The 288,358-nt window shown below is 42.8% G+C and overlaps 4 protein-coding genes and 1 long non-coding RNA gene across 8 annotated transcripts; 3 read left to right on the top strand and 2 right to left on the bottom strand.

Annotated features, from left to right (window-relative positions):
- Positions 1-57,985: 57,985 nt before the first annotated feature.
- Positions 57,986-80,676, top strand: LOC121555282 (tyrosine-protein kinase CSK). 2 transcript variants are annotated; one of them, XM_041869096.2, is made up of 12 exons: positions 57,986-58,390; positions 68,537-68,626; positions 68,787-68,903; positions 69,223-69,335; positions 70,914-71,133; positions 71,905-72,064; positions 72,251-72,350; positions 75,728-75,818; positions 75,931-76,004; positions 76,147-76,342; positions 76,938-77,024; positions 79,416-80,676. In XM_041869096.2, exons 2-12 carry the CDS (start codon positions 68,612-68,614, stop codon positions 79,596-79,598), a joined length of 1,356 nt encoding a protein of 451 aa, XP_041725030.1. In that variant the 5' UTR covers positions 57,986-58,390; positions 68,537-68,611; the 3' UTR covers positions 79,599-80,676. The 2 variants fall into 2 exon arrangements, with proteins under 2 accessions (XP_041725030.1, XP_045079490.1); XM_045223555.1 differs by lacking the exon at positions 57,986-58,390 and adding an exon at positions 58,542-58,560.
- Positions 80,677-83,277: 2,601 nt separating this feature from the next.
- Positions 83,278-100,732, top strand: adal (adenosine deaminase-like). The gene is made up of 10 exons (XM_041869119.2): positions 83,278-83,448; positions 92,617-92,747; positions 98,331-98,391; positions 98,531-98,618; positions 98,701-98,782; positions 99,117-99,243; positions 99,378-99,458; positions 99,572-99,710; positions 99,951-100,051; positions 100,255-100,732. Exons 1-10 carry the CDS (start codon positions 83,404-83,406, stop codon positions 100,444-100,446), a joined length of 1,047 nt encoding a protein of 348 aa, XP_041725053.1. The 5' UTR covers positions 83,278-83,403; the 3' UTR covers positions 100,447-100,732.
- Positions 100,733-100,883: 151 nt separating this feature from the next.
- On the bottom strand, positions 100,884-128,436 carry nat10 (N-acetyltransferase 10). The gene is made up of 27 exons (XM_041869118.2): positions 128,272-128,436; positions 127,910-128,031; positions 127,712-127,803; positions 116,863-117,034; positions 116,610-116,732; positions 116,287-116,348; positions 114,681-114,795; positions 114,394-114,501; positions 113,757-113,890; positions 113,452-113,545; positions 113,099-113,334; positions 111,028-111,152; positions 110,599-110,749; positions 110,312-110,408; positions 108,738-108,854; positions 106,070-106,171; positions 105,894-105,968; positions 105,466-105,582; positions 105,080-105,213; positions 104,809-104,857; positions 104,578-104,674; positions 104,327-104,440; positions 103,948-104,120; positions 103,671-103,790; positions 103,275-103,373; positions 103,003-103,157; positions 100,884-102,678 (listed from the first exon to the last, which is right to left on the bottom strand). Exons 2-27 carry the CDS (start codon positions 128,021-128,023, stop codon positions 102,540-102,542), a joined length of 3,114 nt encoding a protein of 1,037 aa, XP_041725052.2. The 5' UTR covers positions 128,024-128,031; positions 128,272-128,436; the 3' UTR covers positions 100,884-102,539.
- Positions 128,437-131,289: 2,853 nt separating this feature from the next.
- Positions 131,290-177,836, bottom strand: caprin1b (cell cycle associated protein 1b). Of its 3 annotated transcripts, none has more exons than XM_041869083.2 (17): positions 177,639-177,836; positions 171,469-171,642; positions 165,681-165,743; positions 165,259-165,345; positions 164,656-164,903; positions 160,706-160,788; positions 147,538-147,702; positions 147,084-147,136; positions 146,779-146,859; positions 137,119-137,319; positions 136,570-136,743; positions 136,155-136,265; positions 135,730-135,903; positions 132,848-133,007; positions 132,396-132,605; positions 131,967-132,079; positions 131,290-131,545 (listed from the first exon to the last, which is right to left on the bottom strand). In XM_041869083.2, exons 2-17 carry the CDS (start codon positions 171,640-171,642, stop codon positions 131,456-131,458), a joined length of 2,187 nt encoding a protein of 728 aa, XP_041725017.1. In that variant the 5' UTR covers positions 177,639-177,836; the 3' UTR covers positions 131,290-131,455. The 3 variants fall into 3 exon arrangements, with proteins under 3 accessions (XP_041725017.1, XP_041725018.1, XP_041725019.1); XM_041869084.2 differs by having other exon boundaries at positions 137,119-137,286; XM_041869085.2 differs by lacking the exon at positions 137,119-137,319.
- On the top strand, positions 166,615-167,664 carry LOC121555271. Its single transcript, XR_005997870.1, has 3 exons — positions 166,615-166,869; positions 167,154-167,304; positions 167,380-167,664. It is a non-coding gene; the product is annotated as an uncharacterized LOC121555271 (long non-coding RNA).
- Positions 177,837-288,358: the final 110,522 nt, after the last annotated feature.

Genomic DNA, 288,358 nt, shown 5'->3' with positions numbered 1-288,358 from the left:
ATGGAAATGCAAGAAATATTGCACCGTAAAAAGGTATCTTTCATTATTGTCATGTTACCATGCCAAGCTAGAATTTGTACATTGTATTGTCAGAAATGTAAAGTGTAGAAAAAGAGGTCTGTGAAGAGGGGTGGGTTTCTTTAGGATTCAGATTAGGCATAGATGCTTGTAATATCCAATTGGTTTAGTCATGATGATAACACTGACATAACATCATGACACTCCTCTAAGTCAACACTTACAGTACCTCACGTATACTCCAAATGCCATTCTGTTTGGACTGTACTTTAGATGAATCGCTCACATTTAAAATGCCCTCTCATAATTTAATTCTCTTTCATTATTGTCCTACATAAGTTTGGATGCTGTTCACATGGGAAACCATCTGACCAGGCTAAACATTTTATGTGTGATTTTGAGAGTCCATCTATCATTACTTGTACTGCATGTAAACTCTGTGGTTCAGGATTGTTTAGCTTGAGCTGAATAGGCAATATATATTATTTATTTCTTAAGTTTATTTGGCAGGGACAATGTACAGCAAAACATACATCTCAGAAAATGAAAAGTGATGTGTTGAACCAGATTTAGCTGACAGCTAATTTACATCTGCAGTCCCCGGGCAGTTGAACATATAAACATGAAAAAAATAAGTACAGACATTTAAAACCATAGATCAGGACACAGACACATTTTAACAAAAACAATTCAGGTGTAAATGTTTGCCTAGATGAATAGGCTATGTATCAGAATAATATGTAAGCCTATCATTCAGGACAGATCATTGTGTTTCGAAAGCTAATTCAAGATTAGTTTTATTGTCCCCAAGGGGAAATTTGTGTTGGACACACATAGCTGCTGCATACAGTAACAATAAAAACATGAAAGGACGTTAAATCACAAACATTGCACGGGTCCCTATCATACATAGCCCACCAAATTACAGATGATTTAATCAGACCTACATACATAAATAAATTCCACAAATTAACATTGCATCCAGGTGACTACCTCATGAAGCTGGTGGAGAGAATGCCAAGAGTGTGCAAAGCTGTCATCAAGGCAAAGAGTGGCTATTTTGAAAAATCTCAAATATATTTTGATTTAACACTTTTTTGCTTACTACATGATTCCATATGTGTTATTTCATAGTTCTGATGTCTTATTCTACAATGTAGAAAATTGTAAAAATAAAGAAAAACACTTGAATGAGTAGGTGTGTCCAAACTTTGACTGGTACTGTATATCTACTCATACACCCTGTACCATGGAATCTGTACATCAAAAATCTCTTCCCAACTATTTTGCAATCTGTATGGCACAGCTGTCAACATCCTAGTCCTCAAATGAAACTGGTATACTTTCCTATTTGTGACTCGTTTCAGGAAACTAGGCATATGTCGCGCGTCACTACTTCACAGGAGAGCCATTGAAGGTAAACCTTTTTTTTTTTAAATCAAAATGCGTTCTGGAACATGTAAACTTTCATGTGCCTTAATAACAAACTTGTATGCCATCTGTAAATACGAATAATTGGGTCAATTATGAGCCTAGTTAGTTTAGCCACGTAAAAAGACAGCAACCTTCCCGCTAGCCATGATTGGCTGAGATAATGAGTGGGCTGGACATGCCGAGAAATGAGTTTGGATTGGTCTGCCATGTAGCACACTTCTGTCTCTAACATGAGCTGGTCAGTATGTGTAGGTAATCCTTTCTAAAGCGGCTTTTTTTTTTAAATGGGTCACGTAGTAGAACTGCATAAGTGTTGCTCTCCACTTTCTGGAGGACCGAGTTTTGATATCAGTGGAATTAGAGTATAATAGCTAAGGAGATGGCGAAAATTCTGGCATTTGATTGCAAATATGCAGACGGAGTATAAAAGAGAACACACAGAAGGCTGTTGTATAAAACACCTGTCTCCGGATTACATCTTCAAACTAAGGGCAACCATGGCATCCGTGACCGAGAGGGAGAAGCGTTCATCCATGTATACGGGTAAGATAGTCTAGCTAGCTACATTTTCAGATATTACAAGTTTCTAATTTTGTCAGAAAGTTGTTTTCATTTCAAGTTCAAGTGTACTGTTAGCTAGCTAGCGTTAGCTGGCTGGCTCGCTAGCTAACATTACATGTATGATCTGTGTGGTAATATTATTCATATCTCAGAGCCATTTGCATTGCTAGTTATAGCCTAATGTTAGCTAGCTAACATTGAACCTGGTTGGTTAGCAACCTGCACATTCATGCAGGGTAGTAACGTTATGAGTTGGGATTATGGTTCATTGTTTAGCTAGCTACATGTCTAAACAAAAGACTCCACTATGCAAGTAACCATTTCAATAGAATGTTCATGATGTCACTGCGACAACTTTCAATAGATGTAGCTGGTAAATTCGCTCTGGCTATCTACTCCGATTTCAGAGCACTCTCGTCTGAGTGTGCCAGATCGCAGAATAACTGACACATTTACGAACGCTCAACACCCGTTGAATATGGCCGGTGTCAGTAAACGTTGGCAAGAAAGCGTAATTAAATTGTTGCCAGCAGCACAGTTGCATTCACCAACGCTCTGGATAACAACTGCCTAACCAGCTCTGCTAGGGCGAGTAAAATGGTCAGTGAGCTGTTCTCTCATTTGTGTCTGGAAGTAGCTAGCAAGCTAGCCAACATTAGCCAGTTAGCTTGGGTGCTTGACTGCTGCTGTTAGGTCAGAACGCTCGAATCAACCCTAGTCCTCCGCCAGAGCGTCCAGTGTGCGCTCTGAACGCTCCGAGAGCGACGCGCTCTGAATTTAAGAACGGACAATCTGACAACGCTCTGAGTTTACAAACGCCCAGAAAACACTGGCACTTCAGATTAAATTGACGAAACCAGCCTTTAGTCTTGAAATCTTTGGTTGTTTAGTACATGGCCTCACATGTGAATCCTTAAAGAATGGGGTGGGGCTAAAGCTTAAGAGGGTGTGAATGATGTTGAATGGTTGTAGACAAAGAGCTCTCCAGTATGTGTACCAAAACATTCAAGGGCCATTTTCTCAAAAGTGATTTTACAAGTTTATCAACTTTCAAAGCAGAATTACTTTCCCATTGTTCCTCAACTGTAGTGTATAATAGCATTTTCTAGCTCTGAGTCTCTACTTTTAGCCGGGCGGTCACATTCATGCTATTTTTATTCCTCTGCCAGTTTTGATATTTTATATTGGGCAGACAGACCAGTTCCTCACCATTTTTGGGGTAATGCTGTAATCACTTGGTTGTAATCTTGGATTGAGCAGACCTTCCCATACAATTCTGATAACTCAATGAAAGACATAACTCTACCATTCCAATTTACAATGTCATTTAAAAACAAAATACCCTTTTCAAACATATTTTCCATAAATACAGGTATGTTATCAACCAGTACATTTGAGTTCAGCCATAATATTCTATCTTTTCAGGGGGATGAAATTGAAATTGTAGCCAGCTCTGCAATGCTTGTTTGAAAAAGAGAGAGACTTTGAAAAATGTTTTATTTTCAATTAAGCGACAATGAGACATGGCAATCTGCAATTTTTGAACAATGGATGAGCTTTTCTTAGTAATCTACTTGAGAACCATTTAGGGTTCAAGTAAAAATGTTGGATAAGTGAAGATTTTAGAGAGGTTTGGTGCTTTTTATATTTAATAATCTCAACCCACCCACTTCATATTCATTATATAGATATTGTGATGTCACGAGAGGCTGTGTCCTGGAGGGACGTTACATCCCCCTGAGATGGCTGCAAACCCAGACAGCTATGGCTCCATCTGCTGGTATGGTCGGGAACTCCACCCCTCTATGGCCAATCTTCCCACGCAGCTGAAACAAATCAGGAGCTGATGAGCTGAAGGTTTGGGAAGTGAAGAAACACAGTCTCCAACCTGGGCTCTCTGGAGGACAAGAGTGCTGCACGTCCACTTCCATGAGGAATATAAGGATTTGGAGATACTTACCTTTGGGAAATACTCACCTTTGGATATATGCACCTGTGGAAATACGTGAGAGACATTTGGAAGGACTTTTTGCTGGGTTGGCCACTAGCTGCAACGTGGACTACAGTAAGGCTGGGGAAAAGTTATCTGAGCGAGTGAGAATTATGATTTTGGATGTGGAAGAGACATCCCTGAACTGTTAACCCTTAAAGAGCCACAAGAGAACAGAATTTTGTTAGATTTTCGTTAATTTCCCAAGACCTATAATAAAATCCTTGTTTTGTTTGAACCTTGTCTCCTTGCACTACTTGAGCAATCCCGCTGAAAGCTGTGTAGCCTCTCGTGACGTCACAGGTGGTGGAGAATACAGGCACGCTCAAGCGTTAATAGTGCATGTCAGAGGAGGATACCGAAGGTTTGATCACCCAGTTTTCCAAGTTGGCCGTAGGCTCCCCGCCCGACTGAAATGGAGGACATATTGAAAGCCCTTGTTGCTGGCCAGCAAGCCCAGATGCAAGCAAACGTGGCTCTCTTGGAGGAGCAAAAGAAAGCCAACCTTCTGAAGGCAGAGGAATTGCAGTTGCAGAGACAGAGGGTTGTCCAAAATACCCGCCCAATAAAGGCAAGTGACTTTATATCTAAGATGGGAGCTACCGATGACATTGAGGCATACCTGCATGCATTTGAGGCCACGGCCACTAGGGAAGCCTGGCCCAAGCAACAGTGGGTTGGTCTGTTAGCCCCCCTTTCTAACCGGGGAATCGCTGAATGCTGTCCGGGACCTGGGCCCTGACCAGGTTACTGACTATGATGCCCTGAAGTCTGAGATCCTCAGCAGAGATGGACTCACAAAGTTTGGTATGGCCCAGCGCTTTCACAGCTGGACCTTCCAACCAGACCAACCTCCTCGGGCGCAGATGCATGAACTTGTCCGAATCGCAAGGAAATGGCTGGATCCGCAGAGGAATACAGCAGCGGCGGTGGTGGAGGCCGTTGTGGTGGATCGTTACCTACGCGCCCTGCCTTATGAGGCAAAACGGTTAATCAGTCAACAGGCCTTGACCACGGCTGATCTGACCGTGGAAGCTGTGGAAAAGTACCAGGCCACAGCGGAGATGCTGAATGCTTCCCGAAAAAGACCCCAGGAGGGCGGCCCCACCACAAATGGGAAGAACCCGTCCAAAGGACCCCAAGGTCTCGAACCCAGCCACGTCAGGACTTATCCCGGCTCCAGGGGGAGCCAGAAACCAGGCGGGTCCAAGAAGAGTACACCAGGAGGGGGAAACTCGACAGTGTTACCGGTGTGGGGAGATGGGACATATCTCCTGGCAGTGTGGGAAACCAGCCGATGAACCTATGCCCACTGCGGAGTCCTCCAGCTCAGCACCCACACACCGTTTTGCCTCGCTCTTGGGAGTCGTAGATGGCGGCCCAGATCGACCCCCCACCTGCCCGGTAACTGTGAATCACCATGATGTGGAGGCCTTACTGGATTCTGGTAGCCGGGCCACCCTGGTGCGTAAGGATTTGGTGGGCCCAACGTGTCTGACCCCGGGGAAAGTCCTCCCAGTTTCCTGTGTCCATGGGGACACCAGAGAATACCCCATTACTGAACTTACAATGACCAGCACACGGGGAACCATACACACGACGGCGGGGTGGTTGATTCCCTCCCCGTCCCTGTCCTAATTGGACCGAGACTGCCCAGCCTTTTACCCACTCTGGAGAGAGTCTCAGGAGAGGATAACCCGAGTACCTCGGAAACGGAGAGGCAAGACTCATCCTGGGAAGGCTCCGGTGCAATCCTCCGAGTTACTCACTCCCGCCCGGGCTCTGATAGGGATGGCAGGTGCCCAGACCGACACAGAGACGGAGCTACAGAATCTGGACAAAGAACTGTCTGGTCTGAAGGGGACCGCTGAGAGGTATCGTTTGTTAAAGCAACAGTTAGACATGAAGACAGAAGAGTTAGATATCCTCCAGGCTAAACTCCAACAGAGCTCCTTCCATAAGCAACAGGAGGAGCTGGAGAGGCTGCGCAGGACCATCGAGGAGTGTGAGGAGACCCTGCGCAGTAGTAAGGAGGTCAAGGAAAAGGCAGAGGAGAAGTACAAGGTGTTGGAGAACAAGATGAAGAATGCGGAGGCAGAGAGAGAGAAGGAACTGAAAGCTGCTCAACAGAAGCTAAACTCTGCTAAAACCAAGGCTGAGGCGTTCAGTAAGAAACTCAAGGAGAGACAACAGGAGGCTGAGTCCCTGGTCCTAGAGGTGGAGGAGTTGAAGAGAGAGCAGGCTGGCAAGCACCACGGCAATGCGGACGCCCTCTCCCGGCGTGATGCCTTCTTCGCTGCCTTTACCCCGACGAGGACGTCGGTCCCGAGGAGGGGGATGTGTGATGTCACGAGAGGCTGTGTCCTGGAGGGACGTTACATCCCCCTGAGATGGCTGCAAACCCAGACAGCTATGGCTCCATCTGCTGGTATGGTCGGGAACTCCACCCCTCTATGGCCAATCTTCCCACGCAGCTGAAACAAATCAGGAGCTGATGAGCTGAAGGTTTGGGAAGTGAAGAAACACAGTCTCCAACCTGGGCTCTCTGGAGGACAAGAGTGCTGCACGTCCACTTCCATGAGGAATATAAGGATTTGGAGATACTTACCTTTGGGAAATACTCACCTTTGGATATATGCACCTGTGGAAATACGTGAGAGACATTTGGAAGGACTTTTTGCTGGGTTGGCCACTAGCTGCAACGTGGACTACAGTAAGGCTGGGGAAAAGTTATCTGAGCGAGTGAGAATTATGATTTTGGATGTGGAAGAGACATCCCTGAACTGTTAACCCTTAAAGAGCCACAAGAGAACAGAATTTTGTTAGATTTTCGTTAATTTCCCAAGACCTATAATAAAATCCTTGTTTTGTTTGAACCTTGTCTCCTTGCACTACTTGAGCAATCCCGCTGAAAGCTGTGTAGCCTCTCGTGACGTCACAATATGCACGCTTTATCTTGTCTGGTTTAGCATCCCAGATAAAGGTAAATATTCTTTGCTCATATGATTTGAAAAACGAATCATCAGGAGTAGGCAGCGCCATAAGTGACTAAACTGAGATATGACTAAGGAGTTAATCAGGGCAATTTTTCCATAAATAGACAGGTATTGACATGTCCATGGTTGCAGGATCTTGTCTATTTTTACAAGTTTTCTATTGAAATTCATTGTGGAGAGCTCATTTTGTGATATGAATACCAAGTATGTCTACTTCACCGTCAGCCCATTTTATAGGTAAACTGCAGGGTAATATAAAAGTTATATTTTTTAAAGATCCAATACGTAATATTGTACACTTATCATAATTAGGTTTTAGTCCAGAAAAGTAATCTAAATCTTCAATGAGACATTGCAGGGATCTAGCTTGCAGACTTAATATAAAACTTGAGTCATCGGCATACATGGACACCTTTGTTTTTAAGCCTTGGATTTCTAATCCTCTAATGTTATTTGATCTGATTTTAATAGCTAGCGTTTCGATGGCCATAACAAATAGATATGATGACAGCAGACACCATTGTTGAACTCCTCTTGACAATTCAAAACTCTGAGAAGTAGCCGCTCTTTATTATTTTACAGCTGGGGTTGCTATACATTACTTTTACCCATCTTTATAAGAGAATCACTGGATCTTTTATATTTGCCATCTGGGTATTGTTTTAATAATATTGAAATCAGACCTTCCTGCTGAGTACCTGACAGACTACCATTTCTATAGGAGTAGTTAAAACAAGCTAATAATGGAGCTTTGAGTATATCAAAAAAGGCTTGTGTCACGGATTCTGCCGAGACTGCTCCTCCTCCTGGTTCGGGCAGGCTTCGGCGTTCGCCGTCCCCGGAGTACTAGCTGCCACCGCTCTATGTTTCTTGGTGTGATTGCTTTCGTCTGTCTTTTACACCTGTGTCCATTTGTGTGTTGATTACTTGTCCTATAAGTTCCTTGTTTTGCTTAGGCTAGATTGTGTGTTGTTTTTTGCCTGTCCGTTGTGCTGCGTGTTTTGTTCCTGTTTTCGTGTCATTTTGTTTTACGCACTGTTTGCGTATTTACTCGCCTCTGTTTTTTGTTGAGGCCGTTCTCTGTATTTTGCCATTTGGATTACTTCAGTAAACTTTGTTGGACTAGCTTCGGTGTCCTGCGCCTGACTTCCACACACCATACACCTCAGCCCTTGACAGCTTGATATACTTCTACCGGTATGCCATCAAGCCCTGGGGTTTTGTCAGACTGAAAGGATTTATAGCCTAAAAAAGTTATTCCTCTAATTTGGCCTTCGCACTGATCTTTTTGTACATTTGTTAATTTTCAATTTTTTGTATTATTTGGAAAGAATTCCTTACAGTAATTGTCATTCAGAGGGTGAGGATGAGACGGAAAAGAGAACATCTGCTTAAAATATTTAGCTTCCTCTTTTAAAATATAATTAGGAGAATCATAGATGACTCCGTCTTTAGTAACGAGTTTCAGCAAATTCTTTTTGGTAGCGTTCCTGTGTTGGAGATTCAGGATGAATTTGGTGAATTTTTCTCGATATTCCATCCAGTTTGCTTTATTTTTGTAATAGATTACATTAGATCGTTCTTGAATCAGTTATTTTGTTTTTCCTCTAACTTATTTTGTATCTCTGTATGATCTCTGCTATCTACCTGTACTATTAGTTCATGTATTTCCCTTAGTCTTGTCTTTTTGACAGAAACAGTTTTTTTATTATTGAGGAATATTGAATTGAATGACCTCTGAAGGTACATGTAAAGGTATCCCAAACAATAAGGGGATTTGCTGAACCTATATTGTACTGGAAAAATTCAGTTATAAATTATTTTGTCTTAGTTAAAAATAAATTGTCCTCCAGTAAATTTTGATAAAATTTCCAACATCCCCATCCACGTGGAAACTCTGTAAGAGTTATGTGAAGGCCAATCCGATCGCATTCTGTCTCCTATTAATACTTTTTAAACCTTTGATGCAAGAGAGAAAGAGACAAGAAAGTAGTCAAGACGACTAGTTTGATTAAGTCCCCATGTATATCTCATCTAAGGATGTAGAGTGTGTTTCCTGTAAACAGTATATGTTATATTCCTTTTCTTTTAGCCACGTAAATACTGATCTTTTTTTATTATCTGATAAACCATTACAATTTATAACTGTCTATACTTATTTCACCCCTTACCATAACTAGATACCATTCTGTCTAAATTGACCATAATTAGTGCTTGTAAAGTTAATGCCATAAGAGGTATTATGACGGTCAAAATTAGAGATTTCAAATGTCTGATGTTTAGAATTCAAGAAACGGGTTCAAGTAATATTTGTTTTATTCCCTTGCCTGTGAGCCAATGCCACAGATGTTAGAAATTTGAGTCAAGATATTATGTGTGTAGTAAATCTGAGTAGGTTGATGTGTGTGATATTTGATGTGATTTAGTGAGTGTGTACGATGTCTGGGTAAGAGTAAGACTATAAGGTGTGATGTCCAAATAAATAATAACCCAGCCAATTTGCATGGTTGTGTGTCTGTGTGTAACATGAAGTGAGTATAGTCTTAATATTCAGGATGATCATTGTAATCCATATCGTGTCACCATCGTAGTTGCATCATAATTACATTTAACATCATTTTCATAGAAAAACACATCCCAGAATTTCCATAGCAATTGACGTTTCACATGATTATGAAAGAGACCTCGCATTACTATAGACGGCTTCACTACAGTACAAATGTACCCCGTACAAGATGTTATTATTCCCCAAAGTCCCTGTTCTGATATCTTCCTGTTGCTTGTTGTAAACATGTAGACAAAGACATAGAAAAGTTGACAATAGAGAGAGGGGGGAGAGAGGGAGAAGAGCGAGATCAAGTGTGTATGTATGCGTCCGTGTATGTATGCGTCCGTATGCGTAAGCGAGCATGTAATTGAGTGCGTGTGTGCTCATATCAACTTCATAGTGTTCAGATATTTTTACAATTCCAATCATTTTTTTCCCGTAACCTGACGTCTCTGTAGAATTTAGTACAGCTGTCTCGGAAGAGCTGTCAGTCTATAAAGAGTTTGTCCACAATGAGAAAGGCACGCTTACCCCTCTCCCACTGTTGCCTCTGTACAGGATACAGCCTCTTGCGAAGTTCGTTTATCTCCCGGGGAAATTGGTCATTGAGACCGAATTTGGTCCCTTTAAGCTCCCTTCCCCTGCTTTTGATCAACTCCTTTTGTTGGTAGTGTTCAAATTTTGCGATGATAGGTCGGGGACCCTTGGTCTTGTCACTCCGAACTCCAAGTCTGTGCACTCGGTGGAAAGCCACCTTGTTTACAGTCTCTAGAGGAAGTTTCAAGGCGGATTGCATGAACTCTCTGATCGCCCCCTCTGGATTATTGGATGCGTCCTCAGGAATCCCCAAAAATATTTGATTTTCACGCATGCTACGGGTTTGTATATTTAGTAGCGACTCCCTCATAACCCTGTTTTCCCTGAATAGACAATCCATGTTGGAATCGATGGTTTTTACCTTGGTTGTGAGTGCCTTGGTCTCTCCGTGAGAATTTCACTCTGGCTCAACTCCAAACTTCCCCTCAGCCCTGCTACCTCCTCACACAGCTTTTCAAGTGTTGCATGGATTCCAGCAAGAGCACTAGCCTCTACTTCAACGGTAAAGTAAATTGTCCGTGTCTGTAGATTAATCTGTCTTTCTTTTTTTTTGTTGGGTTAGTTATTTTGTGAGGTAGCCAGATCTTTCCACGATGGAGTATGTTGTTCCTCCATAGCATAAAGCTGTTGATACTCGTCGATTTCCCTCAGGATCTCCTTAGTATCCAGGTTGGCTCAAAACTGCAAGTAGTTGTTTACAAATGTTTTAACGATGCGTCTTCCCCACGAAGACCGAAGATGTAACAATGACGTGTTTGCCGCGTGCACTTGTTGTTTTACAGTGGATGCCTCCAGTCATTGTGCAACATCATGGGTAAGTTCTGGCCATCGTCTTTCAGCTCGAAAAAGTCCAATATTGTTGACATCACTCTTGGCCGTGTCCGAATACCCATACCAGCGTACTACATACTTAAACTGCATACTAATTTAGGCGTTTGATCAAGTAGAATTCACTTTTTCTGTTACTACAAGTTGATTGGCATCCACCTATAGTATATTCAATTGATTGGACATGATTTGAAAAGGCACACACCTGTCTATATAAGGTCCCACAGTTGACAGTGTATGTCAGAGCAAAAACCAAGCCATGAGGTCAAAGGAATTGTCCGTAGACCGAGAGGATTGTGTCGAGGCACATATCTGGGGAAGGGTACCAAAAAATGTCTGCAGCATTGAAGGTCCCCAATAACACAGTGGCCTCCATCATTCTTTAAATGGAAGAAGTTTGGAACCACCAAGACTCTTCCTAGAGCTGGCCGCCCGGCCAAACTGAGCAATCGGGGAAGAAGGGCCTCGGTCAGGGAGGTGACCAAGAAGCCGATGGTCACTCTGACAGAGCTCCAGAGTTCCTCTGTCGAGATGGGAGAACCTTCCAAAAGGACAACCATCTCTGCAGCACTCCACCAATCAGGCCTTTATGGTAGAGTGGCCAGACGGAAGACACTCCTCAGTAAAAGGCACATGACAGCCCCTAAAGGACTCAGACCATGAGAAACAAGATTCTCTGGTCTGATGAAACCAAGATTGAACTCTTTGGCCTGAATGCCAAGCGTCACGTCTGGAGGATGTTTTCCACCAGCAGGGACTGGGGAACTAGTCAGAATCGAGGGAAAAATGAAGGGAGCAAAGTAGAGAGATCCTTGATGAAAACCTGCTCCAGAGCACTCATGACCTCAGACTGGGCCGACGGTTCACCTTCCAACAGGACAACGACCCTAAGCACACAGCCAAGACAACGCAGGAGTGACTTCAGGACAAGTCTCTTAATGTCCTTGAGTGGCCCAGCCAGAGCATGGACTTGAACCTGGTCGAACATAATTCATTTGAATACAGTGTGAATAGGATGAGTGACCTCTCAGCCTTGGGGGTGACCTTAATGACCTTGAGCTCAGACAGATTCTCGATCCCTCTGACCTGCTGGGTCCTGTTGGTAAGAAATGATTAATACCACCTGATGGTATAGGGTTTGACTGACAATCCACAAATAGCGGTCGAGCATAGGCCTTGGGGTTCTCCAGATGTTGCAGGATGAGATGCATTATGCTGAGGAGTGCTTCATCAGTGCCATGTTTGTATTTGTAAGCTAACTGATACAGGTCCAACAGTGTGTTGAGTCTGACTGAAGCTTACACACCATGATCTTTTCAAGACACTTAATTACAATGGAGGTCAGAGCAACAGGTCTACAGTCTTTGTTTTCTTAGGGAGAAGGCTTTTGGGGAAGAGGGGTGATGATTGCCTTCTTCCACTGAGGTAGAACCGTGTGGGAATGTACATACCTCTGAAAGACCGGGACCCAGGCTGGTGTAAGTTCCTCTGCACAAAGCAGAGATGCCATCGTGGCCTGTCACCAGTTTGCTTAAAGACTCTTGTGGCCTTTCTAGCGTTAAATTCTAACTTGGTCACAGCCATCAATAACAATCGTGTTGAGCATATTAACACACTTGGCAGAGAAGTAATGTCAGTCAAACTTTATGTAGAAGTCATTAAGTTTATTTGCCATTGTCTTTTTGTCTGTGTAGTGGTTTTCTGGTGGGAGTCATTGTTTACTCACGTCCTTGAATACTCTTCATTATGAACTGGTTTGCTGACCAATTCTACAAGAGTAATTATATTGAGCCATACACAATTTGATGATAGTCAAATCGATTCCATGAGTTGTAATAATCAAACAGATTTATTGGTAAATGAAAAACTGGTAGGCTGTTTGCTGCCTAATTATTGGTAATAAATGAAAAACTGGTAGACTAAGACGTCAATTACTTTTATTTTCATATTTAGGCTATAAGTGAGGTGTTTGTGTTAACATTCAAATGGCACAGTATGTTTCTTTATAAAATATAGAGGGGCTGCATTTCTTTGCCGTCGGTCCAAACAATTAGCCAACCAAGGGAAGTTGGCAACTTAAGCCCCTCAGCCCTTGTTTGTGAACGAGTGTGGGAGTATTCGATGTCTGCGGATGCGTTGTCTTCTAGCGAAGATATGAAATGCAATCCTAATTGACTGTAGCGCATACAAAGCACACACAACCGCTACCGGTGGTTCCATGATGACTGAAAACACAACTGTGAGACAAACGAGTGATTAATTTCCAGGTAGTCCATTTAAAATTAATTCATTCTTCCCACGCACCTTGCCTTACAAGTGTCATATGTCATGATATTTCATCAGAAGTGTACACTTAATTTGAGGGCTGAGGGGAGAGGGTGTGTCTTTTACGTGTTTGGAATGCAGCCAGAGTGCCTTTTAGCGTTCCCAGTGTTTCACATGGTCGGGAACTAACCAATAAAAACATGGTAAGAAATGGAAAACAACACGCTCAATCAAAACCGTCTAACCAATTAGAGTGCTGGTGTCACACCTATCAATCACATTTATTTATAAAGCCCTTTTTACATCAGCAGATGTCACAAAGTGCTATACAGAAACCCAGCCTAAAACCCCAAACAGCAAGTAATGCAGATGTAGAAGCACGGTGGCTAGGAAAAACTCCCTAGAAAGGCAGAAACCTAGAGAGGAACCAGGCTCTGAGGGGTGGCCAGTCCCCTTCTGGCTGTGCCGGGTGGAGATTATAACAGTACTTGGCCATTAATGTCAGATTCTTCTCCAAGATGTTCATAGATGACCAGCAGGGTCAAATAATAATTACAGTGGTTGCAACAGGTCAGTACATCAGGAATAAATATCACTTGGCTTTTCATACCCGGGCATTTAGAGGTTGAAATAGCAGGTGCGGTAGAGAGAGAGAGTTGAAAACAGCAGGTCTGGGACAAGGTAGCACGTCTGGTGAACAGGTCAGGGTTCCATAGCCGCAGGCAGAAGAGTTGAAACTGGAGCAGCAGCACGACCAGGTGGACTGGGGACAGCAATGAGTCATCAGGCCAGGTAGTCCTGAGGCATGGTCCCAGGACACAGGTCCTCCGGGAGGGGAGGGGTAGAAAGAGAATTAGAGGGAGCATACTTAAATTCACACAGGACACTGGATAAGACAGGAGAATAACACCAGATATATCAGACTGACCCTAGCCCCCCGGCACATAGACTATTGCAGCATAGATACTGGAGGGTGCATATTGCTGTTGGTTCTCCCACTTCTGTTGACACACCCACTTTCAGACACACTCCACTTATGCAGTCACCCATTAAAAATATTTAAAACACATGTATTTCAACTATCCGGATATCCGAGGAAAAAACCCCCCGATATTATTTGAATAGTGAAATTATTTCAAATGCCCATCCCTAATGGGTAGTATGAGAATAACTGGAGCCAATACCTTAAAAATAAAGATACAAAATGTATTCTATGTAGGCTTACTTCGCAGCCCATCATAGTAGAAACAGAGAAGCAACCTCACAACATTAAAGAAACTGTCCAGTGAAAATCTCACTTTTAAAAGTTCATATTCTGTTAGCAAATAATGTTGTTGACTTGTCCTATACTCGTATTTGTGGCCAAAACATTCATTGGAGAAAAAATACTTCAAAAACCCTACTTCAAACTTGTATCTCAAACAGACAGTACCACAAATGCTTGCTATTTCCACATAGGGATGCGCAACTTGGCCACCAACCAGCTCCATTTGTTTGAATTTGGTTGGTCTGACGTTGCAATAGTAGGTGGAATATGCCTAATGATAACTCAGTGTATTTTAGTTGTGCAGATAACTCAGCCAATTTATCCAGGTTTGCAAAAATATATAATCTTTGGTAAATACTAGCAGAATTATTTAAAAAATGTGCCAAAAACACAGTATTAGTGTTGGTCAGTATTAGTATCCCTAATTTCTATATTTTATTTTCTAACAATTAAAAATGTATAATAATCCTTAAGGAATCTTTCACTGGTTTGTAGTGATTTATAATGACATACAATATTAAATATTAAATCTGTGTCTTGAATCCTGTCAAATACACTGCATAACTGTCACGCCCTGGCTCTGGGGACTCTGTTATGTTGAGCCAGGGTGTGTAGAGTCTATGTTTTGTGTTTCTATGTTCAGGATCTAGTTGATGGGTTTCTATGTTGGCCGGGGTGGTTCTCAATCAGAGGCAACGTTAATCAGCTGTTGCTTGTTGTCTCTGATTGGGAACCATACTTAGGTAGTCGTTTGGCATTTGTGTGGTGTGGTATCTTGTTCCGTGTAAGGTTTGTGTTTGGTAACCTTGGACTTCACGTATCGTTTGTTGTTTTTGTTCGTGTGTGGTACATCTAATAAATTATGTACGCATATCACGCTGCGCCTTGGCCCGCTTCATTAAATGACGATCGTGACAATAACATTCTAACAAACCACCTGATGATGAGGACATCAACTTACATACAGTGGGGAGAACAAGTATTTTATACACTGCCGATTTTGCAGGTTCTTCTACTTACAAAGCATGTAGAGGTCTGTAATTTTTATCATAGGTACACTTCAACTGTGAGACGGAATCTAAAACAAAAATCCAGAAAATCACATTGTATGATTTTTTTATTAATTAATTTGCATTTTATTGCATGACATAAGTATTTGATCACCTACCAACCAGTAAGAATTCCGGCTCTCACAGACCTGTTAGTTTTTCTTTAAGAAGCCCTCCTGTTCTCCACTCATTACCTGTATTAACTACACCTGTTTGAACTCGTTATCTGTATGAAAGACACCTGTCCACACACTCAATCAAACAGACTCCAACCTCTCCACAATGGCCAAGACCAGAGAGCTGTGTAAGGACATCAGGGCTGGGATGGGCTACAGGACAATAGGCAAGCAGCTTGGTGAGAAGGCAACAACTGTTGGCGCAATTATTAGAAAATGGAAGAAGTTCAAGATGACGGTCAATCACCCTCGGTCTGGGGCTCCATGCAAGATCTCACCTCGTGGGGCATCAATGATCATGAGGAAGGTGAGGGATCAGCCCAGAACTACATGGCAGGACCTGGTCAATGACCTGAAGAGAGCTGGGACCACAGTCTCAAAGAAAACCATTAGTAACACACTACGCCGTCATGGATTAAAATCCTGCAGCGCACGCAAGGTCCCCCTGCTCAAGCCAGCGTATGTCCAGGAACCGTCTGAAGTTTGCCAGTGACCATCTGGATGATCCAGAGGAGGAATGGGAGAAGGTCATGTGGTCTGATGAGACAAAAATATAGCTTTTTGGTCTAAACTCCACTCGCCGTGTTTGGAGGAAGAAGAAGGATGAGTACAACCCCAAGAACACCATCCCAACCGTGAAGCATGGAGGTGGAAACATCATTCTTTGGGGATGCTTTTCTGCAAAGGGGACAGGACGACTGCACCGTATTGAGGGGAGGATGGATGGGGCCATGTATCGCGAGATCTTGGCCAACAACCTCCTTCCTTCAGTAAGAGTGTTGAAGATGGGTCGTGGCTGGGTCTTCCAGCATGACAACGACCCGAAACACACAGCCAGGGCAACTAAGGAGTGGCTCCGTAAGAAGCAACTCAAGGTCCTGGAGTGGCCTAGCCAGTCTCCAGACCTGAACCCAATAGAAAATCTTTGGAGGGAGCTGAAAGTCCGTATTGCCCAGCGACAGCACCGAAACCTGAAGGCTCTGGAGAAGGTCTGTATGGAGGAGTGGGCCAAAATCACTGCTGCAGTGTGTGCAAACCTGGTCAAGACCTACGTATGATCTCTGTAATTGCAAACAAAGGTTTCTGTACCAAATATTAAGTTCTGGTTTTCTGATGTATCAAATACTTATGTCATGTAATAAAATGCAAATGTATTACTTAAAAATCATACAATGTAATTTTCTGGATTTTTGTTTTAGATTCCGTCTCTCACAGTTGAAGTGTACCTATGATAAAAAATTACAGACCTCTACATGCTTTGTAAGTAGGAAACACTGCCGATTTTGCAGGTTATCAAATACTTGTTCTCCCCACTGTAGCTGGTGAAGTATTAAAGCCTTAGGTTTACAGCCTTTATAGATGATGTCTAGTTACACTATTTATGGAAAATTGTATATTGTGATATAGGGCCAACTGAAATATGCATTGGTTGGTGGCTGCTCAGGGTTGTCAAGGGCATCAGCAATGGTCCAATTGCTAAAAGGCTGCCACGAGTAGCACCGCAGATATTTGACTCAAAGTATTGATTTGTAAAAAAAAAAATTGAAAAAAAAGTAGCTAGGTAGGTAGCGTTAGCTAGCGCTAGTCGGCTGTACCTGCGCCAAAACTCAATAAATTTTCATCCTATAACTTGTTCTCAATCTTTACTTTTTAAATATTGAGCCAACATATTTTCAGCACTTTTTATTTTTTTTCCATGACTGATCAAAACGAATTCTCTCATGCTTTCGCTTGTCTCCCTGCACCAGACGTGTAGTGAGCAATATGTTTGGAACATCAAATCGCAATAAAATCACAGTATTGAATTGCAATACATTTAGAATCGTGTGAATCACTATACATATCATATCGGCACCTAAGTATCCTGATAATATCATATCGTGAGGCCCCTGGCAATTTCCAGCCCTAGTAGCCACGGGACCAAAACAGCAGAGAAGTTGAGCCTCGTGCTTCAACACTCTTAGTTGTTGCGGAAATGTACCCACTATGCTGTTTACTTTCTGTATCTACGGCATATCGCTGAGTTTAACTTTAAATAACGTGTAAGGTTAGAGCATAATTTTAAGATCATGGTGGTCAGGCACAGAATAACTTTATAATCAATCACCAATGTTCCTTTTTTAAAGATAACAAAGATTTCGGCAAACACAAATTAACTTGCTGGGACAACTCAACAAATGGACAAGCACACATTTAATCGTAGCTGCGAATTGCTATTGTCGTATCGAGTGAGTGGTGGCAATTATTGCTGATAAACAAAGGAGTCCGCTCATACTGAATCCTTGATCATAAGTTTATTCAGATCACAAGCTTCAGCATAAGTGACAGGTGACATGACACCCGGAGAGCGACGCCTCAGAATGGCCGCTCTGCCTTCTCCTTCGTTTTTCCCCCTATTTATAAACAATGCAAAAAGATGCTCCCTCTTCTGGCCAATCACCAGTCTCCCCTGTCTACAACACACTTCCTGTCTGTTGTATGTGGCGTTACACTAAAACATTCCCTCTTGATACTAAAATCAACATTCTCTCTGGTTCCACTTAAAACATTAACAACGTCATAATCTCAATACACTACATATTCCCCCCTTCGAGACAAATTAAAAGTCTCGACAACAAACAGAATAGGATTATGACAAGTAACAATTTATCTTATTGAGTATCTTTAACATTAAACCAAAAACATTCTCCTCTAGAGTGTAAATACCTTTCTATGAAATAACTGTTTATGAAGTGTGAATACATTACTATGAAATATGAACAAATCTCTATGGAGTGTAAGAGCGAAAAACTGTCCGGCAACCTTCCATCCATCAATCAAGACAGTAAAATTCTCTCACGGTCCCTCTGCCCCAGGCAACCACCTCGGTACTCCAGATAACCTCATAAACAATGTAAATGCATTTGAAACTATGATGCAATTAAATACACATGTAAGCCCCTGCAAACAAAATCCTATCCAATAAATATCCATTGTAAGGCTGGTCAACCCATTGGACCCTACAGTGAACCTCTCCCTGCCTAAATTCCCTGTCCCTAATCATTCACGAAATAAACAAAAACATCTAAGATCCTCACATGTATTCAATAACATCAAACATCATTCTACAAAAATTAATACCTAAGAATATGACACAATTATGTATTACACATGTCTATATTTCATTGCAGACACTGGAATGTAGTCCACTACACTTCATCTCCCCGTAGTCTCCTCTTCCAATGGATTGTTGATGATGGAATCAGCCACACCCTCCTTGTTTCATCTCCTCCAGTCATTGTCATTTCATATTGTCCCTTCATATTGTCCTTGTTTGAGTCACATGTTCCCCCAAATGCTTCTGGAAGAAAAGAAAAGAAACGACCAAACAGTATCTTTTGCAAAACAACCCTTTCAAATTAAACATCAATATCAACTAAGAATATAAAAATGCTATATAAATGATGTATGAATCACATAAACCCATTCCCCCCTTTGATTCATAAATCATACTACAAATCACATTTGAAAAATGATCAAATAATCAAAAAGAATGATATTTATCCATCAGTTCCACTTGTCCATCTTCATCCAGATCAGGAACAGTCAACACCGGCATCTGAGTGTTGTCTCCAGGCATCACTCTCCAACCTATCTCAATATCATAGCTTTCTCAAAGGTCAGTAACAAATTACAAACATCACACAGTGTTATCAAAGTTGCCATTAAATGTAACCCATCACTGCCCCTACTGGCCTACCTGATCTTGCAACCAAGTCTTCTCAGATCTCCCAAACGCATCCCTTATATTCTTCAATGCATATATAACACTAATGATAATATCTGAACTATCTGGACTCAAAGTATACCTAATATTATCAATATGATCTTCCCAAATGTTACACCATACCATGGAAAAAGTCCCCCCTTCTCCCTTAGATGTATCCTTCAATGATAGGCTTGAAGACTATGACATGTAGCCATGTCTCTTTTCATCCAATTTCAAATATAGCTTCAGATTTCTGTGTCCGGTGCTACCCCTCTTATAATGGTAGAAACCTCATATGGAAGCTTCAACGTTGACATGTAACAACATCCTGTCCATCCATAATGTAAGTTAATTCACTTAACCTAATAACACCTAACCCTAGGCTTAAACAAATGTTTTGACAATGACATTATTTTATCTGTTACTGACTGTTGCTGATACCACAGTCATGACAACGCATAAGATTGACACATACTTGATAGAGGTCGAGCGACCGTCTCTAACATGTTTGTTGGAATTCTCAACAGACATGGACCCTCAAGATTCCTCACTGATATTACAGAATGAGCTGCTGGAACCTGCCCATCTATCTCTAATTTTCACAACAGAAGAATCAAACCACTCCCTTTAGTTTCTCTCTCCCCTAACGAGCGGTACTGCAGATACCTCTCCTTGTCTGTCATTAAAATCAAAGACCTCATCCTGTACCTCCATGATGAATCTATATTCTCTCTACTACTATCTGTTCTCCTATTTTAACCCTATTCGTCTTGCTACCCCCTTTAATTTCAGAAAAGTTGTTGTCGGTGTCATACTTCCTACATGTGCTTATTGCCATCGTATCATTAATCCCTTCCAAAGTTACCATTAAAGTAGTTGATGTATTAACCTTAATTACTTCTAGTGCGAAAGTTCCCGTTATCCTCTGTGTATTATCTACTGTTGGAGTGGCTACTGTAATCTACTCCTCCTGAACTCCCTCAATGACTGTGGAGGCTACAACAGACCTCAACTCTTCCATTATAAGCGTTACTTTATGAATTACATAGCCTTTTAACCAATAATTCTTAACCGGAACAAATTCTAATGCTTGCACTAGATAAGTACACTTCTTCTCCATAATTATCTCTCCATGTGGGAGGAACGTCCCCATCCTAACCCTAATAAGTATTCTTTCCCCTAAAATTGGTACTGGAGCTATTGGCTCCCTTATAATCAAATGCGATATATTTATGGCTTTAATAACTATCAATGTTGAAAGAGTTAAATTGCTTCTCACTGTTGTTATAATAGACTGAAGTGTTAATGTCCTTAGTTACTTCTAGTTTTCCAAAGATTTGAAGTCTTTGCTTGTACTTCCATCTATCACCACTAGTGTCACTTTTTCCCAACTCTCAGTCCTATCTCTAATCCCTGACTTTCAAACTTTTGATTATAAAAAATACACCTATAATTACATTGATCTCCCTGCTGGGAACTGTAACTATAGATACTCAATCACCCTCAATCTTCTCTTATCATTCAGCAACACATACTTTCTCAATGCATCTGCTCCTAACAGATCTAAACTCCTACCATATCTTCCCACTAAACTTTAAAATGTCCTTCATCACTGTTCTCTCTCTGTCTTACTACTAACTTTGAAACTTAGCTTACTGTCTTAGAGTTCCTTCAATCTAGTTCTCCTAACTTATTTTAATCTAATGTTTTCTCCTAACCTTTAAAAACCTTTTCCCACTGATTTTATTCACAAAATCCCTTTACCACCAAATTTTAGAATATGTGATTGGGAAAGTCCCCACCTGTTTCTGACTTTTTTTACACACAGACTTGGCAAACGACTAAACACCTTTTAGCCTAGCCTGAAATCTCTTAGTGTAAGAATGTAACCCAGAATAACAGTCACCCCTTTTCCTTCCTATGATATTATCTTTTTAAGCAAATACGATTTCCAAAAACCCTACTTTTTAAAATCTTCTACCAGACAGCCGTTTAGTGTACATCCTATTGTACAGTTCAATTTAAACAATGCATCTCTTCCCAACACTGCAATAGGTATATGCTCTAATATTAGTATCTTAAGAGTAATTAACTGTTTTACTACCTCAAATCCCTATCCTAATTAGTTAATTTTACATAGTGATATGTTTAACCTCTTTAGGCTGAACACAGATACGTTTTTCCACTATTCACCATTATTTCTCATAGTCCTCTGGTTTTACTTCAATTGTTAGATATTTTCTCTTCTCTAATCGGTGCTATCAGCTGACACCCCCCTTCCGGATCTTCTAGGCACTCTAGAATCTTTAGGGTTCACCTGGAGAACAGGTGATCTTGAATTGCCCCTGTATCTTCCTTAAAAATGTTCTCTGTTTTTCCTCCTGACTTGTTGCACTCACAGGTAAAGTACCCAATCTGTCCACAATTATAACAGTCTTCTGAAAGTTGCTGGAAGTGTAGCTGAAATCTTCCTCCTCCTTCTAAGCCTTCTCGTCCTCTTCCTCTCCAATTCTGTGTCTGTCCAGAAACTGGCTGTGGATATGGAACATCTGGTACCCGCCTTGGCTGGTACAATTGCATTTGATATTGTTCATTTGAAGCTGTAACAGTGATTGTTGATTTGGTTCACTCTGATTCTTCATAACCAAAGCTTCTCTTCTCCACCAGTTGTATGATTGAGTTTTCTTAGAGTTTCTTCGTCCTGTTCTTTCTTGTTGACATATCAGGATTCTTCAACAGCTTATATTCTAAGTTCTGTCCTCAAAATATCATCTTCCATCATCTTCTTACTTTTCTTCTGTGATCGTCGTTTCTGCTTGTCCTCTATCTATTATTCGTCTTCATCTCTGATGCAACAATCACCCACCTGATTGATCACCGGAAGCTGAGGATAAACATCCCTAAGCTGTACTTCCCTTAGCCTTATCTCTATAGCTTTGTTTATCTTATCGCTGGAATCTTTTATCAGTTTTTGTTTGAGAATGAAGGGCAACTTTTGTTTCATTTGCCGGATAACCTAGCAATACTCTAGTTAAAGGATTACCATTTTGTATTATATCAACCGGTGTACTGACTTTTATAGCCTTGATGTCGTTTTTCCCCATTGTAACTACTCTTTTATATTCCTTTATCGTGAATTATTTTATTTTAGACTGTATAGCCTATGGCTTCCCCCCTCTAATTATTAATATAAACCTAACAACTCCCCCCCAAATTTTTTATTTTATTTTTTAAATAAATCAATTAAAAATCATGAATAATTAAAACCAATTTTTATTCCTATATCCTATGTCACCAATTTATCAATTAATGTTGGCTATCTTACCACAACCCATCAAATGCAAGTAAATGTAAGTTAGTCAACTTCAAAGCAATCCCAAAAACAAAGCCTGTAACCCCTTGCTCTATAACCCCTAATTATCTTAAATTTACAGAATAATGTCAGTCCTTGATTCCCAACACAACTCCAATCAAACCCCAGTGATGCACATAGCCTCCAAAATGCAATTTTTAATGAAATAGTATTTGCCAAGCCTATGTGAAATTGTCATCTCAAAACCTTTTTTTTTTTTTTGACTTGATCCTCTGTCGCGTCACGTGACGTGTACGTCATCACTTCCTGTATCTCCTCTCTCTCTCCTGTCTCTCATATGACAAGGGAACAAAGACACAGAAACAGATTTTAGTAGTTAATGCAATCACTGAGTTATTTCAACCATATTCAATATTCGTTCGTTCTACATTCGCTCTAAGAATTAACTCAGGAATAATTATCGATCGCTCAAAAACATTTTATTTAATTTTAATCGTCTTTTAATTATTTAATTCAATTTATTATAATCCGTTACCATATATCTAATTTATAAATTCAATAGGTCATAAAACAAGTTTCATCTTTAACCATCCGCCGATGTAACAACTAGAAGATTCGTGTTAAAATTTCTCGTCTGTCTATTTCTCTGTCTCCCCCTTGCAGGGTAACCCCAGATGGGACCTATGACCTTTACCCCCAATGCCGTGTTTTGTAGGCTTAGCACAACCGCATGTCGTAGTTTTAGCCCCGTAAAATCAAGCGCATGCGCACATCCACTTAACCCCATGCTTACCACACCATAGAACGCCAGCGTTCTACCTCAGTTCTCTATTTTCCACTTATAGCCAGACAATAACACATAACAGAACTCACATTTGCGTAGAACTTTCAGTTCCACCCACATACAAACAAGTTTAAGAGGCTTGAATCCATCGCAGTGGACCTCTAAGGTTAAAGTTATCATGTAGCACGCAACACAATTAGCATTTAGCAATTAGCATTAGCATTAGCTTTAGGTACAATGTGACACAACACACATTTAGCATTTAGCATTAGCATTAGCCTTTAGCTAACTGCGGCCTACAACATGTAACAAAACCCGCATTGCGTCTTAAATTCATTTTTCTATGTTCCTAAATTTATTCTGCCGTGAGTATGGCTATTTCTATGAGCGGTCCCCCCCATGCAGATATCCCGTCGGACAGAAGATGAGCAAGCAACCCCCAAGAAATGTCCCACCAACCCCAGTCTAAGACTGACCTGAAACTCCTAACGCGTTGCCAGGATTTTATGGCCCACCATGCGGTCGCCCCGTTTGTACCGAGGGCTTATCTAAACCTGCAATGCTCTAAAATTGTATACATATCTTGGCCCCGATTGTTCTTGACTTACTATTCAAGCAACACATCTCTATAAACAATCCATAAACTCTAACCACTTTTGCGCTGTTTTTAAAATTTTATAATGATTAACCAGACCCCTAGTCATCAGCAATAATACCACCCGAGGCACGGTCGTATGGTACATTCCTCCAGTGTACACAAGCAGTAACAAAACTAACAACTTAGCTGTGAGGAACACTCACCCTTGTCTGGTCATGACTCCAGACCGAAGTCAGCTTGGCGGCTACGAATGAGCAAAGGAGGATTGCAGACCAGCCCCACGTTGGGCGCCATTTGTCGTATCGAGTGAGTGGTGGCAATTATTGCTGATAAACAAAGGAGTCCGCTCATACTGAATCCTTGATCATAAGTTTATTCAGATCACAAGCTTCAGCATAAGTGACAGGTGACATGACACCCGGAGAGCGACGCCTCAGAATGGCCGCTCTGCCTTCTCCTTCGTTTTTCCCCCTATTTATAAACAATGCAAAAAGATGCTCCCTCTTCTGGCCAATCACCAGTCTCCCCTGTCTACAACACACTTCCTGTCTGTTGTATGTGGCGTTACACTAAAACATTCCCTCTTGATACTAAAATCAACATTCTCTCTGGTTCCACTTAAAACATTAACAACGTCATAATCTCAATACACTACACTATACAACAGACTATTACAGGTGCCAACTACTGAATCAGTGGTGTAAAGTACTTGAGTAAAAATACTTTAAAGTACTACTTAAGTAGTTTTTTGGGGATATCTGTACTTTACTATTTATATTTTTGGCAACTTTTACTCCTCCTGTATTCTTAAAGAAAATAATGTACTTTTTACTCCATACATTTTGACACCCAGAAGTACTCATTACATTTTGAATGCTTAGCAGGACAGGAAAATGGTCAAATTCACGCACTTATCAAGACAAAATCCCTGGTCATCCCTACTGCCTCTGATCTGGCGGACTCACTAAACACAAATGCTTTGTTTGTAAATGATGTCTGAGTGTTGGAGTGTGCCGCTGCCTATCCGTAAATAAAAAAGACAAAAAGAAAATCGTGCCATCTGGTTTGCTTAATATAAGGAATTTTAAATGATTTATACTTTTACTTTTACTTTTGATACTTAAGTATATTTTTTGACTTTTACTCAAGTAGTATTTTACTGGGTGACTTTCACTTTTACTTGAGTCATTTTCTATTAAGGTATCTTTACTTTTACTCAAGTATGAAAATGGGGTACTTTTTCCACCACTGTACTGAATAAAACCAATACGCTACCAGATGTGGATGTCTTGGACTTTATTGTTTCTCAGTATGACCAATTTCCCTAAAACAAATATGTAGTTCTGCTATTTGTAACTTTGTTGTTTCAATGATGAGTCAGAGTCTAGGTAAATAATTTGATGAGAGCCACCCAATAGAGTTTTCCATTGTTGTTTGATAGTCATTTTACATTTACATCATTTAGCAGACGCTCTTATCCAGAGCAACTTACAATTAGTGAGTGCATACATATTTATTTTTTATTTTTTTCATACTGGCCCCCCGCGGGAATCGAACCCACAACCCTGGCGTTGCAAACGCCATGCTCTACCAACATCCCTGCCGGCCATTCCCTCCCCTACCCTGGACCACTTGTGCGCCGCCCCATGGGTCTCCCGGTCACGGCAGGCTACAACAGAGCCTGGATTCGAACCAGGATCTCTAGTGGCACAGCTAGCACTGCGATGCAGTGCCTTAGACCACTGCGCCACTCAGGAGACTCAATGAGCATGTGAACATTCCAACTTGTCTCAACATTCATTTATCAGCCTGCGAACATTCTATTGCATAGACTCCCATACAAGAAGATACACTGAGTGTACAAAACATTAAGAACACATTCCTAATATTGAGTTGCAACCCCCCTTTTGCCCTCAGAACATCCTCAATTTGTCGGGGCATGGACTCTACAATAGATCCACAGACGATGCAATCGCCATCACTGCACACTGCCCTATCCCATCTGGACAAGAGGAATACCTACGTAAGAATGCTGTTCATTGACTATAGCTCAGCATTCAACACCATTGTACCCTCCAAGCTCATAATTAAGCTTGAGGCCCTGGGTCTGAACCCTGCCCTGTGCAACTGGGTCCTGGACTTCCTGATGGGCAGCCCCCAGGTGGTGAAGGTAGGAAACAACATCACCACTTCGCTGATCCTCAACACTGGTGCCCCACAAGGGTGTGTGCTCAGCCCCGTCCTGTACTCCCTGTTCACCCATGACTGCGTGGCCAAGCACACCTCCAACTCAATCATCAAGTTTGCAGACGACACAACAGTAGTAGGCTTGATTACCAACAATGACAAGACCACCTACAGGGAGGAGGTGAGGGCTCTGGGAGTGTGGTCCCAGGAAAATAACCTCTCACTCAACGTCAACAAAACAAAGGAGATGATCGTGGACTTCAGGAAACAGCAGAGGGTGCACCCCCCTATCCACATCGACGGGACCGCAGTGGAGAAGGTAGAAAGTTCCTTGGATTACACATCATTGACAAACTGAAATGGTCCACCCAAGCAGACAGTGTGGTGAAGAAGGCGCAACAGAGCCTCTTCAACCTCAGGAGGCTGAAGAAATTTGGCTTGGCACCTAAAACCCTCACAAACTTTTACAGATGCACAATTGAGAGCATCCTGTAGGGCTGTATCACCGCCTGGTATGGCAACTGTACCGCCCGCAACCACAGGGCTCTCCAGAGGGTGGTGCGGTCTGCCGAACGCATTACCGGGGACAAACTACCCGCCCTCCAGGACACCTACAGCACCAGATGTCACAGGAAGGCCAAAAAGATCATCAAGGACATCAACCACCCGATCCACTGCCTGTTCACCCCGCTATCATCCAGAAGGTGAGGTCATTACAGGTGCATCAAAGCTGGGACAGAGAGAATGAAAAACAGCTTCTATCTCAAGGCCATCAGACTGTTAAATAGCCATCACTAGCACATTTAGAGGCTGCTGCTGCCTATTGAAATCACTGGCCACTTTAAGAAATGGAACACTAGTCACTTTAATAATGTTTACATATCTTGCACTACTCATCTCATGTGTGTATATCCTGTATTCTATAATATTCTACTGTATCTTAGTCCATGCCGCTCTGTCATTGCTTGTCCATGTATATATTCTTAAAATATGTGCAAGTAGTGGTGCATGAGCACGACTCCAGGATTTTTGGAGTCGACTCCTGTGGTTGGAGTCGAAGGAGTAGACTCTTGCTCGACTCCCAAAACACACTGAAACGGATGCACACACGTACACAGCACCTCATTATTACAGAGTCCTACTAGGAAGACTACATTCGCGTTCTAGAGGACTGATATGAGCATGATGCTGCCCATTTGCTCATCACCTTAGCCTATAAAAGGCCTATTTTGTTTGAATTTTCCCAATCTATGGATTTCACATGACTGGGAATACAGATATACATCTGTTGGTCACAGATACCTAAAAAAAAAAGGTAGGGGCATGGATCAGAAAACCAGTCAGTATCTGGTGTGACCACCATTTGCCTCATGCAGCGCGACACATCTCCTTCATCGATCCAGAGCATCCCAAACATGCTCAATGGGTGACATGTCTGGTGAGTGTGCAGGCCATGGAAGAACTGGGACACTTTCAGCTTCCAGGAATTGTGTACAGATCCTTGTGACATGTTGCCGTTCATTATCATGCTGAAACATGAGGTGATGGCGGCGGATGAATGGCACGACAATGGGCCTCAGGATCTCGTCACGGTATCTCTGTGCATTCAAATTGCCATCGATAAAATGCAATTGTGTTCGTTGTTCGTAGCTTATGCCTGCCCATACCATAACTCCGCTGTCACCATTGACATCAGCAAACTGCTCACCCACACAACACCATACACGCTGTCTGGCATCTGCCCGGTACAGTTGAAACCGGGATTCATCCGTGAAGAGCACACTTCTCCAGCATGCCAGTGGCCATCGAAGGTGAGCATTTTCCCACTGAAGTCGGTTATGACGCCGGACACCAGTCAGGTCAAGACCCTGGTGAGGACAACGAGCACACAGATGAGCTTCCATGAGACGGTTTCTGGTATTTGGTGTTTTATTAGGATCCCCATTATCTGTTGTGAAAGCCGCAGCTACTCTTCCTGGGGTCCACACAGAACATGAAACATGACATAATACAGAACATCAATAGAAAAGAACACTCAAGGACAGAACTACTTACATTTAAAAATGGCACACACAGCCTACATATCAATACATACACACAAAATATCTAGGTCAAATAGAGGAGAGGCATTGTTCTGTGAGGTGTTGCTTTATCTGCTTTTTGAAACCAGGTTTGCTGTTCATTTGAGCAATATGAGATGGAAGGGAGTTCCATGCAATAATGGCTCTATATAATACTGTACGCATTCTTGAATTTGTTCTGGATTTGGGGACTGTGAAAAGACCCCTGGTGGTATGTCTAGTGGGGTAAGTGTGTGTGTGTGTGTGTGTGTGTGTGTGTGTGTGTCAGAGCTGGGCGTAAGTTGACTATGCAAATAATTTGGAATTTCCAACACAATGTTTCTTATAAAAAGAAGAAGTGATGCAGTCAGTCTCTCCTCAACTCTTAGCCAGAGAGACTGGCATGCATAGTATTTATATTAGCCCTCTGATTGCAATGAAGAGCAAGACATGCTGCTCTTTTCTGGGCCAGCTGCAGCTTAACTAGGTCTTTCTTAGCAGCACTTAACCACATGGCTGATAAGACAAAACTAGAGCCTGCAGGACTTCCTCTGTGGAGTGTGGTGTCAAAAAAGCATAACATCTCTTTATTATGGACAGACCTCTCCCCATCTTTACAAACATTGAATCTATATGTTTTGACCATGACAGTTTACAATCTAAGGTAACACCAAGTAATTTAGTCTCCTCAACTTGTTCAACAGCCACACCATTCATTACCAGAATCAGCTGAGGTTTAGAGCTTAGGGCTATGATTTGTACCAAATACAATGCTCTTAGTTTTAGAGATGTTCAGGACCAGTTTATTACTGGCCACCCATTCCTTGTTAAGGTTTTCAGTGACTTCATTAGATGTGGTTGCTGACACGTATATGGTTGAATCATCAGCATACATGGACACACAGGCTTTGTTTACTGCCAGTGGCATGTCATTGGTAAGAATAGAAAAAAGTACAGGGCCTAGAGAACTGCCCTGCGGTACACCACACCCTACATGTTTGACATTAGAGAAGCTTCCATTTAAAGAAAACACTCAGAGTTATATTCGATATATAGCTCTGAATCCACGATATGGCAGAGGTTGAAAAGCCATAAAACATAAGTATTCTCAAAAACAGGTTATGGTCAATAATATCAAAGGCTGCACTGAAATCTAACAGTACAGCTCCCACAATCTTCTTATTATACATTTATTTCAAACAATCATCAGTAATTTGTGTCAGTGCAGGACATATTGAGTGCCCTTCTCTATGAGCATGCTGAAAGTCTGTTATCAATTTGTTTACAGAGAAATAGCATTGTATTTGGCCGAACACCATTTTTTCCAACAGTTTGCTAAGAGCTGGTAGCAAGCTGAGTGATCTGCTGTTAGAACCAGTAAAGGCCGCTTTACCACTCTTGGGTAGTGGAATGATTTTGGCTTACCTCCAGGCCAGAGGACAAACACCTCCCTCTAGACTCAGATTAAAGATATGACAGATAGGAGTGGCCATAGAGTCAGCTACCATCCTCAGTAGCCTTCCATCTAAGTTGTCAATGCCAGGAGGTTTGTCATTATTAATCGATAATAATAATTTTCCACCTGTCCCACACTAACTTTACAAAATTCAAACTTACAATGCTTTTCTTTCATTTTTTTTTTAGTTTTATGCATGAATACAATGGCTCACTGTTCATTGTTGGCATTTCCTGCTTAAGTTTGCCCACTTTGCCAATGAAGTAATCATTCAAATAATTGGCAACATCAAATGGTTTTGTGATGAATAAGCCATCTGATTCGATGGCGTTGAATTTGTCTTTCTGCCCATAATTTAATTAAAAGTACGCTAAAGTTTTTCCCCCATAATTATGTCATTGATCTTGGCTTCATAATACAGTTTATTCTTCTTTTTGTTAAGTTTATTGGCATAATTTCTCAATTCGCAGTAAGTCAGCCAGTCAGATATACAGCCAGACATATTAGCCACTCCCTTTGCCCCATCTATTTCAACCATACACTTTCTAAATTCCTCATCAATCCATGGGGCCTTAACAGTTCTAACAGTCAGTTTCTTAACAGGTGCATGTTCATCAATAATTGGAAGAAGCAATTGCATAAATTCATCAAGTGCAGCGTCTGGATGCTCCTTATTAATCACATCAGACCAACAAATATTTTTTACATCATCCACATAAGAGTCACATCAAAAACTTTTGTACTTATACACTATTTTAGGCCCAGTTTTGGAACCTTGGCATTGTGATCACTGCATCCAATGGGTACGGATCCAGCTTTAGAACAGAGTTCTACAGTATTAGTAAAAATATGATCAATACATGTGGATGATCTTGTTCCTGTAGTGTTTATAAACACCAGGCACTGGTTACAGTGAGAAGCTTCCTCTTGAGCGGACTGCTTGATGAAATATTCAGGTCCCCAAGAAAGTAGACCACTCTGTTTACATCACGTACACTATCACACACATTATTTAGATGCTGACTGTTAGCACTTGGTGGTCTATAGCAACACCCCAAAATAATAGGCTTTAGATGAGGCAGGTGAACCTGCAGCCACAGTACTTCAATAACACTTGACATAAGATCTTCTCGAAGCAATACTGGGATATGAATCTGAATAGATATATACAGTGGGGGAAAAAAGTATTTAGTCAGCCACCAATGGTGCAAGTTCTCCCACTTAAAAAGATGAGAGAGGCCTGTAATTTTCATCATAGGTACACGTCAACTATGACAGACAAATTGAGGGGAAAAAATCCAGAAAATCACATTGTAGGATTTTTTATGAATTTATTTGCAAATTATGGTGGAAAATAAGTATTTGGTCACCTACAAACAAGCAAGATTTCTGGCTCTCACAGACCTGTAACTTCTTCTTTAAGAGGCTCCTCTGTCCTCCACTCGTTACCTGTATTAATGGCACCTGTTTGAACTTGTTATCAGTATAAAAGACACCTGTCCACAACCTCAAACAGTCACACTCCAAACTCCACTATGGCCAAGACCAAAGAGCTGTCAAAGGACACCAGAAACAAAATTGTAGACCTGCACCAGGCTGGGAAGACTGAATCTGCAATAGGTAAGCAGCTTGGTTTGAAGAAATCAACTGTGGGAGCAATTATTAGGAAATGGAAGACATACAAGACCACTGATAATCTCCCTCGATCTGGGGCTCCACGCAAGATCTCACCCCGTGGGGTCAAAATGATCACAAGAACGGTGAGCAAAAATCCCAGAACCACATGGGGGGACCTAATGAATGACCTGCAGAGAGCTGGGACCAAAGTAACAAAGCCTACCATCAGTAACACACTACGCCGCCAAGGACTCAAATCCTGCAGTGCCAGACGTGTCCCCTGCTTAAGCCAGTACATGTCCAGGCCCGTCTGAAGTTTGCTAGAGTGCATTTGGATGATCCAGAAGAGGATTGGGAGAATGTCATATGGTCAGATGAAACCAAAATATAACTTTTTGGTAAAAACTCAACTCGTCGTGTTTGAAGGACAAAGAATGCTGAGTTGCATTCAAAGAACACCATACCTACTGTGAAGCATGGGGGTGGAAACATCATGCTTTGGGGCTGTTTTTCTGCAAAGGGACCAGGACGACTGATCCGTGTAAAGGAAATAATGAATGGGGCCATGTATCGTAAGATTTTGAGTGAAAACCTCCTTCCATCAGCAAGGGCATTGAAGATGAAACGTGGCTGGGTCTTTCAGCATGACAATGATCCCAAACACACCGCCCGGGCAACGAAGGAGTGGCTTCGTAAGAAGCATTTCAAGGTCCTGGAGTGGCCTAGCCAGTCTCAAGATCTCAACCCCATAGAAAATCTTTGGAGGGAGTTGAAAGTCTGTGTTGCCCAGCGACAGCCCCAAAACATCACTGCTCTAGAGGAGATCTGCATGGAGGAATGGGCCAAAATACCAGCAACAGTGTGTGAAAACCAACAGAAAATGTTTGACCTGTGTCATTGCCAACAAAGGGTATATAACAAAGTATTGAGAAACTTTTGCTATTGACCAAATACTTTTTTTCCACCATAATTTGCAAATAAATTCATTAAAAATCCTACAATGTGATTTTCTGGATTTTTTTTCTCATTTTGTCTGTCATAGTTGACGTGTACCTATGATGAAAATTACAGGCCTCTCTCATCTTTTTAAGTGGGAGAACTTGCACAATCGGTGGCTGACTAAATACTTTTTTTCCCCACTGTATAGTAACACCTCCCCCATAAGCATTTCTGTCTCTTCTATAGATGTTATATCCTTGTATTGCTACTGCTGTATCATCAGAGGAATTATCTACGTGAGTCTCAGAAATGGCTAATATAATGCATTTGGAAAGTATTCAGACCCCTTTTTCCACATTTTGTTTCGTTACAGCCTTATTCTAAAATTGATTAAATGTTTTTTTTCCCTCATTAACCTACACACAATAACCCATAATGACAAAGCTTTTTTTTTTTTTTTTTACCAATGTATTAAAAATACAAAACTGAAATATTACATTTACATACAGTGAGGGAAAAAAGTATTTGATCCCCTGCTGATTTTGTACGTTTGCTGATGATCAGTCTATAATTTTAATGGTAGGTTTATTTGAACAGTGAGAGACAGAATAACAACAAAAAAATCCAGAAAAACACATGTCAAAAATTTTATAAATTGACTTGCATTTTAATGAGGGAAATAAGAATTTGATCCCCTCTCAATCAGAAAGATTTCTGGCTCCCAGGTGTCTTTTATACAGGTAACGAGCTGAGATTAGGAGCACACTATTAAAGGGAGTGCTCCTAATCTCAGCTTGTTACCTGTATAAAAGACACCTGTCCAGAGAAGCAATCAATCAATCAGATTCCAAACTCTCCACCATGGCCAAAACCAAAGAGCTCTCCAAGGATGTCAGGGACAAGATTGTAGACCTACACAAGGCTGGAATGGGCTACAAGACCATCGCCAAGCAGCTTGGTGAGAAGGTGACAACAGTTGGTGCGATTATTTGCAAATGGAAGAAACACAAAATAACTGTCAATCTCCCTCGGCCTGGGGCTCCATGCAAGATCTCACCTCGTGGAGTTGCAATGATCATGAGAACTGTGAGGAATCAGCCCAGAACTACACAGGAGGATCTTGTCAATGATCTCAAGGCAGCTGGGACCATAGTCACCAAGAAAACAATTGGTAACACACTACGCCGTGAAGGACTGAAATCCTGCAGTGCCCGCAAGGTCCCCCTGCTCAAGAAAGCACATATACAGGCCCGTCTGAAGTTTGCCAATGAACATCTGAATGATTCAGAGGAGAACTGGGTGAAAGTGTTGTGGTCAGATGAGACCAAAATCGAGCTCTTTGGCATCAACTCAACTCGCCGTGTTTGGAGGAGGAGGAATGCTGCCTATGACCCCAAGAACACCATCCCCACCGTCAAACATGGAGGTGGAAACATTATGCTTTGGGGGTGTTTTTCTGCTAACGGGACAGGACAACTTCACCGCATCAAAGGGACGATGGACGGTGCCATGTACCGTCAAATCTTGGGTGAGAACCTCCTTCCCTCAGCCAGGGCATTGAAAATGGGTCGTGGATGGGTATTCCAGCATGATAATGACCCAAAACACACGGCCAAGGCAACAAAGGAGTGGCTCAAGAAGAAGCGCATTAAGGTCTTGGAGTTGCCTAGCCAGTCTCCAGACCTTAATCCCATAGAAAAAATGTGGAGGGAGCTGAAGGTTCAAGTTGCCAAACGTCAGGCTCGAAACCTTAATGACTTGGAGAAGATCTGCAAAGAGGAGTGGGACAAAATCCCTCCTGAGATGTGTGCAAACCTGGTGGCCAACTACAAGAAATGTCTGACCTCTGTGATTGCCAACAAGGGTTTTACCACCAAGTACTAAGTCAGGTTTTGCAGAGGGGTCAAATACTTATTTCCCTCATTAAAATGCAATTCAATTCATAAAATTTTTGACATGCGTTTTTCTGGATTTTGTTGTTGTTATTCTGTCTCTCACTGTTCAAATAAACCTACCATTAAAATTATATACTGATCATTTCTTTGTCAGTGGGCAAACGTACAAAATCAGCAGGGGATCAAATACTTTTTTCCCTTACTGTACGTTTTCAGACCCTTTACTCAGTACTTTGTTGAAGCACCTTTGGCAGTGATTACAGCCTCGAGTCTTCTTGGGTATGATGCTACAAGCTTGGCACACCTGTATTTGGAGAGTTTCTCCCATTCTTCTCTGCAGATCCTCTCAAGCTCTGTCAGGTTGGATGGGGAGCATCGCTGCACAGCTCTTTTCAGGTCTCTCCAGAGATTTTCGATTGGGTTTAATTCCGGGCTCTGGCTGGGCCACTCAAGGACATTCAGAGACTTGTCCTGAAGCCACTCCTGCGTTGTCTTGGCTGTGTGCTTAGGGTTGTTGTCCTGTTGGAAGGTGAACCTTCGGCCCAGTCTGAGGTCCTGAGCACTCTGGAGCAGGTTTTCATCAAGGATCTCTCTCTACTTTGCTCCGTTCATCTTTCCCTTGATCCTGACTAGTCTCCCAGTCCCTGCCGCTGAAAAACATCCCTACAGCATGATGCTGCCACCACTATGCTTCACCGTAGGGATGTTGCCAGGTTTCCTCCAGATGTGAAGCTTGGCATTCAGGCCAAATAGTTCAATCTTGGTTTCATCAGACCAGATAATCTTGTTTCTCATGGTCTGAGTCCTTTAGGTGCCTCATGGCAAACTGCAAGCGTGCTGTTGTGCCTTTTACTGAGGTGGCTTCCGTCTGGCCACTCTACCATAAAGGCCTGATTGGTGGAGTGCTGCAGAGATGGTTGTCCTTCTGGAAGGGTCTTCCATCTCCACAGAGGAACTCTAGAGCTCTGTCAGAGTGAACATCGGGTTCTTGGTCACCTCCTTGACCAAGGCCCTTCTCCCCCGATTGCTCAGTTTGGCCAGGTGGCCAGCTCTTGGACGAGTCTTGGTGGTTCCAAATTTCTTCCATTTAAGAATGATGGAGGTCACTTTGTTCTTGGGGACCTTCAATGCAATTTTTTGCTACCCTTCCCCAGATCTGTGCCTCGACACAATCCTGTCTCGGACCTCTACGAACAATTCCTTCGACCTCATGGCTTGGTTTTTGCTCTGACATCCACTGTCAACTGTGGGACCTTATATAGACAGGTGTGTGTGCCTTTCCAAATCATGTCCAATCAATTGTATTTACCACAGGTGGACTCCAATCAAGTTGTAGAAACATCTCAAGGATGATCAATGGAAACAGGATGCACCTGAGCTAAATGTCGAGTCTCATAGCGAAGGATCTGAATACTTATGTAAATAGGTTTTTATTTAATCTTTTAAAATAAATTGTCAAATGTCAAAACACATGTTTTCGCTTCGTCACTATGGGGTATTGTGTGTAGATTGCTGAGGATTTTTAAATTTTTTAATCCATTTTAGAATAAGGCTGTAACGTAAGAAAATGTGGGATGGTGTAGGGCACTCTGCTGATAAGCCTATTCTTTTCCATGTTATAGCCCTATTCGGACGGGTATTACTAGACTTTGGTTATGTAATTATTATCCAAGCAAGTGCGTTATTCCAGAGGATGATTCTTCCAAACTGCAATTCTTAATTGTTTCAAATTTAATTGACTTTTATTATCACGTTTCAGGAGAAGACCCAGATGCAGACAGTGTCAAAGTAACAAAAGTTTATTACAAAAACAGGGGGCAGGCAAACAGGTCAAGGGGCAGGCAGAGGTCAGTAATCCAGATGAGAGTCCAAAAGGTACAGATTGGCAGGCAGTCTCAGGGTCAGGGCAGGCAGAATGGTCAAAACCGGGAAAACTACCACTTAACACATGCTGTAACCAGGGCCGGCCCTGGACGTTCTGCTGCCCTAGCAACAGATGAAATAGGCTCCAATTATACACTACCAGTCAAAAGTTTGGACACACCTACTCATTCAAGGGTTTTTCTTTATTTTTACTATTTTTTACATTGTAGAATAATAGTGAAGACATCAAAACTATGAAATAACACATATGGAATCATGTAGTAACCAAAAAAGCGTTAAACAAATCAACATATATTTTATATTTGAGGTTCTTCAAATAGCCACCCATTGCCTTGACAGCTTTGCACACTCTTGGCATTCTCTCAACCAGCTTCATGAGGTAGTCACCTGGAATGCATTTGAATTAACAGGTGTGCCTTCTTAAAAGTTCATTTGAGGAATGTATTTCCTTCTTAATGTGTTTGAGCCAATCGGTTGTGTTGTGACAAGGTGGTGGTGGGGGGGGGGTGGGGGGTGGGGGGTGGGGGGGGGGTTATACAGAAGATAGACCTATTTGGTAAAAGACCAAGTCCATATTATGGCAAGAACAGCTCAAATAAGCAAAGAGAAACAATAGTCCATTACTTTAAGACATGAAGGTCAGTCAATATGGACAAAAGTACAGTCGCAAAAACCATCAAGCGCTATGTCACCAATGAAAGCAGAAACTCCTGCCCATGCAAACCTGCTGATTAGAAGGTCCTGTGTAGATTGTACACTGCTCAAAAAAATAAAGGGAACACTAAAATAACATATCCTAGATCTGAATGAATGAAATAATCTTATTAAATACTTTTTTCTTTACATAGTTGAATGTGCTGACAACAAAATCACACAAAAATTATCAATGGAAATCAAATTTATCAACCCATGGAGGTCTGGATTTGGAGTCACACTCAAAATTAAAGTGGTAAACCACACTACAGGCTGATCCAACTTTGATGTAATGTCCTTAAAACAAGTAAAAATGAGGCTCAGTAGTGTGTGTGGCCTCCACGTGCCTGTATGACCTCCCTACAACGCCTGGGCATGCTCCTGATGAGGTGGCAGATGGTCTCCTGAGTGATCTTCTCCTAGACCTGGACTAAAGCATCCGCCAACTCCTGGACAGTCTGTGGTGCAACGTGGCATTGGTGGATGGAGCGAGACATGATGTCCCAGATGACTTCAATTGGATTCAGGTCTGGGGAACGGGCGGGCCAGTCCATAGCATCAATGCCTTCCTCTTGCAGGAACTGCTGACACACTCCAGCCACATGAGGTCTAGCATTGTCTTGCATTAGGAGGAACCCAGGGCCAACCGCACCAGCATATGGTCTCACAAGGGGTCCTCAGGCTACCTCTGGCGAGCACATGGAGGGCTGTGCGGCCCCCCCAACGAAATGCCACCCCACACCATGACTGACCCACTGCCAAACCGGTCATGCTGGAGGATGTTGCAGGCAGCAGAACGTTCTCCACGGCGTCTCCAGACTCTGTCACGTCTGTCACATGTGCTCAGTGTGAACCTGCTTTCATCTGTGAAGAGCACAGGGCGCCAGTGGCGAATTTGCCAATCTTGGTGTTCTCTGGCAAATGCCAAACGTCCTGCACGGTGTTGGGCTGTAAGCACAACCCCCACCTGTGGACGTCGGGCCCTCATACCACCGTCATGGAGTCTGTTTCTGACCGTTTGAGCAGACACATGCACATTTGTGGCCTGCTGGAGGTAATTTTGCAGGGCTCTGGCAGTGCTCTTCCTGCTCCTCCTTGCACAAAGGCGGAGGTAGCGGTCCTGCTGCTGGGTTGTTGCCCTCCTACGGCCTTCTCCACGTCTCCTGATGTACTGGCCTGTCTCCTGGTAGCACCTCCATGCTCTGGACACTACGCTGACAGACACAGCAAACCTTCTTGCCACTGCTCGCATTGATGTGCTATCCTGGATGAGCTGCACTACCTGAGCCACTTGTGTGGGTTGTAGACTCCGTCTCATGCTACCACTAGAGTGAAAGCACCGCCAGCATTCAAAAGTGACCAAAACATCAGCCAGGAAGCATAGGAACTGAGAAGTGGTCTGTGGTCACCACCTGCAGAACCACTTCTTTATTGGGGGTGTCTTGCTAATTGCCTATAATTTCCACCTGTTGTCTATTCCATTTGCACAACAGCATGTGAAATGTATTATCAATCAGTGTTGCAGTGGACAGTTTGATTTCACAGAAGTGTGATTGACTTGGAGTTACTTTGTTGTTTAAGTGTTCCCTTTATTTTTTTGAGCAGTGTATTTTCAACCAACTATCAGGAAATAACACTGCTGAAATGTTTTCACACTTTTACAGCGTTAGTTTCATCAGCTGTTGTACAATATTACATACAACACAGGAAAACCTGAAATTTGACTGCACTGGGCCTTTAAAGATACTCAGAGATATGACATATATGCAAAAAGTATACAGCATAGTGGGTCAATTTCAACAAGGCTCAACTTCTCCGCTGTTTTGGCCACAGACCTGTGCATAACGCGCAGATAATGTGTGAGAGCGAAGTTTTGCATCCCCTTACTGAAAAAACAGGCTTTTGGCAAACAGTTGTGGCAAATCTTTGGCCATTTTGTGGCAAGCTCATATTTTCACATGCAAATTAGTTTTTTGGCAAACTGTTGCGACAAATTTGCAGCAGTTGTGATCTTCTGGCAAAAATTCTGGGAAACTTGTGGCGAACATTCTACTGTTTGCTGCAAACTCATTATGAATATGCAAATTAGATCCAATTTTTGGTGTCTTTGTGTATTAACAACATTGGTTTTATGTAGATACTGTATTACATTTCAATCACATAACTTTCAATGAACTTGCTTCTCACAGAGAACTAAACTAAACATAGTAAATATACTAAACAATGTATTCAGTGTCTAATATAAAAATTTAAATAAGTCCAATACAACTTCAAATCATCAGCATGCTTATGAAGAAAAGAGCAAAGACTGAATATTTCCTGAATAAATTGTTTATTTCATATTTTTATCTAGCTACATTTACATGAGACAAAAGTGAACACTGTGGATGTTGACCTTAGGATGTTTAAAGGGGCAACTACAGAATGTACATGAGCCAAGTGATAACTGAACAATGAGTTTTCAACCAATGGATGTTTAAGAGAATTAACCAAATTTAAATAATTAAAACAAAAACAAAATCAAACCCAGTTCAGAAATGTTGTACAATTTCAATTCATGCATGTTTTCTCAGATTTGTTTTATTTCAACACTGTCTGCTCAGGCAATTTAGCTAATTTGCGAAGTGCTAAACTTGGAACCAATCATAACTCCCATACATATCCCTGGTGATGAAGACAGCCAACGGCCTGCTTCTATCTACGATGTAAACACAGCCTCACATGAAAATGATCTGCTGTCAGTGTGTTAAGAGGAACTAACGTTAGCTCCCAAAGACTGAAATAAGATGAATTTCTGTTTTCGAGTGCACTTGAAATATGCAGCATGCAATACAAATGGTCTTGATCATATGAATAGGTAACTCCGTTGACCATTTAGCCAATTTATTGAAAGCTAGCCAATGTTACAGTTGACTAGCCTAGCCAGCTAATAGAGTACCAGAGTATGAATTTTAATACCCATAAAACCTAGCGGTCAAACAGGGAAATGGTTCCAATCGATTTTCCACCATTCATTTTTCCCATAGGGAATTTTAGAAACACTTAAAATAAGGGTTGTGTTTCGTGTAGGCTTACCCTGGCGTGACGTTTTGATAACCGTGTAAATCGCTCTAGGACAAGGTGACTTTTATCAATATATTTGCCCGTATTTACCCCCCAAAAATGAAATGCTAATGTGACTATCATAAAGAACTACAAATGCAATGATGATCTGGATGAGACTGCCGAATCGAGGCAAAGGTAAGCATCTCTGGATTAACTATCTAATGTTAGCTAAATGAATAAATTGGCTATATTTCTTTAAATGGACAATTCTGTAAACTGTCTTGTGCAAGTTTTAAATTGACACAATACCTGTTAGCAAAGGTGTCAGCTAGAGATGATGTGCAATTTGTCCAATTTGTAAGTCGTTCTGGATAAGAGCGTCTGCTAAATGACGTAAATGTAAATGTAATGTGCAGGAGCTTGCAGGGATTTGTAATTTTGCATGTTGTCTACTTTGACGCTAATTAGTATTTTCGAATCTGAGAGTAAATGGAGCCGGATATATTGATAAAAGTCACCTTGTCCGAGAGAGATTTACAGTGGGGAAAAAAAGTATTTAGTCAGCCACCAATTGTGCAAGTTCTCCCACTTAAAAAGATGAGAGAGGCCTGTAATTTTCATCATAGGTACACGTCAACTGACAGACAAAATGAGAAAAAAAATCCAGAAAATCACATTGTAGGATTTTTTATGAATTTATTTGCAAATTATGGTGGAAAATAAGTATTTGGTCAATAACAAAAGTTTCTCAATACTTTGTTATATACCCTTTGTTGGCAATGACACAGGTCAAACGTTTTCTGTAAGTCTTCAAGGTTTTCACACACTGTTGCTGGTATTTTGGCCCATTCCTCCATGCAGATCTCCTCTAGACCCTCCAAAGATTTTCTATGGGGTTGAGATCTGGAGACTGGCTAGGCCACTCCAGGACCTTGAAATGCTTCTTACGAAGCCACTCCTTCGTTGCCCGGGCGGTGTGTTTGGGATCATTGTCATGCTGAAAGACCCAGCCACGTTTCATCTTCAATGCCCTTGCTGATGGAAGGAGGTTTTCACTCAAAATCTCACGATACATGGCCCCATTCATTCTTTCCTTTACACGGATCAGTCGTCTTGGTCCCTTTGCAGAAAAACAGCCCCAAAGCATGATGTTTCCACCCCCATGCTTCACAGTAGGTATTGTGTTCTTTGGATGCAACTCAGCATTCTTTGTCCACGAGTTGAGTTTTTACCAAAAAGTTCTATTTTGGTTTCATCTGACCATATGACATTCTCCCAATCCTCTTCTGGATCATCCAAATGCACTCTAGCAAACTTCAGACGGGCCTGGACATGTACTGGCTTAAGCAGGGGGACACGTCTGGCACTGCAGGATTTGAGTCCCTGGCGGCGTAGTGTGTTACTGATGGTAGGCTTTGTTACTTTGGTCCCAGCTCTCTGCAGGTCGTTCACTAGGTCCCCCCGTGTGGTTCTGGGATTTTTGCTCACCGTTCTTGTGATCATTTTGACCCCACGGGGTGAGATCTTGCGTGGAGCCCCAGATCGAGGGAGATTATCAGTGGTCTTGTATGTCTTCCATTTCCTAATAATTGCTCCCACAGTTGATTTCTTCAAACCAAGCTGCTTACCTATTGCAGATTCAGTCTTCCCAGCCTGGTGCAGGTCTACAATTTTGTTTCTGGTGTCCTTTGACAGCTCTTTGGTCTTGGCCATAGTGGAGTTTGGAGTGTGACTGTTTGAGGTTGTGGACAGGTCTTTTATACTGATAACAAGGTCAAACAGGTGCCATTAATACAGGTAACGAGTGGAGGACAGAGGAGCCTCTTAAAGTTACAGGTCTGTGAGAGCCAGAAATCTTGCTTGTTTGTAGGTGACCAAATACTTATTTTCCACCATAATTTGCAAATAAATTCATTAAAAATCCTACAATGTGATTTTCTGGATTTCTTTCTCTCAATTTGTCTGTCATAGTTGACGTGTACCTATGATGAAAATTACAGGCCTCTCTCATCTTTTTAAGTGGGAGAACTTGCACAATTGGTGGCTGACTAAATACTTTTTTCCCCCACTGTACATGGTTATTGTCACGATCGTCTGAAGGAGGAGACCAATGCGCAGCGTTGCGAGTGAACATGATGACTTTATTAACTTAAAGCAACCACGAAGAAAACAACAAATGACGATCCGTGAAGTTCTATACTGAATACTACTAACAGCAACAAAGAAACAATAACCCACAACACAAAGTGAACTCACACAGTATAAATATGGCTCCCAATCAGAGATAACGAGCCGACAGCTGACACTCGTTACCTCCGATTGGGAGTCATACGACTAATCAAGAACAATTAACCAAACATAGAAAATGCACAACCAGAAATCCCCAACATAGAAATACACCCAAACAATGAAACTAAACAACCCTGGCTCAAATATCAAGGTCCGTGGAGCCAGAGTGTCACATTACCCCCCCCTAAAGGTGCGACCTCCGGGCGCACCAGCCCTACAGTCTCGGGGAGGGTCTGGGTGGCGTCTGTCCCTGGTGGCGGCTCTGGCCCCGGTCGTGATCCCCACCCCACCACAGTCACAACCTGCTTCGGTAGCCTCCCAATGACCACCCTCCACCTAACCCCACCTGGACTAAGGGGCAACCCCGGACTAAGGGGCAGCACCGGGCTAAGGGGCAGTACCTGACTAGATGGCGGATCCTGGCTGGCTGGCTCTGGCGGATCCTGGCGGGACGGCTCTGGCTGATCCTGGCGGGACGGCTCTGGCGGATCCTGGCGGGACGGCTCTGGCGGATCCAGGCTGGACGGCTCTGGCGGATCCTGGCTGGACGGCTCTGGCGGATCCTGGCTGGACGGCTCTGGCGGATCCTGGCTGGACGGCTCTGGCTGATCCTGGCTGGACGGCTCTGGCGGATCCTGGCTGGCTGACGGATCTGGCGGATCCTGGCTGGCTGACGGATCTGGCGGATCCTGGCGGGCTGACGGATCTGGCTGCTCATGGCTGGCTGACGGATCTGGCTGCTCATGGCTGGCTGACGGATCTGGCTGCTCATGGCTGGCTGACGGATCTGGCTGCTCATGGCTGGCTGACGGATCTGGCTGCTCATGGCTGGCTGACGGATCTGGCTGCTCATGGCTGGCTGACGGGTCTGGCTGCTCGTGGCTGGCTGACGGATCTGGCTGCTCATGGCTGGCTGACGGATCTGGCTGCTCATGGCTGGCTGACGGATCTGGCTGCTCATGGCTGGCTGACGGATCTGGCTGCTCATGGCTGGCTGACGGATCTGGCTGCTCATGGCTGGCTGATGGATCTGGCTGCTCATGGCCCTGGCTGACGGATCTGGCTGCTCATGGTTGGCTGACGGGTCTGGCTGCTCGTGGCTGGCTGACGGGTCTGGCTGCTCATGGCTGGCTGACGGATCTGGCTGCTCATGGCTGGCTGACGGATCTGGCTGCTCATGGCTGGCTGACGGATCTGGCTGCTCATGGCTGGCTGACGGGTCTGGCTGCTCATGGCTGGCTGACGGGTCTGGCTGCTCATGGCTGGCTGACGGATCTGGCTGCTCATGGCTGGCTGACGGATCTGGCTGCTCGTGGCTGGCTGACGGGTCTGGCTGCTCATGGCTGGCTGACGGGTCTGGCTGCTCATGGCTGGCTGACGGATCTGGTTGCTCATGGCTGGCTGACGGATCTGGCTGCTCATGGCTGGCTGAAGGCTCTGGCTGATCCTGTCTGGCGGAGAGCTCTAGCGGCTCCGGTCTGGCGGACGGCTCTGAAGGCTCATGGCAGACGGGCGGCTTTGCAGGCTCAGTACAGACGGGCAGTTCAGACGGCGTTGGGCAGACGGGCAGTTCAGACGGCGTTGGGCAGACGGGCAGTTCAGACGGCGTTGGGCAGCCGGGCAGTTCAGGCGCCGTTGGGCAGACGGGCAGTTCAGACGGCGTTGGGCAGACGGGCAGTTCAGACGGCGTTGGGCAGACGGGCAGTTCAGGCCGGCTGGCGACGCACATCGTGGACCTGGTGCGTGGAGTAGGAACAGGCCGGACCGTACAGGGAACACCACCACTGGCCTTAACTGGGGATCAAGAACGGACCGGACCAGACTGGGAACACACTTCAGTCTCTCATGCCGTGCCACAACAACTTCCCTCCCTCTACTCGCCAATGGCTCCCGTAATCCGATAGCCTTCTCTCCTTTTCTCCCTGTGGCAGCCTCCTGCTGCCCAGGCGCCCAGCCATGTGCCCCCCAAAAAATTTTTGGGGAGTAACCCTGGGCTTCCAGCCTCGACTCCGCGCTTCCTCTTCATACCACCTCCTCTCGGCTGCAGCTGCCTCAGCTCTTCACGAGGGCGGTGATATTCCTCCTCAGACCACCTCCTCTCGGCTGCAGCTGCCTCCCAGCTCTTCACGAGGGCGATGATGTTCCTCCGGTTGTGCCCAAGGACCCTTTCCAGCCCGAATCTCCTCCCATGTCCAAAAGTCCTTAGGAGGCATCCATAACTCCTGTGTCCAGACCCCTTGCTCCTGGACGCGCTGCTTGGTCCTTTTTTGGTGGGTTATTCTGTCACGATCGTCTGAAGGAGGAGACCAATGCGCAGCGTTGCGAGTGAACATGATGACTTTATTAACTTAAAGCAACCACGAAGAAAACAACAAATGACGATCCGTGAAGTTCTATACTGAATACTACTAACAGCAACAAAGAAACAATAACCCACAACACAAAGTGAACTCACACAGTATAAATATGGCTCCCAATCAGAGATAACGAGCCGACAGCTGACACTCGTTACCTCCGATTGGGAGTCATACGACTAATCAAGAACAATTAACCAAACATAGAAAATGCACAACCAGAAATCCCCAACATAGAAATACACCCAAACAATGAAACTAAACAACCCTGGCTCAAATATCAAGGTCCGTGGAGCCAGAGTGTCACAGTTATCAAGGGTAAGGGTAAGCCAACACGAAACACAGCCTTATTTTAAGTGTTTTTAAAATCCCCTATGGGAAAAATTAATGGTTGAAAAATGATTGGAACCATTTCCCTGTTTGACCGCTAGGTTTTATGGGCATTATTACACCTCCACTGTCGAGTTCTATTTCCGATACATTTTGTGGTGGTAATGACTGTGTTGGTAATGAAAATGTGCAAAGAATATTGATTTAAATGCCAGGCCATAAGTGTAAAAAAGGCTGTCCCTCTCAACCTGATTGGCTGCAGCCCTGTCAATCACCCTTCACACCTCTGTTCATTCAATCAGGGCGCTTGGATGCGCTGCAGGACACCGCCTCCCCTCACCTTTAGTTAGTGCGTGTTTTCCGTTGCAAGAGAAGAAGCAAATAGTTGTTGCTGACGGACCTTCACATGCTGTTCCTTACTGAAGTGTGTGTGCGTCCAGTGAATATAACCACACAACAATATAAATAACTTTTAATAGAATCAGCTGTTTCTCTGTGTGCGTGTGGTGGTGACCAATTGTATTTGCCACAACATTATGTTCTGACTGGACAACACTGTAGTGAGCAGAATCTAAGCGATCAGCTTAAGTTCATAGCGGGTGAGGGCATTCACCGCCGACCGCTCAAACGAACTCCAGCTAGCCGTTTTTAAAATAAGGTTTACTTGGTTAATATGATCAGCTATCATTTGTTAAATTCCAACCACAACATAATGATATGTCACATTCTTTCAGATTAGTTATATCCATTGCATTAATGACGCAGAATAAAAAATATTATCATATCTTGACATATTCTAAATTACTTTTCTTAAAGGTGTAGATATAATTTCATACACTCTCCATGTCATATTCTTGTTCTCCACTGTCACTTCCCTGTTCTTGTGTGACTTCATGTGTAACATTTTGAAAAAACTGTGATGGTAATGACGCAATACTGTGAGACGACTGTATTTTGTGTAAAATCAAAGTAACAAATGACTTATGCACATCAAATATTTATATAGTTTTCATTTATTTGACTATTTTTCTAAACCAGTGCATTCAATATTTTCAAATTGTGTAATACATAGCAGAATATCAAAGTCTGGGTGTGAAACAAGGCAAAAACTGTGCAAAACAGTGAAATCCAGACATTAAATGCTTTAGAAAATAACAAACAAAAAACTAAATTGTAAGATCGAAAGAAAGTTTAAAGCTCCAATGCAGCCGTTTTTAACTCAATATCAAATCATTTCTAGGTAACAATTAAGTACCTTACTGTGATTTGTTTTTAATTAAAATGGTCAAAAATAGAAAAAATAGCTTCTTAGCAAAGAATAATTTTGCAAGGACTGGTCTGAGTGGGGAGGAGAACTCAAAATGAGCTGTTACTGGCAGAGAGGTTTGGAACTAACTTTCTTATTGGTGTATTAACTAATTTACCACCTGGTGATGTCACCAGGCAGCCCAAAACATCCCACGAAAGCGGTCTTTTCAAACAGCTCTTACACTAAAAGGGCATTATTGTAATTTTGACAATTTCACAGTATTATTTCAACCTCATAGCGTGGATATATATATATATAACACAGGAAATATGCAGGTTTTTGACTGCACTGGGCCTTTAAGGGGGAGATCAAGCTGATCCTAACTGTTATAGGCCAATTTCTATTTTTCCCTGTTTATCAAAGGTGTTGGAAACACTTGTCAATATTCAGCTGACTGGCTTTCTTGATGTCTATAGTATTCTCTCTGGTATGCAATCTGGTTTCCGCTCAGGTTATAGATGTGTCACTGCAACCTTAAAGGTCCTAAATGATGTCACCATTGCCCTTGATTCTAAGCAATGTTGTGCTGCTATTTTTATTGACTTGGCCAAAGCTTTTGATACGGTAGACCATTCCATCCTTGTCGGCCGGCTAAGGAGTATTGGTGTCTCTGAGGGGTCTTTGGCCTGGTTTGCTAACTACCTCTCTCAAAGAGTGCAGTGTATAAAGTCAGAAAATCTGCTATCTCAGCCACTGCCTGTCACCAAGGGAATACCCCAAGGCTCGATCCTAGGCCCCACGCTCTTCTCAATTTACATCAACAATATAGGTCAGGCAGTAGGAAGCTCTCTCATCCATTTATATGTAGATGATACGGTCTTATACTCAGCTGGCCCCTCCCTGGATGTTGTGTTAAACGCTCTACAACAAAGCTTTCTTAGTGTCCAACAAGCTTTCTCTGCCCTTAACCTTTTTTTTATTCTTTTTTTTTTAACCTTTTTTTAACTAGGCAAGTCAGTTAAGAACAAATTCTTATTTACAATGACGGCCTAAACCGGGCGACACTGTGCCAATTGTGCGCCGCCCTATGGGACGCCCAATCATGGCCGGTTGTGATACAGCCTGGAATCGAACCAGGGGGTCTGTAGTGACGCCTCAAGCACTGAGATGCAGTGCCTTAGACCGCTGCGCCAGTTTGAACACCTCCTAAACAAAGGTAATGTGGTTTGGTAAGAAGAATGTCCCTCTCCCCACCGGTGCGATTACTACCTCTGAGGGTTTAGAGCTTGAGGTAGTCACCTCATACAAGTACTTTGGAGTATGGCTAGACAGTACACTGTCCTTCTCTCAGCACATAGAGGAAACCAAGTCTGTATTTAACCTATCGTAATCGCTCCTCTTTCACCCCATCTGCCAAACTAACCCTGATTCAGATGACCATCCTACCCATGCTAGATTACGGAGACGTAATTTATAGATCGGCAGGTAAGGGTGCTGTCGAGCGACTAGATGTTCTTTACCATTCGGCAATCAGATTTGCCACCAATGCTCCATATAGGACACATCACTGCACTCTATACTCCTCTGTAAAGTGGTCATCTCTGTATACCTGTCGCAAGACCCACTGGTTGATGCTTATTTACAAAACCCTCTTAGGCCTCACTCCCCCCTTTCTGAGATACCTACTGCAGCCCTCATCCTCCACATACAACACCTGTTCTGCCAGTCACATTCTGTTAAAGGTCCCCAAAGCACACACATCCCTGGTTCGCTCCTCTTTCCATTCGCTGCAGCTAGCGACTGGAACGAGCTGCAAAAAACACTCAAACTGGACAGTTTTATCTCCATCTCTTCATTCAAAGACTCAATCATGGACACGCTTACTAACAGTTGTGGCTGCTTCGCGTGATGTATTGTTGTCTCTACCTTCTTGCCCTTTGTGCTGTTGTCTGTGCCCAATAATGTTTGCGCCATGTCTTGTGCTGCTACCATGTTGTGCTGCTGCCATGTTGTGTCGCTACCATGTTGTTTTCATGTTGGGTTTCTACCTTGCTGTGTTGTCGTGTGTTGCTGCCATGCTATCTGGTTGTCTTAGGTCTCTCTTTATGTAGTGTTGCGTTGTCTCTCTTGTTGTGATGTGTGTTTGGTCCTACATTTTTATATATATATTTTAAATCCCAGCCCCCGTCCCCGCAGGAGGCCTTTTGCCTTTTGGTAGGCCATCATTGTAAATAAGAATTTGTTCTTAACTGACTTGCCTAGTTAAATAAAATAAAAATAATAATAATGGTTATTTGAGTATTAACTTTAAATCCTACTCCAGTCTCCTTTTCACCTCATTTAACACCTGATTTACTTAGCAAAAGGCACATCTCAGTAGGTGGTCCAGGTATGACATTACATAGCACAAGTGTTCCCTATTGTTCCTCAAGCAAGGGGGAGGCCGATGACATGACATCGGGGGGCGGCAGGTAGCTTAGTGGTTAAGAGCGTTGTGCCAGTAACCGAAAGGTCGCTGGTTATAATCCCCGAGCCGACTAGGTGAAAAATCTGTCTGTGCCCTTGAGCAAGGCACTTAACCCTAATTGCTCCTGTAAGTCGTTCTGGATAAGAGCGTCTGCTAAATGATTAATTATTATGACATCCCATCAGACCACCTCCTTGAAGTTTGCAGTTGTGTCTAAAAAAAACAGTATTTTGCTCAATACATATTTTCTTTACCCTTTAGTCTGTGTACTTTACTGTATTTATACACTGCAGGACCAAAAGTATGTGGTCACCTGCTCGTCGAACATCTCATTCCAAAGTCATGGGCATTAATATGGAGTTGGTCCCCCTTTTGCTGCTATAACAGCCTCCACTCTTCTGGGAAGGCTTTCCACTAGATGTTGGAACATTGCTGCGGGGACTTGCTTCCATTCAGCCACAAGAGCATTAGTGAGGTTGGGCACTGATGTTGGGCGATTAGAACTGGCTTGCAGTCAGCGTTTCAATTATTCCCAAAGGTGTTCGATGGGGTTGAGGTCAAGGCTCTGTGCAGGCCAGTCAAGCTGTTCCATACCGATCTCAACAAAACATTTCTGTATGGACCTCGCTTTGTGCATGGGGGAATTGTCATGCTGAAACAGGATAGGGCCTTCCCCAAACTGTTGTCACAAAGTTGGAAGCACAGAATCGTCTAGAATGTCATTGTATGCTGTAGCGTTATGATTTCCCTTCACTGGAACTAAGGGGCCTAGCCCGAACCATGAATTTGACGAACTGACTTGTTTGAAAGGTGGCATCCTATGGCAGTGCCACGTTGAAAGTCACTGAGCTCTTCAGTAAGGCCATTCTACTGCCAATGTTTGTCTATGGAGATTGCATGGCTGTGTGCTCGATTTTATACACCTGTCAGCAACGGGTGTGGCTGAAATACCCGAATCCACTAATTTGAAGGGGTGTCCACATAACTTTATTTATATATTTAGTGTACTTGGGATATAACTTTTAAAAAAATCACTGGAGGACATCTTTAATATATGTAAAAAGGACCTCAGCCAACGGTCTGTTTACTCTGCTACCATCTACAGACAGAGATGGTACAGGTGCATCAGAGCTGGGACTGAGAGACTGAGAAACCGCTTCTATCACCAAGCCATCAGACTGTTGAACAGCCATCACTAGCTGGCTACCTTTCGGTACTCTGCCCTGCACCGTCACCGTCACTGGTCACTTCATATACTGTTTATACTGTATACTGTTGTTTACTCACTGTGTATGTATATACTGTATTCTCTCTCATCCTAATATCTATACTACTGTACATTCCATTTTATTTTCCAAATTATATACTGGCTGTACACACCATGCATTTATATTCTGGATTCTGACACTGCTCACTTTAATATATCTACTGTGGATTGTTAATTGGACTAGTTCTGACATCTTGGTTTCTTGTTTAGATTTTTACAATCTACTGCACTGTTGGTAACATAAGCATTTCGCTGCACCTGCTATAACACCTGCAAATCTGTGTACACCACCAATAAACTTTGATTTTATTTCAAATCTACCCCTGGGACACAAAAAAAGCCTGTAATTGCAAAATCGTCCATACATTTCAGTGATGGGTCATATTCAACTAACCATTGTTCCAAAGACAGTACAGTATGAAGGTAGGCTAAAACTGCCTCTCCAATAGTATTCCCCGATAACAGAAACACGTCATCGGGTCTAACGGTCGTCTCGTGCCGAACTGCGCATGTCCTTGCCGTCCAAGCCAAGGCACTACTTCGATATAAAGTGGTTTTGATTAAACTGAAAACGTGTCAGTTTGTCACCCTCACAAGGTTGGAGTAATAACAAGTTAAACTACTTAAGACATTGGCTCGAATATAGGTTGTGCATTTAGATTTCGACTTCTCATTTACTTCTCAAACCCCAAAACCCTGGTCTGTTTGGTCTGTATCACAAGCTTTCCCAGAAGTATTGCGATGTTGAGCCTCTGGGTTTAGAAACTCTGTAATTGTACTTTCATTCACTGAAGATTGTTGTCAGATATCTGTATATAATGACAATATGCTCATGTCGCCGCCCTAACAATGGGAGTCGTTATCCCAAAGGCGGGAAGGCAGGCCTACATATTAAGCCCATATAAACGCATTGGGCTTATTTTGGCAAGAGATAAGACTCTCGCTTCGCCTCTTCCTCTCTGTTGTTGTCCACGAGCCAGGGTTGCCCAGTCAAGCAACATTTCTAGCCCAGTGACTAAAAACCCAACCCAAAAGGCCTGAAAACTAGCCCAATATTTTTTTCCACAGCAAGAGAGTACTTGCCATATTTATAAAATAAACAGTTTTCCCATAACGTTATAAAGCCAATTCAGAAGGAATATCATAGTAACTTGTAATGACGTTAGAAGCTATATCTGGGTTTCCTCAAAATAATAATTATTGCAAGCTATGACATGACATAATAAAGGAATTTGAATATGTGGCAAGAGAAAATATAATTTGCCCTGATTAAACTCGCCAGATCCTTTTCCAATGGATGTCGATTTAACTTGTTTGACTGCTATGATTAAGCAATAAGGCACAAGGGGGTATGGTATTTGAGTATGAAAAATGTATGTATGCACTCACTAACTGTAAGTCGCTCTGGATAAGAGCGTCTGCTAAATGACTAAAATGTATTTGGCCAGTATACCGCTGCTAAGGGCTGCTCTTAAGCATGATGGACACGGAGTACCTGGATACAACCGTTAGCCGTGGTATATTGGCCATATAACACAAAACCCGGGGGTGGCTTATTGCTATTATAAACGGGTTACCAACGTAATTAGAACACTAAAAAGTAATGTTTTGTCTTACCCGGTCTGATATACCACGGCCTTCAGCCAATCAGCATTCAAGCCTTGAACCAGGTTTATAATTGTAAAATAATCCCCTTTGCACATGTTCATAACTATAGTAAATCCGACAGGTGAGTTTGAGTGATGAAAGTTGGACAAAAGATCTTAAACCCTGAGCAAGAAATACTTGGAGGAACAAAAAACGAATGATAGGCTAATTTCTTGCAATTGTGTTGTTATGTGCCAGCTGTTAAGACTACAAACCGTTATAAATGTCCCATTTGCGATATTGACTTGTAATTTCAATAGGCATAGGCTACAGACTAAAATCTGGGTTTATGATTGTAATTACATTTGGCCATGGTTTACTTAGATAAAGGCAGGTAGCCTATATCCCCTGATAAGCCTACAGCTCATTTCAGTAGCCTAGACAAGATGTAGGCTAGATGTAAACTGAACGATTTAGCATTTTGCATAGTTCAAATTAACAGACTAATTTATTCAACTTGAATAGCGAGGCGATTTCCAGGTAAGAAGTGCTTGTGTTTCCCAGTAGCCTGCTGGAATAGGCTACTGAGAATGGGGTCATAATTCCAGTCACTGAATTAAATATTAATAATATGTTTATGAACTTAATACGTTTGTCAACAACAGCCAGTGTTTATTTTTTTTATTTTTTAGAATTGGTTCTAACTGTAGCCTAACCTGACTACTGTTCCCGTCAATCTAATGCGTTCTAACAACTGCTCGGCAATTGCGATAGAGCTTTGATCATTTCCAATTTAATTAACTAAACATGTCCATTAATAATTGCATAATAACACAAGGCTACAACAACAATAAACTGAAGTTATAGGCTACTTATTACATTGGTTTGCCAGCTCCAGGTAGGCACAAGTGGCACAAATTGATTTGCAATGACTCCAGTGATATCGTCATTTCAACATATTTATTGTATCAAATGGTAGCCTACAATGGCATATACATTAATAGGCAACTTGGTGGCCAACAGAGGCAAATGTATCATTCTCCACATTTAGCCTAATGTCAATTTCATTGAGGAAACCATAAAAAGGACCACACGAGGGAGTTCCATAACTTCACTGGACATTTCCACTCTGGCAGCCCCCGAGACCCAAGAACTGAGCATCATAAAGCACTTCGCTTGATACCGTTTTCTGTAAGGAAAGTCAACATTAGAATGCATTTTAAACCACCTCCGAGAGGATTTATGTAATGCGCCCTAGTGTGCCCAAAGCATTTGAATATGTTTTATGGAAAAAGAGTTGGAAACAGGTGTCTCCATAACGAACACCTAAATAGCTTACCTACAACTGGTCAAAAGCTGTCAAGACGTGCGCGCGTGCTGCTCTCGCTCACGTGACTCAGCCAATTGTTGTAGCGCTCTCTCAACACACACACACACACACACACACACACACACACACACACACACACACACACACACACACACACACACACACCCCACCACTCAATTCAATTCAATTTCAATTCAATTTAAGGGCTTTATTGGTATGGGAAACGTATGTTAACATTGCCAAAGCAAGTGAAGTAGATAGTAAACAAAAGTGAAATAAACAAATATTAACAGTAGACATTACACTCAGAAGTTCCAAAAGAATAAAGACATTTCAAATGTCATTATGTGTATATATACAGTGTTGTTACAATGTGCAAATAGTTAAAGTACAAATGGGAAAATAAATAAACTAAATATGGTGTTTGTTCTTCACTGGTTGCCCTTTTCTTGTGGCAACAGGTCACACATCTTGCTGCTGTGATGGCACACTGTGGTATTTCACCCAGTAGATAAGGAAGTTTATCAAAATTGGGTTTGTTTTCGAATTCTTTGTGGATCTCTGTAATCTGAGGGAAATATGTGTCTCTATGGTCATACATTTGGCAGGAGGTTAGGAAGTGCAGCTCAGTTTCCACCTCATTTTGTGGGCAGTGTGCACATAGTCTGTCTTCTCTTGAGAGCCAGGTCTGCCTACGGCGGCCTTTCTCAATAGCAAGGCTATGCTCACTAAGTCTGTACATAGTCAAAGCTTTCCTTAAGTTTGGGTCAGTCACAGTGGTCAGGTACTCTCTGTTTAGGGCCAAATAGCATTCTAGTTTGCTCTATTTTTTTGTTAATTCTTTCCAATGTGTCAAGTAATTCTCTTTTTTTGTTTTCTCATGACTTGGTTGGGTATAATTGTGTTGTTGTTGTTGTCCTGGGGCTCTGTGGGGTATGTTTGTGAACATAGCCCCAGGACCAGCTTACTTAGGGGACTCTACTCCAAGTTCATCTCTCTGTAGGTGATGGCTTTGTTATGGAAGGTTTGGGAATCGCTTCCTTTTAAGTGGTTATAGAATTTAACGGCTCTTTTCTGGATTTTGATAATTAGCGGGTATTGGCCTAATTTTGCTCTGCATGCATTATTTGGTGTTTTTTATTGTACACAGAGGATATTTTTGCAGAATTCTGCATGCAGAATCTCAATTTGGTGTTTGTCCCATTTTGTGAATTCTTGGTTGGTGAGCGGACCCCAGACCTCACAACCATAAAGGACAATGGGTTCTATAACTGATTCAAGTATTTTTAGCCAGATCCTAATTGGTATGTCGAATTTCATGTTCCTTTTGATGGCATAGAAGGCCCTTCTTGCCTTGACTCTCAGATTGTTTACAGCTTTATGGAAGTTACATGTGGCGCTGATGTTTAGGCCAAGGTATGTATAGTTTTTTGTGTGCTCTAGGGCAACGGTGAGATGGAATTTGTATTTGTGGTCCTGGCAACTGGACCTTTTTTGGAACACCATTATTTTTGTCTTACTGAGATTTACTGTCAGGGCCCAGGTCTGACAGAATCTGTGCAGAAATAATAAAATAATATGCCATTTAGCAGACGCTTTTATCCAAAGCGACTTACAATCATGTGCGCATACATTTTTACGTATGGGTGGTCCCGGGGATCGAACCCACTACCCTGGCGTTACAAGCGCCATGCTCTACCAATTGAGCTACCTTGGTTGGTGACAGAAGCACCAGATCATCAGCAAACAGTAGATATTTGACTTCAGATTCTAGTAGGGTGAGGCCGGGTGCTGCAGACTGTTCTAGTGCCCTCGCCAATTCGTTGATATACAGTGCCTTGCAAAAGTATTCATCCCCCTTGGAGTTTTTCCTATTTTGTTGCTTTACAACCTGTAATTTAAATGGATTTCTATTTGGATTTCATGTAATGGACATACACAAAATAGTCAAAATTGGTGAAGTGAAATGAAAAAAATAAAGTGTTAAAAAAATTCTAAAAGATAAATAACGGAAAAGTGGTGCGTGCATATGTATTCACCCCCTTTGCTATGAAGCCCCAAAAATAAGATCTGGTGCAACCAATTACCTACAGAAGTCACATAATTAGTTAAATAAAGTCCACCTGTGTGCAATCTAAGTGTCACATGATCTGTCACATGATCTCAGTGTATATATACACCTGTTCTGAAAGGCCCCAGAGTCTGCAACACCACTAAGCAAGGGGCACCACAAAGCAAGCGGCACCATGAAGACCAAGGAGCTCTCCAAACAGGTCAGGGACAAAGTTGTGGAGAAGTACAGATCAGGGTTGGGTTATAAAAAAATATCAGAAACTTTGAACATCCCACGGAGCACCATTTTTAAACCCATTATTAAAAAATTGAAAGAATATGGCACCACAACAAACCTCTCTGGTGCAAACCCAACACCTCTAATCACCCCGAGAACACCATCCCCACAGTGAAGCATGGTGGTGGCAGCATCATGCTGTGGGGATGTTTTTCATCGGCAGGGACTGGGAAACTGGTCAGAATTGAAGGAATGATGGATGGCGCTTGTTACAGGGAAATTCTTCAGGGAAACCTGTTTCAGTCTTCCAGAGATTTGAGACTGGGACGGAGGTTCATCTTCCAGCAGGACAATGACCCTAAGCATACTGCTAAAGCAACACTCGAGTGGTTTAAGGGGAAATATTTAAATGTCTTGGAATGGCCTAGTCAAAGCCCAGACCTCAATCCAATTGAGAATCTGTGGTATGACTTAAAGATTGCTGTACACCAGCGGAACCCATCCAACTTGAAGGAGCTGGAGCAGTTTAGCCTTGAAGAAAGGGCAAAATTCCAGTGGCTAGATGTGCCAAGCTTATAGAGACATACCCCAAGAGACGTGCAGCTGTAATTGCTGCAAAAGGGGGGGGTGAATAGTTATGCACGCTCAAGTTTTCAGTTTTGTTGTCTTATTTCTTGTTTGTTTCACCCCAAAAATATTTTGCATCTTCAAAATGGTAGGCATGTTGTGTAAGTCAAATACAAACACCCAAAAAATATATTTAAATTCCAGGTTGTAAGGCAACAAAATAGGAAAAATGCCAAGGGGGGTGAATACTTTCGCAAGCCACTGTATATGTTCAAGAGGGTGGTCAAATTTGTCTCCACTTTTGTGGATTGTGGTGATCAGTCCTTGGTTCCAAATACTGGGGAAGATGCCAGAGCTAAGGATGATGTTAAAGAGTTTAAGTATAGCCAATTGGAATTTGTGGTCTATATATTTTATCATTTCATTGAGGATACCATCAACACCACAGGCCTTTTTGGGTTGGAGGGTTTGTATTTTGCCCTGTAGTTCATTCAATGTAATTGGAGAATCCAGTGGGTTCTGGTAGTCTTTAATAGTTGATTCTAAGATTTGCATTTGATCATGTATATTTTTTGGCTATTTGTTCTTTTTTATAGGGCCAAAAAGATTGGAGAAGTGATTTATCCATACATCTCCATTTTGGATAGATAGCTCTTCGTGTTGTTGTTTATTTAGTGTTTTCCAATTTTCCCAGAAGTGGTTAGAGTCTGGATTCTTCAATTACATTGAGTTGATTTCTGACATGCTGTTCCTTCTTTTTCCGTAGCGTATTTCTGTATTGTTTTAGTGATTCACCATAGTGAATGCGTAGGCTCAGGTTTTCTGGGTCTCTATGTTTTTGGTTGGATAGGTTTTTCCATTCTTCATCAAACCATTTCTCATTGTTGTTACTTTTCTTCGGTTTTCTATTAGAGATTTTTAGATTTGATAGGGAAGCTGAGAGGTGAAATATACTGTTTAGGTTTTCTACTGCCAAGTCTACACATTCACTATTACAGTGGAACGTTTTGTTGTTGCCTAATTGTTTTTTTGGTAGGTTTTGACACTACTTTCCTTCCATCTATAGCATTTCTTAATATTATTCAGTTCCTTTGGCTTTGATGCCTCATGATTGAGTATTGCTCTGTTCAAGTAGACTGTGATTTTGCCGTGGTCTGATAGGGGTGTCAGTGGGCTGACTGAACGCTCGGAGAGACTCTGGGTTGAGGTCAGTGATAAAGTAGTCTACAGTACTACTGCCAAGAGATGAGCTATAGGTGTACCTACCATAGGAGTCCCCTCGAAGCCTACCATTGACTATGTACATACCCAGAGTGCTACAGAGCTGCAGGAGTTATGACCCGTTTTTGTTGGTTATGTTGTCGTAGTTGTGCCTAGGGGGGCATATGGGGGAGGGAATGCTGTCACCTCCAGGTAGGTGTTTGTCCCCCTGTGTGCTGAGGGTGTCAGGTTCTTGTCCAGTTCTGGTATTTAGGTCGCCACAGACTAGTACATGTCCCTGGGTCTGGAAATGATTGATTTCCCCCTCCAGGATGGAGAAGCTGTCTTCATTATGGAGACTCTAGTGTTGGGATATAGGTAGCACACAGGAGGATATTTTTCTCTGTTGAGATCATTTCCTTTTGAATTTCTAGCCAAATGTAAAATGTTCCTGTTTTGATTAATTTAATAGAGTGAGTTAGGTCTGCTTTATACCAAATTAGCATACCCCCTGAGTCCCTTCCCTGTTTCACACCTGGTAGTTTGGTGGATAGGACTACCAGCTCTCTGTAACCTAGAGGACAACCAGTGGGTCTGTCTCCTCTATGCCATGTTTCTTGTAGGATGACAATGTCTGTATTTCCGATTTCTTTGGTGAAGTCCAGGTTCCTGCTCTTTAGGCCAAAGGCAGATGACCTCAGGCCTTGGATATTCCACTCACTCACTCACTCACTCACTCACTCACTCACTCACTCAGCAACAGCCTGCCTCACTGCCTGACAGTCAGCAACAGGTCACAGTGAAATATATATTTTCTAAGAGAAATGCCATGGCTGCCACGGTGCACCTTAGAAATATCCCAAAAACACGCGACCAATACATTTTCACCCGCGACATCGTTATCAAAGTAGCCCAATTTGCAAGAAAACTGCGAACATGACAACACTGCCACGAGCGCCTGAAGAATATGCGCATGCGTACTGCAAGGGATCAATGTAGGGGCGGAACTTTACCTTATATGGGCGGAACGCGCAGAACGTTGCAGATAGAAATATCACATCTAGAACAGTTACAGGCTGTTCTCTCGACAACAATGATCCAATGATAAACGCGATACATTTCTATCTTCACCAGTCTGAATTTTGCGCACCACTGCTCCTCTTGGCTGAGTACATGCATTTCCTATTACAACAAGGCGGACCAGAGCAGAAGATAACCATTGAAGCTTGTGGATTATTTATCTAGTTTTCACATTCTGGAGAATTTCGAGAAAATCTGTGTGCTGATCTCACTAGTTTGTGACTGGGTTGAGCTGTTTCAGCGGTTTACATTCGCTCTATGGTTGAGACGCCGTCGTGTTGTTTTCATCAAGATCAAGAATACTGACTGCATATTTTAATTGAAGCGAATGTAGATTGCAGCTGTCTCTGGCATCTATTCCATCCACGCGCTGGCTGCCTCTGCGTTCTATCAATAGGGATGCATCTATTGACATTTAGTTCCATTTGATAGGTAAGCTGTTGCAACATCCGCTGCTGCACGACTGTTGTTGCCCTATGTAATTGACTGCTCTTCAAACAAACAAATGGACAGATCCAGAATCATGAGGGGATCTCGAATATTAATAATCTAGCTGCTTGCATCGTGTGTTCTAACCCACTCTGCATCTTCCAAAACCACAGGTATTATGGCTGCTGCTTCTCATAGTTGTAGAGGGGTGGGATGGTCAGATTATTTTGAGTTTTAGGGCCCATAGGAGCTCTGCTCAAAAGTAGTGCACTATGTAGGAAATGGGGTGCCATTTGGGAAGCATTCACTGTCTTGTACAGTAGCTTGCCCAATGACGAGTCACATAGCCTAACTGTTGACAAAGTTCAAGGAACTGAAGCTCAGTCAGTTTTTTTTCCTTCTTATCACTTTGATCTATTTGCATGGTGTGAAGGATTGGTGTGATCGCAATGCTGAGGCTCACCCTTTGATCAGGCAAGCAGTGTTTCAAACCGTAGAGACACAGTATCTGATGATGACCACTTGTTCTGACTGTAGCCAGCCGATTGGTGAGCATCATGATCTTTAGGCAACGAGATGCCTCATGCCATAACTGCCAGGATAGCACACACACTCAGTATTATTGCTCTAAGATTGTGCGCTTAGGAATGTGGTGATGGAAAGAGGCGTGATCTCTATCTGCCTCTTTCTCTCGCTCTCTCTCGCTCTCTCTCTACCACTTCCTCTGGCACTCTGGGTGCAGCAGTAGCAGCAGCTGTGTCAGAACCACCAAACAGCCTCCGCTGTCGTCCTCTCTTCTCCCTGGGCTCACAGAAAGGCAGCATTATGCCTGGTAGTCCAGGAGGGTACAAGGGGTAAAAATGGAGTGGCAGAGGGTATCGCTGAGCTGCCAGATGGTGTCCTGGCTGCCTCTCAAGATGGTGTCACTGAGCCTTTCGCTTCGCCAAGCCAGAAACATGTTATCTATGCTGGGATGGATGGGCAGCTTTGGAAGACTTGGCTGAAATAGGGCTTTGACCGCTTACATGTCTGTGTGGATGTTGGGGTATTGCTCTTTGGCATCCATCAAATTACAAGTTAATTATGCTGTAATAAATACATTCAAAATCTTACTCACCAGAGCTTGCATTAAAAAGCAACAGTCACACTCACAGGAATCTAAGTCAAGTTCAGAGAATACCCTTGGGCCAAGGCAACAATTCTGTGTGGGTGTGTATGTGTGTACATCTGTCAAAGAGACAGAATGCCCCACTTGGGCCAAGGCAGTAGTTCTTTCAGCTCAGTAAGGCCACTGACCTCTGTCACTGACCCTCTCTATGGACAATAGCCAGCATGCAGAGTCACAATTCTCACACACAGATAGCTCCTCTGTATCCGGATGGAGCTACACAACACAGAGAACAGAGAATGGCAAACCAGTGAAAGATCGGATGGAACTAAATGAGTAAAACTGTTACCCCGACTTGCTGGCTGGGCCTGGCTGGCAGTCATGCATGGCTGTGACGCAGTGCCTAGCCTGATCAAGTGGTGTAAACCAAAACCTCTTAGCACTTTGGAGGTAGCAGGAAGATGCTTTCTCACACTGCCTGTAGTGGCTAGCTTGGAAACCAAACTGAAAAGCTCCGTTTCACCTTTGTTTTACTTCACAATATCAACGGGAGCATATCGGTTTGGGCTCCAGGCAATGTAGTGACTGCGAGTGGAATGCTCAATGCTGCCTATGTTGATGGTGATAATGCTGCCTGTAGTGTAATGCCCTCCTTGCCAGTGGAATATTGCTGGTGATAATGCAGTATAATTATATCCACCAGCCAGGTCAAATAGTGAACTGTCCTAATGTGACTCACTTTGCTTTACCATTACCATTACATAGCCTAGGGCCCTAAGTGTAGTCTAGTATTGGCACAGCTGTGTCTTCCTTACATCATCAGGCAGGCATATCCAGGTCAGATGGTGAACTGTCCTAATGACTTTGTTTTAGAAAACAGTAGTATACTTTTAACATCCCATAGGGAAATACGCTTTGCAACAGTACATGACATACAGATGACATATATACAGCGGGGTCTGAAATTATTGACACCCTTGATAAAGATGAGCAAAAATGACTGTATAAAATGAATAATTCTAATCTTGAGCTATATTGTATGCACTTCAAAATGCAATTGCTCAGAGAAAAATATTTTGTTTAACGAGTAATATATATTTTCTCAGAAAAAGTAGGGGTCAAAAGTTTTCAATACCTCACCATGCAAAGATAATGGCACTGAGCCTTTTTCTAAAATGTTTTATGAGTTGGATAACACACTGGGAGGGATCTTAGACCATTCCTCCATACAGAATCCTTCCAGATCCTTGATATCCTTCGTCTGCCCTTATGGACTGCCCTCTTCAATTCAAACCACAGGTTAGGCATTCTAATTTCTACTCCAAACCCACCACTGGTGTGCATGGCCAAAGAGCTCTATTTTCATGTCATCTGACAAATGCACTGGTTTCACTCCAAGTGCCAATGCCGTTGAGCAAACTCCAGGCGTTTACATTTGTTGGATGAGGATGTCATGAAAATACAGTTCTTTGGCCATGCACACCAGTGGTGGATTTGGCGTTGAAATGAGAACGCATGAGCAGAAAAGAACCCCATACATACTGTAAAGAATGGTTTTGGATCTTTGATGTTATGGGGCTATTTTGCTTTCACTGGTCCTGGGGCCCTTGTTAAGGTCAACGGCAGCATGAACTTTACCCAGTACCTACCAGGACATTTTAGCCAAAAACCTGGTTGCCTCCACCAGGAGGCTGAAACTTAACCGCAAGTGGATCTTCGAGCAAGACAATAACCCTAAGCACTACACATCAAAATCCCCAAAGAGATTGTTAATTGTCCACAAAATCAACATTTTGCAATGGCCATCTTTCTCCAGACTTGACAACCTGTGGTTTGAAATGAAAAAGGAAGTCCATAAGCGCAGACAAAGGATGTTAAGGATCTGGAAGGATTCTGTATGGAGGAATGGTCTAAGATCCCTCCCAATGTGTTATCCAACTCATAAAACATTTAAGAAAAAGGGCCAGTGCCGTTATCTTCGCAAGGTGATGTATAGAAAACAGGGGTGTCAATAATTTTGACCCCCACCTTTTTAGGAGAAAAAATATATTACTTGTTAAACAAAATCTCTTTCTCTGAGCAATTGTATTAGTATAACATTTTAGCATACAATATAACTCAGTATTTCTGTTATTTATTTTATACAATCATTTTTACTCATCTTTATCAAGGGTGCCCGACCAGACAGACGTGCATTAATACACACTATTGCCACAGCTGTCTTTTCCCTATATAATCTTCTACTGTAGAAAAATGATCATGTGATTTCTTTTACCTGTGGCTACTTGTAAATTACACTATTTCCAGAAAGGCCCATTCTGTAATTCTCATTGTAAACAAATGTTCCTACTGTACCCCACAGCTACAAATGTAAAACTAGCTTCTTCTCCAACTGAGAGATGTTCAATGCTTTTGAACAATATGTCGATCCGCTGGTTGTAGCTAGTGGGGTTAACAGGCTGTAGTTGTCAACAATATATTCTCCTGTGGTTGTGTTCATTTGGCACCAAATGGGACTGAAACAGGGAGGAACCAATTTGACTTTTTGTTTTCTGTTGCGAAATGTTTTCTGTTGTAAACAAAGTAATGCGACCGTTTGGCTGAGCTGAGGTTAGGCCTAGCCGACTTGGCGGATGCAAAGCTGACTTGAACGGGTCTGGTCTAGTCTGGATGCAAACCCTTGACATTTGCAGTGGGATTTTCCCCTGCTGCGCTGATGGACGCACACACAGCTCTGAAATGACAGCCATGTATTTCCCTTACTGTTGATCTAAAAGGGAGACTGTTTGACACCTAGTCACAACTTTACTTTTACGAGCCTCTCAAAACTTTACTGTAAAAATCAACAACAACATGCTTTTGTTGCTTGTGTATACTCATCTGAATTAATCTAACCAAAACTGTAAAACCGACAATTAAACCACTATTTCTGGGGGGTGTTAATTAGGTGCTAAATGGAAGAAAACGGGAAGACTTGAAACTAGTGGTGTTGCTGACTGTTGCCGGGTCCAGCTGTTGTCCCTGAGGTGGATGAGGTTGTGTCTATGTTCTTGACTTCCTGCTCTGTGGCTCCACAGGAACATCTGCAACCTGTCAGCCTGTCTGTCTGTCAGACCCAGCTGGATGGCCCTGTGGCACGCTCTCCTCTCAGAACTACTTTACCCACCGTACCAGTGGCTCTCTCACTATATGCATCGCTTATAGTGTACCTGGCTAAGACTCTGTCTGTCTGTCAGACCCAGCTGGATGGCCCTGTGGCACGCTCTCCTCTCAGAAGTACTTTACTCACTGTACCAGGCCCTGCTGCTTCCCTGCACCAGGCTAACTGCTGCATGGGGGCATAGCAAAAGCAGCCCAGGCCTAAAAACTATCTACCTCACTCTTCCAGGCTATGGCTGTCTCTGTCTCCTGTTTCTCCCTCTCTCTCGTCTCCCTCCCTCCCTCTCCCTCCTTGGCCCTGGCTTCTCCCCTGCTGTAAAGGCCTGATAGCAGGGCAGCAGCAGCTAACAGCAGCATCAAAGTATCAGGCTGTAGTCAAACAGAGCATCCTCAACCAAACGGAGCCCCAGAGGGACAGAATGAGAGGAGGGATGAACGCACACACACACACACACACACACACACACACACACACACACACACACACACACAGTATGAGAATGGGTACTGAGACCCCCTACATGGCGGGAGGGAGGGAGGGAGGGAGGGAGGGAGAGAGAGATTGGGGCACACAGGGATAATTACTGAAATGGCACCCTATTCCCTACATAGTGCATTACTTTTGACTGGAACCTTATGGGCCCTGGTCAAAAGTAGTGCACTATTTATGAAATCAGATGCCATTTGGGATGCAACCATGGTGCAGGGCTGGTAGTGGGAGCATGGTGGTTATTATGTTTGTGCACATCTCAAGGTCCACGGTTAGCCATTATGTAGTCTTTCTGTTGCAGGGCTATTTCAGTGTTTGATGCAATTAGGCCTAGATGCTGTATGTATGCTAATGATTGAGAATTCAGCATAATAGTATACTTTTACATGTGATACTAAATAAAGAATCTGGACAGATCACTTCTCACTCACCTTGCCTAATATCATTATCTAACCATAGTTGTCTATGCATTGCTGTTTTTGTCTGAGTTCTGCAGTGTTTTCATGTAGCTTAGTGAGCTAGGGTAGTGCACCCACTGCAACAAGGGTGTGGCAGACATGTTCTAAGGTCTGAGGAGGGAATTCTCCATACCTTCATACCTATCTACCTGTCTCGTCTTGCTGCTAGGTCTACTGGCTGCTGTTGAAGAAAGCCTAGAACCAATTGTTCCTCTACATGCATACATTAGTTTAGACTAGAGTAGACACACCACTCATCTTGCACAAGACATTTAGCAACTTGACGGAAAATGTTGAAAAACCTGTTTGCTTTGCTTTGAACCCAATTGGATGAGAATGAATGGCAGAAGGGATTGGTGTTTGCAAGGCTATTCTCCACTTGTTTTGTTTTTCGGTTGATAAGATAAGATCATGACTTTATTATCACTCATGGGGACATTTAGGACAGTTCTAGACAAGATACATTTACGTCATTAAGCAGACGCTCTTATCCAGAGCGACTTACAGTTAGTGAGTGCATACATTTTCATACTGGCCCCCCGTGGGAAACGAACCCACAACCCTGGCATTGCAAGTGCCATGCTCTACCAACTGAGCTACAGGGGACTATAAATACAATCAAAAAGGAAAAAGAAAGTTCATGTGCGATGGTGTGGACTAAGTTTCCCCTCAGTGTTTCTTTATCAGTATCATAGGGCTGTATGGTTCATGGTGTATTTAGCTGTGCCTCTAGTCTGTACCAGTATCACAGGATGTCTCCATACTTAGGCTCCCAACTGGTTTGTGTTAACCACTGGTTTGTGATTTGGAGTGCATGGCCCTCTGTCTCTGGTTATGTACAGTAGTGTTCGTTAGCTGTGCCTCTGTAGTCTGTAGTCAGTAGCCGTAGTATCACAGAGCACATCGTGTCTCCATGCTGAGACAGGTTCTCATTGAAGCTAACTTCCTGGTTCCTGATGTAGCCTCAGGCACATGTCACGCACGGCAGCAGGCCTTGTACTCTACTGCCCTTCTGTACGGCTTGCACTGCAGCATGTAGGCTATATACCAACACACTGTGTGTGAAACCTTATTGTGTGCTGGAGTCTGGTGTCCTTCAGCAAGGATGTAACCTGGGTTCACTTCGCTGAATTGTCAGTCAGGAACCCAGGCTAGCAGAGATGTAGCCTGCAACAGTCAGAGAATACCCTACACTAAAGACCTCTGGAACTAAAGTGTGTCTTACCCACAGACTGTATCAGATCAGGGCTGATTGACTACTCAGAGACATGGGTGACAGTAGGAACTGAACTGAACTGAACTAGCTCACAAAGACTGTGTTGTCTGCTTCCTGAAAAGGGAAAGGCTGTGGTTCCATGAAGAGGGAGCCTTCTGGAAACGGCTATAGCCCTTATCTATTAAATGTGACACCAAGACATGCTGAATTATGTTCCATTCACTCACACACACTGGGATGGTAGCCTGCTGCCACTATGATGTTGGTCTATTCAAGGACTTTTCCACATTTCACTGAGCTATTGCTGAAAAGGGGAAATCTAAAGTGTCATCCCAGGCAGGCGTGGTCCTTGTTGTTGACCCATTCCATAGTTGGTGATGTCACTGCTCCACTGGGGACTTTGCCCAGACCCATCCTTTTGCTATCTATCAGTAAAAACAAAAAACTGCTGTATTATCATACAGATAAATCTAAATGTAAACATAGAGATAAATCAAATTTGATATCTGTGTTTATTGACTTCAAAACATCAGTTGATTGATGGGTTTCTTCTTGTTGTAGTTCTAAACTGCAAAAGTCTGGTGATTGATGTTTCATCATCATGAGATGTATTATCACTAACTTAAGAGCAGTTGTTTAGATCTACTGCTCTGACAGCCTCTCCCCCTCATCTATTTCTTTCTACATGTATGTAGAAATTGTGTGCAAGCGCATTGAGGCAGGACTTGATAGAGGGCCACAGCATGTGGTTTACACCTCAAACATTTCTGCACCATGTGGAACTGAACAGCCTTAGCCCATGTGTCATGGTAGTTCAGAGATCTTAAGACTGGGAGGATCCCTTCAAATGTTTGGATTCTTCTGCTGCACCAAAGATATGGCGCACATGTTTGTTTTACTATCCGTGTGGGGACCAAACAATTGATTCCCATTCAAAATTCCCATTCAATTTTCTCTAACTCTAAACCTAACCTTAACCCCTAACCCTAACTCCTAAACCTAACCCTTAACCCAACCCTAAACCTAACCTCTAAGCCTAAAATAGCATTTTCCTTGTGGGGACCGCTGAAATGTCCCCACTTTTTCCTTGTTTTACTATCCTTGTGAGGACTTCTGGTTCCCTCGAGAATAGTAAAACCAAAAACACACACACATACTAACTGCCTTGACCTGACTTATGTCATTCTGTTAAAAATGTGACTGTCTGTAATGTAGTAACAATGGAGGAAGCATGTGTGTTTTCAAAGGGAAGTGTGTTAGGCCTTACTTTGTCTCTCTTAATATCAGTTGCTGCAGCCTAGCTGTAATACTAATGCTGAGCAGTCACTGTCTGTGCTCTGTCTTACTCTTTCTCTCTGTCTCTCTCGCTCTCTGTTTCTCTCTCTGTTTCTCTCTCGCTCTCGCTCTCGCTCTCGCTCTCTTTCTCAGCGACCCCCACCCTAGTGTAGGATTAATCACAGCCTGGGCTCTCTGTCAGGCAGGAAGTTCACCATCCACAGTCCATTTAGCTCTTTAATGGGTTTTCTCTGACATGTCCGCGGGAGGAAGTGACCTCATGTTGTGGCACAAGATGCTAGTTACTCAGCCAGGGTCATGTTCATTTGTGAGCACAATGTAAAACGTTTTAAAAACGTTTCACAATGGGAAATGAAAATGAGTGTTTCTTATTGGACCAGGACCCTGTTTGAGTGTTTTCTTTTGTTTGGTTCCCTAATGAACACAGCCCAGAACTCATCTATGGGAACTGACCCTGGCTGAAAGGAAGTGGTTTGTCCTGTGATGATGACATCACCCATGGGCCATGCATTCACCACTCATGTCATGTGGCTCTGCTGCTTTTCATTTGTTAGGCCTCGTGGAAATACTTACTGTATGTCAATACAACCATAGGTCACTGACTGCATCAAATATAATGAAAGAAGTTGTAACTGACTGACCGCAGTAAATAGAAAATAAATACTTTTTACTGTAAATGCTTCCCTCCCTATGGTCAATGTCTTCTCATCTAGAAGAGAAAATAAAGATTGAGGAGAATCCTGTAATGATCCTACCACTAGTATTCTCAGTGTTTAGGATAACTATATTAAGCCCTAGTAGGTCAACTAAGTCAACTTTAGACTTTTTCAAATATACTCCATATACTGTGTACAAAACATTAAGAACACCTTCATCGCCAGGAATGTGTTGGAACTCATCTATGGACAGACACTGGCCTGGTTGGGGGTGTTGTTCACTCCTCTGCTTCCTGCTTCTACATGAAGAAGGCTAGTGTAATGATAAACTGCCAGTCCCCTAGGAAGCCCTATAGAGCCAGTCAGATGACCACCATCTTCATCACACTCCTCTGCTTCCCTTCATTCCTGGGGGCTGCCGTGTGTGTTACCTACACTATGTGGAGTATCCGTCCGTCTGAGTCATGCGGTCCGTTCCGTAGCCTGTCCACTATGTTCCAGTCAGGGAAGCTATGGGGGAAGGAGTTGGTGAGACATAACCTGGCCTGGCTAGCCTGGGCTCACAGCTACATCGTGGAGAACCCTCCGTTTCTGTTCCTGGCTGCTGGGATCTTCCTGATAGTGATTTACTTCAACACCCAGGTGGTGGATGGACAGAGGAAGATCATCAGTCTGCTGCAGGAGCAGATAGAAAACATAATGTCTCAACTAATGTGACTTAACCCTTTATAACAGTGTTAAACAGATAGAAAACATACACCTCCTTTTATTGCAATACTAATGTCATAACACTGTAATAAATATTTACCTTTAGAAAACATCTGAAACCCTACCTCTTCAAAGAGTATCTTAAATAATCCCAAATAGAGACTTTGCTGATAGCTACTTTATTGAGAAATGTTTTTACTTACTATGACTAATGTGGTTGTCTCACCTAGCTATATTAAGATGAATGCACTGACTGTAAGCCGCTCTGGATAAGAGCGTCTGCTAAATGACTAAAATAATAATATTGAGTTGCCCTCCGAGCAGCTTCAATTCGTCGGGGCATGGACTCTACAAGGTGTCGAAAGCGTTCCACAGGGGTGCTGGCCCATGTTGACGCCAATGCTTCCCACAGTTGTCTCAAGGCTTAAAAATCCTTCTTGAACCTTTCTCCTCCCTTTCATCTACACTGATTTTGAAGTGGATTTAACAAGTGACATCAGTAAGGGATCATAGCTTTCACCTGGTCAGTCTATGTCATGGAAAGTTCATAATGTTTTGTACACTCAGTGTATATATTTGGAGTATCTGAAGTTTCATCTCCTAGAATGTGGGCTGGGAGAGTGAAATGTTGCTGAAAACGAGTATTATTGATTTGACCAGGCAATGAGCAGCCCACCCTATTGCTGCTGTGACATCGTAATGGAAACTTGCTTCACCACAGTTGTGAAAGTGAGATGGGAAAAAAAAACCTTACTTCTGCTTTCTGGCACTGGCTGTAACCGAGTGTTATTTATATTCTCTCTCTCTTTGGACCTTGTCAAACCCATTCTTGTAATGATTCAATACTTTTACTCCATCTAAAAATATATCTGACCACCTACATGAAACATCATGGTCGAAGTAAATCTGTACTTCCCATTTCTACTTTCCCATTTCCATATTTGACATTGTGGATTGGTCTACTGAATATCCCAATTGATTGTTGTGTTTTAGGTGATGACTGTCTACTTAGGTTGTCCACTGTATTGCCTGTAACGGTCTCTTCTCTCTCTCCGCAGGTATTTGTGTATGTGATGGTAGCGTCTGGTGTGTGAGGCCTGTAAGAGGAGACCCACTGCCTCCTCCCCTTCAGGATGTCTGAACCCCAGGTGAGACCAGGAGATGATAAACAGATATGGCTACTTCATGTCGAATATAGAGATACACTATACCACCTACGATCATTGAACTGGTTTATTGCAGGGTTGGGGTCAATTCAATTGTAATTCCTCATTGCTTTTCACCCCGATAACCACTCCTGTCCCTCAGACACCAACATGGCCTCAGGGCACAGAGTGTGTGGCCAAATACAACTTTAAGGGCACCACAGAGCAGGACCTGCCCTTCAACAAAGGAGATGTCTTAACCATTATCGTGGTGACTAAGGTAAAGTTCCTAACTCTCTGTTAGGAGGCAGGTAGTCTTTTCCTATAGCCTCCATGTCTCTGGCAAGGGAGACTAGAAAACAGGCCAAACGGTCCAATGATTTACAGTTTGAGTAAAGATATAAGTAGACTCAATCTTTCTGTCATATTTCTTGAAATTTCTACACTTACATATAAAAAGAACATAGTTTTAAAAAATAGTTACGTTTTAAAGGAGGAACTTTTGGGTTGTTGTTTCAGTAATGTTCTCTATCGCTGTACAGTATTTACTCAGTCAATCCTGATCTGATACAGAGTTATGGTGACATTTTCTTTTCCAGGACCCTAACTGGTACAAAGCCAAGAACACAGCAGGTCGAGAAGGCACCATCCCAGCTAACTATGTCCAGAAGAGGGAAGGGGTGAAGCAAGGGGGCAAGCTGAGTCTAATGCCGTAAGTACAGTACAGTCATCATAGCCTGGTTAAACCAGACTGAATCCTTCAAAACATTGTTGGAAGTACACTCATCACTCCATGTTGTACTGAAATGACTTCCCATAAATGCACTGCCTGTGTGGTGTTGTTACATTACTTACCGGTAGTGTAGTAACACAACAAAGATATGGGAGTCAGGAGTACCTTTTTTAGGTTCAACAGTCAGTAAGTTACTAGGGTATCGTTCAGCGCTCGCCAACCTTGTTCCTGGAGAGCTATCCTCCTGTAGGTTTTTGCTCCAACCCAAGTAACTAACCTGATTCAGCTTATCAACCCGCTAATTATTAGAATCAGGTGCGCTAGATTAGGGTTGGAGTGAAAACCTACAGGACAGTAGCTCTCCAGGAACAGGGTTGGAGAGCCCTAGTTCAAGTTTATTATGCCATTTCTAGGTATTGGAATACATACATAGGAATGTGTTTTTGTAAGAGCTCTCAACAATTAAAGCATAGAAATGTGAAGTACCTGTATAATATAAAAGTGAAAGCACTCTATGAAACAAATAAGAGAGGGCTCAGGTTTAGATGACACCATGAGTTGCAGTTTACAGGTCAGACTATAGTGACTGTGATGCTAAATCTGGTTGAAAGGGTTTGTTTTTCAGGATGTTTCTGTGTGGTTGTAGAGTACAGATAGGCTGTGAAGCCACTGTTATGTGAATAGAAACCACAGTTGGGCCGAGCTAGGGCTGGGCTGGGCTGAGTCCTGGCTCTGTCTGACTGCAGCCCTGTAATTGTAGCTAGTGCACTTCTGTGTCTGTTTCCAGCTCTCGTGTGTGTGTGCACTGCCGTTTCTAGGTATAAGCAACAAAAGCGGCTGCTTAAGGCCCCACGGTGGGTGGGGGGGGGAGGGGGAGTCAGTTGGGTTCTCAACTTAATGTTAGTTAGGAAAGTAGAATACACAAGGTGCAATTTCAAAATGTCATAGTGCCTCAGCAGTTTTCTTCTTATTATGTCAGTCACTGACAATCACTCAATTAGCCGATATTAGCTAACATTTTCTACATTTCTAGGTGAGTTAGTCTAACCAGCTATCTAAACCTTAAGCAGTAATCATGGCCAAATTACTGACCTAGCACACAAGGCACGTCATATGAACATGGCATAAGTCATGGGTAAAATGTGTAGAACTGCAGGAAATTGGCTTTAGATCTTGCTTAGGGCCCCCAAAAAGCAAGAAATGGCTGTGTGTGTGTTCAGCTCTGCACTGCTGTGTGTGCACTGCACGGTTTCCTGTTGAATCTAGAAATATCCCGCATTCAGCCACATGCCTAAGTTCTAAGAAAAGTGTGTGTTTGTGTGTCTGCACATAGGCTGCGTATCTCTTTTTCACTAATTGGTCTTTTGACCAATTAGATCAGCTGTTTTGCCAAGACTCTTTTTAGACGCATTATCTTTTTAGATGTATTATTAGTGTTAGTGATTGTGGTGGGTGTTGCTGTAAAAGCACTTTGTGACAACAACTGTTGACGTAAAAACATCTTTATAAACAAATGTGATGTGATTGATTTAATTAATCCCCCTCGACCCCCTCCAGATGGTTCCATGGTAAGATAACTAGGGAGCAGGCTGAGAGTCTCCTGATCCCCCCAGAGATGGGCCTGTACCTGGTGAGGGAGAGCACCAACTACCCTGGGGACTATACTCTGTGTGTGAGTTGCGACGGCAAGGTGGAGCATTACCGCATTGTCTACAAGGAGGGAAAGCTCAGCATCGACGAGGAGGCGTTCTTCGAGAACCTCATGCAGCTTGTAGAGGTGTGGGGAAGAAATCAAATGAAATAGTTATCTTCGGGCCAGTTTCCCAGACACAGATTAAGTCTATTGCTGGACTTAATTATCTATTGAGCATGCTTTTTAGTCAAGGAGTTAATTAATCTGGGTCTGGGATCTGTCCCTTCTTGGTCAAATAAAGCTGTCTATTATTTTACAACCAGAGTGTGTGAGCCATACAAATGGTGTGACCAAGTGTATACTGAGTTGATTTCCCTGTTAGCTACTGTAGGTGCTCTGGCCTCTGCAACTGTTCCCTCATCACAGCCACACACACAGTTCCTGGAACAAATACACTGAACAGGAAGTGACAAAGAGGAAGTGATAGCGGCAGGCTCCAGATCATTTCACCTTTAGACACCCAACCGCCGGGTTTCACTTTCAAAACCACCCTCTCTCTTCCTTCATCCATCTGGCGACACACTATACATTAACTCAGTTTTGGAGTAATTTTGTTGGTCTCAAAAAAGCATGTCAGTTATTATTTGAAAGCCCATTAGGTGCTGTTGACATGCATTTTTGAAAACATGTTTTTAACCATGCTGCCCTCTGTTGGTTACGGCTAGTATGAATGAGTCCAATACAAATAGAATGTATCAATTGAACCTTTGCAACGAAGACCAATACATTCAGTTCAATTTTGTTCAATTTTCATTTATTCCGTTATCCCACATTTTTATGATGTCATCAATATTGGCAATCTTTTCCCATTCTTGGCCTATGTTATTGGCCAACGTCTTCTCTCCCTGTCCTCAGCACTATACCAAAGATGCAGACGGTCTCTGCACCAAACTGATCAAGCCGAAGCTGGAGGAGGGTACTGTGGCAGCCCAGGATGAGTTCTCCAGGAGCGGCTGGGCTCTCAACAGGAAGGAACTCAATATCCACCAGTCTATAGGGAAAGGAGAGTTTGGAGGCAAGTGGCTTTGTGAAAACGTGTGTCTGTAGCGGTGTTTAAATAGGTTTGATCATTGACAACTCTGTTATAACCTGTTCTAGGCAGTCTTCTCCAGCTTAATCCACCTCATTCCGGTTCTCTTGGAGTGTGTGAATGTGGTTTAGTTAATTCTCTCATTCTCACTCACGTTTCTCTTTTCCTCAGATGTGAAGGTAGGAGACTACAGAGGGACCAAAGTAGCGGTGAAGTGTATCAAACACGATGCTACAGCACAGGCCTTCATCGCTGAAGCTTCAGTCATGACGTAAGTTAGAGCCTGAACCAAACTTCTGTTACATGTTCACTTTCAGTCAGTCAACTTCAGTACAACATACTATGGGTAATCGCACTCTCGCGACTTCAATTGAAGAATGAAAATCACACCTGACAAGGCCAATGAAATCCGTGCCTCTTGGAAGCCCTGCCTTCCACAGGTAATAAGCGTGAGGCTCGGATTCATTCAATTATTCCGCTTTTCACCTCGATGTAAGCAGGAACGATTCATGCTACTAAAACTAACAATTGGAACGAGACTGTCTTACGTTGCGCCAACTAAATTGCCCCTTCGTGGTAGAGCGTGCTCACCCCCTGGACATTGTGTGCTGAAGTTTGTATGGTTCTCATAGTTTCCTAATCACGAAAAATGTGTTATTCTTCGGATTGCTTTGCCTGGCTATAGCAATAAGTTAGATGGCTAACGAAACGATGAAGGCTAACAAGCCGGATTCGGGTTCGCGACAATGCCCAAATGAGTAAAAAGATACTTACTTTTGTTGTCTTGTATGTCTCTGCTCGGTGCATACTCTGGCTGCCCTCACTTGAATCAGTTTGTGTGCGGGACTATGGGATGGCTGGCACGGTTCACCTACAAGTCCGCGGCACAGGTTCTCTTGACAATCGTGTAGTATTCGTTAGGGGGCTTGGTGTTTCCGATAGTGACTTCCTCTGCCTGGTGCCCGTACCTCGGCTGAGTCTGAGTTGCGGGACGTGGTAATGGATTGAGTCGTTGGTCGGGTCAAATGTCTCCCAGCTCCTGTGCGCTCTGTCGCCGGTTATGGGAGGCTATTCGAAGAGAGAGGGCGGACAGGGTCTGTGGCTACCCCCCCGCCGCCTGTGTCTGCCTTGGTTAAGCACCGTTTGCCTCTCTTCCCAGATTTATTGCTGAAGGATCCGGTCCTACGTAGACTTTCGAGACCAGGCTAGCTAACAAGCGATGCATAGCGTGCTAGCCAGGTTAACTAACTCGCAGAGTTAACGGTGGAATTGCTTCGGTAGCTCTCTTGTTTAGTATACGTAGCGTTAAGTCGCTTGGTTATTCTAAACGGACCGTGCTGCGGTCAAAGAGGCTAGCTAGCCTAAAAGCCTCATCATGGCTAACGTCAGCTAGCATGCATAACGTCCGGTGAATTAAGCTTACTAGTGTTCCCCCAGCGTTATGGCAACCCCTTTCCTATTTTAAATTCCTGGAGTTGGAGGGAGTGGAGAAAGCAGGTTTGGCAAGCAAAGCCGGAGATTTGGTTCCTATGGGCCTGGCCCCTGAGAGGGCCAATCTGATGGCTAGATGGTTACCTCCGAACATTATTGCTACTATTCAGTCCACTAGGGCGCCCTCCACAAGGGGTCTGTATGCGTATAAGTGGCAAGCGTTTGAGCTCTGGTGCCAAGATAAAGGGCTGGTTCCTTTTCAGTGCTATGTGAGGGACATCCTTATGTTCCTACAGGAGCTTTTCGAGCAGGGCATTCTCCACTTTAAAAGTGTTCATAGGCGCTATTTCAGGGTGTTGTGGGAATTGACGGCACCACACCGGGGGCCCAGCCTATGGTCGTGCTGTTCCTGAAAGGTGTGCGCCATCTTAGACCGGTCTCTAAACCTATTGCGCCCACATGGGACTTGGCTTTGGTTTTGGAGGCGCAGTGTGCGGCTCCTTTTGAGCCTCTGGAGTCGGTGGATCTGAAGATCCTCTCCTACAAGACCTCCCTGCTCATGGCTTTGACCTCGGCTAAACATGTTGGGGACCTCCAAGCGTTATCTGTACACCCTTTCGGTACTCAGTTCGTCCCGTCTAAATGCAGCTTTCTCCCCCCGAAAGTGGTTATGTCCTACAGCTTTTGCGCTATTTCTCTTTTTTCACTTCCTAATTTTGCTTCTGAAGAGCAACGGAGGTTACATGCCCTGTGTCCAGTACGAACTTACGCACGTACATTGAATGGACCCGGGATACCAGGTTATGTGACCAACTTTTTGCCTGTTTTGCTAATCCAGCTCGCGGTGGGGCGCTCTCGATATAGATCTGTCTGTCTATATCCATCTATCTATCTATCTATCTATCTAAGCAGCGTCTCTCCCACTGGAGTACTGGACACTCCTACAGCTCCCGCAAGGCAGGGAGCCCACGAGCCTTGTCATCGATGTCTATTTTTTTCAATTTAATACATCATTTTTGGCAGTAACCCTCCAAAAGGTCATTCATAAACCTTTTCAGTTTCCATATGTATTAGGAAGCTAAGTGTTTGTTTTTTGGGCTTCAGGAATGTGACTGAAAAAGTGCCTCAGGCCTTGAAAATAAAACATTTTACTGATTGAAAGTAAAAGGGGATATCGGTGAACAGATGCCGTGGTCAAGGCTACGACGGCTTACTTAGCTTACTCAGGTGTTCAAAAGCGCATATCAGACAGAGAGCCTAATGCCTTTTAGGTAGTTCTTTATGAGTTTTAGTTTAGAAAAAGATCTCTACGCAGAAGCGACAGTTACAGGGATGGTAAAAACAGCTTGATTGCCGTAGCAACATCAGAGAAAGTGGTGCGCAAAATACAGCAGTTCTGCAACATCTTTAATTGAGCCTCTCATTCTCCTTAATTGCTAGCCTCAACACGTTACGGAAAGAGATTAACTTTATAGGAAGCTCTGGAGACAGGTCATCAGGATACTGGACAGCCAATCGATTGGCAGATGCAAACAGATTATCATATTTAGCGGACAACAGTTCTTGAGGGCTTGAACAAAAAAAACTGTTTGCGATTTGTGAACCGGCATTTGAGTTGTGTGGTTGCAATATCAACAGTCCCTTATCTCTGGTATATCTTGGCATGCATCATTCAAGACTAAGTTTAAATTGTGTGCAGCACAATGGACATATCATGCACAATGTCTCAGGAAAGACTGTCTGTATATAAAACAGTCGGGCCCGCATCCTTTGCACACACAAAAGGAGGACTACAGGGGAGTCTCAAGTTGGATTTAATTTAGTATCCGTTGGGGTCGGCTTAGGGCGGGATTCCATTTCCCCATAGTATGTTATACCGAAGTTGACTGACTGAAAGGGAACGTAACGTTATGACTATAACTACTGTTCCCTAAAGGAGGGAAACGAGGTACAACACGGTGAAGAGCGGTATTAAAGGAATGAATCCGAGCCTAACGCTTATCACCTGTGGAAGGCGGGGCTTCCAGCCAGGTGTGGTTTTTATTGACCTTGTCAGGCATGATTCAATCAAAGTCGCGAGAGTGTGACTACCCATAGTATGTTGTACCTCGATTCCCTCCTTCAGGGAACAGTAGTTATAGATAACATTACGTTATCAATCTCTCTAGCAATCGCTTTCCGTCCTCATTGTGTAATTGTTTTCCTTGTTTACTACAGGCAACTGAGACACAATAACCTGGTCCAGTTGCTAGGTGTCATCGTTGAGGAGAAGGGAAGCCTGTTTATCGTCACTGAGTACATGGCCAAGGTAGGTGGCTCCTATGATTAAGTTAAATAAAGGTAATGCAATAATAGATAGATAGATAGATAGATAAAGAACCAGAGATCATTGAAGACCTTTCTCTATTTTGCCCCCTCAGGGCAGTCTAGTGGACTACCTACGCTCCAGAGGTCGGACAGTGCTGGGTGGGGATTCCCTACTCAAGTTCTCAGTGTGAGCATGATAATGATTTCTCCCTACATCTTGAATAATGTTATCAGAAGTTTGCTGACAGGGGCTTATAGCGGCCCGTTGGAAATGTAACATTGTCAATGCCTCTTTAAATGTCAACCGTTCCCCTCCCTCTCCTCCGTAGTGACGTGTGTGAGGCCATGGAGTATCTGGAGGCCAATAACTTTATCCACAGAGACCTGGCGGCCCGTAACGTTCTGGTGTCAGACGACAACATCGCCAAGGTCAGCGACTTCGGCCTGACCAAGGAGGCCTCGTCTAATCAGGACACGGCCAAACTGCCCATCAAGTGGACCTCACCAGAGGCCCTGAGGGAAAAGGTAGGTTAGTGTAACGGAGATAAGAATGTGCCGTAAGCTCACTCCACAGCTAGCTTGACATGTCGCCAATGGTGCTATTGGATTGGATCCTTTTCTATTGGTCAGCTGGTTCGTACGTTGTCAAGGAGGGTGGTCACGTGTGTTAGCGAGGCAGAGGACCCCAGGTTGGAGCCGTGGTAAAGACAGTTTACCCTGAGTTGTACTCAGAGAGGGATGAAGCTATACTGCTGAACTAGCACACTGACATTTGTTTCACTAGTCACTTTCCTTATTGTCTTTAGGAGCATACCCTGAATCTCAAATCAACCCTTTAGGAACTTGTTTAAATCGGAGAGGATTGGATAGGTATAAGCAATATGGTAGCAATTCCACCTAGTCTATCAGAGGGCAAGATGGCGCTACCACCATATTGCTTACACCTATCCAATCCTCTGAGATCTATAGGGAGAAGGGGTTAGGGGTCGATTTGGGATTTAAGGTATAGAAATGTTATTGTACTGCTGATTTCCACCATTTCTATAATATACTGTATGTTTTACACATTAAAATAAGCTTTACTGAAAGATTGTCTTTCCTTCTGTCTGTTGATAAACAGAAATTCTCCACCAAGTCAGACGTGTGGAGCTATGGGATCTTGCTGTGGGAGATCTACTCCTTTGGACGAGTGCCTTACCCCAGAATTGTAAGTATATTTTTGCCTTTAGAAAGTCAGTCACTCAACTTACTGTTAGTTAGGATATAATACACAATGTGCAATTTTGACATTTGGTAGTGCATCAGCAGTTTTCCTCTTGTACAGTGGGGGAAAAAAGTATTTAGTCAGCCACCAATTGTGCAAGTTCTCCCACTTAAAAATATGAGAGAGGCCTGTAATTTTCATCATAGGTACACGTCAACTATGACAGACAAAATGAGGAAAAGAAATCCAGAAAATCACATTGTAGGATTTTTAATGAATTTATTTGCAAATTATGGTGGAAAATAAGTATTTGGTCAATAACAAAAGTTTCTCAATACTTTGTTATATACCCTTTGTTGGCAATGACACAGGTCAAACATTTTCTGTAAGTCTTCACAAGGTTTTCACACACTGTTGCTGGTATTTTGGCCCATTCCTCCATGCAGATCTCCTCTAGAGCAGTGATGTTTTGGGGCTGTCGCTGGGCAACACAGACTTTCAACTCCCTCCAAAGATTTTCTATGGGGTTGAGATCTGGAGACTGGCTAGGCCACTCCAGGACCTTGAAATGCTTCTTACGAAGCCACTCCTTCGTTGCCAGGCGGTGTGTTTGGGATCATTGTCATGCTGAAAGACCCAGCCACGTTTCATCTTCAATGCCCTTGCTGATGGAAGGAGGTTTTCACTCAAAATCTCACAATACATGGCCCCATTCATTCTTTCCTTTACACGGATCAGTCGTCCTGGTCCCTTTGCAGAAAAACAGCCCCAAAGCATGATGTTTCCACCCCCATGCTTCACAGTAGGTATGGTGTTCTTTGGATGCAACTCAGCATTCTTTGTCCTCCAAACACGACGAGTTGAGTTTTTACCAAAAAGTTCTATTTTGGTTTCATCTGACCATATGACATTCTCCCAATCCTCTTCTGGATCATCCAAATGCACTCTATCAAACTTCAGACGGGCCTGGACATGTACTGGCTTAAGCAGGGGGACACGTCTGGCACTGCAGGATTTGAGTCCCTGGCGGCGTAGTGTGTTATTGATGGTAGGCTTTGTTACTTTGGTCCCAGCTCTCTGCAGGTCATTCACTAGGTCCCCCCGTGTGGATCTGGGATTTTTGCTCACCGTTCTTGTGATCATTTTGACCCCACGGGGTGAGATCTTGCGTGGAGCCCCAGATCGAGGGAGATTATCAGTGGTCTTGTATATCTTCCATGTCCTAATAATTGCTCCCACAGTTGATTTCTTCAAAGCAAGCTGCTTACCTATTGCAGATTCAGTCTTCCCAGCCTGGTACAGGTCTACAATTTTGTTTCTGGTGTCCTTTGACAGCTCTTTGGTCTTGGCCATAGTGGAGTTTGGAGTGTGACTGTTTGAGGTTGTGGACAGGTGTCTTTTATACTGATAACAAGTTCAAACAGGTGCCATTAATACAGGTAACGAGTGGAGGACAGAGGAGCCTCTTAAAGAAGAAGTTACAGGTCTGTGAGAGCCAGAAATCTTGCTTGTTTGTAGGTGACCAAATACTTATTTTCCACCATAATTTGCAAATAAATTCATTAAAAATCCTACAATGTGATTTTCTGGATTTTCTTTTCTCAATTTGTCTGTCATAGTTGACGTGTACCTATGATGAAAATTACAGGCCTCTCTCATCTTTTTAAGTGGGAGAACATGCACAATTGGTGGCTGACTAAATACTTTTTTCCCCCACTGTATGTCAGTCACCGACAGTCACTCAATTAGCCCATGTCAGCTAACATTTGATAGATTGCTAGGTAAGTTAGTCTAGCCAGCTATCTAAACCTTGTAGTAATCATGGCCAAATTACTGACTTGCCCAGGGGCCCTGACCTCTAGGGGGCCGCCATTGATTTTGTTAGTCATTCTCACTCCGATATAATATGAACATGGCATAAGTCATGGCAAAATGTGTAGAACTGCAGGAAATTAACTTTAAAACTGCAACATTTTCTCACCATCCCATGGGAAAATATGTCGAACTGCAGTAAAATTTGCATTAAAACTCTAAATTTTCCTCTCCGCCCAATGACGAAATGAGTAGAATCGCAAAAAGCTAGAAACTGCCCTGTGAATAAGATTGATTGGGCAGGTGTTACAAATTGTGACAACTGTAGAGTATATGAATTTGCCAGTTAAGAGTCAATGTAGTAAATTTGAAATGTCGACACTGCTATTATGGTCCAGTATAATACTATTTATTTCAATGTTGAGTCAACATTCTGTCAGGTTATGTTCTTTAGTGATAATGACACCATAGAAATGTAATACAAAATAGATATAAAGTAATTCATAATCAAAATGTATTATATTTCTACAAATATACTCCCATCTCATCTCCTTCTCGTCATCCCCCATTCTATTGCCCCAGCCTCTAAAGGACGTGGTACCACGCGTAGAGAAGGGTTACAAGATGGATGCCCCAGACGGTTGTCCTGAGGTGGTGTATGAGGTCATGAAGCAGTGCTGGACCCTGGACCCCCTGGTGCGGCCATGCTTTAGAGTCCTCAGGGAGAAACTGCAGCATATCCTAGCCAAGGAGCTCTACCTGTGATGGAATAGGAAGAGGAGGTGAAAGGGGAAGTGGACAAGGATGGCTGTCCTTTCATTGAGGGAAGAGGGGGATGGAGAGGGAGGACAACAGAGAGAAGTAGGACGGACAAGGATTGCTCTTCTTTCATGATGGGCCAAAGCCTGACATTATCAAGACCTCAGAGATCCTCCTTCCTCTCTTATAAAAAATAATAATAATTGATTCCCATCAGATTGTGTTAAAGTTCACTTGTTTTATAATTTCTCATTCTGTTGAAATGTTGTTGCCACATGTTCTACAGTACATTAGTGGTTGTATCTGTCTGATCGACTACAGTGTGTACTCCAGTGTCCAACAAACCCACCCTGGCCTGTTGTGAGGTACTATACTTCTTTCACACTATCGTGCCGACCATAACCATACCGTGCTGGCTTCAATATTTTCTTTTCACATGGTCCTTTCCAGCACAGTTACAGGAAATTTGACGTCTACGTAGCCAGGCCGGTGCAGTTTATCTCGGCTTGTGTGAATCAACCCCAAGTCAGGTAATACACTTCCCATGTCCCTGCTCTCTACCCATACAGTGTAAGATAGTATTTAACTGGGGTAACAATCTGTGCCAAAATGCCTCCAGAACACAGGGCTATCCCCACAGATACTTCACGCCTCCTCTACACGCTTGCCTTTTTATTTCAATTTTTGAATGTTTCTTTTATGTTTTATACATTTGTTTATTTTCGTTACACATCCTCCTGTCTTATGGACATAAGTGTTTATCTGATATTTATCAAACTGGAAAGCAGGATAAATCCTCCACGAAAAAGTGACTGAATTCAACATTTCAGGACGACGTGCAACATGAGGGAGAGATTGAGATTGCATGGATACAGAGGGAAAAGAAGAAGTGATTCTGGAGAGAAAAAAGTTTTGTAACAGATAAACTAAGGGCAAGTGTATGGAAATCAAATGTACGTGTGAAAACAGTTTGGATATGAAAGCTGAAGGGAACCATGCATGTGGAACGAGAAGCCTTTTTTCTACTGTTAAAGTTTTACTTCTCTGCCATTATAATGATTAAATCATTCCATTTGAAAAAGTTTTGACTGCGTCAGTGATTATATTTATTTTGACAACTGACTATTTTGACAAATTCAATATGGTTGTGCAACTAATATTTAAGTTTCAATGGAATGGGGGAATTGTTTCTGAACTTGATGTGGAGATATGTCGAAGACTAACAGATGAACTGTCAGTAAACTCAGTTGAACTGTTGGCAATAGTAGCTGCCCTCCAGTGGGTGGAGGACGCTCAACCTGTCAGAATTCTAGTTTGCTCAGATTCCCTGTCTGTATTGAATAGTTTATCATCTGGCAAATCTAATAGGAGTGACCTACTATTGGAGGCATTCATGTTATTATAGAGAATTGAGAGACTGGGGGTAGTAGTGAGATTCTGCTCTCCCATTTGGGAGAGGGCGGGAATGAAAAAGTAGACCAGGAAGCTAAAAGGGTTTTAAAATTAGACATACAGTTGAAGTCAGAAGTTTACATACACCTTAGCCAAATACATTTAAACTCAGTTTTTCAGAATTCCTGACATTTAATCCTAGTGAAAATTACCTGTCTTAGGTCAGTTAGGATCACCACTTTATTTTAAGAATGTGAAATGTCAGAATAATAGTAGAGAATGAATTATTTCAGCTTTAATTTCTTTAATCACATTCCCATTGGGTCAGAAGTTTACATACACTCAATTAGTATTTGGTAGCATTGCCTTTAAATTGTTTAACTTGGGTGAAACGTTTCGGTTAGCATTCCACAAGCTTCCCACAATAAGTTGGGTGAATTTTGGCCCACTCCTCCTGACAGAACTGGTGTAACTGAGTCAGGTTTGTAGGCCTCCTTGCTCGCACAGTCTTTTTCAGTTCTGCCCACACATTTTCTATAGGCTTGAGGTCAGGGCTTTGTGATGGCCACTCCAATACCTTGATTTTGTTGTCCTTAAGCCATTTAGCCACAACTTTGGAAGACCCATTTACGACCAAGCTTTAACTTCCTGACTGATATCTTGAGATGTTGCTTCAATATATCCACATAATTTTCCTTCCTCATGATGCCATCTATTTTGTGAAGTGCACCAGTCCCTCCTGCAGCAAAGCACCCCCACAGCATGATGCTGCCACCCCCGTGCTTCACGGTTGGGATGGTGTTCTTCGGCTTGCAAGTCCCCCTTTTTCCTCCAAACATAACGATGGTCATTGTGGCCAAACAATTCTATTTTTGTTTCATCAGACCAGAGGACATTTCTCCAAAAAGTATGATCTTTGTCCCCATGTGCAGTTGCAAACCGTAGTCTGGCTTTTTTATGGCGGTTTTGGAGCAGTGGCTTCTTCCTTGCTGCGCGGCCTTTCAGGTTATGTCGATATAGGACTCGTTTTACTGTGGATATAGATACTTTTGTACCTGTTTCCTCCAGCATCTTCAAGGTCATTTGTTGTTGTTCTGGGATTGATTTGCACTTTTCGCACCAAAGTACGTTCATCTCTAGGAGACGCTTCTCCTTCCTGAGCGGTATGACGGCTGCGTGGTCCCATGGTGTTTATACTTGCGTACTATTGTTTGTACAGATGAACGTGGTACCTTCAGGCGTTTGGAAATTGCTCCCAAGGATGAACCAGACTTGTGGAGGTCTACAAAAAAAATGTCTGAGGTCTTGGCTGATTTCTTCTTGATTTTCCCATGATGTCAAGCAAAGAGGCACTGAGTTTGAAGGTAGGCCTTGAAATACATCCACAGGTACACCTCCAATTGACTCAAATGATGTCAATTAGCCTATCAGAAGCTTCTAAAGCCATGACATAATTTCCTGGATTTTTCCAAGCTGTTTAAAGGCACAGTCAACTTAGTGTATGTCAACTTCTGACCCACTGGAATTGTGATACAGTGAATTATAAGTGAAATAATCTGTCTGTAAACAATTGTTGGAAAAATTACTTGTGTCATGCACAAAGTAGATGTCCTAACCGACTTGCCAAAGCTATAGTTTGTTAACAAGAAATTTGTGGAGTGTTTGAAATACAAGTTTTAATGACTCCAACCTAAGTGTATGTAAACTTCCAACTGTAATTGATATTCGTGCTCCATTGGGTAGAGGTGAGGCCAAATTTAAGATGAAAGCCTTTATAATAGATGTGTGGCAGAAGTGGTGGGACTGCGAGCCCGAGGGTGGCATTTATATGCCCTCCAAAGAAAGGTTGGTGGACCAAATTCAAGGTTCAGATTAGGAAGGAAGAGGAGGTGTTTGCTCAGTTGCGTCTAGGACATTGTACATTGAACTCGTCATTATATATGGTTGGCAAGCATGCGAATGGTTTGTGTATGTTGATGAAACAGTGAAGCATGTGTTGGTGTATTGTTGTAAGTACCAATATGTGGAAGAGAGCAAAAAATTAATGTGTAGGGTTATTGAGGTTGGATGGGGTGGGTTTGGAAGGGATTGTTAAAGTTAGTAGGACTCTTTTTTTCTTATTAGTACAGGATTCGATAGGAGGGTTTAGTTTCTCTTAAATGTTTGTTTCTTTATTCGTTTAGTCTGTAAACTGTGATTGACTACACACTCCAGTACAGTAGGTGGCAGCATGCACCTCTAACGTTTGTTTGCGGACCGCCATAATATTATAGAAGAAGGAGAAGGAGGGCATTGTTTCACTGTTGCAACAGTTAAATAAGCACTGAAAACAGAAGAAGGATCTGTGATGGAAAGAACGTGATGATCGCACAGGTTCATAGATCATTGAGTACATTTATTTCCGAATAAAACAATTAGAATGGAGAAGGAGGCTGATTTATTCTACCGACAGCTGCCAAAGGTGGTAAGTAGCCGTCTACAATATATAGGATTATTAATTTTTTTACCTGAAGACAATTAAGTTGTTTTTTAGAAGTGTAAACGTTAGTGTTAGCTAGCTGACGTTAGCCGGTTGGAGAAGCTGAGTTTGACAGCCATTAAGGCTTATTAAAGGGAATTTCACCCTGGGGGAATCTGGGCTTGTTTTCATAATGTCCGAGGCATTTCTAGGACAGTGAGATATGTTTCACACATAATTGCCCAGGAGGAAGGCAGGTATGGGCTTTGCGGGCTGAATGATACACCCTAAGAGGGCGAGATCTAAAAATAAATGTAGTCCTGCTTTGTGGCATTTCGAGAAGGCTATGTTATACTGATCGCAGTACATTTTTGTGCGTGTAGATATGGTTGTCTTTGTTTGATAGAGCCATTGGATGTCATTCAGCCTCCTATCGGTGGATTCATTGCTAAATATACAAACACATTTTTTCCAGTCTCTAAAAGACTACAACTTGTGTTGGGCGGTGCTTCGTCAAAAAATTTTTTTACTAACCCAAGATAGACCAGAGCCTGTCTTATCCAACGGTAGCAAATGAATCATAGTGGGCAGAGCCAAACACGAGCTGGTGAGATCCTATTGGTGCGTTCTATCATTTATTTGCACATTGTTCTATCTGAAGTTCACACAGGACACCAGATAAGACAGGAGATTTTCACCAGATAGGACAGACTGACCCTAGCTCCCCGGCACATAGATACTGGAGGCTGTGACGGGGGGTCGGGGGACACTGTGGCCCTGTCCGACGATACCACCGGACAGGGCCAACCAGACAGGGTACAACCCCACCCACTTTGCCAAAGCACAGCCCTCACACCACTATAGGGATATCAACAGACAACCAACTTACTACCCTGAGACAAGGCTGAGTAAAGCCCTCGTAGATCTCCTCCACCGCACGAGCCCGAAGGGGGCGCAAAACTGGACAGGAAGATCATGTCAGTGACTCAAAACACTCAAGTCGAGTATAGCGAAAAAAGCCTGGCATGATGTTACGGACCACTCCTAGGGACTGCATGGGAGAGCGCTAGTAAGCCAGTGACTCAGCCCCCGTAATAGAGTCGGAGGCAGAGAATCCCAGTGGAGAGAGGGGAGCCAGCCATGCAGAGACAGCAAGGGCGGTTCGTCACTCCACCTTCGCACCCCTGGGACCTACTGAAGAGTTTCAGTCTTCAGTTAAGGCTTAAAGGTCGAGACCAAGTCTGCGTCTCTCACATGGTAGGCAGACCATTCCATAGAAATTGAGCTCTATAGGAGAAAGCCCTGCCTCCAGCTGTTTGCTTAGAAACTCTAGAGACGATAAGAAGGCCTGCGTCTTGTGACCATAGCGTACGTGTAGGTATGTATGGCAGGACCAAATCGGAGAGGTAGGTAGGAGCAAGTCCATGTAATGCTTTGTAGGTTAGAGGGTAAAACCTTGAAATCAGCCCTAGCCTTAACAGGAAGCCAGTGTAGAGAGGCTAGCACTGGAGTAATATGATAGAATTAGTTGGTTCTAGTCAAGATTCTAGCAGCCGTATTTAGCACTAACTGCAGTAATCTAATCTACAAGTGACGAAAGCATGGATGAGCCTTTCTGCATCAATTTTGGACAAAAAGTTTCTGATTTTTGCAATGTTACGAGGATGGAAAAAAGCTGCCCTTGAAAAATTATTGATATGTTCGTCTAAAGAGAGATCAGGGTCCAGAGTAACGCCAAGGTCCTTCAGTTTTATTTGAGACGACTGTACAACCATCAAGATTAATTGTCAGATCAAACAGCAGATCTTTGTTTCTTGGGACCTAGAACTAGCATCTTTGTTTTGTCTGAGTTTAAAAGTACAACATTTGCCGCCATCCACTTCCTTATGTCATAAACACAGGCTTCCAGGGTAGGCAATTTTGGAGCTTCACCATGTTTCATGTGTCAAGAGATACAGGATAAAAAAACTTGAGTGTCTCCATTGATCCTAGGTCCTGGCAATTCTGTGCAGACTGAGTTTTGGAGAAATACGCTGATTCAAAGAGGTGTCCGTAATTTGCTTTCTAATGATCATGATCTTTTCGTTGAATAAGTTCATGAATTCATCACCGCTGAAGTGAAGGCCATCCTCACTTGGGAATGCTGCTTTTTAGTTAGCTTTGCGACCGTATCAAAAATACATTTTGGATTATTTTTATTCTCCTCAATTAGGTTGGAAAAGTAGGCTGATCGAGCAGCAGTGAGGGCTTTTTGATATTGCACAGTACGGTCTTTCCAAGCTAGTCGGAAGACTTTCAGTTTGGTTGAGCGCCATTATCGTTCAAATTTTCTGGAAGCTTGCTTCAGGGCTCTGGTATTTACTGTATACCAGGGAGCTAATTTCTTGTGACAAATGTATTTTGTTTTTAGAGGTGCGACTGCATCTAGGGTATTGTGCAAGGTTACATTTAGATCCTTGGTTAGGTGGTTAACTGATTTTTGTACTCCGACATCCTTGGGTAGGTGGAGGGAGTCTGGAAGGGCATCTAGGAATCTTTGGGTTGTCCGAGAATTTATAGCGTGGCTTTTGATAATCCTTGGTTGGGGTCTGAGCAGATTATTTATTCAGATTGCAAACGTAATAGGATGGTGGTCCGATAGTCCAGGATTATGAGGAAAAACATTTAGATTCACAATATTTATTCCACGGGAGAACTAGATCCAGGGTATGACTGTGGCAATGTGTAGGTCCGGAGATATGTTGGACAAAACCCACTGAGTCGATGGATCCAAAAGCCTTTTGGAGTGGGTCTGTGGACTTTTCCATGTGAGTATTGAAGTCACCAAAAATGTGAATATTATCTGCCATGACTAAGAGGTCCTATAGGAATTGAGGGAACTCCATGAGGAACGCTGTATACGGCCCTGGAGGCCTGTAAACAGCTATAAAAAGTAATTGTTATAGTACTGTTTGTCCATTTTGAGACATCGTAGCCTCAAAATAGTCAGAATTAATCTACGAAAACTCAGGGAATCTGTCATTAATTTAGACGTTTTTGCCGAGGAGATCTTAGTCGTGCAAGTTTTCATCTAAGATGTTTGGTGCAGTATTTGTCAAGTCATTTTTTCTGCATGAAAACGATTTGTGTCTCGTTGACTGACAACAAACACTTAATTTAAGAATGTCTACTCTTGACCAAACACAGAGGAAGGGGTGTAGACTTCGGCTTGCCTCAATATATATTTTTTGTGCACGAACAACCGGAAAAAACCCTTGCCAAACACCAAAACAAACTAAAATGTCGTCATAATATATGCACAAACTGTTCCGAACTGTTTAGGCTGGGAAGCATGCGGACGCCTTTACCGCTAGAACACACCCATGGATTTTCTGTGGTTCCGTGTTTTTCCCCCCGGAGTGGGTACGGATATGGAGTTTCTGTATCCCAATTTTCCCAGGCAAACAATATGGATGTTTCTGCACATTTTAAAAATCTATCTGAGTACCCACTCCACTGCCTACATAGCTGCTGTGCTGAGTGCTCCGCTGCTGCTCCCTCTTCCTTGATCGCCTTTGTCTGGTCACTGGTGTAGCCTACAAACTTTTTTTTTTACTGGTCCGGATACATGCTCGGCTGCCTAGAACGTTCGGCTGCCCAGAGGTGGAACGTAGCGAGACGGACATGCAGTCTAATTAGCAATTGAGTGTTCTTTTTTCATCATCATTGCAAACATTGGCTAAGCTACGCAGGAGGCACACAGACCGTAGTGTTATATTTTCATGGCAGCAACTATGCTGAACAAAAATATAAACACAACAAGTGTTGGTCCCATGTTTCATGAGCTGAAATAAAAGATCACTAAAATGTTCCATATACACATAGCTTATTTCTCTAAAATGTTACATCCCTGTTAGTGAGCATTTCTGCTTTGCCAAGATAATCCATCCACCTGACTGGTGTGGCATATCAAGAAGCTGATTAAACAGCATGATCGTTACACAGGTGCACCTTGTGCTGGGGACAATAAAAGGCCACTCTAAAATATGCACTTCTGTCACAACTCAATTCCACAGATGTCTCAATTTTGAGGGAGCGTGCAGTTGGCATGCTGACTGCAGGAATGTCCACCAAAGCTGTTGCCAGGGAATTGAATGTTAATTTCTCAGCCATAAGCTGCCTCCAAAGTCGTTTTAGAGAATTTGGCAGTACGTCCAACCGGTCTCACAACCGCAGACCACGTGTATGGCATTGTGTGGGTGAGTGGTTTGCTGATGTCAGCGTTGTGAACAGACTGCCCCATGGTGGGGTTATGGTATGGGCAGGTATAAGCTACGTACAACAAACACAATTGCATTTTAATCGATGGCAATTTGAATGCACAAAGATACGGTGATACCCATTGTTGTGCCATTCATCCGCCGCCATCACCTCATTTCAGCATGATAATGCACCGCCCCATGTCACAAGGATCGGTACACAATTCCAGGAAGCTGAAAATGTCCCAGTTCTTCCATGGCCTGCATACTCACCAAGACATGTCACCCATTGAGCATGTTTGGGATGCTCTGGATCGACGTGTAAGACAGCATGTTCCAGTTCCCGCCAATATCCAGCAACTTCGCACAGCCATTGAAGAGGAGTGGGACAACATTCCACAAGCCACAATCAACAGCCTGATCAACTCTATGCGAAGGAGATGTGTTGCGCTGCAAGAGGCAAATGGTGGTCACACCAGATACTGACTGGTTGTCTGATCCACACCCCTATCTTTTTTTAAAGGTATCTGTGACCAACGGATGCATATCTGTATTCCCAGTCATGTGAAATCCATAGATTAGGGCCTAATGATTTTATTTCAATTGACTAATTTCCTTATATGAACTGTAACTCAGTAAAATCAAAGAAATTATTGCATGTTGCGGTTATATTTTTGTTCAGTGCATTTGGAAAGTATTCAGACCCCTTGACTTTTTCCACATTTTGTTACGTTACAGCCATATTATAAAATTGATTAAATAATGTTTTTCCTCATCAAGCTACACACAATACCCCATATGGAAAAGCGACAACAGGTTTTTAGAAATTTTTGCAAATGTATTAAAAATAAAAACAGATACCTTTATTTACATAAGTATTCAGACCCTTTGCTATGAAACTCGAAATTGAGCTCAGGTGCATCCTCCGAGACAGGATTGTGTCGAGGCACAGATCTGGGGAAGGGTACCAAAACATTTCTGCAGCATTGAAGGTCCCCAAGAACACAGTGACCTCTATCATTCTTAAATGGAAGAAGTTTGGAACCACCGAGACTCTTCCTAGAGCTGGCCACCCGGCACAACTGAGCAATCGGGGGAGAAGGGCCTTGGTCAGGGAGGTGACCAAGAAACAGATGGTCGCTCTGACAGAGCTCCAGAGTTCCTCTGTGGAGATGGGAGAACCTTCCAGAAGGACAACCATCTCTGCAGCACTCACCAATCAGGACTTTATGGTAGAGTGGACAGACGGAAGTCGTCACTCAGTAAAAGGCACATGACAGCCCGCTTGGAGTTTGCCAAAGGCACCTAAAGATTCTCAGACCATGAGAAACAATATTCTCTTGACAGATGAAACCAAGATTGAACTCTTTGGCCTGAATGCCAAGCGTCACGTCTGGAGGACACCTGGCACCATCCCTACGGTGAAGCATGGTGGTGGCAGCATCTTGCTGTGGGGATGTTTTTCAGCGGCAGGGACTGGGAGACTAGTAGTTAGGATTGAGGCAAAGATGAACGGAGCAAAGTACAGAGAGATCCTTGATGAAAACCTGCTCCAGAGCGCTCAGGACTTCAGACTAGGGCGAAGGTTCACCTTCCAACAGGACAACAACCCTAAGCACACAGCCAAGACAACAGAGGAGTGGCTTCGGGACAAGTCTCTGAATGTCCTTGAGTGGCCCAGCCAGAGCCCGAACTTGAACCTGATCGAACATCTCTGGAGAGACCTGAAAATACCTGTGCAGCGACGATCCCCATTCAACCTGACAGAGCTTGAGAGGATCTGCAGAGAAGAATGGGATAAACTCCCCAAATACAGGTGTGCCAAGCTTGTAGGGTTATACCCAAGAAGACTCGAGGCTGTAATCGCTGCCAAAGGTGCTTCAACAAAGTACTGAGTAAAGGGTCTGAATACTTATGTAAATATTATATTTCAGTTTTTCTAAAAACCTGTTTTTGCTTTGTCATTATGGGGTAATGTGTGTAGATTGATGAGGGGAAAAACCAAATGTAATCAATTTTAAAATAAGGCTGTAATGTAACAAAATGTGGAAAAAGTCAAGGTCTGAATACCTTCCGAATGCACTGTATAAAGCCTACATCACACAAAATGTGTCCAAAGTGTAGGGACTGCGTCCTGCTTGTGCAACTGCAATGTCCGTTACAACAGACAGACTGAGAAGGTTGTAGCCTTCATAATATATAGTGGTGTGAAAAAGTGTTTGCCCCCTTCCTGATTTCTTATTTGTTTGCATGTTTGTCACACTTAAATGTTTCAGATCATCAAACAAATTTAAATATTAGTCAAAGATAACACAAGTAAACACAATGCAGTTTTGAAATGAAGGTTGTTATTATTAAGGGAAAACAAAATCCAAATCCACATGGCCCTGTGTGAAAAAGTGATTGCCCCCTACAACCTAATAACTGGTTGGGCCACCCTTAGCAGCAACAACTGCAATCAAGCGTTTGCGATAACTTGCAATGAGTCTTCTACAGCGCTGTGGAGGAATTTTTGCAGAATTGTTGTAATTCAGCCACATTGGAGGGTTTTCGAGCATGAACTGCCTTTTTAAGGTTATGCCACAGCATCTCAATAGGATTCATGTCAGGACTTTGACTAGGCCACTCCAAAGTCTTCATTTTGTTTTTCTTCAGCCATTCAGAGGTGGACTTGCTAGTGTGTTTTGGATCATTGTCCTGCTGCAGAACCCAAGTTCGCTTCAGCTTGAGGTCACGAACAGATGACCGGACATTCTCCTTCAGGATTTTTTGGTAGACAGCAGAATTCATGGTTCCATTTATCACAGCAAGTCTTCCAGGTCCTGGAGCAGCAAAACAGGCCCAGACCATCACACTACCACCACCATATTTTACTGTTGGTATGTTCTTTTTTCTGAAATGTGGTGTTACTTTTACGCCAGATGTAATGGGACACACACCTTCCAAAAAGTTCAACTTTTGTCTCGTCAGTCCACAGAGTATTTTCCCAAAGGTCTTGGGGATCATCAAGATGTTTTCTGGCAAAAATGAGACAAGTTATTTTTGCTCAGCAGTGGTTTTCGTCTTGGAACTCTGCCATGCAGGCCATTTTTGCCCAGTCTCTTTCTTATGGTGGAGTCATGAACACTGACCTTAACTGAGGCAAGTGAGACCTGCAGCTCTTTGGATGATGTTGTGGGGTCTTTTGTGACCTCTTGGATGAGTCGTCGCTGCACTCTTGGGGTAATTTTGGTCGGCCGGCCACTCCTGGGAAGGGTCACCACTGTTCCATGTTTTCGCCATTTGTGGATAATGGCTCTCACTGTTGTTCGCTGGAGTCCCAAAGCTTTAGAAATGGCTTTCTAACCTTTTCCAGACTGATGGATCTCAATTACTTTCTTTCTCATTTGTTCCTGAATTTCTTTGGATCTCGGCATGATGTCTAGCTTTTGAGGATCTTTTGGTCTACTTCACTTTGTCAGGCAGGTCCTATTTAAGTGATTCCTTGATTGAGAACAGGTGTGGCAGTAATCAGGCCTGGGTGTGGCTAGAGGAATTGAACTCAGGTGTGATAAACCGCAGTTGAGTTGTGTTATAACAGGGGGGGCAAACACCTTTTCACACAGGGCCATGTAGGTTTGGATTTTGTTTTCCCTTAATAATAACAACCTTCATTATTAAGAGAAAATTAGATGCAGCAAGGAATACTTGAGGAGAATTGTTAGGCTATTTGATGTGTAATTTGTATAAAAAGTTTATAAATAGCAGCTTAATACTGTATATAGCTATAGATAGTATGATACACTGCATAATGAAACGATCCCTAGTAAGGTGTAGTGTTTTGAGGGTGGACTTTTATTTGGCTTTTATTTTGACTTTTATTTGGCATTAATAGACTGGTTTTACGCACAACAACTTTCTATCCAAGGAGATAGCCCGACGGCCCATGCCATGCATGTTCAGGTAGGCTATACAGAACAGTTGTGTATATAAAATAAATACATTGGTAGCTGATTAGTATGCTGTTGCATTGGAAATTAAGTTTACAATCTTTGTTTGAATTTCCAACTTTTATTACTCAACAAGTAATTACATTATTGCCGCAAGCCAGCAGTCTAAATGTCAGCATTGCAACACCATGTATAGCTTTGTGAAATGTTTGTCTTAACATGAGAAAATTATGACTAAATAGGCTTACCAATAAACAGAGAGCCTATCATCGATTCGATAAGCAGCCGCAATTTCAGCACCATGGACAGCGATTGGTAGTCTATACTTCGTGTGTGGCTGTCTGGCTGACGCATTGCATTTTTTTTTATTTGTCTTGCTGACGCATTCGGAGGGGGAGGACAACTCCGACCTTGCGGGGATCCAGAGAAACTGTGTTACGCCAGTGACATTCACACATTCAAATCAAATCAAATTTTATTGGCCACATGCGCCGAATACAACAGGTGCAGACATTACAGTGAAATGCTTACTTAAACCCCTTAACCAACAGTGCATTTATTTTTAATTAAAAAAAAGTAAAATAAAACAACAACAAAAAAGTGTTGAGAAAAAAAGAGCAGAAGTAAAATAAAATAACAGTAGGGAGGCTTTATATACAGTGGGGTACCGGTGCAGAGTCAATGTGCGGGGGCACCGGCTAGTTGAAGTAATATGTACATGTGGGTAGAGTTAAAGTGACTATGCATAAATAATTAACAGAGTAGCAGCAGCGTAAAAATATGGGGTGGGGGGCAGTGCAAATAGTCCGGGTAGCCATGGTTAGCTGTTCAGGAGTCTTATGGCTTGGCTTATGGCTTCGCTAGTCAGACGTTCCACAAGGTGTTAGTAAGGCGTTCTGTCGCCCCTCCTGCGCGGTTCATTTCTGGCATTATTCACTCTTCATATATTTCAGTCTAACAGGTTGGTACTCTGTAACTCCTTGTGTCATCCTCTCTTCTCTACCCAGGAGCTTCATGCCCATCTCAATGGCTCTGTCAGCTTCTCAACCATCGAGAAACTCGTGGCTCGAAAGCCACATCTCAACATCGAACACGGCATGACTGCTATTCGCAGTGGTCAGCGGAGGACTCTGGATGAGTATGTATGACAGAATTGATTGATTGTTTCTTTTTCTGAGTCCATAGTGCATTGGTTGTTATCATGTATGGCACGTGTCAAACTCATTCCACCGAGGACCGAGTGTCTGCGGGTTTTCACTCCTCCCTTGTACTTGATTGATGAATTAAGGTCACTGATTAGTAAGGAACTCCCCTCACCTGGTTGTCTAGGTCTTAATTGAAAGGAAAAAACCAGCAGACACTAGGCCCACCATGGAGTGAGTTTGACACCCCTGATGTATGTGCTCATGTGATCTCTCGGTCCCGTCCCCCAAGTCAGTGAGTCAGCACATGAAGGACTAGTGGATGGATAGTTCATTTATTGCCAAGCTGCAATGATGGGACACAGTATAGATGAATCTTCAGTCGTCAAAGGGATATTAACAGCACTCTTAAAGAAGATGTATTTTCAAGTTATAAAGAGGAAGCTTAGCTAGCATAAAACCCACATGGAAATTAGATTAATAGATTCTGTATTTTAAAATATATATATTTTTATTAGTATATTATGAATTGAAATGGTGGAGTTATGTCACATGCAGCTATCGAAATGTCGTAAGTTCCAACCAACTGATTGCAGCATTACTGCAAAAATGGAGGGGGCAAGTGGAAGAGGGAGAAGGTAGGGAACTTGTCTGCCATATATTAAAGATACAAATTGGCAGAAAATAAAAATATATAAATTTCATTTGAGGACAGAAATGTTGATAGCAGTGCCATACAGGTTGCAAAATAAATGGGAAGAGATTTTCGATGTACCAATTCCATGGCACATGGTATATGAACTGATACAAAAAACACTTGATTCAACACTGAGTTTTTCAATTTTAATTATTATACAAAATTCTTGCCACTAACAGAATGCTATATAAATGGGGCATACAACAATCTCAGCTCTGTAGATTTTGCTGCGAAGAGACAGAATAACTAGATCATTTATTCTGATATACAGTGGGGAGAACAAGTATTTGATACACTGCCGATTTTGCAGGTTTTCCTACTTACAAAGCATGTAGAGGTCTGTACTTTTTTATCATAGGTACACTTCAACTGTGAGAGACGGAATCTAGAACAAAAATCCAGAAAATCACATTGTATGATTTTTAAGTAATTAATTTGCATTTTATTGCATGACATAAGTATTTGATACATTAGAAAAGCAGAACTTAATATTTGGTACAGAAACCTTTGTTTGCAATTACAGAGATCATATGTTTTCTGTAGGTCTTGACCAGGTTTGCAGACACTGCAGCAGGGATTTTGGCCCACTCCTCCATACAGACCTTCTCCAGATCCTTCAGGTTTAAGGGCTGTCGCTTGGCAATACGGACTTTCAACTCCCTCCAAAGATTTTCTATTGGGTTCAGGTCTGGAGACTGGCTAGGCCACTCCAGGACCTTGAGATGCTTCTTACGGAGCCACTCCTTAGTTGCCCTGGCTGTGTGTTTCGGGTCGTTGTCATGCTGGAAGACCCAGCCACGACCCATCTTCAATGCTCTTAATGAGGGAAGGAGGTTGTTGGCCAAGATCTCGCGATACATGGCCCATTCCATCCTCCCCTCAATACGGTGCAGTCGTCCTGTCCCCTCTGCAGAAAAGCATCCCCAAATAATGATGTTTCCACCTCAATGCTTCACGGTTGGGATGGTGTTCTTGGGTTTGTACTCATCCTTCTTCTTCCTCCAAACACGGCGAGTGGAGTTTAGACCAAAAAGCTATATTTTTGTCTCATCAGACCACATGACCTTCTCCCATTCCTCCTCTGGATCATCCAGATGGTCATTGGCAAACTTCAGACGGGCCTGGACATGCGCTGGCTTGAGCAGGGGGACCTTGCGTGCGCTGCAGGATTTTAATCCATGACGGCGTAGTGTGTTACTAATGGTTTTCTTTGAGACTGTGGTCCCAGCTCTCTTCAGGTCATTGACCAGGTCCTGCCGTGTAGTTCTGGGCTGATCCCTCACCTTCCTCATGATCATTGATGCCCCACGAGGTGAGATCTTGCATGGAGCCCCAGACCGAGGGTGATTGACCGTCATCTTGGAACTTCTTCCATTTTCTAATAATTGCATCAACAGTTGTTGCCTTCTCATCAAGCTGCTTGCCTATTGTCCTGTAGCCTATCCCAGCCTTGTGCAGGTCTACAATTTTATCCCTGATGTCCTTACACAGCTCTCTGGTCTTGGCCATTGTGGAGAGGTTGGAGTCTGTTTGATTGAGTGTGTGGACAGGTGTGTTTTATACAGGTAACGAGTTCAAACAGGTGCAGTTAATACAGGTAATGAGTGGAGAACAGGAGGGCTTCTTAAAGAAAAACTAACAGGTCTGTGAGAGCCGGAATTCTTACTGGTTGGTAGGTGATCAAATACTTATGTCATGCAATAAAATGCACATTAATTACTTAAAAATCATACAATGTGATTTTCTGGATTTTTGTTTTAGATTACTTCTCTCACAGTTGAAGTGTACCTATGATAAAAATTACAGACCTCTACATGCTTTGTAAGTAGGGAAACCTGCAAAATCGGCAGTGTATCAAATACTTGTTCTCCCCACTGTATATATTCCATTCCTTTACTTTAGATTTGTGTGTTGTTGTGAAATTGTTAGATATTACTGCACTGTTGGAGCTAGAAACACAAGCATTTCGCTACATCCGCAATAACATCTGCTAAACATGTGTATGTGACCAATAAAATTTGATTTGATAACCCTCCCTACCAGTATGTGTTTTGGTCTGGACTTGAGTGGGTTCACTGTGCTGCCTAATGATATGACTGCAGATGCAGGTAACTTGCCCTAAACAAGATGTTCACCCTGTGGCTGTAATGTCACCCTTTGCTTGACTGTACCAACTGTCTGGCCCAGACTCACCTCTCAACCTCTCTGAATTGGAAGAAGTGACATAAACTGAGAGTGTTCATCACTTTAATTATTGCCAGGCAAGGACATGAGTCTCCAGTAACTGTCTGTTTCTTTTAGTAGCTCTATCAGTATCATCTCATCAGCTTGACCTGGCACAACAATTGCAGGAATGAGACGTCAAGGTCATACATTGCTTTAGGGGTGACCTGATGGCCACCACAGCCATCAATGCCAGCATCATCAGCCGAATATCTTTTCATGGCAGGACTGGATTGTAACGGGCTTGCTTCGGTTGCCTCACTCAGAGTGCATGCTATTGATCCACTTTAGCGTAGGGCCATTTTCGACAGAGACGGGTGTGTAGAATGAACTGTCAGTCCTCGGAATTCTCTGTGCACCTTGAAAAATGACAGTTTTGTGGTCTGGGAGACTGTTGCTGTAAAGCTGGTATAGTGACTCACGATCTTCCATATCATCAATGGTGGTGATGGGAGGCTCACTCTTATGATCTGCACTGTCCTCTCCTGAGCGCAGACCAGTTAATTTCCCTGCTCCAACGGAGTCAAGGTTCTCTTCATCTCCTGGCAGTTCCACCTGGAATGGTCAGCTGAATGACACTGGAAACACCGCCTGTTCTCACGGCAGTGAGAGAGAGCCGAATGAGTAGCATCATGGCACACATCACATGGTGTGGCATTCAGGCCTTCAATCTTCAATCAGTCCTTTTCCCTGTTAGACTGAGCTGGGCTAGGGCCAGGCAGCAAGACCTTCTCTAGCATATAAATGACTCTCTCTGGGGCAGTGGTTCCCAAATGGTGGGTTGCGCGAGGGGTAGTACATCATCAGTTTTCCTTGTCATGTCAGTCATTGCATACCTTAGATAGCTATTTATAACTTGTCAGAAATGTCCAGATCAACTAACCCATGTCAGGTAATGTTATTTTAGCTAGGTTTTTTAGCCAACTCAAATATCCCATGAACATACGTAAGACATGGCAAAATGTGTAGAATTTCAGGAAATGCGTTTTTAAAACTGCAATAATTTACTTTGCACCCCATGACAAAATGTGTAGAATTGCAGGAAATAAGCTTTAAACCTGCAAAATGTTCTCTGCGCCAATAAGAAGTGTCTGAACAGTTTGTGTCATGAACAGTGCTAGATGTGGCGTGCGCGCGCACAGAATGTTCCCCAATACTGGAAGGGGGCCTGAGTGAAAACGTTTGGGAAACCCTGCTCTAGAACAGACTGATCTGAGCTCTTAGGTTGTTGTAGCTGTGGCTCCTGTTTATCTGGGACTGAAGTAAAACTAACCTCAATTCTGTTCACTGAGATTCTCTCACTCGTTTCTCTGTGCACTTTTGCATTGGCTTTGAAGCTCATCTCAGCGCGGTAGTCGTTTAGCACATCTTGTACTTCATGTGCAGACCACTTGTCAATAGCCCTGGCTCTGAATGTTCTTTGCTTGGGCAGTTCCTGATGAACATGTGTGTAATGTCCTGTGTTGAGATCATCCTTTGCATTACCCTGTTCCTTCAGGCCTTCTGTAGCAGTGTGTGCTGCTCGGTTCAGTCTCAGCCAGTATTCAAATGGCTGCTCCTGTTCTTTGGGTAGAATCATGTAGAAATCTTCGAGTGGGATATGAGTATTGACTGCAGCTGAAATGCTTACTGAGGAGACCATAAATGGCATCTGGGTTAGTATGAATGTCACTGTTTCTGATTCCGATTTAGACTTCATATTTTGTTCTGCACCCGAGATGGATGAGTATCTTTTCGGCCTGTTCCTCTGTTTTCATAATTTGGCCAAAAAATGTAACCGATTTTTATAGGGTCCTAGAGTTCCCACTTCTTCAGGTGGTGAATTGGCACCAATTGAATTAGGCCTATATGTCATATTAGTGCACATCTATTGAACCAAAAACAAAGGACAATTCTGGAGCCCTATTTTGATGGTATAATATAACAATAATAGCCTAATTGTCAATCCAAAATTCATGACAATCACTGGATTAGGTTGCATATCAAAATATATTGAATCATATGCAATCCTGCTTGGATATGTTAGATGTAACAACTTATTTATTGAATACCATCTCAGTAGTCTATTACACTTCTTATAAAGCATTGTGAATGACTTTATAATGACTTTATAAGATGATTACACATTTTTCTATTGCGTGATGCCACAATTATATTTTTTGGGGGGGTTCGACCAAATCATGGGCTGGTGCCACCAACTGAGGTACAAGTTTGTGGCACGAGTGCCACCAGGGGAAAACTTTAGTCTGGAGCCCTGTAGAGTGTCTTATTTGACGCCAAATCAACAGTAGTTAATGAAAACATAAATCGCAAATGTATGATACAGGTGGACCATCATTGTCCATAAAATAAAGTTGTTGTATTATAAATGTCAGCTGGTATATACCCAACTTGATACATTTCTGAGTGTAAAGGTGTAAATAAATTGTTAAATTCCAGCATAAAATGGGGAATACGTCATCTGGCACATTAGTGTGTTTACATTGTCTAATGCACTCAGTTGTAAGGGTATGGAATTCTGGGTAATCCACAGCAGATCTATGGAGAATTGTTGTGGGCGATTTGAGAGTTGAATGGCCTGGGATAAAAACTGTCATTAAGCTGTCATAAAATACACGTTTTGTAATTTTACTGTCACAACAACCTGTCATCTCTCCAGGTGTTTCAAGGTCTTCAAAGTCATCCATCAATTAGTAGATACAGAGGAGGACATTCTTATGGTAAATTACACATTTGTCTATGGTCACTTGTATGCAGTTTCACTCATTTAAACCTAACAGTATTGACTCGATGGAGCCTGGAGCAACCCTACCATTGAACACGTTTGAGAAAATTGATTAAATCCGTCATTGTTTCTAGGTTACCAAAGATGTCATCAGGGAGTTTGCAGCAGATGGAGTAAAATATTTAGAACTGAGAAGTACCCCACGAAAGGAGACGACCACAGGCAAGACCACAAGCTAGACACACTGGATTGGATCGATCGCTTATATGCAGGGTTTCGCTTACATTTGCTTTGTATAATTTAGGAATGACAAAGAGAACGTATGTGGAAACGGTCATCCAGGCCATCCGTCAATGTAAAAATGAGGGAGTGGACATTGAAGTCAGGTATGTTTTCAATGCATTTGTAATGCGTGCTTTACTTATGAATGCTGAAGTGCTGTTTCAAAACAATCAAGGATGGAGCCTCATGTGGCTCAGTTGTTAGAGCATGGCGCTTGCAACGCTAGGGTTGTGGGTTCGATTCCCACAGGGGACGAGTACAAAAAAGTATTAAAATGTATGCATTATCTGGATAAGAGACTCAAATGTAAGGAAATAAATACTCGAAAAATGTTTATTGATAGAAATTGGTATGGTAATAGTTATAAAAATGTATAGTAACTTACAATGAAAACATTGATACCTCAAGTAACATAAAAACATATTTTCCCCCATTTAGGTTCCTGGTAGCTGTTGACCGTAGGAATGGGACAGAGGTTGCTATGGAGACCGTTAAACTGGCGGAGGACTTCATGCTGTCTACTGGTGGTCTGGTGGTTGGGCTGGACCTCAGTGGAGATCCTACGGTCAGTAGTGGATCAGTGCCTTGCTTATGGTTGACACGTTTCTCAAGATGTCATAAATGCACTGATTCTAAGTCACTCTGGATAGGAGCTTCTGCGAAATTACTGTCATGTAAAATGTTTAATTTATTTCCAAGGTGGGCCATGGCAGAGATCTCCTTCCCGCCTTGCAAAAAGCCAAGAACTGTGGACTAAAACTATCTCTACACCTGTCAGAGGTAGGTACCATCAAAACTTAACTGATTCAAGCAATGCCAATTGATATAATGTTTTTTTGATAATAGTTTTGTGAGTTTATTTCATTCGTTTTGACTAAAATGCAATGTTCCAGGTGCCATCTCAGGCGGACGAATCAGAGCTGCTGCTAAACATTCCACCTGACAGGATTGGTCATGGGACGTTCTTACACCCTGAAGTGGGCGGGTCACAAAGCCTGGTTGATAAAGTGCGGAAGCATAACACACCTCTGGGTAAGAATGGTATGGTCAGGGCAGGAATGAGTCTAGTGATTGCTCTAAAATGATTATTTATTGACCATATCGGTCTTCTGTAAGGCTAGATTTTTTTCTTTAGATCTAAATTATCTAGAAAACATGAACAGGGCTAAGGGTTATAGAAACTGTTTGTTGATCTTATGGTAGCACATGTTGCCTCTATCCAAGCTGTTTCATATACTGTATCTTTCTGATACCTTAAACCTTTCCTCGCAGAACTATGCCTGACCTCTAATGTCAAGGGTCAGACAGTGTCATCCTATTCTCAACATCACTTCCTGTACTGGTACCAAATGGGACACCCCAGTGTGATCTGTGTAAGTGTTTGCCCAAAATGTGTTCGATGCATAAACGTTTAAAACTGAGAAGTGTTGAATTAAGAGTAAATTGATTTCCCATTCAATGAAACATTTGAGACATTCCGCTCAAGTCTCTCATTGGTATCAATGAATGATTTACGTGCAAGGCAGAGTTGCACACTTATCTTGTGGGAGCTTGACAGTACTCTTGTTGTTTTCAGACAGACGACAAGGGGGTGTTTTGCACGGACCTGTCTCAGGAGTACCAGTTGGCAGCCTCTACCTTCAACCTCAGTCAGGAGGACATGTGGACTCTGTCCCAGAAGGCTATAGACTGCACCTTCTCCCCTGACCTAAATCAGCAGCTACACCAGAGGTGGCTGGAGCTACGGCCAACGCTGTTCCAGTTATGACATGTCAAGCAGCGCATTCTAGGTGATCAGCCTGAGCAGAATCGCCAGTCTTGACCATTTGAGTAGTTATTTGAGATGCAAGATTTGTAGATCAGTGATTCCGGCAGAGCCTTGATCAGGCAGATCCACACCTCAGGTTTTTTTCCAAGTGTTTTCCTTATAGCTGAAGCATGCAAATCATCCAGGTCCATAAGCCATTTACAAAAGGGAGCTGTTTTGTATTTTTTTTGGTACTTGATATTTAAAAAAGAGTAAAGCAGTTTATCAATAAAACATGTTGCTTTTACTTATCTCCCAGTAAGTATAAGGTATTTTATCATACAAATATCATGTAGGCTACTATACTTTCTCCTCATACAAATACTAGAACAGAAGGCAGGCACGTTTTCCATTCGCTGAAGATCGAGGCAAGGTGAGTGACATAACGGTCAAAGGAATCAGAGCAACAAACGTGTTTAATTTTCACTGCATGGTAGAGAGATCTGGGTCATATAATACATAAAGTAAAACATATGCTCATCATTCAATTAAACATCTTTAAGTATGATCCTTGCAAACTCCAACTCATCTGATTGTAAGCAACTCCATATTGTTGGTACTGGATTAAAATCAGCCGGTTACAGGAAAAGGCAGGTGATACATTGATTTGGGCTAGGTGGTGGAACCATATAATTACTATTCTATTTCTATGGGTGGAACTGTCTCCGCTGTATACTGTCTCCTATCCTAGGGTGGTGGGTCCATAAGAAATAGAATCATTTACTTCTGTGGATGGAACTCTGTCCCATTCCATCTAACCCTTGGGTGCAGGGCTAGGCATGAGGAAGGAACAGAGAAAGGTGGCACTGCCATTGGTCAAAGCACAGTCCTACTGCTGTACACCAAGTTTGTTATAGTAAACAAACAAAAACAAATGAAAAAACAATTTAGTAAACTGAAAAATAATTAAACCCATTTAAACAACAAACACCATTATGAATTATGTTCAGTTCGTTTTTGGGGAGACAAATCAAATGGGATTTTCAATGCGGGGGGTTATATTGACTGACTTTAAATTATAAAAGGTAGACTCAGGTGTGATGAAGTTGCCACAAGCAGCACGGCAGACATTGGGCACGTTTGCGTGGTGAGGCAAAAGCAACCGACTAGACGGGGGAGGTGCATCTGCGACAGCATTAAGTCAGACACTCGTTTTCCAACAGCAAGGCTTGATAAACAATTGCAACACTGCAATGTTGATAAAAGGCTTACTTTATGTCAAAATAAACGTGTTTTTAACCCTCATATCACACTCACAAATGGAAATCATAATATATGTGTACACACATTGTACAATCAGTGAAAGACCCAAATAAAACCTTTTGGGATATATATCTACTGTACACAAATCATGGCAAATTGGTTTGTTTCATTCACGTAATTGGTCAAACAAAAACACCCTAATGATTGGTTGACAATAGAACTTCCCACAATGCAGGCGACGGCTGCAGGATGAAGTTGGTGAAGAGCATCTTCATGACCTTTCAACACATGATTTTTGTAAAGTTCATGCAGTCAACATATAGGTGCAAGTCGGACAACTTTTATCCCGGAATGCCGCTCGAACGCGCCCATTCAGATGTGCATGATGCAAGACTGCTCTCACACAGTCAAACAGTATCTGTGGCATGTGCACGGGTAGCTACGGGACCAAAACAGCAGAGAAGCCTCACGCTTCAGCTTCAGTTATTATAACTTCCTGGTTGTTGCGGAAATTGACCCATTACTATTGTTTACTTCGTGCATCTGCATCATCTCGCTGAGTCTACCTTTAAACCTAACGTAAGACCTGACCCATCAGCTTGTCATTACTGCCCCACAGTGGCAAGAAGTGACATCCCAAAAAACAAACACTATACAACACATAAATGGCTCCCAGCCTCCCATGTATAGGCTTCTTTCTGTCCATAAGCCAAACTAAATAATATAAAAACGAAATAGAAATGTTTTTATGAAATTAACTAGTAAAGTGGATCTGAAAACAAACTACATTTCTAATAATCTTAAAACTAATACAAATATAAGCTAATATAAACACTAAACTATAATGTACACTATAACGGCCTCTTTTCAAACTTCTTCTTCTTCTCCTTGCCTCCTCCTCCCTTCTTCGTCTTCTTCAGTTTGCCGTGTCGCGGATCTCCTCCCTCGGTTTTGTCTGGCCTCGGCTGCTCATACTTCCTCTTCTTGTCACTGTTGGAGAACAGACATTGTTACATGATGAGCCATAATAAAATAATTATAATAAATGCCATTTAGCAAACGCTTTCATAAAGCGATTCACAGTAGCGCACGCATACATTTTCATACGGGTGGCCCCACCATAAAAACATTGACAAATCTTAACCCTTCCCCATAACCCTAACCCTTTGATGTTTGCTGATCTGTAAGGTGTAAGCTCTACTACCTCACTGCAAATACCTATCCAGACCCTTCGGGGCTGAGAGGAAGGTAGCATATGGGAATCCGCTATTACATTGTTATAGCAAGGATTCTAGACATTGTTTCTCCTCTCACCTCTTTATGCTGACAACAGCCGTCTGTCCTGCTTTCTTCAACACCTGGTCCCATTCCTCGTCATCTCCTCGGATCAGGTACTGCTGCAGGTCCATCTCCTTGACCTTCTCCATGTCCTGTTTGTGCTTCTCCTGGAACTCTTTGGCTGCCTCATCCTGGGGAGAAAATACAATTATTTAATCGATTTTGCATTCATACACTCACTGCACATTATGGTCTATCTACCCATTCCAGTTGTCATGCCATTCATAAAACGGAGAAGAGTCCCGTACCAGATCATCATTGAGGGTTTTGACAGTGGGCTCCATGGAGACGTCTTTAGATACAACCATCTCCGCCTCAATGGCCTTCTCCTGGATTCTGTTGAAGAACTATAACAGCACACATAAACATGGTGAAAAGAAGTAAACAACTATACATGGTCAAAACAGGTCATAATGAATAAACTAGCTGTCATTGTCTGAGACACAGCAAGTACGAGACAGATTCAAAACTTTAGGACATTTCATCATACAACACATTTTCTAGGAACTAACGTTTTTTTTGGTTCGCTGCTTTATACCTAAGCAGGTTGGATAAAACGGTAGAGTAAGAAATACAATTAACAAAATCGGAATTAAATAATTACATTTCCCCTCATGGGCACTAAATGCGTCTTCTCTTCTCACCTGCACTACTTTCCTGATGAGGCGGTTGAACAGACCCATGAGCTGAGAGCTGGGCAGGTCAATCTCCTTCTCAAGCTGGTCCACTGATTTATGCTGCAGCCCCACACCTAGCAACAGAGCCTGGAGATGAACAGACAGGTTTAGAGACTCGTTTTTTTCTTCTTCTTTAACTGTGGAGGAGAGCTAAGCGTTACACTACACTGAGAAAGAGGGAGAGACAAGCGAGAATGAGCGAGTGTATGTGCATGTCTGTGCGCACACGTAATGTCCTACTCACACACTGTGCGGCGGACAGGGTCACGTCTCCCAGCTGTTTGAGGAAGAACATGCGTGCCACTGCAGGGATGAGGTCCATGATGAGGTGGTAGTCCACCATGTTCCTAGAGTACATCTCTAGACGCTTCAGATCATAGGGGCTGAACTGACCAGACAGCTGAGAATTGGTCAGAGCTGGGGAGAGAAAGCAGGTGAGACTCTGAAAATCGCTTGTCAGTAGCCCAAATCATTCAAAAGTACTGGCCCAAAACGTTCAAAGGTTAGGGTAGACTGTCAACAGGTGGGGAGCCCCATTTTGGTCTAGTTAGACAACCTTCGGGACAGTGGTGGTTGGGGTTTTGACTGGTGGGGAGGGAAGGAGGGAGTAAAGGGGAACTTACCGGAGCTGGCATCGGTCTTGGTGGTGCTCTTGTTCTGCAGGATGTTGAGGGCCATACTGGGAGAGAAGCTGCTGAACTGGTAGGAGAGCAGAGACAGGAACCGCCGACGGAAATCTGGAAGAGACAAAGACAACGAGAGCTGTAATGCAGAGGGACAATAGAGTAGAACATCCGATGATACTTTATCTTCCATTTTGGTCTTCTGACTTTTTCCACAAAGAGACAGAACACATAGCACACACAAGCCTCACCTTTCCAGAAGGCAGCCAGCCACTGGCCCTGTTCAGGAGCCTCCACTGTGTTGAGCTCCTTCAACATCACCAATGAGTGCTCTCCCGTCAGGTCATTCTGGGAATCACAACACCACACCACGGGTCAAAAGACAATACCAAGCATTACAATAAGCAATACTCCGACTGCATCCAATTTCAGCACAATGATGTAAAGTAGTAAATTGTGAATTGTAGACATTTTCCACTTACAGGAGTTTGCCGTAAATAGACAGGGACAAAACCAGCTTTCTTCCAAAACCTGTGAGGTAACGAAAAAATGTTATGGTTGGTACTTGGAAAAGCACAGAGATGGTGAAGCCAAACAGACTTTCCCAGTGTCAGTAAACACCAATTATGTATATAAACGTATATAAGTCTATCTATGGTAAATAATCCACTGGCTATAAGGTGAATGCACCAATTTGTAAGTCGCTCTGGATAAGAGCGTCTGCTAAATGACGTAAATGTAAATAATACTTACTTGAGCAGCGGAGGTGTGAGGCCGTAGGACACTCCCAGGTATTCCAGTCTCTCGGCCCTCCTCTCACTCAGCTTCAGAAGCAGAGGAGGGAGGTCCTTCCTAGGGTGCAACACCTCTTCTAGGAGGCTCACTGCCTATATATTAACAACACTGTTAGCAAAGTAAGTCCTCCAACAGAATGACAACAGTCAACTCTGCTCAATGCTGCTCTTTGGAGTCAATGTGAGTGACAACAAAAAGACACAGGAGTCTGGATGACTTTTCTCCCTGTGGATGCGATTTCTATTCATACTCATGGAATGTGTACGTTCAGGGGGCCTGTTTTTCTGTTGGTGAGTGTGCAAGTGTTTCCAGGCATTTGTGTGAGAGTGAGTGTGTGGCATTACCTCGCTGGTGACAGAGGTGATCTGGCTGTTAGCGGTCTGTGCGTTCTCATCCATGTAGGGAAACTGACCCTCGTAGTACAGCTGTAACTGCTGCACAGCTCTGGAGCCATAACCCATCTGCAGGACAGACAGGGAAACAACCAGTTAAAGGAATACTTCTGGATTTTGGCAACGAGGCTCTTTATCTACTTCCCCAGAGTCAGATGAACTTGTGGATACCACTTTTATGTCTCTGCGTGCAGTTTGAATCCCGAAGTATTCCTTCAACACACCATCTGTAGCCCCACATAGTCAACACACCTACATAAAACTCATCAATTGCTTTGGAAAGTCAGAACCAAAAATTGTCTATTTAGAGAGCTGCACTGCACAAGCACAACTAAACAACGAACAAACCACGAAATGCGAAGAAAAAAACCAGAACTTACCCCCTGATAGTCAGGGTTGACAGCGATGCGCACCACCCTTCCTCCAGACAGACTGCCAAACTCTGGGTCTTGGAACTGCAGAGAGCACAATGTTAGAACTGATCACAATGCCAATAGTGTGAGATTATCAGTGGGAAACCATCTGGCTCCAGGCTTTAGGCCTGTATTCTCATTACCTGCTCTGACACGGTCCAGGGGATGAGGTCACCGGAAGCCTTCTTTCCTCTGGACAGACTGTTGAGGATGGACTGACGTGAGATCTCTCCTTCCAGACACACCTGAGAGGAACATTACGCACACATAACATCATCATCATCACACACACGCACTAACTTAAGGTAGTCCATCGTATCCGATGATGATTTCCACTATTGCTTGTGGGTTCGCTGACGACTGTAGAATCCGATGCTGGATGCACACTGTCTGCCACAGACAGAGCACACAAAAGGCCTATCCCGCTGAGGCCGGTGCAGGCATCGTCATGCGTCTTCTCTGGTCGCTTTGCCAGGCTACGTTCGGTCCTCTTTTCCCTCGGCCAACTGCACTCGACGGCAGAGGCCGCGCCAGGTGGAACGGTGCGCAGCAACAGTCTGGAGGGAGGCAGGGTTTCTCCCACACTTCTTTAGTGATGTCTTCTGTTGATCCTTTAGCCGCCTTTTTCTGCCCACCTGCAGAGCGACGGCCCAGTTGTAGCTGTCCGTAAAGCATCTTTCGCAGCAGGCGATCCTCTAGCATCCGGATAGCATGGCCGAGCCATCTAAGCTGGTGGTGTGCGATGGACGCCTCAACGCTCCTGCAGTTGGTTCTCTTGTAGGATCACAGAGAGGAACACGGTCCTGCCAGGTCACTTTCAATATGCGTTGTAAGCATTTTATGTGAAAAGGACTCCAGTTGTTTTAAGTGTCGGCTGTAGACTGTCCATGTTTCACATCCATAAAGGGAGTGTAGATACACACACTGCCTGGTAGACTGCAACTTTGGTGTGTAGGTGCAGGTTGCTGTTGAAAATGATTGATTCTGGATATCCTGGTCGATGTTGCAGTCTTCCAATATTTAAAGTGTGGTACAATGGCAAGTGAGGAGCAGGGTTTCAGTTAGCCGGTAAAATAGCCAGATAATTGAAATTGGTGCTGCTAACTGTCCAGGAGAAGAAAGAAATCGCATTGCGAAATAATGCTTTTTTGCCTATTGATTGATGGAAATACCAGTCGATGGAAATACAGTACATTTGACTGGTCATGCTTATCGGTCTACAGGTTAATTTGCATAATTTAGTGGAATTAAATTGTTTACAGTATATTCGTTATGCATAAAGCATAGATACACAGAGCCTTTGAGCTGAAAATCTGTCGGACAGAGCGATAGCTGCTTCTACAGCACCTAAAAAATCTAATCCATGGGCAACAGAAGGCAGGCTTCTTCAGCACGTCACAAAATTTTATAAAACATATACTTAATTGTTTGAAACCTGAATGTTTTACTACATATTATGAGGCATGTCTTACCTTCAAAGTAGCCTAGCCAAAATCAGACCATATCCATGGAGGCAATTATTTTATATCAACTTTCTTTCATTGTCCAGTAGCCAACGGCACAATCCTTGTCATATTAGCCAACGCATGCTAGTTGTTGCACATTAGATCTCCCCACTTTCTAACGGATATTTTCATGTCTGCCACATGAAACCGCTCGCATGTGCGGTGCGCTTTTGACAACGGTGTTTTCCCGCTAATTGCATTATGGAACGAACATTTGCGCGTCACATACTGCATTGCTGCGCTTATCCCCCTAGAGTCGATGTCCGCGCCCCTGTGGGAATCTAATTAGCATAATACAAAATCCCCATAAAATGTGTAAGTTTAAGGTAGAGATATGTTGTTTTTTGCATTGAATGACTCTTCACCTCATCCGCTGACGTTGCACTTCTGCATCTGCGGTGAAAGGTGACAGAGCTAGAGCATCTAGCTACAAAATGAGTGGTGGACCTCCAAAGAAATCCAATCTTGTGCAGACAGATGACATGCACAACTTTTATGATGCCCTGAAGACCACCCACGGCCCAAGAAGTTGCGTTCGCTGTCCCCTCAGAAGTGCAGATGGGTCCACTCTCATAAAATAACAATCTAAGATAGTCCAGAGGTGGGGTGAACACTTTGAAGCCCTCTTAAACCAGCCAAATCCAGTTGACTACTCAGTCCTAGAGGAGCTCCCAACCCTGCCCACCATCCAGAGCCTTGATCTCCCATCCACCTGTTCTGAGGACTGCATCAGGTCACTGAAGAACACAAAAAACTCCATCCCTGCTGAGATCCTAAAAAAAGGGGAGCTCTCTCCCAGTGCAGTTCACCTGTTCATCTCTGAGAAATGGAGACAAGAGAGCACCCCCCATCAATGGAGGGATGCAAACATTGTCACCATATACACCATATCCCTCCTTGCAGTTGCTGGTAAAGTCATGCTCCGCAGACTCAGACACCATCACTGAAGACCTGCTACCGGCGTCCCAGTGTGGCTTCAGAAAGAGCAGAAGCATGGTGGACATTATCTTTAGTGCACGCCAACTGCAGGAAGAGTGCTGTGAAAAGAAACAAGACCTGTTCATGGCCTTTGTGGACCTCTCCAAGGCCTTCGACACAATACACTGTGAACTCCTTTGTAAGATCCTCCTGCAGTGTGGCTGCCCTGGGAAATTTGTGAACAAACAGCATGAGTTCCATGAGTGGATGGTGGCCAGAGTAAAAGTTGGCATTCAGGAGTCTGAACTCTTTGGAATCTCTCACCCGTGCGAGCGCACACACAGACAGACAGACAAACAAATTGACTGACTGAGCTCAGTCGGTTTACCTGTATGACTGCCAGGACCTCCGGCAGTGAGTTTTGTGTGGGAGGAACAGGAGGAAGTAGGCAGAAGAGGTGATGTGCTGGGGCGTCTGACAACATCTGTAGGTCGTTGGGAGAGTTCTTGAACCAGCAAAAGAAGAAGGCAGCAATCGGTTAAAATACAGATATACATAAGAGGAAGGTCTATGTAGGCGCCACCAGGTTATTGGGACAGACATGAATGCCATTCTGGACAAATCTAATAAGACCACCTGTAATCCACAGTCAACCAAGGCTCTCCAACATACAGTACCAGGGTTTTATTTTATTTTGTAAAATGTTCTACATTGTAGAATAATAGTGAAGACATCAACACTTTTATGAAATAACACATATGGAATCATGTAGTAACCAAAAAAGTGTTAAACAAATCAACATTTATTTTATATTAGGGATTCTTCAAAGTAGCCACCCTTTGCCTTGATGACAGCTTTGCACTCTTGGCATTCTCTCAAACAGCTTCATGAGGTAGTCACCTGGAATGCATTTCAATTAACAGGTGTGCCTTCTTAAAAGTTAATTTGTGGAATTTCTTTCCTTCTTAATGTGTTTGAGCCAATCAGTTGTGCTGTGACAAGGTAGGGTTGGTATACAGAAGACAGCCCTATTTGGTAAAAGACCAAGTCCATATTATGGCAAGAACAGCTCAAATAAGCAAAGAGAAACGACAGTCCATCATTACTTTAAGACATGAAGGTCAGTCAATACGGAACATTTTCAGAACTTAGGTTTCTTCAAATGCAGTCGCAAAAAACATAAAGCGCTATGATGAAACTGTCTCTCATGAGGACCACCACAGGAAAGGAAGACCCAGAGTTACCTCTGCTGCAGAGGTTAACTGCACCTCAGAAATTGTAGCCCAAATAAATGCTTCAGAGTTCAAGTAACAGTCACATCTCAACATCAACTGTTCAGAGGAGACTTCGTGAATCAGGCCTTCATGGTCAAATTTCTGCAAAGAAACCACTACTAAAGGACACCAATAAGAAGAAGAGACTTGCTTGGGCCAAGAAACACGAGCAATGGACATTAGACCGGTGGAAATATGTCCTTTGGTCTGATAAGTCCAAATTTGAGATTTTTGGTTCCAACCGCTGTGTCTTTGTGAGATGCAGAGTAGGTGAACGGATGATCTCCGCATGTGTGGTTCCCACCGTGAAGCATGGAGGTGTGATGTTTTAATTTTTTTTTACTTGTGTTTAAGTCATCCGTCAAGATCTCCCCTCTTTCATGAAATTGCATTATAGAACGCACATTCGCGCGTAGCCTATGCCTTGTGCACCCTGCTGCGCTTATAATGTGAAGAAATATTAGTTTATCAACATGTTACATCAGACTCATTGCTTTTTAATGTTGACGAAGCCTACTGGTTGTACGGATTTGGGGGTGTTACTTTTTGGATCTGCGGTATGATCCTGATGATCAATGCTTTGTATTCGTGTTTTTCTTTTTGAGTGGCAGCGCTCCCCCCTCCATCAGCCACTAGTGTGTGTGTGTGTGTGTGTGTGTGTGTGTGTGTGTGCAACGCTCAGGCTCACCTTGTAGTGCGATGCCACATAGAGAGCCATGAGTCTCTGCAGGAAGGCTTCAGATGCCTTGTGGTAGCAGAACAGTGTGTCTCTGTTCACATAGTATCTGTACATCACAGGTTAAGGATGACAACAACAACAGCAGCAACTAAGACAATCATACAGCGTGCCATTAAAAGCCACAATACTGAATTTGTTTTACGGCCAAACAGCAGCCCTGTAAAGCTGAGGGATGGAGCTAGAGAAATAACCACTGAACAGCATTATCTATTGCAGATTGCACCATGAAAGGATACAGGTCACAGGTCTGTGGCAGGGGGCAGCCAGAGATGACTCTGGGGATGTTTAGGCAGTCTAGACACAGCAGCTCGTTGAGCCACTTCTCTACAGGGTCTCCCATGGCATAACGGATGGACTCATGGAGGGACACCTCTTGGAGGGAGCGAGCTGGGGGAGGAGGAACACAATAATTAAAACACATTACAGGTACAGATGCGTTAGAACAATGTAATGTATTTTTTGTAAATCTTTCTTACAACCGCATTAGTCTTTTCATATAGCACTGACTGCAGATAGTTATTTTGTAGAAAATCTGATTTGCAATTATTGTGTTAGTTGGTTTTACCTACGGTAGTTGAATGCATTGATTGTGAGTCTGGATAAGACTAGAGTCTGCTACATGACTAAAAGGTACATGTAAAATGTAGTAAGGGTGTCTTGGTCACCTGCATTCAGCCTGGCTGTGTTGGTGCTCCTGTTCTCTGCTGACAGACTCTGCTGGCTCTCTGAACTCTGCTGCCTCAACTGTTGGATCAACTTCAGGGAGAGAGAACGACCTGTGCCCTCATACCTTTAGGTAGAAAGAGAGGGAAGTCAGGAACACACAGACAGTTTGTGCTATGGTGCCCTTGCACTGACCCATTGTTACTTGCACGGAGAGAGCAAGGGGTAGGAAACACGCACACAGGTTTCGGAAACTCTCTCTCACACACAGACATATACACACGCCACTGACCCATTGATACAGTGGCTTGCGAAAGTATTCACCCCCCGTTGGCAAATTGATTTTTTTGGGGGGTTGTATCATGTGGTCCTCTGTAGCTCAGCTGGTAGAGCACGGCGCTTGTAATGCCAAGATAGTGGGTTCGATCCCCGGGACCACCCATACACAAAAATGTATGCACGCATGACTGTAAGTCGCTTTGGATAAAAGCGTCTGCTAAATGGCATATTATTATTATATTATTTGATTTACACAACATGCCTACCACTTTGAAGAAGATGCAAAATATGTTTTCTTGTGAAACTAGAAATAAGACAAAAAAACAGAAAACTTGAGCGTGCATAACTATTCACCCCCCCAAAGTCAATACTTTGTAGAGCCACCTTTTGCAGCAATTACAGCTGCAAGTCTCTTGGTGTATGTCCCTTATAAGCTTGGCACATCTAGCCACTGGGATTTTTGCCCATTCTTCAAGGCAAAACTGCTCCAGCTCCTTCAAGTTAGATGGGTTCTGCTGGTGTACAGCAATCTTTAAGTCATACCACAGATTTTCAATTGGATTGAGGTCTGGGCTTTGACTAGGCCATTCCAAGACATTTAAATGTTTCCCCTTAAACCACTCAAGTGTTGTTTTAGCAGTATGCTTAGGGTCATTGTCCTGCTGGAAGGTGAACCTCTGTCCCAGTCTCAAATCTCCTGAAGATAAAAAGGTTTCCCTCAAGAATTTCCCTGTATTTAGTGCCATCCATCATTCCTTCAATTCTGACCAGTTTCCCAGTCCCTGCCGATGAAAAACATCCACACAGCATGATGCTGCCACCACCATGCTTCACTGTGGGGATGGTGTTCTCGGGGTGATGAGAGGTGTTGGGTTTGCGCCAGACATAGCGTTTTCCTTGATGGCCAAAAAGCTCAATTTTAGTCTCATCTGACCAGAGTACCTTCTTCCATATGTTTGGGGAGTCTCCTACATGCCTTTTGGTGAACACCAAACGTGTTTGCTTATTTTTTTCTTTAAGCAATTGCTTTTTACTGGCCACTCTTCCGTAAAGCCCAGCTCTGTGGAGAGTATGGCTTAAAGTGGTCCTATGGACAGATACTCCAATCTCTGCTGTAGAGCTTTGCAGCTCCTTCAGGGTTATCTTTGGTGTCTTTGTTGCCTCTGATTAATGCCCTCCTTGCCTGGGCCGTGAGTTTTGGTGGGCAGCCCTCTCTTGGCAGGTTTGTTGTGGTGCCATTTTTTAAATAATGGATATAAATGGTGCTCTGTGGGATGTTCAAAGTTTCTGATCTGTACTTCTCCACAACTTTGTCCCTGACCTGTTTGGAGAGCTCCTTGGTCTTCATGGTGCAGCTTGCTTAGTGGTGTTGCAGACTCTGGGGCCTTTCAGAACAGGTGTATATATACTGAGATCATGTGACAGATCATGTGACACTTAGATTGCACACAGGTGGACTTTATTTAACTAATTATGTGACTTCTGAAGGTAATTGGTTGAACCAGATCTTATTTAGGAGCTTCATAGCAAAGGGGGTGAATACATATGCACGCACCTCATTTCCGTTATTTATTTTGTATAATTTTTTTAAAGAAGTTATATTTTTTCATTTCACTTCACCAATTTGGACTATTTCATGTATGTCCATTACATGCAATCCAAATAAAAATCAATTTAAATTACAGGTTGTAATGCAACAAAATAGGAAAAACGCCAAGGGGGCTGAATACTTTTGCAAAGCACTGTACTTGACCAGACGGGGGGTGGTCAGGACCACATACACACACCACTGACCCATTGATGGTGGAGGCCATGAAGACCAGGTATGGTCCCAGCAGCTTCTTGACCAGAGGAAGAGGGATGGCTGCAGCCTCATCTATCACCAGCAGCTCAGCCTGACCCAGCTTCACTGAATCAGCTGGGTGGATGTACTGAATAGTCTGTCTATGCTCCTTAAAGACGTTCACTCTAACCACGGCCTTGTTGAACTCAGGGTTCAGAGACTGGATGATCTCATAGTCCAGGTGCTCCTGGGAACGGGAGAGGGATGCTTAAGTTAGGAATAAACTTAACGAAGCTCCCATCGTCTGACATAGTTCACTCACAGACAGAAAGACTATAGAGAGAAAGAGAAAGAAAAAGGTCACCTGGTACTGAAGGGCATCGAAGCCTTTGAAGATGAATTCAAACAGAGTGTGCAGGTTGTCTGGGCTGGGGGAGGTGATGAAGATGTTGGAGTAGCTGTGGAGATGGACAATATGACACTATGAGCAACAGTATGTCACAGAATGGAGTGTATGAGTTAAGGTACTCCACACAGATCACTGTTAGCGAGTCTGTGTCTCCTCCAACATAGCGACAAGCACATTTAAGTAGATTCATCAGAAACTGTAAAGACTCATGAGTGTATGTGTGAGAAAGACGAGGCAGGTGAATCAGAAGTCAACCGTACCCAAATGCCACAGCCCCAGCCACAGCCAGTCCCAGTGCTGCAGACTTGCCCCTGCCTCTAGCAGCAGTCAGAGCTACAGTGCTCCTCAGGGTCTTCTCTGAGATGGCCTCAATGAACTTCAACACCGCCTTGGCCTTGGAGGGAGAGACCGCAACAAACCATTTACATTTTAGTCATTTAGCAGACGATCATATCCAGAGCGACTTACAGTTAGTGAGTGCATACATTATTTTATTTTTCATACTGCCCCCCCGTGGGAATTAAACCCACAACCCTGGCGTTGCAAACGCCATGCTCTACCAACTGAGCTACATCCCTGCCGGCCATTCCCTCCCCTACCCTGGACGACGCAGGGCCAATTATGCGCCGCCCCATGGGTCTCCCGGTCACGGCCGACTACGACAGAGCCATAAGCTAAGAAACACACACTATGAATAACATGATCTCCACTGAGAGGTGCAAAGCTTGGATAGGAACTAGTCAATAAATGCTTTCCTACACCCATTTACCACCCCATCCCCCATTGTCTTCTGACAGGTGGCGTTACTACTATTATCACCAGTGCAGACAGATTCACGCTATCTGACATAAGACAATGTCCTATCCCCTTGATTTATATATGAGAGTATGTCCTGACCTGGTCCATGGTCTTGCAGCTGTCGACCAGCACACCAACAGGCTGCGTGTCCTGTAGAGACTCCTTTAACTCATTCAGCTCCTGTTCCCGTGGCGACAGACTGTCCTCCTGCAGGAAGGAGACAAATGATTGGTTAAAAGGTTAGTCAGGTTAGAACTCATAAGTCAAACAATGTTGTTTTTGGCTTAAGTCATGTTCACTAGGCACGAAACTGAAGGAACCTTGCTACAGTGTGCCCTAAGAAACAGAACCTAGGATTGCTGTGGAGCATGGGATTGTGTGCCTACCTGAGTCTTGGGAGGAACAGGCTTGATGTTGGCAATGTGGCTGGAAATGGGCAGGACGTTGAGCTGGTCGTCAATGACAACGCACGTCTTACAGGACGACAGAGATAGGATGAACCTGGAGGGGAGGGCAGTTAGTTACCATATAATATAATAATATGCCATTTAGCAGACGCTTTTATCCAAAGCGACTTACAGTCATGTGTGCATAAATTTTTACGTATGGGTGGTCCCGGGGATCGAACCCACTACCCTGGCGTTACAAGCGCCATGCTCTACCAATTGAGCTACAGAGGACCACAATTGGAGATGGTGTCAGTTAGGGTCATATGGCTTGTCAGTCATTTAAAAATAACAAGGAAGCCCTTGTGAGAATAGTCCTTAAGAGTTGTAATTGGGCGGCCTTATATAAACTACACTGAACAAAAATATTAAAAACGCAAGATGTAAAGTGTTGGTCCCATGTTTCATGAGCTGAAATAAAAGATCCCAGAAATGTACCATACGCACAAAAAGCTTATGTCTCTCAAATTTGGTGCACAAATTTGTTTACATCCCTGTTAGAGCATTTCTCCTTTGCCAAGATAATCCATCCACCTGACAGGTGTGGCATATCAAGAAGCTGATTAAACAGCATGATCATTACACAGGTGCACCTTGTGCTGGGGACAATAAAAGGCCACTAAAATGTGCAGTTTTGTCACACAACACAATGCCACAGATGTCTCAAGTTTTGAGGGAGCTTGCAATTGGCATGCTGACTGCAGGAACGTCCACCAGAGCTGTTGCCAGAGAATTGAATGTTAATTTCTCTACCATAAGCCGAGGTGGTTTATGTCGTTTTAGACAATTTGGCATACATCCAACCGGCCTCAAAACCGTAGACCACGTGTAACCATGCCAGCTTCTTTACCTACGAGATCGTCTGAGACCAGCCACCCGGTTTCAACTGTACCGGGCAGATGGCAGACAGTGTATATGGCGTCCTGTGGGCGAGCGGTTCGCTGATGTCAACATTGTGAACAGAGTGCCCCACGGTGGCAGTAGGGTTATGTTATGGGCAGGCATAAGCTACGGAGAACGAACACAATTGCATTTTATCGATGACAATTTGAATGCACAGCGATACCGTGACGAGATCCTGAGGCCCATTGTCGTGACATTCATCCGCCGCCATCGCCTCATGTTTCAGCATGATAATGCACAGCCCCATGTCGCAAGGATCTGTACACAATTCCTGGAAGCTGAAAATGTCCCAGTTCTTCCCGCCAATATCCAGCAACTGCGCACAGCCATTGAAGAGGAGTGGGACAACATTCCACAATCAACAGCCTGATCAACTCTATGCGAAGGAGATGTGTTGCGCTGCATGAGGCAAATTGTGGTCACATCAGATACTGACTGGTTTTCTGATCCACGCCCCAAAGTTTTTTTTTTAGGTGTCTGTGACCAACAGATGCATATCTGTATTCCCAGTTACGTGAAATCAATAGATTAGGGCCTAATTTATTTATTTCAATTGACTGACTTCCTTATATGAACAGTAACTCAGTAAAATTGTTGCATGTTGCGTTTATATTTTTGTTCAGTGTATTTGAAGACCACTGACCTCTCATTGAACCTTCCCACCACGTCCTGATGGGCCTCGGTCCTGTAGCGAGAATGAACATCCTGGGGAAGGAAAGTATACAGTGCATTCGGAAAGTATTCAGACCCCTTGACTTTTTCCACATTTTGTTACGTTACAGCCTTATTCTAAAATGGATTAAATTATTTACACACAATACCCCATAATGAGAAAGCGAAAACAGGTTTTTAGAAATGTAAAAACAGCAATATTTAGACAACAGTAGTCTTGAACTGGCTCCAACACAGCAAGAACTAAATAATACACGAGTACACAGTTCACTGAAAACATCTATGGGGCCTTACCATAGTCATTGTATACAGCTGCTTGAGTGAGTTGACCGTCCTGAGAAGAATTACCACGATCCCTCCTCCTTCTACAGTCTCCACAGTTCGAGCTAGGAGGTTGGGAGTGAGAGCCTCAAAGTCCTGTGTGAGGGAGAGAGAGAATGAGTGAGACAAAAATGTTCAGTACAAATCTTGAGAGGTGAACACAAGGATTGGAAGATGTCAGGTGTTGTCAGCCAGGACGACAAGAATAAGAACAAGCATGTCTCACCTGCAGGACGCACATGCCGTAGGTGTTTCCCAGAATCTTGTGCGTCTCGTTGTAGTAACAGTAGCGGATGTTAGTGGCAGCGACAAACAGCTCAAAAGGGTCGTCTTGCTTAATGTTCAGAGTGCCGGTCTTGATCTTCTTCTGGAGCTGACGCATGCGCTTCTTTCGGTTGCTGTTAAAGTTTAGACAATAGAGCAAAATGAATCAACTCCTTTCAAAACATTCCTACTGCAAGACCTCACTCTCTAGCCTGGTCCCAGACATGTTTGTGCCATCTGGCCATGACAATTAGTGTTGCCAACTCACACATTGGGCGTGAGACACACGCATTAGACCTTCTCTTCACACCTCTTATTTCTCATGCATTGAAACAAGTACTGCTTTTATTTTCTAATTAATCCAGTTTATATTCAGTGCGTTAACTTTTCAACTGTGCCTCTAAATTGTTTTGAAATCAGAGCATATGGGCCTGCAATCCTACATCAGAAGCACTGTAACCGCGGCAGCTTAGCCCAGGAAATCCATCATTTTCCTGCCACTGTACTGTGAACCGTGGCAGATTAAAGCTTGTGATTGGTTTATTAAGAGTCCAGGACTATGGAGATTGGATGCGAGTTTGCAAAGAAACGCCCCTCAAGATTAGAGTGGAGCAGGCAGCCACGGCAGACTTCACAAGCACATTCGTTCACTGCTGAAGTTTCTGAACTCAATTGTCAAAAGAGCAGCACGGCAACTTGTAGCGCTGTTTTGTGCACATAATTGTCAACAAATGAAATTGCTGTCACTCATGTCCCTTTTGCAGAAGCCTTCCTTTTGACAGATAGATGTATTTATTTTTGTCAAATGCACAGGTTGCATCATATCTACTGGGGGGGCATTCTGTTCGTTTTGATGGAAGAGGGGAGAACAGGCCATGGCTCGGGTGGCTGAGGTCCCTGATGATCTTCTTGGCCTTCCTGCGACACCTGGTGTTGTAGGTGTCATGGAGGGCAGGCAATGTGTACCCAATGGTGCATTCGGCTGAGCGTACCACCCTCTGTAGTAGTGCCTTATGGACAGCGGCGGTGGAGTTGCCGTACCAGGCTGTGATGCAGCCCGACAGTATGCTCTCGATGGTGCTCTTGTAGAACACTGAGGGCCCTCGGGGACAGGCCGTATTTCTTCAGCCTGTCGTGCATTCTTCACCACGGTGTCCGTGTGGTTTGACCATTTCAGCTCCTCTGAGATGTGTATGCCGTTTTTGACCGTCTCCGAAGCGGCCCTCTTGATGAGGATGCCTGGTTCTTCCTGAAGTCCACAATCAGGCCTTTTATTTTGCTGGCGTTGAGGGAGAGTTTATTTACCTGGCACCACACCTTCAGAGTGCCTACCTCCTCCCTGTAGGCAGCCTCGTCATTGTTGGTAAATCAGGCCTACTATTGTAGTGTTGTCAGCGAACTTGATGGTGGACTTGACAGCATGTGATACTAGTGATGTAATCCACCACTTGCATGAGCCCAGATCCATAGGATGCATTATTCACTTTGTTTGGACATTGGCAATTTAGCACTAGGATTATTCAGCTGTAAGAGCGAAAAGGCAGCAGCATTCAGCAGGAATTTTGGTAGGGTGAACTGATTTGTCTAACATTATTTTGCCCAAACAGATTGTGAACCCAAGTTTGTAACTGATTCTAGTCGAGGTACAATACTTTGAAAGATAATTTGGGTTGGGTGTAGGGGCAGATTCAGGCTGTGTCATCTTGTCTTCAGGAGATTTTATCTGTTTAATTTATTTGGATTTTCACAAAAGAAACCCTGCGAATAATAGCCTTTTCTGTGTTGAGGAAATGAAATCAGGAAAGGGACTAGATTTGAGGTCGCTTGAAGCTTCGGTCTCTGGTGGGGAGAGGTCGTGCCCAATCTCGCATTAGGAGGAAAATAATAAACGGTGTGTGAATGTTCATTGAAATACTGAGTGTTGAAAAAATGTACGTTACCAGGAGGATTAGCGTTAAGAGTAAGGTGGGCACAAATAATATTACCCAAATTGGTACATGAAATTAAAAGGTGGGGGCGTAGACCGGGAGAGAAGACAATATTTAAACCACAATTAATGAAACAGTGGTGGGCACAGGAAATAGCAATAATAGAAATCTGGCTAGGAGAATTTGAGATATGGACTAGCCGTCCAGGTATATGCTTCCCCTGTAGCTCAGTTGGTAGAGCATGGCGCTTGCAACGCCAGGGTTGTGGGTTCGTTTCCCACGGGGGGCCAGTATGAAAATGTATGCACTCACTAACTGTAAGTCGCAATGGATAAGAGCGTCTGCTAAATGACGTAAAACGTATAAACAAGTATATAAAGAAATAAAAGAGAAAACTAAAAAGGAAAGTTAGGGAAGAAATGCCAATACGAAGAATAGAAGGAGAACCAGCGGCATTCAGATATAGGATAAAGGGATGTACATTAGTAGAATACACAGTGACAGCTAACATAAAAAGAATAACATATGATGTGGATATACTGAAAGACAGGAAAAGCAGATATAGGAATTTAGATACGAAAGACTTAGATTACAAAAATAGAAGGGAAGGAATATGAGAAAATAGTCATGTGGATATTAATAGGGGAAAATAGGGTGTGGTCTAGCGACCCAAGATTAAATAGACCACTGAAAATACCTCTGTACAGGACAATGAGATAACTTTCATGAATTTGAGATAGAATACGGGAACAAAGAATACAAAATAATATAATACCTAAGTACAAGAGAGCGAGTGTGTTATCTTAATGGGAAGTGAAACAAGGGAACAAAGAGTAAAAATAATAATTAGAGGCACACAAGGAATAAAAACCCATTTTTGGAAAGAAGCAGAGTATGAAGATATATTAGGGGGAAGGATACCATTAACTGAGGAATATAAAAACTTTCAGCTGAGATCGCTAACAGAAATACATTTAGAAGAGACAAGAGAAGAGTGGCCATTTGTGGATTGGCCTGGAATAGTAGGAAGAAATTGGACAGTACAGAACATTGGAGAAACTCTTGAAGAGTTAGCAGATCAAAAAAGGTTGTATTTTATAATAATCCCAATAGATAAACAGGTTGAACCTTGGCTGACACTAGGGGAAGAGCACAATAATAAGGGAACAATTAGGCACAAGGAAAACAGTAAGGAAAATATTGTTGACCCTACACCCTAACATAGACACTGAACCAAACATAAGATTAGCAACAGGAAGGCCAAGAATCCAAGGAGTAGAGACGGCAGGAACACCAGTAGAAATGATAAAGAGAAGGTTCTCATTGAATAAAGAAGGGATTGGAAAAAATCTCTGATAAATGGAAAATAAGAACCAGAAAATGGCAACAAAATGGCCAAAGGAAGGGACGTTTGATGTAGCAGCGTGTGAGGAAATGGATACCATAATACAGAACTATAAAGCAGGGAATGTAGAGTTAAAGAAGAAAAAAGGAAGCCACAGGCTTCCACCCCAAAGAAAGGAAGAGAACCACACTTAGATATAGACTGTTATGAGGGACTGAGGGGCATGTTAACAAAACTGGAAAATTATGGGAAAGATTAACAAGATTATGATGGGCAAAGTGAGTGAGGATGCAAGTAATGAGGAAGATGAAGAACTTAAGACAGTGTGCTCACTCTGATCAAGAACAGAGTGAGACAGAGGGACAATTATCACAGCAAGGTGCCACGGGAGGCAAATCTATAGTAACAGAATTAGGTAAGGCACTGCAAGCCCATCTGGAAAAATCTAAAAGAGAATTAAGAAAAGCCAGAAAAGTATGGAGCTCAATATCCCATTTTGGTAAAGGGGACATGTTCACCATGTGCCCTGGGGATCACAGGACCTGGAAGGCCTGGTGACTAGACTGCCAAACATACATGAAGGAGCAGGAAAATGGATTAGAACAAACAATGGGGAAGCTACTGGCGGTGGGAGACTTGAAGGCATTGCTGGCCAGGGTGGTGGGAGTGGCCAAAATGGAGGACATGGTCCTCTGTAGCTCAATTGGTAGAGCATGGCGCTTGTAACGCCAGGGTAGTGGGTTCGATCCCCGGGACCACCCATACGCAAAAATGTATGCACACATGACTGTAAGTCGCTTTGGATAAAAGCGTCTGCTAAATGGCATATTATTATTATTATGATGCTGATGAGTGGCCTTAGACGGACGGTGCGAAGTGTGGTGCTGGATGGAGTGACATTTGACAATTACAGGCCACTGCTATGGCAAACTGAGAACAGAGTAGCCAGCCAAAATAGACTCTAAAGCACTGAGCGGGGAACCATGGGGGGGATAAAGAGAACCCGGCAGGTTACCTGGACGACCAGCTGAAGAGGTGACGACAAGGACAAAAAGAAAACAAGCCCCAGTGATCACTCCGTCGCCGCCGCCAGAGGGCACCATGGCACCCAGGGAGGTCCACAACCGCCACCTCAACAGCAAGGCCAAAGAGCTCCTGCCGTTGCAGTAGTGAATGTGTACACACAACAATCCCCTGGACAGTGGCAAAACATAAAGAATGGAAACAGACCCAGGAATCAAGGGCACCGACCACAGCAGCAGACACACCAAAAGAGGACCAAGAGGACCTCCAGGTGTCTGCTGGGGGTGCCATCAATCAGGACATACAAAAAGGGATTGTCCTACCAATCCATGGCTGCCTAGGAAACCACAACAGGGTAATTGGCAAAGAAATGACACCAGCTCAGATGCATGGCAGCAGTCTCACACACAGGCTCCACAGGGCCCAGTGAACCCATTGGGAGGACCAAATCAGGGATACTAGGGATGCCCAGGGAATCCTAAAGGGGAGGGTCAGCTAGTGGCAGTAACTATGCAGGCTGATGAAGAACCTATGCTGCAGGTTCAGGTGAATCATAGAGGCACACCAATGATGATAGATACTGGAGCAACTTACTCATGTGTAAGTCCAAATTATGCCTCTCACCTCCCCATGTCAGGCAAATACGCAAAGACAGTAGGATCTTTGGGACAAAACGCAGCTAATACCTATGACAGTTCCAGTAAAACTAGAAGCAGGAGGGAAAGTTACCTGCATACCTATATTAGTATCAGAACAAACTCCAGTTAATCTATTAGGAAGAGATGCACTGTTATTGGCGTAAAAGATGAAGAAACTCATATTCCAAACATCACCATATTAGTAAACTATTTGGTAGAGCAGGGTCACAAGGCATTATCTGGGAAAGTACAATCAGCGAAACGAGAGATAACATAGTAATTAAAGTGGCCTCCCTGTGAATAGATGTTTGTTTTGACTACAATTTTACAAATAATTGTTCACCTGCTAAAGTAACGTTGGACGGAAATACAGAGGTAGAGTATGATAGAGATTGTAGAGAGCGTTCTGGGTTAAAGGACACAGAGAGGTAGACTAGGGAAGGTAACAAAGGAAAGTAAGTTAATTGGGAAGTGAGAATTTCGAATTTGAAAATAATGCCTTCTAATAATGTGAACGCAAATATGTTATTAGTTATTGGTGGTTTGTGGATAGACTTTACTAATGCCATGTTTTAGTCTGCGGGTGAAAGAGAGTCGTGCTCGCTGGGCTATATCGGGCTGTAAGGGACATTTGAAGCAGAGGTCTGAATAGTTGAATCGGAAACGTTCTTTGACAATTTCTAATTATTATTACTCAATTCTATAGTTTGCGTAACACCAGTGATTTATGCAAACAGTTAATGAATTCTAAAACGATAATCTGTTTCCGTTACGTGGAACAGTGGATTGCAGGTAGTTTTGACTATTACGCTGATGGGACAGCACCAACTTTTGTAGGTTCTAGATTTGTTAAACAACAAATTTATATTTTGACTAAATTAATGCAATAGGTTACAATGATAACGTTACCGGAAAGGGGCACAATCTAAAGCGAAACTGCTATTACCTATGTCGTTGATCCAGTAACGATACCAGGATAATTTGAAATGGGAAGAAATGGAGACGATTTTGGGGTTGGATAATCCTTGCGAGAATTACAGACAATGGAGTCTAAAGGGTAATCAATTAAAAATACTCCTTGCAAACTCCGAGAACCTTGGATGTTTTTCATCTCGTGAGAGATTTTATGTCATCGTATTCTGGAGTAGTCACGAGGACTTAGATTGAAACAAACAATTAATGATTTGAGGGAGTACAGTGGAATTATCTTCATCATGTTTTGTTTGTAGTTAGAACGTTTGGGTGGCTGATTAAGATGTACTATAGTGAATGTTAACGACATGTACACTTTCTCTTCCAGGAGAATGGGGGTTTCATTATCTCTCTTTTTGGAATGTTTCCCGAGTCTGTGAGCTGAGGAGAGTAGTTCGGCAGTTTTATAAGTATACGAGGATCCGGATTAGTCCGTAGAATTAAGTAAGGCCTGGCCATTTGTTTGTTTTTGCCCTATGTTTTACCACACACACAACACACCTTTTATGAATATTTGTTAGTTGTGTAGGGTTTTTTATTTTGGTTTTAGTGGGTTTTTCACGGGTTAGAAATGATACACCTTAAATGGCACACAAGTGAAATGTGTTTCTATTGTCAGAGTTTTGGTTGCACACATGTAAATTCTCCTGATAAGAAAATGTAAACCTGGTACACAAACTGTTTGAAATATCTTTAAATAATGTCTGAGGTACAGAAAAAAAAGGGAAAGAGAAACTCACTTAATGGGGTTGAATGACCTCTGACCTGGCTTTCTGGTGAGGCCTGATCACCCTCACTAGAGAGCCTAGAGACATTGTGTGAGATTTAAATGTAGTTTGTAAACTCTAATGATTAGGAAGAAGTTTATAATTTAGCAATAGGCCTGTGTGTGATTCGGACCATGACAAGGCCAGAGAGAGAGCGCTAGCCCTGAATGAGGGAAATTTGTCGCTAGTCAATTTTACTATTCCTTGAATTATCTTATGGGATACAATTAAGTTAAGATGTTATCAAGGGTTGTAATTCTAATTTGATTTGTTATTTTGATTTAACAGGCAGTGTGGTTTTGTTTTTTGGGTACATGAATCACGATGTGAGTCATGTGTCCAAAGGGGGAATTACCAGTCCCCTGGGGCCTTTTGGTAAATATGCAAATTGTATTAACAATATGAGCAGTAGTAATTAATGGGTTATGGGTTAGATGGAATGTTTTATGTGCAAATGTATCTGTGACAGGTACAAAGTATAAAGGGGGCCTGTCTCTGAAACTAGTGGACTGCAGCAGGCTGCAAGAATGTGCACGTCCTAATCTCAAGGCTTCTCCTGACCGATAAGAAGACATGGCACAGTAGCATTCTGTGTCTCACTTAACAATGTTCTTAAGACTCTCTTCCCACAGGTGAAGGCTTCTCTGCCCAACCTAGCAGGAGAATCTGAGCATTGTTTGCGCCCTGGAGACTTTGTGGTGGTAAAAGACTACAGAAAAAAGAGCTGGAAAGACCCTAGGTGGAGAGGCCTGTACCAGGTGTTGCTGACTACCTCGATGGCGATGAAAGTAGCAGAGAGAGATACCTGGATCCATGTGTCCCACTGTAGGAGAGTTCCAACCCCAGAAGAGGAAGATGGACCCGCCACTGCGTAGCATAGTTTTTTCTGTCTGTGTCTGTGTGTCTTTGCAGCAGTGTCTCTCAACTTCCCTATTGGTACGCTGCCAGAACGACACACTCCACAGACCGATGTTGATAAATTGAGAGAGACTGCCTGAGCCCGAGACCCTAGGGATGGTAGAAGGAGTCCTGAGCGAAAGGGACCGCCAGCCCGGAGTAGAGGCCCAGAAGTAGATGGTCATCGAAAGAGAGCCTTGCTGGGCACTCACAACAATGAGGACAATTTGTTCTTATCTAGAGCAGAAATGGTTGCTAATCTTACATCTGGACAAGAAGAGTGTTGGGTGTGTGGGTTGGGGCCGGTTAAGGTAGGAGCAGGTTTACCGCTTGTGGGAGTTCCCATAGGGGTAAAACTGAATATGCAAATGGTCTTACCATTCTTAGTGGAGATACCATGTAACCCTGAACCCATGACGTTCTCTGTATTACACAACCACACAGGCCCACAGTCGTTTGCTAGGCCAGATACCGGGTTTGGAGGGTGGATCATGCAACTGTGTCTGACCGTTGTTTTAGTCATTGTATTGATTTTGCTGCTCATCCTCATGTTGAAGTTTTGCTGCAATTTGTGTTTAAAACTGGTAACAAAGTCAAGGCCAAAAGTAATGTTAAATGTTGCCATGACCCAGGCTGAGCTACCCTTTACAGCTGAAGACTGTGTTGTTTGAAAATATAACCTTAATGCAAGGATGTTAGTCACTACATATCCTTGTATTCATGTATTAGTCACTATATCCATTTGTAGTGTTTGTGTCTAATGATGTGGGACCTATAAAGTCCCAAAGGAGGGATATGTTGGAGATTTGTAGTTAACTACTCTGTCTCACTTAAGGGCAGACAACATAACAAACCAATTATATGAATTATGCATGTTGTAGAATGAAATGCCTATATGCCCAAGGATTAAGAACCAATTAAAGGGTTAAAACAGAGCCATGATGAAATGGCTCCATAGGTATTTTTCCATGACATATATTATAATATGCTTAACAATAGTAGAGACATTTCTTTAGTGCAAATGCTGTGCTTCTGAGAATGGATGGTTCCCTCTAGCTCCCTGCAGCTGATCTGGGTGTGTAGTCAAGGACATGGGATGGAGATAAACTTCAGGAACAGATAGACCTGTATTGTTTCCATTTCTTGTTGTTTCTCGTTGCTTCCAAGTAACCTGGTGGTCAATACAAAGAGCCTCAGGGTGACCACAGCTTTTCAGTTCATCCTGTCTTTTACTATCTTCCAAGGGCGCAGCAGTGTGGATATATGAGTAGTAACGGAACTAACGTTATCACTTGTTTGTGCGCTGTGACCTGATACACATAGCCACAAGAAGAAACCATAGTGGCTCAAGGTCAAGGGAGGGTGGCTGTTTGGATAAAGAGGGGGTTCCGATATGATATGAAAAGGAGACCAAGCAGACATGGGGATAGACAGGAAAGAAGCTAGACAAAGAAACCATAGTGGCTCAGATATGATATGAAAAGATGAAGCTGTATAACAAGAGAGCTCCAAGTCTGGGACGGCAGTTGCTCTGCAGACCAGCTAATAAATTTGATTTAGTTCCTATTGCAACTCAGACAAATGAAAGAATGGATGACATACTGACTGACTGGAATCGATTAATTACATTTTCAAATTGTTGGAATGATGGGTTGCACGCATCATGCATGCTCTGCACTTTAAGTGGCTAGTAGGCAAATAGGCCTACATTAGGGTATAATGACTATGGCTGCATGCCTCCAGAAGGGCATCTTTTGAGGCTGAGGGGTGCTTTTCCGAAGGCGCATGGTGCTGCATGGAGATCACAAGCTCTTCAACTGGGCAGCAGTGTCGTGATGGATGGAATAGCCTATACAGAGACTACCTAAGACCACTGCAACAGAGTTATTGTAAAGTGTGGTAATAAGCTTATGCCAGACTTAGCCTACATTTAACTTCTCCCTTGATAATTTCAAAGTCCATATGTTCATGACCCAGTTCATATAAATCATGTCAAATTATTTTTAAATTCATATTAACCCCTCCTACAGAATATGCTTTGGCAAGATTGAGTGATGAAAGAAAATTCTAAATATTCCATAAAAAATCATTTGAGTGGCAAAGACTCCAGCGGTCACACATAATCCATAGATTCACCAAACATATATTATTATTATTCTGTTTCATTATTCCTGGTATATACTACTGGTTATAGTTGCAGATAGAGCCCAGAGAATGGGATGGTGCAATATTGAATAAGTCATATTTTAATAAGGTGCATGCATGGGGATGTCCATGTCACCCAGAGATATGTCCATGCTGTAGAGATACACCTAGCTGACTGAAACTTCACTATTGTAGGCATAATACAGCTAGTACTGTCTAGACCTGCGCTGGCAAACAAATCCATTACATTAGTTACCTAAATGTGAAGTAAACTCAACTGAGGAGTAATAGAGAATGGAGACCTAACTTGAACACGTGCAGGATAACTCTTTCTGGTTTTCCTGACCGTTTAAATAAAAAATAAATAAATGTTACGCTTGTTCGCGTAGCACTTCTCAAAGACTGTTTGGTGTATGTTTTTTGGGGTTGGTGAGATGAAACTGCCAAAACTCTGAAAGGTATTATTGTACGTCAGAATTGCAACAAGATTTGTTCAAGCCTAAAATCTTAGTCCGTAATAGTAACATGGTTTTCGTATGTTCACAGATGAAATTTCACATTTACGTTTCACGCACGGCTTTTCTTACGATCCTAACAATTTACGTATGGATTTTCTTACAATCCTAACGACACGTCCATTCAACTTTTTGGCAGCTATCTGGCTCCATAGCTGGCTTACTATCAACGTGTAAAATGGTCTTGAGTGGCAACAAATCTGCCCAATTAGCTGATTCGCTTTCCATACACCCACTCCTTTCGACACACCCACTCGTCCATACTCCGGTCGCCATATTGGGGTGTAGATACCCATACTTGACACACGGGTTGAAAAAGCATGCAAACTTAGCGTCGGACGTCATTGATGACGTACTTCTGATAAAGTGATACACGCATCGGCACACTGTTTCGAAGTTGGCGATTTCGATGCATGCCTCGGAGCTCCAGCATCAAAAGTAACATCACTAATTAATGATACAGCACTGCCTTTTGTGCCTTATTACTTAAATACAGCATGACCAGATCTGGGACCAGGCTAATAATCCTTAAAAAGACCACTAAACGTAATTTCAGGTATATCGTGTAGTGTATTATTTACCTGCTGAAGCCCAGCTCTTTCTTATAGCACCAGAGGACAGATGGTCTGGCTCTGACTGCGGCTTTGGACAGCATGTGGTGCAGGATGACAACCTGGATGAAGTTAAATTAAAAATAATTAAACAATGATTACAGGTGACACACAAACAGTTCTTGGCTGATATCAATGTCTTAATCATGTAAAAGTAGACGTTTTTACCTGGTCTCTGCCATGGTCCCCGACCACCACGAACATGGTGCGGTGCTGCTCAGAAACGCCATTATCTATCTGGACACGGATCCTGTTATCTATCTTCTTCCGAAATGTTGCCATGATGGTCCCTGAGAGCGAAAAGGAGTAAGGCTGGTCCAGTAAGGGTGTTATGCAAGCGGACTATTTCTGATGTACTACAGCTAGATAGTTCTGTCAATGGGCATCTGGGTACAACCTGGCAGCGGCACAACAGTACATGTAGTTAGCTGATCACATCCCTTCAATCCAACAGATCCAACAGATTATTTATGTTATGATTTATCTAGCTAGCAGTTATACAACTCTCTGGTTTAAGATATCGTTCTTACCTGACGTAGTTAGTAAGCCCACTTGTGTTTAATCCTAATAAAACGAATGAATGTAGATGAAAACACGATAAAACTCTGGAAGCAGTTACTTTAGTTTACATGCTGGCCATCATGCCGATAAATTCACGTGGGGACGGCGGTACTGAAGAACCCTGATATGACGTCAGAGTTATGCGACAAAGGTACATGAGCCGTCTAACCAAATGCCTGAAGATAAAATGTTAAACCTGAAATAAACTAAAAATACTCACAAGCAATGAGGTGCAGAAACACGTGAACCTACAAATATATATAAATAAAATATGACTGATATTTCTAAATATATTCATGATGGTACAATACCAAAGATTATGAACATACTGACAATATATACATATATCCACACTAACAATGGGAGTCGTTGTCCACCATAGCGGCACGGCAGGCTGTCTCGCTCGCGCCTATCCTTTCTTTGGCTTGGTGAATAAATCTCATTATTGCGATAAAAAAAATTAAGAAAAAAAATATACAAAATTATCAACTTACATCCCTACATCAAACATGTCTAACAAAACAAAACACAGGTATAAACAAGAAAATACTAAATACATACAAAAATATGTATATAAATACAAATGACAATTCTAGTGCAATTGTATTCACTCAGAAAAAATCTTATGATTCAGGAAGACGTTATTCTTTTTTGTTATTCACTATGGATAATGTCTTAACCAGATGATAACATTAAAAATATATATATTGGTAATTTTGGTATAGAATTCTGGAAATTATTGCAATCCATTTTGAATATTCGATGAAGATTGTTGACGTCAACCGCGGCAGTGTTGCCAATTTAGCGACTTTGTCGCTATATTTAGCGAGTATTCAGACCCCTCTAGCGAAACATTTTCAAAAAAGCGACTAGCAACAAATCTAGCGACTTTTTCTGGTGTTATTGGAGACTTTTGGAGACTGACGTGAAAGCACGTATCGTTCTTACTCTGCTCAACGAGCAGCCAGGGGGCAACCGCGGGCCCCACCCCCCGGGTGCTGCCGCGGGCCCCACCCACGTCCCAAAGCACTCACAGGCGGCCCAGTCCTCGCGCAGCAGTCCCTCCCAGCTGCAGTCAGAGCAGGAGATGTTCACCCCTCCCTGTCCAGACTGCAAATGAATCGCGCATGCAGGAAGCCGCCCTGGCTTACATTCAGGACTGGATGTAAATGTAGGGTGTTTTTTTACTCACTTTTTGTCTCTCCCACGACATTATTCCACTGTCCTACTGCATCCATCACAATTACATGCATATGGCCAATTATGCAAATTAGGTGATGACGGCATTTAGCGACTTCTAGCGACTTTTAGGACAGCCAATAGCTACTTTCCTTACTGAGGAGTTGGCAACACTGCAACCGCCTGGTATTCAATGGAGAGATGCTATGCTACTAGCCTCATGACATGAATATGCATCGCCATCTCGAGACAACTCTGATATAAAGTGTTTTTTCCCTCAAAGTTGCCGGGATTTCACGTGTCATGCTAAGTACACTCGTAACAACTTAAGCATTACGAAACTTCTATTAGATCAAATAAAACTGATGAGGCAAATAAGCCATACATTTTTTGTTGACCAAATTCAACACTCATTGAACTGAATTGCTTGGTTGGCGAAACGATTAAAACGCCACCTGCTGGAGGGAGACAGGTTTTCCGCCAAATTGGGCCTCTTCCTCTCTGACAATACTAAAAAGAGGGGTTATTATCATTTATAACCAGACTGCCTCATCTCTATACATCACCAGAGAGGAAGATAAAGAGGCCCAATTAGGCAGAAAATCTGACTCCCTCCAGCACGTGGCGTTTCTTCATTGTTTCGCCCACCAAGCAATGAGGTCAATGACGGTGTCGAACGTGGTCAACAAACAAATGAATGGCTTATTTGCTACGTGAGGTTAATTTGATCGAATAGAACTTTCGTAATGTGACATCCCGGCAACTTTGGGAGGAAAAAATGGCTATGCATATTCATGGCATGAGGCTAGTAGCATAGTATCCGTCTCCTTTGAATACAGGCGGTTGAAGTCAACAACCCTCATCGAATATTCAAAAGCGGATTGCAATAATGAGATGTATCCACCAATCCAAAGAAAGGATAGGCGGGAGCTAGACAGCAGTGTCGCTTTATGGTCAAAGACTCCCATTGTTAGGGCGGAGAGACATGCATCTTGTCAGTATATCTATAATCTTTGACTGCACTTAATAAAATCACCACTTCAAGGTCTTCCTCAACAAGTAACACACCATAGTAAAGCTGTTTAATTTAGCCTCTGAGCTAATAAGAAGCGTAGATAGGAAATGTAGTCTTGATTCATCCGTGTTCCCTACCCACCTCTCAGACTGTGTCGTTTTCTACAGAGAGTGCAATACACAGCTCTTTCCATCACAAGTTAAAACCATCTTGTCTAGCCCTGGCTACACCTTCATCACCCAGCAATAAAGGACACTGGACACAATCACCACAAATCAAGGGTAATGCAACATCTTTATTGAAACTCTTGAAGCAACATCAATTTACAAACTGAGGAATTGGGAGCTTCTTTTAAAAACGTAACAAAAATGCAAAGATGAAGTGAACAAAACAAAAACAGGGGGGACTGGGCAAGAGAAAGAAATACACCCGGGGGCTCGGACCAGCAGTGGCAGGGTATTTTTGTGTTTCATTTTATTAAAAAAAAATATATAATGAAATCTTTCAAGTTTACAGGAATATTTGTTTCCAACACAGGCTTGCTTAAAACCGTCATAACATTAAGGATTTACAGATTGGCTTGTGTATTCAGACTAATTTTAAAACAATATTTTTTCAATATCAAAGCAGGCATTACTTTGATCCAAAAGCCAGGAAAAATACCACTGATGAGAAACAAAAAGGACAAATAAAAGTGAGATGGGGGCAAAATGCATTCTGGATATCTTGAATGTTTAGTGTGGCGTGGAAAGTTGTCAGTCAAAACCTGTTCCAGTCGTTCCTTACACCCCCGGCCCTGACCCTTCAATTTGCCCCACCCAGGAAAAAGGTAACCAAGTAAATAGGTCCACCACTACACTGTTATACGTACCAGACGTTTTAGATCTGCAAACATTGAAATGTTAGGGCCAAGGAGAAAGGGTGAATTGGGACAGTCAGACAGTCAAACACAGGCCCGATCAGGACCTCATGGCCTGGGCATTGCCTCCTCGAGACACCCCTCTGGATCCCTGGCCTGCGCCACGCTTGTAGTTCTGATTATAACCATCCTGAAGCAGGGAAAAAGACAGACAAAACATTACTCCTAACCGTTCCTTATAGAATACTCCTATATAGATTCCTAACAAATAAAAGGAGACCATCCAATATCAAGGCAAGGAGAGGGCAAACTTAGGCCCACAAAACAATACTAACATGTAATGCAACAACTCCTATAGATGCCAAACAGATAATGAGACCATCCAAGATCCCCTATGGTATGGGGAAGGACTTATTTGAGGGCCAACTTCCCGGACCCAGATTAAGCCTACTCTTGAATTTGAAAACTAATGCTCAATGGAGAAACTCCCCCAATTGAAAGTGCTTTTAAATCCAGGGCTTAATCTGTGTCCGGGAAACTGGCCCTGAGCATGTTAGCTCAACAGCCCTCCTCCAACCCTGTGCGATGGATAAGGTCAAAAGGTTATTTACCCCCCGCTGGTAGTTGCCACCATTGGAGTAGTCCCGAGGGTTGTTGAACTGAGCCTGTTGATATCCAGAGTTTGGAGTGTTGGCGAAGGGAGGCCGGTAACCGTCATATCCACCTGGAAGGGATTATTACACTCCAGTTAGACGCAGTCATTCAGAAAAAAAGCATAGATTGTTTCTTTCGCTTATCAAACAGCAACAAGACCATGATGACACCAACGTGTGCAACAAGCATGTCATATCAAATCTCAAACGAATTGAGATCAAATCCGATAGATGTAGGCTTTCTCCCATACACAACACTCAGCTCAATCGATCTATTTAACTAACTACACTATAGACAAGAAAGCTCTAGTGTATCTTGAGGCTGATGTGTGGCCCTGCACAAGTTAGTTTGTAAAGGACAGTAAAGGACAGGTCAGGCTACTGTACCTCTGAATCCGTTGGAGGGGCCTCTGTATCCGTTGACCATGCCGCGGGCATTACGGGGGCCTCCGCGGGTCATGCCTCTGCTGTTGTAGAAGGACTGGGCCTGGCGACCAGCCCCAGGGACGAACCCTGGACCCTGCTGGCTGGGCTGCTGCCCCTGGGACAGGGCCTGGCTGGGCAGGGATGGGTCCTGGGAGTGGAAGGCACCAACCACTACAGACAGGGAAACATAGTTTGAGTAAAATGGCCCTTTTAAGACAAACAGTCATAATACAGTTAGTGAAATATCATTTTCACGCCATCTAGTGCTGTTCAACCTGTTCACATTGCCCTTTTCTGGACAGTTCCAGTAGCACTTTGGTAAATGCATAACCAGGCCAGTGGGGTACGGCTCAACTTGGTTTTGCTCGGTAGTATGACAAGGGTAAAAATCTGCTCCAGCCCTGCTAGCTCACCAGACTGCAGCTGTTCCGTCTGCATCTCGGTCTGCTCCACACCGAGCTGCTGTGATTGGCTGCTGAAACCCTGCTGGTTGTAGCTGTTCTGGTATTGGCTGGCCTGGGTCAAGGCTTCCGCCTCATTGGCCGGCGGGACAGGGGCATTGAGGTTGAACACCTGGGGGGGGGGACAAGGTAGCCTGGTTAAAAGAATGGTGAGCGGTGTGTTCAGTCTGGTTTAACAAGACTTGGAACAAGGAACAATTGTCACTCACAGGCTTATCAAGAGTTAAAGCTACAATCTGGGATTTGTGTTTCAGCCCAATAGTATCCCTGCCACTTAAACGGAGGAATCAAATCTACACTGCAGTGTCCCTAGTTCAGTATTATGTAAACCATACCTTGTTCCCCCCCCCCCACACATTTTTCCTGTGGCCAAATAAAATCAAAGAATGGTTTTGAGTGCTGTAAGAATCCCAGTTAAATCCTTCCAGTTAGGTTGCATGTGAGTGCCGGCAGTAGTAGTAAACAGAGATACTGCACTATAAGCATTGTCATGAAAGGGCCAATCCGCAGTTGAAACAATAACAAAAGTGGAACCCCACCTCGGTTTTGGTAAGAGTTACCTTGACTAACCTGTACTCCTGCACATTGACTCGGTACCGGTACCCCCTGTATATAGCCTCATTGTTGTTCTTTTTTATTTGTTTCACTTTATTTAGTAAATATTTTCTTAACTCTTATTTCTCTTAAAACTGCATTGTTGTTTAAGGGCTTGTAAGTAAGCACTTCACAGTAAGGTCTACGCCGGTTGTATTCGGCGCATGTGACAAATACAATTTGATTTGAAGTTGAGGGATGGGCCTGGAGTGATGTTACCACTCAGAAATTCATAGAGCTAAAGATGCAAGGACTGACCATCCATGATTTCAAAATGATAGTTTTTAACCATGTTTTGAGGCTATACAGTGTTTGTTTACACTTGCAATGTTTACAAATATTTGAGTAAAAATATCTTATATTTTTGGTTCTGATGGGGTGAGACAGTTGATGTAGCAACTGCAGATTGCCCCTTTAAGCAGGGTTGATTGAGGGCACGTTCCACAGTGAAGGCAACGCAACAACCAATGGTAGCGTGCCACGTGATCGACAGAAAAATGGCTATAACATACAGTACGTCAAAAGTTTGGACACACCTACTCATTCAAGGGATTTTCTTTATTTTACTATTTTCTACATTGGAGAATAATAGTGAAGACATCAAAACTATGAAATAACACATATGGAATCATGTAGTAACCAAAGAAGTGTTAAACAAATCAAAATATATTTTATATTTGAGATTCTTCAAAGTAGGCACCCTTTGCCTTGACAGCTTTGCACACTCTTGGCATTCTCTCAACCAGCTTCATGAGGTAGTCACCTGGAATGCATTTCAATTAACAGGTGTGCCTTGTAAAAAGTTAATTTGTGGAATTTCTTTCCTTCTTTATGCGTTTGAGCAAATCAGTTGTGTTGTGACAAGGTAGGGGTGGTATACAGAAGATAGCCCTATTTGGTAAAAGACAAAGTCCATATTATGGCAAGAACAGCTCAAATAAGCAAAGAGAAACGACAGTCCATTATTACTTTAAGACATGAAGGTCAGTCAATCTGGGAAATTTCAAGAACTTTTAAAGTTTCTTCAAGTGCAGTCGCAAAAACCATCAAGCGCTATGATGAAACTGGCTCTCATGTGGACCACCACAGGAAAGGAAGACCCAGAGTTACCTCTGCTGCAGAGGTTAACTGCACCTCAGAAATTGTAGCCCAAATAAATGTTTCACAGAGTTCAAGTAACAGACACATCTCAACATCAACTGTTCAGAGGAGACTGCGTGAATCAGGCCTTCATGGTCGAATTTCTGCAAAGAAACCATTACTAAAGGACACCAATAAGAAGAAGAGACTTGCTTGGGCCAAGAAACACGAGCAATGGACATTAGACCGGTGGACATCTGTCCTTTGGTCCAAATATGAGATTTTTGGTTCCAACCGCCGTGTCTTTGTGAGACGCAGAGTAGGTGATCACATCTCTGAATGCGTGGTTCCCACCGTGAAGCATGGAGGAGGAGGTGTGGTGGTGCTTTGCTGGTGACACTGTCAGTGATTTATTTAGAATTCAAGGCTCACTTAACCAGCATGGCTACTACAGCATTCTGCAGCGATACGCCATCCCATCTGGTTTGCGCTTAGTGGGACTATCTTTTTTTTTTTTTAACAGGACAATGACCCATAACACACCTCCAGGCTGTGTAAGGGCTATTTGACCAAGATCGAGAGTGATGGAGTGCTGCATCAAATGACCTGGCCTCCACAATCCCCCGACCTCAACCCAATTGAGATGGTTTGGGATGAGTTTGACCGCAGAGTGAAGGAAAAGCAGCCAACAAGTGCTCAGCATATGTGGAAACTCCTTCAAGACTGTTGGAAAAGCATTCCAGGAGACCACCTCATGAAGCTGGTTGAAAGAATGCCAAGTGTCTACTTTGAAGAATCTAAAACATAAAATATATTTTGATTTGTTTAACACTTTTTTGGTTACTACATGATTCCATATGTGTTATTTCATAGTTTTGATGTCTTCACTATTATACTACAATGAAGAAAATAGTAAAAATAAAGAAAAACGCTTGAATGAGTAGGCGTCCAAACTTTTGACTGGTACTGTATGTGGTTAGCTGATACTTAAAAATACCTATCCAGGCATTGTAAGATCTGTCAGGCTTCAGCAACGTCTAAGCATAGGAACACGACCCATATCTGTCCCCAGGTGTGTGTCTTCCAATGACCCCACTAAGGCCTTACTCTGTGTCTGTGTGTGAGAGAGACTGTGTTTGCGTTTTTGACTAAGGCCTTACTGTTTGCATGGACTGGAATGGTGCTGCATTGACATTGATGCCGGAGCTGTGTGGGGGTTTGGAGATGTTGACAGGCTGGAAGACCTGCTGCTGGGTCTGAGAGGAGGCAGGGGGGAGGGCCGAGGACGGAAGGGGCTGCTGCTGCTGCTGCTCTGACGACAGGGACATGGACGCCTGGGGAGAGGGGAAGAGTACCATCAGATACAGTGGTCCTGTACTCCGTTGATAAGAGTGTGGCGCTAGTAACGCCAAAGTTGTGGGTTCAATTCCCACAGTGAGTCCATATTTTTTTTTGTGTGTGTATATGATCACTGTGGGAATTTAACCCACAACTTAAAAGTTGCTAGCAAGTCAACTGCAAGTTGCTGTCTAATGGATAAAAGTGTTTGTTAAGTGGCATGTATTATACTTTTATAATTTTTTACCTGGATGGTGTCGATGGAGTCTGCATGTGGGCGTGGTTCTGGCGTGTGTGATGACTGGAACATGGGGCACGGCGTGGAGTATGACTCAGGCGTGGGGGACACCATGGGAACCTGGGGATGAAGGAGAGGACTCATTCAGACATCAAGATTCCTAACCTCTTCACCATAGAGAAGTACCCTATTTAAAATAGATAAAATGCATCCTCTGACCTCACCTCATTGGAGTGATCACTAATCTAAAATGATTGGGTAAGTGATAAAGGGTTCCTCTAAATACTTTTGGCCAATCCAGACAAGTCATATCAGTGATTACTTAAAGGAATGAAGGGTGCATTTTCAAAGTATTTCAACAGGGCCAACGTTATGTTATTAAAAGGATACCCTGCCATCATCCTCTAATAACACCAGCACTCACTTGCATGGGCTCAGGCTGTACCGGGACGGTGTTGTGTGGTGAGAGGCGTGATTTTGGGTGGACTGGGGGACAGCCCAACTGAGGAAGGTCCATGTTCTGAGCTGCAGGCTTCATGGGCTGGGCTGACACGATGGCTGGGTCAATGAGCTGGCCATCAAACTCCAGCATAGAGTCCTGAGGGAGGAAGTAGAAAACAGTGTTATGGCTGAATAACAAAACTCTTTCCTTTATTCCTCACATCTTTGATTCCTTGATCTTCTGACAACTCCTCAAAATGCATTGTTCCTCAGGGAAGCAAACAAGGTTATTATGGCACTATGCTGAATATGTGACTGACTGTCTGAGGTTCAAAGCCACAGTCTCCTATAAGCCACAAGACTGTGTTTACCTGCTGAGCTAAAGCCTAGGCATTAGCTTGGACCAAATGCCAAGTATTCAGGTCCAAACCACCCCATTGCACATGCCTGCACCACAGTCACACCAACCACAGCTAATGCCTTAGCTCAGTGGGCTAACAGTCTTGAAGAAGGTGGTGGGTCGAATCCTCACCTGCATGAAGTTGTAAGGCCCCTGCATCTGTGACAAGAGGTCCTGGACCACCTGCTTCCTGACCACCGGGGGTGTGACTGTGGGTGTGGCCACGTTCAGGGGGTGGGTCTCCAAGGCGATGGGGGGAGGGGCTGACTGTACAGGCTGTTGCTGGATGACACTCACCACCTGAGGGGGAGGAGCAAGAGGCAAGGCCAGAGGCTGTATACCCTATGAAAGTACCCTTCAGTACCCAGTCCCATAATCTCTTGACTAGACTTGAAGATTATATCAAATTCATAAAAATATGGTAATTTAAGATGTATATAAAATTATATTCGTATTCGTGTATTGATTTAGTCATACCCGATGCCTTTTATCAAAATATTTTACGTTCAAGAAGTAAGACGTTGCCTAAAGTTAGAAAAATCTCATTTGGACTGCATCTCCTGCTGCTTTGATCGCATGCCGAAGCATGCCTGCTTCGAGCTGTGGACTTACAGGCCGTTTGACGAGTTTTATATTAGATGATGCCGTTTTCTTTTTTACTGAACGTTGCCAGCCAATACTTTAAAATGCAAAAAAAAAAAGGCATTCATTTGTTTATAGTTCATGTGTGTAGTTCTTTTAAACTTTTCGGCTTCGTGCTTCTTCATGCCGTCAAATACGTTGAAAACCGGCATATGGTATGTTAATTCACTCGGAAACACGCATACAATTTAATATACACTGAGTGTACAAAACATTAAGAACACCTTCCTAATACTGAGTTGCACCCCCGATTTTGCCATCAGAACAGCCTCAATTCGTCGGGGCATAGACTCTACTAAGCGTCAAAAGCATTCCACTTGGATGCTGGCCCATGTTGACTCCAATGCTTCCCACAGTTGTGTCAAGTTGGCTGGATGTCCTTTGGGTGGTGGACCATTCTTGATACACACGGGAAACTGTTGAGTGTGAAAAACCCAGCAGCGTTGCAGTTCTTGACACAAACCGGTGCGCCTGGCACTTACTACCATACCCTGTTCAAAGGCACTTCAATCTTTTGTCTTGCCCATTCACCCTCTGAATGGCACACATGCACAATCGAAGTCTCAATAGTCTCAAGGCTTAACAATTATTCTTTAACCGGTCTCCTCCCCTTCATCTACACTGATTGAAGTGGATTTAACAACTGACATCAATAAGGGATCATAGATTTCACCTGGATTCACCTGTTCAGTCTGTCATGGAAAGAGGTGTTCTTAATGTTCATATCTTAAATGGCCGTGTTTTCGTGACTTTGACAATGTAGATTTGAGGCACATTCTTAGCCTACAAAGCAAGAGATACGGAAGTAAAATGCACTTGCACATCATATTGCTGTGTTCAAAACAAGTGGGAAACTCTGAAAATACTAACCAATCAAACAAATGGTACGCCTAGCCAAACATCTCCACTTAAGTGATGATGCCCTTGAAGCCGGTGTTTGGAGGATATATTGGCACGTGCCAATATATCCTCCAAACACTGGCTTCAAGGGCATTATCACTTTTATACAACGGGTTACCAACATATTCAAATAATGATTGACATATTTTCATTAAAAACGTTATTTTGATGAATTTATTCATACTATTTCATCCTTACACAAGATATATTCCCGACACAAATCTAGGGTTGCTACCCAAGCCGACTGGTCGTTCATTCGGTTGTCAGAGACGCGACCCAGTCGTTCGTTTTAAATGTTCCATTGCCATACTGGCTGGCAACGTTCTTATCCCTTGCTTGCTAGCTAGCCAACTACGGCTAACTTAGAATAACAGTAAGCTGTTTTCTAGTGACATTTATTTGGATGCATCCACAACAATGAGCTAATGAGCCGCGATTTCGCCTGGCATATAACATTTGCTCTCGTCAGGACACTGTTGTTCAGAGGAGCTAGCCAACAACACAGCTAACAAATTTACTTCAAACTGAAGCTGGAAAGACTGAAAACTAGCGTAGCTGCACTTCGTTTCAATTGATCTTTTTTCAATTGACATTTCTTTGTATACATCCATCAAAATGATGACAGCTGAATCATGATTTCGACTGGCTGAGAAAAGCTGCCTGCCTGTCTGTCTTGTCCTGACACGTTCATTACTATGGGACAGCTGGAGATCGAATTTGAATATTGAAACAATGTTGCAAATGTCGGAGAGACAGACAGCAAGGTTTATACAAATCTCCGCTGTTTAAAACTAAATGTTTGTCTAAAAGAAATGTGAGATAATGTCTAGATGGTTTTTAGTGGAGATCAAGTTTATAAATAGCCTGGCTGGGCTGATGAGACCGTTGATTGCGCAGTCAGATGGAACAGAGTAAATAGGCATTTTAACGTCATAGATTTAGCCGGTGGTAACTTGTGGAATAGACACCGACTGGAATGCGGTTTTAACCAATCAGCATTCAGGATTAGACCCACCCGTTGTATAAAAGTGCATAGGGGGTAGGTCTAACATATCCATCTGCAGACTATTTTTTTATTTTTCAGGAGACGAGAAAGGAGAGAAATTGAGGGGAGTGGAAAGGAAGGGAGGAGCGGTGAGGAGACAAAATAGGGGAGGGGAGAGAAGAGAGTGGGGAGGAGACAGAAGGGAGAGAGAATAAAAAAAAAGGGAGAGGAAAGGGGTGGAGAGGGTTTGACTTTATATTAGGAGAGCAAGGGTTCCACTCTTTTTAAGAGTTCCACTTATTTGTAGTTTTTGGTGTTTTTTAAGTAAAAATAAAAATCAAGCAACCAATTACATATTTTTATAAAAAGTTGGTGAGCATCCACACTAGAGGAAGGTTGATCGTTCTACAGTCCTACACCTGTCAATCAACTGATCAACGCATCCTACAGCACGCTGTAGGCCTGTTATAATAAGGTGGTAACGCCAGACCATTCAGTGCTTTTCAGGGAAACCATGTGTTTGATGTATTTGATACCATTCAACTGATTCAGCTCCAGCCATTACCACGAGCCCTTCCTTCCCAATTAAGGTGCCACCAATCTCCTGTGTTCAATGTACATGTAGGCCTAGTTAAAAATAATAAAATGTAGCAATTCAACAACGCAGTTTAGCCTGCACATCTGTTACAGGATTTCAATGCCTCGTTGCTCAAGTGATTTCCATTCTTCTAATGGTTATCAATTAATTTGGGTCTTCTTTTTCACTGTGCTCATAGCCATGTCTGTCCTGTGCATCTATTTGCGATGCATCAGTGCAACAATGTTATCATAACCGGCCAAAAGTGATCACGCAAACGCACTCTCTCCTCAACTTTCCCCGACAGTTAATTTTGCCTATGCAGTTGGCCTGTTTTACATTCAGCAATTAGCTAGATCAAGCCTGCTTCTTTCCCAAAATAGTTTTTTATACTACACTTAATAGCCTATCAAAATAAATGTTGTAGCTTATAGCTTTTCCTGAGATTTTACGAGAAGATGAATGACCTATTTCGGAGAACACATTTTTCTGTGCAATAGCTTTTTGATTTAAACATTTGAAACGTTTTGGTGTGTGTACTAGCCAATTTGATTAAATGTATACAGTGCCTTCAGAAAGTGTGCATACCCCTTGACTTAATCCACATTTTGTTGTGTTACAGCCTGAATTCAAAATTACATTGGGGGGTTCTCGCCCATCTACACACAATACCCCATAATGACAAAGTTAAAACATGTTTTTAGAAATGTGTGCAAATATGGACATACCCAAGACGACTCAAAGCTGTAATCGCAGCCAAAGGTGCTTCAACAAAGTATTGACTCAGGGGTGTGAATACTTATGTACATTAGATATTTCTGTATTTAATTTGCAATACATTTGTACAAATGTCTAAAAACATGTTTTCACTTTGTATTGTGTGTAGATGAGAGGTGAGAAAATGTCATCCATTTTGAATTCAGGCTGTAACAACAAAATGTGGAATAAGTCAAGGTGTATGAATACTTAACGAAGGCACTGTAAATATTAGCTAGATATTAGGCTATTCATTAGCTAAATATTAGGGATAGGTTAAATATTTACCTGTCAAAGTGAAATAAAGAGAAAAGTTAAGAAATGGCAGATATGTGCGTTGCTCCAGGATGCACTCTGTGGTCCCCAGGCACGCAAAGCTCCGCTATTGATTAGGCTTAGGCCTACGTTTTTAGACAAAATTATACCACCTGGGCTACAACAACAGTGCAATGAGGAATGTATTATTGTTATCAAGTGAGTACACAATTATTGTTTATAGGCTGTAAACTGCAGTGATGTAGGCTTATTTGAATAACCGCTGAAACTGCCTGTTTTTTTTTCTGGGTTCATGCCGAAATAACTGCATACAGCCTAGGCCTGATTATGCAACCATTTGGATCAGTTTGTATCTACTGGACAGGTTAGAAGGTCCAGAAAGGTACATACGCAGGCCACTCATATTGTGTATTTTGTCAAGATGTAGCCTATCAGTGTTAAGGTAGGCTTACTATAGGAAAAAATGGGCTTCTCCTTTTCAACTCCAAGCCTGTTTTTTAATGCTGTAGCGTTTAGCATATTTTACATTCAGCAAGCTAGAGCAAGCATGCATCTCTCCTTCAATAGGCTATTAGTTAAGGAAATAAGTGTGCAACAAGCTTTTGTAGTCTGGCTTTTCCTGGGGCTCCACAAGATTTAAGAGGAATAACCGAGGCAGGGGCCTCGTAACTGTTGCATACATTTCACACTAAATATCTACATGCACCATTTCTAAAAAGACTGCGCACTTACAAAAATAGGGATTTATAAACAAGGCATGTTTCCCGTTATAAAATCAGACCCGTCCTGAAACTGTGCATGCGTGAACGAGCATTAAAACGCCTCATCATTCACCTTTTATGGTGACAATAAAGCCCTTATTTGCTGTATACTTTGGAAGTATTGGAATTAGGCCAAGGCCGTTTCTAAAAGACATAGCAATGGTGAACTTGATCAAAATGCCTCTGGGGGTGTTGGCACAATGTTTTAAACTTTTACAGTGACATTTGCTGTATCTGACAGTTTCTGAAAGAAAAAAAACGATTGCAAATTGTTGTAGACCTGTAAACATACCGTTTGAATTCAATAATGTTTTGCGTTAACATTTTCCCGTAATTAAATATGCTGCTCTACCCATCAACTTTGAAACATTGTCTAGTAGTATGTCTACTAAACTAAATACAGTAGTAGCCTACACACTTCATAGTAAAATATCAACTGTCTGTTCATCTGCTAAATTCTACTGTAGGCCTATATTATAAACTGCGCTCCCTTTCGGAAGCATAAAGCAAAATAGGCTCCTAATAGCATATCTAATTGGCCCAATTAAATGAGCATGGTAATTGGTTGTAGGCTAAAGCTTCTTCGGGAATACAAACCCATCATGTACAGAACAGGTGGTGAGTTTATTCTATGGTTATGAAAATGTTTTATACATCGTTTATGAATAAAACATTGTTTACTTGAGACATCTGAAATTACAGTAGGCTATTCAGGCATAGGCTCTTCAGTAAAAAAAAAAAAAAAATGGAAAAGGTGAACCGTCTGTTCTACCGTTAAACTGCGCTCCGGATCAGATCGCAGAGCAAAATACTTGAAGTAGTTTATTTACTACTGTAAAGTGGGTCCAATTAAATGAGAGATGTGACGTTGTAGGCCTATAGGTTACTTCGCGAGTATGAAAAGTTGAGGAATTTATTCTGCAATGATCATGGAAATGAAATAGATGCCTATTTCTAACTATTTTAGGATGCAAAACAAATGTATCTTCCATCTTCTCAATAACGGCAAATGATTGTATCTTGTTATTACATTTACCTTTTACATTAAGCTTGTCATCATATCCCCCATTTGCACAAAATACTAGTCTACTTGCAATGCAATACTTCAACCACTAGAAATTGTCAAAAGTTTGCGGGAAGCTAAGCACATTCTCATGTCAAGTTCAGTTTTTATAAATGCCAACTTTGGCGTGAAAACTGGCCAAAGATGGGGCGTATTTTGTTTGTATGCAACATTTATCAATGAGGCCACTAAAAGTAGCCTAGTAGTAGCCTTGTGCAAATGGGGAATATATGATGACAATTGTTCATATTTTTTTTTTTAAACTGGTAGGGCTAGCTAAATATAATAACGAGATGCAATCATTTGCCGTTAGTGAGAAGAGTGAAAATCTTTGCATTCTAAAATAATTGTATTCTTTATTTCATTTCCATGATTATTGCAGAATACATTAATCACCTTTTCTGACTGATATGCTAATAGCACTTGCGAAATAGCCTATCTATGAAACTATAGGCCTACAACAAGTTAGGATATGCTACCATTTGTCCCATCTCTCATTTAATTGGACCCACTTCACAGTAGTAAATAGATAAGCTATTTCAAGTAGCCTATTTTGCTCTATGCGATCTGATCCGAAGTGCAGTTTAACGGTAGAACAGACGGTTTCACCTTTTCCATTGACGTTCGGGTACACAATATTTCATTTATAAACAATACATCTTATATTACCATTGCAGAATAAATTCCTCACCTTTTCTGGCCATGATGAGTTAATATTCCCAAAGTAGCCATACAACAAATTACCATGCACATCTCTCATTTAATTGGACCTATTAGATTGGCTATTATAATTTCATGTTTTTGCTCTATGCATGCGACATGGAGCACGGTTTATAACAGAGTAGAATTTAACAGGCGAACAGACAGTTGATCTTTTGCATTGAAGTGTGTAGGCTACCACTGTAAGTAGGCCTACTGTAGTTAAACAAATATTTCAGAATTCACGGCCAGTGCAGCATATTTAAGGTATGGGGAAAAAGTGAATGCAAAACATTATTGCATTCAAACGATCTGTTTACAATTTGCAATTGTTTTTTGTCTTTCAGAAACAGTCCGATACAGCAAATGTCACTGCAAAAGAAAACATTCTTCCAACACCTCCAGACATTTGATCAAGTTCACCATTCCCATTTCCTTTAGATACTGTCTTGGCCTAATTCCAATACTTCCAAAGTATACAACAAATATGGGTGTTGTCACCATAAATGGTGAATGATGGGCATTTTTCAGGCGGAGTTGTAATGCTCGTTCCCGCGCACACAGTTTTACGACATCCGATTTATAATGTGAAACATGCGTATGCTTATAAATCCCAATATTTTTGTGCGTGACCAGTCTTTTCAGAAATGGCACAGGCAGATATTTAGTGTTAAATTTACACAACAGTTATGAGGTCCTAGGCACATTAGCAGGCCAGTAAAAGTGTGTATTTTGTCAGGATGTATCGGCTAACAGAAACATGCTAAAGCAGGGATTTCTAGTGTCACAAATATGAATTTAAGTCGCTGCAAGGTCAATCCGATGTCTGCAATGGCCGTGCAGCATTTATGGTGATATGGCCTCTGCAGAAGTCAGGGCATTTATACTTCTTGCTCTTCACCGAGCAGCGCAGAGCTGTTGTGAAGGAAGTTGTCAAGGAAGTGAGTTTGTGTTTATACAGGACCTCCCGCCCTCACCTACCGTCAACCAATCATGTCAATGCGAAGCTCCACATTGTGGAAAAATTTGAGAGGCGCAAGGCGATGTGGTACAAAGCTCAAATTTGGCCTCTGCGTGCTTCCGGAGGCGCCGCAATTGCATCACACACCATCCATACGGCGCCTCCGACCACATTTTCGGATCAAGCATAAATTGGCTCTTATGATAATGCACAAGCGCGGAGGAAGTTGCATCCATAGTTTCCGCATTTGGCTTCTGTGTTTTAAAAGCGTTCGAAAATGAAGTGGATAGCGTCCACTGAGAAGCGGCAAACCCAACGGCTAAAGGCGTCCGCATGCTTCCCAGCCAAAACAGTTCGGAAGGGTTCATGCATATATTATGACGACATTTTGTGATGTTTTTGTTCATTTTGGACTTCCTTAAGGTATTTTGTTCGGCTGTTCAGGCACACATTTCTTTCATTGAGAAATACTACAGCAAACATCTCAGATGTAAAATTGCGCGACTAAGATCTCCTCTGCCCTTGCCTTAATTGTCTTAGAAAAGTGGGGAGATAGGAAACCAACTTAAATTAGGTCTATAATCAATAGCCTAACTGTTAAATGTGCCTGGCTTTATAAATCACCCATATATATCTACAGAAATAAGACAGATCCTGCTTCTGTTGCCTGTGAGTGTTTGTTTAATAGCCTACTGATTTCCATGAGCACCAAACCTCATGCAACCACAACCTGTCGAATAAACAACTTCACAAATTCGGCTGTTTTTAAATCTTTGCTGTGCTGTAATGAAGGCTTTACACTTTTTTTTCGTTAGAACAGCCTATGGTATTATTGATCATTTATCTAGTGTTGATTACACTGTTTCAAATTGTCAGAAGAAGAATATTTATAATAATAATAATAATAACAATAACAATAATAATAAAACCCTTATTTTTCTTGATCTCCTTATTGTTAGTATTAGTATTATTGTCATTCTAATAATAAGTAATGTCATTATAATTAGTAGACTTAGTATAGCAGCCTTGTATAACCACCATCGAGCTGTAGGCCTAAGAACGCATCCTCTTTAGTCTTAATACCGTAACTTACTTGGGCCTATATTTTTAATAGTTATACAGGATACTGTATCAATCAATCATTCGTTCATGTCATCACACAGCATACGAGTCATTCAAGATTTGAAATGCAAATAAAGCGACAATTTAATAATTAGCGTAAAACAATAAATAAACCGTTCCATTTTGTAAAATTGCATTCAGGAATGAATGCGACTGTTTTTAGTCTTTGCTGTAATAATAACAGATTCTCTGGTACGCTTATAATTTATTTAGTGTTGTTGTTCCAAACGGTCAGAAAGATTACAATATCGATTTAACAGCACCTGTTTGGCACACATAATATGCACACACGCTTGCTCCTTACCTTATTTTTCTTGATCGCTAGGATTTTCCACAACTTGTCAAATTTATTCCACACATCTGACTTCCCCTTTACCTCCTGAACAACCAGTAAACATTCCCCCGTTTCGAGTTTATTTATCACGTCCTCTGCATCCATTTTGCTGTGTGTTATGTTCAGAGTTTGTTATAACCAATTTATTGACACAATTATGATAGGCTATAGGTCAGGCCCTATTGGTCACGTGCATGCGATGCATACGTCACGTCAAGAGAGCAAGGGTTGAGGGAATAGGGAATGTTTTCCGAAACAAAATGAAGGATTTCGGTAACAGAACTTTTCAGTCAGATATGGCTGTAATTATGTTGCAGCTTCAGCAACACAGACAGCGTGATAAACACTGTTCTGTGGTGGTCGCTGCAGCAGGGAGGAGACAGAGACAACGGGTGCTAGTCACAGTCACACGCTGTCATTTTTTATTTTTTTTTACACAGCAAGTCTGAGCCCGGCCCAATTAAATCAATTGCGGTTGGACTCTAGTCATTTGTGTGTCTTAATTATATCAAACAGTGCGCTTAAAGCATCAGACAAGCTTAGTGCATATAGTTGATTTGATTAAAATACATAGGATGAGTCTATATATGAAAAAATACACATTTTAACATTTCGATTGGTCGAAAGAACATGACTCTGTAGACCAAGATTTATTTTGTCTGGGACAGCCCTACCATTATTTGTGTCAGAAATGTGTAAGACACTGAGCATCATACCTCTGTTTCTGTGGTCCACTTGTCTCCTTGCTCGTCACTGCTGCTGTACGTGGTGTCTGGAATGAACTGCCTGTTTACGAACTGAAACACAAACACAAGATGGCCACAGTCACAAAGCAGCCGAGATGTGATAACAACTGAATTAACAGGGTAGTGTTCAGTAGGTAGGAAATCGAAGAAAACTGCCGAAACAGGTATGCATTATCTGAATTTGTCCAACTGGAAGCACTCATTTTCATTTCCATTGCAAAATGTAGTAAAACATTGCCTTAATGAACCTGACCCAGGATAGTAAGTCCTCTCACCTCTGTAGCCTCCACCTTAATTGGCTCTATGTACTCTTCAACTATTTCACCCTCTGTGAAGAGAGAAATAACTTTCAGAATGCAGGACAAAAGATGTTCAATCAATCAACATCTTTATTGTCGCAATTGGGAAACTTGTAATGGTGGTAAAAAAACAACAATACAGCAAAAAACGTACAACTTTAAGGAGCGAACAGTTAACATTTTGTATTGCTTACAAATTAACTTAAGCTGACTATATTTGTATTGCCTACAACTTGCTTACAAATTCACAAACGTACGTGTACTTTCGCTAACAGCTATATTGGTATTGGTTCGTCGTTTTCCCAATTTTTTTTTGCACATTTCTTAGAATGGCAAAGGAACGTGACCAGTTCAGCTATCAGAATATGTATAGCTTTTTCCATTTATAACTCAAAAGTGCACATCTAACGTCAATGTCAAAGATTTTGACCTGGGTCGACGGTCTGCTCCTCTGCCGACTCCACTACGGCCTCAAACTGCTCCTCATCATCCTCCTCCTCCTCCTCCTCCTCACACACTCCATTCTGGTGGGACTGGGCTTTGTCAAAGTACCCGCTTAGCAGCACCCGGTCCAGGCTGTCCTTCAGAGCTTTGTCTGGGGAGGGGAAGGGCAGAGAACCATCAGCATCACCATATCACAAAACACACCACAGTATTATGATGTATCAATCTACAATAAAATATGGTGGACACATTTGGCCTAAGTATGCCTCATCGCATTCTCCGTTCTTGTGGTCTGAGCACTGAACCACCCCTCTATTGAAGTGCTCTATTGAACATGACCCAGTTCTCCAAGAGTTGGTGGTACTGGTGACTGGAGAGAGGTGACTGGCTTTTCTAGCCCCATAAAGCTGAGACAGGCGGTTCTGTGTGTATGTGTGTGAGTGTGAATGGGTCCTGTGAGTGGGACCACAGGGCAGGCTATAGGGACACTGGCACCCTGCCATAGACCTTGGCAACCTGCCCCAATGCCACTGCCAAGCCTTCAACATTCAGTCCTCTGGCCTGGCAGACTGCAGCACTGTACTGTGTGTGTATATCCCAAGGTCACATCAATCAGAATGCAGCACTCCTATAGCTTGTAACCCTAGGCCCAGATTATTCATATTACAGAACTGTACACTTACAAGACTTCAGCATTCATAATGCACCATTCCTACCATCTACTAGGCCTCAGTTAGGGCTGGCACAATTACCATATAACTACAGTTGAAGTCGGAAGTTTACATACACTTAGGTTGGAGTCATTAAAACTCGTTTTTCAACCACTCCACACATTTCTTGTTAACAAACTATAGTTTTGGCAAGTCGGTTAGGACATCTACTTTGTGCATGACAAGTAATTTTTCCAACAACTGTTTACAGACAGATTATTTCACTTATAATTCACTGTATCACAATTCCAGTGGGTCAGAAGTTTACATACACTAAGTTGACAGTGCCTTTAAATAGCTTGGAAAATTCCAGAAAACGATGTCATGGCTTTAGAAGCTTCTGATAGGCTAATTGACATCATTTGAGTCAATTGGAGGTGTACCTGTGGATGTATTTCAAGGCCTACCTTCAAACTCAGAGCCTCTTTGCTTGACATCATTGGAAAATCAAAAGAAATCAGCCAAGACTTCAGACATTTGTTTTTAGACCTCCACAAGTCTGGTTCATCCTTGGGAGCAATTTCCAAACACCTGAAGGTACCACGTTCATCTGTACAAACAATAGTATGCAAGTATAAACACCATGGGACCACGCAGCCATCATACCACTCAGGAAGGAGACACGTTCTGTCTCCTAGAGATGAACGTACTTTGGTGCGAAAAGTGCAAATCAATCCCAGAACAACAGCAAAGGACATTGTGAGGATGCTGGAGGAAACAGGTACAAAAGTATCTATATCCACAGTAAAATGAGTCCTAAATCGACATAACCTGAAAGGCCGCTCAGCAAGGAAGAAGCCACTGCTCCAAAACCACCATAAAAAAGCCAGACTACGGTTTGCAACTGCACATGGGGACAAAGATCGTACTTTTTGGAGAAATGTCCTCTGGTCTGATTAAACAAAAATAGAACTGTTTGGCCATAATGACCATCGTTATGTTTGGAGGAAAAGGGGGGTTCTTGCAAGCCGAAGAACACCATCCCAACCGTGAACCACGGGGGTGGCAGCATCATGCTGTGGGGGTGCTTTGCTGCAGGAGGGACTGGTGCACTTCACAAAATAGATGGCATCATGAGGAAGGAAAATTATGTGGATATATTGAAGCAACATCTCAAGACATCAGTCAGGAAGTTAAAGCTCGGTCGCAAATGGGTCTTCCAAATGGACAATTACCCCAAGCATACTTCCAAAGTTGTGGCAAAATGGCTTAAGCACAACAAAGTCAAGGTATTGGAGTGGCCATCACAATGCCCTGACCTCAAGCCTATAGAAAATGTGTGGGCAGAACTGAAAAAGACTGTGCGAGCAAGGAGGCCTACAAACCTGACTCAGTTACACCAGCTCTGTCAGGAGGAATGGGCCAAAATTCACCCAACTTATTGTGGGAAGCTTGTGGAAGGCTACCCGAAACGTTTGACCCAAGTTAAACAATTTAAAGGCAATGCTACCAAATACTAATTGAGTGTATGTAAACTTCTGACCCACTGGGAATGTGATGAAAGAAATAAAAGCTGAAATAAATCACTCTCTACTATTATTCTGACATTTCAAATTCTTAAAATAAAGTGGTGATCCTAACTGACCTAAGACAGGGAATTTTTTCTAGGATTAAATGTCAGGAATTTTGAAAAACTGAGTTTAAATGTATTTGGCTAAGGTAAACTTCCGACTTCAACTGTATGTAACCGACAGTTACGGATGAAGAGAGTCATGCGTAAATTATACAATTACTCTCTCTCTCTACTGCAGAAGTCGCGTTCGGATATATACGGGTCCTTTCAGACAAGTCAGTTAACATTACACACCAGAGACCCATGACAATCATATCAAGGGATGCAAACTGGTGAGGGTCCAAAATGTTGATGTTCATTTAAAATTGCATATTTTCAGAGAATAACAAGTACATATTTGAACAATCTCAATTCTCTGGAAACATGTTTATGGTAGGCTGCCATTGCTTAATTGATTACGTGGGTTGAAATGAATCCCCAGAAGTGTATTGTGCCATATCACAACGTGTTGCTGTGCTCATGAGTGATTTTCCATGTCTGAAACAGGCCTACTGGCCGGCTGTTTTGGTTATTTGAATCGCCATTCACCTTTTGTTTACTGCATTTGTTTAATATATAGCCTAAATATTGTGTCATGCCTTTATCGATGTGATATTTTGTTTACTAGGCTTAACTTGGTACCGCCGTTTTGTTCTGTTTGAATTCATTCATTTGCATTCGCAGTTGTGTCAGTATTTTAAGCCAAACTGCTATTCAGTATTTTTGTTTGCATGCATAACTATGCTACCACTATCAGCATTTAGTTTGCACTATTTTGGTAAGACAGCTGGGTGTACATCTGCATTCACATAGGGTAATTCACCTATTACAAACAGCCTATCCATCTTGTAGCCTATATTCATTACCAAAACAGCCTTTCTTTAGTGTGTAGGGCACTGTCCATTCTGCTGATAAAGTGCAGTATGCAGGCCATGGAAGAGCTGGGACATTCAGCTTCCAGGAATTGTGTACAGATCCTTGCGACATGGGGCCGTGCTTTACCATGCAGAAACATGAGGTGATAGTGGCGGATACATGGCACGACAATGGGCATCAGGATCTCGTCATGGCATCTCTGTGCATTCAAATTGCCATCGATAAAATGCAATTGTGTTTGTTGTCCGTAGTTTGACTGCCCATACCATAACCCCACCATGGGGCACTCTGTTCACAACGTTGACATCAGCAAACAGCTCGCCCACAGGACGCCATACACCCGGTACAGTTGAAAACGGGATTCATCCGTGAAGAGCACACTTCTCCAGCGTGCCAGTGGCCATCGAAGGTGAGCATTTGCCTACTGAAGTCGATTACGGCGCCGAACTGCAGTCAGGTCAAGACCCTGGTGAGGATGACGAGCACACATGAGCTTCCATGAGACGGTTTGTGCAGAAATTGAGAGAGTTTGTGCAGAAATTCTTCAGTTGTGCAAACCCACAGTTTCATCAGTTGTCCAGGTGGCATTTATATTATTGTTTAGTATAATTCCAATACAAGAACCCCAAAAATGTCCCCCCCCCCGGGGTCTGGAGAGAAGCAGCTGAGTATACTAATGGCTGATTAGGGGATGAGGATGGCTGCTCACAGCTGTCACACATGATATTATTGAATGAAGAACATTCTGATATGACATATCGGAGATCACGCTCTGAACTCTGATATTCTATTTGTAGGACACGTAGGGATGCATTTTGTGTTCAGTCATTAATTTCGATATGAGAAACATACACCATTATTCATTGGCGGATGCTAATGTTAGCTTGCCAGCTTAGATGCTAACGTAGCTAGTGTGTAATAATTTGCGTTATTGACACATACATGCAACTATAATTTCCTTCTTATCAACTATAACCGCAGCATTATTTTGAACACCGGTTGCTGTCCTCGAGTTGCATTCCAAATTTCCCGGTCAGGAACAAAGTTTGTTGCGTGATGACACAACCGCCAGAGAAGGTAACGTTAGTGAGCACACAGTGGGAGAATCTCAATTGCATACTCCTCGCGTCCTCTCTCCTCAAAACCAATTGGATGAGAATGCCAGAGGTCCCGCCCCTCTGACCTTCTGCTTCATTGGGTTTTGAGAAGGAGGCGAGGACGGGAGGAATATGCAATTGAGATTCTCCCAGGAAGATTTGTTCGTGCCGCTCTTTTACAGCTCAATCAGTGATCCACTCTGCGTCTAGGAACTTTTTATCATCAGATCCCCCACCCCACTGAACACCTCCCTCTGCAACTGGATCCTGGACTTCCTGATGGGCCGCCCCAAGGTGGTCAGGGGTGCATGTTTTATCCCCTCCTGTACTCCCTCGTGCACAAGTCCAACACCATCATTAAGTATGCTGACGACACAACAGTTGCAGGCCTGACCACCAACGAGGATGAGACAGCCTATAGGGAGAGGGTCAGTGACCTTGCAGTGTGGTGCCAGGACAACCTTTCCCTCAACATCTGCAAGACAAAGCAGCTGATTGTGGACTACAGGAAACAGAGGGCTGAGTACGCCCCCATCCACATCGACGGGGAAATAGTGGAGCAGGTCAAGAGCTTCAAGTCCCTCAGTGTCCACATGGCTAAGGAATAAACATGGTCCACACACACACACAACGCCTCTTCCCCCTCAGGAGGCTGAAAAGATTATGCATCGGCCCCCAGATCCTCAAGAAGTTCTACAACAGCACCATTGAGAGCATCTTGACTGGCTGCATCACCGCTTGGTATGACAACTGCTTGGCATTCGACCACAATGCGCTACAGAGGGTAGTGCGTACAGCCCAGTACATCACCTGGACCGAGCTCCCTGCCACGCAGGACCTCTATACCAGGCGGTGTCAGAAGAAAGCCCAAAGAATTGTCAAAGATTCCAGCCACGCAACTCATAGACTGTTCTCTCTACTACCGCACGGCAAGCTGTACTGATGCCTGGAACCAACAGGAGGACCCTGAACAGCTTCTACCCCCCCAAGCCATAAGACTGCTAAATAGTTAACCAAATAACTACCCAGACTATCTGTACTGACCCCCCTTTGCAATAACTATTTTGACTCATATAGGCTGCTGCTTATTATCTAACCTGTTGCGTAGTCACTTTACCCCTACACATATGTACATATCTACCTCTATTACTTTGTATCCCTGCACATTGACTCAGTACTGGTACCCCGTGTATATAGCCAAGTTATCGTTACTGATTGTGTATTTATTCCTTGTAGTGTTGTCACAATACCAATATTTTACTAACGATACCAGGCCAAGTATCACGATACAGAGTAGTATCGCGATACCTTGGGGGGGAAATTCTGTGGCCTAGCGTCCTGTTCCCCCCGTCCCCTAGACGCTTGTTCCCATTTTCAAAATGTTATGTGCATGGGCTACACAAAAAAACGGCACTGATATTCACACTTTTACTCGATACAACACATTGAATTTAACTTTACACTGTATAATAGAATACTGCATAGAATGGCTAATTTGCACATATTTGCAAAGGCCTACCTGTGATTTGGCTGGAGGAATATACAGTGCCTTGCGAAAGTATTCACCCCCCTTGGCATTTTTCCTATTTTGTTGCCATATAACCTGGAATAATTTTTTGGGGTTTGTATCATTTGATTTACACAACATGAATACCACTTTGAAGATGCAAAATATTTTTGTGTGTGAAACAAACAAGACAAAAAACAGAAAACTTGAGCGTGCATAACTATTCATCCTTTCCTTTGTTGCCTCTCTGATTAATGCCCTCCTTGCCTGGTCTGTGAGTTTTGGTGGGCGGCCCTCTCACATTTGTTAATAATGGATTTAATGGTGCTCTGTGGGATGTTCAAAGTTTCTGATATTTTCTTTTAACCCAACCCTGATCTGTACTTCTCCACAAATTTGTCCCTGACCTGTTTGGAGAGCTCCTTGGTCGTCATGGTGCCGCTTGCTTGGTGTTGCCCCTTGCTTAGTGGTGTTGCAGACTATGGGGCCTTTCAGAACAGGTGTATATATACTGAGATCATGTGACAGATCATGTGACACTTAGATTGCACACATGTGGACTTTATTTAACTTATGTGACTTCTTAAGGTAATTGGATGCACCAGATCCTACTTAGGGGCTTCATAGCAAAGGGGGTGAATACATATGCACGCATCACTTTTCCGTTATTAATTTTTTAGAATTTTTTGAAACAAGTTATTTTTTTATTTTCACTTCACCAATTTGGACTATTTTATATATGTACATTACATGAAATCCAAATATAAATCCATTTAAATTACAGGTTGTAATGCAACAAAATAGGAAAAACACCAAGGGGGATGAATACTTTTGCAAGGCACTGCACACCAGATGACCAAAAGAATGTGGATACCTGCTCATGGAACATCTAATTCCAAAATCATGGGCATTAATATGGAGTTGGTTCCCCCTTTGCTGCTATAACAGCCGCCACTCTTCTGGGAAGGCTTTCCACTAGATGTTGGAACATAGCTGCGGGGACTTGCTTCCATTCTGCCACAAGAGCATTAGTGAGATCGGGCACTGATGTTGGGCGATTAGGCCTGGCTCGCAGTCGGCATTCCAAGTCATCCCAAAAGTGTTCAATGGGGTTGAGGTCAGGGCTCTGTGCAGGCCAGTCAAGTTCTTCCACACGGATCTCGACAAACCATTTCTGGACCCACTTTGTGCACTGAGGCATTGTCATGTTGATACAGGAAAGGGCCTTCCCCAAACTGTTGCCACAAAGTTGGAAGCACAGAATCGTCTAGAATGTCATTGTATGCTGTAGCGTTAAGATTTCCCTTTACTGGAACTAAGGGGCCCGAACCATGAAAAACAGCCCCAGACCATTATTCCTCCTCCACCAAACTTTACAGTTGGCACTATGCATTCAGGCAGGTAGCTTTCTCCTGGCATCCGCCAAACCCAGATTCGTCCGTCGGACTGCCAGATGGTGAAGCGGGATTCATCACTCCAGAGATTCGCGTTTCCACTGCTCCAGAGTACAATGGCTGCGAGCTTTACACCACTCCAGCCAACACTTGGCATTGCGCATGGTGATCTAAGGCTTGTGTGCGACAAACAGTTATTCTGTTGACATTGCTTCCATAGGCAGTTTGGAACTCGGTAGTGTGCGTTGCAACCAAGGACAGACTATTTTTACATGCTACGTGCTTCAGCACTCGGCGATCCCGTTCAGTGAGCTTGTGTGGCCTACCACCGTTGTTGCTCCTAGACGTTTACCGGTGCAGCTCTAGCAGGGCAGAAATTTGACAAATTGACTTGGTGGCAACGTCAGGGGTGGCATCCTTTGACGGAGCCATGTTGAAAGTCACTGAGCTCTTCAGTAAGACAATTTCACTGCCAATGTTTGTCTATGAAGATTGCATGGCTGTGTGCTCGATTTTATACACCTGTCAACAATGGGTGTGGCTGAAATAGCCGAATCCACTAATTTAAATGGGTGTCCACATACTTTTGTATTTACACTGCATTCGGAAAGTATTCAGACCCCTTCACTTTTTCCACATTGTTACATTACATCCTTATTCTAAAATTGATTAAATAAAATAAGAATCCTCGTGGTCAAAAGTTTTGAGAATGACAAGTATTGGTCTTCACGAAGTTTGCTGCTTCAGTGTTTTTAGATATTTTTGTCAGATGTTACTATGGTATACTGAAGTATAATTACAAGCATTCCATGAGTATCAAAGGCTTTTATTGACAATTACATTAAGTTTATGCAAAGAGTCAACACCCTTCTTTTTCAAGACCTCTGCAATCCGCCCTGGCATGCTGTCAATTAACTTCTGGGCCACATCCTGACTGATGGCAGCCCATTCTTGCATAATCAATGCTTGGAGTTTGTCAGAATTTGTAGGTTTTTGTTTGTCCACCCGCCTCTTGAGGATCGACCACAAGTTCTCAATGGGATTAAGGTCTGGGGAGTTTCCTGGCCATGGACCCAAAATGTCGATGTTTTGTTCCCCGAGCCACTTAGTTATCACTTTTGCCTTATGGCAAGGTACTCCATCATGCTGGAAAAGGCATTGTTCGTCACCAAACTGTTCTTGGATGGTTGGGAGAAGTTGCTCTCGGAGGATGTGTTGGTACCATTCTTTATTCATGGCTGTGTTCTTAGGCAAACTTGTGAGTGAGCCAACTCCCTTGGCTGAGAAGTAACCCCACACATGAATGGTCTCAGGATGCTTTACTGTTGGCATGACACAGGACTAATGGTAGCGCTCACCTTGTCTTCTCCGGACAAGCTTTTTTCCGGATGCCCCAAACAATCGGAAAGGGGATTCATCAGAGAAAATGACTTTACCAGCCCAGTCCAATCCCTGTACCTTTTGCAGAATATCAGTCTGTCCCTGATGTTTTTCCTGGAGAGAAGTGGCTTCCTCGCTGCCCTTCTTGACACAAGGCCATCTTCCAAAATTATTCACCTGACTGTGCGTGCAGATGCACTTACACCTGCCTGCTGCCATTCCTGAGCAAGTTCTGCACTGGTGGTGCTCCGATCCCGCAGCTGAATCAACTTTAGGAGACTGTCCTGGCGCTTGCTGGACCTTCTTGGGCGCCCTGAAGCTTTCTTCACAACAATTGAACCTCTCTCTTTGAAGTTCTTGATGATCCGATAAATGATTGATTTAGGTGCAATCTTACTAGCAGCAATATCCTTGCCTGTGAAGCCCTTTTTGTGCAAAGCAATGATGACAGCACGTGTTTCCTTGCAGGTAACCATGGTTAACAGAGGAAGAACAATGATTTCAAGCACCACCCTCCTTTTAAAGCTTCCAGTCTGTTATTCTAACTCAATCAGCATGACAGAGTTATCTCCAGCCTTGTCCTTGTCAACACTCTCACCTGTGTTAATGAGAGAATCACTGACATGATGTCAGCTGGTCCTTTTGTGGCAGGGCTGAAATGCAGTGGAAATGTTTTTTTGGGATTAAAGTTCATTTTCATGGGAAAGAGGGCCTTTGCAATTAATAGCAAATTCATCTGATCACTCTTAATAACATTCTGGAGTATATGCAAATTGCCATCATAAAAACTGAGGCAGCAGACTTTGTGAAAATAAATGTGTGTGTCATTCTCAAAACTTTTGACCACGACTGTCCACACTATAACCCATAATGACCCAGCGAAAACAGGTTTTTAGAAATGTTTGCTAATGTATTAAAAATAAAAACCAGAAATACCTTATACGTATTCAGACCCTTTGCTATGACACTCGAAATTGAACTTAGGTGCATCCTGTTTACATTGATCATCCTTGAGCTGTTTCTACAACTTGATTGGAGTCCAACTGTGGTAAATTCAATTGTTAGGACATGATTTGGAAAGGCACAGTTGATAGTGCATTTCAGAGCAAAAACCAAGTAATGAGGTCGAAGGAATTGTCCGCAGAGCTCCGAGACAGGATTGTGTCGAGAAGAACACAGTTGCCTCCATCATTCTTAAATGGAAGAAGTTTGGAACCACCAAGATTCTTCCTAGAGCTGGCCGCCCGGCCAAACTGAGAGAAGGGCCTTGGTCAGGGAGGTGACCAAGATCCCGATGGTCACTCTGACAGAGCTCCAGAGTTCCTCTGTGGAGATGGGAGAACCTTCCAGAAGGACAACAATCTCTGCAGCACTCCACCAATCAGGCCTTTATGGTAGAGTGGCCAGACAGACGCCACTCCTCAGTAAAAGGCACGACAGCCCGCTTGGAGTTTGGCAAAAGGCACCTAAAGATTCTCAGACCATGAGAAACAAGATTCTCTGGTCTGATGAAACCAAGATTGAACTCTTTGGCCTGAATGCCAAGTGTCACGTCTGGAGTGCTGCAGAGATGGTTGTCCTTCTGGAAGGTTCTCCCATCTCTACGGACAATTCCTTCGACCTCACGGCTTGGTATTTGCTCTGACATGCACTGTCAACTGTGGGACCTTATAGACAGGTGTGCGCCTTTCCAAATTATGTCCAATGAACCTAATTTACCACAGGTGGACTCCACAATTAAGTTCTAGAAACATCTCAAGAATGATCAATGGAAACAGGATGCACCTGAGGTCAATTTCGAGTCCCAAAGCAAAGGGTCTGAATACTTATGTAAATAAGGTACCTCTGCTTTTTATTTTTAATACATTTGCAAAAAAATCTAAACCTGTTTTCGCTTTGTCATTCTGGGGTATTGTGTGTAGATTGCTGAGAAACAATAAATGTTTAATACATTTTAGAATAACTTAACAAAATGTGGAAAATGTCAAGGGGTCGGAATACTTTCCGAAGGCACTGTATGTATAATTATCTGCATGTCAGTAAGGGGATCCACTGCATGAAACCTACTCTTCAGTTAACAGACACACACACTCCCTCCCACACTCTCTCTGTCTCCCTCTCTCTCCCAGACATACACACACTGCTCCTAACTTTAAAAACTTTAGGCACCAAACAGAATGTAAGCAGTAATATTTTTTTATATAGTTAGGCCTATATGAATCCTTCCTTTGAAGAACATCTCTTGAGTAGCAGACCTTTTTCCTTTCTTCCTGCGCCAATCAAATTTGCCTAAACCTACTGTCAAAGTACCCTGGTTGTTAGCTTGCTAGGTAACATGACTGAACGTTGTATGTTTTCAAACCAATCATTAGCGGGCCGGGATTAGTTTAAAATGGCCCGCGACATGGTTTGTGAAATTCTATCAAATGCGCGCGAAATCGCGGAGGAAGAAAAAAGCTAGCGCTGGTTATAGGAGTAATTTTCTTAACCGTTTGAGGTAGAGATGTTTTCTTTGCTGTAAAGCTGCAAAAGCATGCCTGTCATGAAGCTGATTTTCCTCTCTGGCACTGCTGTGTGACAACCAACTTGCAAAGCCTATACTCAGGCTGGCCTGTGCTCTTGGTGATATCAGGGATGAAATGATATACAATGTAACAAATGTAACAACAAAAGACTGATCAGGGTCTCCATCCCCGCTCGCCATCAAGGCTAAATTCGATTTTAAAAACTGATGGAGGAATAGATGTGCAGGAAGAGCGTTCAGAGAGAAGCAGATGAGTGAGTGCTGGTGGGGGATGCGGCTGGCTGATCACAGCTGCCACACATGATATGCGCATAAAAGTGAAGTGGACATTATTGGACTGGTGCATACAGTAGACTAGTTGCTGTTGTTTACACAATTAACTGAACTTTTAAACAACTGACTTTATAAACATTTTATAACAGGCGCCAGCGTGTTCTTTAGATCGGTAGGGCCGAAAATGTTGTATGAAATGGTACTCAAATGTAGGTATCATAAGTATCATGATGTTTTGGTACCGTGATATTACCTTAGTACCGGTATACTGTACAACACTAATTCCTTGTGTTATCCTTCTATTATTCTCTCTGTATTGTTGCATGTCACGGTTTGTCAGCACCCATTGTTTAAAAAGCATGTGACAAATAAAAATGTGATGATTTGACTTGTGCAAATGGTGGAGGCACGCGTGAACGCGCAAATGGAGGGCCGAGGGGAAGAAATGTGATTATTTATATTTTTTCTTTGTTGCTATTCGAACGGTTATTACTGAGATCGCAGTCATTTGGCTGGCCAATTACAGTGATCCAAAATTCCATGACCGTCACAGCCCTAGCCTCAGTACTGCTCACAGTCCTGCTCTGCATTGCCTGCCTTATGCCCCCTACGATCCATCTTCCAGCCCTCAATACGCCCCCTTTGGGATATCCAGCTCAAATCTTGTCATCTAAAGAGTTATTATGTGACAGACTGACACACTCAGAGAATAATTTAATGTCGTTGTCTACTCGGGGTATGCGGCAGTCACCGACGCGCGTTTAATGTGAGTGGGTCAGAGATGCAACCGATCCTGTCTTTGAGCCGTCCCAGACGTCCCAATATTTTTAAACACGTTTGACTTTATCAGCACAAAATCGGCAATGCTCTTGTAGTGCGAGATGTGCAACAACAAGTTTTGAAAACGGTGATCAGCAATAGCCTATGAGAGCTAACCAGAGAAGAAGCCAAAGATGACATTGTATCGCATCACTCAGAATGTGTACACTCTTGAGCAAAAGCGATGACTAAGCTACTACTAGTTTGTACTTGCCTTTAACCAAAGGCAGTGTCAAATCTTTACAGTACCGAAGTTCAAAAGCAATGTTATTTAATTCAAAATGTATTGACTAGATATTTCAACTCTGTATGACAAGCGTGAATGTATTGGTTTTATTTTTCAATGTTTTATTTTTTTGGGCAAGCCTGAATGTCTGGCTGAAAATGTTTTGAGGCTGCTTTGAGCCACAGCTCGTTCTATGTTAACAATCTAATCACATTGTTTTCGCGAGACATCGTGGTATGGAGAATCTTCACGACTAAGTGAAGGATCTTGTAGTGTGTGACCCCCCCGTCCCCGTCTGTGCCACATCATTTAGTGTGCACACCACTACACTGGCAAGTCAAAAAAACTACAGGAAAGGCGGTTGTTTAAAGGCTCAGCAATGTTAGGATTTTGAAAGTCGTGTAGTGTACACATGGCATTACAAGACGGCACAAATAGATCTGTGAGCAGGCTATGGCCAAACTGGAAGACAAAAAAAACAAATAACAATGCTACTTGACAACCACTAATTTAGAATAACACATTTTTACAACTAAAGGAAAAAAGACTGCTTTTCAAGAGCTTCCACCAACAGACAGAAACATTTGTCCAGGGGCCTGTCCAGGAGGATGTAACGTTACAGAATGTTCAGATAGAAATGTATTGTGTAGAACAGATACTGTATAATTGTCTGTCAGACTAGAGATTGGGAATCGTGTCAGCTCTATTCGTTCCATTTCTAGCCGTTTCTTGAATGTTCAGAATGTTTCACACCACTGAGTAGTGAATTCACCTAGTAGTTGTAGGTTAAACTTACATGTTGTTCCTGCTACAGCTTTGTCCTTCCCCTCCAACAGATCAGTGAGGTGTTGAGAAGCCTCTTCGTACTGGTCAGACAACCTGCAACAGGAGAGGTACAGTTGTAACTTGGGAAAGAAAGAAAGATAGATACCTGCACACACTGTTGAATGCTCCTGCAGTTTTATTGAGTGCAAAATTTTAACCCAAAAGTCTTCGTCAGGCTTGAGTTATAACTCCCATCTCAAGCGCTCTTGTCAATCAAGTCAAGGCGAAACAGTGAAACCCCCACTTCTAAACATCCCAGTTGAACATCATGTTTATGCATGTATTTGACAGATGGTGTCATGGTCAAGTTCTCACCTGAGACCAAGTAGGGCTGTGGCAGTCATGACATTTTGTCTGCCGGTGATTGTCATGCAAATAACTGCCGGTCTCACGGTAATTGACCGTTAATTAACCAACACATTTAGCATCTCCTGTCTTCCACACATAGCCTACAAGCCACTGACGCAGACCTTTGAAACATCTATAAGTCTAATAAATCCATGTAATGTAGCCTACACCTTCACAATAAAATCAATTATTTATTTTAGACTGGTCTAAAGAAACATGATATGAAGAAAATGTAATTCATTTCAGAAGAACAGAATAGCATACTCTGAGTTGTCTTTATGTTTGGTCCTGATCTGGCTATGCCATATGGCTGTGGGCTACACTAGTTCATTTAGTAGACAAGATCTGTGGCATTATTTTATAATATGAAGAATACAATTTAATATAGCTGAATAAAATTGAAAGGATATTTTCTCAAAACGATTTAAGGGAGTGCACACATGCGGCTATTCTGTGTAGCGCTGTTGATAAAGAAACAGTTCCTCCTACAGTATATGCTTAATTTAGAGTTATTTGAGGACCGCCACAGGAAAGGAAGACCCAGAGTTTCCTCTGCTGCAGAGGATAAGTTCATTAGAGTTAACTGCATTCAGATTGCAGCCCAAATAAATGCTTCACAGAGTTCAAGTAACAGACATCTCAACATCAACTGTTCTGAGGAGACTGCATGAGTCAGGCCTTCATGGTCGAATTGCTGCAAAGAAACCACTACTAAAAGGACACCAATATGAAGAAGACTTGCTTGGGCCAAGACACACGAGCAATGGACATTAGACAAGTGGAAATCTGTCCTTTGGTCTGTTGACTCCAAATGTGCGATTTTTGGTTTTTGGTTCCAACCGCTGTCTTTGTGAGATGCAGAGTAGGTGAACGGATGATCTCCACGTGTGGTTCCCACCGTGAAGCACGGAGGAGGTGGTGTGATGGTGTGGGGGTGCTTTACTGGTGACACTGTTGGTGATTTATTTAGAATTCAAGGCTCACTTAACCAGCATGGCTACCACAGCATTGTGCAGCGATACGCCATCCCATCTGGTTTGCGCTTAGTGGGACTATCATTTGTTTTTCAACAGGACAATGACCCAAAACACACCTCCAGGCTGTGTAAGGGCTATTTGACCAAGAAGGATAGTGATGGAGTGCTGCATCAGATGACCTGGCCTCCACAATCCCCCCACCTCAACCCAATTGAGATGGTTTGGGATGAGTTGGACCGCAGAGTGAAGGAAAAGCAGCCAACAAATGTTCAGCATATGTGGGAACTCCTTCAAGATTGTTGGAAAAGCATTCCTCATGAAGCTGGTTGAGAGAATGCCAAGAGTGTGCAAAGCTGTCATCAAGGCAAAGGGTGGCTACCTTGAAGAATCTAAAATATATTTTGATTTGTTTAACACTTTTTTGGTTGCTACATGATTCCATGTGTTATTTCATAGTTTTGATGTCTTCACTATTATTCTACAATGTAGAAAATAGTAAAAATAAAGAAAAACCCTTGAATGAGTAGGTGTGTCCACACTTTTGACCTGTACTGTATGTGTGAAATTTGTTTTGATTCAGAATGGACCACCATCATGCACCTGTTTCGAACCACAAATACATGGTCATCTATGCACTTATAATGCATTCGGAAAGTATTCAGACCCCTTGACTTTTTCCACATTGTTACATTACAGCCTTATTCTAAAATGGATTAAATAAAAAAAAATCTCAATCTACACACAATGCCCCATAATGACAAAGCGAAAACAGGTTTAGAAATGCATAAAAAATAAAACAGAAATACCTTATTTACATAAGTAAATCAGACCCTTTGCAATGACACTCAAAATTGAGCTCAGGTGCATCCTGTTTCCATTGATCATCCTTGAGATGTTTCTACAACTTGATTGGAGTCCACCTGTGGTAAATTCAATTGATTGGACATGATTTAGAAAAGGCACACACCTGTCTAGTGGTAAGGTCCCACAGTTGACAGTGCATGTCAGAGCAAAAACCAAGCCATGAGGTAGAAGGAATTGTCCGTAAAGCTCTTAGACAGGATTGTGTTGAGGCAAAGATCTGGGGAAGGGTACCAAAAAATGTCTACAGCATTGAAGGTCCCCAAGAACACAGTGGCCTCAATCATTGTTAAATGGAAGAAGTTTGGACTCTTCCTAGAGCTGGCCGCCCGGCCAAACTGAGCAATCGGTGGACAAGGGCCTTGATCAGGGAGGTGACCAAGAACCCGATGGTCACTCTGACAGAGCTCCAGAGTTCCTCTGTGAAGATGGGAGAACCTTCCAGAAGGACAACCATCTCTGCAGCACTCCACCAATCAGGCCTTTATGGTAGAGTGGCCAGACGGAATCCACTCCTCTGTAAAAAGGCACATGACAGCTCGCTTGAAGTTTGCCAAAAGGCACCTAAAGGACTCTCAGACCATGAGAAACAAGATTCTCTGGTCTGATGAAACCAAGATTGAACTCTTTGGCCTGAATGCCAAGCGTCACGTCTAGAGGAAACCTGGTACCATCCCTACGGTGAAGTATGGTGGTGGCAGTATCATGCTGTGGGGATGTTTTTCAGCTGCAGGGACAGGGAGACTAGTCAGGATTGAGGGAAAGATGAACGGAGCAAAGTACAGAGAGATCCTTGATGAAAGAGCGGTCAGGACCTCAGACTGGGGCGAAGGTTCACCTTCCAACAGGACAATGACCCTAAGCACACAACCAAGACAACGCAGGAGTGGCTTCGGGATAAGTCTCTGAATGTCCTTGAGTGGCCCAGCCAGAGCCTGAACCCGATCGAACATCTCTGGAGAGACCTGAAAATAGCTGTGCAGCGACGCTCCCCATCCATCCTGACAGAGCATGAGAGGATCTGCAGAGAAGAATGGGAGAAACTCCCCAAATACAGGTGTGCCAAGCTTGTAGCGTCATACCCAAGAAGACTTGAGGCTGTAATCGCTGCCAAAGGTGCTTCAACAAAGTACTGAGTAAAGGGTCTGAATACTTATGTAAATGTCATCAGTTTTAAATTTGCCTAAATGTCTAAAAGCCTGTTTTTGCTTTGTCATTATGGGGGTATTGTGTGTAGATTGATGAGAGAGAGAAATGATTTCATCCATTTTAGAATAAGGCTGTAATGTAACAAAATGTGGAAAAGTCAAGGGGTCTGAATACTTTCCGAATGCACTGTAAATAGCGAATGGAGGACGCTTTTCCCATGGTTCATTTTCATGCCAGCCAGGTACACTATACTCCTGTTTTAAAGAGATGCAAAGTGCTTAATATTAAGAAAGTTGAGAAATAAATATACTAGGCCTAGCCTATAGAAAGCTGATGGGATCCTCCTCTTTTTAATAGGGGCTATCACTCTGTTTTCTCACGCTATTGCATAGCCAACATGAGCTCATGGGCTCTCATGAAGTGTTTGATTAGATTTTCAAACTCATTTGCATTGATGTCAGAGTGATTCTGTTGATTCTTCCTCAGAGTATTACACTTAGAATGTACAAATAAATATATTACTTACCTTTAGCCCAAAATCTGAACGTTGTGTGTGTGTGTTTGTGTATGCATGCGTTTTACTAACCTGGTGTTTTGGTCTCGTTCTGGCCCCACTAGCTTGTAAAGCTCGTCCAGGGTGGTGAGCTCTGAGTCTGTGAGGAGTGAGGGTGTGCCTCCCCCGGTGGCCCCTTGTCTCAGCTCCTGCCTCACACTGTCCTCTCCCAGCCTGTCCAGGAGGAACTGGATCTCCAGCACAGTCTTCAGTCTCTTCTGCTCAGCCTCCTCTCTCTGGAGCTGCTCTCTCCGCACTGCCTTCTTCACTGCCTTCTGGATCTACAGAGACAGAGGAGACCAGGGAGTCAGAATCAAACACTGTGCAGGAGCTCTGGGTTGCTTTTCATTCCAGGTCTCCAGGAAGCCGTTTCCTCCCATCCGCCCTTGTTCACCCACATTCACAGATTTGATAGGACTAGATATGTGAAAGCAATATGGGAGAAACTAGGTGGAGCTATACTGCTTACACCTAGTCGTTTCAGATCCATGAAGGGGGGAGAAAGCATCCTCCCGGAATGAAACGCAACCACCCGGGCGTTGGCCACTTTAATGCAAACAAGGATAACACCAGAGAGGGGGACCCAAATCAGTCACATCCCGACAGACAAGGACACATTGCATTAGATACTCTTACATCTTGCCCCAGTGCGAGGAAGCTCTTCTGTAGCTCTCTGGCAAACTCCAGATTATTATTCACTTCCTGATACTTGGTCAGGGCATCCTGCAGAGATGACAGAGGGAGAGGAAACTGGTTTACATTTACATTTTAGTCATTTAGCAGACTCCCTTATCCAGAGCGACTAACAGTTAGTGCATTAATCTTAAAATAGCTAGGTGGGACAACCACATATCAGTCATAGCAAGTAAATGCATTGCATCCTTCCTTCCTGCTCCCTTAAAGTATTCACTGAACTGACCACATATGCTAATTGATGAAAGCAATGTAATGGAAAGCTTGCTTACACCAACCCAATAATGACAGATCAGTGACAACTTCAAGGAAGTAGTCAGATCAGACCATATAGGACTCATATACAGTATACGTTGTTGACCCACCAGCTGGTCCTGGTTGAGACGCTCCCCTTTATTCTTCTTGGCTTGATAATCGTCCAGCTTGCCCTGTGAGACAGAGGTCAGGTTTAACATGCATTCATCAGAGGTGAAAATGATCCAAATAGGGGTTGATGGCATAATAACAATTAACAGATTCTCTATAGTAAAATCTCTCATGTGGTGATCCAGAGTGAAGCAGATGCCTTCATCTGACCAGTTAGATTTTAATTGAAAATTGGCCAAAATACATAAAAACCTGCAACAGATATTCTATGGTAACCTCGTCCCTAGGCTCAATTACTAAATATATGGTAACTTTCTACACTAAACAAAAATGACAGAGATTTACTGCAAGTGCTGACCACATGTCAATGTTGTTGTTGATACCTCTGAGAAATGGCAATACATCTCAACATAGACAAGGGTGCCTGACAGCTAGACAGTTAAAGCTGCAATGGGTAACTTTTTGGGCGACCCGACCAAATTCACATAGAAATGTGTCAATCTCATTGAAAGCAAGTCGCGGTAGATCTGTTCTATGTGCGCCTTTTCTATGCGTCCCGTTCTTAAGTTTCGTTTTTGCTTCTTTTACTTTTGTTTTTGTACACCAGCTTCAAACAGCTGAAAATACAATACTTTTTAATTAGCACAGTTTAGATGCCACAATGATTCTCTACACTATACTTGCTTGTTTTGTCACATAAACTGAAATTAGGCGAACTATTAGAATTTTAGCAACCAGGAAATGCATAGTGAAACTTTCATGAGATGGACCTTCTTCAGACAAGCTTTGGCAAACATCACAAATGTGTAACGCTCTAGTCAGGGCTTACCAATGCCAACATGAGAAAACATTAACGCCATAGACCAGTGTTTCCTCTGCATTCTTAAAGTGTGGCGCTGTGCCACGGCAGAATCATTGCCGCCACACCAAAAGAAACATTATATTTCTACCAAACAGTTTCAATAAAGTTCTGTAGAGCATCCTTCCGCTTTTCTTGGTAAACAGATAATCTGTCTGGGTTCAACACAGTTCTGAAGGTTATTTAGCTCTGTGAGCTGTGGCAGGCAGCCTGCAACTCAAGAAACATAGCGTGCCGGTGACCAGTGCTCGATACGGACGCTCTGCAGAGTGAAACACAATTCACTTGAATCACTTCAGAGTGCTCCTGTGTGGGAAACCGCAAGACAGGTACGGTAGCTTGTTTTTTTTAAACTAACGTTAGCTAGCCAACTACATAAGCTAGCTATAACCTAAAAACATAATTTAGATCTATAATATTGCTGCCACAATTGTAATGGCAATTAGCTATCCAATATCCACAAGTATTTTGATGATAGAAACATGGTTAACTAACATTACTAGTCTAGCAAGTTAGCTAGCTAGTACGTTTGGAACTGTATCAAGTACAAGCAAGATAGCTACATGTATCTGTCTTCGATTAGATTTTTTTCTCAGATTAGTTTATATTTCAGGGGTTGGACCAGCTGAAGGCAATGACAACGCTGGCCTCGCAGTTTGATGAGTGGGGCAGTCTACCTCTGCCTTAGCCAACTGACAGCAATCGCACTGACTATACCAGTGTCTTCCGTTAATTGTGAGAGGGACTTCTCTGCAATGAAACGAGTAAGAACATTTAAATGTGAAAGTAGATCCTCTTTGTCCCTCTTCCTTCTCGTATTATTCTTTCTGTCATTTCAGGTCAAAACAGACTTGAGGAACAGACTGCAGGGAGAACATCTAGCCGCCTGCATGCGGCTCTCCATCAACACCCCCCATCAAGGAGCTCTATTACAGGAGGGCATTGGGAAAGCCCAGAAGAATAAAGTGCTCTGACAAAGGCTATAAACTATGTCAGAACTAGGTTTTTGTCAGAACCTGGAAAGAGATTTCTAACGCCCTCCTTTTGTGATGAACATGAATTTCTGGGCTCTAATTCATGTAAAGTCAAATGTTCCGCTGTTAATTATGTCAAGATAAACTTTATTTCAGAAAGACGGTCTCTGTTGCATTTCTTTAGATAGCTTCAGCACTCAATCCTAGATTGCATCCTGTATGCTATAATAATTTTACCAATAAATTATTGAGCTCATTTCTGGGGGTGGAAATTATATTTTAGATGGTTTATTTGTGTTTTAACCTTTTAAAAAGTCACCAGAACCAAGCTTTTCAGTACATATACATATATATATTTTTTAAATCTCATTTACAACTGCGACCTGGCCAAGATAAAGCAAAGCAGTGCGATAAAAACAACACAGTTACATATGGAATAAACAAAAACGTACAGTCAATAACACAATAGAAAATCTATTTACAGTGTGTGCAAATGTAGTAAGTTATGGAGGTAAGGCAATAAATAGGCCAAAGTGCAAAATAATTACAATTTAGTATTAACACTGGAGTGATAGATGTGCAGAAGATGAAGTGCAAATAGAGATACTGGTGTGCAAATGAGCTAAATTAATAACAATGTAAATAACAATATGGGGATGAGGTAGTTGGGTGGGCTAATTACAGATGGGCTGTGTACAGGTACAGTGATCAGTAAGCTGCTCTGACAACTGATGCTTAAAGTTAAATGAGGGAGATACGTGTCTCCAGCTTCAGAGATTTTTGTAGTTCGTTCCAGTCATTTGCAGCAGAGAACTGGAAGGAATGGTGGCCAAAGGAGGTGTTGGCTTTGGGGATGACCAGTGAGATATACCTGCTGGAGCGCATACTACAGGGTGGGTGTTGCTATGGTGACCAATGAGCTAAGATAAGGCGGGGATTTGCCTAGAAGTGATTTATAGATGACCTGGAGCCAGTGGGTTTGGCAACGAATATGTAGTGAGGGCCAGCCAACGAGAGCGTACAGGTCACAATGGTGGGTAGTATATGGGGCTTTGGTGACAAAACGGATGGCACTGTGATAGACTACATCCAATTTGCTGAGTAGAGTGTTGGAAGCCATTTTGTAAATGACATCGCTGAAGTCAAGGATCAGTAGGATAGTCAGTTTTACGAGGGCATGTTTAGCAGCATGAGTGAAGGAGGCTTTGTTGTGAAACAGGAAGCCGATTCTAGATTTAACTTTGGAATAAATAAGGACTTGCATCTTGCAAAGTGTATTTTGATTCATGCAAAATTGCATTCTATTTTGAACTTAGGTTACGCTGTGCCCAAAAAGCTTTGTCCTAAAAATGCTGAATCTAGCCATCTTTGCACCTGCCTAGCAACTCAACCAGCAGCACTGATAACACCAAGCCTAACCAGCCTAGCTTAACAAAATGAGATGAGTTGATAAATTCAATTTCTGAGAATGATGATTATCATGTAACAACGTTGCCATTTCAAGACATCGATGCCAACTAACATCCCTTTGCCTGCAGACAGTCACAATCAAAATCAAATCAAATGTCATTTGTCAAATGCACCAAATACAACAGGTGTAGACCTTACCGTGAAATGCTTACTTACAAGCCCTTAACCAACAAAGCATTGAAGAAAATATTTACTAAATAAATAAAAAAAATGAATTGGGCTAACGTTAGCTAGCATAGCCGTATTTCCATGTGCTTGAAAAAACACATTGCTCATTCTTTGCCAAATGAACAAAATATTTGACGCAAAAAATTTTTTTTATATAGTGCATTCGGAAAGTATTCAGATCCTTTGACTTTTTCCACATTGTTACGTTACAGCCTTATTCTAAAACGGATTAAATTGTATTTTTTGCAAATGTATCAAAAAAATCTGAATTATCACATTCACATAAGTATTCAGACCCTTTACTCAGTACTTTGTTGAAGCACCTTTGGCAGCGATTACAGCCTTGAGTCTTCTTGGGTATAATGCTACAAGCTTGGCACACCTGTATTTAGGGAGTCTCTTCCATTCTTCGCTGCAGATCCTCTCAAGCTCTGTCAGGTTGGATGGGGAGCGCCGATGCACAGCTATTTTCTGGTCTCTCCAGAGATGTTCGATCAGGTTCAAGTCCGGGATCTGGCTGGGCCACTCAAGGACATTCAGAGACTTGTCCCGAAGCCACTCCTGCGTTATCTTGGTTGTGTGCTTAGGGTTGTTGTCCTGTTGGAAGGTGAACCTTCGCCCTAGTCTGAAGTCCTGAGCGCTCTGGAGCAGGTTTTCATCAAGGATCTCTCTGTACTTTGCTCCGTTCATCTTTCCCTCGATCCTGACTAGTTTCCCAGTCCCTGCCGCTGAAAAACATCCCCACTGTATGATGCTGCCACCACCATGCTTCACCGTAGGGATGGTGCCAGGTTTCCTCCAGACATGACTCTTGGCATTCAGGCCAAAGAATTCCAGCTTGGTTTCATTAGACCAGAGACTATTGTTTTTCATGGTCTGAGAGTCCTTTAGGTGTCTTTTGGCAAACTCCAAGCGGGCTGTCATGTGCCTTTTACTGAGGAGTGGCTTCCGTCTGGCCACTCTACCATAAAGGCCTGATTGGTGGAGTGCTGCAGAGATGGTTGTCCTTCTGGAAGGATATCCCATCTCCACAGAGGAACTCTGGAGCTCTGTCAGAGTGACTGTTTCTTGGTCATCTCCCTGACCAAGACCCTTCTCCCCCGATTGCTCAGTTTGGCCGGGCGGCCAGCTCTAGGAAGAGTCTTGGTGGTTCCAAACTTCTTCCATTTAAGAATGATGGAGGCCACTGTGTCCTTGGGGACCTTCAATGCTGCAGAAATTTTTTGGTACCCTTCCCCAGATCTGTGCCCCGACACAATCCTGTCTCGGAGCTCTACGGACAATTCCTTCGACTTCATGGCTTGGTATTTGCTCTGACATGCACTGTCAACTGTGGGACCTTATATAGACAGGTGTGTGCCTTTCCAAATCGTGTCCAATCAATTGAATTTACCACAGGTGGACTCCAATCAAGTTGTAGAAACATCTCAAGGATGATCAATGGAAACAGGATGCACCTGAGCTCAATTTCGAGTCTCATTGCAAAGGGTCTGAATACTTACGTAAACAAGGTATCTGTTTTCTATTTTTAATACATATGCAAACATTTCTAAAAACCTGTTTTCGCTTTGTCATTATAGGGTATTGTGTGTAGATTGAGGAAAAAAAGAATGTATTACATTTTAGAATAAGGCTGTACCTTAACAAAATGTGGAAAAGGGGTCTGAATACACTGTGTTTGTATGGGTCAACACACTAAATAAGGCATTGTGTATTAATTGTCCTTCTGCCTAATGTGCTTGCTAGCTAATTTTGAGGAAGATGAGCTGATGGTGCAACTAAGCACTGAAGGTAAAAGCAAGATGCAGTGTCTGCAGTGCTCGTTGACTTTAGAAAGCAGTGTGTCCATTTTAGAGCCATCTCCTCCTCCCTCTCTTTCCAGGTATCCTCTCCTCATTCCTCCTCCATACAAAGTTTCAAAAAATTGCATTGATGAATCTTCATAATGATCAAACGGCACAATGATGTTTGGCACTGAAACAGTGCAACACAAGCACACACTATGGATCAATTAAATAGAGTACAATATATCTTAAGTGTCCATCAAAAGTTTTTTTTATTTTTTGCTGTCAGTTTTGGCTTTTTTAACTCCCAAGCCCCCTCCCCAAAAAACAAGAGACGATAAAAGCAACAGGGTTAGTCGCAGCTCCTCTGAAGTAGGTTATGTGCGTTGCTCAAAGGCACAACGGCAGGAGGTGGCACCTGAGATGGAGGTATCAATAAAGGCAAACTAACTATTACTCCAATACCCCAGGGGGCACTTTTACACCTCACATTTGTGAAGGTTTCGTTCCACAAAAATAAAAGGAGACTTACCTTTTTCTTCTCCATGTTGCGGACCTTCTTATCGATGACGCCAAGGACCTGCTTCATGGCCTCGGTCTGGGCCCCAGAGGACTGCCCTCCACCCAGGGTGATCTGTCCAGGAGTGGATCCCATGTCCGGGCTGGCCGACTGCACTGTCCTGTTGCCGTTCATCGCTGCGGGCATCTGAATAAAAAGAGAGACGGAGATCATAAAGTTAGTTATGGAGGTAACGACAAGGAACAATGATTGGATTTTAACGTTTCTGGCTATATCACCAAGGAGCAGTTTCCTGGATACTCCATTCAGTTTGCTTTTTAGTCCAGGACACCGACCCCAAGTGCATAATCTCATCTAACAAAATAATTGCTGGTGTAGCTAGCTAACTTTCAATTGTGGTTGAGCGAAAGGAAGCCCATCTATGTGATACAAACAGTGACGTGACTGGTGATGCAACGCACTTCTGCATTGTCTCCATACTGCTATACTGTTTGTTGCTACTTGGCTACCTGCCAAACTTTTTGCTTTTTAGTCTTAAAAAACGACTTTATCAAACTCTGTATTTAACAAGTCTACCAAGGTCTTAGTTTTGTCCTCACACTACTTTTTTGTATTAAAATTGTTCACCCAACGCTTTATCTAGACATAGATCTGCAGGACCTCCTCCAGCCGAAAAAAAGAAAAGCTAAGTAACATTATGTAATCTTAATATACAGGAGAACTATCACCTTATGGTGAGGATAGCCGAGTTGCAAGCTCGGCTTCAGACGCAATCTTTAGGCAAGGGCAATTTAAGTGTAGGAAAGGATAAAACAGCGTCTGTGCCACCAGTAAATACAGGTAGTAATGTTAATCCCCCTGCACATTCCCTGCAGCCGGACAACTTTCTCATGGTTTCTGGAAATAATTGCTTTCGGCATGCTCAACCGGAGTCGCTCATTCAGCCGATAGAAACTGTCAACCGGTTTTCCCCACTAAGCAACGAGTAGGAGTCAGAGCCTTCTCAGGTCTCTCCTCCACCCGTTACGGGGTCTGAGACACCAAAGCCTCCCACCATTAGCTCTGACAAATTACCCACAGTATTAGACTTATAATCATCCAGCGATCATACATTGTTTACCAGGGGACAGGGCTACCGACGTAAAAGCTAATCTGAACATGGTGCTGGCTAAAACTGGTGAGTGTAGAGAGTATAAGGATATTGTTATCCACGTCGGCACCAACGATGTTAGGATGAAACCGTCAGAGGTCACCAAGCACAACATAACTTCAGCGTGTAACTTAGTTAGAAAGATGTGTCGGCATCGAGTAATTGTCTCTGGCCCCTCCCAGTTAGGGGGAGTGATGAGCTCTACAGCAGACTCACACAACTGGTTGAAAACTGTGTTCTGCCCCTCCCAAAATATAGCATTTGTAGATAACTGGCCCTCTTTCTGGGACTCACCCACAAACAGGACCAAGCCTGGTCTGCTGATGAGTGACGGACTCCATCCTAGCTGGAGGGGTGCTCTCATCTTATTCATGAACATAGACAGGGCTCTAGCTCCACAATGAGATAGGGTGCAGGCCAGGCAGCAGGCTGTTAGCCAGCCAGCCTGCCTGCTTAGTGGAGTCTGCCACTAGCACAGTCACTGTTGTCAGCTCAGCTTTCCCCATTGAGACCGTATCTGTGCCTCAATCTTGGTCGGGCAAAACTAAACATGGCGGTGTTCGCCTTAGCAATCGCACTGAAATATAAAATATAAAATACCTCCTCTATTCCTGTCATTATTGAAAGATATATTTATAATAGCTCACCTCTAAATAGGACTACTTACAATCCCTCGCTTCCAAGGCATTCATAGTCAATAAACTAATCACTGATCATAACCTTGATGTGATTGGCCTGACTGAAACATGGCTCAAGCCTTATGAAGTTAGTGTTAAATGAGGCCTCTCCTCCTGGTTACACTAGTGACCACATCCCGCGAAGGCGGAGTTGTTGCTAACATTTATGACAGCAAATAAAAAAAATTAAAGACTGCGTTTTCATCTTTTGAGCTTCTAGTCATGAATACTATGCAGCCTACTCAATCACTTGTTATAGCTAATGTTTACAGGCTTCCTGGGCCGTACACAGCGTTCCTCCCTGAGTTCCTATCGTACCTTGTAGTCATAGCAGATAACATTCACACTTTTGGTGACTTCAATATTCACAAGGAAATGGCCACAGACCCACTCCAAAAAGGCTTTCGGAGCCATCGTCGACTTTGTGCGTTTTGTCAAACATGTCTCCGGACCTACGCATTGCCAGTCATCCAGTGGAATAAATATTGTGGATCTAAATGTTTTTCCTCATAATCCTGGACTAAATCAGACCACCATCTTATTACGTTTGCAATCGCAACAATTAATCTGCACAGACCCCATCTAAGGATTATCAAAAGACGCGCTATAAATTCTCTGACAACCAAAATAGTTCTAGATGCCCTTCCAGACTCCCTCAACCTACCCAAGGACGTCGGAGTACAATTTTTCCTGAGTCTGCACACTCAAGTTTTTAAATTCTGTATCTCGACACAAGAAAATAGTAATGGCCTCTAAATCTTCCAGCTGCCTACTGGACCCCATTCCAACTAAACTACTGAAAGAGCTACTTCCTGTGCTTGGCCCCCCTATGTTGAACATAATAAACATCTCCCGATCCTCCGGATGTGTACTAAACTCACTAAAAGTGGCAGTAATAAAGCCTCTCCTGACAAAGCCAACCTTGACCTGGAAATAAATTAATAAATATATTGTGGCGTACAGCAGGTCAGCCACCAGGGGGAGACTCGTCGATGGGAGCTGGTGAGTAATTAAGGGCGGATTGCTCACCAGCTGTGCAAGGCCCATAAAGCTGCCAGAAGGGCAGCACATGAGGACTGGGGGAAGTAAGGTAACTTCTGTGTAGTTGGAGACGGTTTCCTGGAGAGGATCTCATGGGGGAGACCTAACCTTTTCTTTTGATTATTTTATTAATAAACACCCTTGAAACCGAGCTAATCATACTGTGTCTGATCTGTGTAAACGTCTTGACCCAACCCCCTGATCTGCCAAAATATATATATATAATTTTTTTTAATCGGCCTGTATCGAATCTCCCATTCCTCTCAAACATTTTAGAAAAAGCTGTTGCGCAGCAACTCACTTCCTTCCTGAAGACAAATAATGTATACGAAATGCTCCAGTCTGGTTTTAGACCCCATCATAGTACTGAGACTGCACTCGTGGAGGTGGTAAATTACCTTTTAATGGCATCAGACCAAGGCTCCGCATCTGTCCTCATGCTCCTAGACCTTAGTGCCGCTTTTTACACCATCGATCACCACATTATTTTGGAGAGATTGGAAACCGTAATTGGTCTACATGGACAAGTTCTTGCCTGGTTTAGATCTTATCTGTCGGAAAGATATCGGTTAGTCTCTGTGGGTGGTTTGTCCTCTGACAAATCAATGGTAAGTTTCAGTGTTCCTCAAGGTTCCGCTTTAGGACCACTATTGTTTTCCCTACATATTCTACCTCTTGGTGATGTCATCCAGAAACACAATGTCAACTTTCACTGCTATGCGGACGACACACAGCTGTACATTTCGATGAAACATGGTGAAGCCCCAAAATTGCCTACCCTGGAAGCCTGTGTTTCAGACATAAGGAAGTGGATGGTGGCAATGTTTTACTTTTAAACTCAGACAAAACAGAGATGCTACTTCTAGATCCCAAGAAACAATGAGATCTGCTGTTTGATTTGACAATTTATCTTGACGGTTGCAAAGTAATCTCAAATAAAACTGAAGGACCTCAGCGTTACTCGACCCTGATCTCTCTTGACGAACATATGAAGAATATTTCAAGGGCAGAAAAGCTAATCCATGCTTTTGTCACTTCTAGATTAGACTACTGCAATGCTCGACTCTCAAGCTACCCGGATAAAGCACTAAATAAACTTCAGTTAGTGCTAAATCTTGACTAGAAACAAAACAATTTGATCATATTACTCCAGTGCTAGCCTCGCTACACTGGCTTCCTGTTAAGGCTAGGGATGATTTCAAGGTTTTACTACTAACCTACAAAGCATTACATGGACTTGCCCCTACCTCTCTCCGATTTGGTCCTGCCGTACACACCTACACTACGATCACAAGACGCAGGCCTCCTTATTGTCCCTAGAATTTCTAAGCAAACAGCTGGAGGCAGGGCTTTCTCCTATAGAGCTCCATTTCTATGGAATGGTCTGCCTATCCATATGAGAGACGCAGACTCGGTCTCGACCTTTAAGTCTTTACTGAAGACTCATCTCTTCAGTAGGTCCTATGATTGAGTGTAGTCTGGCCCAGGGGTGCGAAGTTGAACGGCAAGGCACTGGAGTGACGAACCGCCCTTGCTGTCTCTTTGCCTGGCCGCCTCCCCTCTCTCCACTGGGATTCTCTGCCTCTGACGGGGGCTGAGTCACTGGCTTACTAGTGCTCTTCCATGCCGTCCCTAGGATGGGTGCATTACGTCGTGCCAGGCTTTTTCCGCTACAATCGACTTGAGTGGGTTGAGTCACTGAAGTGATCTTCCTGTTCGGTCTTGCGCCCCCTCAGGCTCGTGTGGTGGAGGAGATCTTTGTGGGCTATTCTCAGCCTTGTCTAAGGGTAATAAGTTGGTGGTCTGTTGATATCCCTCTAGTGGTGTGGGGGCTGTGCATTGTTCAAGTGGGTGGGGTTATATCCTGCCTGGTTAGCCCTGTCCGGGGGTATCGTCGGACAGGGCCACAGTGTGAACTTAAGTATGCTCCCTCTAATTCTCCCATCTCTCCCTCTCGGAGGACCTGAGCCCTAGGACCATGCCTCAGGACTACCTGGCCTGATGACTCCTGGCTGTCCCCAGTCCACCTGGTTGTGCTGCTGCTCCAGTTTCAACTGTTCTGCCTGCAGCTATGGAACCCTGACCAGTTCACCGGACGTGCTACCTTGTCCCGGACGTACTGTTTCCGACCCTCCCCCTCTCTAACGCACCTGCTGTCTCGACATCTGAATGCTCAGCTATGAAAGCCAACTGACATTTACTCCTGATGTGCTGACCTGCTGCACCCTCTACAACCACTGTGATTATTATTTGACCCTGCTGGTCATCTAGAACGTTTGAACATCTTGAAGAACGATCTGGCCTTAACGGCCATGTAGTCTTATCTTCACCCGGCACAGCCAGAAGAGCACTGGCCACCCCTCAGAGCCTGGTTCCTCTCTAGGTTTCTTCCTAGGTTCCTGCCTTTCTTGGGAGTTTTTTTTAGCCACCGTGCTTCTACATCTGCATTGCTTGCTGTTTGGGGTTTTAGGCTGGGTTTCTGTATAAGCACTTTGTGACATCTGCTGATGTAAAAAGGGCTTTATAAATATATTTGATTTAATGTGGTAAGCCCATCTAATATTATGTATATGTCCACATACTTTCAGTCATGTCACTTGCCCAGGATGGAGGAATGAGAACGACAGCTGCAAATTGAATCTAGTCTTGGATTGGAGCACAATGGGCAACATGGTGGAATAGAAGTCTGAGGCACTACGAAGGATACCAAGTGAAGTGCGCAATGTTTTGTGTCAGGCTCGGTTGTTAGTTACCTAGGGTGGCTAGCTAGTTTCATCAACACACCATGAAGAATCTTACCAAGTAACTAGTTAGCTAGCTAGTTAGTTACATGGTCCACACTTGATTGAACAGATCAAGTGTTGCCAGCCGCCCACACCTGACTATTTAAATAGCTAATGAATTTGCTAACCAGTTTCAAGAACATTAGTTGACCTAACTAAGCTAGCAAACTAACTAACTAACACAGGCAGCTGGATCTTACCGAGATGCTAGCTAACGTTAATTAGCCTATCATCGCATAAAGCCCGCAATGTTACCTGCCGGTAGTTAGCAGATTTTCAACCAGGCAGCACACGGCGGATGCAGATGTCCCAGATAGCTAACTAACATTTGCTCAATCCTGGCTAAATCACATTTATGATCAAAGAGGATAAATTGTTTAGATTATTCAATGTAGATATAGCTAGCTGCCAGAGACGGTAACTCTGACACTCACTGGCAAATGATAACTCAGCAAGCTAAAGTTAGCTTAGCATTGTTGTGCCATCTTGACTAGCTAATGGGTTCATTTAGCTAGCTATACATTTGCTTACCTTTACGCTCTATGTATCCACAAGAAAGCTTGTTCACCAGAGAAATTGAATATCCAAGGTGTTTTTATTGTTGCTTTATTTTCTCTTTCAATACCGTGGGATCCGCCCAGCCGGCCTCACCGACAACTGAGACGGTTTGATGAAATATTTGTATAACTAAGCCAAGATAGACAAGAGCCTGTCGTTTCCAATGGGAGCAAATGAATCATAATGGGTAGAACAAGCAAGGAGGTGGGCAGAGCCAAGCACGAGCTAGTGAGATCCTATTGCTGCGTTCTATCATTTATTTGCATATTTCCGTTAGGGAACGCCTACTATGTGAAGTGTGGATGTGCAGTAACTCAATTCGCCCTTGCACTCCTTCTAAACAACGACATTTTTAAAGACTTTGGCAAAGGGTAAAGTCTACAAAACGTAGTCCACTCTGTTTATTACAGGTTTTTGTTTTGTAAAAATATCAAATATTTAATCGATGAGAAAATTAGCAGAATGTACTTCAAAATACATCTCGCTCGATATTCTCCGACTACCGGCCACTGGGTAGTCGGAGAATCCTCTCATCACCATATTTGGTAGTGAGTGGAAACGCCAACCGGATGCTTCACATTTATACATCCGGTGAAGTGTCTGGTTCATTGTGGTTTGATTGGTGAAGGAACTCTTCTCTTTATAAAGAATATCCATTTTCGGCTGTCCAAAATATGCCAGGCTGAACAAACCAGACAAACAAACACGGGATGAAATACAATTTAGATTCGCCTTTTTTATGAGTTCATGGTCAAATACAAATTATAGACTCGTATGTTGATGAAATATTAACATTTACAAAACAGATTGTATATTTATTGGACGGGCATAAATACGCATAGCCAAACTTGGCCAAAAAAAAATATTTTTTCAAGTCAAGTGGTGTGGGCGCTGTAGATTTCTTGCTCTCTTGCACTCTACTGCTGCTACATTTTGTGTGTAATCAATGCATTGATTTAGGTTCAAGATTTTTCAGATTGAACAGGAGGGCAGTGAAGAGGAGCTCTATCAATGTATTTACTGTAGATCAGCAGGGGGCAGTAAAGTGCCATGTAAAGTAACGGTACTGTATGCATAATTATTAGGTCTATTTGACTGTACCATATAGATTGGTGGCCAGGCACTCAACATCAATTCATTACAAGTTGACATGATCCTTTTGCATTGTGCACTTTGATGGCAGACTAAAGGAACCTCAGGCTCATATACACACCTCCTGCATAGATAGCCAGCCTATTTGTGGTCCTCTGTAGCTCAGCTGGTAGAGCACGGCACTTGTAACGCCAAGGTAGTGGGTTCGATCCCCGGGACCACCCATACACAAAAAATGTATGCACGCATGACTGTAAGTCACTTTGGATAAAAGCGTCTGCTAAATGGCATATTATTATTATTATATTTACTTGGAATTGTCCACCTGACAAGAAATCAAATGACGGATAATAAAATATAGGCCTACTACTAGGGCTTGCCTACTTTTCTAATAATCCACCAGATATGAAATGTTACATTTGTTCATATTTGGATATTCCTTGGATTATCAGGTCTTTATTCATTTGGATGGGTGGATGATTTGGACATAATTCCTCACCCTTTTCATGTCCTCAATGTAGGCCTATCAGAGAACCTTCTTTGAATTTACACATCATTCACTTGGGTATTCAAACCATTCCTCTCTATTCTGTCTCTTCTCCATTATTCATATGAGAATCACCTCTCTCCATAAATACAGTTAAAGTCGGAAGTTTACATACACTTAGGTTGGAGTCATTAAAACTCGTTTTTCAACCACTCCACAAATATCTTGTTAACAAACTATAGTTTTAGCAAGTCGGTTAGGACATCTACTTTGTGCATGACACAAGTGATTTTCCAACAATTGTTTACAGACAGCTTATTTCACTTATAATTCACTGTTTCACAATTCCAGTGGGTCAGAAGTTTACATACACTAAATTGACTGTGCCTTTAAACAGCTTGGAAAATTCCAGAAAATGATGTCATGGCTTTCGAAGCTTCTGATAGGCTAATTGACATCATTTGAGTCAATTGGAGGTGTACCTGTGGATGTATTTCAAGGCCTACCTTCAAACTCAGTGTCTCTTTGCTTGACATCATGGGAAAATCAAAAGAAATCAGCCAAGACGTCAGAAAAAAAATTGTAGACCTCCACAAGTCTGGTTCATCCTTGGGAGCAATTTCCAAATGCCTGAAGGTACCACGTTCATCTGTACAAACAATAGTACGCAAGTATAAACACCATGGGACCACGCAGCCGTCATACCGCTCAGGAAGGAGAGGCGTTCTGTCTCCTAGAGATGAACGTACTTTGGTGCGAAAAGTGCAAATCGATAACAGAACAACAGCAAAGGACCTTGTGAAGATGCTGGAGGAAACAGGTACAAATGTATCTATATCCACAGTAAAACGAGTCCTATATCGACATAACCTGAAAGGCCGCTCAGCAAGGAAGAAGCCACTGCTCCAAAACCGCCATAAAAAAACCAGACTACGGTTTGCAACTGCACATGGGGACAAAGATCGTACTTTTTGGAGAAATGTCCTCTGGTCTGATGAAACAAAAATAGAACTGTTTGGCCATAATGACTATCGTTATGTTTGGAGGAAAAAGGGGGTTGCTTGCAAGCCGAAGAACACCATCCCAACCGTGAAGCACGGGGGTGGCAGCATCATGCTTTGGGGATGCTTTGCTGCAGGAGGGACTGGTGCACTTCACAAAATAGATGGCATCATGAGGAAGGAAAATTATGTGGATATATTGAAGCAACATCTCAAGACATCAGTCAGGAAGTTAAAGCTTGGTCGCAAATGGGTCTTCCAAATGGACAATGACCCCAAGCATACTTCCAAAGTTGTGGAAAAATGGCTTAAGGACAACAAAGTCAAGGCATGGGAGTGGCCATCACAAAGCCCTGACCTCAATCCTATAGAACATTTGTGGGCAGAACTGAAAAGGCGTGTGCGAGCAAGGAGGCCTACAAACCTGACTCAGTTACACCAGCTCTGTCAGGAGGAATGGGCCAAAATTCACCCAACTTATTGTGGGAAGCTTGTGGAAGGCTACCCAAAACGTTTGACCCAAGTTAAACAATTTAAAGGCAAAGCTACCAAATACTAATTGAGTGTACGTAAACTTCTGACCCACTGGGAATGTGACGAAATAAATAAAAGCTGAAATAAATCATTCTCTCTACTATTATTCTGACATTTCACATTCTTAAAATAAAGTGGTGATCCTAACTGACCTAAGACAGGGAATTTTTACTAGGATTAAATGTCAGGACTGAGTTAAATGTATTTGGCTAAGGTTTATGTAAACTTCCGACTTCAACTGTGTATGTTATTACATTTATAGTTTAAAATGTTAATTCCTTCTAGCTGAATTGAGGCTACAAAATCCTAAAAAGTTGCACTATTATTGTATTGTTATATTCTCCTAAAAGAAGAACAGAACCTTTATGGACAGCTCTAACAACTATTTGAAGCTCCTCAGGAGTGAATGTTACATTGTGTGTTCTCATGAATTCTGGGTAATCATATAGTTGTCCATCATTATTCAATAATTGTTTAACCCAGATAATACTGTTGTCAAACCAGCTCTGGAAAACAAAGACTTGTTTTTGTATTTTGTCTTTATTATTCCAGATTGTATATTTATGTGGGGAAAAGTTATGTTTGTACATGAGGTTCCAAGTTAGAAGTACTTTTTTATGAAAGTTAGCAAGCTTAATAGGGATCTTACCAACATCAAAGTTGCATTTGAGTAAGAACTCTAGACCACCAATCTGTTGGAATATTAAATTAGGCATTATATTCCAAATGCAATCCTTATTTCTGAAATAGTTTTGTATCCATTTGATCTTATATATTATATATCTTAAGATTATATTAGAGGTTTTAAAATCCAGAGCATTCAACCCTCCCACACTTTGGGTGCTACATATTACTGCTTTTATTCAATAATTAGGTTTATTCCTCCATATGAAGTTAAATAATTTAGTATCAACCATTTTAGTTACTGACAGAGGAACATCCAAGGCAAGGGAGGTCCAGATAAACACGTCCAGATAAAGAAAGATCTCTTAATAATCAGGAGTTAAATCTCTTTCCAATTTTCTCTACAATAGGAAAGACATTTAAGTGGCCCTTTCTTTTTGATCTTTGCAAGCTTTAATGCCAAGACATGTGATCATGTATTTTACAGGGATATTACATATTGAGTTTAAGTCACATCTTTTCAATGCAAATAATTCACATTTCCTAATATTCAGAGATAAACCAGATACATGTGAGAAGACATTAATACACTTAATAGCTTTCCTGACTTCATTATGATCGTAAAAAAAAATGGTGGTGTCGTCAGCCAATTGTGAACATTTGATCTCTTTATCTTGTATCTGAATACCCCTAAAACTATCCTTATTGATATGAAATCCCATAACTTAAAAATAAGAAAGGAGAAATTGGGCATCCTTGTTTATTCCGCATCTAATATCGAATCTCTGTGAGGTTCCATGGGATAATTTAACAGAGCAATTACTATTATTATAAAGTGTCTTAATTACACTTCGAAAATATTGATCAAAACCAAAAAAACTAAGTCTCAAAAAGAAAAAAGTGTCAAAATCCCTCCTGAGATGTGTGTAAACCTGGTGGCCAACTACAAGAAACGTCTGACCTCTGTGATTGCCAACAAGGGTTTTGCCACCAAGTACTAAGTCATGTTTTGCAGAGGGTTCAAATACTTATTTCCCTCATTAAAATGCAAACCAATTTATAACATTTTTGACATGCGTTTTTCTGGATTTTTTTGTTGTTATTCTGTCTCTCACTGTTCAAATTAACCTACCATTAAAATTATAGACTGATCATTTCTTTGTCAGTGGGCAAACGTACAAAATTAGCAGGGGATCAAATACTTTTTTCCCCTCACTGTATACTGTATGTCTGCCCTTCATAAAACCAGACTGGGTATGATCAATGATTTGGTCAAGACCGTTTTGTAAGTATTTCTGCAAAGATGGATGCAAGTAGCTTTCCATCATTGTTCATTAATTGTGATTGTTCTCCAATCTTTGTTTGGTTTGGGGATTACAGAAATGAGGCCTTTTGTCATATAAACAGGCAGGACCCCTAAATCAATTGCCTCCTTAAAGACATTAAATATAAATTCAGCAATATCCTCCTGAAAATACTTAATTCCCAATATTTCCCATAAGACTTAAATAGTTGGGCTTTCCTCAAATGTTCTTGTATAATATCTTTGGCATCCATCTTGAAACTATCATCTTCCAACAGTCTACTATTGAGTTTCCAATAACTCCGATTTGTTTTATTAACTTCTGCACCATTCATATTTAAAGATAAGAATATATCTCTATGATCAGTAAGAATTGATGGTTCAATGGATACCTTGACTACAGTGTTATCTAATTAATTAGAAATCAACCAGAAGTCAATTCTTGGCTGTCTGGACATGTCCTTGTTACCTCAAGTGAAGTCCTTTTTATCAGGATATTTAGATCTCCAAATATCGAATAATCCAAGACATAGATTATTAAACTCATTAACAATGCTGGATCTATTAGGAGGGGGATATCTGTCAATCATCACATTAGACACATAATTAAAATCCCCACCTACACCTTTAACTCTATTAATCTCTTCTTCAAATTCTCGAAATAATATCCTGTTGTTTTGTTTGTTGCTGGATGCATAGATATTCCCTAATAAAAAAAAATCACTGTTCAAATTCACTGTTAAAATTAACCAACGTCCAGAGTGGTGAGTCTTACTACTGATGACCTTCCCTTTAAATGCAGCTCTTAAAACTGCTACACCTGCAGAGTGGTTGTTGCCATATGATAACCAGATATCGTTACATTTACATTTACATTTACGTTATTTAGCAGACGCTCTTATCCAGAGCGACTTACAAATTGGTGCATTCACCCTATAGCCAGTGGGATAACCACTTTACACATTTTTTTTTTTTTTTTTTTTTGGGGGTAGAATGATTACTTTATCCTATCCCAGGTATTCCTTAAAGAGGTGGGGTTTCAAATGTCTCCAGAAGGTGGTGAGTGACTCCGCTGTCCTGGTGTCGTGAGGGAGCTTGTTCCACCATTGGGGTGCCAGAGCAGCGAACAGTTTTGACTGGGCTGAGCGGGAACTATGCTTCCGCAGAGGAAGGGGAGCCAGCAGGCCAGAGGTGGATGAACGCAATGTCCTCGTTTGGGTGTAGGGACTGATCAGAGCCTGAAGGTACGGAGGTGCCGTTCCCCTCACAGCTCCATAGGCAAGCACCATGGTATTGTAACAGATGCGAGCTTCAACTGGAAGCCAGTGGAGTGTGCGGAGGAGCGGGGTGACGTGAGAGAACTTGGGAAGGTTGAACACCAGACGGACTGCGGCATTCTGGATGAGTTGTAGGGGTTTAATGGCACAGGCAGGGAGCCCAGCCAACAGCGAGTTGCAGTAATCCAGACGGGAGATGACAAGTGCCTGGATTAGGACCTGTGCCGCTTCCTGTGTAAGGCAGGGTCGTACTCTCAGAATGTTGTAGAGCATGAACCTGCAGGATCGGGTCACCGCCTTGATGTTAGCGGAGAACGACAGGGTGTTGTCCAGGGTCACGCCAAGGCTCTTCGCACTCTGGGAGGAGGACACAACGGAGTTGTCAACCGTGATGGCGAGATCATGGAACGGGCAGTCCTTCCCCGGGAGGAAGAGCAGCTCCGTCTTGACAGGGTTCAGCTTGAGGTGGTGATCCGTCATCCATACTGATATGTCTGCCAGACATGCAGAGATGCGATTCGCCACCTGGTTATCAGAAGGGGGGAAAGGAGAAGATTAGTTGTGTATCGTCAGCGTAGCAATGATAGGAGAGGCCATGTGAGGATATGACAGAGCCAAGTGACTTGGTGTATAGGGAGAATAGGAGAGGGCCTAGAACTGAGCCCTGGGGGACACCAGTGGTGAGAGCATGTGGTGCGGAGACAGCTTCTCGCCACGCCACTTGGTAGGAGCGACCGGTCAGGTAGGACGCAATCCAGGAGTGAGCCGCGCCGGAGATGCCCAGCTCGGAGAGGGTGGAGAGGAGGATCTGATGGTTCACAGTAACAAAGGCAGCAGACAGGTCTAGAAGGACAAGAGCAGAGGAGAGAGAGTTAGCTTTAGCAGTGCGGAGAGCCTCCGTGACACAGAGAAGAGCAGTCTCAGTTGAATAACCAGTCCTGAAACCTGACTGGTTTGGATCAAGAAGGTCATTCTGAGAGAGATAGCAAGAGAGTTGGCTAAAGACGGCCCGCTCAATAGTTTTGGAAAGAAAATAAAGAAGGGATACTGGTCTGTAGTTGTTGACATCAGTGTGATCGAGTGTTGGTTTATTGAGAAGGGGTGCAACTCTCGCTCTCTTGAAGACGGAAGGGACATAGCCAGCGGTCAAGGATGAGTTGATCAGCGAGGTAGGGGAGAAGGTCACCGGAGATGGTCTGGAGAAGAGAGGAGGGGATGGGGTCAAGCGGGCAGGTTGTTGGGCGGCCTGCAGTCACAAGTCACAAGATTTTATCTGGAGAGAGAGGGGAGAAAGAAGTCAAAGCATAGGGTAGGGCAGTGTGAGCAGGACCAGCAGTGTCATTAGACTTAACAAACGAGGATCGGATGTCGTCAACCTTCTTTTCAAAGTGGTTGACGAAGTCATCCACAGAGAGGGAGGGGGGAGGATTCAGCAGTGAGGAGAATGTGGCAAAGAGCTTCCTAGGGTTAGAGGCAGATGCTTGGAATTTAGAGTGGTAGAAAGTGGCCTTAGCAGCAGAAACAGATGAAGAAAATGTAGAGAGGAGGGAGTGAAAAGATGCCAGGTCGGCAGGGAGTTTAGTTTTCTTCCATTTCCGCTCAGCTGCCCGGAGCTCTGTTCTGTGAGCTCGCAATGAGTCATCAAGCCACGGAGCTGGAGGGGAGGACCGAGCCGGCCGGGAGGATAGGGGACACAGGGAGTCAAAGGATGCAGAAAGGGAGGAGAGGAGGGTTGAGGAGGCAGAATCAGGAGATTGGAGGGAGAAGGATTGAGCAGAGGGAAGAGATGATAGGATGGAAGAGGAGAGAGTAGTGGGAGAGAGAGAGCGAAGGTTGCGGCGGCGCATTACCATCTGTGTAGGGGCAGAGTGAGTAGTGTTGGAGGAGAGCAAGAGAGAAAAGGATACAAAGTAGTGGTCAGAGACATGGAGGGGAGTTGCAGTGAGATTAGTAGAAGAGCAGCATCTAGTAAAGATGAGGTTTTTTCAAGCGTATTGCCTGCCTTGTGAGTAGGGGGGGACGGTGAGAGGGTGAGGTCAAAAGAGGAGAGGAGTGGAAAGAAGGAGGCAGAGAGAAATGAGTCAAATGTAGACGTAGGGAGGTTGAAATCCCCCAAAACTGTGAGGGGTGAGCCATCCTCAGGAAAGGAACTTATCAAGGCGTCAAGCTCATTGATGAACTCTCCAAGGGAACCTGGAGGGCGATAGATGACAAGGATATTAAGCTTAAATTACCCCATTGTTACCCCATTGATTTTTCCAAAAAGCTAGATCGGAAGAACAAGCATAAGTCTCTTGTAGAAAGTAAAAGTCTGCATTAAACAATACATACATAGCTTTACGTTTGAGTAAATCACAAATACCCCTGACATTAATTGAACAAAGAGATAAAGACATAAACTTCAACCAACAACCTTGTTATGCTAATATAAGCTATGTAACTCAAAAGAATACTGGTCATAAAGTTACCAAAGTATTCTTACTCCCACAAGGGAGTAGCTAGAAAGGCTGCTTTTCACCTGGCAATTAGGCAATGTTTAGGCCTACCAGTTCTGTGCCGAGTTAGACTCTGGCTCTCTCTCAAATGTTCTGATTTGGCCACATTTCTTTCCCATCGATGATCACTCTTGCACCGACAAAGAATGCCGTTTTCCCTGCCTTTCGAGGTGCTGCCACCATCGGCCACAGTTTCTCCCGTGGCACTTTGTCCGCAGAGGTCAGATCCTCCGTGAACCAAAATTTTTGCTTGATGAGGAACTCACAGTTCTTTGCTCGCCTCATGAGAAGAGCCTGTGTAGATCTGTTGGTGAACCGGATGATGGTTGTCCTCGGACTCTTGTCTTGATCCTTGAGTCTTCACAAACGATGAACAATGTCCACATTTTCCTGAAGTTTGGCTTTTGATTCGGGAATGACAGTTCCACAGATGTCCTGTTATGTCGTCACCCGCCTGCTCTGGAATTCCATGGAGCCTCAGGTTCCACCTCATTCATCTTTTGCTCGAGTTCAGCCACCTTCTTTCCATTTTCCTGGCAGATAATATCCACCTTCTTCATGTCACCTTTGAGGGTTTTCACTTCTCCAGAGATAAAGTCAACAGATTTGTTTATGGCCTCAATTTTCATCGTATTCCTCCTAACCATGTACTCCAAGCCATCTGCCCTTTCATCTATTTTTGCTGTCAAAAGCATCACAATATTGTTTTGCATCTCAAGAAGTGACATACCCTCTTGCACTCTCATCTTTTTGCCCTGGGGCTTGACTGGAGTGTCGGGGTTGTAATGTAACGGCCTGAGCTGGGGACTGGATGGGCACAGGTTGTCAGCATTGTTGTCCGTGCACACCAATTTTTCATCAACAACAGCAGTATTTCCCCCCACAGTTACATTCTGAAGAGGAGTACCTAAGACCATACCATATTTTGCTGTTAATTGTCCATCTGATGATTTCTACATTTCTTTTCTTTTGGTTCTGGTCGTGGAAGTTTCCATGTAGACAAGCTAGTTTTTGAGCTAGCTAGCTAATCTGGCTATCTAATGTTGTCGCTAACTTAAGAGTTTTAGATGTGAATAACTTGCAGAAGGTAATCAATTAGTTTGGTTAACAAACTAAACCATATCCATACAGGGTTTTATGACCTTAGAAATTACAAAATGGTCATATTTGGGTGAGGAAATCCAATAATTCCTTCAGCTACCAAAAAACGCATCTGCAATGACCACCATCTTGCGCTTGCCCCTTTTCCAATACTAACTGAATGGTGAATGAATGTATTTACAGTCAATCAATCAATCAATACAGTGTGATTATTATGTCTTCTGTGTAATTCCTCTTTTCCAATACTAACTGAATATTTTGTATGTGAGAATAGAAGTTGTTTCTTAGGGGAAAGGGAAGGGAAATGTTTCTTTTCCATTCTGTATATTTGAACAAAATTCAACTTGTTTAAGAACCGGGATAAGCTATACATCTCATTGTGGGGTAGGCCACATGTTATAAAGATGGTTATAGCTCCTAAACTGAATTACGTCATCAGCACGTTTCTACTGTCCATACCTGCCTACACCTTTAACACCATAGACAAAATTATTACTCTGTTTATTTGGACTATTAAAAGGGCAAGGATGAACCTAGCTAGATTACAGGTAAAGACTTAGAAGGGAGGATTAAAGCTCCCTAACATGTAATTATATCAAGAAGCCTTTATAACTGCCCAAATAGGCTCTCTTTATTGAGAACTCTAATAGGCCAATTTGGGTTGACATGGAAGAAGAACTTAATGCCCCATTTGGAGCATCATATACTCTGAGTCAACACTTAAATGTGGGACTGCAGAATCCCATAATGTCCAATACTAAGAAATAAATAAGAGAGAGACATCTTCACCTTTCCTGACAAGCTCTGCTTCATTATGGAACAACCATAAATAAAAGGAGGACAGGGGGTTGTCTGGAAAGAATGGTATAGGTTTTGTTTTTGCCTCAACACTAATACATTTAACTTTTGCTTTTAGCATCAACTTGAATTTGAGTGTGGCTGTGGAAGACTGGTCCCTTGATGATGTCAGCAAGTGGCTGAGTACCAATGATTTTTATGATTCCATCCCATCATTCCAAGGTTCACAATCTGTCTGAAGAATGCCAACTCTATTCAATTGTACACTTTGCAACAAACATACTTTCTCTGTGTCCAGACTACTCACACATATTGACCTATATCACCAGCTTGAACAACATTTTCTAATTACCTGTGGACTTAATGGGTGTGGAAAAACAGATATTTCAGCGCCTATCGGTCACACATCTACTGAATCCAGAGAGTGTGATGAGGTGTGAATGAAGGAGTCAGGCGCAGGAGGTAAAACACTGAAGTCCAGAGTTTATTCTGTTTACATAAATAAAACGCACCAAGCGTCAAAACGAAACTATCACAAGGGAAATATTCCACCTTGGCAATAACAAAATGGAAGAGTACCGAGCTACTCGCTCTCACAAAGAAACAATCACTCACAAAGACAAGGGGAACAGAGGGAACACTTATACACATACTAATTAGGGGAATGAGCACCAGGTGTGTGTGATTGACAAGACAAGACATGACAAGTGGAGTGATGAGAATGGGATCGACAGTAGCTAGTAAGCCGGTGACGACGTACGCCGAAACCTGCCCGAACATGGAGGGGAGGCAGCCTCGGCGGAAGTCGTGACAGAGAGCTTTTAAGCGACAATTTGACCTCATGATGAATTTGAGACTGGGACTGATCCCATTGAAGATGACGTGAGCGATGTAAAGAGTCTGCCAAAGGCTGAACATGTTCAAGCCACAGAGATCAACACTGAGCAGCTAATTGAAGGTTTCAAAAAGAACATCTGTCTTTTTATTTTGATAATAAGGGAAGAACACTGCATCCCAGCTATGGTACAGAATAGCATTGTTGAGGACCTCAGAACTATTTCTGATGCATTTATGACACACTACAGTAATGCCCTCAGGTTTCACCTTACAAATAAGCAAATAAATGTGGATGAAGATGACGATCTCAGGGACTTGCTTAACAACTCTGCAGTATTTGAGGAATGCATTAGATGCATAAACTCTGAGTGGATAATGGAGCATTACTGTGTGAAAGAATTGGGCATGTTCAGGCCTATTGAAGTACCCATGAGCAACAAAGGAGGTTATAAAACAAGGTCATTTCAATACATCCCATTGGTCAGCATACTGCACAAAATAGTAAGTAATGAAGTGGTCTGGGCCACCTTGAATCAAGACCAAAAGCCACATTATGATGAAATTCTGGAAGACTTTCTTGACAGTGAATTGTTCAAATCAAATCCCAACCTAACAAAGCAGAGCATCCGTCTGCAGTTCTATGTAGATGATTTGAAGTTGTCAATCCACTTGGTTCTAAAAAAGGCAAGCACAAATTGACCATAGTGTACTTTAGATTAGGAAATCTTGACGACAAGGATACCTCTCCACACTGGTTCATCACTGCCTCATTCAAAAACAAGTCACCACTTACGAAGAAGTATTCAAGCCTTTGATACGTGACATCCAGGAATTGGAAACACAGGGTGTGAAGTTATCATGCAACGGTGAAAACAAAACCTTCCGAGGCACAATCACTACAATCTCCGCAGATAACCTCTCCGGACATGCAGTTGCAGGGTTGAGCAAAAACTTTTCCTGTGGTCGCATTTGTCGCTTCTGCTTGGCTACTAAGGGGGACATTTGGTAAAAAATCACTGAAGAGGAATTGACCATGTGTGACCCAGACAACTACAAGTACCATCTGCAGGCTGTGGAAGAATGGATCCATAAATGCCAGATTCGGAGAAGCCATCAGAGCTAAATGTGTCACCAAGACAAAGTCCATTGCAGTGAATAACGTGTAATACAATGTAGGAGACTATCTGGTCATTGACACTGTTCATTCAGAAGAGATCCCTGTGTTCATGGAAGTGTGTGCTTGTGTGGTAAAGTACTACTACCAACCAGTTTCAACAGCCATCATCACACATTCATGGTTCAACACAGTCAACAAGGATTGCTATAAGGCCTGGTGTAGGAGAACGATTTCCATGGGTTAAATGTATACAGGGACCCAGAGGGAAGAGTGTCCATTCCACTTCCACTAGTTAAAATTAATAGATTGATTAACTTATTAAACAAAACACACTTTTGTTTTCACATTTTCGTATGCTTTTCCTATTCTGATATGCACTGACCAGAACACTGACATGTTCTTTTTCTTTTGTATCTTTTTCCCCACAGAACACCAAATTGATGGAGAGACATTGATGTCATTGGACCAAAGAATGGTGGAGCAACTCATTCCAATAATACGTTTGAATCAAATTCACAAAATGAATGGAGAATCTAAAAGCTGTAAATAGGTAAGTCAATGTATGACTGTTATCTGCATCATTGATTCTATCACATGGATCCTATTCCAATTCTCTGCTCTCTTTTTTTCTTGCTGAGCCTGAAAGCACCAAAAAACGGTATTATTGTTCGTTCACAGCTGCAGCAAACAGCCCAGCAAAATGACCCAGCATCTGTCCAGCAAAATTACACACCAATTGGCCTTCAGCATGACATATCAACTGGCCAGCAACAGGGCACATCAATCAGCCAAAGAGTCTGGCCATCTGCGTTTAGACTTCCAGAATTTCCAGCCATATAAAAAAAATAAAAATAAAAATAGAAAAGTGATTATCTTCATCGCCCTACTGTGCGCTCGAAGTGGAGGTCTCAGATTGTGCAGGTGTTGTTCAACTTCATGTGTACCTACACTTGATGAGTATAGTTATGTAGTAAATTGATCTTAGCTTAATGTTAAGTTCCTCAATTATGAATCATAATGCTTGTGTGTGTGTGTGTGTGTGTGTATGTGTGTCACCCTGAGCCCTTCTCCTGTCTCTGTCCTCCATACTCTCCTTCTCCGTGCTGTTGTCATAATCACTGCAGCTGATAGCATAGCACATACTCAACTTTTACATGATGATAATCAACGCCATCAATCAATGTCGTTTGTATTACAAACATAATTGTTAGTCTAAATGTAATCTTGTATGTTTCTTGTTTGCTTTAGGTACCCCACTACCCGGCAATACATGGATGTGTGCACAGTGCTCGTTCAAAAGTACCCCTCGTTGAGAGACTAGACAGGGAAGGGATATGTAAGAATTGTTGTGTCTGCCTACGCTTTTGAGATCTTGTAGAGTCCATGCCCCGACGAATTGAGGTTGTTCTGAGGGCAACTCCATATTAGGAAGGTCTTCCTAATGTTTGCTATACTCAGTGTGTATTGCACAGAAAATGCTAAACAGCCGCATCTGTCTCTGCAGGCCAAGATAAGCGATACAATGTGGAACATTCAATGCTCTAGCTGCCTGCATGCGGTTCCCATGGTTACCGTGGCAACGAGTCCCTAAGCATGCAGAAGGAATGAGGGAGACCCTGTAGCAAGCTATTGAAACTAGCTGAAAAGCTAGCTAGCAATGTCTAGCAGTCTCGGTTGAGTGACCCATCTTGAAGCCTGACTGGTTAGGGTCAAGAAGATTGTTCTGAGAGGGATAATGAGAGAGTTGATCAGAGACAGCACGCTCAAATGTTTTGTAAAGAAAAGAAAGAAGGGATACAGGTCTATAGTTTTTGACGTCAGATGAGTCAAGTGTTGGTTTCTTGAGGGGACCGACTCGGGCCATTTTGAAGTCAGAGGGCACGCAGCCAGTGGTCAGGGATGAGTTGATGAGGGAAGTGAGAAATGGGACGAGGTCTCCAGAGATGTTCTGGACAAGGGAGGAGGGGATGGGGTCGAGTGGGTAGGTTGTCGGGCAGCCAGACCTCACTAGTTGCATGATTTCATCTGGAGAGAGAGGGAAGAAAGAGGTCAAGGCGTAGGGTAGTTATTTGTGAGTGGGACCAGTGCACTCATAAGGCTGAGTGAATGACGAGCGGATGTCGTCAACCTTCTTTTAAAAGTGGTTGACAAAGTCATCTGCAGAGAGGGAGGAGGGAGGGGGTGGAGAATTAAGGAGGAAGGAGAAGGTGGAAAAGAGTTTCGTAGGGTTAGAGGCATAAGCTTGAAATGTAAAGTGATAGAAAGTGGCTTTAGCAGCAGATACAGAGGAAGAAAAGGTAGAGAGGAGGGAATGAAAGGATGATAGGTCCTTTGGAAGTTTACTTTTCCTCCATTTTCCCTCAGTTGCCCGCAGACCAGTTCTGTAAGCTTGCAATTAGTCACTCAGCCACAGAGCAGGATGGGAGGGCCTGGATGCGGAAAGGGGGAGAGTAGGGTAGAAGAGGCAGAATCAGGAGACAGGAGGGAGAAGGATTTAGCATAAGAGAGAAATGATAGGATAGAAGAGGAGAGAGTAGTTGGAGAGAGAGAGCGAAGATTGCTCATGACCATCTGGGTAGGGGCTGAGTGGCTAGGGTTGGAGGAAAGGGAGACAGAAAAGGAAGCAAAGTAGTGAACCGAGACCTGGAGGGGGGCAGGACTACCAGACAGTAACAAGTGGTTGTTGAATAATACAAATAGGAAACAATTTGGTTGGTAGGGGGAGGAGGAGGAGGAGGAGGGGAATACAAAAGGAAGAAAGTAGAAAGATGAACACAATTAAGTGAACAAAGTACACTGCAAAAGCTCCAAGATTGTGTCATGTCTGTGAGATCTGTATGGGTGGGTTTGTGTTCTGTTCCAATTTGACTGATCCTTCTTCATTACTCCCCCAAGCAGCAATAAGCCATATTGTCAGATCTCACACATACATCACCATCTTGGAGCTTCCGCAGTTAAAGGTAGATTCAGCGATATTACATCGATGCAGAAAGTAAACAGCATAGTGGGTCAATTTCCGTAACAACTTAGAGTGTTGAAGTGTGAGGCTCAACTTCTCTGCTGTTTTGGTGCCCTGGCTACCACGCTGTGAACAGTGTGAAGCGAGCCCGTGCAGATACTATGTGTGACTGTGTGAGACTGTTGATCTCGTCAGCCGGTGATTGTCAAGCAAATAACTGTCGGCCTCACGGTAATTGACCATTAATTAACATAAACACATTTAGCATCTCCTGGCTTCCACACATGCAGACCTTTGGAACATCTACATTTAAAAAAGTCTAATAAATCCATGTAATATATCCAACACCTTCACAATAAATCCATTATTTATTTTAGACAGGTCTAAAGAAACATGATATGAAAAAAATGTAGTCTATTTCAGAAGAACAGAATAGCTGTCCTCATGTTACTGTAGTTCCTGATCTGGCTATGCCATATGACTGTGGGCTACACTAGTTCATTTAGCAGACAAGATTTGCTTAGAATTCCGTGGCATTATTTTATATTATTTCATAGTATGAAGAATACAATTGAACAAAGCTGAATAAAATACAAAGGACATTTTCTCCAAACGATTTGAGAGAGTGGTGTAGCGGGTGATTTAGGACGGAGTCAGGCGCAGGAGAGTAAATCACGGAATAAATGGTTTATTCGATAAACAGCGGTACGCAGCAATGCGTAATACATACCAGTGCGGTAAACGGCGCACTGGGGAAAACAATGCACACGGGTGAATATCCCGTCGATACACATTATAATCTAGCTCCACCGAGCTATAATGCCCTCTACAATAAACAATCACACACAAAGACAAGGGGGCAGGGCAGGCTTCTGGCAGGGCAGGTAGAGGGGCAGATTCCGGGTCGAGAGCCAGACCCGATCACCCGGTACAAAGACCAGGGCCTCGCTGCGGTGGCGGTAGGCGTTGGCCTTCTGGCGACGCACGGCGCATTGGAGGTGGACGTGAGCAGCGTTCCACGTCTCCTCTGTACGCCGAAACCAGTCATCCACCGCAGGAGCTTCGGTTTGGCTCTGATGCCACGGTGCCAGAACCGGCTGATAACCTAAAACACATTGAAAAGGCGATAGGTTAGTGGAGGAGTGGCGGAGAGAGTTCTGGGCATATTCGGCCCATGGCAAGAACACCGACTACTCCCCCGGTCGGTCCTGGCAGTAGGACTGCAGGAACCTACCCACATCCTGATTCAACGTTCCACCTGCCCATTAGACTCGGTGTGAAACCCAGAGGTCAGGCTGACCGAGGTCAGGCAGACGTTCCATGAATGCCTTCGCTGCCCCACCCAGCTCCATCCGGGTTGAAGGGGGGTGAAACGGGCAGGCCCCCTCCAGGCCGTCCTCTTGAAGCCAGCAGATTGTCCAACCGGATGGCCATGTCCACCAGCTGGTTGAAAGTCAACGTGGAATCCCGGCAGGCTAGCTTCCTTCAGACGTCCTCTCGCAGGCTTCACCGGAAGCGGTCGATGAGGGCCCGCTCGTTCCACCCAGACCCAGCCGCTAGAGTTCGAAACTCCAGGGCAAAGTCTTGTGCAGTCCTCGTCCCCTGCCTCAGTTGGACCAGCCGCTCACCCGCCTCTCTTCCTTCGGGCAGGTGATTGAAGACTGCCCGGAAGAGGCGAGCGAACTCCCCGTAGTGGTCCAACGCGTCTCCTCCAGACCGCGTTGGCCCACTCCAGGGCTTTCCCCGAGAGGCAGAAGACGAGGGCGAACACCTTCTCCCGCTCCGATGGAGCCGGGCTGATGGTAGAGAAGTAGAGGTCCAGCTGCAGGAGGAATCCCTGGCAGCGGGCAGCTGTCCCGTCATAATCCCTCGGTCGGGATAGGTGAATCCCTCTGGATGCTGGGGTGTGGGTGGCTGGTTCCGGTCGCTCAACTGGTCCCGAAGGGTCGGGTCCTCTCCTCTCCAGGCGTTGGATGACCTGGAGAACCCGATCCATCGCTTCTTCCAAGCTGGCTAGCATAGTAGAATGCTCCCAGGCCCGCGCCATGACTCCAGACATGTTCCCTTCTCCTGCTGACTCCATGTTCAGGTGTGTGATTCTGTAGCGGGTGATTTAGGACGGAGTCAGGCGCAGGAGAGTAAATCACGGAATAAATGGTTTATTCGATAAACAGCGGTACGCAGCAATGCGTAATAATAATAATATGCCATTTAGCAGACGCTTTTATCCAAAGCGACTTACAGTCATGTGTGCATACATTTTTACGTATGGGTGGTCCCGGGGATTGAACCCACTACCCTGGCATTACAAGCGCCATGCTCTACCAATTGAGCTACAGAGGACCATTGCAGTAAAATGGCGCACTGGGGAAAACAAGGCACATGGGTGAATGTCCTGGTGATACACATTTTAATCTAGTTCCACCGAGCTAAAATATCCTCTACAATAAACAATCACACACAAAGGGGGCAGAGGGAACACTTATACAGGTACTGATGAGGGGATATGAACCAGGTGTGTGTAATAAACAAGACAAAACAAATGGAATGATGAGATGAGGAGCGGCAGTGGCTAGAAGGCCGGTGACGATGAAAGCCGAAGCCTGCCCAAACAAGGAGAGGAGGCAGCTTTGGAGGAAGTCGTGACAAGTGGTCACATGCGACTATTCTGTGTTGAGTATTTAACAAAGAAATAGAAACTCCTATATGCTTAATTTAGATGTATTAATTTAACTTTAGTTGTTCTACAAACGTTGGGCTATATGTTTTGATTTTTTATACATTGTAAGGCTGCATGATGCGACTCTAATGATGATTTGAAAAAAGTCGCTTGAAAGGCATGAACTCTGCTTTGTTTTTTTTGCGCAGGCTGTACACACGTCATCAGTCTCTCATTCACAATTTGACAAGCAGAGAATTTTCCGGCGGCATCTCCTTTGTGTGGCCGTAATGCACCCTAAAACAATCCATGCCTTTTGCGGCCAGTGGCCATTGTTCCCTTCTCCCTGAGTGCTGCGTGCTCCAAAGCACCTCTTACTCACATGGCTCTCCATCACGTGATAGGGTCTTTCACACAGGCTACAAGTGAAGACAGACACTTTGGGGATGCAACTGCGCGCGTCCTTATCCAATTCCGAGGTGCATATTGAAGATATTGGAAGAACTGTCCACATTTACTTTTCGTCAGCCAACAAGATGAGTAGGCCTAACGAACAGCAAAAGCACTAGCCTATATCAATGCCATAGTACAAAAGTTTACCTATTCTATTCTGTGCAAGAAACACATTTTCCAAACATAGTTTGGGACAGTTGTGGGATGCGATAGAGCCCAAATTAATACAACCACTAGCATAAAAAAAACGTACGGCTGATGCAACAGATCAGAACGTTTAGCTTAAAATGTGATAAACTATTAGGCTATTTCTTCACATTAAAAGCGCAGTAATGCACACACGGCAGTAGGCTATAAGCATGAATGTTCCATTAGCGGAAAACACCATTATCAAAAGTCACTGCAAATGCGATTATGCATGTAATGCTTTTATTATAAAGGTGCATTTTTATGGTGAAAATTATCTTCCCCAAACTTGAAACTCACGCGCTGTATATGTATGCCAGTTAGGCTCTGCACCCCTTGTAAAGCAGATTAATGTGCTTAATTTTAAGAAGTTATTTGGCCACTTTAGTTGTAATACAAACCTTACCAAAACATATAGGCCTATGGGCTAGGCTACATGAGGTGTGCGACTATGATTTTGGGGGTGAGGGGGGATCTCCCAGCTAGTTCTCTGACTTGAAGAACTCATAGCTCTGAGGGATCTGTGTATGTACAGTGGGGAAAAAATGTATTTAGTCAGCCACCAATTGTGCAAGTTCTCCCACTTAAAAATATGAGAGAGGCCTGTAATTTTCATCATAGGTACACGTCAACTATGACAGACAAATTGAGAAAAACGTTACCAGAAAATCACATTGTAGGATTTTTTATGAATTTATTTGCAAATTATGGTGGAAAATAAGTATTTGGTCACCTACAAACAAGCAAGATTTCTGGCTCTCACAGACCTGTAACTTCTTCTTTAAGAGGCTCCTCTGTCCTCCACTCGTTACCTGTATTAATGGCACCTGTTTGAACTTGTTATCAGTATAAAAGACACCTGTCCACAACCTCAAACAGTCACACTCCAAACTCCACTATGGCCAAGACCAAAGAGCTGTCAAAGGACACCAGAAACAAAATTGTAGACCTGCACCAGGCTGGGAAGACTGAATCTGGAATAGGTAAGCAGCTTGGTTTGAATAAATCAACTGTGGGAGCAATTATTAGGAAATGGAAGACATACAAGACCACTGATAATCTCCCTCGATCTGGGGCTCCACGCAAGATCTCACCCCGTGGGGTCAAAATGATCACAAGAACGGTGAGCAAAAATCCCAGAACCACACGGGGGGACCTAGTGAATGACCTGCAGAGAGCTGGGACCAAAGTAACAAAGCCTACCATCAGTAACACACTACGCCGCCAGGGACTCAAATCCTGGAGTGGCCTAGCCAGTCTCCAGATCTCAACCCCATAGAAAATCTTTGGAGGGAGTTGAAAGTCCGTGTTGCCCAGCGACAGCCTCAAAACATCACTGCTCTAGAGGAGATCTGCATGGAGGAATGGGCCAAAATACCAGCAACAGTGTGTGAAAACCTTGTGAAGACTTACAGAAAACGTTTGACCTGTGTCATTGCCAACAAAGGGTATATAACAAAGTATTGAGAAACTTTTGTTATCGACCAAATACTTATTTTCCACCATAATTTGCAAATAAATTCATTAAAAATCCTACAATGTGATTTTCTGTAAAAGAAAATCTCAATTTGTCTGTCATAGTTGACGTGTACCTATGATGAAAATTACAGGCCTCTCTCATCTTTTTAAGTGGGAGAACTTGCACAATTGGTGGCTGACTAAATACTTTTTTCCCCCACTGTATGTTCTGGTCTCAGATTTCAGCAGAAGCTGGATGTATAGTACAGCAGAGGTGGAATTGGAAAAAAAAGTCCCTTTGTGAACTCAGCAATGTGAAATCATAGAATTCAGATAAGCAAAATATGTCATAGGTCCGCACACAAAAATATGCATAAAGCTTACTTCAAGGTTTTACGCACCAACCAAACTTTTTGGAGAGCGCCTTAAAAGTACATTTTGAGTTGTGAATACGGACCCTAGGATGATAGGGAGGCCATCCAATACCTGAATATGACCTTGGGCAAGAGGCAATATTGCAGACTCTCATCTCTTTTACTTTGTGTAATACATGTAAGTGTATGTCTGGACCACAATATTAAGGATTAGGCACTATAATCAGGAGGGATTATGCTCTGTCATCTTTAAACCACTGATTTATGATTTTACATACTTGAAGAAGGAAAATAAATGACTAATTCCTGGGAATTCTACAGCATGACCATGAGTGAGCGGGTACTGTCTGACTGGAAGGTCAAAGTTGAAATGGTTGTCTGAGATGAATAGGGAGAGAGAGGCTAAAGAGACACACATTAGAAATACAACCTGTTCAACCAAGCAGACAAAATGGTTTTCATTATCTAATTCATCCCTCATCTCTACATTATGCCAGCTTCGAAATGTTAATTTAGATAAGTGGCTGATACCGTGAATATAAGACAGAAATTGCAACGTGTGCAGTGGGTCATTCTGGAGAGGTTATACCATATCCTACAATTGTAACATGATCGGCGAGGGAGATGTCCCAGATGTGTTTCAACGTTCTTTGTTCTCAAGTCATCAATGTTATGCATCTAATTAACCTTTTACTGCAGTGGGCTAAATCAGGGTCACACAGAGTGTTTCTTGGTAGTCTCAAACAAATCTACTTTGAAACAAAAGTATACACCTCACAAACATGGTTATGGGCTTAAAAAAAAGAAGACACTTGTACCATGTCAGATATAGAGTTGAAATGTATTCCATTTTAAGTTTGCATCCCAATATTACACTTATATACATCACAGAAGCTTTCAGTGTTTATTTTTAAAACATGTTTATTAATGATGAAATTATGAAAAATAGTAATACAATTTCACCCATGAAGCCACAAGGTCATTTGACTGCAGGAAAGGGCCACTGATTTCATACTATCACCAGTACACTTGTGTGGTAAAACTTTTGAGTTGAGTTTGTTTCCTGCTTTTATGCTTTATATAAGTGTTGGCTTGGCCCTAATTTATGTGTTCTCTGTCACCTGGAGCTGCATGGCAAATGGTCCAGGAACAAAGGACAACGCCCTAGTCAGCCCTACCCCCTCTGAGGGGCCAAAATGTATCTCTGTTACAATATCCAGAGGACTGACTGTTGAATGAGTGATAGAATAATGATATAGTATCCATGTTTGGTATCTATCTGAAACTTGTTCACTGAGGATAACTGATGCTATCTATATGGATGTATGATCTCTGTCGTTACTTGTATCTGTACAGGGTGAACTCTAAATTACTCTCAAAGAGGTTCTATAGTCCTCTCAGGAATTATGTCTCATTTACACACAATACTTTATATGCTGTGACACCCTGTGAAGATTGGGCCTGGGAGTGTTTAGATTACTGTAAACTTGGTATAGTTTGATTGGTCAATGGTGGTTGGTTTTGGGTTGAAAGGTTACACCTTCAGATGTTATAAATGGAATTAAATGCCTTTGCTTTCTCTCTTATCCTGTTGGAGGAAGTTTGTATGATCAATTCTCATTCCTAGGCCTCTGGCCTAGTAAGTATCTCTTTGTTCATGCTTTGTCCTGTAAGTTAACCTTAGGATCTATACGCTTGGAATAATGCCTTGTAATGCTTGTTAATGCTTTGTAGATTAAGCTTTATGCCTTGTATGTGAAGCCATTCATTGTACAATGCTAATGAAATATCTGCCTTTGATATAGACAATTCTCAGACCAATTCTTGCTAGTCAACATCAACTCATTGCCTAATGCTTGATTGTATATTTTAATTATCATTATGGAATTAAATAAACATTTTAATAGGCTAATTGCTTAGTCTCATGTGAGGTATATATAATATACTGTATATTCACATATCAATTATTACTGCCCACTACATAAGGAGTGTAGAGAAGGCAGCAAGATGATGCATGAATTCCCAGATTCCTTTAAATGAGGAACAAGGTTTGTTAATTTGCTTTCGCCTCATGTCTAAACAGTGAAATAGCCCAATTACATGTGAATTAGGTTTACAGGGGTTCGACAGCCAAATAAACACAGATTGCGTCTGCCTCTCTCTGTCTCTCCCACCCTCTCTGTCTCTGTCTCTGTCTCTGTCTCTGTCTCTGTCTCTGTCTCTCTCTCTCTCTCTCTCTCTCTCTCAATTTCAATTCAATTCAATTCAAGGGCTTTATTGGCATGGGAAACGTGTGTTAACATTGCCAAAGCAAGTGAAGTAGATAGTAAACAAAAGTGAAATAAACAATAAATATTAACAGTAAACATTACACTCAGAAGTTTCAAAAGAATAAAGACATTTCAAATGTCATATTATGTATATATACAGTGTTGTAACAATGTGCAAATAGTTAAAGTACAAATGGGAAAATAAATAAACATAAATATGGGTTGTATTTACAATGGTGTTTGTTCTTCACTGGTTGCTCTCTCTCTCTCTCTCTCTCTCTCTCTCTCTCTCTCTCTCTCTCTCTCTCTCTCTCTCTCTCTCTCTCTCTCTCTCTCTTTCTGTTTTATCTAGTTGTTTGGATTGTAACAGAAACCTGTGTGTCCTTCTGACCCAGCCTGATCTTCCCACAGTGCTGCATGGGTTAAGAGATGGGTGTAGACTAAAGATAGAGAACCAAAACAAAACAAACTGGGGGGAACATGCCTGTAGATCCAGGTTTCAAGCATGCCGCTCGGCCCACATAGGCATCATGGTGGTGGTGGAGGAGGAGAACGAGGATGTCTATCTAGATAGGGGAGAAGGAGGGCAACATTCCCCTGAAATGAGGCTCAGTGGGATGAAAGTGTTGGGTGAGCTCCACCGATGACCCAAGACCCTGCCTGTGTTTGTCCAGGGGGGGAACCCTGATCCGGGGCTTGGGTTTTCGCCTTCCCTTCCTCCCCTACCTCCCCACCCACCCTGCCAGGTTCCTGGGGGAGTTCGGCTGGGGATGCCTGGGGCTGGTGTGGCCAGACTACACCCTGCTGCTATGCCCTCCAGTGTTTTGGTTTTGGTTTAGGATTGGGGTTGGAGACTAGCAGCAATCACTGTGACCTTTCTCTTCTAGGAGTATCAATGGTGAGCCACTGTGCTGGAATCTAGCCTGACAGATGTTGAAGTTTGCTAGACCTACAGTTTTAGAGCAAATTAAAGTTGTAGAGCCCTACATCATATTTTCACAGTCAGTTTAATTCAGAATGGTATGTTTCTGAGTAGTGCAGTAGAGAGACGGGGTATGTTCTGATTGACAGAATAGAAGGTCTCCAGGAGGCCATCTCAGTGTGATCAGAAGTCTGTGTGGAGGTGAGGAGAGGAGCTGTCACCAGGAAGCTGTCACAAGAGTAGTTGGTAGGGGCTGATTTTGTTTACTCAGGAATGTGAGTGGTGATTTACAACATAAAGGTCAAAGGTCAGGTCATGGGTCATGTATACATACGTGTACATACGCTAAGTAGGTCAGGTGGTCCGATGTGTTGGGGGGCGTGTTCGTAGGGATTTTGTTGACTTAGGAAGGTGTGTGTTGATTGATGTGTCATAAAAAAAATATATATATTTAACCTTTATTTAACCAGGTAAGCCAGTTGAGAACAAGTTCTCATTTACAACTGCGACCTGGCCAAGATAAAGCAAAGCAGTGCGATAAAAACAACAACAACACAGAGTTACATATGGAATAAACAAAAACGTACAGTCAATAACACAATAGAAAATAGAAAATCTATATACAGTGTGTGCAAATGTAGTAAGTTATGGAGGTAAGGCAATAAATAGGCCATAGTGCAAAATAATTACAATTTAGTATTAACACTGGAGTGATAGATGTGCAGAAGATGATGTGCAAATAGAGATACTTGGGTGCAAATGAGTAAAATAAATAACAATGTAAATAATAATATGGGGATGAGGTAGTTGGGTGGGCTAATTACAGATGGGCTGTGTACAGGTGCAGTGATCGGTAAGCTGCTCTGACAACTGATGCTTAAAGTTAATGAGGGAGATAAGTGTCTCCAGCTTCAGAGATTTTTGTAGTTTGTTCCAGTCATTTGCAGCAGAGAACTGGAAGGAATGGCGGCCAAAGGAGGTGTTGGCTTTGGGGATGACCAGTGAGATATACCTGCTGGAGCGCATACTACGGGTGGGTGTTGCTATGGTGACCAATGAGCTAAGATAAGGCAGGGATTTGCCTAGAAGTGATTTATAGATGACCTGGAGCCAGTGGGTTTGGCAACGAATATGTAGTGAGGGCCAGCCAACGAGAGTGTACAGGTCACAATGGTGGGTAGTATATGGGGCTTTGGTGACAAAATGGATGGCACTGTGATAGACTACATCCAATTTGTTGAGTAGAGTGTTGGAAGCTATTTTGTAAATGACATCACCGAAGTCAAGGATCAGTAGGATAGTCAGTTTTACGAGGGCATGTTTGGCAGTATGAGTGAAGGAGACTTTGTTTTCGAAACAGGAAGCCGATTCTAGATTTAACTTTGGATTGGAGATGCTTAATGTGAGTCTGGAAGGAGAGTTTACGGTCTAACCAGACACCTAGGTATTTGTAGTTGTCCACATATTCTAAGTCAGACCCGCCGAGAGTAGTGATTCTAGTCGGGCGGGCGGGTGCAAGCAGCGTTCGATTGCTCCAGACCACCGCAAGGGGTAGTGTAAATTGTTGGTACCCAGGTGCTAAAGTGTCTCTCTCCTGGCTGAATGAAAGACGTCAACGAATGGGCGATATAAACCAGATAAAAACTGATCATTGTTTACTTCACGATCGAATTTGAATGAACTGGAGGATGAAGAAGAAGAGGGTGATTCAATTTAGAACAATAATGTAAGAATTGCTCTTCTTCTCTCCAGTGCACACAACAGCCTACAACCAGGAAAAGACACCTATTATTTTGTTTGTACTTTGTCAGCAGAAGCTGTAACTGGACTGTAGCCTATTACTTACTATAACTGTTGTTACACTGTAAGGTTTACGTTGTAAGAGAAACAGAAATGTTCTGTTATATTCCATTATATTCTTACTGTAAAATGTGCCTTCAGAAAGTATTCACAGCTCTTGACTTTTTCCACATTTTGTTGTGTTACATCCAGAATTTAAAATGGATTAAATTGAGATTTTGTGTCACTGATCTACACATAATACCCCATAATGTCAAAGTGGAAATATGTTTTTAGAAATGCTTACAAATTAATAAAAAATGAAAAGCTGAAATGTCTTGAGTCAATAAGTAAGCCTAAATAAGTTCAGAAATAAAAATGTGCTTAACAAGTCACACAATAAGTTGCATAGTGTTTAACATAATTTTTAAATGACTACCCCATCTCTGTACCCCACACATACAATCACTTCAAAGATACAGGCAGCCTTCCTAACTCAGTTGCCGGAGAGGAAGGAAACCGCTCAGAGATTTCACCATGAGGCCAATGGTGTTTTTAAAATCGTTACAGAATTTACTTGATGTAAATTGAGGATGGAACAACAACACTGTAGTTACTCCGCAATACTAACACAAATGACAGAGTGAAAAGAAGGAAGCCCCTTGTAGCTCAGCTGGTAGAGCATGGCGCTTGCAATGCCAGGGTTGTGGGTTCGATTCCCACAGGGGGCCAGTATGAAAATGTATGTACTCGCTAACTGTAAGTCACTCTGGATAAGAGCGTCTGCTAAATGACAAAAATGTACAGAATAAAACATGCATCCTGCTTGCAATAAGGCACTAAAAAATGTGACAACGAAATTAACATTTAGTTTTAAATTCAAAGCATTATGTTTGGGGCACATCCAACACAACACATCACTGAGTCCCACTCTTCATATTTTCAATCATGGTGGTGGCTGCATCATGTTATGGGTATGCTTCTCATTGGCAAGGACTAGGGAGATCTTTTAGGATAAAGATAAACTATAGAGCTAACCACAGTTAAAATCCTAGAGGAAAACATGGTTCAGTCTGCTTTCCAACAGACACTGGGAGACAAATTCACATTTCCGCAGGACAATTACCTAAAACACAAGTCCAAATATACACTGGAGGTGCTTACCAACATGACATTGAATGTTCCTGAGTGGCCTAGTTACAGTTTTGACTTAAATCGGCTTGACAATCTATGGCAAGACCTGTAAATGGTCGTGTAGCAATGACCAACAAGCAACTTGACAGAGCTTGAAGAAGAAAAAAAGTTCAAATATTGCATATCCAGGTGTGCAAAGCTCTTAGAGACTTACCCAGAAAGATTTACAGCTGTAATCGCTGCCAATGGTGACTCTAACATGTATTGACTCAGGGGGTTGAATACTTATCTAATGAAGATATATTAGTTTTATTTTACATACATTTTGACAAAAAATGACAATTCAATCCATTTTAATACCACTTTGTAACACAACAAAATGTGGAAAAAGTCAAGGGGTGTGAATACTTTCTGAAGGCACTGTACGTGTGTTGACTGAATATACTGTACACAAGTGATGTCTGCTAAATGAACACGTTGATGCGCAGCCTTTTAGCCTTGGCTACTAAGAACAAATATATAAAACTCAAAACATGCTATTCTGTTCTTTTGAAATACATTGTCTGTGTATCATGTTTTTTATTACCTTTCTAAACAAAAGCCTCATATGAAGCAGACGATGCGGAGTCGTTCTTTGCTGATGTAAAGAAAAAACGGAATAAAAAAGAGTACAGCGAGGAAAAACCGACAGGCAAGTTGTTTGTATGGGCGTCATTTACAGTGGGGAAAAAAAGTATTTAGTCAGCCACCAATTGTGCAAGTTCTCCCACTTAAAAAGATGAGAGAGGCCTGTAAATTTCATCATAGGTACACGTCAACTATGACAGACAAAATGAGGAAGAAAAATCCAGAAAATCACATTGTAGGATTTTTAATGAATTTATTTGCAAATTATGGTGGAAAATAAGTATTTGGTCAATAACAAAAGTTTCTCAATATTTTGTTATATACCCTTTGTTGGCAATGACACAGGTCAAACGTTTTCTGTAAGTCTTCACAAGGTTTTCACACACTGTTGCTGGTATTTTGGCCCATTCCTCCATGCAGATCTCCTCTAGAGCAGTGATGTTTTGGGGCTGTCGCTGGGCAACACGGACTTTCAACTCCCTCCAAAGATTTTCTATGGGGTTGAGATCTGGAGACTGGCTAGGCCACTCCAGGACCTTGAAATGCTTCTTACGAAGCCACTCCTTCGTTGCCCGGGCGGTGTGTTTGTGATCATTGTCATGCTGAAAGACCCAGCCACGTTTCATCTTCAATGCCCTTGCTGATGGAAGGAGGTTTTCACTCAAAATCTCACGATACATGGCCCCATTCATTCTTTCCTTTACACGGATCAGTCGTCCTGGTCCATTTGCAGAAAAACAGCCCCAAAGCATGATGTTTCCACCCCCATGCTTCACAGTAGGTATGGTGTTCTTTGGATGCAACTCAGCACTATTTGTCCTCCAAACACGACGAGTTGAGTTTTTACCAAAAAGTTCTATTTTGGTTTCATCTGACCATATGACATTCTCCCAATCCTCTTCTGGATCATCCAAATGCACTCTAGCAAACTTCAGACGGGCCTGGACATGTACTGGCTTAAGCAGGGGGACACGTCTGGCACTGCAGGATTTGAGTCCCTGGCGGCGTAGTGTGTTTCTGATGGTAGGCTTTGTTACTTTGGTCCCAGCTCTCTGCAGGTCATTCACTAGGTCCCCCCGTGTGGTTCTGGGATTTTTGCTCACCGTTCTTGTGATCATTTTGACCCCACGGGGTGAGATCTTGCGTGGAGCCCCAGATCGAGGGAGATTATCAGTGGTCTTGTATGTCTTCCATTTCCTAATAATTGCTCCCACAGTTGATTTCCTCAAACCAATCTGCTTACCTATTACAGATTCAGTCTTTCCAGCCTGGTGCAGGTCTACAATTTTGTTTCTGGTGTCCTTTGACAGCTCTTTGGTCTTGGCCATAGTGGAGTTTGGAGTGTGACTGTTTGAGGTTGTGGACAGGTGTCTTTTATACTGATAACAAGTTCAAACAGGTGCCATTAATACAGGTAACGAGTGGAGGACAGAGGAGCCTCTTAAAGAAGAAGTTACAGGTCTGTGAGAGCCAGAAATCTTGCTTGTTTGTAGGTGACCAAATACTTATTTTCCACCATAATTTGCAAATAAATTCATTAAAAATCCTACAATGTGATTTTCTGGAGAAAAAAAATCTCAATTTCTCTGTCATAGTTGACGTGTACCTATGATGAAAATTACAGGCCTCTCTCATCTTTTTAAGTGGGAGAACTTGCACAATTGGTGGCTGACTAAATACTTTTTTCCCCACTGTATGCACATTGTGGATACGGAGGGGAAAAAGGTTGCCCATATTTTCAAGACCTGAGCTATTTAATAGATTTGTTTTATTTATTACATTTACTAGTTTATTTAGGCAATTAAATGTATTTGTTTATTTACTAGGCTATTTTGACTCACTCATTCGTGGGTTTGGTTCAGAATAAATAAGTACCGTCACATTCTTTCTGATCATCTTTACTAAAGAACATTTTTGACCAAGTTAATCTGCTCATGTTGTTTGTGTGTGTGTGTGTTCAATTATTTGTGACATTGTGTTTACAATGAAGAATGTAAATGAATGAAATCAAATAAAACCTAATGAATAATCAGATGCGTGTTATGAGCTTGTCATTTTTCCAACACACTTATTAGCCTATAGCGTACGTTTTTCATCAACAATGTTGAGTATACGCATAGTAAGGCTATAATAGGCTACCCCATCTCTACTGTAGGCCTACATACTGTTGGCAGTCAAATCTGATGAAAAATGTAATTTAATAAGCAGTCAAATCTAATTAAATTTACTGCTGGCCTAAGACCTATGGGTTTAACCTTCTGAATTAATGATTATATTGAAGAAATAAGGCACCCCTTATGGCACCTCTTATGAGTTCCGAGAGCCTAATTGTTTTTATGACTACAGACAGTAGGCTGTTATTCCTCTGAATTAAGAATGATATAAAAGGCCCTTCTTGTGATTATATGTAAGGATTTATTGAAGTTGTTGTGAGACTGGAATGTTACCGAATAGATTACAACAATAGAAAGAAGCATCTGGTGGCATTGGTAGAGAGTCAGGCGGACAATGATGCGTTGAAGAGGGCGAGGTAGGGGGATGATGGTCACAGTCAGGGTTGGGCGGAGTATAGGCCTATGCACTCACCATGAATGGCTGACGTGAGTGCCGTTCCCTCAATGTAATTATTGATAAATAAAATGTCATTAACAACAAAGTGAAAGTGCACTGTAAATACACTACACAACTGTGGGCCATGTGTACATTGTTTGGCAGCGTTACCTATTATTGGAATGCAAAAGACGCCATCCACCCTTGATGGGCTATTAGCAGGACAACAGACTCTTGCTGAGTTGATTTCTATTATTAATTATTATTATTTTTTATATGTGCTGTTAGATTACAATCTTTTTTTTGACCGTTTGGAACAGTGTAAACAACACAACAAAATGTGTTTTATCAATCCCAGATAGTCTGGTCTAACGAAAAAAGGTTTTAAAGTCTTTAGTACAGCCAAGATTAAAAACAGTTTCATGAATGCAATCACTTTAGCCAACATGTTGTGGTTTATTTATTGTTTAATTATTCAAGGCTCCCTTTGTTATTTTGTTTTATAACTAAAATGCTTGACCTAATGAAGGATTGATTGATTGATATATATTGATGCAGCAATTGAAAGAGAACACTTTGGAGATCATGGGGGAATTTATCAGACCAAAGATGAGGACACAACAGTTCACCTGACACAAGACTAACGTTTTAAACTTCTAACTCAATATCACAGACCTGATTTGCCCTAATGAAAAAGGCATCAACCCCCTACAAATATCTCAATGCATTATAATCCACATAATAATCAAATCAACCTTTTTCTTAGAAACACTATAGTATAGTATAGTCCCCTGTAGCTCAGTTGGTAGAGCATGGCGCTTGCAACACCAGCGTTGTGGGTTCGTTTCCCATGGGGGGCCAGTGTGAAAAATGTATGCACTCACTAACTGTAAGTCGCTCTGGATAAGAGCGTCTGCTAAATGACTAAAAAGTATGAATCAATTTAATTAAGCTAAAATATCAGGAATAAATCGTAAACATGAAGGCCAGGATCGTCTCCTTTTCATTAAGAAAAGCGAATAGCCTACATAATCTCAAACTGCAAAGGTCAAATGATGTGCGCCAAGAGCAAGCACCAACAAGCACCCAGACAGAAAAACACACTTGTGAAAGCTTAATAAGATCAATAAATATTAGTGGGAATATAGCCATAGTATCAGAACGAGAATGGAACGAGTCACATTTGAGTTGAAATGACCAGATTTAATTGAAATACTAAATGTCGGCCTTTAACCGTACAAATATTTGATACAACATTCTGCCAATATTTCTATTTTTGAAGTATGTTTTAGGTACAGTAGACTACAGGCCTACATAGGCTACTGTGAAATGAATTTGAATTTTTCTTGGAAAAGAAACACCATAATATTAATCAATTTCATTATTTAGCTAAAATAGCAGAAATACATTGAAAATAATAAAGACCAGAATCAGTTTATTTTCATTAAGAAAAGGGAATGCATAATCGCAAACTGTAGCAGTCAAATTATGGAGTAGGTTGAGTAGATGTGCTCAAAGATGCCTTCTGGTGGTTAAATTGAGCATTAAAGACAAGTACTGTAACGCACTGAACCCGGTATATCGCACCCTATACCTATACTGCAGTATGACTCAACTTTTAAATGAGGAAGCACTGGGTGGGGAAAAAATGTATTTAGTCAGCCACCAATTGTGCAAGTTCTCCCACTTAAAAAGATGAGAGAGGCCTGTAATTTTCATGATAGGTACACGTCAACTATGACAGACAAAATTAGAAAATAAAATCCAGAAAATCACATTGTAGGATTTTTTATGAATTTATTTGCAAATTATGGTGGAAAATAAGTATTTGGTCAATAACAAAAGTTTCTCAATACTTTGTTATATACCCTTTGTTGGCAATGACACAGGTCAAACGTTTTCTGTAAGTCTTCACAAGGTTTTCACACACTGTTGCTGGTATTTTGGCCCATTCCTCCATGCAGATCTCCTCTAGAGCAGTGATGTTTTGGGGCTATCGCTGGGCAACACAGACTTTCAACTCCCTCCAAAGATTTTCTATGGGGTTGAGATCTGGAGACTGGCTAGGCCACTCCAGGACCTTGAAATGCTTCTTACGAAGCCACTCCTTCGTTGCCCGGGCGGTGTGTTTGTGATCATTGTCATGCTGAAAGACCCAGCCACGTTTCATCTTCAATGCCCTTGCTGATGGAAGGAGGTTTTTACTCAAAATCTCACGATACATGGCCCCATTCATTCTTTCCTTTACACGGATCAGTCGTCCTGGTCCCTTTGCAGAAAAACAGCCCCAAAGCATGATGTTTCCACCCCCATGCTTCACAGTAGGTATGGTGTTCTTTGGATGCAACTCAGCATTCTTTGTCCTCCAAACACGACGAGTTGAGTTTTTACCAAAAAGTTATATTTTGGTTTCATCTGACCATATGACATTCTCCCAATCCTCTTCTGGATCATCCAAATGCACTCTAGCAAACTTCAGACGGGCCTGGACATGTACTGGCTTAAGCAGGGGGACACGTCTGGCACTGCAGGATTTGAGTCCCTGGCGGCGTAGTGTGTTACTGATGGTAGGCTTTGTTACTTTGGTCCCAGCTCTCTGCAGGTCATTCACTAGGTCCCCCCGTGTGGTTCTGGGATTTTTGCTCACCGTTCTTGTGATCATTTTGACCCCACGGGGTGAGATCTTGCGTGGAGCCCCAGATCGAGGGAGATTATCAGTGGTCTTGTATGTCTTCCATTTCCTAATAATTGCTCCCACAGTTGATTTCTTCAAACCAAGCTGCTTACCTATTGCAGATTCAGTCTTCCCAGCCTGGTGCAGGTCTACCATTTTGTTTCTGGTGTCCTTTGACAGCTCTTTGGTCTTGGCCATAGTGGAGTTTGGAGTGTGACTGTTTGAGGTTGTGGACAGGTGTCTTTTATACTGATAACAAGTTCAAACAGGTGCCATTAATACAGGTAACGAGTGGAGGACAAAGGAGCCTCTTAAAGAAGAAGTTACAGGTCTGTGAGAGCCAGAAATCTTGCTTGTTTGTAGGTGACCAAATACTTATTTTCCACCATAATTTGCAAATAAATTCATAAAAAATCCTACAATGTGATTTTCTTGATTTTTTTTCTCAATTTGTCTGTCATAGTTGTCGTGTACCTATGATGAAAATTACAGGCCTCTCTCAACTTTTTAAGTGGGAGAACTTGCACAATTGGTGGCTGACTAAATAGTTTTTTTCCCCCACTGTACATGTGTACGGTGTACATATTTGAGCAGGTGCACGTTGAAGTGATAATAACCGAGATGCCGGTGTTTGGAGGATATATTGGCATGGGTGTTGTTAGGCCTGAGACGAAATCAAGGGCCGGCAAACCTTGCCAACATATCCTTCAAACACCGGCTTCGAGGGCATTATCACTTTTATACAACGGGTTACCAACATATTCAAATAATGATTTACATATTTTTGTTAAAAACATTATATTGATTAATTTATTCATACTATTTCATCGTTCCACAAGATATAGTCCCGACACAAATCTAGGGTTGCTACCCAAGCCGGCTGGCCGCAGTCGCAGTCTTTCAATCTTTTTGTTCAAAATGTTCTATTGCCATACTGGCTGGCAAGTTCTTATCCCTTGCTTGCTAGCTAGCCAACTATGGCTAACTTGCAGTCACTTCAAACAGTGCAGCCAGAAGTAGCTGCATTTGCATTTGTTTAAGCTGTTTTCTACATGGATACATCCATAACAATGAGCTAATGTGGCGCAATTTCGCCTGGCATAGAAAATGTGCTCTCTCGTCAGTACACTGTTGTTCAGAGGAGCTAGCCAACAACACAGCTAACACAATCACTTCAAACTGAAGCTGGAAAGACTGCAAACTAGCTGCACTTCGTTTCATTTACCTGTTTTCTATTGATATTTATTTGCATATATCCATAAAAATTATGCTGATTCATGATTTCAACTGGCTGAGAAAAGCTGCCTGCCTGTCTGTCTCATCCCTACTCCCGACACGTTCAGACATTACTATGCGACAGCTGGAGTTCGAATTTGAATATTGAAACGATGTTGCAAATGTCGGAGAGACAGACAGCAAGGTTTATACAAAATCTCCGCTGTTGAAAATTAAATTTTAGTCTAAAAGAAATGTGAGATAATGTCTAGATGCTTTTTATAGTGGAGATCAAGTTTATAAATTGCCTGGCTGGGCTGATGAGATAGTGGATTGCGCAGTCAGACGGAACAGAGTAAATAGGCATTTTAACGTCATAGATTTAGCAGGTGGTAACTTGTGTGTTGATTGATGATGTACAGTTGAAGTTGGAAATTTACATACACTTAGGTTGGAGTCATTAAAACTCGTTTTTCAACCACTCCACACATTTCTTGTTAACAAACTATAGTTTTGGCAAGTCGGTTAGGACATCTACTTTGTGCATGACACAAGTAATTTTTCCAACAATTGTTTATAGACAGATTATTTCACTTATAATTGATTGTATCACAATTCCAGTGGGTCAGAAGTTTACATACACTAAGTTGACAGTGCCTTTAAACAGCTTGGAAAATTCCAGAAAATGATGTCATGGCTTTAGAAGCTTCTGACAGGCTAATTGACATCATTTGAGTCAATTGGAGGTGTACCTGTGGATGTATTTCAAGGCCTACCTTCAAACTCAGTGCCTCTTTGCTTGACATCATGGGAAAATCAAAAGAAATCAGCAAAGTCCTCAGAAAAACAATTGTAGACCTCCACAAGTCTGGTTCATCCTTGGGAGCAATTTCCAAACACCTGAAGGTACCACGTTCATCTGTACAAACAATAGTATGCAAGTATAAACACCATGGGACCACGCAGCCGTCATACCGCTCAGAAAGGAGACGCGTTCTGTCTCCTTGAGATGAACGTACTTTGGTGCGAAAAGTGCAAATCAATCCCAGAACAACAGCAAAGGACCTTGTGAAGATGCTGGAGGAAACAGGTACAAAATAATCTATACCCAGAGTAAAACGAGTCCCATATCGACATAACCTGAAAGGCCGCTCAGCAAGGAAGAAGCCATTGCTCCAAAACTGCCATAAAAAAGCCAGACTACGGTTTGCAACTGCACATGGGGACAAAGATCATACTTTTTGGAGAAATGTCTTCTGGTCTGATGAAACAAAAATAGAACTTTTTGGCCATAATGACCATCGTTATGTTTGGAGGAAAAAGGGGGTTGCTTGCAAGCCGAAGAACACCATCCCAACCGTGAAGCACGGGGGTGGCAGCATCATGCTGTGGGGGTGCTTTGCTGCAGGAGGGACTGGTGCACTTCACAAAATAGATGGCATCATGAGGAAGGAAATTTATGTGGATATATTGAAGCAACATCTCAAGACATCAGTCAGGAAGTTAAAGCTTGGTTGCAAATGGGTCTTCCAAATGGAAAATGACCCTAAGCATACTTCCAAAGTTATGGCAAAATGGCTTAAGGACAACAAAGTCAAGGTATTGGAGTGGCCATCACAAAGCCCTGACCTCAATCCTATAGAAAATGTGTGGGCAGAACTGAAAAAGTGTGTGCGAGCAAGGAAGCCTACAAACCTAACTCAGTTACACCAGCTCTGTCAGCAGGAATGGGCCAAAATTCACCCAACTTATTGTGGGAAGCTTGTGGAAGGCTACCCGAAACGTTTGACCCAGGTTAAACAATTTAAAGGCAATGCTACCAAATACTAATTGAGTTTATGTAAACTTCTGACCCACTGGGAATGTGATGAAAGAAATAAAAGCTGAAATAAATCATTCTCTCTACTATTATTCTGACATTTCACATTCTTAAAATAAAGTGGTGATCCTAACTGACCTAAGACAGGGAATTTTTACTCTGATTAAATGTATTTGGCAAAGGTGTATGTAAACTTCCGACTTCAACTGTATATGTACATACACGTGTACGGTGTACATGCAGTGCATTCGGAAAGTATTCAGACCCCTTGACTTTTTCCACATTTTGTTACGTTACAGCCTTATTCTAAAATTGATTAAATAGTTTTTTCCCCTCATCAATTTACACACAATACCCCATAATGACAAAGCAAAAACAGGTTTGTCGAAATTTTTGCAGATGTATTAAAAATAAAACACTGAAATATTACATTTACATAAGCATTCAGACCCTTTATTCAGTACTTTGTTGAAGCACCTTTGGCAGTGATTACAGCCTTGAGTCTTCTTGGGTAGGACGCTACAAGCTTGGCACACCTGTATTTGGGGAGTTTCTCCCATTCTTCTCTGCAGATCCTCTCAAGCTATGTCAGGTTGAATGGGGAGCGTCGCTGCACAGCTATTTTCAGATCTCTCCAGAATGTTAGATCGGGTTCAAGTCCGGGCTCTGGCTGGGCCACTCAAGGACATTAAGAGACTTGTCCCGAAGCCACTCCTGCGTTGTCTTGGCTGTGTGCTTAGGGTCATTGTCCTGGTGGAAGGTGAACCTTCGCCCCAGTCTGAGGTCCTGAGCGCTCTGGAGCAGGTTTTCATCAAGGATCTCTCTGTACTTTGCTCCATTCATCTTTGCCTCGATCCTGACAGTCCCTGCCGCTGAAAAACATCCCCACAGCATGATGCTGCCACCACTATGCTACACTGTAGAGATGGTACCAGGTTTCCTCCAGACATGACTCTTGGCATTCAGGCTAAAGAGTTCAATCTTGGTTTCATCAGACTAGAGAATCTTGTTTCTCATGGTCTGAGAGTCTTTACGTGCCTTTTGGCAAACTCCAAGCGGGATGTCATGTGCCTTTTACTGAGGAGTGGATTCCGTCTGGCCACTACCATAAAGGCCTGATTGGTGGAGTGCTGCAGAGATGGTTGTCCTTCTGGAAGGTTCTCCCATCTCCACAGAGGAACTCTTGAGCTCTGTCAGAGTGACCATCGAGTTCTTGGTCATCTCCCTGACCAAGGCCCTTCTCCCCCGATTGCTCAGTTTGGACGGGCGGTCAGCTCTAGGAAGAGTCTTGGTGGTTGTAAACTTCTTCCTTTTAAGAATGATGGAGGCCACTGTGTTCTTGGGGACCTTCAATGCTGCAGACATGTTTTGGTACCCTTCCCCAGATCTGTGCCTCAACACAATCCTGTCTCGGAGCTCTACGGACAATTCCATCTACCTCATGGCTTGGTTTTTGCTCTGACATGCGCTGTCTATTGTGGGACCAGTTTTATTTTTAATACATTTGCAAACATTTCAAAAAAACAGTTTTTGCTTTGTTATTATGGGGTATTGTGTGTAGATTGATGAGGGAAAAAAACCATTTTCATCAATTTTAGAATAAGGCTGTAACGTAACAAAATGTGGAAAAAGTCAAGGGGTCTGAATACTTTCCGAATGCACTGTAGACAGGTGTGTGCCTTTCCAAATCATGTCCAGTCAATTGAATTTACCACAGGTGGACTCCAATCAAGTTGTAGAAACATCTCAAGGATGATCAATGGAAACAGGATGCACCTGAGCTCAATTTTGAGTCGAATAGCAAAGGGTCTGAACACTTATCTAAATAACGTATTTATACATATTTGTTTTTATTTGCAAAAATGTCTAAAAACCTGTGTTCGCTTTGTCATTATGTGGTATTGTGTGTAGATTACAATATTTGTATTTATATAATGCATTTTAGAATAAGGCTTTAATGTAACAAAATTTAAAAAGTCAAGGGGTCAAGGGGTCTGAATACTTTCCGAATGGCTACAATATATAAATACTTTCCGAACACCACATATACACTGAGTGTACCAAACATTTTGGGGGAGGGAACATTTCTCAACACGTGTTAAACATAGTTTAACCCTTTGACGCGTAAGAACTAGAGGTCTTCACGGATCCACCTGAACCCGAATACCCGAGATCCGATCCGGGATCCAGAATTCTAAATAATGTCACGGGTCTGGGTCGGATCTGATATGATTGTCACGGGTCTCGGGTATGTGTAATTTTAACTGACTTGTCTGGAAGAGCCCGTACAGATCCGAACGCGACTGCTGCAGTAGAGAGAGAGAAATTGTATCATTTATGCTGCTGCTCCTGCTTTTCACGAGAGTGGAGCATGGCACGTGTAGTTTGTTGTTGTTGTCCAATCATAAGTCATGAACGCAATAGGCTACAGTCATAGAGTCTCCATGTGTGGCAAAAGCTAGGAGATATCTAATCAATGGAAGATGGAATTAAAATGACCGAATTAGAAGTTAAAGGCGAAGGATAGGCTACAACGATGAAGAGCCAAGAGGTAGGCTGCTACTTAATATTCTGAATAGAGTTGTTGTTATTTGGAACTGTAAGATGAGAAAGCGCATGCACTGCAGCCTCAATTAGCCTAGCTAGCTAACGTTAGCTTAACTAGCTTCTCCCGGTTTGATGCAGTCAAGACAGGTACTATGCAATCATATTTGATGATAAATAACCTAGCTATGGCAGCTATTAGTCTACTATAGTGTGAGTCGGTGTCACGCCCTGGCTCTGGGACTCTGTTATGTTGAGCCAGGGTGTGTAGTTTCTATGTGTTTGTGTTCTAGGTTCTTTATCTACAGTGGGGAAAAAAAGTATTTAGTCAGCCACCAATTGTGCAAGTTCTCCCACTTAAAAAGATGAGAGAGGCCTGTAATTTTCATCATAGGTACACGTCAACTATGACAGACAAAATGAGAAAAAAAAATCAGGAAAATCACATTGTAGGATTTTTATGAATTTATTGGCATATGATGGTGGAAAATAAGTATTTGGTCAATAACAAAAGTTTCTCAATACTTTGTTATATACCGTTTGTTGGCAATGACACAGGTCAAACATTTTCTGTAAGTCTTCACAAGGTTTTCACACACCGTTGCTGGTATTTTGGCCCATTCCTCCATGCAGATCTCCTCTAGAGCAGTGATGTTTTGGGGCTGTCGCTGGGCAACACAGACTTTCAACTCCCTCCAAAGATTTTCTATGGGGTTGAGATCTGGAGACTGGCTAGGCCACTCCAGGACCTTGAAATGCTTCTTACGAAGCCACTCCTTCGTTGCCCGGGCGGTGTGTTTGGGATCATTGTCATGCTGAAAGACCCAGCCACGTTTCATCTTCAATGCCCTTGCTGATGGAAGGAGGGTTTCACTCAAAATCTCACGATACATGGCCCCATTCATTCTTTCCTTTACACGGATCAGTCGTCCTGGTCCCTTTGCAGAAAAACAGCCCCAAAGCATGATGTTTCCAACCCCATGCTTCACAGTAGGTATGGTGTTCTTTGGATGCAACTCAGCATTCTTTGTCCTCCAAACATGACGAGTTTAGTTTTTACCAAAAAGTTATATTTTGGTTTCATCTGACCATATGACATTCTCCCAATCCTCTTCTGGATAATCCAAATGCACTTCAGACGGGCCTGGACATGTACTGTCTTAAGCAGGGGGACACGTCTCGCATTGCAGGATTTGAGTCCCTGGCGGCGTAGTGTGTTACTGATGGTTGGCTTTGTTACTTTGGTCCCAGCTCTCTGCAGGTCATTCACTAGGTCCCCCCGTGTGGTTCTGGGATTTTTGCTCACCGTTCTTGTGATCATTTTGACCCCACGGGGTGAGATCTTGCGTGGAGCCCCAGATCGAGGGAGATTATCAGTGGTCTTGTATGTCTTCCATTTCCTAATAATTGCTCCCACAGTTGATTTCTTCAAACCAAGCTGCTTACCTATTGCAGATTCAGTCTTCCCAGCCTGGTGCAGGTCTACAATTTAGTTTCTGGTGTCCTTTGACAGCTCTTTGGTCTTGGCCATTGTGAAATTTGGAGTGTGACTGTTTGAGGTTGTGGACAGGTGTCTTTTATACTGATAACAAGTTCAAACAGGTGCCATTAATACAGGTAACGAGTGGAGGACAGAGGAGCCTCTTAAAGAAGAAGTTACATGTCTGTGAGAGCCAGAAATCCTGCTTGTTTGTAGGTGACCAAATACTTATTTTCCACCATAATTTGCAAATAAATTCATTAAAAATCCTACAATGTGATTTTCTGGATTTTTTTTTCTCAATTTGTCTGTCATAGTTGACGTGTACCTATGATGAAAATTACAGGCCTCTCTCATCTTTTTAAGTGGGAGAACTTGCACAATTGGTGGCTGACTAAATACTTTTTTTCCCCACTGTAGCTCATGTGTTTCTCAATCAGAGGCAACGAGTGTCAGCTGTTGCTTGTTGTCTCTGATTGGGAACCATACTTAGGCAGCCTGTTTTCCACAGTGTTTTGTGGGATCTTGTTCCGTGTTGGGTTTGTGTTGTAACCAAGGACTTCACGTATCGTTTTGTTGTTTTGTTCGTGTGGGTGAATATAAATAAAAGTATGTTCGCATATCACGCTGCGCCTTGGTCCACTGTGTTTGACGATCGTGACAGAAGATCCCACCAATACTGGACCAAGCAGCGTGTCCAGGAGTACACGCCGGAGGTAACTTTAGCGGATGTCCACCTCGACTGGGTCAAGCAGCGTGAGGAGGAGATAGGTTGGACTTGGGAGCAGAGGATGGAGAGTCTGGCGAGAGCCATGGAGGCCATATTCACGGGGGAGAGACAAGCCAAAGACATTTTTAGGGGGGCTCACACCGTGGACGACGGGGCTGCTGGAGGCAGATAAGGGGCGAGTTAGTGGACGAGGAGAGAAGGCCACCGGGTTACGGGAGCCATTGGCGAGTAGAGGGAAGGAAAATGTAGAGGCACGGCGAGAGGTACTGAGGTGTGTTGCCAGTCCGGTCCGGCCCGTTCCTGATCCCCGGGTAAGGCCAGTGGTGTGTGTTCCCAGTGCGGTCCGGCCTGTTCCTGTCCCTCGCACCAAGCATGTGATGCGCGTCGCCAGCCCGGCCCGGCCTGTTCCTGCTCCCCGCACCAAGCCAATGGTGCGCGTCGCCAGCCCAGCCCGGCCTGTTCCTGCTCCCCGCACCAAGCCAATGGTGCGCGTCGCCAGCCCGGCCCGGCCTGTTCCTGCTCCCCGCACCAAGCCAATGGTGCGCGTCGCCAGCCCGGCCCGGCCTGTTCCTGCTCCCCGCACCAAGCCAATGGTGCGCGTCGCCAGCCCGGCCCGGCCTGTTCCTGCTCCCCGCACCAAGCCAATGGTGTGCGTCGTCAGCCCGGCCCGGCCTGTTCCTGCTCCCCGCACCAAGCCAATGGTGCGCATCGCCAGCCCGGCCCGGCCTGTTCCTGCTCCCCGCACCAAGCCTGTGGTGCGCATCGTGAGCCTGGTCCGGCCCGTTCCTGCTCCCCGCACCAAGCCAGGGGTGCGCGTCGTCAGCCTGGTCCGGCCCGTTCCTGCTCCCCGGAACCAAGCCTGTGGTGCACTTCGTCAGCCCGGTTCGGCTCGTCCCTAATCCTCGCACCAAGCCTGTGGTGCGCGTCGTCAGCCCGGTCCGGCTCGTTCCTGCTCCCTGCACCAAGGCTGTGGTGCGCGTCGTCAGTCCGGCACAGCCCGTTCCTGGGTCACCGGTGCCTGGTCAGGTATCGGTCAGCTGCTCCACATCGGAGCCTAAGCAATCCGCTCCACCGATGTCAAGTCCAGCTCCAGCCAGCGGGGCCAGACCGGACCAGGGGCGCTACGGGGGGATTGTTGGAGGGTGGTGGTCAAGCCCGGAGCCGGAACCGCCTCCGAGGAGGAATGCCCACCCGGCCCTCCCCTGTTCGGTTTATGTTTGGCGAGGTCGCAGTCCGCGCCTTTGGGGGTGGGGTACTGTCACGCCCTGGCTCTGGGACTCTGTTATGTTGAGCCAGGGTGTGTAGTTTCTATGTGTTTGTGTTCTAGGTTCTTTATCTAGCTCATGTGTTTCTGTGTTGGCCGGGGTGGTTCTCAATCAGAGGCAACGAGTGTCAGCTGTTGCTTGTTGTCTCTGATTGGGAACCATACTTAGGCAGCCTGTTTTCCACAGTGTTTTGTGGGATCTTGTTCCGTGTTGGTTTTGTGTTGTAACCAAGGACTTCACGTATCGTTTTGTTGTTTTGTTCGTGTGGGTGAATATAAATAAAAGTATGTTCGCATATCACGCTGCGCCTTGGTCCACTGTGTTTGACGATCGTGACAGTCGGCTTGTTGGTTGTTGCTGTCTCTCGTCTCTCCCTCCCTGCTCCCCATGTCACTCGCTCACAGTATTGTGCCTCCCCCGCCTGTTAGAGCGGCACCTCTCTCTCCCTCCTCTCGCACTTTATCAGCTCAGGTTAATAAAGTAATTTAATAAAAATGATTTTTCTGCTGATTCCAATCTCTTCTAGGTCTGAACGGGTCTAGTTGTCCTCGGGTCCGTTAATATAACAAATTAATTTATGCATATCAGGACTGGGTAGGAAAGCCCCAGGTCCATTTCGGAACGGGTCCAACTTTTTAGACCCATGAAGACCTCTAGTACAAACACATGGGTGTGACCTGTGTAGCTCAGCTGGTAGAGCACGGCGCTTGTAACGCCAAGGTAGTGGGTTCGATCCCGGGACCACCCATACACAAAAATAAAATAATGTATGCACGCATGACTGTAAGTCGCTTTGGATAAAAGCGTCTGCTAAATGGCTTATTATATTATTCTACAGTTCTCCCTGCAGCGTAAGCTCAAACCAGTGTGATTAGAACTTGCAGTTACGATTGAGCTGGCCACACTGTTTTTTCACATAAATATTTTGCACAAACATAGTCTTTACAACGTTATGTCCTCAATGTGAGCAGTTTATTTTTGGATGCAATGTTCAGCCATTCACAGAAGTAGCAACAGCATAACACAATTCTCATCCAAATCAGAAAATGTAGGCTACATACAGTGGGGGAAAAAAGTATTTAGTCAGCCACCAATTGTGCAAGTTCTCCGACTTAAAAAGATGAGAGAGGCCTGTAATTTTCATCATAGGTGCACATCAACTATGACAGACAAATTGAGATTTTTTTTCTCCAGAAAATCACATTGTAGGATTTTTAATGAATTTATTTGCAAATTATGCTGGAAAATAAGTATTTGGTCACCTACAAACAAGCAAGATTTCTGGCTCTCACAGACCTGTAACTTCTTCTTTAAGAGGCTCCTCTGTCCTCCACTCGTTACCTGTATTAATGGCACCTGTTTGAACTTGTTATCAGTATAAAAGACACCTGTCCACAACCTCAAACAGTCACACTCCAAACTCCACTATGGCCAAGACCAAAGAGCTGTCAAAGGACACCAGAAACAAAATGGTAGACCTGCACCAGGCTGGGAAGACTGAATCTGCAATAGGTAAGCAGCTTGGTTTGAAGAAATCAACTGTGGGAGCAATTATTAGGAAATGGAAGACATACAAGACCACTGATAATCTCCCTCGATCTGGGGCTCCACGTAAGATCTCACCCCGTGGGGTCAAAATGATCACAAGAACGGTGAGCAAAAATCCCAGAACCACACGGGGGGACCTAGTGAATGACCTGCAGAGAGCTGGGACCAAAGTAACAAAGCCTACCATCAGTAACACACTACGCCGCCAGGGACTCAAATCCTGCAGTGCCAGACGTGTCCCCCTGCTTAAGCCAGTACATGTCCAAGCCCGTCTGAAGTTTGCTAGAGAGCATTTGGATGATCCAGAAGAGGATTGGGAGAATGTCATATGGTCAGATGAAATCAAAATAGAACTTTTTAGTAAAAACTCAACTCGTCGTGTTTGGAGGACAAAGAATGCTGAGTTGCATCCAAAGAACACCATACCTACTGTGAAGCATGGGGGTGGAAACATCATGCTTTGGGGCTGTTTTTTCTGCAAAGGGACCAGGACGACTGATCCGTGTAAAGGAAAGAATGAATGGGGCCATGTATCGTGAGATTTTGAGTGAAAACCTCCTTCCATCAGCAAGGGCATTGAAGATGAAACGTGGCTGGGTCTTTCAGCATGACAATGATCCCAAACACACCGCCCGGGCAACAAAGGAGTGGCTTTGTAAGAAACATTTCAAGGTCCTGGAGTGGCCTAGCCAGTCTCCAGATCTCAACCCCATAGAAAATCTTTGGAGGGAGTTGAAAGTCCGTGTTGCCCAGCGACAGCCCCAAAACATCACTGCTCTAGAGGAGATCTGCATGGAGGAATGGGCCAAAATACCAGCAACAGTGTGTGAAAACCTTGTGAAGACTTACAGAAAACGTTTGACCTGTGTCATTGCCAACAAAGGGTATATAACAAAGTATTGAGAAACTTTTATTGACCAAATACTTATTTTCCACCATAATTTGCAAATAAATTCATTAACAATCCTACAATGTGATTTTCTGGATTTTTTTTCTCATTTTGTCTGTCATAGTTGACGAGTACCTATGATGAAAATTACAGGCATCTCTCATCTTTTTAAGTGGGAGAACTTGCACAATTGGTGGCTGACTAAATATTTTTTTTTCCCCACTGTACATCGTAGTGTGAGCTAACACAAGAGTGAGCTAACACAAGCTGTCATATTTAGATCATATTTAGCTAACTCTCGGCTGATAGATACCATAATATGAATTAGCTAATAGCAATTACTATTTACAATTCACCACATCACGGGTAAGCTCACCAGTTTGTGACCAGCGTCATGTTTGTTTTTCCATGTCAACCAAAGATAAGAGGAGACAATATAAGTTGGGTCTGTTTGCAGTATGCATATTGAAGGGGGTGTGTCATCTACCATCATTCACTTCCCATAAACCATCCCTTCACCTCATTTTGTTATAACATCTTTGGTCTGACAGACTTTTATGTGACACCCAGAATGCATTGTATGATGTCAACAAACATGGCTCCACAAATAGCTGGTAATTAGCTTAGCATTAGCTCATCATAATCAGTACAACCTTCCAAAAAGTATTTTACACACATAATATTTGTCCATTACAATCTATGCAAGAATTGGAATGCATGATTTGTAACCTGTTCTTGAAAACGTGAATAAAACAGTAAATCAATAATTACCACACAAACCATTTTCTGATAATGATTTACTGATACAAGTGGTGCGTGGCGGCAGTCAATCACGTAACCTCTGACACTCATTCGGAGCCATTTGTTGAGGTTGTTTATGTATGTACCTAGTGGGCCAAGCTGTAGCATTAGCAATGTCTTTCAAAAGGAGACAACTCACAAATTCGGAAATTCCTGAGATTTTTGTAAATTCTAACAATGAGTCTAAGTATTTCACTTTTAGTCTATACCTGTTGTTTACGAAGCATGTGACAAATAAAATGTGATTTGATTTGTGAAGGACATAGTCTACAGAGGGTCCACCACCACTGACATCCAACATTATGAGGGGCTTGGGGAGTCCAGGGTCTGTGGCGATGACCATGCTGGCTCCTTATCTCGGGAAGGGCCACACTTTGTATGTCGACAATTGGTACAGAAGTCCCACATTCTTCCAGCATCTGCTCTCCAACAGCACAGGGGCCCGTAGCACAGTCCGGTCGAACAGGAAGTGGATGCCGGCATTCGGAAAATGCAGAGGGGGGAGGTGGAGTTCAAGGAGAACGGTCAGTAAAGTGGCATGACAAACAAGACGTCCATGTCCTTTTCACTGTCCATACAGCAACCATGTTGGCCACAGGGAAGGTGGACCTCCTAACGGGAGAGAGAAAGATCAAACCAGACTGTGTGCTTGACTATAACCTCAAAATGGGGCAGTGGATAAGGTGGACAGGATGAACAGCTTTGTGGAATGTGCTCAGAAAACTACTAAGTGGTATAAAAATAATAGTGTTTAACATGATTTTTGAATGACTACCTCATCTCTATAACCTACACGTACAAGTATTTGTAAGGTCCCTCAGTCGAGGAGTGAATTTCAAACACAGATTCAACCACAAAGACCAGGGAGGTTTTCCAATGCCTCGCAAATAAGGGCACCCATTGGTAGATGGGTAAAAAAAAAAGACACTGAAAACCCCTTGAGCACGGTAAAGTTATTAATTACACTTTGGATGTTGTATCAATACACCCAGTCACTACAAAGATACAAGCGTTGTTCCTAACACAGTTGCCGGAGAGGAAGGAAACCACTCAGGGATTTCACCATGAGGCCAATGGTGACTTTAAAACAGTTACAGAATTGACTTGCTGTGATAAGAGAAAACTGAGGATGGATCAATAACATTGTTGTTACTTCACAATACTAAGTGAAAAGAAGGAAGCCTGTACAGAATAACAAATATTCCAAAACATACATCCTGTTTGCAGTAAGGCACTAAAGTAAAACTGCAAAAAATGTGGCAAAGAAATTAACTTTATGTCCTGAATACAAAGCATTATGTTTCCAACACAACACATCACTGAGTACCACTCTTCATATTTTCAAGCATGATGGTGGCTGCATCATTTTATGGGTATGCTTGTCATCGGCAAGGACTAGGGAGTTTTTTAGAATAAAAAGAAACGGAACAGAGCTAAGCACAAGCAAAGTCCTAGAGGAAAACCTGGTTCAGTCTGCTTTCCAACAGACACCGGGAGACACATTTTATTTTCAGCAGGACAATAACCTAAAACACAAGGTAAAATATACCCTGAGTTGCTTACCAAGATGAAATTGAATGTTCCTGAGTGGCCTAGTTACAGTTTTGACTTAAATCGGCTTGAGAATATATGGCAAGACTTGAAAATGGCTGTCTACCAACTTGACAGAGCTTGAAGAATATGGTACAATCCAGGTGTGCAAAGCTCTTAGAGATTTACCTGTAATCACTGCCAAAGGTGATTCTAACGTGTATTGACTCAGGGGTGTGAATACTTATGTAAATAAGATATTTCATTTTCATTAAATTAGCAAAAATGTCTAAAAACATGCTTTCACTTTGTCATTATGGGGTATTGTGTGTAGATGGGTGAGCGAAAACTATCAATTTAATCAATTTTGAATTTACGCTGCAACACAACAAAATGTGGAATAAGTCAAGGGGTATGAATGTTTTCTGATGGCACTGTATGTGCAGATGAGATTGTGGAGGAGATTCTGGATCAGATACAAAAACTAAAGAAGATACACAAACTCACTAGAAGTGAAATAATACAATGTTGCAATAATATACTGAACAAAAATATAAACGCAACATGCAACAATTTAAAAGATTTTACTGAGTTATAGTTTATATAAGGAAATCAGTCAATTGAAATAAATTCATTAGGGCCTAATCTATGGATTTCACATGACTGGGCAGGGGTGCAACCATGGGTTAGCGTTGGAGGGCATCCCACTGGGCAACCAGGCCCACCCACTGGGGAGCCAGGCCCAGCCAATCAGAATGAGTTTTCCCCCACAAAATGGCTTTATTGCAGACAGAAATACTCCTCAGCACCCCCCCTCAGAAGCCGGATGTGGAGGTCCTGGGCTGGCGTGGTTTCACGTGGTCTGCGGTTGGAAGGCTGGTTGGACGTACTGCCAAATTCTCTAAAACAATGTTGGAGGCAGCTTATGGTAGAGAAATGAACATTTTCTGGCAACAGCTCTGGTGGACGTTCCTGCAGTCAGCATGCCAATTGCACGCTCCTTCAAAACTTCAGACATCTGTGGCATTGTGTTGTGTGACAAAACTGCACATTTTAGTAGCCTTTTAAAATTTGAGGATTAATAGGCTCTAATTACTTACCCATGAATGGGCACTCTTCAAAATCTCCACTCAATGTTGTTGCTAGTACTTGCCCCCAAAAAGTGTACCATGTGGGTTAGCTTGGTTGAGTTTACAAAAAATTGATCAGATATAGGTCAACCTCACTGACTGGGGTCTACCATATGGGTGTCATCCCAGATTAAAATAAAAAAATAACTAAGTTACCCATTATGACATCCTGAACCTCCTTGCCATCCAAGTGAGAGGATAAACCCACAAGTAAACCACAGAGTATATGTAATATCTGCACAAGTACAATGTAATTGCTAGGTGTTACACAGGATTTACCTAGTTAAAAGGAAGTGTATCTTGAGGGGTACTTACCTGTAATTAATGTGTACTTTTTTGTGTGTGTGTGTACTTATATAGTACATTACCCATCCTGACAACCTGGCACTCATTTTAAGGCTTCAGGAAGCGCCATCCAAGTGGGAGGAAAAACACAATAATACATCACAGAGTAGATGTCATATTTGCATAAGTACAATGTAATTAATAGGATTTAGCTAGTTAAAATGAAGTGCATTTCTATGTAATTACTTATTACACATTAACAAGTGAAAATACTAAGTCATGGGGCTTCAATAACAATGTTTACTGTTGGGGGTACTCAAGGACTGGAGTTGGGAAACACTGGCCTAGATAGCTAATTTAGAAAAATGGGATTGCCTATTTATTCCCCTTTTAACATTACAAAATGGAAATCGACAACTGTGTCTCTCTTCATCTGATTATTTATTGTAAGCATTTTCCCATCCTGGAGTCTGAGACCTTGTAGGTTTCTGTGGTAAAGAAGAATAAGAATATATTACAATTTAGCATAGACACTCTATTACCCCTAGTTTTCATCATCATCATGATTTCTATAGTTTAGGCATATAGCTAGGCCTACCTAAGCACCTAGCTAGATGTTGTGTTATCCCGCTAGCAATAATAGTGCTTGCTAACACTAATAAGTTAACTAGTGTTTAGCTACATTGAAAATGAACAAACGTTACTCATAGTGTGTTGACACAAGTAGCTAGCTAGCTAATGTTAAGATTCTGGGTGTGTCTCACATTATACCTTTGGGGTACGGATACCCTGAGAACAAGGTTCAGGGAAGATAAAACTATCAAGCCCAGTTAACGTTAGCTAGCAAGTAGCAACCATAGCATAATTGCCAGCTTTAGGTAGCTAGCTAGTCAAGGTTAGAAAACTATCTAGCAACCTAGTGTGCTAGCTAATCCCCAAACACTCAACAGATTGCATGGAATGTCTATTCTGTAGATGGTAACTTGCTAGCTAGTCTAGTTAGTGGGCCGAACAAAAACACCAGTTAACGTTTTCTAGCTAGCTACAGTTAGGTAGCTAGCCAACACTAGGCTAGCTAGCTAGCCTATGCTAGCTAGCTAACTATGCTAAATCGTCCAGCAGAATTAATGGATCCAAAAACGCAAAATAAATTGCATGGAAAACGTACTTTCTCTATCCTATGTTGACATTTTTACCTAAAAACACTTTGTTTCTTTCATGGCAATATTTCATGTCTTTTTTTGCACACTGAACTTCTTGACCCCGTTTTTTGCGCACTGTCACATGATGTCAGTGTCAACACACGTGGGCACGTTCGAGGTCATCCTTATTTCGAGTGTGTTGCGCAGATGGGCAGATCTTGACATGATGCCTTAATAATTGCACCAATGCATCCCATCCAAAAGTGAGAATGTTCCTCAATAGCGAAACCCTTGCAAGGTTACATGATGGAATAAGAGTTTGTCTTATGATCATTTTAAGTGCATTTATAAACCATTATTCAACCAAGCTTATATGCTTACAATTTGTCAAGCAAGAATGACTATCTCACATTTTGAACCATAACTGTTCATTAATGTGTCCATTTTGTTTTAAATTGATGGTTAAATTAATTGACCCATTGTCAAATGCACTGTTATATTATTTAACAATTTAAGTACTTTTTAAAAATGTGAACTGTTTGTTTTTGCCATTGGGCTGGGCATCAGAATCCAGAGCCCTTTATTGCAGAGTTATGTCAATGAGGTGGTCAGTTTTCAATTGGCTAACACTTATCATGTGGTTTGTGCAGGATGAACTATGGTGTGGTCCGTGCTATCCGGAATCCTTGGGACGTCCCTACCCCATTGAAGTTGATATTTTAAATGGTTAAGGTTCGGGTAAATGTAGGGGTTATGGTTTAGGGTAAGGATGTCCGTCCGAAGGATCCCTGATAGCACTGTCCAATATGGTGCGTTGGGATGCCATCAGACATTTTATCATTTGTAACAAGCATGGTAACAAGCATTCGTTGTTACACCCCTGTAATTACAGACTGCAATTACCACCAGTTACATGTTGTTATTACAGTGTAACTATAAATGATTACAATTAATTACAATACTTGTTACAATGTAAGACATATGTAATTACACTGTAATAAGGACCCCCCTTATTATTATTATATTATTTCTGCTAAGCCTAGTTAGTCAGACCGTGTCAACCACATGGAATTATACAGGCATCAGTTTATTAATGTAGCCTCTTTATGATATATTAGTGCCTGACTAGGACATTAGATTTGATTAGGTCTAAGATGAGACAATCTGTATCTTGTATGTCGGACTCGGCTTTTACAGATATGCCAATACAGAGAATGACTTAGATACACGACTTGGGAGAGAGAGCGTTGCTGAGGCCCAGAGAATGTGGGTAACAGTATGAAAAAAGTATGAAAAATGTATTCACTCACTAACTGTAAGTCGCTCTGGATAAGAGCGTCTGCTAAATGACTAAAATGTCAAATGTAATGTATTTTAGACAGAATGTGACGCCGAGAGTAATTGGGACATGTGGTTTCAGAGTGTTTTGGACTAGTCTTACTCATTGAATCTTGAACTACACCCCTATCGTGTACGTACACCGTACACTTGTACGTACCAGTACGTTTTTTTGTTAACTTTCCCAGTTTCTACAACTCATAAACTCCATCTCTCTTTGAGAATCCACCTTTCTCTTTCTCCTTCTCACACACTCACACAAGACGCACAAGTTTTTTGGAAAACTGTCTCTCCTCCTCTCACTCACTATCCCCCCCGGGACCTGGGTATGGGCCTCAATAGAGCCACATCGGCCTGCTTCACTCTTAGGAAAAGTCCCCCTCTCACACACATGTAAACCTATGTATGTACATATACATTATCAATGAACACACACATTCCTAACAAAATCCCTACGAACATGTCCTCTATTCTACTAAGTACACCTGCTCGTATATTTACACCATACACACGTACTGTACGTCTATATCATCAATCAATACACACATTCCCAAGTCAACAAAATCCCTACGAACACACCCCCCAACACAACGGACCACCTGACCTACTTAACGTATGTACACATACGTATGCATAACCTATGACCTGACCTTTAGGTCGTAAATCACCACTCAAATTCCTTATGATGAACTGATAACCTATAGGCCTACCTTGGACGGGACTGGGGGGTGACGAGATGAGAGGGTTGAGTTCAAAGGTCACAAACCGTCTGTGAGTCTGACTCTGAATCCGAGATATTTCTGTAACGTTTCAAGAGTAAGGTTCAAAAAGCAGAGCAGGGGACTGTCTGTATGCACAGTGGTTATGTTTCGGTTTTAGCCACATACACTAAGGTAACCCAAGATCTAACCACAACCTTACCCTTAGGCTTTCCAGGATGTTGGAACCCAACCAGCCCCCAAACACTGGCAATTACAAACAAACACAGATTCCACGCATTCAAACTTTCACTTGAAACAGTCTGGCGTCCCGGTCCCCTCTCTCTTCTGAAGGTAGGCCCATTCGTTCCATTCCCTCTCACCCTCAGGGCCAATGTTACTGCTGGAGGTATCCCCTATCACCTTATCCCCTATCCCCTTATCCTCAGGCCAATGTTAATCACAAAAGGAAGGTTAAACAGGAAGACATGGTGGGGTCAGAAGTGGTTGAGGCCAGCAATGCCAGCGAGGCTAGAGGTCCACCACTCTGGTCTAAAAGTCTTCAGTGGCCAGAAGAACAGAGGACTTCCTGACCTGACTGTTTGGTTTCCATGACTCTCCCCTGGTTACTTACTAGAGCTGGGACGATTATCGATACTGACCGAACCGATCCTTATCGAGGGTATTTTACTGATATCGATAATAACGATAAGTAGCTTTTACTAGAGGAATGTTATGTTTGAAATGAAATAGGTCTGCTAATATGGGCTAACGGGACAATTGATAGCTACAACATTCAAAGTAGTAGTAGTAGTTTTAAGGTGAATATAAATAAGTAACTGATGCACACTGATGTTGTAAACATATTGTTTAAATGTATCATTATCGTGATAATTCAAACAATTTATTTAGATATACAGTACCAGTCAAAAGTTTGGACACACCTACTCATTCAAGGTTTTTTCTTTATTTTTACTATTTTCTACATTGTAGAATCATAGCGAAGACATTCAAACTATGAAATAACACATATGGAATCATGTAGTAACCAAAGAAGTGTTAAACAAATCAAAATATATTTTATATTTGAGATTCTTAAAATAGCCACCCTTTGCCTTGATGAAAGCTTTGCACACTCTTGGCATTCTCTCAACCAGCTTCACCTGGAATGCTTTTCCAACTGTCTTGAATGAGTTCCCACATATGCTGAGCACTTGTTGGCTGCTTTTCCTTCACTCTGTTGTCCGACTCATCCCAAACCATCTCAATTGGGTTGAGGTCGGGGGATTGTGGAGGCCAGGTCATCTGATGTAGCACTCCTTCTTGGTAAAATAGCCCTTACACAGCCTGGAAGTGTGTTGGGTCATTGTCCTGTTGAAAAACAAATTATAGTTCCACTAAGCCCAAACCAAATGGGATGGCGTATTGCTGCACAATGCTGTGGTAGCCATGCTGGTTAAGTGTGCCTTGAATTCTAAATAAATCACAGACAGTGTCACCAGCATAGCACCCCCACACCATAGCACCTCCTCCTCCTCCATGCTTTACGGTGGGACATCCATTCTCCCACACCGCGACTCACAAAGACACGGCGGTTGGAACAAAAAATCTCCAATTTGGACTCCAGACCAAAGGACAAATTTGAGATGTGTCTGTGACTTGAACTATGTGAAGCATTTATTTGGGCTGCAATTTCTGAGGCTGGTAACTCTAATGAACTTATCCTCTGCAGCAGAGGTAACTCTGGGTCTTCCATTCCTGTGGCGGTCCTCATGAGAGCCAGTTTCATCATAGCGCTTTATGTTTTTTGCGACTGCACTTGAAGAAATGTACAAAGTTGTTGACATTTTCCGTATTCGCTGACCTCCATGTCTTAAAGTAATGATGGGCTGTCGTTTCTCTTTGCTTATTTGTGCTGTTCTTGCCATAATATGGACTTGGTCTTTTATCAAATAGGGCTATCTTCTGTATACCCCCCCTACCTTGTCACAACACAACTGATTGGCTCAAATGCATTAAGAAGGAAAGAAATTCCACAAATTAACTTTTAAGGCACACCTGTTAATTGAAATGCATTCCAGGTGACTACCTCATGAAGCTAGTTGAGAGAATGCCAAGAGTGTGCAAAGATGTCATCAAGGCAAAGGGTGGCTATTTTAAGAATCTCAAATATAAAATATATTTTGATTTGTTTAACACTTCCTTGGTTACTACATGATTCCATATGTGTTATTTCATAGTTTTGATGTCTTCACTATTATTCTACAATGTAAAAAATAGTAAAAATGCGCAGGTGTGTCCAAACTTTTGACTGGTAGTGTACATTTTTGTCCATATTGCCCAGCTCTGTTACCTACAGTCTATTTCAGCTCTGGGATACATGTGTCAGTATGAGCCAAAACAAGAGGTCTGTCTCCATCTCTGTCTCTGTCGGTCTCTTTTTCTCCCGCTCTTGTTCCCTCTCTCTATCCCTCTTTCGCTCTCATTCTTTATTTCGTTCTCGTACTGTCCTTCACTCACTCTTTGTATATATCTTCAAATCTATCTAGTTATCTCTGTCTGTCTTTCTCTCTTAGTCAGTGGGTTTCGTTTCAACCATCCAGCATCCCATTCGGCAGTATCCGGATATGGTTTTGTGGCTGTGTCATAAAGTTCTCTGGCCAAGTAGTTCTCCACTCTGAACTCTGTGTTCACTCTGTGTTGAAACACATGGACCCTCACTTCAGTCACATAACCAATGACATGGGACCATTAAACTGCTCTCTCTCTCTGTCGATCTGGTTCAGTGTCTTAAATACTTGGTATAAATGGTTTGTTAGAAAGGCTTTGGTGGTATGTGCATCTCCCACAGTCCCATCCCAGCGCTTGTGGCAAAGGCTCTGTAGCCGCCAACATTAACAGTACTCTCTTATTTTCATCCATCCATGCACAGCACATGTAACAGTCCTCTCCCATTTCTCAACTAAACATTTCTCAACTGACCTGCTCCTGGCCCTGTTTATGAACCTACTGTATGTTGCAAGTTATGGGCGTATCACATAACAAGGTTTCTAATCTCTCCTGGACAGACCACGTAAACAACTACATGTGATTTTAGTCCTGGGTTAACCTAGATTACAAGGTTTCTGACTCCCTGTGCAGTCCTCTCAGGTAGCTAGCTGCCTGTCCTGTGCCATCACTGTGACTGACCCCAGAGTGAGAGGTCACCATCGGGAGGCAAACAGAGCCGCTCTCATCCATCCATCCCTCCCTCCATCCATCCCTCTAATGGTCTGGAATGTCCTCTGAGAGAAAGAGCTTCTTTCACTTGGAGCCTAATCGGAGTCATGCTGCCTGCTCTTAATTTGGACGACACTTGTGGAACAACTAGCCTTGTCGTCTGTCAAACGGTCGGCTGTGGTTGTGGAGCAGAGTAGAGGCTTGGTGTTTGTGTCCTTTTCACCCTAGTAGAACCACTACAGGACAATATTTGCCCACAGCGGGTGCAACTTGTCTCCTTCTTTCTCTCCCTCTCCTTCCCCATGCCATACACATTCAGTGGGACTTTCAACAACTCATCACTGTCTGTCAATGACCAGTGGTATGTATGATACATGACTAATATGTGCTAGAATGCCCACTGGGAACATACGTCAATTCAACATCTATTCCATGTTGGTTCAACGTAATTTCATTGAAATGATGTGGAAACAACGTTGATTCAACCAGTGTGTTCCCAGTGGGTCGTTGCTATCGTCTCTGTTCAGCTTTACATTCCACTCCTTGCCAGTTCTGTCATTTGCCAAAGAGACTGGCCTTTCGGCAATCTTCAAATATGAACATTCTATCATTAGTGAGCTCGGGGAGATCAGAGGACTTTATCCTGATTCGATAACCCTCACAGCTATCATCCAATCACAATGTTTATGCAAATTAGAGTGATAGGACAACGTTCTAACTTAATTCATACATTTGATTGGAAACATTCAGAAATGGGGCATTCTGACGTATACATTTAATTGTAAACATAAACATTGGGCGTAGGAGAACAGAGGATTCCCCTTTATTGCATTTTTACCATCAGCCAAAGTGATCACATCACACCAGAAGGTCTCGCCATTCAAACTTCCCTGCCAGTTCACTGTGTGAACGCTGTAGCCTATTTTATATCCAGCAAGCAAAAGCAAGGTACTTCTTTCATCGAATATATTAATTTTTTAATTGCTCAAAATTTCTACTTCTGGGACATGCATTGGGCTAGGCTACTGTTGAAGAGCTATAAGAGGAATAGAGAGAGGATGGAAGAAAGAGAGGCCAGTGGAGATGCCAGCGGAGATGCATGAATTGCACAAGGGAACAGCGAAGACAGAGTCTGTGTAAATTAGAAGTTAATTCATAGGCTGGGCTATTAATTCACCATTCGTATGCTAGCGTATATATCAGGCCTAGCCTACTACAGTGAATTTAGGCGACCACCGCCTGTGCTATGCAAGACAGAAACAAACGCACGTTTTGTGCTAATGATTTGAAGTCGAACATGGCCTAAAAAAGTATAGTGCCTAAGCCTATTTAATGAAACCAATTTAGGCAACAGATTTCGATTTCGATTTAATTTAGGCAACAGTTCACAAAGCAGAGAATCCCCGATTCCCCACTGAGCTCCTTTTTGGAAATGGTAAGTTGACTATCAGCAAGTGCGAGGAATGATGACAGGTGCCAGTTTTGCGTTTCTTTCCTCTCATTAAAGGTGCAATATGCAGAAGTCTCTCCGCCATTTCCTAGTTGCTAAAATTCAAATAGTTTGCCTAATTTCAGTTTGTGACAAAACAAACAATGTACAGTGTAGAGCACATGTGTCAAACTCATTCTCCCTTGTACTTGATTGATGAATTAAGGTCACTAATTAGTAAGGAACACCCCTCAACCTGGTAGTCTAGGTGTTAATTGAAAGGATAAAACAAAAACCAGAAGACACTAGGCCCTCCATGGAATGAGTTTGACGCCCCTGGTGTAGAGAATCATTGTACCATCTAAATCGCTGTGAAATATATTTTAAATAACCAAAAATATTATATTTTCAGCTGTTTGAAGCTGGTGTACAAAACCGAAAGTAAAAGATGCAAAAACGAAACTTAAGAACGGGAAGCATAGAAATAGCACATATAGAACATATATACTGCTTCTTAGACTTGCTTTCCATGACAATGACAGATCTATAACTCACATTTCTATGTGAAAATGGTTGGGAGATGGGTCGCCCAAAAAGTTACATATTGCAGCTTTAATAGGATGCAACTGAAGCAAACCTAGCTCAAATTAATCTTGTAGGTTAATATTTTCCGTATCGTTATTTCTCTCTCTCATTACGGAGTCCTCTCTAGCCAATTTGAACAACATGATCTTGCATTGTCACTGCCTTCTCAAAAGGGAATGACCACAGCAGATCATAACGGTATCGTTTATTGTTAAATTCTAATTCTATATTGCACAAAATTTGCATGGACCTCATGTTTCATAATGTTGTCATGGAAAATATTACAGGATTTTCTCAGCCATTCTCTAATAAACCAACTCAGCTAGCAAAATAATTTGCGATTAGCTAGCAGTACTCGGAGCTCACCGGTATGCATCTGGTTAGCTAGCTATGATTACACCATGGTCAACAACTGGCGACTAGTTTTAAGACAAATATGTTACACTTATGACTAGGGCTGTGGCGGTCACAACATTTTGTCAGCTGGTGATTGTCAAGCAAATAACTGTCTGTCTCACGGTAATTGATCGTTAATTAACATAAACACATTTAGCATCTCCTGGCTTCCACACATAGCCTACAAGCCACTGATGCTGACCTTTGGAACATCTACATTTTAAAAAGTATAATAAATCCATGTAATATAGCCTACAACTTCACAATAAATCCATTATTTATTTTAGACAGGTCTCAAAAACATGATATGAAGAAAATGTAGTCTATTTCAGAAGAACAGAATAGCATACTCTGAGTTGTCCTTATGTTAGGTTCTGATCTGGCTATGCCAAATGGCTGTGGGCTATACTAGTTCATTTAGCAGACAAGATTTGCTTAGAATTCCGTGGCATTATTTTACATTTTGAAGAATACAATTGAACAAAGCTGAATAAAATAGAAAGGATATTTTCTCCAAATGATTTGAGGGAGTTCTTATTATTGAGCAGTTAACAAAGGAATAGCTATTACTATATAATTAATTTAGAGTTGTTAATGTAACAGTAGTTGTTCTATAAACGTTGGGCTATATGTTTAGATTTTTAATACATTGTTAGGATGCATGATGCGACTGAAAAAAGTCGCTTGAGCTCTGCTTTGTTTTTTTGCGCAGGCTGTACACATTACATCAGTCACTCATTCACAATTTGACAAGCACTTGATAATGCCTCGAATTTCACGGCGGCATCCCCTTTGTGTGGCCGTAATGCACCATAAAAAATCCATGCCTTTTGTGGCCAGTGGCGATTGTGCCCTTCTCCCTGAGTGCTGCGCACTCCATCACGTGATAGGGTCTTTCTGACAGGCTACAAGTGAAGATAGACATATCGGGGAAGCAACTGTGCGCGTCCTTATCCAATTACGAGGTGCATATTGAAGATATTGGAAGAACTGTCCACATTTACCTTTCGTCAGCCAACAAGATGAGTAGGCCTAACGAACAGCAAAAGCACTAGCCTATATCAATGTACTATCCCCCATAGTACAAAAGTTTACCTATTCTATTCTGTGCAAGGAACAAATATTCCAAACATAGTTTGGGAGAGTTGTGAGATGCGATAGATCCCAAATTAATACCACTAGCATTAAAAAACATGTTTTTACGCAATGTGGCTAACGCAACAGTTCAGAACGTTTAGCTTAAAATGTTGATAAACCATTAGGCTATTTCTTCACATTTCTTCACACAATGCGCACATGGTAGTAAGCTATAAGCGCGAATGTTCCATTAGCGGAAAACACCATTATCAAAATTGACCGCAAATGGAATTATGTATGTAATGCTTTTATTATAAAGGTGCATTTTTATGGTGAAAATTATCTTCCCCAAACTTGAAACTCACTGCTTATTGTATGCCAGTTAGGCTCTACACCCCTTGTAAACAGATGAATGTGCTTAATTTTAAGAAGTTATTTGGCCACTTTAGTTTGATACAAACCTTATTAAAACATATAGGCCTAGGCTACATGAGGTGTGCGACTATGATTAGAAAATGTCTGAAAAAAAGACATTGTTCCTTTTGCTGGTTATCATTCACAAGTTATAATATATCATTCACAAGTGATAGGCTAATAGTGTCACCCATCAGACTATTCTTGATTTAATCTTGTCTTTACATATACTAAATAATATATGTGTGAAATTTGTTTTGATTTAGAATGGACCATTATCATGCACCTGTATCGAAACAGGGGCAGCGGAAAAAAATACATGTCATCTATGCAGTTAAATAGCGAATGGAGGACGTTTTTCCCCGTGGTTTATTTTCATGCCAGCCAGGTAGGCTATACTCCTGTTTTAAAGAGAAGCAATGTGCTTAATATTAGGAAAGTTGAAAAATAAATATAGTAGGCCTAGCCTATAGAAAGCTGATTCTCCTCTTTTTAGTAGAGGCCATCACTGGTTCTTGCACAATTGCATAGCCTATTGAAATGTTGCGCAACATGAGCTCATGGGCTCTCATGAAGTGTTTGATTAGATTTTCAAACTCATTTGCATTGATGTCAGAGTGATTAGAGGGACAATAGAGTGCTGAGTACCAGGCAGTTAGTAAGTTTGGTAGGCTACTAATGACCATCAGCAGCATCAGAGCTTGGAGAAGCCTAATTTCCGTGACTAAACAGTCACGTGGAATTTGACTGCCTTCATGACTCGTGACAGACGGTGTGGTGGTAATACGGTCACCACATCAGCCCTACTCATAACTAGTTTAATGTACTGATCACCACATTTCGGACGATAACTGACTGAAATCAACCTGTACTTTATTGACTAGATTTTTTGCGTCTTCCTCTATGCTGAAATGTAGCTAGCAAGCTAGCTATCATGCTAGTCCACTGGCCACTAGTAGCCAACAATGAACCGTTTTTTTCCCCCGGGAGATTTATGGGCACATAGGCTGCTACAGGAACCAGAGTGCCGCTGTTTATGCAACTTTGAACATGTTCTGTAATATTATCAATCTTGTCAAATGTGTATAAATCTTGAGACAATACACAACTCTCTAAAACTTGATGCTTCTGATTTCCCTTGTTTTCAATGTCTGTGTATGTGTGAATGAAACTAGACTCGTGGTGGCAACTTTTGCCTGCCGCTGCATGTGGTGAGCTGACTGAGCTCTAAAAGTGAAACAGTTTGGAAGAGTTTGTGCATATATTATGACTGCATTTCGTGATGTTTTTGTTCATTTTGGACTTCGGGAAGGGTTTTGTCGGCTGTTCGGGCACACAACATTTTTTCTTGAGGCAATCCGAAGTTGGTGAGAAGGGTGTGCAATTTTGGCATTCCTGCCCCTCTTTATACTTCTATTGGTACATTTTTAAGCTATGACTCCAGTACATAGGCGGGAGGCAGGGGAGTTCACTACAGTACATGGCAATAATGCACTATAACGTTGGATGCCAACCACCGATAAATCCCACAAAAGAAGAAGAGGTGGGGGCGACAACGGTAGCTGGCTATTGCTAGTACACACCATTTACATTTACATTTTAGTAATTTAGCAGACACTCTTATCCAGAGCAACTTACAGTTAGTGAGTGCATACATTCTTTTTTTATTTTTCATACTGGCCCCTCGTGGGAATCGAACCCACAACCCTGGCGTTGCAAATGCCATGCTCTACCAACTGAGCTACATCCCTGCCGGCCATTCCCTCCCCTACCCTGGACGACGCTGGGCCAATTGTGCGCCGCCCCATGGACACACCAGTAGAGTGTCCTTTGCCCCCCTCTGCCTGTCGGGCACCGTTTTCTCGCAGTTCTGTTAACGACGGCGAGGCCAGGTGTTTGGCAGACCAGAGTGAAGGACACTGTGTGCTATCTTAGCCAGCTAGTCATAAGGAGGACTCGGGGACGACACTGAGTGCTACTACTGCTAGCTAGCTAACTAGCTATGTACCGGAGCAGCTAGTGGTAGGCGGGGGCGACATACAGTGTCCTTAGCCCCCGCCTGTCGGGCACGGTTTTCTCAGGTACACAGCAGGCAGAAGGCGGCGGTGACACCGTGTGCTAACTAGCAAGCTAGCTGCTGTGCACAGTCTGGAGTGTGTTAATGCCAACATAAGCAAAAGGTGCCTTCGGCCTGGGACCTTCTGCTGTGAGTTGATGCTTACATATTTGGTTAATGCCTACTTGCTCTCTCCTGAACTCCAAAGTTGGACAAAGTTGCTTGACAAAATAGACGGGTTCAGGCCGTAGAGTAGTCAAAGTAAAATTATTGTAAGTTAATTGGTCTTCATCGACATTGATCAAGACCTGATGTTTAACTCTGACAACTCTGAATAGATAGATTAATCATCTTAAACTTTGTATAGATGAGTTGGAAATAATATTATCCGATTACAGTATTAGGACAATTATGATAAGTTAATTTGGCTTTGAGGGAGAGTAAGATAACATCAAGGGTTAGGGCCAGTTCCATTTCAATTTAGTCAATTCAGGAAGTTCATTGACTTTTCAGTTTACAGATGTCGGATCTTAATTTGGCCCATTTCATCGCAGGAGGATTTGAATTAATATTTAATATTTAGAATCTCCCCCAGGGGGCAGCTGGAAGCTATCTTTGTAGGCTTTATAATGCAGTACCACTGGGAATAAATACAACATATTCGGTTCCAACAGCCCCAGACCCAACTCATTGGAATGCCCCCTACCCATGGCCCAACTAGCAATTTGTACAATTTATACCAGTCCAATGGTAGTCCCGACAGCAAGCAAAAAAAGGGCCAGGGCCGGGGGCCATGACTCTTGGATGGTATCTGTGATTCAGCTATGCATACTGTAGGCCTATTATATGGACTGGAATTACACTCCTCTTTCAAACCATGATGCAAGCCTCTTTGGAACATTCACACGTATTATTACCATGTGCGCATTGCTGCGCTTGTAATGTGAATAAGTAATAGTTTATCAACATTTTAAGCTAAACGTTCTGATCTGTTCCATCAATCTCATTGTGTTTATTGGCTATGCTGCAGCAAATGTATCTTTCACAGGATAAAAGTTACCAGCTGATGAGATGATACATGCATTGTGCACTGCTCTCCATCCATACTGAGATGCGCTACCTTTCCCCACGTGGGACCAACGATATGCTTTAGGAATACCCCCGCGCTCTGTGGTGACAATCTCAATGAATTCAGCAGGAGTTCCGCCCACATTAATTTTCAATGAGGGCACGTGGAGCAATGTGCAGGGGATTGTGGGAAGGTGAGCGGCGAGAACCCTGCTTGTGAAGTGACAGAAAAAGAGAAGAGCTCTGCTCTATTTTATGCAAATTTCAACCGAAGCGTTGGAGCGAAGCGTTGTCAAGAGGAGGCACCGCTACAAATCTAAAAAGAACCTTGCATCATAAATAACTACTCATTATTATTTGTAGATCAGTCAGTCAGTCACAATTTACCCATGATACATTACAGTTTTGATCGAACATGACCAAAGCTTACCCTATGCTTCAGTCGTCACTAGTTACCACAGCCGCAAATATATATATTTTTTGGGTGGCGGTAATGCAACATGACGCTGGATGTCAACCGTCGATAAACCCCACAGAAGAAGAGGTGGGGGCGACAACGGTAGCTAGCTAGCTAAGACACCGGTAGACAGTATCCTTCGCACCCACCTGCCGGGCACTGCTTTCCCACAGTTCTGTTAACGAAGACGAGAGCAGGTGTTCGACAGGCGTTAGTGAAGGACACTGTGTGCTAGCTAGCTAGGACGATTCCGGTACACAGCAGGCGGGAGGTGGAGGCGACACCAGTAGCTAGCTACTCTATACTGTATATACAAAATAAATAAATAAATAAATAAATAACCAAAAGTATGTGGACACCCCTTCAAATTAGTGGATTCGGCAATTTCAGCCACACCCGTTGCTGACAGGTGTATAAAAATCGAGCACACAGCCATGCAATCTTCATAGACAAACATTGGCAGTAGAATGGCCTTACTGAAGAGCTCAGTGACTTTTAACGTGGCATCATCATAGCATGCCACCTTTCTAACAAGTCAGTTCATCAAATTTCTGACTTGCTAGAGCAGCCCCGGTCAACTGTAAGTGCCGTTATTGTGAAGTGGAAACGTCTAGGAGCAACAACGGCTCAGTCGCAAAGTGGTAGGCCACACAAGCTCACAGAACGGGTCCGCCGAGTGCTGAAGCGCGTAGCGAGTAAAAAATTGTCTATCCTCGGTTGGAACACTCTACCGAGTTCCAAACTGCCTCTGGAAGCAAAGTCAGCACAAGAACTGTTCGTCGGGAGCTTCATGAAATGGGTTTCCATAGCCGAGCAGATCACCATGCGCAATGCCAAGCTTCGGCTGGAGTGGTGTAAAACTCACCGCCATTGGACTCTGGAGCAGTGGAAACGCGTTCTCTGGAGTGATGAGTCACGCTTCACCATCTGGCAGTTCAACAGACAAATCTGGGTTTGGCGGATGACAGGAGAACGCTACCTGCCCGAATACATAGTGCCAACTGTAAAGTTTGGTGGAGGAAGAATAATGGTCTTGGGCTGTTTTTCATGGTTCGGGCTAGGCCCCTTAGTTCCAGTGAAGGGAAATCTTCAGGCCGATGTGGAGTCTGCTTTCTGTTCTCACATCTTTCAACTCTGTATTTCACAACTGATTTCCCTTAATTGAACCACGGAAGAGAGCTGCAGAAGGGTTCTGGAAACCTTGGTCTACAACTGGTCTCAAAGAATCCTCAGTTAAACAAAACACGTTGTATAAGAAGTTTCTCACAAATCACATAGACAATCAGGGGAAATCCAGAATATCAAAGGTGTAACAAGCAGGAAGATGGCATGCTCGAGAGGGGGCCTTCATGCAGGAACACCCCTAAATTATTTCACTAGAGAAATACTGCACCTAGACATCTTAGTTAGATGTAAAATTGCGCAACTAAGACCGCCTTGGTAAAAACGTCAAAATGTATTACAGATTTCTTGTTTTATCTTAGATGAATTCAGACTATTTTGAGGAAGTGTATACTGGCTATGTTGTTGATACCGCGTCTCAAGAGGGACGAACAGTAATATTGCTGCTTTTTTCTTGTTTTTCAAGCAAAGGGATTTTAAGGGAGTATGTGAGGCACAAACATTCGCTTCGCCTAGCCGAGTTCTGCTAGGAGCAAACCGAACCTATGTACCTAGTGGGGAGAACAAGTATTTGATACACTGCCGATTTTGCAGGTTTTCCTACTTACAAAGCATGTAGAGGTCTGTAATTTTTATCATAGGTACACTTCAACTGTGAGAGACGGAATCTAAAACAAAAATCCAGAAAATCACATTGTATGATTTTTATGTAATTAATTTGCATTTTATTGCATGACATAAGTATTTGATCACCTACCAACCAATGTCTGACCAATGTCTGACTACAACAATACTGTCTAGCAACCACATACTCAAACCAACCCAGGGCCATAGCAAAACATGTCACTGTTGGTTGCATAGTGTAACGGCGCCACTGGCCTGAATCTAATCCAATCTGGAGCCAGTCAGTCTACATCTGTAAAGCATAGGATTTGCTTCCAACCGAGGTTCCGTTATTTCTCTAGCTATGTTTAATTGAAGGATGATGATCTTTGACCCGGTTTTTCTGTTAGACAAAGTGCACAGTTGGGTGCCAAACATGAACTGTAACGTAGACACAGGGAGTCAGGAAGCAGGTGCAGTTATTGAGTTTAATGATAACGAACATGGAACGATACAAAATAAGAAAAGCATCTGACATGGAAACACAAACAATACTACCTGATGACTGACAAAACAGAGTGCTAGATAAATGGTAAGTAATGAAGTCCACGTCTGACTGATGATAGGGCACAGGTGTGCATAATGATGGTTGCCAGGTGTGTATAAAGATTGGTTGCCAGGATCTGGATGTTTGAGCAACGGGGCCGATGTGAAATATCCCTTCAGTAGGCGGAAGGCTTCGTCAGCTGTAGGATTCCACCCCAACGTCCAGGGAGCACTCTTGAGGAGAGAAGTAAGAGGAAAGCCGATCGAGCTAAAGTTCTTAATGAATTGGTGGTGATGTTGGCAAGTCCCAAAAACCGTTGTAACCCCTTTAGGGTGGTTGGGACTGGTCATGACCTGACAGCATCCACCTTCTTCTTATCCATCATGACTCCTTGCGGGCCGATCTGGTAACCCAAAAATGAGACATCCTCCTGATGAAATTGGTACTTCGCAGCTTTGACGTACAGGTGGTTGGCCAGGAGGCGTTCCAGGACTACTCGGACGTGAGCGACATGATCCTCCAAGGTAGCCGAGTAGACCAGGACGTCATCAATATACATGACAACCTGGCGTCCAAGCATGTCCCGGAACACCTCAATGATGCATGCCTGGAACACTAATGGAGCATTGGCTAATCCAAAAGGCATCATCAAGTACTCGTAGTGACCAGACATCATGCTGAAGGCCATCTTCCATTCATCCCTGTCCCGGATGTGGATGAAATTGTAGTCACGCCGCAAGCTCCAACTTGGTAAAACCCCGGGCCCCACGGAGTTGTTCGATCGCGGCCGGCACCAACGGGAGAGGTTAGCGGTACTTCGTGGTGATGGAATTCAGATTTCTGTCATCGATGCACGGCATAAATCTCCGTCCTTCTTGGCCACGAAGAAGAAGCCTGCCGACGCAGGGGAGGTGGACGTGTGAATGAAACCCTGCTGGAGCGCCTCCTGGATGTACTACTCCACAGTCTTGGTTTCAGCCACCGACAGAGGGTATATGCGGCTGTGCGGAGGCGCAGAGCCTGCAAGCATGTCAATGGCACATTCCCAGGGGCGATGAGGAGGGAGACAGGTGGCGCATGTCTTGGAAAAAACCTCCCGAAGATCCTGGTATACCTCCGGGATGTTGGGCTGAAGGGCAACCACAGGACTCTCAACTGACGTGGAACCACAGGGAAAGGAAAAGCAGGTCTTCCGGCATTCGGATGCCCAGTCTGTGATTTTTATCCTCAGCCATGAGATGGTGGGGTTATGACGTTGATGTGTGTGATTGTCCCAGATCCTAGTGGTTGACATTTACATTTTACGTCATTTAGCAGACACTCTTATCCAGAGCGACTTACAGTTAGTGAGTGCATACATTATTATATATTTTTTTCATACTGGACCCCCGTGGGAATCGAACCCACAACCCTGGCGTTGCAAACGCCATGCTCTACCAACTGAGCTACATCCCTGCCGGCCATTCCCTCCCCTACCCTGGACGACGCTGGGCCAATTGTGCGCAGCCCCATGGGTCTCCCGGTAGCAGCCGGCTACGACAGAGCCTGGATTCGAACCAGGATCTCTAGTGGCACAGCTAGCACTGCGATGCAGTGCCTTAGACCACTGCGCCACTCGGGAGGACTATCCAGTGCTTGAACCGGACAAGGAGAGGAGAGAGGGTATGAGGTGATGTTAAGGGAGGAGGCGAGGGCCTGTTCAATAAAATTCCCTGTGGCACCGGCGTCCACTAGAGCTGTAAAAAAAAAAAAAAGAAGGACAGCCAGCCAGTGAAATCGATATTAGGAAATGTTTGGCAGAACGTGATGATGATGGAATACTCACACCTAACCAAGGAAAGGGATGATCACGTGGCTGTCCCTCTGTTCTTGTGGATCCCCGGTTAGAACGTATCGGACACCATTGCTCCTATCCGCAATAAGGACAGAGCCCCAGCTGTCTACGACGGCGTCGCTCAGCCGCGGAGAGGCGTGTGGCCCCCACCTCCATGGGTTCAGACTCAGAACGATCAACGGAGGAAGGAGAGAGGCGATAGGGGTACCGATGCCACGGCATTTCGATGGAGTCCTGTTATATTTGTCTGGGAGGGACAATCGGGCATCGCTGACCAGGATGGAATGCTGGATGGGCTGGGGTACTGGCTCGCTGGGTCGACTTGTGGTAGAGAATCCTCCGCTGTTTGGAGATGACGCCCCTTGAGTAATGTCGACTCATTGAAGAACGCGGAGGACCTCATCCATAGCCGTTCCCAAATGAGCCAGCTGGTCGTGGTGTTGACAAAGTAGGTGTCCCTGTTCGCCGACCATCTGGGAGATGTCTTGATTAACTGCTGCTTCCATTTGTTGAGGTAGTATTTTGTAACGTAGACACAGGGAGTCAGGAAACAGGTGCAGTTAGTGAGTTTAATGATAACTAACATGGAACGATACAAAACAAGAGAAGCGTCTGATATGGAAACACAAACAATACTACCTGATGACTGACAAAACAGAGTGCTAGATAAATGGTAAGTAATGAAGGTAGTAATGAAGTCCAGGTGTGACTGATGATAGGGTGCAGGTGTGCGTAATGATGGTTGCCAGGTGTGCGTAAAGATGGGTTGCCAGGACCAGTGGTTAGTAGACGAGTGACGTCGAATGCCGGAGCGGGAGAGCGGGAGCAGACGTAACATGAACGGATGCCGGGACCTACCAAAAGGAGCAAAGGTGGGTATCATAACATGTCCAGCAATGTGATTGCAATGGTTTAGCGACCTCCAAAAAATATTTAATTCACTGTTCACTTGCTATTTTCACAGCTTGTCAGGCAATAAAAGTGTGTGATGCAACACAAGTACCCTTGTGAAACCTCCGTTGTTGCAAGTGTCCCTTGACTCATATGAAAAGGACACATCCTCATGAGGCCGAGTTACTGCCCTGATGACACAGATGGCTTCATCAATAAAGACATGTAATGTGGTTATGTGAAATCTAAAAAGTTGTATTAAAGAATACCCGGCTTGATAAACTAGTAGGATAATTCCCCAGCCAAGCAGATACAACTAGTAGAGTCATTTTGGTTGTGAAGTGCATTAGCAAAAAGCTTTGTTCTTCCTTTAGAGCAAAATGCAGTTTACCACTTGGATGTCTATTATATCACCCTTTCACAGGCCTCCCAGTCAACACCACCTCATAAGATTGCCTGCTGCAGTTGTTCGAGAGATGTCCAGTTTGCAGCTGAACATGCAGCATAGAGAAGACCAGCAAGGGGGCCCTCATCAGCATCATGCAGACATGTCCTTGAGCATTGCTATGAATGGAACAGTCAGCCACATGTTGGCAAGTATCCAGCTAGCAACCTTCACCTGTCAGCGGCAACATCTTTCACAGTCTCATCATTTGTACAAATACAGAAGGTAACCCACTTCATTACTTTCATACATTTGATAACCCAATTGTGAAACATAATTTATGTAAACTGACATTATTTGTTGCTTATTTTCTACTTCTTAGATGCATATAATGTCCAGTGCATAACCTAGCCTGGTGGAACCAGCCTGATCGCTGTGTTCACCATTCTATCTCACTTCACATTTTATGATATCTGAAGTGAAATAGAAAGGTGAACACAGCAATCAGGTTGGTTCCACCATGCTAATCATAACCACCATTGATAATGTAATCAGTGCTATGTGTGTGTGTGTGTGTGTGTGTGTGTGACCAGGAGCTGATCTACGCTGTTATACCCGTCAATGGGGCTCTGGCAAAGACCTCAGCAATTATTGAGGGGGAGAACAGAATTAGGTAGGTTTAGTCTGACCTGTTCAAACTTCAACATGGTATATGTTTGTGTGTCAGATATCAGATGACTGTGTGTATGTGTTCACAGATGCATGAGATGCAGAGAGACCTGGCACTCAACACATCCACAATGAGGTTACTAATACTAATAATACAGTACAGCACAAATGTCCAGTAATAGCAACACCGTTTTCATTCCATGTGTCACTGATGAACTCTGCCTCAACTCTGCCTATTTCTACAGATGGAGAGGACTGTAGATGCTTTAGCCAAACAGCAGCCTCAGTCATTTGATGGGGAGACCATAATTGGGTAGGTTTTATCTGACCTGTTCAAACTTCAACATAGTATGTGTTTGTGTGTCATATATTACCTACCTAACTGCCATTGGAAATAGAACAGTGACTACAGTATGTGTATATGTGTTCACGGAAACATGTATGGAGCCAGCACATGGAGACTTGCAAGATGATGTGATGAAGTCCAAACTGACAGACATGCTTGATACTGATGTCTCTGACTGGAGAGAGACCTGGCACTCGTCATAACATTTTTACTAGTTTTACTTGTATTGTCTTTTTTAAATTATTGAATTGAATTTTATCAGTTAATATGGGGAGGGAGAAACCCAGTGTATTTTGCACCAGGATCAGGGAACTCCTGCTGTATACAGGATACCACACAGGAAGGTATGACCACTCTGACATGTTTGCCAAGGTAGCCCATTCTCACCAGACAAAATGTCGATAGGCACAGTATCTGTATCGGCTGGGAATGACAATGAAAGGTGAAAGGTGCACATTGTTATAAAAGCAGAACACTGCTTCTATGGTATTATGTAAAGGGTTGTTCATTCTACATGGACCTGTTACTACATTTAAAAGTTATCAAAACACTTTGTTTAGAATATATACATAAATTCAGCAATTGGATTACTTTTCATATTACTCTGTAGGCAACTGACCTATTCAAAGCTTCCTCCGGCATCTCACCATATATCTACCTGTAGTTATTGAACTCAACCTGCAGAAGGTTTGTTTGTTGTGACTGAGTGGAGGGAAACAGCTGCGGGCAAGGCTCTGACAGATGGGTGTGTCTTGGTGGTGGCAAGGACACACCCAAGAAACACCCACTTCAAACCACACCCCCAAGCCAACTCACATTTGGCTTCTGTCATGGCTGCCAGCATTTCTTGAGGTGCAAGCCAAAAAACAAGGCCAAATCAGTGGGTGCAGTTCCCCTTTAAAGTGACAGGGTTGGGGACGGTGAAATCAGCTGTTCAATCAGCTGTCAATCAACTGATGGCCCAAATCAGTAGGGAAACACAAACAGTAGCCTTTTGTCAGATTGCATACCTTTCATTATGTGACAATGAATAGTCTAACGGGTAGCCTACAGAATGTATTGGAATATAATCAAATAACAAGGGGCCTGCAACCATCTATGGCACTAGATCTCCAGCTGATGTCTCGTTAAACCATAGCTGCGGGAAGTAGGGATGCTGAGGGTGTTGTGCACTGGGCCTTTACTAGTTCTGTATTAGTGGACCACATGCACTTGCACAGCAGAAGGCCTCACCAATTCAAGGATGCCATTTGAGGATTTTGCTGCCGCAGCTGCCTTCTTTCAATGGGAGCTGGAGGCCTCGAAGCGGAGGGGGGAAGTGAGGAATGAGCGAACTGAGGAAAGAGAAAATCCTCAGAGCAGCATTCCTCCGGCCGTCTGCGCAGGTTTTGCCTCCAGTCGCTGAAACAAGGCCCCAACAGCCCTCACACACATACTGGCTTTCCTCTACTGGCAGGAAGATACAGTTGAAGTCGGAAGTTTACATACACCTTAGCCAAATATATTTAAACTCAGTTTTTTACAATTCCTGACATTTAATCCTAGTAAAAATTCCCTGTCTTAGGTCAGTTAGGATCACCACTTTATTTTAAGAATGTGAAATGTCAGAATAATAGTAGAGAGAATGATTTATTTCAGCTTTTATTTCTTTCATCACATTCCCAGTGGGTCAGAAGTTTACATACACTCAATTAGTATTTGGTAGCATTGCCTTTAAAATGTTTAACTTGGGTCAAACATTTCAGCTAGCCTTCCACAAGCTTCCCACAATAAGTTGGGTGAATTTTGGCCATTCCTCCTGACAGAGCTGGTGTAACTGAGTCAGGTTTGTATGCCTCCTTGCTCGCACACGCTTTTTCAGTTTTGCCCACAAATTTCTATAGGATTGAGGTCAGGGCTTTGTGATGGCCTCTCCAATACCTTGACTTTGTTGTCCTTAAGCCATTATGCCACAACTTTGGAAGTATGCTTGGGGTCATTTTCCATTTGGAAGACCCATTTGCGACCAAGCTTTAACTTCCTGACTGGTGTCTTGAGATGTTGCTTCAATATATCCACATAATTTTCCTTCCTCATGATGCCATCTATTTTGTGAAGTGCCACCAGTCCCTCCTGCAGCAAAGCTACCCAACAGCATGATGCTGCCACCCCCGTGCTTCACGGTTGGGATGGTGTTCTTCGGCTTGCAAGCAACCCCCTTTTTCCTCCAAACATAACGATGGTCATTATGGCCAAACAGTTATATTTTTGTTTCATCAGACCAGAGGACATTTCTCCAAAAAGTAAGATCTTTGTCCCCATGTGCAGTTGCAAACCGTAGTCTGGCTTTTTTATGGCGTTATGGAGCAGTGGCTTCTTCCTAGCTGAGTGGCCTTTCAGGTTATGTCGATATAGGACTTGTTTTACTGTGGATATAGATACTTTTGTACCTGTTTTCTCCAGCATCTTCACAAGGTCCTTTGCTGTTGTTCTGGGATTGATTTGCACTTTTCGCACCGAAGTACGTTAATCTCTAGGAGACAGAACGCGTGGTCCCATGGTGTTTATACTTGCGTACTATTGTTTGTACAGATGAACGTGGTACCTTCAGGAGTTTGGAAATTGCTCCCAAGGATCAACCAGACTTGTGGAGGTCTACAATTTTTTAAGTTAAATAATCTGTCTGTAAACAATTGTTGGAAAAATTACTTGTGTCATGCCCAAAGTAGATGTCCTAACCGACTTGCCAAAACTATAGTTTGTTAACAAGAAATGTGTGGAGTGGTTGAAAAACGAGTTTTAATGACTCCAACATAAGTGTTTGTAAACTTCCGACTTCAACTGTATCTACTGTCTATCCAAAGTGTTTTCCCTGTACCATGTAAAGGTCATTGGAGGGAAATCCAACAGTCTGCTGTTTATGACACTGAAAAGCAGAGATGGATGGTGGAGAAGGGGGGGGTGACTCTATAGACACACACACACAGAAATAAATAGTAGCTGAAAATCTATTTCCATTGAAGGAAGTGGTTTGGACTCTTGTTTGATTTGTATTTATTTCACAGGTACTGTCCATTCTTTTACATTACTTTACATACGTTGCTGTATATCACAGTGCAGTCAGAAAGTATTCAGACCCCTTGAACTTTTCAAAATTTTGTTACGTTACAGCCTTATTCTAAAATATATTCAATTGTTTATTTTCCTCATCAATCTACACACAGTACCCCATAATGACAAAGCAAAAACAGTTTTTTGAAAATTTTGAAAATGTATAAAAAATTACAATAATATCACATTTAGATAAGCATTCAGACCCTTTACTCAGTACTTTGTTGAAGCACCTTTGACAGCGATTACAGCCTTAAGTCTTCTTGAGTATGACTCTACAAGCTTGGCACACCTGTATTTGGGGAGTTTCTCCCATTCTTCTCTGCAGATCCTCTCAAGCTCAGTCAGGTTGGATGGGGAGTGTCGCTGCATAGCTATTTTCAGGTCTCTCCAGAGATGTTTGATCGGGTTCAAGTCCAGGCTCTGGCTGGGCCACTCAAGGACATTCAGAGACTTGTCTCGAAGCCACTACTGCATTGTCTTGGCTGTGTGCTTAGGGTCGTTCTCCTGTTGGAAGGTGAACCTTCGCCCCCAGTCTCAGGTCCTGAGCGCTCTGGAGCAGGTTTTCATCAAGGATCTGTCTGTACTTTGCTCCGTTCATCTTTCCCTCAATCCTGACTAGTCTCCCAGTGCATGCCGCTGAAAAACATTGCCACAATATGATACTGCCACCACCACGCTTCACCGTAGGGATAGTGCCAGGTTTCTTCCAGACGTGACGCTTGGCATTCAGGCCAAAGAGTTCAATCTTGGATTCATCAGACCAGATAATCTTGTTGCTCATGGTCTGAGAGTCCAGCGGGCTGTCGTGCCTTTTACTGAGGAGTGGCTTCCGTCTGGCCACTCTACCATAAAGGCCTGATTGGTGGAGTGCTGCAGAGATGGTTGTCCTTCTGGAAGGTTCTCCCATCTCCACAGAGGAACTCTGGAGCTGTCAGAGTGACCATCAGTTTCTTGGTCACCTCCCTGACCAAGGCCCTTCTCCCGCAATTGCTTAGTTTGGCCGGGGGGCTAGCTCAACGAAGAGTCTTGTTGGTTCCAAACTTCTTCCATTTAAGATTGATGGAAGCCACTGTGTTTTTGGGGACCTTCAATGCTGCAGACATTTGTTGGTACCCTTCCCCAGATCTGTGCCTTGACACAATCCTGTCTCGGAGCTTTACTGACAATTCCTTCAACCTCATGGCTTGATTTTTGCTCTGACATGCACTGTCAACTGTGGGACCTTGTATAGACAGGAGTGTGCCTTTCCAAATCATGTCCAATCAATTGATTTTACCACAGGTGGGCTCCAATCAAGTTGTAAAAACATCTCAAGGATGATCAATGGAAACAGGATACACCTGAGCTCAATTTCAAGTCTCATAGCAAAGGGTCTGAATACTTATGTAAATAAGGTATTTCTGTTTATTAGGTTTAATAAATTTGCTAAATCTTCAAAAAAAACTGTTTTCCCTTTTTCATTATGGGTATTGTGTGTAGATTGATGAGCAATTTTTTTAAATCAATTTTAGAATAAGGCTGTAACTTAACAAAATATGGAAAAAGGGAAGGGGTCTGAATACTTTCCAAATGCACTGCATAAATTATTGTTCATTGCTATTTTTTGTAAATGTTGCACAACAACCAACATTTTATTCTAATCGCGGTGAATATGTCTTGTATTATAAACCAATTTCTATAGTTAGTGTGTGAATAAGTTTGTTGTACAAATAATTGTGCTCCAACACTATCATAAATGTGGCTTTGATTTCATAAAAGTATACCTCAAAGTAAAGTAATCTTCTCCATGAGTTGCTTTGATGTTGACTTTATAAATAAGATCCATGCATTTAGATTGTGCTCCAACACTATCAGAAATATGCTTTTGATTTAATTAATTTAAACATCAAAGTAAAGCAATCTTTTTTTTACATTGTCTTTATATGCATTAAAATGGCAAATGCATTGTCCTCCAAATTCAAGAAGTCTTCCAGCGATTTCTGAACTTTGAAAAGCGATATCGCAACTATAAATACTGTAAAGTACACACATGAAAGTGTAAAAAAACTAACATTTTTAGACAACTTTGTAGGCATTCAAGGAGTTGGTCTGATGGGAATCCATGATGTCATCAGCCTCCCCCTTGCTTGAGGAACAATAGAGGAGTAATTAGATTAGGTGAAAAGGAGACGAGTGCCATTTTAAGAAAATTAAAAGCACATATCAAACTGTTTACACTAAACAGACCTAAACAGTTTTTTGCATGAAGAAATTAATAAATAGGTGTTGATCATGAAGCTTGTAACTGCCGAGGTAGAATATTGAAAGTGGAACATTCCATTTGATGTGTTTATCTTCAGATGTAGCTTTTATTGACTTACTTTGCATCTCACAGGATATGAATGCCTTGCTCTGAAGTGGCACTCATTTAATCAAAGTGGGTCCACGCCTCTCCTGTAAAGCAATTTGCTCTGAGGGAATAAATGTTATTATAATAAAGAATTGAAGACTAAAACATTCAATAAACTGATTAAACTTTATTAAAACTCTATCATAAATTGTAATGTAATTACTTTTTTAGTACAGTGTACAACCTTCTGAGGGAATAAACTCTCTTATGTTTATTTTAATAAACAGAGTAAACTTTGTTATCATATGTTTCATGTTTTAAGTACAGTATTGAAAGTATCGTTGTCAATTTTTGCTCAATCTTGCATGCTTTCTCAAACAGCTGTAACTGTATATGCATTTGTAGATGCATTCGTAAATCAGGTCCTTTCTTCAGTTGGGCTCTGGGATGTAACAACCATTGAGCATCTGATTTTATGGTTGATTGTGGAGGAAAGGGGTTGAGTGTGTTAGATTATGTGCGTGTGTGTTTATCCCACATCTGTTGCAAGGGGGGTAAGGATGCTAGGGAGAATATAGGATGAACCACAATAATTATTTGCTAAAATAATAATTGCTTGTCAAAAATGTAATACAATGGCAATCTGGGTTATAGGTTAAAATCCTACGCATGAACTGCCGACATTATTTAGCATATTAATTGATAATGATGGAAAATAAGATATGCAAGATATTTGAATAGATATATATTTTTAAATAGCTATATATTGAGGTAAGAGCATTGGAAATGCTTTTGTAGGTTGACCTGCTTCTGTTTTGTGGGTGACACTGTGTGCTGTTTTCGATGGATGGGTTCTGGCCTCTCGGGGCCCTAGGGATCGGAAGGGACGGGGGTGGTATGCCGATCACTGGGATGACGTCCCAACTTGGGAAGGGAGGGGGCTTTAGCGGGGGAATTAGTGGAGAACAATTGGAGGGTTACTTAGTAGCAATGCAAATATCATGGTACAGCTATATGGACACTCAATCACTATGGGATTTTTTATTGGTAAATTTACAAACATATATAATGATAAATAGATTTGAAACTTGTATCTCATTATGGTGTATGGTGAAATAAGTATAGCCAGTTATAATTGTAATGGCTTAGCTGATAATAACAAAAGAAGAACAATATTTACATGGCTCAAAGAGAAGGAATATAATATCTATTGTTTACATTCAACAATTCTAGATGAAGTTGTGTGGAAAAAGGAATGGGGGGGGGCAAAATATACTTCTCCCATGGGCAAAGAAATTCAAAAGGGGTGATGATATTAATTAATAGTAATTTCGATCCGAATGCGCAAATTGTCCAAATAGATATGCAAATTAGATGGATTATTTTAAATATGTTATTGGACCATAAACAGATATGGCTCATTAACCTTTACAGACCAAATAATGATGATCCACACAATTATCAACCCTGCAAGCAATTCAAGACTCTATTATTATGGTGGTAGATTATAATACCGTTTTAAATAGCTCAATGGACCGTAAAGGAAATCACACTACAAACAATCACCCTCATGCTCTTAAGGAAATTGTGAATGTCATGGATACATTAGAAATAGTAGATATACGGAGGCTTAAATATCCTGATCTAGTGAGATATACATGGCGGAGACTCAATCAAGCTAGTCGTCTTAACTTCATTCTTATGTCATTCTCGTTGGCACCAAAAGTTTAAAAAGTGTTGATAGGGGACAGAATGTGGTCTGACCATCATATAATTGGCATATACATAACTCTTTTTTTTTTTTTTTTTTTTTTTTTTTCGGGGGGAATGGATCAGCTTAATATTGCAGATAGATTGTATCTTCTATCAATGTAATTGTCTGCATCACTTCCAATCCCCCATGTTTATTTTTATTTTTTATATATATATTCCCCTTTATTACTTTTCAACCCCACCATCCTTTCCCTACTTGTAGTAAATTAGTGAACAACAACGCCCAGGCCTCTACTTCCGGTCTATACTTACTATCTACACCTTATGTACAGAGTAAATTTTACAATAATTCTATATATATATATATATATATTTATTTATTTTTTTGCTCCTGAACTTCTTCTACTCTCAACCTCTCCGATCATTTTCATGATGTCCATCCGGTTTGCTTCTAAATGCCATATCTTTCTAACTGTGCTCTTTCCCAAAAGCTCCCAACATACAACCTATATACTTATTATGGACACAGTATGCTTACATTATTAGCTATCTTTGTTATTATTTGTTGTTATTTGTTATTAGTCCCATCCTTCAACTCTATTCAATACCTCCCATCTACAGTATTTGATACACTGCCGATTTTGCAGGTTTTCCTACTTACAAAGCATGTAGAGGTCTGTAATTTTTATCATAGGTACACTTCAACTGTGAGAGACGGATTCTAAAACAAAAATCCAGAAAATCACATTGTATGATTTTTAAGTAATGAATTTGCATTTTATTGCATGACAAAAGTATTTGATACATCAGAAAAGCAGAACTTAATATTTGGTACAGAAACCTTTGTTTGCAATTACAGAGATCATACATTTCCTGTAGGTCTTGACCAGGTTTGCACACACTGCAGCAGGGATTTTGGCCCACTCCTCCATACAGACCTTCTCCAGATCCTTCAAGTTTCGGGGCTGTCGCTGGGCAATACAGACTTTCAGCTCCCTCCAAAGATTTTCTATTGGGTTCAGGTCTGGAGACTGGCTAGGCCAACCAGGACCTTGAGATGCTTCTTACTGAGCCACTCCTTAGTTGCCCTGGCTGTGTGTTTCGGGTCATTGTCATGCTGGAAGACCCAGCCACGACCCATCTTCAATGCTCTTACTGAGGGAAGGAGGTTGTTGGCCAAGCTCTCGCGATACATGGCCCCATTCATCTTCCCCTCAATACGGTGCAGTCGTCCTGTCCCCTTTGCAGAAAAGCATCCCCAAAGAATGATGTTTCCACCTCCATGCTTCACGGTTGGGATGGTGTTCTTGGGGTTGTACTCATCCTTCTTCTTCCTCCTAACACGGCGAGTGGAGTTTAGACCAAAAAGCTCTATTTTTGTCTCATCAGACCACATGACCTTCTCCCATTCCTCCTCTGGATCATCCAGATGGTCATTGGCAAACTTCAGAGGGGCCTGGACATGCGCTGGCTTGAGCAGGGGGACCTTGCGTGCGCTGCAGGATTTTAATCCATGATGGCGTAGTGTGTTACTAATGGTTTTCTTTGAGACTGTGGTCCCAGCTCTCTTCAGGTCATTGACCAGTTCCTGCCGTGTAGTTCATGGCTGATCCCTCACCTTCCTCATGATCATTGATGCCCCACGAGGTGAGATCTTGCATGGAGCCCCAGACCGAGGGTGATTGACCGTCATCTTGAACTTCTTCCATTTTCTAATAATTGCGCCAACAGTTGTTGCCTTCTCACCAAGCTGCTTGTCTATTGTCCTGTAGCCCATCCCAGCATTGTGCAGGTCTACAATGTTATCCTGATGTCCTGACACAGCTCTCTGATCTTGGCCATTGTGGAGAGGTTGGAGTCTGTTTGATTGAGTGTGTGGACAGGTGTCTTTTATACAGGTAACGAGTTCAAATAGGTGCAGTTAATACAGGTAATGGGTGGAGAACAGGAGGGCTTCTTAAAGAAAAACTAACAGGTCTGTGAGAGCCGGAATTCTTACTGGTTGGTAGGTGATCAAATACTTATGTCATGCAATAAAATGCAAATGAATTACTTAAAAATCATACAATGTGATTTTCTGGATTTTTGTTTTAGATTCCGTCTCTCACAGTTGAAGTGTACCTATGATAAAAATTACAGACCTCTACATGCTTTGTAAGTAGGAAAACCTGCAAAATTGGCAGTGTATCAAATACTTGTTCTCCCCACTGTATCTCTTAACACCATCCATATAGGATTTCTATTTGCCATATATATTTCAACCGTACTGTGATGTTTTACAAAAGTTCTGAACCTTTCTATTCTCATTGCTTCTACAGATTGTGAATTAAAAATAAACATTTTTGCTAAAAGTATTATTATATTATTGATTGATTGACTATGACTTTTCAGATCACCCAGTAATGCTATCTGCAAGGTTAGTTCCAGGTAAATATTGCAATCCTTTAGCCATTCCTGGACCTGTGTCCAAAAACAAGCTACAAATGGACAGAACCAAAACAAATGATCTAATGATTCTATCTCTTCACAGCAAAATTTGCAGAGCTGGGAAGATTGTATCCCCCATATAAATAACATTCTATTGGTAGCAAGAATTTTATATAATAATTTAAATTGAAAGATTCTAATTTTTGAATCCGGTGTCGTTTTGCGTGTCAGTTCATAAACAATATGCCATGGGATCGGTACGTCAAAGATCTCTTCCCAACTATTTTGCAATCTATATGGGACGGCTGTCAATCCTTTGGTCCTTAAGTGAAACTGATATACTTTTTTATTTATCACAGTTTTCCTTAACCAATTATGTTCTTTAATGCAAGGCCGACAGACAAGTTCCTTACTTTCTCCCCCTTCAACTTTCCTCTTCCACTTTTGCGGTAAGGCTGCAATTATTTGGTTGTAATTTTGGGTAGAGCAGACATTTCCATATGTTTTTGTTAGCTGCATGTGCGACATAACTCCACCAGTCCTACCGATGATATCATTTACGAAGATTATATCTTTTTTAAACATTCTGTCAAAAAATAAAGGTTTTTTGTCAATTAGTATATTTGAATTTAACCACAATATTTGTTGCATTATTTGTTCTGTCGTTTCTGGAGGATTACATTGAATCATTACATATTACATTTTAGTCATTTAGCAGACGCTCTTATCCAGAGCGACTTACAGGAGCAATTAGGGTTAAGTGCCTTGCTCAAGGGCACATTTACGTCATTTAGCAGACGCTCTTATCCAGAGCGACTCACAAATTGGTGCGTTCACCCTATAGCCAGTGGGATAACCACTTTAAAATTTTTTGGGGGGGTAGAAGGATTACTTTATCCTATCCCAGGTATTCCTTAAAGAGGTGGGGTTTCAAATGTCTCCGGAAGGTGGTGAGTGAGGGAGCTGTCCTGGCGTCGTGAGGGAGCTTGTTCCACCATTGGGGTGCCAGAGCAGCGAACAGTTTTGACTGGGCTGAGCGGGAACTATGCTTCCGCAGAGGAAGGGGAGCCAGCAGGCCAGAGGTGGATGAACGCAATGCCCTCGTTTGGGTGTAGGGACTGATCAGAGCCCGAAGGTACAGAGGTGCCGTTCCCCTCACTGCTCCATAGGCAAGCACCATGGTCTTGTAGCGGATGCGAGCTTCAACTGGAAGCCAGTGGAGTGTGCGGAGGAGGGGGGTGACGTGAGAGAACTTGGGAAGGTTGAACACCAGACGGGCTGCGGCATTCTGGATGAGTTGTAGGGGTTTAATGGCACAGGCAGGGAGGCCAGCCAACAGCGAGTTGCAGTAGTCCAGACGGGAGATGACAAGTGCCTGGATTAGGACCTGTGCCGCTTCCTGTGTAAGGCAGGGTCGTACTCTCCGAATGTTGTAGAGCATGAACCTGCAGGAGCGGGTCACCGCCTTGATGTTGGCGGAGAACGACAGGGTGTTGTCCAGGGTCACGCCTAGGCTCTTCGCACTCTGGGAGGAGGACACAGCGGAGTTGTCAACCGTGATGGCGAGATCATGGAACGGGCAGTCCTTCCCCGGGAGGAAGAGCAGCTCCGTCTTGCCAGGGTTCAGCTTGAGGTGGTGATCCGTCATCCATACTGATATGTCTGCCAGACATGCAGAGATGCGATTCGCCACCTGGTTATCAGAAGGGGGAAAGGAGAAGATTAGTTGTGTATCGTCAGCGTAGCAATGATAGGAGAGGCCATGTGAGGATATGACAGAGCCAAGTGACTTGGTGTATAGGGAGAAAAGGAGAAAAGGAGAGGGCCTAGAACTGAGCCCTGGGGGACACCAGTGGTGAGAGCACGTGGTGCGGAGACAGCTTCTCGCCACGCCACTTGGTAGGAGCGACCGGTCAGGTAGGACGCAATCCAGGAGTGAGCCGCGCCGGAGATGCCCAGCTCGGAGAGGGTGGAGAGGAGGATCTGATGGTTCACAGTATCAAAGGCAGCAGACAGGTCTAGAAGGACAAGAGCAGAGGAGAGAGAGTTAGCTTTAGCAGTGCGGAGAGCCTCCGTGACACAGAGAAGAGCAGTCTCAGTTGAATGACCAGTCCTGAAACCTGACTGGTTTGGATCAAGAAGGTCATTCTGAGAGAGATAGCAAGAGAGTTGGCTAAAGACGGCACGCTCAATAGTTTTGGAAAGAAAAGAAAGAAGGGATACTGGTCTGTAGTTGTTGACATCAGTGGGATCGAGTGTTGGTTTTTTGAGGAGGGGAGCAACTCTCGCTCTCTTGAAGACGGAAGGGACATGGCCAGCGGTCAAGGATGAGTTGATCAGCGAGGTGAGGTAGGGGAGAAGGTCACCGGAGATGGTCTGGAGAAGAGAGGAGGGGATCGGGTCAAGCGGGCAGGTTGTTGGGCGGCCTGCAGTCACAAGTCGCAGGATTTTATCTGGAGAGAGAGGGGAGAAAGAAGTCAAAGCATAGGGTAGGGCAGTGTGAGTAGGACCAGCAGTGTCATTAGACTTAACAAACGAGGATCGAATGTCGTCAACCTTCTTTTCAAAGTGGTTGACGAAGTCATCCACAGAGAGAGGGGGGGATTCAGCAGAGAGGAAAATGTGGCAAAGAGCTTCCTAGGGTTAGAGGCAGATGCTTGGAATTTAGAGTGGTAGAAAGTGGCCTTAGCAGCAGAAACAGATGAAGAAAATGTAGAGAGGAGGGAGTGAAAAGATGCCAGGTCGGCAGGGAGTTTAGTTTTCTTCCATTTCCGCTCCGCTGCCCGGAGCTCTGTTCTGTGAGCTCGCAATGAGTCATCAAGCCACGGAGCTGGAGGGGAGGACCGAGCCGGCCGGGAGGATAGGGGACACAGAGAGTCAAAGGATGCAGAAAGGGAGGAGAGGAGGGTTGAGGAGGCAGAATCAGGAGATTGGAGGGAGAAGGATTGAGCAGAGGGAAGAGATGATAGGATGGAAGAGTAGTGGGAGAGAGAGAGCGAAGGTTGCTGCGGCGCATTACCATCTGTGTAGGGGCAGAGTGAGTAGTGTGGGAGGAGAGCGAGAGAGAAAAGGAAACAAAGTAGTGGTCGGAGACATGGAGGGGAGTTGCAGTGAGATTAGTAGAAGAGCAGCATCTAGTAAAGATGAGGTCAAGCGTATTGCCTGCCTTGTGAGTAGGGGGGACGGTGAGAGGGTGAGGTCAAAAGAGGAGAGGAGTGGAAAGAAGGAGGCAGAGAGAAATGAGTCAAATGTGGACATAGGGAGGTTGAAATCCCCCAAAACTGTGAGGGGTGAGCCATCCTCAGGAAAGGAACTTATCAAGGCGTCAAGCTCATTGATGAACTCTCCAAGGGAACCTGGAGGGCGATAGATGACAAGGATATTAAGCTTAAATGGGCTAGTGACTGTGACAGCATGGAATTCAAATGAGGAGATAGACAGATGGGTTAGGGGAAAAATTGAGAATGTCCACTTGGGAGAGATGAGGATTCCTGTGCCACCACCCCTCTGACCAGATGCTCTCGGGGTATGCGAGAACACATGGTCAGACGAGGAGAGAGCAGTAGGAGTAGCAGTGTTTTCAGTGGTAATCCATGTTTCCGTCAGCGCCAGGAAGTCGAGGGACTGGAGATTAGCATAGGCTGGGATGAAGTCAGCTTTGTTGGCAGCAGAACGGCAGTTCCAGAGGCTGCCTGAGACCTGGAACTCCAGGTGTGGGGTGCGTGCAGGGACCACCAGGTTAGAGAGGCAGCAGCCACGCGGTGTGGGGGCGTTTGTGTAGCCTGTGCAGAGAGGAGAGAACAGGGATAGGCAGAGGCATAGTTGACAGGCTGTAGCAAATGGCTACAATAATGCAGAGGAGATCGGAATGAAATGAACTAAACATCTGGGAGAGTAGAGAGCAGGGCCTCCCTCACCAAAAACTTCTACCTCAGAAACTATAATTGTTTCACTGAACCACCCGAACAAAAACTCTACCAACTTCCACCTTTAGAAATCAGAATTGTTGTGAACCACAGCGGTTCAATGTTTAAAGGAATAGACTCAACCCACTTTATTCAGCTAGCTAACTATGACACCATAGCTAACTAGCATGCTAGCATCCAAAAACACACAGTTTAGCACCAACACTTGGTCACAACAAACCACCAATAGTGTGTTAACACACTAAGCAGATAATTCGTGTCCGTGTCTGTTGGCTAGCTAGCAATGGCCACTGTGTTGACCTTGTTTGAAGAACGGCTAGCTAGCTAGCTTCGTACTACCCCGGCACCGCCGAAAAACAATGCCAACCCACAGTAACTACCCACAACAGCCCACGATGCCTAGCTATGACGCCATAGCTAACTAGCATGCTAGCATCCAATAACACACAGTTTAGCACCAATACTTGGTTACAACAAACTACCAAGAGTGTGTTAACACACTAAACAGATAATTCATGTCCGTGTCTAGTTGCTTTCGTAACGCAGCAAAAATTAAACGTTGGCTAGCTAGCACATTAACATTGGAAACAACTCTCCACCGTTACACTAAACAGATAATTACCAATAAACGTTACCAGTAGCTACCCGCTAGCTAGCTAGCATACCAAGAGTGTGTTAACACACTAAACAGATAATTCATGTCCGTGTCTAGTTCCTTTCATAACGCAGCAAAAAAATTAAACGTTGGCTAGCTAGCACATTAGCTAGCACATTAACATTGGAAACCACTCTCCACCATTGCACTAAACAGATAATTACCAATAAACGTTACCAGTAGCTACCCGCTAGCTAGCTAGCCTCGTGCTTCGCCGGGCTCCGCCGTAACAATACTTAAACAATACGTAAACAATACTTACCTACAATAATTGCCTACGGAAACCTACAATAACTACCTAACTAACAACCTAAATAAACTACCTATCAAGCTAGTCGTCTTAACTTCATTCTTATGTCATTCTCGTTGGTACCAAAAGATTAAAAAGTGTTGATAGGGGACAGAATGTGGTCTGACCATCATATAATTGGCATATACATAACTCTTACTGAATCTCCACATGGGCGAGGATATTGGAAATGTATTGATTATACAGTGGGGGAAAAAAGTATTTAGTCAGCCACCAATTGTGCAAGTTCTCCCACTTAAAAAGATGAGAGAGGCCTATAATTTTCATCATAGGTACACGTCAACGATGACAGACAAACGAGAAAAAAAATCCAGAAAATAACATTGTAGGATTTTTAATGAATTTATTTGCAAATTATGGTGGAAAATAAGTATTTGGTCAATAACAAAAGTTTCTCAATACTTTGTTATATACTCTTTGTTGGCAATGACACAGGTAAAACATTTTCTCTAAGTCTTCACAAGGTTTTCACACACTGTTGCTGGTATTTTGGCCCATTCCTCCATGCAGATCTCCTCTAGAGCAGTGATGTTATATCTCCCGAGTGGCGCAGTGGTCTAAGGAACTGCATCGCAGTGCTAGCTGTACCACTAGAGATCCTGGTTCGAATCCAGGCTCTGCTGTGACTGGGAGACCCATGGGGCGGCGCACAATTGGCCCAGCGTTGTCCAGGGTAGGGGAGGGAATGGCCAGCAGGGATGTAGCTCAGTTGGTAGAGCATGGTGTTTGCAACACCAGGGTTGTGGGTTCGATTCCCACGGGGGGCCAGTATGAAAAATAAAAAATGTATGCACTCACTAACTGTAAGTTGCTCTGGATAAGAGGGTCTGCTAAATGACAAAAAAAAAAAACATGTTTTGGGGCTGTCGCTGGGCAACATGGACTTTCAACTCCCTCCACAGATTTTCTATGGGGTTGAGATCTGGAGACTGGCTAGGCCACTCCAGGACCTTGAAATGCTTCTTACGAAGCCACTCCTTCATTGCCCGGACGGTGTGTTTGGGATCATTGTCATGCTGAAAGACCCAGCCACGTTTCATCTTCAATGCCCTTGCTGATGGAAGGAGGTTTTCACTCAAAATCTCACGATACATGGCCCCATTCATTCTTTCCTTTACACGGATCAGTCGTCCTGGTCCCTTTGCAGAAAAACAGCCCCAAAGCATGATGTTTCCACCCCCATGCTTCACAGTAGGTATGGTGTTCTTTGGATGCAACTCAGCATTCTTTGTCCTCCAAACACGACGAGTTGAGTTTTTACCAAAAAGTTCTATTTTGGATTCATCTGACCATATGACATTCTCCCAATCCTCTTCTGGATCATCCAAATGCACTCTAGCAAACTTCAGATGGGCCTGGACATGTACTGGCTTAAGCAGGGGGATACGTCTGGCACTGCAGGATTTGAGTCCCTGGCGGCGTAGTGTGTTACTGATAGTAGGCTTTGTTACTTTGGTCCCAGCTCTCTGCAGGTCATTCACTAGGTCCCCCCGTGTGGTTCTGGGATTTTTGCTCACCGTTCTTGTGATCATTTTGACCCCACGGGGTGAGATCTTGATTGGAGTCCCAGATCGAGGGAGATTATCAGTGGTCTTGTATGTCTTCCATTTCCTAATAATTGCTCCCACAGTTGATTTCTTCAAACCAAGCTGCTTACCTATTGCAGATTCAGTCTTCCCAGCCTGGTGCAGGTCTACAATTTTGTTTCTGGTGTCCTTTGACAGCTCTTTGGTCTTGGCTATAGTGGAGTTTGGAGTGTGACTGTTTGAGGTTGTGGACAGGTGTCTTTTATACTGATAACAAGTTCAAACAGGTGCATTAATACAGGTAACGAGTGGAGGACAGAGGAGCCTCTTAAAGAAGAAGTTACAGGTCTGTGAGAGCCAGAAATCTTGCTTGTTTGTAGGTGACCAAATACTTATTTTCCACCATAATTTGCAAATAAATTCATTAAAAATCCTACAATGTGATTTTATGGATTTTTTTTCCTCAATTTGTCTGTCATAGTTGACGTGTACCTATGATGAAAATTACAGGCCTCTCTCATCTTTTTAAGTGGGAGAACTTGCACAATTGGTGGCTGACTAAATACTTTTTTTCCCCCACTGTATATGATAGCTTGTTTTTAACTAGGACAGAGGAATTTTTTACTGTTTTTTTCCAAGCAAATCCCTTTATTGTATGGGACACCTTTAAATGTGCCTTTATAGGCCATGCAATTCAGTACTCATCTCGAAAACAAAAGCAATTTATGTCAAAAGAGTCCATACTAACAAAGGGAATAGAAGGTTTAACAGAACAGATAGATAGCAATAAAAACTGTAACATAAGAGGCTCAGAATAAATTAGAGGAAAAACAAAAAGAAATGGAGAAACTTATTTAAGAAAGATCAAGTGTAATATACTATAAAACAGAAAGCAAACTGGATGGAATATGGGGAAAAATTCACCAAATTATTTTTTTATCTTCATCATAGGAATGCTACCAAAAAGAATTTACTGAAACTGGTTACAAATGACAGTCACCCATGATTCACCAAATTATATTTTGAAGGAGGAAACAAAGTACTTTAAGCATATGTTTTCGTTTCAGTCGCCTCCATCTACTCTAACTGAAGCTAATTGTAGAGATTTTTTTTCTATTGATAATGTAAAATTAACAGCCATACAGAAAGACTCATGTGAAGGTGAAATTACAGAGGAGGAACTTCTGGATGCAATTAAAGACTTTAAGTCTGTGAAAACTCCAGGGTTGGATAGCATTCGAGTCGAGGTATACCAAGCCTTTTTTGATATACTCAGAGGACCGTTATTAGCATGTTTTAACCACTCCTATGTAAATGGTAGATTATCAGACACTCAAGAAGAAGGTCTGATTTCAGTATTACTGAAACAGGATACAAGTGGAAAATATAAAGATCCAGTCCATTAAAAAAATTGGAGGCCCCTTACACTTCAGTGATGTGATGCAAAAATTCTAGCAAAATGTATAGCGCATAGAATTAAAAAGGTATTGTTGGACATTATTCATTCTAATCAGATAGGTTTTTTACATGGAAGATACATTGGAGATAATATAAGGCAAATATTGGAAAGAATAGAACACTATGAAAAATCTGGGAAACCAGGCCTGCTATTCATAGCAGACATCGAAAAGGAATTTGATAAAGTACGACTGAGGTTTATATATACAGTGGGGAGAACAAGTATTTGATACACTGCCGATTTTGCAGGTTTTCCTACATACAAAGCATGTAGAGGAAAAAAAAAAATCCAGAAAATCACATTGTATGATTTTTAAGTAATGAATTTGCATTTTATTGCATGACATAAGTATTTGATCACCTACCAACCAGTACGAATTCCAGCTCTCACAGACCTGTTCGTTTTTCTTTAAGAAGCCCTCCTGTCTCCACTCATTACCTGTATTAACTGCACCTGTTTGAACTCGTTACCTGTATAAAAGACACCTGTCCACACACTCAATCAAACAGACTCCAACCTCTCCACAATGGCCAAGACCAGAGAGCTGTGTAAGGACATCAGGGATAAAATTGTAGACCTGCACAAGGCTGGGATGGGCTACAGGACAATAGGCAAGCAGCTTGGTGAGAAGGCAACAACTGTTGGCGCAATTATTAGAAAATGGAAGAAGTTCAAGATGACGGTCAATCACCCTCGGTCTGGGGCTCCATGCAAGATCTCACCTCGTGGGGCATCAATGATCATGAGGAAGGTGAGGGATCAGCCCAGAACTACACGGCAGGACCTGGTCAATGACCTGAAGAGAGCTGGGACCACAGTCTCAAAGAAAACCATTAGTAACACACTACGCCGTCATGGATTAAAATCCTGCAGCGCACGCAAGGTCCCCCTGCTCAAGCCAGCGTATGTCCAGGAACCGTCTGAAGTTTGCCAGTGACCATCTGGATGATCCAGAGGAGGAATGGGAGAAGGTCATGTGGTCTGATGAGACAAAAATAGAGCTTTTTGGTCTAAACTCCACTCGCCGTGTTTGGAGGAAGAAGAAGGATGAGTACAACCCCAAGAACACCATCCCAACCGTGAAGCATGGAGGTGGAAACATCATTCTTTGGGGATGCTTTTCTGCAAAGGGGACAGGACGACTGCACCGTATTGAGGGGAGGATGGATGGGGCCATGTATCGCGAGATCTTGGCCAACAACCTCCTTCCTTCAGTAAGAGTGTTGAAGATGGGTCGTGGCTGGGTCTTCCAGCATGACAATGACCCGAAACACACAGCCAGGGCAACTAAGGAGTGGCTCCGTAAGAAGCATCTCAAGGTCCTGGAGTGGCCTAGCCAGTCTCCAGACCTGAACCCAATAGAAAATCTTTGGAGGGAGCTGAAAGTCTGTATTGCCCAGCGACAGCCCCGAAACCTGAAGGATCTGGAGAAGGTCTGTATGAAGGAGTGGGCCAAAATCCCTGCTGCAGTGTGTGCAAACCTGGTCAAGACCTACAGGAAACGTATGATCTATGTAATTGCAAACAAAGGTTTCTGTACCAAATATTAAGTTCTGCTTTTTTGATGTATCAAATACTTATGTCATGCAATAAAATGCAAATTCATTACTTAAAAATCATACAATGTGATTTTCTGAATTTTTGTTTTAGATTCCATCACTCACAGTTGAAGTGTACCTATGATAAAAATTACAGACCTCTACATGCTTTGTAAGTAGGAAAACCTGCAAAATCGGCAGTGTATCAGATACTTGTTCTCTCCACTGTAAATGCCTGGAGCATTTCAATTTTGGACAATCTCTTATAAAATGGGTTAAAATCATGTATAGTAACCCTAGGTGTAAAATAGTAAATAATGTTTTTTTCTCAGAAAGTTTTAAACTGTCAAGAGGAGTGAAACAAGGTTGCCCACTATCGGCATATCTATTTATTATGGGCATCGAGATGTTAGCTATTAAAATCAGATCCAACAATAATATCAAGGGATTAGAAATCCAGGGCTTAAAAACAAAGGTGTCATTGTACGCTGATGATTAATGTTTTCTTTTAAATCCACAACTTGAATCCCTCCACAGCCTCTTAGAGGATCTAGATACATTTTCTAACCTCTCTGGATTACAACCAAATTATGATAAATGTACTATATTACGTATTGGATCACTAAAAAATACAATTTTTACATTACCATGTTGTTTACCAATAAAATGGTCTGATGGTGATGTGGATATATTCGGAATATATATCCCAAATGAAATAAATGATCTCACTCCAATACATGTTAATAGATCCTCTGTAGCTCAGCTGGTAGAGCACGGCGCCTGTAACGCCAAGGTAGTGGGTTCGATCCCCGGGACCACCCATACACAAAAATGTATGCACGCATGACTGTAAGTCGCTTTGGATAAAAGCGTCTGCTAAATGGCATATTATTATTATATTATAGAAAGTTAGCAAAAATAGATAAGATCTTGCTACCATGGAAAGGTAAATACCTGTCAATTTGTGGAAAAATCACCCTGATTAAATCTTTAGCATTATCCCAGTAAACCTATTTGCTTATGGCCTTGCCTACGCCTAGCGAACAGTTTTTTAAATTATATGAGAAAAAAAGATTCCATTTTATTTGGAACTGCAAGCCAGACAAAATTAAAAGGGCCTATTTATATTTTTACATTTTAGTAATTTAGCAGACGCTCTTATCCAGAGCGACTTACAGTTAGTGAGTGCATACATTTTCATACTGGTCCCCCGTGGGAAACGAACCCACAACCCTGGCATTGCAAGCGCCATGCTCTACCAACTGAGCTACAGGGGACTACATTCATTATATAATATGAATTCAGAGGACAGAAATTCTTGAATATTAAAGCATTAGACCTATCACTAAAAGCTTCAGTCATACAAAAGTTATACTTAAATCCGAACTGGTTCCCTAGCAAATTAGTAAGATTGTCTCACCCAATGTTCAAGAATGGCCTTTTTTCCTTTATTCAGATTACAACCTCTCACTTTCAGTTATTTGAAAAGGAAATACTCTCCCAAATACCACTATTTCTAAAACAAGCCATAGAAAGTTGGTTGCAATTTCAATGTAATCCTCCAGAAACGACAGAACAAATAATGCAACAAATATTGTGGTTAAACTGAAAAATACTAAATGATAAAAAACCTTTTTTTTTTTTACAAAATGTTTAAAAAAGGTATAATCTTCGTAAATGATATCATCGGTAGGACTGGTGGAGTTATGTCGCACATGCAGCTAACAAAAACATATGGAAATGTCTGCTCTACCCAAAATTACAACCAAATATTTGCAGCATTACCGCAAAAATGGAAGAGGAAAGTGGAGGGGGGAAAAAGTAAATAACTTCTCTGTCGGCCTTGCATTAAAGAACATAATTGGTTAAAGAAAACTGTGATAAATAAAAAAGTATACCAGTTTAATTTAAGGACCAAAGGATTGACAGCCATCCCATATCGATTGCAAAATAGTTGGGAAGAGATTTTTGACGTACCGATCCCATGGCATAGTGTTTATGAACTGATACGCATAACGACGCCGGATTCAAAACGTAGAATTTTTCAATTTAAATTATTATATACAATTCTTGCTACCAATAGAATGTTATTTATCTGGGGGATACAATCTTCCCAGCTCTGCAGATTTTGCTGCGAAGAGACAGAATCATTAGATCATTTGTTTTGGTACTGTCCATTTGTATCTTGTTTTTGGACACAGGTCCAGGAATGGCTAAAGGATTGCAATATTTACCTGGAGCTAACTCTGCAGATAGCATTACTGGGTTGTTGTATAGCACACTGTATTACTTATACAACTAATACAAGGACAGACATGAGACGGGAGTAGAAATCAACGTGGGCATTGTTTTAATGCGTTTCACAGGAAGAACATTCCAAACATTTCAACGTAGGTAAGCAAGGGGGGGTTACAGGTGCCCTAAAGGGACAAAACTAGAATATCAATACACAACATATTCCTCCCCCTTTACCTTTCATGACTCATAAGGAAAAAGTAAATATCCACTGTTTTGCCTATTGTTTTCTTAATGTAAATAAATGAACTTTTCAGAATAACCTTTTCTAAACTAGGGATAAAGGGTAGACTGCCTCAGTCCCCAGATTTAACCCTGGGGTGTATTCTGCCCCAATGTCGGAGGTTAGTCTGAACTAAATAGTCAACCTGTCAGGGGGTCGTCTTTCTCTTGCAGGGTAATGACGACGTACAGGTGAGTCTACAGTCACATTATCTCTGAGTCTGAGTGGTGATGGTGTATGCTCAGATTGGGATGCAACAGCACCCTGAGTAGGCACTCTGGCTGGTTCAGGTGAGTCTGGAGCACTTTCCACATTTGTAGGTTGCTGCAGTGGATGTTCAGGTGATAGCTCGTAGTCATGGTAGGTCTCCAGTAGATGATCTTGGTTTGTCACTTGACAGGAGTCATCTCTGACGTTGGTTCCTGGCAACAGTTGATCCACATGTCTCCTCCAGATGATGTTTTCCGGTGTGTGAACTGTGTAGGACACAGGCCCTGTTTGTGCAACCACTGTGGCTGGTATCCACTTTGGACCTTTGCAGTAGTTCCGAGCAAGAACTCTCTCTCCAGCTATGAAGCTTCTGTCTTTTGCTTTGCTCCGTCTCTCCACCTGTGCTCTCTGTTGCGTCTGTACAACCTGTCTCATCTTTGGAGGTCTCAGGAGTTCGAGTCGCGTGCGAAGCTGTCTTTTCATCATGGCTGACGCGGGTGCCACTTTGGTTGTAGCGTGGGGAGTGTTTCTGTAGGTTAACAGGAAGGTGTTTAGACGCCTATTGAGGGAGCCGTTCCCTTGTGATGATTTTAAAGCTTGCTTCATCGTTTGGACAAACCTTTCAGCGAGGCCGTTCGTTGCAGGGTGATATGGCGCTGACTTGATGTGCTGAATTCCATTTGCTTCCATGAATGACCGGAACTCTTCAGACACCAGTTGGGGGCCATTATCACTAACGAGTTGCATTGGCAAGCCGAAGCGACTGAAAATTGATCGTAGCTCTTCGATGGTTCTCTCCGCTGAGGTGCTCTTCATCACTGTGACCTCAGGCCATTTGCTGTGTGCGTCAATTACGACTAAGAACATACGATCCTCCAGTGGGCCTGCATAGTCTATGTGGACTCGCTGCCAAGGCTCCTCTGGGAAGTACCATGGGTGTAGTGGCGCTAGCTGAGGCATGTTCCTCATCTTTTGACATGCAGAACATGACTTGACCTTGTCTCCGATAGCTGCATCCAGACCTGGCCACCAAAAGTAGCTGCGTGCAATCTCCTTCATTCGCACCATGCCACAGTGCCCTGAATGGAGTTCTTCAAGCACCTGCCTTCTCAGTGTCGGCGGTATGATGACTCGAAAACCCCATAGCAAGCATCCAAACTGAACTGTGAGCTCGTTTCTCCTCACTAGGTAAGGTTGTAGGCTGTCCGACATCTCTCCTTCTTTTCCACGAGTGACATTGTCCACGACCTCAGACATCACTGGATCAGTGTGGGTGAACTTTTTCACTTGGACAGATGTAACTGGGGCGTTCGTCACTTCCTTGAAGTAGAAGATTTCAGCCTGGGAGTGCTCGGTGTGTGCGACAGGTAAGGGAAGCCTTGAGAGGCCATCTGCATTGTAGTGCTGCTCAGACCTTCTGTACTTGATATCGTACTGGTGAGCATATAACAATAACGCCCATCGCTGCATGCGGCTGGCTGCAAGCGACGGAATGCCGGTGTGGGGACCAAAGATGGAGGTGAGGGGTCTATGGTCCGTCAGCAGTGTGAATCGTCGGCCAAACAGAAACTGATGAAATGTCTTAACTCCAAACACAATGGCGAGTGCTTCACCCTCTATCTGTGCATAATTGCTCTCGGCTTTACTTAAGGTCCGTGATGCGAAAGCAATTGGCCTTTCTTCACCTGATGGCATAATGTGTGAGACAACCGCACCAACGCCATAAGGCGATGCATCACATGCCAACTGTAATGGCAAGTTGGGGTTGAAGTGGGTTAGGGCCTCTGACTGAGCTAAGGCTGTTTTCACTTTCTTGAAGGCCTCCTCACATCTGTCTGTCCACTTCCACTGTTTGATTTTGTTCAAAAGTTCATGCAGTGGCTTTAACATGTTAGCTAGGTTTGGCACAAACTTTGCGTAGTATGTCAGTAGTCCTAAGAATGATCTCAGCTGACTCACGTTCTGTGGGGATGGAGCTTCTGCAATGGCCTTCACCTTCGATGGCACCTTGTGGAGCCCCGAACTGTCGATGACGTGGCCTAGGTACTCAACAGAGGGCATTTGTCCTTCCGGACCCTCAGACCGTACTCCTCCAATCTCTGTAGTGTAGCGTTCAGGTTTCTCAGGTGCTCCTGCTCGTCTTTGCCGGTGATGAGTAGATCATCGAGGTAACATTGGACCCCAGTGAGCCTGCTCAGTATCTGGTCCATAGCTCTCTGAAACAAGGCCGGAGCTGAGGTGATTCCAAAAGGAAGCCTCCGGTACCTGTACAGTCCTTTGTGAGTCACTATGGTCAACAGTTCTTGTGACTCTTGGTCCACATGCATCTGTAGATAGGCCTGACATAAGTCTATCTTACTGAATTTGTGTCCTCCAGCTAAACCAGAAAAGAGGTCGTCAATGAGGGGTAGTGGATATTTTTCAGCAGTCAAGACTGGGTTAATGGTGATTTGAAATCACCACAGAGTCTGAGTGATCCATCTTTTTTTATGACTGGAACAACAGGTGTAGCCCATTCACTAACATTCACTGGATCCAATACTCCACTCTCGACTAGTCTGTTTAGCTCAATTTCAACTTTTGGTTTTATGGCGTATGGGACAGGTCTAGCTTTGAAGCATTTTGGCTTGCTGTCTGGTTTCACGGTCAGTTTAACTGTTATGTCCTTCATACTGCCAAGTTCTCCGTTGAACACATCCGCGTGTTTCCTCAATATCCCTTGTAGGTTTGTGTCCTCTTTTGCAACCATGTGAATTTCCTGCGAGTTTAGCTTGATCTTTTCCAGCCATGTGCGTCCTAGCAATGCTGGATGGTTGCCTTTCACAATGTAGAGTGGTAGCTTTACCTTCTGTTTGTTGAGCTCCACTGTAACAATCACGCTTCCTCTCACTGGAACAATCTCACCGGTGTATGTTTTCAGCGTCATCTTTGTGGGCTGTAGTGTGAGGTGATGTAGTTTCTCCTTGTATACAGCCTCAGACAGCAAAGATATGGCTGCTCCAGTGTCCACTTGCATCCGTACTGCGTTTCCATCCAGTAGCGGTGTCACCCAGTACCCGTATCCATTGTCTGAAATGGACATAACATGCAAAGATTCTTCCCCTTCAGACAGGCTATCACTTTGTTCATCCTCTGTGTGCTCCATTTCATGCACTTTCTTTTTGTACTTCCTGAAGTCGCTTTTCCTTTGTTCAGTACTTTTGTTTGATTGTGTCTTTTTGTTTTTACATTTTACCACAACTTCTGCAGTCTAAGTCTTTGCACCAACACTCCTCTGCTTGGTGACCTGGTTTCCCACAGCGATAGCATGGCTTCCCACCTCCTGCCTTGTTTTTTAACTCCATAGACACCTTATGCACTTTGGTCGATGCACTTAGCTGTTGTGCGTCTTTATTTGCCATTTCCATTGACGTACTCACTTCTATTGCTCTCTGCAATGTTAAGTTACTCTTAGTCAAAAGGCGTTTCTGAATTGCCTCGCTGCGCATGCCACACACTAACCTATCACGTATAGTGTCACTCATTGATCGCCCAAATTCACAGTGTTCAGATAACTGTTTCAATACAGCCACAAACTGTGAGATTGATTCCCCCTCCTCTTGATTTCTCTTATGAAACCGGAATCTCTCTGCGATTATCAGTGGTTTGAGAGAATGATGTCCTTTTAAGGTAGCCACAATTTCATCATATGATTTATCACCAGGTTTTTCAGGCGTTACTAGGCTGCGCAGTAGATTGAATGTTTTTCCTCCCATAACAGTCAAAAAGGTTGGCACAACGACTTCTGCTTTAATTCCATTTGCCAACACAAAGTACTCAAAACATTCTGTGTATGAACTCCATTGTTCCACAGGTTACAGGTGCCCTAAAGGGACAAAACTAGAATATACATACACAACATGGGTGATCTGAAAAGTCATAGTCAATCGATCAATAATATAATAATACTTTTAGCAAAACTGTTTATTTTCAATTTACAACCTGTAGAAACAATGAGAATAGAAAGGTTCAGAACTTTTGTAAAACATCACAGTACAGTTGAAAAATATATAGCAAATAGAAATCCAATATGGATGGTGTTAAGAGATAGATGGTTGGTGTTGAATGGAGTTGAAGGATGGGACTAATAACAACTAACAACAAATAATAACAACAAGATAACTAATGTAAAGCATACTGTGTCCATAATAAGTATATAGGTTATAGGTTGAGAGCTTTTGTGAAAGAGCACAGTTAGAAAGATATGGCATATAGAAGCAAACCGGATGGACATCATGAAAATGATCGGAGAGGTTGAGGGTAGAGGAAGTTCAGGAGTAAAAACAAACAAAATAGAATTATTGTAAAATTGACTGTGTCCATAAAATGTATATAGTATGTATAAGCTGGAAGTAGAGGCCTAAGCATTGTTGTTCACTAGTTTACTCCAATTAGGGAAGGGGTGGTGGGGATGGAAAGTAATAAAGGGAAATATATTTAAAAAAAGGTTTTGTATGTGTATGTGCATACATGTATATATTTGCGAGAGAAAAAAAAACATATGCGGGATTGGAAGTGATGCAGACAATTACATTGATGGAAGTTACAATCTATCTGCAATATTCAAGCTGATCTACCCCCAAAAAAAAAAAAAAACAAGTCTTGTAAATACTAATGTAGTGTCCCTAGGTGGGATCGAACCATGTTTAAAAAAACGTAAGAAAAGGTCACCAAAATCGCACTACATTTATACACGACCGGCAAGCTGAAGGTAGCGGCCCTAACCGCTAGATCACCCCAGACCACAATTGAACTCAATTTTGACAGTTGAATGTAACCTCAGGTTTTCTAGAAACCTTAAGATGTCCTCTTTTTTGATAATATATACTGTAGATTTAAAAAATCATGGGCTTTCACGCACCATTGCGCTCCATTCTGTAGGTTACCTCACTATTCTCAATTTCATCTTGTCTTTACATTTGATATTATAGGCCTACAGGATGTACAGTAGCCTCTTTTAGAATCTGAGTGAAGTCAAACCAAGAAACCCTCTGTGTGACCCTGACTGCAGTAAAAGGGTAATAGGACCTAGTCCTAGCGTTTGAGCGAGCGAGAGAGGATGATTTTGATAGAAAGCCCTGATCCCAATGACTTAACTTCCCCTGCATGGAAAGAGAACTACTCATTTTGATGCAGAATAATAATTTGTGACAAAAGAGTGATCAAGTCAAGTTCCGATATCTGTACTTCCTGAATTAATGGTATTGACCACAACGGCACCTCTGTACCTTCGGGCTCTGATCAGTCCCTACACCCAAACGAGGGCATTGCGTTCATCCACCTCTGGCCTGCTGGCTCCCCTTCCTCTGCGGAAGCATAGTTCCCGCTCAGCCCAGTCAAAACTGTTCGCTGCTCTGGCACCCCAATGGTGGAACAAGCTCCCTCACGACGCCAGGACAGCGGAGTCACTCACCACCTTCCGGAGGCATTTGAAACCCCACCTCTTTAAGGAATACCTGGGATAGGATAAAGTAATCCTTCTACCCCCCCCCCAAAAAAAAATTGTAAAGTGGTTATCCCACTGGCTATAGGGTGAACGCACCAATTGGTGAGTCGCTCTGGATAAGAGCGTCTGCTAAATGACGTAAATGTGCCCTTGAGCAAGGCACTTAACCCTAATTGCTCCTGTAAGTCGCTCTGGATAAGAGCGTCTGCTAAATGACTAAAATGTAAATGTAAATGTAACTCTGAGTGCATCACTGAAAACAAAATTGATTTATAATATATCTAATATTACTGATGACTTCCAGACACTACATCAGCTGTACTTTTGCTATGTGGTTTTCCATTCAAACAGCAAGTGTTGCTGGCCCTGAGAACATATCTTCAGATGTGTTCTCTCTCTCTGAGCCAGCTGCAGCAGTAATCATCAAATCCCTCCTAGGAGTCTGTAAGAATTATTGTCATAAAACTTTACAACATACAGATGTAGGATCTTCATTTGACCAGTATTGTCGCAGCAAAATAATCTTGCAGCAACAGGATATGAACGTTTAGTCGATTCACACTTTTCCACCGATGTAATGTTGCTTGATCGATGGTTAGGCTATTAGCTAGCCAAAATTAGGCTACAAGAAAAGTGCAATACTGTTAATATAACCATGTGTTAGTGCAGGTTTTCAGTGAATTTATGTAAATCCTTTGGCGCAGGAAAATTCTCAGCAACAACAGAGTGATCAAATTAAGATCCTATATCAGTATCGCTAGAGATTCAGGTCCTTTGGCTGCCCCTCCAGTCTCTGCTCTCACCATTGTGTAGTGTAGGCCTAAGCATCTAAATCTATGCTCAGTACAAGCAGCGAGGGTGTAGTCAAGATTTTCACAATACAAAGTTTGACAAGTGAACTGACCATCCCCACAAGGTCACAAGTAGGTAAAATATACTTGTCTTTACACATACAGTACCGGTCAAAAGTTTTAGAACACCTACTCATTCAAGGGTTTTTCTTTATTATTTTTTGTACAATTTTCTACATTGTAGAATAATAGTGAAGACATCAAAACTATGAAATAACACATATGGAATAATGTAGTAACCAAAAAAGTGTTAAACAAATCAAAATGTATTTTATATTTGAGATTCTTCAAATAGCCACCCTTTGCCTTGATGACAGCTTTGCACACTCTTGGCATTCTCTCAACCAGCTTCATGAGGTAGTCACCTGGAATGCATTTCAATTAACAGGTGTGCCTTGTTAAAAGTATATTTGTGGAATGTATTTCCTTCTTAATGGATTTGAGCCAATCAGTTGTGTTTTGACAAGGTAGGGGGGGTATACAGAAAATAGCCCTATTTGGTAAAAGACCAAGTCCATATTATGGCAAGAAAAGCTCAAATAAGCGAAGAGAAACGACAGTCCATCATTACTTTAAGACGTGAAGGTCAATATGGAAAATTTCAGGAACTTTTAAAGTTTCTTCAAGTGCAGTCGCAAAAACCATAAAGCGCTATGATGAAACTGGCTCTCATGAGGACCGCCACAGGAATGGAAGACCCTGCAGTTACCTCTGCTGCAAAGGATAAGTTCATTAGAGTTACCAGCCTCAGAAATTGCAGCCCAAATAAATGCTTCACAGAGTTTAAGTAACAAACACATCTCAACATCAACTGTTCAGAGGAGACTGTGTGAATCAGGCCTTCATGGTCGAATTGCTGCAAAGAAACCACTACTAAAGGCCACCGATAACGATAATAAGAATGTTTTTGAGCCTCCAGATCCAGTCTAGATAGTGCCTCACATGCTTTAAAGACACAAGACCTGATGTGAGCACCATGTACAAAAACCTGCAGAGAGCGTGTGTCGGTGTGTGGTTCCTGAAATTGAAAGCATGGACACTTGTAGTGGTGGGGTCCTATACAGGGTGCTGGCCGTCTGCCCATCAGTTCGCGTGATTTAGGCTGAAAGGTAGCAGCTATGACAAAGGGTCACAGAAAAAGAGTCCACTTCACCAGATGCTCTTTTGCTTTACGCTTGAGACTCACACGCATTCTCCCTTCGATTGCTTATTGAATTAAGTCTAATCACTCAATTAAAGTCACATGGAGGAGCTGCTGAAAGTTTCGTCATACACCCAAGCCACTGGTCCCTAACAGATAATGGGTCCTGTGTTGTCATTCATGGAAAGAAGTCCAAAACAAGAACATGGTAGCGCGATGACGGATGCCTGCGTCTCCAGCACCTGTAACTACAGGCCTGTGGTCGACTGGCTGACGGGCTGCTGAAGAGAAGAGGAGGGTTGTGGTTGTGGCAAAAAGAGGACATTCTGTCTCAGATATATACCTATGGTGTCTGTCTGCTGTTCTGTGGTTTATGCTGTAGTACGGGAAACTCAAACACACTCAGTGCAAATGCATATTCTATTTCATGTGACTTGCCTACACTCTTAGAAAAAAAAGGTGCTATCTAGAACCTAAAAGGGATCTTCAGCTGTCCCCATAGGATAACCATTTGAATAACCCTTAGTGGTTCCAGGTAGAACCCTTTTGGGTTCCATGTAGAACCCTTACCACAGAGGGTTCTACCTAGAACCAAAAATGGTTCTACTATGGGGACAGACGAAGAACCCTTTTGGAACCCTTTTTTCTAAGAGTGTAAGAAAGAGGTATCCCACACATTGGCTGAACCTAGAAAATGCCTAGATATGCAGTTTCTCTGCCTTTTTCACTTCTAGAGGTTCTTTCAACTCTATCCTAGCAGTCCTCTTAAAGGCTTCCTCCCGACCTGAGAGCAAGTCAACCGTATGAGCTGACAGAGCAAGAGGCTAGCCTTTCACTCCGTGAGCGACAGTTGATCTCATGGAAGGTGATGTCCCCGCAAGAAGGGCACTAGCGCTTCACTTACATTTACATTTTAGTCATTTAGCAGACGCTCTTATCCAGAGCGACTTACAGTTAGTGAATACATTTATTTATTTTTTTATACTGGCCCCCCGTGGGAATCGAACCCACAACCCTGGCATTGCAAACGCCATGCTCTATCAACTGAGCTACATCCCTGCCGGCCATTCCCTCCCCTACCCTGGACGACGCTGGGCCAATTGTGCGCCGCCCATGAGTCTCCCGGTCGCGGCCGGCTGCGACAGAGCCTGGATTCGAACCAGGATCTCTAGTGGCACAGTTAGCATTGCGATGCAGTGCCTTAGACCACTGCGCCACTCAGGAGACACTTGCCTGCTAGCTCACAACTGCTACAGCTACATGTTGCCTATGGAGCCCCAATGTGGCTGGAGCGTGTTGGTTTGGGTGAGGCTGCAGTGAGGCTGCATTGAGTGAGGAGGAAAGGGAGTCTGACATGTTGACTCAGTGGTAAATCTCTCTGGACCCTCAAAATGAACAATATTACATCTATTAAAGTTGAATCACCCTGCTGTCCAGTCCAGGACTGAAGTGCTGACTGACTGCTGATGGTTAAGCAGACTAGACTGTACAAAACGACCAGCATGAGTTCAGCAAGACTGTCCAAATCGAACCAGGTCTCATGCGATTTCATGACATGTTTAATAAAACCACTTTGATTTCTTCGCATTTCCCTTTTCACTCTTTATATGTATCTCATTTTCGCCTATACATTTGATCTGAAAGTATGTGCATAAAAAGGAAACATACGATGTTCATGAAACACACTAAATGTCTTAACTCTTCCTGTAGGGCCCAGGACAGAATACAATACTTCAGCTTTCCCCAGAGTCTTTGTTTCTATTGAACACTGCTATCGTCAGCCACCTATGTATGTAGTCTTCTACGGATTATTCAGGGGGAACAGAAGTGCACCAGAACATTGTCTCACAACTATTAACATAATGCTCATTGATAGGATGTCTCTGTTTCAGTTAGAAGATTACACAGGTGGGTGGCAGGAGCTACCAAAAGAAAGAGAGCGAGAAGGGGGGGCAGAGAGAATGGAGGAGAGCGAGATAACAAGAGAGAGAGTGAAAGAGAGACAAGCAGAAAGAGAAAGAGAGAATGGAAGAGCAAGCGAGAGAACAAGAGAGAGATTAAGAAATAATGGACTATCAAAGGGAAGAGCTGTTCTTTCATGTCAGGGCACTTTGATTGTGTTCCTGATTGGTTCCCGGTGAACCAGCTCTCTGAGAGGAGAACCAATGGAAGACAAAGAGGCAACAAGGCTCTATAGGCAGGACGGCATTATTTTGCGTAATTGGTCAAATTCCTAAACTACAATAGACAGAAGGATTTAGAGGAAAGTTAAAGGGGTATAGAGAATCGATGAGGCTCAAATGTTAAGTTGAGGGGAATGGCAACACAGCAGGGGGATCCGACTCCTTCAGGAGGTTGGGCATTACTCGTATCAATCTCCTTACAAAAGACCAGGCCCAAAAGGAGTAGCTTTTCAATACAGTATCAACTTTTGAAATCTCTGGACATTGTATACTGTATGTCCTGCTCTCTGTGGGATAACAGGATGACATTTGCGTTAGCCATTTTAGTCATTGAGCAGACACTGTTATCCAGATGCTTTCAGAGATCCATAGCTACTCAGAGAGTAGTTCTCTGAAATGTTGAGGTGGTGATGATGCCTTGGCCATTCACTCCTGTTTTATTCTCTCATGCAAAGAGAACTAAGAGAAGGAGGGAATAGAGCCTCCTTCTGTCTCTCTCCTTCAGTCCTGTTTATTGAATTATAGATCAGTACAACCGCTGGCTCTTTCTTTCTCTCCTTCCTCATCTCTGGTTAATTTGATCATTGAATCTGCTGACGCAGCGTGTGTCCGCCTCATGTGAAACCAATTTAAGACATAAAACAATCTCCTGGAGTCTCTCACAGAGGGTGGGGTGGGGCGGGGCGCACACCCATCTTCAAGGGGATGAGGAGTAACCAGCCACCGCCTGATCATCATAACCCAAGTACAGACCTCTCTATGGGAGGTGGTAACTGAGAACCTGTCTGTCCACCTACAACCTCTCAGACAGGGCTATAAGCCATGTGTCAAGTCAAACTCATATAGATATACTCTAAGCTGGTGGGATCCAAACCAATGACGTCAGATGAAATAGACTTGTGGTAAATAGCAACATTGCTATGAGCAGCAACATTCACCTTGAAATAAACAAGCTAGTACTTATTATACCTCACACAGACACAGACAGAGAGACAGAGAGACAGACAGAGAGACAGACAGACAGACAGACAGACAGACAGACAGACAGACAGGAAGACAGAGAGCATCACCACACCACACGCACCACGTCTCATCGTCTGGTTGTCACGACGATGTAACAACAGCGTCATGGAGTGAGCATGTTGTTTACCATGACTGGGGAGTCATTGCTTTTAGTTAGGATTGAGGAAGTCACCATGGTGCAGCACCCACAGTGTCACACAGTCCGGTCATCATCTGGTTGCCATGGTGAGGGATCCAGTCTCAGCACCGCCATGGCAGCTCATCATCTGGAAGACATGTTGTCCAGCAGTCCCAATGTCCCCCTGACATCAGACACTCACTCATTTCAGACGACACACTGATTCAATAGAGTTCTAATTTACTTTAGCTTAGCTGCATTTACAGCATCACCTTACAAAATACTCACACTAAAATACAGGGCCTAATGACAGGAGCATCAGTCTTGTCTGTCTGAGGCTCTGTGATGTGATGTAAAGGACCGATTGAAAGACTGAGAGGGTTTTTTATTGTTCAGCTGGAATTCCCAGCAGTCCTTTAATTAACATTGCTCAGTATATACGCTAGCCAGACTTTACAGGGGACAGTGTGTGTGTGTTTGTGTGTGTGTGTCACAGGAGACAGGTTCAACTCCAAACTACACTTTCAATCAACTCCCTTGTTTCTCTTACTGAAAGGGGACATATTTATGGTGCTTTCATATGTTTCTTTGAATAACATATGAACAGTATGAGAGCAGTTATATGTGTATCTCACATAGAATATTATAGACTTTGACTGTCCCATATTTTAGAGTTTGGCCATGTTGAATATTGTTCCAAAATATTTCCCACAGGTAACATACACACACACACACACACACACACACACACACACACACACACACACACACACACACACACACACACACACACACACACACACACACACACACACAAACACAGTGAACATCTCTCTGCCTCCCTCACTCTCCCTCTCTTTCTTTCCTTCTCTCTCAGGTACAGTGAGCTGATAGCCAGGGGTGTTTCTGTTTCAGATCTGTGCGAGTTCTGTGCCAACATAAACCCTACAGGCGCAGAGCTGGGCTGAGCTGGGATGTTGTGTCTAGGAAAAATCAATCCCTCTGGCAGCATGGCACAGCACAATGAATGTGCGTGTGTGTGTGTGTGTCTGTGTGTCATCACCGTGCCGAATAACCTGACCATGTTTCCTCCTTCCTGGCGATAAACAGACAGGAGAGGAAGCAGTGAGCCACATTTACAAAAAATGGGTTTCTAAAAAACATTGAAGAATGTCACGGTTGAGTGATATATAGGTCAGTGATTTGTTTGTTTTTTACTAAGTAGCTTGTGGCAGTGGGGTTTTTCCTGTTAGAGGTGGTGTGCTCGGAACTTTACCAGGGAGGGGTCTTCAACCATATTCTACTACACTTTAATCGTTATAATTTGGAAAGCTTCCGAATAGTTCACGTCTATGTTCTTAGAATCAATTATGTATCAGTAAAGTTGGTGAAATTTCCCTAAAGATGATACTTGACATTATTTATTGAGTTGCTGCAATCTCAAAAATACTTTATCCGAGCATGTAAACTGATAATACATCCCTTTCCTGCAGTCAAATTACCAAATCACCCTCTAATGGCCTCATGGGTGGAATGCTATTAATATATTTCATAATTTCATAATTAATCAACATTATTTTTTTAAATGCCGAAAATTCTATGTTTCTATGTAAAACTGTTTTGTTATATTTCAGTCTTCTGTGATGTACATAAAGTGTAATATTGGGATGTGTAAACGGAGATGCAGGGAGTCAGGAAGCAGGTGCAGTTGGTGAGTTTAATAATAACGAACATAGAGCGATACAAAAAAAGAGAAGCGTCTGGACAAGAAAACAGAGCCAATACTGCCTGATGAGTGAGGCTACAGAGTGCTAGATAAAGGGGAAGTAATCATGGTAGTGATGAAGTCCAGGTGTGCATAATGATGTGGTGCAGGTGTGCGTAATGATGGGTTGCCAGGACCGCTTGTTAGTAAACCGGCGACTTCGAGCACCAGAGCGGGAGTAGATGTGACAGGATGCAAACTCAAAATTGAATACATTTCAACTCTATATCTGACATGGTACAGGGGTCTTCTTTTAAGCCCAAAACCATGTTTGTGAGGTGTATACTTTTGTTTCAAAGTAGATTTGTTTAAGACTACAAAGAAACACTGTGTAACCCTGATTTAGCCCACTGCAGTAACAGGTTTTAATACAATTCTTGCAAAATCCTCATTATGAAATAAATAGTGAATAATAGGGATACAACAGTAAATGTTAGCTCTACAAAAATATGCTTACATTGCATTCTGAAAGTATTCAGACCCCTTGACTTTTTCCACATTTTATTACACCCTTTTTTTTTTACAAATCCATCAATCTGCACACAATACCCCATAATGACAAAGCAAAAACAGGTTTTTAGACATTTTTGCTAATGTATTTTCTTTACAACCCGGCAATATTACATTTACATAAGTATTCAGACCAGGCTTCCTCTAGATGTGATGCTTGGAATTCAGACCAAAGAGTTCAATATTGGTTTCATCAGACGCTTCCATCTGGCCACTCTACCATAAAGGCCTGATTGGTGGAGTGCTGCAGAGATGGTTGTCCTTCTGGAAGGTTCTTCCATCTCCACAGAGGAACTCTGGAGCTCATTCAGAGTGACCATTGGGTTCTTGTTCACCTCCCTGACCAAGGCCCTTCTCCCCCGATTTCTCAGTTTGGTCGGGCGGCAAGCTCTAGGAAGAGTCTTGGTGGTTCCAAACTTCTTCCATTTAAGAATGATGGAGGCCACTGTGTTCTTGGGGATCTTCAATGCTGCAGACATTTTTTGGTACCCTTTCTCAGATCTGTGCCTCGACACAATCCTGTCTCGGAGCTCTACGGACAATTCTTTCGACCTCATGGCTTGGTTTTTGCTCTGAGATGCACTGTCAACTGTGGGACCTTATATAGACAGGTGTGTACCTTTCCAAATCATGTCCAATCAATTGAATTTACCACAGGTGGACTCCAATCAAGTTGTAGAAACATCTCAAGGATGATCAAAGGAAACCGGATGCACCTGAGCTCAATTTTGAGTCTCATTGCAAAGGGTCTGAATACCTATGTAAATAAGATATTTCTGTTTCTTATATTTAATAAATTTGCAAAAGGTTCTAAAAACCTGTTTTCGCTTTGTCATTATGGGGTATTTAATATATATATTTTTTTACCTTTATTTAACCAGGTAAGCCAGTTGAGAACAAGTTCTCATTTACAACTGCGACCTGACCAAGTTAAAGCAAAGCAGTGCGGTAAAAACAACAACAACACAGAGTTACATATGGAATAAACAAAACGTACAGTCAATAACACAATAGATCTATATAGAGTGTGTGCAAATGTAGTAAGTTATGGAGGTAAGGCAATAAATAGGCCATAGTGCAAAATAATTACAATTATAATTTAGTATTAACACTGGAGTGATAGATGTGCAGAAGATGATGTGCAAATAGAGATACTGGGGTGCAAATTAGCAAAATAAATAACAATGTAAATAACAATATGGGGATGAGGTAGTTGGGTGGGCTAATTACAGATGGGCTGTGTACAGGTGCAGTGATCGGTAAGCTGCTCTGACAACTGATGCTTAAAGGTAGTGAGGGAGATAAGTGTCTCCAGCTTCAGAGATTTTTGCAGTTCGTTCCAGTCATTTGCAGCAGAGAACTGGAAGGAATGGCGACCAAAGGAGGTGTTGGCTTTGGGGATGACCAGTGAGATATACCTGCTGGAATGCATACTACGGGTGGGTGTTGCTATGGTGACCAATGAGCTTAGATAAGGCGGGGATTTGCCTAGAAGTGATCTATAGATGACATGGAGCCAGTGGGTTTGGCGACGAATATGTAGTGAGGGCCAGCCAACGAGAGCGTACAGGTCACAATGGTGGGTAGTATATGGGGCTTTGGTGACAAAACGGATGGCACTGTGATAGACTACATCCAATTTGCTGAGTAGTGTTGGAGGCTGTTTTGTAAATGACATCAGCGAAGTCAAGGATCGGTAGGATAGTCAGTTTTACGAGGGCATATTTAGCAGCATGAGTGAAGGAGGCTTTGTTTCGAAACAGGAAGCCGATTCTAGATTTAACTTTGGATTGGAGATGCTTAATGTGAGTCTGGAAGGAGCGTTTACGGTCTAACCAGACACCTAGGTATTTGTAGTTGTCCACATATTCTAAGTCAGACCCGCCGAGAGTAGTGATTCTAGTCGGGGAGGCGGGTGCAAGCAGCGTTCGATTGAAGAGCATTAATTTAGTTTTACTAGCGTTTAAGAGCAGTTGGAGGCCACGGAAGGAGTGTTGTATGGTATTGAAGCTCGTTTGGAGGTTTGTTAACACAGTGTCCAATGAAGGGCCAGATGTACACAAAATGGTGTCGTCTGCGTAGAGGTGGATGTTGTTCTGTGTGTAGATTGATAAAATAATTTAATCAATTTTAAAATAAGTCTGTAATGTAACAAAATGTGGAAAAATTCAAAGGGTGTGAATACTTTCCGAATGCACTGTATTCAATATGCAATGTACAAGCAAATTAGGCTACAAACAGCCTAACAAAACAGGGAGATTGCCGTGCTATGCTGCTACACAATAACTAACTTTAATTATATTGGGAAAATACAATTTTAGAGGAGAAATTAAGGAATGACGATAGTCATTCAATGTCTCTGAAAAAAATACCTACACAACACGAAAGGCGCCAGGGTGGTATCACCAGACCAGGCTTTACACATGCGCAGTGGTACAGTTGAAGTCGGAAGTTTACATACACTTTAGCCAAATACATTTAAACTCAGGATCACCACTTTATTTTAAGAATGTGAAATGTCAGAATAATAGTAGAGAGTGATTTATTTCAGCTTTTATTTCTTTCATCACATTCCCAGTGGGTCAGAAGTTTACATACACTCAATTAGTATTTGGTAGCATTGCCTTTAAATGGTTTAACTTGGGTCAAACGTTTTGGGTAGCCTTCCACAAGCTTCCCACAATAAGTTGGGTGAATTTTGGCCCATTCCTCCTGACAGAGCTGGTGTAACTGAGTCAGGTTTGTATGCCTCCTTGCTCGCACACACTTTTTCAGTCCTGCCCACAAATGTTCTATAGGATTGAGGTCAGGGCTTTGTGATGGCCACTCCAATACCTTGACTTTGTTGTCCTTAAGCCATTTTGCCACAACTTTGGAAGTATGCTTGTGGTCATTGTCCATTTGGAAGACCCATTTGCGACCCAGCTTTAACTTCCTGACTGATGTCTTGAGATGTTGCTTCAATATATCCACATATTTTTTCTTCCTCATGATGCCATCTATTTTGTGAAGTGCACCAGTCCCTCCTGTAGCAAAGCACCCCCACAGCATGATGCTGCCACCCCCGTGCTTCACGGTTGGGATGGTGTTCTACGGCTTGCAAGCATCCCCCTTTTTCCTCCAAACATAACGATGGTCATTATGGCCAAACAGTTCTATTTTTGCTTCATCAGACCAGAGGACATTTCTCCAAAAAGTACGATCTTTGTCCCCATGCCAGTTGCAAACCATACTCTGGCTTTTTTATGGCGGTTATGGAGCAGTGGCTTCTTCCTTGCTGAGTGGCCTTTCAGGTTATGTCGATATAGGACTAGTTTTACTGTGGATATGGATACTTTTGTACCTGTTTCCTCCAGCATCTTCACAATGTCCTTTGCTGTTGTACTGGGATTGATTTGCACTTTTTGCACCAAAGCACGTTCATCTCTAGGAGACTGAACGCGTCTCCTTCCTGAGCGGTATGACGGCTGCTTGGTCCAATGGTGTTTATACTTGCATACTATTGTTTGTACAGATGAACGTGGTACCTTTAGGCGTTTGGAAATTGCTCCCAAGGATGAACCAGACTTGTGGAGGTCTACAATTGTCTTTCTGAGGTCTTGGCTGATTTCTTTTGATTTTCCCATGATGTCAAGCAAAGAGGCTCTGAGTTTGAAGGTAGGCCTTGAAATACATCCACAGGTACACCACCAATTGACTCAAATGATGTCAATTAGCCTATCAGAAGATTCCAAAGCCATGACATCATTTTCTGGAATTTTCCAAGCTGTTTAAAGGCACACTCAACTTAGTGTATATAAACTTCTGACCCACTGGAATTGTGATACAGTGATCTATAAGTGAAATCATCTGTCTGTAAACAATTGTTGGAAAAATTACTTGCGTCATGCACAAAGTAGATGTCCTAACCGACTTGACAAAACTATAGTTTGTTAACAAGAAGTTTGTGGAGTGGTTGAAAAACAAGTTTTAATGATTACAACATAAGTGTATGTAAACTTTCGACTTCAACTCTATGTGCAAGCATCAGTAATAAATTCAGTGTTGTAATAAATAAGTTTTTTATTTCTCAAAATGTGGTTGCGTTATTTACTGCAAGATAACATGTTATGGCCTTGGAGTTCGTAGTTGATCAGATGCAGAATGTTGCAGAATGCTTTAGGCTACATCAGTTCACATACATTTTACATTTACATTTTAGTCATTTAGCAGACGCTCTTATTCAGAGCATACATTTTTTTTCTTCCCCCCCCCATACTTACAAACACATGGAATCAAATTTAAAGTAAAGTTTAAAAAAATGCAATTTATAAATCAATCTTCACTTGGAAGTAGCCTAACTTTGAATAGGCTAATAGCTCAGAAATCATGGTATAGGTCTACCTACTGAATCCTTCTGAAATATGACGCACTATTCCCATACAATAGGCTATTTCTCCACATTTTGGGACAGGTTAAAGAATGATTTTTAAGCCTTTAGACAATTGAGACATGGATTGTGTATGTGTGCCATTCAGAGGGTAAGACAAAAGATTCAAGTGCCTTTGAACAGAGTATGGTAGTAGGTGCCAGGTGCACCGGTTTGAGTGTGTCAAGAACTGCAACGCTGCTGGGTTTGTTCACACTCAACAGTTTCCCGTGTAAATCAAGAAGGGTCCACCACCCAAAGGACATCCAGCCAACTTGACACAGCTGTGGAAAGCTTTGAAGTCAACATGAGCCAGCATCCCTGTGGAAGCTTTCGACACCTTGTAGAGTCCATGCCCGTATGAATTGAGGCTGTTCTGAGGGAAAAATGGGGTGTAACTCAATATTAGGAAGGTGTTCCTAATGTTTTGTACACCCAGTGTATACTTCCATTCATTTTTTAAACTGCTACTGGGCTACTGACATGTACGTGTTCGTGAGAGTCTCATCTTTCCATAGAGTGGTAACATTAGTTTTTAGGCCAAACCGTTTGGACGCTACAGACGTTTTCATGAGAAGACCAATTTTCAGGATGCCTCATGGTCAAAATTTGAAATTGTGTTTTTTACATTGGATAAAAGTAGAGACTCAGTGTTACAAAATGGTATATCATACACTGCAGTTGAGGAACAATGGGAAAGTACTGTAATTCTACTTTTAAAGTTAATAAACTTGTAACCCCAATTTTTTGAAAATGTCCCTCAAATGTTTTGGTACACCTACTGGAGAGCTCTTCTTTGTCTACACCTATTCAGCATCGTTCACACTCCTTTAAGCCTTAGCCCCACCCATCTCTTCAAGGATTCACATGTGAGGCCATGTGCTAAACAGAGTGAGTAAGGTAGTGTAGTAAACAACCAAAGATTTAAAGACGAAAGTGGTGAAAGTAATAGCCTTCAATAAGGAAAGACTCCAGGTAAAAATACACTTCATCCAGTCCTTGGCCAATATCCTAATCTGACTTTGGTGCAGGTCATGTTGTTCTTCACATTACCGTCTCTGGTCAACACACAGTATAGCAAACAAAATACAAGTTTATTTGTCACATGCACAGGATACAGAAGGCATAAACGGTACAGTGAAATGGTTACGTGCATATTTGCATAGTAGCAATATCAAAAATAGAAAGTGTCCAGATACATTTTTAAATAAATATTTTATAATTATTAGATGATGCGTACACAGACACACTTGTCTAAATTGATGGGTCACATGAAAGAAATTCTTTAACTACCCCCCAGCCACATCTAGCCAAGTGGATGGGTCACTATGTCTAGACATTTACACATATTCATGTAATACAATAGATGGCCGTAATCACCCCCAGTGTCAAGGGGTGCTGTGTGTAGGTGTGGTGCAGGAAATCAAGCGCAGGGCGCAGAAGCTCAGTCCAACAGACTTTAGTAATCCAAAAACTCAAAACACGAGCAAAAGAGCCCTGAGAAGAGCGATTACGCACACATGCGCAAACCAAACATGAAATACAAAACTTGCGCAACAAGTGCGAAAAAACCTCTCCAAAACAGAGGAGAAAACGAAGCACAGTCTAGTCGACAGTAAGCACAAACACATACAACACATGACCAACAAAACGAGAACTCATAGGACACATAATGAACTCTAAACGAAAACAGGTGTACCACATTAAGACAAAACCAAACGAACATCGAAACATACGACGGTGGCAGCTAGTACTCCGGGGACGATGACCGCCGAAGCCTGCCCGAGCAAGGAGGAGAAGCAGCCTCGGCCGAAACCGTGACACCCAGACACACTGGCTAACCTGATGGATCATGTAATCATCTGGCGAAGTGGAGTCTTTTGTTTGGACACAAAAACAGAAATACCTTATTTACATACGTTTTCAGACCCTTTCTTATGAGACTCGAAATTGAGCTCAGGTGCATCCTGTTTCCATTGATCATCCTTGAGATGTTTCTACAACTCAATTGATTGGACATGATTTAGAAAGGCACACACCTGTATATATAAGGTCCCACAGTTGACAGTGCATGTCAGAGCAAAAATCAAGCCATGAGGTCGAAGTAATTGTCCGTAGAGCGCCGAGACAGGATTGTGTCGAGGCAAAAATCTGGAGAAGGGTACCAAAACATTCCTGCAGCATTGAAGGTCCCCAAGAACACAGTGGCCTCCATCATTCTTAAATGGAAGAAATTACCACCAAGTCTCTTCCTAGAGAAGTGCCTTGGTCAGGGGGTTGAACAAGAACCCAACGTTCACTCTGACAGAGCTCCAGAGTTCCTCTGTGGAGATGGGAGAAACCTTCCAGAAGGACAACCATCTCTGCAGCACTCCACCAATTAGGCCTTTATGGTAGTCAGTAAAAGGCACACGACAGCCTGCTTGGAGTTTGTCAAAAGGCACCTAAATAACTCTCAGACCAAGATTCTCTGGTCTGATGAAACCAAGATTGAAATCTTTGGCCTGAACGCCAAGCGTCACGTCTGGAGGAAACCTGGAACAATCCCTACGGTGAAGCATGGTGGTGGCAGCATCATGCTGTGGGGTGTTTTTCAGCAGCAGGCTGGGAGACTAGTCAGGATCGAGGGAGAGATGAACGGAGCAAAGTACAGAGAGATCCTTGATGAAAATCTGCTCCAGAGCGCTCAGGAATTCCGACTGGGGCGAAGGTTCACCTTCCAACAGTACAATGACCCTAAGCACACAGCCAAGACAATGCAGGAGTGGCTTCGTGACAAGTCTCTGAATGTCGTTGAGTGGCCCAGCCAGAGCCCGGACTTGAACCCGATCTAAAATCTTTGGAGAGACCTGAAAATAGCTGTGCAGCGTCGCTCCCCGTCCAACCTGACAGCGCTTGAGCGGATATGCAGAGAAGAATGGGAGCAACTCCCCAAATACACGTGTGCCAAGCTTGTAGCGTCATACCCAAGAAGACTCGAGGCTGTAATCACTGCCAAAGGTGCTTCAACAAAGTACTGATTAAAAGGGGCTGACTACTTATGTAAATGTTATATTTACGTTTTTGCTTTGTCATTATGGGGTATTGTGTGTAGATTGATGAGGGGAAAAAACGATTTAATCAATTTTAGAATACGGCTGTAAAGTAACACAATTTGGAAAATGGCAAGGGGTCTGAACACTTTCTGAATGCACTGTACATGATGCCCACACAAGGCATACAACTGTTCTCCGTGCTCTTCCTGTGTTGCTGCGCGAGGAAGTCTCTGGATTTTTCTAAACA

The sequence above is a fragment of the Coregonus clupeaformis genome, chromosome 11 (assembly GCF_020615455.1).
Source record: "Coregonus clupeaformis isolate EN_2021a chromosome 11, ASM2061545v1, whole genome shotgun sequence".
Lineage (NCBI taxonomy): Eukaryota > Metazoa > Chordata > Actinopteri > Salmoniformes > Salmonidae > Coregonus > Coregonus clupeaformis.
The sequence above is the reverse complement of the archived record's forward strand: the minus strand, read 5'-3'. Positions and strand labels throughout refer to the sequence as shown.

Excerpts from the sequence above, each read along its gene's own strand:
- LOC121555282 (XM_041869096.2), top strand. Across the intron at positions 68,904-69,222 it reads CCATTATCGTGGTGACTAAG|GACCCTAACTGGTACAAAGC; the intron begins GTAAAGTTCCTA and ends TTTCTTTTCCAG. Across the intron at positions 76,343-76,937 it reads CAGAGGCCCTGAGGGAAAAG|AAATTCTCCACCAAGTCAGA; the intron begins GTAGGTTAGTGT and ends GTTGATAAACAG.
- adal (XM_041869119.2), top strand. The coding sequence starts at position 83,404 with ATGGAGAAGGAGGCTGATTTATTCTACCGACAGCTGCCAAAGGTG. Across the intron at positions 83,449-92,616 it reads ACCGACAGCTGCCAAAGGTG|GAGCTTCATGCCCATCTCAA; the intron begins GTAAGTAGCCGT and ends TTCTCTACCCAG. Across the intron at positions 98,619-98,700 it reads ACGAAAGGAGACGACCACAG|GAATGACAAAGAGAACGTAT; the intron begins GCAAGACCACAA and ends TGTATAATTTAG.
- nat10 (XM_041869118.2), bottom strand. The coding sequence starts at position 128,023 with ATGGCAACATTTCGGAAGAAGATAGATAACAGGATCCGTGTCCAGATA. Across the intron at positions 117,035-127,711 it reads AAAGAGCTGGGCTTCAGCAG|CAACCGAAAGAAGCGCATGC; the intron begins GTAAATAATACA and ends AAACTTTAACAG. Across the intron at positions 110,750-111,027 it reads CACAGCCAGGCTGAATGCAG|CTCGCTCCCTCCAAGAGGTG; the intron begins GTGACCAAGACA and ends CTCCTCCCCCAG.
- caprin1b (XM_041869083.2), bottom strand. The coding sequence starts at position 171,642 with ATGCCCGCAGCGATGAACGGCAACAGGACAGTGCAGTCGGCCAGCCCG. Across the intron at positions 165,744-171,468 it reads GCAACATGGAGAAGAAAAAG|GGCAAGCTGGACGATTATCA; the intron begins GTAAGTCTCCTT and ends TCTGTCTCACAG. Across the intron at positions 137,320-146,778 it reads AGTGGACCACAGAAACAGAG|CCTCTGGCCTTGCCTCTTGC; the intron begins GTATGATGCTCA and ends TAGGGTATACAG.